Consider the following 268837-nt stretch of genomic DNA (forward strand, 5'->3'; position numbering starts at 1 on the left):
TCTGCTTTTACACTCTATTTATTTTGTAATGAAGTAGTTTAAAAAAACACTGTGTAAAACAAAAAGAAAAATTCGAAAAATTCTTGAAATGAATACTTGTTCAATTATTCAAATATGGATTAAAATAAAAATACACTTTGTTCATATTATTGCGAAAATTACCCCGTAAACAGAGTAATATTAAGAATATTATTTTTACAATTTTATAATTCACTGTTTTTCATTTTGTAAAATTTTTTCTGCATTAGCAGTTCTCACCTATTAAACAATTCTTAATTTCTGCTAGTTTGAACGTTTATCTTCTTACTACATTTCACCTATTGCTGTTTCGATTCCTCATGATTCTTATTGTATTCATATTTCATTCACTTGGCTTACGTAAATTTTTATTTTTCGCATAATTTTAATTTTTATTGAGCATTATATAATAGTTCATGTGGAGGGTATATATTATGAGCTAGCTAAAATTTTATTTCTATTTCGTTTATATTTTCATTAACATTATTATTATTATTATTAATATATTTATTTTTTTTTTTTTACTAGCCAATCGTCAAAAATATTCGTACGAAAATACGTGAAACTAACCTAAACTTTGTATTTTATTAATATATTTTTTTTTTTTCGTTTTTTCCACATTTGGATGCTATGGAAACAGCAAAAATTTTAAGCATAGCAGGAAGTGACAGCTGCGGAGGGGCTGGTATGCAGGCTGATATAAAAACAGCAATGAGCTTAGGTTGTCACTGTTGTTCTGTATTCGTCGTTTTAACTGCCCAAAATACGAAGGAAATAAAATCAATTATAGAAGTTGATGAAAATTTCATTATTGAACAACTGGATAGTATTTTTGCAGATATAACTATTGATGTCGTTAAGTTAGGTGTTTTATACTCAAAAAAAATTATATCATTGGTTCATAATTATATAACAGATATAAATAAAAAGAGAGGGAAAAAATTACTTGTAGTTTTTGATCCAGTTTTTGTTTCCAGTTCTGGATGCTTACTAGTAGAAAATTTGGAATATGTAAAATTTTCGTTAGATTTAATTTGTCCTATAAGTTCAATAATTACACCAAATTTTTATGAATGTAAAGTAATTATTGAAGCATTAAATTGTGATATCGACTTAACAAATGTTAGTACAACTGAATTGTGCAAAACTGTAACTAGCAAATTAAATATAAATGCATGCTTATTTAAAAGTTGTAATATAGATAAAAATGCAGACGAAGAAAATAAATTATATGCCGTCGACCATTTATGTATAAGAAAAAGTAAAGACCCAAATGATGATGGAAATGGGAAAACTCATATAGTTCATAATTCCCATAATAATGAAAATATAAATCAACAAGATAAATTTTTATATGATGTGTATAAATTAAAATCTAAAAGAACACCAAGGGCTGATATTCATGGTACTGGTTGTACCCTATCAACAGCTATATCATGTTTTTTATCAAAAAAGCATAATTTGCTACAGTCCTGTGTTGAATCAAAAAAATATATTTACAACTGTATTAAGTATGCATACGCATTAGGCAGTAAAAGTCCAGGCTTAAATCACTTAAAGGCATCACAAGAATTGGCAAATTTTAGTGAACTCGATGTGATAACAGTTGCCCAAGATTTGCCTTGACGAAATATGGAACTACATACAAAATGTTCACGTTGCTACTATGTTATATAGATTTTATTTGGAGTTTATTCCTAATTAAATTGTGTATTTTTAATTTATTTACTTATTCATTTTTAACTTATTTGCCAATTAATTTTTAACTTATTTACCAATTCATTTTTAGCTTATTTACCAATTCATTTTTAACTTATTTACCAATTCATTTTTAACTTATTTACCAATTCATTTTAAACTTATTTATCAATTCATTTTAAACTTATTTATCAATTCATTTTAAACTTATTTACCAATTCACTTAAAACTTATTTACCAATTTAATTTTAACTTTACCAATTCACTTAAAACTTATTTACCAATTTAATTTTAACTTTACCAATTCACTTTAAACTTATTTATGCTTTTATTTTTGTTATTATTGGTTTTCTGCTCAATATAAACATTCCTTCTTATACGTCATATATGAATTCTGGCTCAGGTATTTAACTACTTTGAAATGCATTTGTTGGTAACTCATTTAACCTTTTTCTAATTTTACTTAAGTGGGGCTTTACTTTTTTTATATAATGTGTTACGTGGGTTTTCCTTGCTCATCTTTTATGATGGTAACATAATGTTCGAACATATATTTATGTATATATGTCAAGGTGCTTATCTTTTTCTTTCCTTTAAATGTGTTCAATCACATATATATCCTTATGGTCGTTTTGACTAACAATAGCAACGATAAAATTTATGAAGATCATCATATACATTTACATTTGTGTAAATATATATGTGTATATACGTATACACATATGTAAATATATGTACGCTTGTAATGCGTATTTTTTCTTGCCTGTTTATCTCAAAATAATAAAAATAATTTAAACTTTTTTATTATCATTAAATTGTGTGTAAAAATATATTAAAAAAGTTACCCATTAAAAAAATACACATAAATAAGCAAAATGTAATTCATTTAAAAACATCCATTTCAATGAAGTGCAGGTTTAAAAATGTAATTCTCAAAAAAAATTAATGAATTATGGCGGAATAATCATTAATAATAGGAAATAAAAATGTAAAATTTCCTATGCTAATTTATATTCATAAGAGAAAAAAAAAAAAAAAATATAATATACTATAATATAAAAAGAAAAACAAGAAATTGATGAAAAAGATAAAAAATGATGAAAAAAAAGTATAACAGTAGCAAAAAAGTAAGAAAACCAAACGAATGATACAAGAAAAATTTGTGAAAATTAAAGCCAAATTTTGCAACTATAGAATCAAACCCTTTTTTACAAATTATTAAACAAGGATGTTAAAACAAACAGCAACAGTATATTATTTGGTAGGATTGTACGGAATTGTAAAAAGCAGCCCCCAATTGTGAGAAGCTGTACAAATTTGTTCAATATTTTCAGGGTAAATCTGAAAGGAAAAACGAGCAAATATAATACATATTATATACATACACAAAATGTATACATATTTTATATAAACAAAATATATACCTGTAATATACACATTACATATGTATATATGTATATGTATATATATCTATATCTATATATATATATATATATATATAACGCGTGTATGCGTGTGTTCGTGTGCACAACAATAAGTAGCATACATTTACGAAAAAGAAGGAACAAACATGAAGGGGAGTTTTATAAGTAAACAATTTAATATCACATTATGTGCAAAGGATTACCACAGTATGAGTACTGAAGCGCTAAGCTACGCACGAAAAGGAACTTTCGAACCTTTTTTTAACATTAAATTAAAAAACCCCAAATACTCAAACTTAACTAATAAAAGTTCATATAACACATATAAAAGTCGAGTTTATAATTCGGGGATGTATAACAATGTATCTCCAAATTTTGCCAACACAAACATGCACATGAACAGTGGTGAAAATTTTGCTAGTCAGTTATCAAATAACGCGAATTACCCATCAAATATCTCGCATTACCCATCAAATAACCCTAATTATAAATATGATGTCCCGAACAATTATTATCAGTCCAAATATAATTCAAATATAAATAATGAAAGTACAGATAGTAATAATACTACATATCAATATTTTAGTATTTTCGGAAGTACAGCAATGTGTTTAATAAAACCCATATTTCCTGATTATATTATTAACAAAAATAAAGTAACGATTTATGGCAAAGGTGGTTTTCAGTTTGTATTTATGAAAAAACAAAACAATTCTAATAAATATGATAAAAATAACAAAATGAGTATATTTCTTAAAATTAACAATTTGTCTAGTGTATTATGTATAAAAGATGTTGAAAAATTAAAAATCCCAATTACTATGAAAGGAAATAATAATAATTATTTAATAATTGATAAACATAAAGAAAAAAAAGATCATATCGTAATAAAATATAAGTATCAGTCATCAAACAATACAGACAATAATTTTAATGACATAAATAATCTCGACATACAAATTAATGAAAATGTAAATATAAATGATTTAAATGATGAAAAAAAAAATAACTTTGAAGAATTGCATGTAAGTTCTGCATTTTCAGAATTCCAGCTTTTTCAGAAAGCTGCAAATTCGTTATTACCTCAGTTAATTGGATGGGCAAAGCATTACTGATAGAACTATTGCTGTCATTTCGAACTACTTTGCAAAATGTGCAACTATTTCCCATATTTTTTCCAACCCACACTCACGTATACATGTGCACACACACATACATTTATTTATATATATATATATATACATACACGTAGATTGTACGCTGTGTACAGTAGTAGAATAATTTATTTTGCCATATACGAGAAGAAACATTTGGAGAAAAAAGAATCCTTTTTCCATTTTCCTTTTTCCTTTTTCCTTTTTTTTTTTTTTTTTTTTATTAGGGGTACTTTCTTTTTTTCAAATTTTCGAAAGTTTAAAATAGAAACACACATTTATTCTTGTACCTTATACATCCATATATATATATATATATATATACAATTCTACATTTATATTTGTATATATAATTTTTACATATGTATATATGCGTGCGTACTGGCCTGTAACATTTTTGTAAATATAACAGAAGGTTGTTCTGTTAATTATACATTTTTAACAATGTTACTATTTTTGGAAATTAATTAGAATATTAAAAAAAAAGAAAAAAAAAATTATAATATAAATTAAAACAATAACAATAATAACAACAACAATAATGGTAGTGAAACAAAATAATGCCTGAAAAATAAGAAGATTCCCATTTCTTCACTTTTTTTAAATATATTATTTTTCATTTTACAATTATTATTACATGAAATATATATAAATATATATATATATATGTACATACATAAACCCGTATGCATATTTTAAATAATCATATGATGTATTTTTTTTAGAATACATAGCTATTTCATTTCACCCTTATTATCTCCTTTCTTTCTCCTTCTCTGATGTTATTTTTGCTTCTTGTCTGCACATATGATGTAGCTTGTCAATGTTAATTTCATTTGACTGCAAAAAAACGTACCTTACTACTGATCCTCGCACAAAACAAGATTTAATCGATAGCTGAAAAATAAGAAAAATGAAAAAAAAAAAATATATATATATACATATTTATATATTATATGCATAGCAAAAAATAACGAAATTGGGAAAAACATGTTACATAAATAAGTTACGTGGTGATATTAAAAACTAGCGCTTAAACTTGTTATTTAATTTGTTTTAATGACAAATGTAATGAGAATGCATGAACAGAGGAATTATGGAATACTAATGTAGGGGGACTTTTGTATATGTAAAAGATACTTATATATGCACATATATTTATTTATACATGTATTTATTTTTATATATACGTATGCATGTACTCATATATCTATGCATATGAAACGTGGGTACAAACGTGTTTATTATTTTATCAAATGTATTTGCAAATTTTTTCTATAATTTTCTTTTCAAGAAAGAGTACCAAGTGAGGGTATTTCTCCGGATTGTTGACAGACACATTTGTTAACTTAATGTTTAAGTATTGATCTACTGAATGTAACACACCCGATATTTGTAAATCATTTTTTAATTCTACTGTTACGTGATGATTTTTCTCAGCTAACTGTTGAAAAAATGTAAAAAAAAGCTGCAAAAGGGGGAAAGTACACATACATATATATATACATAAAAGTATAAACACCAATGCACATATATGTAAAAATATATTAGGGGATAAATACATATAAACGTTCCCATAAATACGTAAACATGTTACATTCATGGCACAATGTTACAATATCATACTGTACACCAGTTCACAAGTGAAGTAAAAAAATTTACATATGTTTATACATCTCTCTCCAGTTAAAACTTAAACAAAAATGTTTTATGTTTTCTCGCATTACCATTTTTTACTTGTTATATGAAGATAACAAATTTCAAATATTCGTTATAGGAAGGAGGGACCGAGTAAATTAACGTAAGAAAACACAACTCTGTTTTTATATTTACGACTGTCCTTTATTACATATAAGTATACATATATATATACATATATATACATACATATATACATATGTATATACATATGTATATACATATGTATGTATATTTTTTAAAAGGTTCTCACTTAGGGAAAAATAACGATGTTACATTAACATTTAATTTATCACTATTGTAATATTATGTTAAAATAATCAACCGTTAGAAAAAAAAAAGGAAAAAAATAGAAAATAGAATATTTTTAATACATACTATATTGTATTTAAAAAAAATACCTCGCTCCTGCAAAAATTATGCCGTGCTTTAAATTAAAAAAAAATTCAATATAAAATTTTATTTGGTAAAATAAAACAAAATAAAATAATAAGTAGATGACAAAATGCAGTAATGAAAAGAACAAAGCGAAAAAATCCACTACGTGCTACTAACTGCTGACATTGTAGTTCAAAAAAATGTTCGTGGAATACCCTGCAAACTTTCTCAAGTTCCTTCGTAAATGAAAAAAACATTTCAAGTATCTATGTGTTTATGTACTTGAGGCACAACAACCTTGCCACATACGCATATATATATATATGTACATATAGTAACAGCGTCATGCTTAACGGAACATCCGAATTTTCCCATTTATAATATTTTTTCGAAAAACCCTGTATTTAAAAATTTGGAAATTTACTAAATTGTTCATGCCTATTCTTAAGTCTGTACGCATGTTATAAATTTTGTTCTGATCTAGGGCCTCATACTCATATGTAAAATTTTTTTTTTTTAATGAATCTCCTGCTCTTAAAAATTTAATTTTTTAAGATAAATGCACAAATGACACACTTAGTATTTTATATACTTTAAACTGTAACTTTTTACGATGATGTATATATATATATATAAATATATATATATGTATATATAAAAATATATATATATGTATATATAAAAATATATATATATATATTTTTTTTTTTTGTTTAATGTTAAATTAGAGAAACAATGTGAGGTGCTAGGCGTGTAAATTCTAACTCGTATTATTATGATCTCCTTAAAAATATTAATGAGAATGAAATATGTTTACTTTGAGTGAGTAAGAGAAAATAGGTGTGCATATATTTATTTCTAATCTGGGCGAACAGGGAAATACACGCAAGCTCACATATATATATATATATATATATGAATATACATATGTGTGCATATGCATGTAGATGTAGCGTTCTACCGTTTCCTTTGTGAGTTCAGCTGCCCCATAACTGAGAGGAAGCGCATTCTGCGAGTGTGTCATGTGAAGGTTTAGAATGGGAGTTAAGACTTCTCCACATTTTAAGGATAGGAGTACATTTCTTTTCTTGTTTTAAATTCATTTTGCTAAACTCTATTAACATTATTTCAATTAGCAAAATTTTTATTATTAAAGGAAAATTGTTTAAAGAAAAAAATTTATTGTATCATAATATCTTTTAAGAAAGAAAAGAAAAAAAATGTGGGAAAAGAATGAGGAATTAAAGGGAGAAGAGAAGGCGAACGAAAATGTAGGAAGTGCAAATTTAGCCACCTCAAATTTAGCCACCTCAAATTTAGCCTCGTCAAATTTAGCCACCTCAATTTTGGCCACTTCAAATTTGGCCACTTCTTCAAATTTAGACAGTGAAAACAAATTTGCTAATATCAACTTAAAGGTAGAGGCTTACGGAGAAGGCGACTACAGATTACTAAGGTATATGCCAGATGGTTCTTGCGTTTTTGAAGAAGCCCCAGATGAAAAAAACAAAAATAAGAAGAATCTACAGCAGTATGCTCAAATATTCTGTTCTGCTATGGAGAAAAGAATTCTCATAAAAAGCAGTAGTAGTACTAATAGTAATGATAATAATTCTAGTAGTAATAACTGTAGTAGTAAAAATAGAAATAATAATAATAGTAGTGATATTATGAAAAATGACAAAGAATGGAAAAAAGGAGAAGAATATAGAATTATGGTAGAAAAAGACTTAGAAGAATTAATGATTTTATTTGATATGTTATTAGGTACACTTAATTATAATAAAGGTACCAAATATTTATCATTGAATAAATGTTATTACTATAGAGATACAGACGAAAATAAACAAGACATATACATAGCTATAACAAATAGAAAAGAACTTTTAGAAAAATTAAGAAAATTATGTCAACAAACAAGATTACAAATTAATTCAATAAATGGAATTATAGCACAAAAATATTTTCTATTCTTTATCGATCAGTTAATTAAACATTGGAAAATACTAAATAAAAAATATGCAGAAATTGAATATATGCAAGTAGATAATAATTTTCCATATGTCACTCAGGTGTCTGTAGAATTTTTCTTTTTACCCTCCATTTTTTGGAAACTTTCTTCAAATCCAATATTTTTATCCTGGCCTCCTTATCCCTCTTTTTCTCCTTTTAAATCGCAATATGCACATATTACCTTTTCGTTAAGCAGTCTAAAGGTAAAATCTATCGGGGGGGATAACGAACACGGTGATGATAGAGCAAATGGATGTATAACAAGCTTGGAAAAGGTTAGGGAAGAAATCAATTTTAAACATAAAGTTAGCCAAAGTTTATATCAAAATAAAATATTTTTATCTGACAATCAGAATGATTCAAAGGAACAAGTGATAAAAGAAGAGCGCACTGATATGAATGGTTTAATCAGTGATATAAGTATAAAGAGCGAACTAACCAAAGATAACCACACGCAGACAGCACAGCAAAACTGTAATTTTTACTACTCAAATAGGAAAGAAGAAGAAATGAAAATATTTGATTTTTTAGACAACACAAGTATTATTTCGGTGCAGTTCGAGGGATTAGCAGCTCATCTAATAGAACAGAGCTACTGCATTCAGTTGGATTTGTATCCGTTAAACGTAAAATTAAGGAGGAGAACCAAAGGGGAAAAATTGAGTAGTCCTCTTAATCGAGGTAACACTAATAGCAGAAATAATGATAATAGTAGCAATGTTAATAGCAGTAGCAATAATGATGGTGGTAGTAATGTGAATAATAGGAATAATAATGATAATGATAATGATAATAATAATAATAATAGTCGTAATATTAATAATAATAATAGTCGTAATATTAATAATAATAATAGTCGTAATATTAATTACGTCTGTAATGGTAATATTGCTCGCCCGAGGAAAGGTAATTTTCCGGAAAAAATAATTCCGGAAAATATAACCTTCAAGCAAGCCAAGAAAGTCCACGAAAAATTAACAGAAGCTCAGTGGGTGTTAATAGACAAGTCCATTTTTTGTATTTTAGCTGAACAAGCTAATAATTTAAAAGACAACAATAATGAACTGTTAATAAATCTAGATTATTATGCAACTGAAACGAATAGAAAAATTAAAATTCATTGCACACAAATAAATCACAAATCAATCGAATTTCTGATTAACGATATTAACATTCTCTCATCTTCAAAGAAAAACATTCCAGTAGATTTTTCTTTTGTTATTTTGTATTCATCGGCGGATATTTTTACATCTAGTGATAGTAATGTTACGAATGAAAAAAATATTAACACCTGCACTGTTCATAATAATAGGAATGACAAAGATGATGTCGATTCTTTTGATGATGTTTGTTCAAATAAAAATGAAAATGATGAAGTTACAATAGATTATGAATTAATACAAATGCTTTTAAATCTATCCCTTGCAAAAGTAAGAGATTTATTTATTTGTTCATGGAAATATTTTTCTTTTGAAACACCATACTATTCAGCAGATATACATCCAATTATTTATCAAAATGTTTTTCCTGATCATCGATCAGATACATTAATCACCAACTTTTTTGCGTGGCTAATTACATCAATGGAGAGATATTTGCGATTAGATGAATAGGATGCGGCTCCCCAATCTGGTGGTGGTGTATGTGTTTATATATGCGTGTGTGTTTATATGTACGTGTGTGTTTATATGTACGTGTGTGTTTATATATACGTATGGGCCGTATATGTATTCGTGTGTAGTCACATGTGTCGTGTATGTATATCGGTATCCCCTACAATATTTGTATATGAATATAATTAGAAGAATAGGAAGTTCACATAAAATCACAAAATCATTCAAACATGTTTCTTTTAATGAAAACTATAAGTAAATTTATGTATTCTTTGAGATCATTAAATGAAAGGTACAAATAATTTTTTTTTAATTAAATGTAAAGGAGTTCAACTGAATATATTTACATATATTTATTTTCCTTGGAAAAAAAGGCTATAAAGTAAATATATGTTTATATGTGCATAAAAGGAAAAAATACAATTAAAATCAAAGATAATTGTAAATTTTTGAAAATAAACACAAGCATAGACAATGCACACACGTATATATATTTATATATTCATTCGTATACGTATATATGCCATATGGCACATTTGTCTGTACTCCATTTTAAAAAATACTAAAACAGAAATGAAAAAAGGGTAGAAATTTAATTAATTAGTTTTTTTTGTTAATCTCTTCATTCATTTAATTATTAATACGTTTTTTTTTTTTTTCATTTTTTATTTACTAGCTGTTTAAGAGTATCTTGCATATTTTACGAACAGAAAAATTTTTAAGTGCCAATTTTCTTTTAAACTAGTTACAAAATATTTGCTTAAAGTTTTTATGAATAAATCAAAACATTTTAAAATTCTCCTAATCTAGAATCTTGCGCAAACGATAAATTTTGTTCCATTTTTCATTCTTCATTTTTATGTTCGCCTTTCTGATTTGTTTTTCGTACGTCCTTTTTTCTTCCATTTTGATATTTGCAGTGAAAACTACTGAGAAATTATTTTTTAACATTCCTATGCAGTAGTTTTAAGAAAACAGACAAAAAAAAAAAATAATAAAATAAAACAGAAAAAAAAAAAAAAATAATAAAAAATAAAACAGAAAAAAAGAGAATAAAACAAAACAGAATAAAATATAAAATAACATTAAAGGAACAGCATTTAAAATGAGATCTCTGTTATTTATATAGTAAATCAGAACTTAATTTTTTGTAATTTTATTATTTTTTCTTTTTTTTGCCAACGTGTAGGGTTTCAGTTTACGTCTAATTTTTCCATCAAAAATTGGGATAAGGTTAGTTATACAAGTCGCAATATACCTACAGACAGTACCTAATAAAATATATTTATGTATGTATGCCTCTTTTATCATTATGACAGCAATTTATTTTCTCTTCCCCTATTCCTCAAATATTAGCATAGCATAAAAGGTACTACACATGTAGCTTGTAACCCCTCAATTGCGTAATGAATATATTCACTTTAAAATAAATCACTGTCGTTATATTCAATTCAGTAAAGCTTTATCAGCATGGCAGTTAGATTATCCTAAATGAGCGAAGGTATTTTCACATATGTAAATGAGCAAATGAATAAAGAAATACGTGAATTTATATACATATACATATACACATATATATAAATTAAAAAACAGTATATGGGGTCGAAGAATCTCATAGACTCGTTCACGCATTTTGGGTATATGTATATTTGTGCATACATACATATGCCGAAATATATACGTGAGCATTTATCCATACATATACATACCCCCACGAATGTACATTTTTGAACTAATGTATTACCTGACTCCCGTATGCATAAGCCGTTTTTATAATTTCACTACAGGCCTTATCCGGGTCATGCATGTATGTTTGTAACACTTGAGTAACGTCCTTATGAAAAATTATAACCATAGAAAACATAAGATTTGATGTAAATACAAATATTTGAGCTTTGCTAAAATGAAAGAAGTTGCGTATGCTTAAACATGAATACAAATGGATCTGCATATACATATACATATACATATATATATATATATATATATATATATATATATATATAAATGCACTATTTGGTAGGCAACAAAATTTGCTCATACTTTATTAGACATGGTATCCCACACTCCGTCACAGGCCATAAGAACAAAATGATAATTCATTTCTTCTGCAGAATAGTACACATTATTGTCTTCATTGAAATGATTTTCATCTATTTCATTTTGTTCAACCGGTTCTGCATTTTGTGTAATTTTCTTTTCTACTCCTTTCTTCCCTGGAAGATCACTATATAATTCTTTACATATAACGTCTGGGGTAGCCGATATTACGTTGTTATATTTAAAATCCTTGTCACCTATTGCTCTTGAAACTAACATAAATATATAGCAATGATTCGAAAGCATGTAGTACAACGACAGTTCATTAAGTGAATAGTAAACACAAAAAAAAAAAAAAAAAAAAAAAAACTCAGACAACAAAATTGAAATATCTCAATGTTGATAAGTCTTCAAAAATGTAAAAAATGTGTAACATACATAAAATTTATTGCTAATTCTTATGAAGATTTTTTCATAGTATTTGTATGTAATTACCTGCAAGATAAACCTCTTCTTTTAAAGATAATCCCTCAAGTAAGCTCGGTTTGTTGGCGTTCGTCTATAATCATGGGGAGTACAAATTTTAATAATTACAAAATGTTACGAAGAACAAAAGAATGAAAATATTTTTCAATACAATAAAACATCATCCTAATGGTTTGTTAATTTACACACGCTCGCATATACACGTCCATGTATACATACATGCATACATACATACGCACATACATACGCACATAACTACAAGCGACTGCATGTAGTTTCTCTTTCACCCCTTTCAAACAAATTACCTTCTTCACATTCGCCTTAACCCTATACACATTTTGCAAGCAGATGACATCCCCTCCCATTTTTTTTATTCGCTCCTTTTCCTTAGGATCATTCGGTTTATGATCATGCGACAGAACCTCAGTTTTCTTTTAGAGGAAAACCATAAATACACATTAAATTAAAAAAAAAAAAAAAAAAAAAAGGGGAAAGATGAAGAAAAGAAAATATATTGGCACTAATTTTTTAAAATGTAGAAGGAAAATATTATGCATAGGTTGGAACGTCGATTACTATTTGAAATGCAGTATCACATGAAAATGGCCATTCATATATGGGTATGCCGATATATATGTATGCCCATATATATGTATGCCCATATATGCGTATACCCATATATGCGTATACCCATATATGCGTATACCCATATATGCGTATACCCATATATACACAACCGTTATACATGTATGCTGCCATATATGTATGCAAATATATATGTACACACAGTTCTACACATATATGTCCACATTAGTGCAATTATGGAAAATTAAATTACTAAAGTGTTATTTATATTAACGACGCCAATAGCTCGACAATCTCCTAAGTTAGCTACAAACATTTTATTTTTTAAAATAATCAAAGAAATGATTGTACAGCCATGGTTGGGAAATTTAGAAATTCTTAAAAATTGTTCGTCTGTTTTTAAAAATGCTAATTTGATGTGTTCTATTATTTCTTCATCCGTCAGATCATCTAAAAACTTTAGTTTCTTTTTACAATTCCCATTAACGTTCTTATTATTATATTCACTTTTGTTATAATCATCACTGGGGTCAAGCACTTTGTCATTTTGTTTGACTACGCATGGAGAAAGGCTATTATCATTACCACTATTATTTCTATTACTGCTTTCATTATTATTAATTTCATTTCCATTTTCCCCATAATTATTATCGTTATATGATGCTTTGCCGCTTGAATGTTTTCCATTGTTACCTTTCTCCCGCGCACTTAAGTTATCCTCAGTGATATTACTTTCCTTATTATTACTATTATTATTATTATTATTATTATTATTATTATTATTATTGTTATTATTCTTTTTCAGTGAAGTAAAATTTGTTTCCTTTTCTATTATTAAGTCCTTATTTTCTACTTTTCTTTTCTTCGTATGAGTTGCTTCCTCTTCATCAGTTGATCTTTTATCTTTATTTTTACTAAAATCGTTATGTTCGTTTGGTTCTTTTGGTCCATTTGTCCCGGTTGGTCCATTTGACCCGTTCGATTCATTTTTCCCTTCATCCCTCACAGCGTTCGGGTTTTTATTTTCATTTTCAATGTCATCACTAAGGTTGACAGTATTGTCTACGTGATTTAAGTTCGCTATTGTATGGCCTCCAATTTTTTTATGCTCATATTTTAATTTAATATCGTTTTTTTCTATTTCCATTTCGCTGAAGCACTTAACTCTGTCACTCTTAGTAACAATACTATTTACCACTTCGCTTTTAACAACACCAACTTTTTCTGCTTCATTTTGAATTGTACTTCCATTTGGATTAATTTGTTCTGTGGAGCACACATCTTGTTGTTTAAATGCATTTTCTTCCGTGTTATCTTGACTATACAGATAATAAATTATATTTTTAATAATATTGGTCATACAGTATTCACAAGCTTTTATTCCTCTATGGCCATCAAATATGGAAAAGAAGTAAAGAGGACTTTTTTTATAAAAAAATAAAGTTCTATAATCATTTGAGTCTATATATTTTGTAAGATCAGTAATGACAATATATCTGTCTTCTTGCTTTTTCCTTCTTCCTTGCATAGTTTTTGTATATGTGGTTAATTTAATTTTTTTAATTTTTTGTTTTTCTTCATTTTTAAATAGAAAATTAGATATAAATTCAGTACTATCAAATGTATACACATATAAAAAAAAAGACTTCTCATTAAATGGAGTTAAACTATTATTCTTATCATAAAAGTAATAATTACCTAGTAATGTATGATAGTACAAAAAGGTCTTTCTATTAAATATCCATTCATATGTATACATTTCCCATAAACCGATGGTCAAAATGTAACTAACAATATCACTGATACTGTTGAATTCCTTTATGTCCTTCAAGTTACTTTCTCCATGTGCTCCTGCATTGTTATTGTGTTCTTCGCTCTTTTCTTCGATTGAATTCATAATATATCAGAGTTGAAATGCATGCTCGTCCGTTCATGCATATATGCATATATACATACATATATACTTACATATATACAAACATACATATATATATACGTACATACATATATACGTGCATATATATTTACATACCTATATACTTACATACCTATATACGTACATATATATTTACATACCTATATACTTACATACCTATATACGTACATATATATTTACATATATATATATATATATATATATATATATATATATATATATATATATATATATATATATATATACACATATATATATGTATATATATATATATACACATATATATATGTATATCGTACTGGAGCAGGAAAAAAAATTAAAAAAGGTGAGTGTCAAAAAAAAAAAAAAAAAAAAAAAAAACTTTTACTTCCTTCGCAATGTCCTAAGCCTCACACAGCGAAATTAATCTATGCTTATGTTTAAAATGTATATACCCAGTTGTACATAATTAAGCGCATACATGTATATATGTATATGTATAATATATGCAAATATTTTTATGCCTTTTTTCCTGTACAATTTTCTACTCTTTTTTTTTTTTCTTTAAATTGATTCAAGAGCCCTCGTGCAGTATTTGACCTTCATATTTATAGTTTACACTTAAAAAATTTTGTTTTTCTTATTTTTTCTTGTTTTTTTTTCTTTTATATTTTTTTTTACTTTTATATTTTTTTTTACTTTTTTTCTTTTTTTTGTAGCCTAAAATAGGAAAACATCACATAAGTTTAATCATAACATAAGCCTTGTGATGTTTTTATTTTTTATCTTATAATATAACAAGGAGAAAAATTATAAAATAAAGATACGAATTTCTAGGAGGGTTTTTTTCAGAAAATGTCAAATTGTAGGAGAAAAAACTACATGGAAAAAATAGAATTGCGGGAATAGAAAATGGGTATGGAAAATTTAAAGTCAATTTAAAAGTGATTAAATAATAAGATTAAAATGATGAATTACATTTTGGTAAAAACTTGAAGAAGCGAACATAAATATAGTACGTACCATTTTGAAAAGAAGAAAATTTTTTTTTTTTGTATTTGTTTACTTATCTGTAAAATTATGGATGAGAGTAGAAATACATTTCTTTTGTGTGGTCAGTAGTTTATGTCATAATATAATGTTCTTAAATTTTTTCATATATGACCCTTCTATAGCGTTAGATGAAACGTGTACATATATATATTTGTGCGTATGTTCGTACGTATGTTTGGACATATGATGTATGTATTTTTATGCAAATGCTCTTTTCCATATCAACATTTTGAATATTTAAAATAATTTTTTTTAACATAATGGATTGTAGATATTATATTATCACCTTTTAATATAACTTGAAATAGCTACAAAATTTCAAGTCAAAGTTTAGATCTTAATGAAGTTATGATAATTTATGGTACAAAAATATAACGTCATGACTCGGTCATTAAGTTGTTTGTTCGATTTAGTATTTTTAACATCTCACCATTTTGTACCCCTTCTCCACCTGATGCTTTGACATAGGATAATTCTTTATTTTAATGTGTTATTTGTTTTGCTTTTATTTGTTTTATTCCAAATTAGTTTATTTCGATTAATTTTTATTTTTTGCTGATCAACACGATCGAAGGGAAGTTTGTCAATATATTTAGTTCATTATATAACTGCGCTTTCTCCTTCCATTTTTTAAAACCGGCAAAATTTATGTAAAGCACAAATGTGTGTAGCATTTCAGGAGGGAAGCAATTCATTAATATGGAAACAGAAACGCGACAAGAGAAACTTTGCCAGATTCGCAAAATTTAAAAAATATGAAAAATTCGAAAAATTTGGAAAGAATAAAAAATTCGCAAAATAATTCCCATGTCATGTTTTTTCTTATTACATTTTTACAAATAAAAATTTCCAAGAAAAATTTTGGAAGGAGAGATGAGAAACTCACCTTTTCCTCGTTTCCAATTAACATTCTTTTAAATGGCGTTCTTAAGGTGGAAATTGTGTTTGCGTGCATGCGCATATAATACACATATATATGTACATACGCATAAGTATATGTAATTCATACACACATAAATACGTCCTTTATACACGTATTTTGTGAGAAGAAAAAAAAAAAAAAGATAAGCGCGACCGTAATACCGTCTTCTACTGTTTGTCCATACGATGAATTGTCAAATTTTTTTTTGGATTTATAATTCACGCATGGGGAAAATGTACAAGCACACAGTTCATATTATTATTTATATATCTATTCGTTTATTTATTTTATTTTATTTTTTTATCGTCAGTTTTTCCAGAAATAACTATACATATTTCAATATCATATTTTTTCTTTCTTTTTCATTGGCAATTTTATGTGAATAAAAAAAAAAAAAAAAAAAAAAAAAATTTTCTTTTTTTGCTAAATTCTAATGATTTGTTTTGAATAGAACATAAAATGAAATTAATAAAATAAACAATAAAATAAAATGAAATAACATAGTACAACATTCTTTCGTAACACAGGTAATATGGATATATTCGTATAGGCTAATAGGAAGCAATATTAGCACAGCCTTGTTTACTACATAAACATATATATGTACATTTACGTATTCATACACAAACACATACGCGTAATTTCCGCTATGAAAATACTACACACTATCGGTTATTCTCCTTCGCCCTCATTTTTCTCTTTTTGGTTTCTCAGAGATTTTCTCTTAACCCTTCCAGGTCTACCACCCCCATAAGGTGAAGTCGTCGAAAAGTCGATGTGTTTTTCTGAGTCCACACGTACTAAGAAAGATGGAATGTCTACCATTTGTTTACCAACTCTTATATGTCTTTGTCTAATTAATACCCTAGCATGATGTACAGATTTTGCTAATCCCAGTTTAAATACTTTTGTTTGCAGTCGTCTTTCTAATAACTTGGGTAAAGTCAATCCTAACACATAATCTAACTTTTCTTCATTCTCACCTAATAATCCTTGACGTACCATTCTTCTTAATAATGCCTCTCCTTGGAAAATTCTTTTCGGGCTTTTCTCTTCTAATGTTAATAAATACCTTGCTGCTGAACGGATCTTGGCCAGTAAGTACTGAACTCTGTAAAAAAAAAAAAAAGAAATGAAAAACGAAAAGATGTAAAGAAAAAAATACGAAAAAAAATTTGGAAAAAAATAAAGAAAATTTAATTTTAATTTCAATTTTAATTTCAATTTTCATCTCAATATTCATCTCAATATTCATCTCAATATTCATCAAAATTTCAATATAAAACAAATGTGCATCTAAAAATGGCTAATTTGCTGGCACATTATACCACGTTGTAAAAGAGGAAAAATGAACGTGTAACCGTAATATTAAACATTTTACCATGCTACACAGTATCAAGAGTGTGGCTATTTATCTACTGTTAATAATATATTATATTTCATAATTATTAATATAGAGAAGAAAAAATAAACAAAATAGGAAACAACTCTATACTATATTTATTAAAATACATACCTCCATATTTCTCTCTTGTTCTTAAGACCATACTCCCCGATTAATTTCAGTTCCTGATCTAAACGTTCCTACGATGATAAGATAAGATTAGGAGAATGAATAACATATTTGATACGTGAAAAAAAAAAAGAAAAAAAAGGTCCCCCAATAAGAATATATATATGTCTATAACTATCTATATATATATGTACGGATTACATTCCGCCTCATTTAGGATAAAATGAATTATAAAAAAGGGGGCAATGAAAACACTACGAATGGAATACGGTACACGTAATAGCAAAAAGCTCGTACAGGAGGTGTTAACATAATTTATAATATATGGGATAAAATAAATGGAAATATGTACATAATACATACATACATACATATATGCGTACGTATGCATATGTTTAAGTGTTTTTTTTTTTTTTTTTTTTTACTTTCTCAAAGGGACGCTTTGGGTTTCTTGCAGTTTTGGAATAATTTCTGTAACTCTTTGGCATCTTCTATTTTTTAATTTTCTAAAATGTAATTATATGCAATTTCAGGTACTAAAAACGTATGTTTTTCTCTTTTCTTTTTTTTCTCTTTTCTATTGTTTTATAATTTGTTATCTTTATATTATAAATTTTGCTCTTATTGAAACTTCTGATCCTTCTCAGAACTTTCACGATTTTTATAATATTTACAATTTTTGCAATATTTACAATTTTTGCAATATTTACAATTTTTGCAATATTTACAATTTTTGCAATATTTACAATTTTTTTTTTTTTTCTTCTGCAACCTATATTTTTGCTTCAATATATTTTATATTTTTATTTTTTTTCTTTGCAAATTAGAAGCTTCAAAAAACTGTTGTGCATATTTGGGAAGTTCAATTGGTAGTATACATAATATATAAACATGTTATATATACATGTACTTAAATATAATACGAACATGTTATATGTATATATATATATATATGAGTACAAGGTGTACTTAATTTTTATTTGCTCATAAAATGTACATTAGGTATATAATATATAATATATGGGATAAAAATTGAACGCTATTTTTTGCTTCCGTGTCAAATTTGTACGCACCGAACTGCTTATATATATTAATGAATAAGTGTAAGGGGAGCTAAATATTTTATCTATACATGCATTAATATATATATATATATATATATATATACATATATACATATATAGTATGAATAGTATTTGTTATTTTTGGTACTAGTGAAAAGTTGCATATTTAAAGAATAAGCATACAAAAATAAAACACCAAATCTTACGTGAAATACGATTACTATTTAAGAAGTCAAAGATTTAGCGTTTTCTATTTTAAGAAATATACATTATATTAAAATTAAGAATACTCTATAATTTTTTTCTTATTTTATCTTAAGGCTGTTATTTTTTTTTTTTTTTTCTGTATATTTCCTGTTCTTCTCCCTTTTGATCACTCTATATTCGTACTATCACTATTTCCGAATCATGGTGTAAAAAATTGACTTTATGATGGGTTGGTACGTACATATGTGTATAAATATACATGCATACATATATGTGCACTTAATTTTTTTTTTAAAGAGTTATTATCCTTTTAATTTTAGTCCTTTTAACTCTGTATGTTCACCAAGTGAGTTTCACAAGAACAATTTTGAGAAAAAGGGTAAGAAAAACAAAAAAATTGTAAATCGCAAATGTAAATTTTTTACGCTCACCTCTTTGTTTTATATTATTTTGTTTCCTTTTTTTTTTTTTTTTTTACAAAATTGAGGTAAATTTCATTCCTTTCGTGAAAAAAATTATGAACACGCAAGAAAAAAAAAAAACATATATTTAAAAATAAAATAAAGAGAAAGTGTAAAGCAACAAAGTGATAGGGATAAAGTGACCAAGAGAAAAAGCTTTGCTATGATTATATATCCAAATAATAGTGTCATTCTGTTGGTTTTAATTCCCTTTTTTTTTTTTTTTTGTAAATTAAAAATAGCAAAAAGCTCACTACATTATTATTACAAAAAAGTACACACAGTTGCTGAGAATGGAAAGAATAGAAATAATAATGTGTATGGTATTATTCAACGCAAAAAGAATTTAACACATAAATTATTCTTTTTGAAAAAAGAGAAAAACGTCAATCATTTTTTTAATTATAATAAAGACTTTGGAAATAAATTAATTAGTATACTTTCCATAAATCATAATGTAATTCTCTTAGATGAAAAGGATTCTAGCGTATTAACGAACGTAAATATTAATAATGACTGTTTAAATGAGTTAATAGTCCCTTTTAAAGGGGCACACAGATTTACAAAATGCTACCTTTTTCATTTGAAGAGTGGCAATTTGTTATATGAGGGCCTCGTGAACTCCGAAAAGAAGGAGGATGGGGAAGGTGGAACAATGAGAAATGGAAGTAATACAAATGGAATTAATACCAATGGAAGTAATACCAATGGAAGTAATACCAATGGAAGTAATACCAATGGAAGTAATACCAATGGAAGTAATACCAATGGAAGTAATACAAATGGAATTAATACCAATGGAAGTAATACAAATGGAAGTAATACAAATGGAAGTAATACAAATGGAAGTAATACAAATGGAAGTAATACAAATGGAAGTAATACAAATGGAAGTAATACAAATGGAAGTAATACAAATGGAAGTAATACAAATGGAAGTAATACAAATGGAAGTAATACAAATGGAAGTAATACAAATGGAAGTAATACAAATGGAAGTAATACAAATGGAAGTAATACAAATGGAAGTAATACAAATGGAATTAATACCAATGGAAGTAATACCAATGGAAGTAATACCAATGGAAATAGTTCCCATCATAACAGTAGTGAAAGATGCTGTCCGCACTTGAGGCCCCCCCATATTGAAAGGTACATTAATCGGCAGCTTGTAAAACTAGCGAATGAACTTATAAGCATGAAAAAAATCTTTGAAAAAAGAGAAAAGCAAACACAGGGAGGTGATAGTAGTGATTATAGTTATACTAACCAAAGTAGCGATATTAACAACGTTAGTTGTGGTACCTGTGATGGCATGTGGTGGGACTTTTATATCAACAAAAAGGAGAAGCCACTGAAGTGCTTTGTTTATCTGGACCTCCCTGAAGGTACAGTAATGCTTAAGCCCAGAAAAATAAAAGATAAGAATTTTTTAATTTCTATTAATGCATTAAATGATATTAGAAGAAATAATAAGGATATATTAAAAAATATATATTTTAAAAAGTTTAATATAACATTTGATTATATATATAAAAATTGCAATTTTATAACTCTGTTAATTAATAAATTTATAGATCAGCCATATTTTATGAATGCATTTACATTATTTTCATTATTATCATCTCTTTATATTATTAGTGATTCATTTTATCAAAGTTTTCTAATGTTGTTAAGTAGCGAAATAATATGGAATCCTATTATATATAACGCTTGGTGTAGTATATACCATACTACGTTACCACTAAAATTATTTATGATTAAGCAAACTTTTTCATATTCTAAGGTAGCTTTTGATTACCTAGTTGAACAAATAAGATCGAAGTTACTTCGTTTAGAAACGTCCTTAATTAACTCTTCTTTGAAAAGAAAAATTCTTGTAGATACTAGGAAGGAAAACACCTATGATAGGAAAACGTTTGTTATAGCAACAGAAGACTATAGCGAGAGTGATAACGAAGGAGATTTTACTTACATTTAAAAGGGGGGGGGAGAAAAAAGGAAGGAGAGGGAAGAGTGAGAGGAAAATAAAGTGTATATATAAAGTGGACATATAAAAAGCATATTGGAGCTTAGGAGTGGAATTACCCTCGACAGTATCAACCGCGATAGCAACGAATGCATAAATGAACATAGGTATAGTTATATATTTATCATGGTATATCATAGGAAGTTTTCCTTTGTTAAAAATTTTGAGTGACCTTTTTTAATATATATATATTTTTTTTTTGTTAATATTTTTGCCTATTTTTCAGTTATTTCATTTTTCACGTACATTAAAATTCTCTCATTTGTTGTGCATATTTTAAAGTTATTACATATTTTTGCTAATTTAATTTTATAATCTGTTATGCTTATTTCAAATATTATTTTATTATTTTTATCTTATTTATTTTATTTTTTTCGTATTATTACATTGCACTTCCTTCCGTATGTATACAAATATTATAATTTTACCAAGCAGAATGCGTGTATATATTAATTAATCTACAATGAATGAATATTTTCTTTTAAGAATTTAAATTAAAAAAAAAAAAAAAATTATTCTGGCAGAAGAGGTTCTTATGGATATATATATGTACAAATATATTCATGGTCAAGTGGGTATGCAGTAGTCACTACAAGAATGTAAGCATGTTATTAGTATGTGGGGGGATGATCGGAAGGTACATCAACTGGATGCTTTTGTTCGTTCACGTTAAGAAGAAAAAAAAGAAATAAAACAAAGCAGAGTAAAAGAAAATAAAAAATATAAACAAAACAAAACAGAACAAAACATGAGTTGTAACACTCTATGCATCACTTTTGCAAACATCTTCGACTAAGGATCAAAAAAAGAAATTGTATTAAAAGTAAAACAGAGAGAAGAGATAAATTTTCCAAAACTAAAAATTTTGAGAATAAATAAATTTCATGCGCGTTAAGAACCATAAAAACATTCAAAAGATATGATACAAAAAATACTTTACCATCGTCAATTTTTGTTCTTTTCATAAATATGAGAGAGTAAAATAAAATTGCACACAAACACTACGTTTATTTATGTTATTGTCTACTTTAATTTGTTATTCGTAATTTGTAAACAAGTTGTACGTTACGTAGGGTACTTGACCTTTTTCAGCTGTTCTATTTGTTCTCTTTTTTTTCAATTTGAAAACATAACCTCCTCAATTAAAAATATAAAGTAAAAAATATATAAGGTGAACAAAATACAAAATAAAATAAAGGGGCTTCCTTTATTATGATACTTTCAAAAATTAAAAATGATCCATTTGTTCTTTTAATTTATTAAAAAAAAAAAAAAAATGAGCAAACGTTAGAACATAGGCTGGTGTAGTAATGAATATAACAATAAAGGGATCGCAGATGCAAATACCAGCTATTCTGCTAGAAATAATAATAGTACTTGAATATATTATAATATTATCAAAAAAAAATAAAAAAAATAAAAATAGAGAATACAAAAAAATATATGGAAAAAATGTAGAAAAGATGAGGAAAAAATAAAGAAAATATAATAGGGGTTTTATGTTAATAATGTAAGCGATAAAGTACCCCAAATAATTAATAATAAAAACGCCATAGCCATGAAAAAGAACAAAAATGACTTTTTTAATGAATATCAGAACTTCACAATTCCAATTAGAGAGCGATGTAAATAATATCAAAAGAATATAGTACATTTAAAAAAATATATGGTAAAAAACATAATATTGAAAATTTACAGAATAGAAAATTGCTGATATTATCAAGTACAAAAATGCCCATATTATCAAGTACAAAAATGCCCATATTATCAAGTACTAAATTGACGAGATAACAAAATATAAAAATGACGAGATAGCCAAATACAAAATTGAGAAAATAAAAAAATTGAGCCGTAATAATACAACATAATTCACAAAAGACAAATATATGTTAGGATTACTATTAATAACAAAATTAAAATTCATTAAATCTTTGAAGTGATAGTAGTAATTTCTGCCTCTCCATTATGTGTGACATTGAAGTATCAAAATTATATGGACGAAATATTACATTTTTATTATCCTTTAAAATTTGTTGTTAAAAATTATTCGCATATATATGTAAGTGCATTAATTATTAGTATATATATATATGTATATCTCATCACTAGCAGCAGTATCAAATTTTTTGGGTAAAAAAAAATATATCATGAAATTTATACTTCCGTACGAGTATTTTTTTTTTTTTTTTTAATCTTCGAAAAAAAAGTTGAGTTTATTTCTAGATTAACGTTCTATTTTACTGTATTGTATTTTTTTTTTTTTTTTTTTTTTTTATTTCTTAAAAATTTTACATTTTTGCAACTAACGCAAATGTACTTAAATATATATATATATAATACATATATGGCAAAAAATAGAGGAGGCGCTATTTCATACAGATAAACATATATATATGATACATAAAAAAAAACACATATATATGCATACATATATAATGTATGAACGTCTGCATCATATTATAATTCTCTATATATGTTTACATATATGTTTACATATATGTTTATATATATGTACATAATATATTGTACATATATATATATTACATATTTATATTAATAGCCTTTAAAATAGAGAATGCGAACAATAGAATAACATTTACATTATCAGTAACAAGCACTAGGGACGAAAAAAGATAGCTTTTAACATGTGTATATTTATTTCTACATTCGTACATCATTATCATGTATTTTTGTTTATTCATATTTCTTTTTAGTGAGGTCATTAAAATTTTATTAATTTTATGTATTCATGATTACATTTTTGTATCAATTGCATATAACCAGGCAATAGTAAAAAATAAATTTTAATATACAATTTATTATTTAAAATTTTTAATTTATATTTTAGCACCATAAATTTTCACGTTTAGTTATTTTTTCTTACATATTTATACGTATACTTATATACGTTAGATTTAGGTGGGTTTTAATTTTCTTTTTAAGCGTTTATTCTTACCATTTTTATTAAACCATAGAAAAAGGGTTTAAAAATAATTGATGAATATAACTCATCTTAACATGTAGTTTTTTCATCTTACGTTTTGCTAATACTTAAATGCTCAAAAAAGTAAGAACATTTTATTATTATTATTATTATTTCGGTATTTTTAAGAACAAATACTTTTATATTTTTTTATACGTATACAAAAATACATGTAAAATTGTATACATACTTCATATAATTTTATTTTTTTATTTCCCCCACCCATGTATATAATTTACCATGGATTTAATAATGCAGTAAAACATAAATATACGTACATATACATATATATATACATATATATATATATATTTAAATACATTTTTCAAATTTTTTTTAAATATTTCCCCCGTTGCTTATTTTTAAATATATAAAATATATAATATATATATAAATACGTGAATACATTTATATAAATAAATACATATGTATATATATTATTATATGTAGAGAGCTTAAGATTTTCATATTAAATTTTTTTAATATGTATTATGGTTTCATTTAAAGAGTGAAAAATATAACGGAATAATAAAGTCGTCTTTTTCCTTATTCTGCCAAAAAAAAAAAAAAAAAGAAAAAAAAAAGATTTATTCTTACATTATATTAATTATCTAGATAGTTTCATATTCTTTATAAAAATATATATAATAAATATAACATGTAAAAAAAAAAAAAAAAAAACACTCAGAAGGGGGGGGAAGGTATATATATGTATATATTATATAAATTACCATTTATAAGGGGAAAAAAGAAAAATTTCGTAAAATTATTGTGAAGTATATATTTATATATTATTCTTACATGTTCCAGTGAATATACATATATAACGTTTGTGATATTTTGTACTTATGTATATATATATATATATATATATATATATATATATATATTAAAAGTATTACATAATTTTTTAATACTTAAATTTCGTGATTCGAAATTTTTTTTTTTTTTTATATATATTAACTTAAATATATATGTTTACGGATGAATACGGATATATATATAAGTTTATATATTACGCTTATATTTTATTTTTGCGAATTTTATCTGAAAGTATACGGTAGTAGGTAACACTTCATAAATAGATCTTTCAAATTAATTTGATATAAATATGTTTAAATTTTTAAACATGTTACTTGTTTTATTTTTATGTATTTTTTTTTTTTTTTTTTTTTTTTGTTTCAGTTATTCTTTTTTTATATTTTATCACACTAATTAAAATTAGACTGCTTTCCATTAAGTAGAAATAATATATATATAATATATGATATATATTTAGACAGCTTTACACCAAGGCATATATACGAAGATGTAAATATATATATATAATTACGCATATATAAGTATGCATATATAGATACGCATATATGAATGCGCTTATATATATATATATGTATACATACTTATGGGAAATCTTCACGTACATATTTTAATTTGCATTGTACATATTATCCTATCGTTTTATTTATTTCCCCATTTTTTTTTTATAATATTTTTCCTTAATCTTTTTTTATACCTTTTTACACCTTTTTATACCTTTTATAGCATTTTTCATTTTTTTAAAAATTGTAGCGTCATTTTTTTATGATGAAAAGAGAAAAATATGGAAACGTAATTTTTCCTCTTTTTAATTAACCATTTTTCGCACTCTACATTTAGCTTTTAGCTTTTCGCGTTTCTGTTTTATGTTCTATGCTTTATGTTCTACGTTCTATGTTTTACATTTTCATGTTATTTCATTTATTTCACTCCTATCAGTGTTAATATTCAATTTTTTTTTTTTTTTTTTTTTTATGCTTATTACGTCTTGCTTTATTTTCTTATATTTATTTTCCCCATATTTTTAAATCACACATTATTTATTCCAAAATTTTGTAATATTTTTTATTTTTATTTTCAATTTTTTATAAGCATATTATATTTAAATATTTTTATAACGTTAAATATAGTATTATATTTATTTCTCCTAATATATTTTTAATATTGCCACACCCCATTTTTTTTTTTTATTTACTTCATTTTGTACCTGCCAGTTTTTTTTTTTTTTTTTTTTTTTTTTTTTTTATGCTTGATAAATTCGCCACGAAATATATATAATGGTTTTTTACACTTCAACCGAAGGAAATAAAATAAATGATTATGTTATAACTAGATCAGTAAGTACTAAAAGAGTGTATACTACTACGAATATATCAGAAGGAAATATAAAAAATAAGAAGGAGGAGAATAGTAACAGCGAAGAGGGAGAAGGAAAAGAAGAAGTATTACATAAAAAAAATATTGAAAATAATTTGCAAAATCTTAAAGATGATTTAAGTAATTCTCTTGATTTTGGTTTATTTATAAAACTAAAAGATTTGAATAGTATCCAAAATAATAACATACATGAAATTAATGAATTATTGAAAAAGGAAAAACAAGAGAAAAAAAAGAAATACTGTAGTGAAGTGAAAGCTGTTACTAATAAAAAGAAAGAAGAAATTATTATAAAGAAAAAATATAATATTAAAAAAAAGAAAGAAAAAGAAACTGAATCATACGGACAAAGTGATCTAGTATTGGACACGTGTGAAAAAGCGTGGAATAAGGAAAGGAAACATAGCAAAAGGGATAGCATTTGTAATAATATAGACTGTAGTGGTGGCAATATCGGTGGTAATAGTAATAACTTAGGCGGAAGCAGTAATAGTAATAACATAGCTAGTAGTAGTAATAGTAATAACTTAGGTGGAAGCAGTAATAGTAATAACATAGCTAGTAGTAGTAATAGTAATAGTAATAACTTAGGTGGAAGCAGTAATAGTAATAACATCAGTAACAGTAGTAATATTAATAACATCAGTAGTAGTACTAGTAATAACATTAGTAGTAGTATTAATAATAAAATCAATAGTAGTACTAATAATAAAATCAATAGTAGTACTAATAATAAAATCAATAGTAGTAATAGTAATAACATCAGTAGTAGTACTAGTAATAACATTAGTAGTAGTATTAATAATAAAATCAATAGTAGTACTAATAATAAAATCAATAGTAGTAATAGTAATAACATCAGTAGTAGTAATAGTAATAACATAGCTAGTAGTAGTAATAGTAATAACATAGCTAGTAGTAGTAATAGTAATAACATAGCTAATAGTAGTAATAGTAATAACAACAGTAATATTTGCGGCAATATCAGTGGTAATATAAGTGGCAATAACGGAAGTAACATTTGCTATAGTAAGAAGAAGAGGAAGAGGAGGGAGAAAGAAGATACAGATTTCGTAGTTGCAAAAGAAGGAAGGAAAGAATTAAAAATGAACTATAACATTAATAATAAAGAGAAAGAAATAATAGTTAGAGAAGAAGATGATAAAATAAACGATTACAATAATAATACTATTAGTGAGTTTGATCATATAGAAATAATTAATAATATTAGGGATGTCGAAAAAAATGAACAAATAGAAGAACAAATAAAGGAGCTCGAGGAGCTTGAAAATTTAGAAAGAAAAAGAGAAGGTGGAAAGATAAGTGAAAGTAACAACAGTAATAATAAAAATAGTAGTTATAGTAATAATAACAACTGTAATAATAATTATTATTATAATAGTAGTAACAATAATTATAATAGTAATAGCAATAAGTATAATAGTAGTAACATTAATTATAATAGTAGTAACAATAAGTATAATAGTAGTAATTACAATAATAATTATAGTAATAGTAATGGTTATTACAAAATAAAGAAAGAAGAGGAAAAAAAATATAAAAGAATTGAAAAAGTGATCAGTATAAATAACAATGACAAAGAATATTATAATGATCATCATCATGACTTACGTTTAACAAGCAATAAAGAAAATATCGAAATACTTAATGAATCAATTGAACAACTTCACAGGGATATAGAGGAAGAGGAGGGGAAGTCACATATGGTCGACAATGTTTATAACAACATAATTCCATGTGAAGATAGAAGTAATAATTATAATAATATTAATCATAACAGTAGCAACTATAATAGTAGTAATTATAACCATTGCAGTAATAATAACAGCAGCAATAATTACAGCAGCAATAATTACAGCAGCAATAATAAAAGCAGCAATAATAAAAGCATCAGTAATAAAAGCATCAATAATAAAAGCATCAATAATAAAAGCATCAATAATAAAAGCATCAATAATAAAAGCATCAATAATAAAAGCATCAATAATAAAAGCAGCAATAATTATAGCAGCAATAATTATAGCAGCAATAATTACAGCAGCAATAACAACAACAGCAATAACAACAACATCAATAACAACAGCAGTAGTAACCATAATATTAAGGGGGGTAGGGTTCTACGAAATCTGAACAAATCCAGTGTTATAAGTGAAAAAAGGGCAAGTACAAATAAAATAATTAAAAGTTATTCAACGAAACAAGTGACGCCAAATAATGTAGGGGTACTTGGTAGAAGAAGGAGAAAACATTCAGATTTGACCACTGTAGAAAACGAAAATATTAATAGAGTTAGTAATACAACTACAGCTGGAACTACAGGTACCATTACAAATAACCATGGTAGCAGTTGTAACAAGAATATTACGAGTAGTAGGAGTAGCAATAATAATAATACCATTGACAATAACTACTTGAATAACACAATCAATGATAATAACAACAGTGATAACATTGAAAGCAATAACACTGAAGAGGAGAACAAGAGTGTACATTGTTATAACAATTATAAAAATTATAATAATTATGGTAATTACAATAGTAGTGGAAACAACAACAGTAGGAGTAATTTTGATAATTATAAGGAAAATTTTGCTAATCAGAAAAATAATGATTACAACATTTATAATAATTATAATGGAAATATTAACAATGGTAATGCAAAAAATAACAACACGAATGAGAATAATAGCTACGATGATGCTAATAATAACAACACGAATGAGAATAATAGGTACGATAATGCTAATAGTAGCCATGATAATGCTAATAGTAGCTATGATAATGCTAATAATAGGTACGATAATGCTAATAATAGGTACGATAATGCTAATAGTAGCTACGATAATGCTAATAGTAGCTACGATAATGCTAATAGTAGCTACGATAATGCTAATAGTAACTACGATAATGCTAAAATCAACAACAGCGCTGATGTAAACGAGGGGAGTGTGTATAAATTATTAACTACGTGTGTAAAAACAAACGAAAAGATGGTAAATGGAAAAGGTACTGCAAAATTAAAAGGCAACAGAGGTAAAAAGCACAGAAAAGCATTTAACAAAATTAATGTTAATGCGAATATTTTAAAAAGTATAAATAAAAATAGTAACGCAAAATATGGAAATACAACAAATGTTAATACCTATGTTACACACAATAATGAAAGAAAAGATAATAATGCATCAAATGAAAATTCAGAACTTACAATTCATCAAAAAATTAAAAATTCTTCCGGATCTCATTTTAATAAGCAGAACAGTAGGGGAGATGATACATATGCTAATGAAAATGCCACTGATTATGTTAATAATATTAACAATTCCGCAAACAATTATTCCTCGCGTTATAATGAAAGATACATTGAACCGCAAGATGAGCCGGGTACATTTATACATTATGCATATGTATGTATATATGTGACTTATATGTACTTGTACACTAGTGTATATGTTTACATGTTGGACTGCATTTTTTAAAAGAATGTTTTAATTCATCCGTGTGCAATTTTATTTATTGCCTGTTCACTACCTAATGCCTTTTTTTTTTTTTTTTTTTTTTTTTTTTTGTTTTTTCCCCTCACTTTTTTAGAACAAAAAAAAAGAAAAAAAAGAGTTACGGAAGAAGGATCCAAAGAAAGTAGTAAAATAAATGTCGGAAATAATTATCAAGTGCCCAAATTACCAAACTTCTTTTTATGTCGCTCAGAATTGATGTATAAAAATTATGAGACAAATGAAGAATCAAATGATCAGTTTTGCCTGTCCTGTTCAGGTTTACCTTGTCACTGTCGAGTTGGGGAAGCTACATTAGTATATTCTCCTCTAATGCTAGAAAGAGTAAGAGAGAAATGTATGAAGAACAGAGGTTATCACAAATGTGTAAAGAATGAAATTGAATTATCAGCATATGTACAGGAGTGTGCAAAAAGTTGGAAATCAAACATAGATGAATGGGTACCATTTTCACCTGAATATGCATATAAATTATTACATTATGCAAATTATGATCCATATAAAGCTATAAGTATTATGAAATCATCCGAATTTTCTTTTCGAAAAATTATGGATCCACCTACTAGAAAATATCAAAATAAATGGAAACCCAAAGACAAAAGGGAGCATATTTCGAAAAACCCATTCCCATCTCCATTAACCATAAGGACATATCTGTCCAAAAGACATCATAACAGTGGTTATCATTTAAGATAACAGAAAAAAAAAAAAAAATACTCTTGAAAATGTACCTACTATATTTTTGCTCAACAGTAGTATATGTAATTTACATGGAAATTATTTTTAAAAAAAATTAAATTTGAAGAGCGAAAAATTATGAAGGAAAAGTTAGCACAAAAAAAACTGAGTAGCTACGATATTTGTGAGCGCATTTCAGGCACTCGTCTATGTTTACCGCATGCGTATGTACACACATACACACGTACACGGTCAAAACATACTGGTAGAGTTAGCATAATTCATGTTATATACTGTACTAATAAATTCGGGACTCAAATTAACGTTACCTTGTATTATTATGCTAAAAGAAATGTTTATATATATATAGTAAATTTATATTTTTTTTCTTTTTCTGGAATTTCCCCATATATTTATGATAAATAGTAAAAGAAAAATAAAATGAAATTTTTTAGTTATTCCTTTTCTTATTATATGTAGGTAAAGGTACCGAATTACGATAAAATTTCTTTATATAATAGAATTTTAATTTATACATTTAATATTTTTACCTTTTTATAGTTTTTTTTTTTTTTATTTTTTTTTTGTTTTTATTTGATTTTATAACATTTCTTTTTAAAATTATTTATACCTTATTTTTTTTTTCTTTCTCCATTTTATATATATATATATATATATATATCTTGATAGATTTACGCCTTCTGTATATATATATTATATATATATATGTTACACCATTTTAAACCTATTTCTTAATTCCCATTGAAGTATGTTTTCACATTTTTTTTTTTTAAATATTTTAAAAATAAAGCTATTCTTTCACAACTGCAACTCATATATAATATACTTAACATGCAATATATATATAAATACATAATACAAATATGAAAAATGCTTATATATGCATAGTACTTAAATGCATACTGTACCTTATGAAGTTTTAAAGTTTATTTTTTTTTTTTAAAATCATAAAATACTTTTTAACAGTTAATATTATTTTTTTCAATTTCCTCCACAAAAAAAATTATTAACTTCTTGGTATTTTCTTTAAGTTTATTTTGTTAATAAAAAAAAAATATATTGCTGTAGCATGGTGAAAGCTTAGAGGATATAAAAAACAAATATTTGCTACATGTTACAACGCAAATATATACAACATATATATGTATGCAATGTATGTGTATATGTTTGCAAAACCGTATTTAAAAATTTGCGCAAAGATTTTGACGAATATTTATATTTTTTTTTTTCTGTTTATTGTCTTTTTTTTTTTTTTTTTTTGTTTGCGCTTTGTTCTAAGATTAAAAATATGATACAGCGTGATTAAGCATGATAAGGCATTTCATTTTATTTAATTTGGCATATAATGGTTATATATATATGTATGTATGTATGTATGTATGTATGTATGTATGTATGTATGTATGTATGTATGTATATATGTATGTAGTTAAGTTTGTATTTGCATCTTTTAAATTATAATATATTTTTGTATGTGTGCTAAAAGTGTGCTATTTTTTTGAGTGTATATCATGTATATATTGTAAGGGCAATTTTTTCCCCTTTTTACTAAAAGATAAACACTCAAAAATTAATTAAAAATATGGTTAAATATGTATATATATATATATATATATATATATATATATATATATGTATAAATAAAAAAATTAAAAATATAATACACAATACATGACATAATATGCTATACTGCTGATATTCATTATTCCCATAAATAACGGCAATATTAATGCATAGATGCACGATATGCATAATATATACATGTATAAATACATGTATCAATGCATGTGTAAGTGCACGTATCAGTGCGTGTATAGATGCATATATATTTATGTATTTACGGCCCTCAAAATAAATTCGTAAAATTAGGAATTTATTTTAAAATATGAATTTATTTCATTACGCCTTCTTATTTTATACAGTTCACTAACTCGTTTATAATTATTATTACTAATACTGTTGTTACTATTCCTATTCCTACTCCTATTATTTGTTCACTAATATGAAAGAAGCTCATTCAGCTATTTTATTAAACCCACTGTTCATGTCTACTTGTACCACTTGATTGTTCTTAAAGTATGAATCTAGGTCGTTATCTAATCTTGTTTTTACGTTACTTGAACCCATATAATTATCTAATTCGTCATCCTGTATTGTTAAGAGGCATTTAGGGTAAACAAAAAAAAAAAAAAAATAATAATTAACTACGTAGTAAATACGGAATAAATTAGGAATAAATAAATTAAAAGGTCTTAAAAGATCGAGAAATGTAAAACTGATCAATTGTGTCCTTCAAGTGCAACAATGTCAATGTATGTTATATATCCGGTAAGAGCACAAGTGTTATGCTTATATATATATATATATATATATATGTATGTACGTACTTCCATACATGTGCACACACTTGTGTATATATATATGTATACTTTTTCCCAAATTATTTTAAAAAATATCGTAAAAAAAAAAAAAAATTTGCGTGCTCCATTTTTCATTTTGCGTTCTCCACTCTTTCATAATTCACAAAAAGTACATGCATAAAACTAAATTTTTTTTTTCTTTTAAAAAATATACCAATGCCTTTGAAGTTAATTTTCCAATTTTGTCATGTAAATTTTGAGTTTTCTTAAAGGTGAAATTTCTCCTTTTACCACTTCTAAAATTGCTTCTCCTGTTTCTAAAATTATTTCCTTTTGATTTTCTCGAATATATATCATATCCACCACCAGAGTTTCCAAATGCTCTATTATCTTGAAATTTGTTTGCTAATTTTCTCTTGTTTTTCGAAAAATATGTATTACCCCCACCTCTTTTATAATATTTTCTATTCATCATAGATAAATTGCTACGTCCGTATGGCTTATAAATATGTTTTCGTACGTCTAATTTTTTTTTTTGTGGTGTAAATTTAAATATTTTACCTGTAAATAAAATTTATTTTGGAATATTTAAAGCAAAACTGTATGGAAAAAAGATGAAACAAAGGAACAAGAGAATTAATAAAACAAAAAAAAAAAAAAGAAAAAAAAAGCCATTTATTTAAAAAAAAAAAAAAAAAAAAAAAAAAGGACAAAAGCATAATACATATTATATATATGTATGAGCTTTCGTTCTCGACCAATTTTCTGCACTTTTTCCTGTTAATCTGCCATAACGCGATTGTTTTTTTTTCAATTTTCTTTTTTTTTTTTTTTATTTTATTTTATTTTATTATTTTATTTTTTTCTGCAAATGTTTCAGCACTCTCCTGATTAATATAAAGCCATAATCCATAACACAATATAAATATGACACAGTACAAAAGTATAACTCGTAACAATGGAATAATGTGCACTCTTTTTTTTTCCTTTCACTTTTATCTGACAGCGCTCAACTACAACATCATCATATATGTGTAAATACAAAGGATATACGAAATGTGAGAAATGCGCAAAATGGGCATAATAAACAAAAAAAGGAAACTTTTGGAATTAAAAGAATATATTATTTATGAAGCACAAAATTTGATAAAAATATATTAAGCATTCGTTAACTCCCCATCAACAGAAAATTAATTGTATGCGTATAGTATATGTATGGTCTTTTGACTTCCTTAAAAGTATGCAATTTTTCTGCTCCCCGACATACAACAAAGAAAATATTTATGTCCTCATATTTATTATACATATATATATACATATTGTATTTTGGCAAAAAAATGATAAATTCCCCATTTTTTTCATTTCCATCTTCTTACGAATCAACCAACACCCTCCCTCTTTGTAATTATAAAAAAAAATATCTCAATACACACACAAGTGCAAAAAAAAAAAAAAAATAAATAAATATGTATTAATAATACTTGTCATAATAATAATACTTGTCATAATAATAATATTGGTCATAATAATAGTATTACTCATAATAATAATATTAATAATGATAAATGTATTAGTATTAATAATATTCAAACTGTACAAATAAAACAAAGGTACAAAATAAATAGGTGCTCATAACATTTGAATAATTCGGGTATAATTTGATTAAAATTTTGTTACAAAAATAGTAGTGGAAAAAAAAAAAAAAATCTTCACTCCTTCAAATAATTCGATATTTATCTTATTATTTATGCAACAAATATACAAAATTAAATTCCGCATACACTTTTTTCCTTATTAATTTATAATATTTATAAATATATTAATAAATATATTCATAAGTATACCCATAAATATATTTACAACAAATCATAAATATTTTTGTGTGTATGTGTAGCTTTTCTAAGAGTTACATTTCCATTTTATATATCTTAAATACCAAGTAATTACACAGTAGCAATTTTTCATATAAAATTGAATTTAACACGTATTAACTTCCATATATAACTGTAACGGCTCACACATTTTGTACACATGCCGAAATATTTATTATTCTTATAATATGACGGTGATTTTTCAATATTTAAATATATATATATATATATATATATATATACTAATAAAACAATATGTGATACAACGACAGAATGGATAAATGCGAGGTGAGAAATCCTGCATATCATCCATCTACTTGGTTTTTACAACTATAATACTGTTGCTTTAATTAACTCCTTTCATCATCAAAATATTTTTTTTAAATGTCTATTAATCTGAATATGTAGCCTTTATCTCCATTAGTACGTACGTATATAACAATATATATAAATACACACGCACATATATATATATATATATACGTATATACCTATATAGACATTTTTGCATTGTATTTTTAAATGTACAATTCATTTTTTTCCTAATGAAGCTTCTTCACAATTTGCATTACATAAAATATTAAATGGTAATAATTCAAATTTGGCTTTTTTTTTTTTTTTTCTTTTTTTTTTTTTTTTTTTTTCACACACCTCTACTTGGTTGATAAGAATATTTTGAAAATCCTGCTTTTCGTGTTTTTGCTTTTCCATCTTTGCTTCTTCCTTCGAATTTTTTCCTTTCCATTTTTGCCATTGTTACTACTTGTGTATTTGTGCTTGTGTGTTAACTGGAGAATATACGTATATATGTATATAATACAATTTGTAAGATAAAGGAAAAACGGAAAATATATGCGGTTTATACCGTTTATTTTTTCTCCTTCACTGTCTGAACTAAGGATAATTGTTGCTTTAATTTTATTTTAATTTTGTTTTAATTTTGTTTTAATTTTGTTTTAATTTTGTTTTAATTTTATTTAATTTTGCTTTATTTTGTTTTATTTCGTCTTATTTTTCCTTTTTTGAATACACTTATACCCTTGTTCTTCGTTAGCTTATAATGTTTGCCACTTATATTATTGAGTACATATGTGTATTTGTATTTTCATATATTTTCAAATACATAAATACATATAAGTCTGCTTAAGTATTTTCTGCTATCCCCCTTAAATAAAATCTTCGTGTTTGTTTATTTTGTGCTGTAGTATATGGTCTCTAACAATTTTACAAGATAACATTAACAATGTATATATACAATGATTTAAAAACTTTTATTATGCTAAATATCAACGTCAAATTTTTATATTTTGTACGTATGTATATGAATATAAATACATATGTATATACATATGTATATACATATAAATTTATTTATTTATATGTATAGTATGTATATTTTGTTTTATATATTTATTCTTAGCTCAATAAAAAAACAACAGCAACTAAAATTTTACTCATATTAAAATAATTTGTACTTAGTAAAGTTACCATAAAAAATGTACAATATAATAGTGAAATGTAAATAATATATTTGTTTAATATATATATATATATATATATAAATATATATTATATTTATGTATAATATATAAATATGCTATGTACGGTTATTATACATATAATTTTTTTTGTTCATAATATCATATAATAGTATAATTTATTTTTAACTTTTAAAGTGTTTCCTAAAAAAATAAAAGTTAAAAATACAAATGAATGAAGGATTGTATATAAAAAAATATAGCTTCCTCAATTTTAAAACTGTTATTTCATTTTATATATATATATATATATATATATATATATATATTTATATTTTTATTTATATATATTTTTTTATTTAATATATTGCTCCTTGATATGTGATATATATAATTTTAAAAAAATATATTACCGACTTATTCGTAAAAGAAACTTTTAATTTTCTTTTTTACTATTATTCAGTCATATATAAAAGTATACGTACAATATATGTATACAAAATTTATATTTTTTTTAACAAGTTACATAATAATAACATTAATTTAGTAAAATAAGTTCTTTTCTTTTTTTTTTTTCGTTTGTTCAGTTATGGATTTTTTTTTTTTTTTTAAACTTTCTTTTTTTTTTTTTGTCGTACATGCGCATGTTTAACAAAAAAGGATGAAAAAATATAAAATGAAATATATATATAAAATGTAATAAAAAAGTAAACTGATCTTAGCATATTATATATATATATATATGTTGTACGTAAAATAATGGGAAAAATTAAGGGAATAAAAAATGCCATTGTATGTATAAAATTGTTACATATATATTGATATACATATATATATATATATATATATATGTACAATATATGTAAATATGTTTTCTTCCGTTAGCGACCACTTTCTATTCGTCAAAATCTCTTCCATTTAAAAACATGAAAATGAAGCTCTTCAATAAGCAGCATATATAAGAACGTGTACGTATAAATAAGAATATATATGTATATATATATGTATATATAAATATATATATCTATGTATATATAAATATATATATCTATGTATATGTATGTACAAAGTAATATTTGTGATCATTGGGGGTCTCTATTACGCTGCTTTTATAAAAGCTATTGTTAAACGTATGTTTTACATACCAGAACTTGCGTAATTAGGGACCTTGCATATATAAACAAATATTTATTTATTTGTATATATGTTTATATTTATAATTTATATATATATATTTATATATTTATGCGTATTTGCAGTGTGAAAAATATTCGCTCAGAGAGAACTATGAAAAGTTGAATTTCCTGTTTACATTTTTGGTATTTGAAGCATGTGAATTTGAAATGCTTACAAAACTTGCGTAGCCTATTCAAAATAATGTTTTATAATTTAACTCGCAAATATAAATAAGTCGGAGAAGTTTGAATAATTAAGATAGTATGATATATACTAGGTGCATTACAGTTATCACCGTTGTACTTCCCTTGCACTTCTTTTTTAATGCATATTTTATTATCCTATTATTATATAAAATTATGTATGTTACTCTTTACTGTCATATGAAATTTTAGGACCAGATAGTTTCATATCACAACGATTACTATACTTAGATTGAACATTTATATATAAAAGCCGTCCTGATAAAATAAGAAGCGGGCCCATTTTTAATTGTATATATGTCTCTCTCTCTCTCTCTCTATATATATATATATATATATATATATATTTATACATACATATATACTATACCTTGTATAGCTCTGTCGCGTGTAAAATGCATTTTAGCAAAAAATTATATACAGCTATTTCTCACAAGGCCACAATACTAGCTACGCACTAATGTAGCTTTTTATATACAACAAATGTAGACGTATACAACTATATGCATGTTTATGCATATATGTTCGCGAATCACTCAAACATATAATAAATGTACACATTTGATCATTTATTCTTCGTGGATGATAGGGTAGCTAATTTTAAAAAAAACTCGTGTGTATTATAATAAAGTTAAACGTTCAAATTGGTATAATTGAAAAAAAGGGGGAACAAACGAGAAAATAGTATAAAAAAAATGCGAAAAAAACAAGAAAAAAATAGAAACAGAACGAAAAAAAGAATAGTAGAAATTAGCAAAAAAACGAGGTAATCCAATTGATACGGTTCGCTACGCAAATACGCATTTTTCTAATATATTTTATTTTCAATAGGTGTAAAAGGGAGTGAGATAGGGTGCGTCCCACCTGTTCACTTGAACTCGAACTTCCTCTCAAATTCGGACATAAGTAATTCGAAAAGTAGTTTGGTAATTTTTGAAAAGGCATACAAATCTTCTGTTATGTAAGGGCAATATATTCTATGATTTTCAATAGCATTAAACGGACGAATGTAGTAGCACTTTTTTTCTTTATTTGTATTGCCTTCATCATTGATATACTCCATTGGAGGAGTAGTTAAAGTATAGTAGTCATATAAAGTTTTAATAAAAAATTTGTCATCGTCCATATAACTACAAATTTCTAAAAAAAGTTTGCTCATTGAATCTTTTAAAGAAAGTTTAACTTTATACAATTTATATTCTGAACAGTTAGCCTCTATTTTATTATTAGCAACCATATCATTTTTACTAAGCGAAGTATTACTATCTTCTTCATTCTCTTTCAAATTTTTACTACGTTTTTTTGGAAGAAAAAAATGTTTTAATGTCCATTTGAGAGAACTTTCTGTATCTTTGGTTAACCTTTGATTTTCCATTTCACTTATTGTGCTATCATCCCTAGGGGCAGCTTCTTTTCCGTTATCCACTCTGTCGTCATCGTCCTTTACGGCACCCGCCTTGTTTCCACCCTCTTCTTGACCATCCTCTTTTTCTCCATCTTCTTTTTCTCCATCTTCTTTTTCTCCATCTTCTTTTTCTCCATCTTCTTTTTCTCCATCCTCTTCTTTTCCATCCTCTTCTTTGCCATCCTCCTCTTTTCCATCCTCTTCTTTTCCATCCTCTTCTTTGCCATCCTCCTCTTTTCCATCCTCTTCTTTGCCATCCTCTATAGCGCTTTCACCCCCCTTGTCAACATAACCACTTATTAAGTTGAAAATTCGCTGCATGACGTTCATCCCATGAGCATTTGCATTTTCCCGCCGCTCCTTCCGGTGGCGCTTCTTATTTTCTAAATCTTCCATAATGTCTTTTGCTTTATCTGCGTCGTAATCCTTAAATAGATGTAGTTCGTTATCTGTACTAGACAAGAAGGAATAATTTGAAATGTCCACTTCTCTGTAACAATACCTACACAAAAGAATATGTGATGAGTACTTTTTGCTGTGATATGGATTATCTTTACAAGTCCAACCTAGTAAAGCAATTATTTTAAATATATTAACATGTTCGTAATTATAGTTTTTCATTTTGTTTACTATTTTATAATACATATTAATATCTTCCTTTTCATCGATTAGTAATGAAGTAGAATATTCGTCGTCGGATAAAATATTAATATAATTGGTAACATCAAATAGATCAAAATGTAAATTATTTAAGTAATTCATATCTATTATGTTCTTTTCGAGATGTTTATAATTTTTTTTAATTTTTTCTATCCCTTCATCAATGACACTTTTATTATTTAAAAAAATTTGAATAAAATGTTTTTTAAAAAATTCTACATGAGAATTAAAGATTAAAAATTTCTTTTTTGATATATCATCATCTAGATGTTTTTTAACAATAAGTATTAAATCGTTGATAGTTTTTTTAATATTTATTAGTGGTATTTTAACTAAAGAACTTTTTATCAACTTAGTGTTATTTTCATATTCTTCCAAAATTTTTTGTCTACTTAATGATTTATCATCAAGTTTAAAGACAGATAAATCCATGATTTTATTTTTCCATGGACAGTTGTCTAAGTGCAATAAACACAAATCATTTATTCTTGTATACATTGAATAAGTATTTTTTTCATACACATATTTACATTTGCACATTTCACACTTTATAACACACTCACTTTCACATATAAAACCATTTCTAGCTAAAATAAGTGAACACAAATGTGTAGGTTTTCTTACCCATATTTTAAATGTATTGATTCTATTTATGTAAGACACTTCATCATATAAATACCTTTTACTATCTTTTATATACTCCTCTTCTTCTTCATTTACAAATTTTTTATTTACGTCAATAAGTTCTTCTGTTACAAGTTTTACCTCACTTGTTGCTATATCCCTCCCAACACTTTCATTTTCCTCAACGGGATTACTCATCTTTTACAACACGTGCTAAATTTTTTTTTTTTTTTTTTTATATTTTCATTTGTTCGTCGAAAAAGGGGCAAGAAGTAATTGAGCAAGATAGTTGAAACGGGGAAGTAAAAGTAAAATTAAATAGGAAAAAAAAAAAAAAAATATAAAATATAATAAAATAATGTCGCATAAATAGATATTACATTGTTGTTCAATATATAATAATAAAACGCAGTTACATATGGTACAAAGAAATGATATGATATATAGTAGAATTGAATTAAAAGAAAGGAACAGCGCGAAAACAAAATTTTCTGCTACAACTAATATTCACATATATCATCCACAATACATACTAATACACAACTAAAAAATATGTATTCATTTCTTTATTTATAGATTTCATTACTACTAAGTCATAACGAATAATTCACAATAAATAGGAAACACATAAAATTTGAAAAAATGTACCAAAAAGTTATGAACAGTTAAGGTAAAGGAAAATCTATCCTCTTAATTGGCTTTACTGTTTTGTGAAACTGGGGTTTTACGTAAATGTGTATTATACTTAACAAATATAGAGAGCACGTTAACGAAAGAAAAGAAAGGAGTAGTACACGCTTGTATTCATACGGAAGTGGTACATATATATGTGCGTACATGCACGTGATGCGTGGGCATGTTTAAAAATTGGCTAATTTTTAATGTAAAAAAAACAAAAACAAAAAATAATATCAGGGGAAATACAAATGGCAGTAACACTAAAAATACCATTAAGAATTCCTACATAAACTCTTTAGCCATATGCAAAAACTTATTGGCTAGTACCTTCATCCCACTACTTTTATGATACCTCGAATCGAATTATAAACATTTATTCTTCAAGGCTACGTTTTGCTATTCGATTACGTTTCATTTTTAAGGAGAGTTTCTTTTATTATCTATATGCTTATTTATTTGTTTGTTTATTTGTTTATTTGTTTATATATTTGTTTATTTGTTTATATATTTGTTTATTTGTTTATTTGTTTATTTGTTTATTTATTTGTTTATTTGTTTATATATTTGTTTATTTGTTTATTTATATATTCTTTTTTTTTTTGCTTTTACATATTTAACTACGTCGTTATTTTTGCTGCTGGATAGTTTGTATTGCAAAAAAAAAGAAAAAAAAGCCGCTCATGTTTTTACCTCTTCAATTTTTTTAAAAAATTTAAAAAAATAAAAAGCTATAACATAAAGAGAAACAAGCATACACATTATACACTCATGTATATTTTTACCATGAGATATTATAATTTTTTTTTTAAAAATGCATTTATTTATTTTTTCCCATATTTTTGCTCCAATCAAAAATAGAAATAAAAAAAAAAAATAAATAAGACTAAACTATTTTTCTCAAATGTTTTAATATTATGCAAATTTTCAAAAAAATAGCACTATAATAATTGAACATTACAAGTAATCATAAATGTAGAACGATCAATATAAGGTAGATCTTGTTTACAAACTGTATATTCTTTTACTTTTATTTTCTCTATTTAGTCAAAAAAAAAAAAAAAGTTTTAAAAATGTGAAACGCGGGTGTATTATTTTTATATTTGTATTTTTTTGATTTTTATATTTTAAAAATTTTTTGTATTTTTATTTTATTATTTTTTTGTATTTTCCTTTTTTTTTTTATTTTTTTTTTTCCGCTTTTTTGTTTTTTTTCTAAATATTATACATAAAATTCGTAGAAAACCCCCAAATGAACGTTCCAATTTGACGAACAAAAAGGATAAATAAAATAAATAAAAGCTGTAATTCATGAGAATGCCATTTATTTATTTAACTGTATTTTATGCAATCATTAAAGCAAACAACAAATTGTTCATAATATATGCTATGTGAACAGCTTAACATACTGTAATATCGCCTCAAGGAAAAAATAAAAAGTTGGGGGGCTCTCCTTATCTGAATATAGCCTTTCAGCTTTTTTGTAATTTTCCGATATATGTATATATACATATGAATACACGCGTTCATACATGCATACGTGTGTATATATCCCAATACGTATAAATATACACGTACGCGCATATGTACATGTAAACATTTAAGCGCTAGAATCTCCTTTTATTTTTTTAAATTCGTTAAAACCTAAGCAGATTGCATTCCCACGTTCTTTTATACTCTTAAGTGTACGCGAAAGGTAAACAGAAATTTATATGTTTTGCGTATTGGTATACTGACATGTGTACATTTCAACACTTGCCTAAAAGTATACTTAACTAGTTTACACGTTCAGCTGTTGGTGCTTTTGCCATTTCGCATATAACGATTACATAGATAAATTAATATATATATATATATATGTACATATATATACGTATATAACACATAGGTACATACACTTGTAGTAGATAGACGTCTACTGCAAACGCAAGCGGCTTCTATTATTTTTTTACTTGTTCATATTATACTGAAATTTGTATGTATTTCGTTTTTTGAAAAAATATGTATAATACCGAAAAAGATGGTTGAGAAAATTGGGATGAAAAAAAAAGGGGTACAAAATTATTTTTTTGTTCTTTTTTTTTTTCCCCTTTTTCAAAATTAATAAACAATGTGTAATTTTGTTTTCATTAAAAAGTTAAATAACATAAATGTTCACATTCGTAATTCTTTTTAAAAAAATTATTATACGCATGATGATCAAAGCATAAAAGGGTTATCATAAAAAAAAAATTATCCATACTTGTAAATATATATGTAAAATGTTACAAGTACATGTTTTAAGTACTATTTTTTACGATAAGATATATGCGTCATATAACTACATACATTTTTGTACGTATATGTGTATGAGTATATATATTTATATCTATATGTTTGTACGCTTATAAAATATTACACGTACATACTATTACCGTATGTTTATACTGTACACATATGTTATATATGTATACATATATGCATGTATATAATACATATATATAATACATATATATAATACCCTCATATACGCTTATATATACATATATTTATATAAACTCATATGTTAACTCTTAACCAAATGTGAACAAAAAAAAAAAAAAATAAAATAAAATAAAATAAAATAAAACAAAAAAAATAATATAAATAATAAAAAAAAATTGTGAATAAAAAAAAAAAAAAAAAAAATTGTGCATTGTCAACAAAGGAAGGATACATAATGATGCTAAAAGTTTTTTAACTTAGTTATATGAAAAAAAATTCTTATATATATAAATACACCTATGATTAATTATGCTCACTGAGATGTAAATATATACATAATACATATACAATTACATATATAATTACATACATATATATGTTTGTATGTACGTGTCGAACAAATGGTTTTACTATATGACGCTTTTATTTTTAAAATGTACGTGTAATACGTTTAAGTATACATGTTCTTACTTAATTTAAATTTACTTTTTTTTGAACATTGTACAAATTCATACATATATAATTATCCCTTTGTTTTAACATTTTTAACGTAATTATAAGCATACATACGGACGTATTTTATATATATACGTACATATATATATATATATATATATATATACATATACATACATGTATTTATACATGCCTACATATATGTATATATATATATATATATATACGTACTTATGTATATATATACATACGTACACATGTATGAGCTGTTTTTTTCCTTTTTTTAAATTTAAGGAAATAGAATTTATTCTACGATTTATATATATTTGCATATGTACAAGTGCGAACATATTTACAAACACGTACATGTACATATTTTCATATATATATATATATATATGTATGTATGTGTATATGTATGCATATATGTGTATGCGTATTATACATATGTATATATTTATATAAAATTTTTTATGTATACCTATTTATGAAGTTTGCAAAAAGGACGGAAAATGTTAACTGTAACATTTCCTTCTCTTTTTTTTTTTTTTTTTTTAAATAAATTATTTAGGTTATTAGAAATTAGCGTCGAGTACAAAGTTTTACAATAATGTAATATGTTAATCCAAATGATGAATTTTTTTTTCTTTTTCCCTTTTTCCCATTTATGTTTTTTTTATTTTTTATCTTATTTCCAATTTTTAAATTTTAAGCAAAAATCGAAAGAGTATAAATAAAGGAAAACTGATATGTTTTTTCCCTTATTAAAAAGATTTTTAAAATTTTGTAACACATATATATATATATATATATGTGCGTACATATGTACACTTGTACATGTATATATATATGTATGCATATATGTATATGTGTATGTATATATGTAAATATTTATATGTACATATGTATGCATATGTATATATAAATATATATATACTTCTCCCATTTTTGAATAATGGAAAATTCTACAAAAGGACGTTTTTCCGTTTATAAAAAAAATAAAAGTAATGAGAATAAGTTGAGCTATAAATTTGACGACTTACGATTCAGTAAAAGTGAAGATAAAAAAATCAATAAAAAAAATGTAAGCGAACAAAACAAATGTATAGAGAGTACAGCCTACAATAAAAGTACGGCTAAAACAAAAGATGAGGGTAGCTGTAGTTACTTTTCAAATTCTGTAAATAATATAGAAAAGAGTTACATGACAGATAAAAAATATAACAACAGTAGTAGCAGCATTAGCAGCAATATTAGCACCAATGCTAGTAGCAGTATTAGCGGTAATATTGGAAGTAATAACAGCAGTATTAGCGGTAATATTGGAAGCAATAACAGCAGCATTAGCGGTAATAGCAGCAATAACAGCAGCATTAGCGGTAATAGCAGCAATAACATCATCAATAACAACATCCGTAGCGGTAACAGCCGCAGCAATAGCAACAGCGTTGAAGGATTCGTAACAGTTACACCTTCTGATAATTATATAGAGAATCATAAGAATAGGATGTTAGAAAAAATTGTAGAATTAAAGAAGGGTAATCTTTTTGGGAATAAGGGTAATAAAAATGAAGAGAAGAATAACAGTAATGATGATATGAAAGATGTAAATAAAAACTATCAAGCATACAAAAGTAAATTTAACAAAAATAAAAAGAACATTGTAAAGGAACAAAGTGGTAGCAACATATTAAAAGATTTAAAAATTAGAAAAAGTAATATTTTAGAGCTAAATAAACTGTTAAAGGAAAATTTGAAAATTGAAGAAAATTTTAAAAAAAAAATTAAGAAGGGAGGAGATACGAGAGAAGAGGAATACGAAGGTGAAGGGGAAGAAAAAGAGAATGCGAAAGAGAAAGAGAACGAAAAGGTAGAAAATTTTAAATACCAAAAAAATGCAACAAGTACAAAAAGTGGAGTAGAGAAAGCTGAAGAAAAGGAAGGAGGAAACGAACATCCGCAAAAAGAGCTACACGGAAATGAAGATGCAGTGAAGAAAAATAAAAGGACCAACCATGGTAAAGGTAGCAATGTTAGTAGTTACAACAACAGTGATCGTAACAACAATAATGGTGATAACCACAACGACCATAACGACAACGATCATAACGACAACGATCATAACAACAATGATAATAACGATCATAACAACGATCATAACAACAATGATAATAACGATCATAACAACGATCATAACAACAATGATAATAACGATCATAACAACAATGATAATAACGATCATAACAACGATCATAACAACAATGATAATAACGATCATAACAACAATGATAATAACGATCATAACAACAACGATCATAACGATCATAACAACAACGATCATAACGATCATAACAACAACGATCATAACGACAATGAACATAACGACAGTGACGATGACAATAGCGGTAACAACAGTAGGGGCAGAGGTCGGGAGGAGAGAGGTATGAAGGAGAAAAAGGATAAGGCAAAAAAGAACAACAAAGATAAGAATAAAGATAGAGATAAATCGAAAAGTAAGGATAAAGGTAAGGAAAAACACCCCCCCAGAAATAAAGCAAAAGAGGATGAAGTAGGTTATGATGTAGAGACTGGAAAAAATATGGAAGAAGTAGCACATAATAGTACAGAAGAGATTAAAAGCATACCAAAAACGAAGAAAACGAAAAATAAAAAAGGGGAATCAGCACAAGGGAAAAAAAGTGAACCAATACAAATTAAGAAAAGTGAGCAACAGAACCAAGGAAAAAAAAATGATCAAACCCAGTATAAAAGAAACAACAAAAAAGAAGAAATTTTTGGTATGAATACAAACAGCAGATTAGAAGAAGATATAACTTTAAGAACGAATAAGAATAGTGTTATGGATATAGACAATAATATTGACAACAAAAATATGGAAACTTCACCCCTCCTCTTAGAGAATTGTGATTATTACTATAACAGTAACAGAAGTGAGCATTTCAGAAGCGTTAATAACGGCAGTAATAGCATTAACAATATTAGCGGCATTAATAATATTAGCGGCATTAACAATACTAGCGGCATTAATAATATTAGCGGCATTAACAATACTAGCGGCATTAACAATACTAGCGGCATTAACAATACTAGCGGTAATAACAATACTAGCGGTAATAACAATACTAGCGGTAATAATAGCAGTGTGAAAAGAACGGAAATGTATATAAAGGGCATGGATTGTTACTACGGTGATAATAATAGCTGTTACTTGATGGATCCAGATGAAAGAAAGAATTATAATTTTAAAAAAGAATTGAAAAGTGATACAATGAAGGTGAATTCTATCAATGGAAATAACAACGGCAGTAGTGATCCCAGTAGCGGATACAGCAACAGCTACTGCGGCAGTGGCACTAACCTTATGAACGAGCTTCTCTTAAATAAGAGTTTTCCCAAAGTATACGAATCGAACGAGTACAATTTTAATGAGTTAAAATATATGTATGATAAATGTAACACCCATTTTGATGCCAACTCATTGGCGGAAAAATGGGATGATGACACAGATAGTAAGTTTATAAGCAATAAAAATATGAATAAGTACAATGATCAGAACGGTAAGGATAGGGAAGCTGCCGTAAAAAGTAATAATAATAGTAATAATAGTAATAATAGAAATACTAATAATAGAAATACTAATAATAGAAATAGTATTAACAGAAGTAGTAATAACAGAAGTAGTAATAACAGAAATAGTAATAATATTAGTAACTGCTGTAATAGCAGCTGTAATAGTGGAAGTAACAACAATAACAACAATAGCAATAACATAATTCATGGTAAACACAACAACAGCGTGCATGCCATTTTAAATAGCAAAGAGAATGCTACAATTAATGCCAAAAGAAGTGAAGATATGTATTCGAGCAATAGTGTGTATGCGAATAATAATAATAATAATAATAATAATAATATGAACATTAATAACAATAATAGTAATAACAGTAGTAACAATAATAGTAATAACAATAGTAACAATAATAGTAATAACAATAGTAACAATAACAGTAATAACAATAGTAACAATAATAGTAATAACAATAGTAACATTACCAGTAACACTAACAGTAACGTGGGTAAGAAGTATCAAGGTATGAAAAATTTTCAAAATTATAGCAATAAAATTAATTTTAATAATACGGAGGGGGTAGACGCGAATATAAGTGGGAAAATGATTCATTTTAGTAACTCCAGTGACATAACTAAAAATGCTATGAACAGCAATAATATAGGGAAAAATATAGGGAGTAATTTCAGAGGCAATAGGGGAAATTTCGTAAAGAACGATATTGTCGTAAGCGATCGAAGTTGCACCAACACGATGAGTAAGAACGTTGTGAGCAACATCAATATAATAAGCAATAACATGAATCACATTGTGAGCTGTGAACAGAAGAACAGTATTCCAAATAACAAGGGCTATGGGAATATAGAGAATATTATAAATATTAGCAATATGTCGAAGAACGGCAATAAACTGTTTAATGGAAGTGAAAACAGCCTTAACGATAATATGAGCTATGTTAGCAATATTAACAACTCGAGCAATAGTAATAGCAATGGTAATACTACCACTGCTACTACATTTTTGAATAATAAATTAAGCACAAATATTAGTAATATTAGCAATATTGGAAATATTAGCAATATGGGGAATATTAGTAATATTATAAATAATAATACGAACACACACACCATTAATGATATATTAAATAGTCAGAACTATATGAACAATCTTTTATTATATGATTCTGGAAATGTTGTATATAATGGGAAAGGACTCAGTATGAATAGTTTTCCTGGACAAAATTTGGCCCATTTTACTACCCAAAATATGGATCATTATGAGAGCCAAAACATGGACAATTTTTCTAGTCAAAATATGAACATTTTTTTTAACTCTAATTCAGATCAGTATGCCAACCCTGATGTGGACAATTTGGCAAATCCTAATATGGACAATTTGGCAAATCCTAATATGGACAATTTCGCTAGTCAGAATGTCGAAACATATGGTGAGCCCAATATGGAAAATTTCTCGAATGGTTACTTAAGCCCAGTTCCTGTGAATGTCCTAAATAAGGATATAAAAAATCATTTAGTTAAAAATAGGAATACATCCACTCGAAATAGTTTGAAGAATCTTTCAAATGATATGAACAGTACTTCTAATATAATAAACAGCATTTTGAAGAAAAAGAATAATATGCTGCTCAGAAATATAAATAATACATTGAATAGTACTAAAGGAAACTCTCTGGAAAATTATGTAAACGATAAGTATAAATTGTCTAGCAGCTTAATGAAAAGCACAAAGAAGGAAATTATAACCTTAACGAGTGTTGGTGGTATCAACAATGGAAGCGATCATAATAATGGAAGTTGTATCAACAGTGGAAGCGGTAATAATAATGGAAGTTGTATCAACAGTGGAAGCGGTAATAATAATGGAAGTTGTATCAACAGTGGAAGCGGTAATAATAATGGAAGTTGTATCAACAGTGGAAGCGGTAATAATAATGAAGTTGTATCAACAGTGGAAGCGGTAATAATAATGGAAGTTGTATCAACAGTGGAAGCGGTAATAATAATGGAAGTTGTATCAACAGTGGAAGCGGTAATAATAATGAAAGTGGTATCAACAGTGGAAGCGGTAATAATTATGGAAGTGGTAACAACAACCTTGCTGCTGAAAAAGGGGGCAGGGATAAAGGTAGCTCCGAAAATAAAGGAAATATACAAGAAGAAAATACACGCGGAGAAGGTATGTCCAACGGGGATGATAAGGGTAAAAATAATAGCGCATTTTGTCTACCGAAAGGAAAGAACGACACTAAAAATGAAAAGAAAGGATCTACTCAGGAAGAAGTGGTAAAGATAGTGAAAAAAGTAGTTGGAAATACTGTAATGGGAAATACGGTGGTGGGAAATACGGTGATGGGAAATACGGTGATGGGAAATACGGGGGTCGAAAAAGCAGAACAAATAGACGCTGCAAATAAAAGCGATAAGAAAGAAGTAGAGATAGAAACAAACAGTGAGAAGAAAAAGAGTAATAACTTTTTAGAATCGAATAAGAAAAAAAGATACTTAGCAGAAATTATAAGATGTGAACTAATATGGGGTCCAACAAAAAATAAAGAGCCAATTACTCCTGTAGAGAGTTGTGAATTACATCCAGTTGTTATTATAAAAGATCAGTTTGGTCATTTATATGATGATGATGAAGATAATGAAAATAATCCAATTGGAAAAACAGTAAATATATTCTATCGATGGACAAGAGGACCTCCACGAACAGTATGTTTTTTTCATCCACAAAAAATTGCATGCTTACAATGTACTGTTACCTTTCGATGTTTTTGTTCATATGAATGCTTTATGAAAGGATTTGATCATTTACATAAATATTATAGAAGTAATGGTTCATTTAGTATACCATCCCATCCAAACTTACATACGTATGGCGTACCTTGTTCTCCTTTTGATTGGGAAAATTATGAAAAAAATATAGAGTTTGATGAAAAGCATTATAATGCATTAATACAATCCGGGTTATTAAACGCCCCTGATAAGGAAAAATGGGAAATTATCAATAACGAAAGGAATTATGTGCCTTGTACTAAGGATGTAGGGCATCAAATAATGCTAGAGACTATGCTACTAGACAAAAATAGTGTATCATCTGAAAGTGGAAATGATTCTGATAATGAGGATGACAACGAGGATGACAACGAGGATGACAACGAGGATGACAACGAGGATGACAACGAAGATGACAATGAAGATGATCATCTTGAACATAAGAACAACAACGATCGTAAGGACTATAAGAGTAGCAAACTTGATGCCATTGCTCGTTGCAAAAGAAAAGAATCAAATGAACACAGCGAATACAATATTTCTTCAGCAGATGAGAATAATCTACAGAAAAATCAGGATAAAATAATACCGTCCATTAGATATATGGATGTACAGCAAAGTGAACTAAGTCTTCTAAACTCAATGTCCTTAAATAGTTACAATCATAATGATTTTCAGTACAACATGAACATTCAGAATAACACATATATGTATAGATCAGGTCATAACAACAACATTGTTACCAACAACAGTTTAGCCATTTTTAATAATAATACCCTTAATAGTGCCAACATGCCTGATATGACCGGAGCGGCTGCTGCGGGTATGTACAGCATGTACGATATGGATAGTATTAGTGCTAATAGCTGTTGTGTTAATAGCGGCTGTGTCAATAGTGGATGCGCTAACAACATTTTCGATGATAGTAATATCATGAGCGGTAATAACAATTGTGATATTACTAACGTTGGAAGTTCGTGTTTGTCTAACAAGGATGCAAATTACGTAGGCTTAAATAGTGGCACTTTTCATCTGAACAGTGTTATACAAAATTGTAATGGAGGTTACTTTTCTGAAAACACAAACACGGCAAATAATGATATCAATTTTAATACGAATAACTGGAGTCAGATGAATGAAAAAAGGACCGACAACTTTGATGTGGCATGCGCTAGTTTAGAGGGTGCACCAATGGAAAGCAATGGGGTTGGAGATGTGGATAGCGATGTGGTTGGCGATGTGGTTGGATGCACTATTGGATGTGGTGTTAGTAGTGATGCCCTAACCATGCCAAATTATCACAACATGAACGACAAGTATATGTACCATGTAAATATACCTGTGCAATCGATGTACAATGAAGTAAGCACACAAAATAGGGTCTTAAGTAATAATCCATCAGGTACTTTACATATAACAGCATCTAACAATTTAATTAGTCCTTTGAACACCCAGAGTATGAATGATATAAGAAATGGTAGTGGCAAACAACACACGCTAATAAATGTTGATCTTAAAGGAACATTTAATAATAATGCTACTAGTAGTAGTAGTAGTACCCCTGTGGCAATATGTAGTTTAAATAAAAGTTGTCCAAGTAATGTTCTAACCAATATAGGGGGAAATGTAAATAGTGGAGGCACTAAAGACACAAACGAAATAAAACAGAGTACTAGTGCTGATACAACAAATAATCAGAATATAGTAGAAAAGAATAGTGTAACCAAAAATAAGAAGAAGAACAACAACAAAAAAAAAAAAGAAAAAAAGAAAAAAATATATGTGTTAGATGACCAAGTATGGAATAGTGTAAAAGACCCAAGTATATATCATAAAATTGTTACAGGATGTTGTATACCAAATCTTACAGTTCTTCCAAATTATAATATTACTTGTTTTAAAAATGCAAATTTAACTAACCCTTACAATCAGTTTACTATTATGACTTGGAATGTATTGGCAGAAATATATGGAACCATTGAGGCATTCCCTCACTGTGATCCGTACATGTTAGCATGGTCTTACAGGAAAACCAAAATCATTCAGGAAATTTTGAACAATAGCCCAGATATCGTCTGCTTGCAGGTAGAAAATTTGTTGTCATTCAAGCGTGCTTCATTTTACGTGCTACTTGTTACTCGTTACTAGATATCTAATAGTATATATTTGCTTCTAGGTCCATGCTACCTGCAACCCTCACCCCGTGCATCGTACTTTTTTTTTTTTTTTTTTATTTTTTTTTTGTTGTGTCCATATGCGGGTATACTCCCCCCTCCGCTTCACATCATATCTATTTGCTCTGATTTGTGGCGAGTTTTTCTCATTTAATCTAATTTGTTATGCTTGCAGGAAATACAGAATGAACATTTCCTTGACTTTTTCAAGCCTTCATTGGGTGAGTTTGGGTACGAAGGAGTCTACAAGCAAAAGACGAAGGAAATATTTACGTCCCCCTCAGGAAAAAGGAGGGGTGGCAAATATACCATTGACGGATGTGCAATATTTTATAATAAGAAAAAATTAAAATTTGTTGAAACATATGCTCTTGAATTTAGCAAGCTTATTAAAGAAGCTTCTGTGTTAACATTACCAAAAGAAATACAAAAAAATCCATCTTTAGTTAAAAAACTATTGAAAGATAATGTGGCACTAGTATTATTATTAGAATACATTCAGCACTACTCTAAAATATATGATAATAAGGAAGAAGAGAAACAAAATAAAAAATTAATCATTGTTGCTAATACACATATAGTTGCAAACCCAGAAGCTAATTATGTGAAGATATGGCAAGCACAAATTTTAGTAAAAGTAATAGAATATTTAAAAATAAATTTTATTAAAAAGTATGAAACTATTCCAAGTTTAATTATATGTGGGGATTTTAATAGTACACCATCTAGTGCTGTCTATCAACTTATATATAAAAGGACATGTAGTAGAAATCATGAAGATTTTAGTTCAGACAGATATAGTTTATTAACAGATTTACCATTAGGACATAACCTAAATCTTAAGTCTGCTTATGCTATTTCTAAATTATTATCACAGAAACTGAATCCAGAGGAATATAATAACTTGGAAATATTTGAACCTTTGTTTACCAATTATACAGGAAATTTTATTGGTTGTTTAGATTACATTTTTTATAATGATGAGAATTTAAATATTATATCGACCGTAAATATAGCTGATGAAAATCAGCTTATGCAAGAAGCTCAGATATACCAGCTTTCTAACTGTGCCTTACCCAGCCCAATACGTCCTTCCGACCACTTGCCCCTAATTGCAAAATTTGAGTTTAAAATAGTATGACTTCTTTGGACATGGCACTGCGGTTGGTAGGAATCGTCTATGTGGTACTTACGTGGCTGCTATGAGGCAGCTATGTAATCGCTATATAACTTGTTTGCCATTTTTAAATGTCCAAATATAGCTAAATTAAAGGAATCAGATATATAATATATTAAAAGGCGGTTGATCAACAAAATGAGAATAAAGGTGAGGAGTAGTAAAACAACCACTACTCAAATAAACGTAAAAAATTAAGGGCGTAATAAATGCACACTTGTATACACACAGAATTAGAAAAGATAGTAATAATGAAAACTGCTCGATTAGTATGGATGTGAGGAGACAAACGAGCAGACCTTTATATTTCCGAATGGGTTATTTTCTTTTGATTTCTGCAATTTTTAAATATTCGAATTTGTGATATCATTACTGTGGTATGGACAGCAGTGGTAGTAATAGTAGTAGTAGTAGTAGTAGTGGTAGTAGTAGTAGTAGCGGCAGTTGTAGCAGCTGCGACTGTAGTATTGCTATAAGCGGACATGTAGTGAACTGCATCAATGGCATCCTTTCTTCTTTTCCCTATCTGCATACACGTATAGATACACGCGTGTATATATATATATTTATATATGCACATATACATACTTGCGCCTTTATATATGTTTTCGTTTAATCATATAGCATAAACAATTTTAATTCATAATTTTGATGATTCCCCACATTTGATGATCTTTTTTCTTTTTTTTTTATTGTATTCTTTATTTTATCATTTTAATATTTCATCATTTTATCATTTTATTGCTTTATTATTTTATTAATTAATTACTTTATTATTTTATTAATTAATTTATTATTTTATTGATGTATCATTTTTTTTAATTTATAGTGTATTTTATAATTTTATTACTTTATTATTTTGTAATTTTATTACTTTATTATTTTGTAATTTTATTACTTTATTATTTTATTACCTTATTATTTTATTACTTTATTATTTTATTATTTTATTAATTTATTATTTTATTGTTTTATTAATTTATTACTTTATTATTTTATTACTTTATTATTTTATTAATTTATTATTTTATTAATTTATTATTTTATTGTTTTATTATTTTTTATTGTATTATTTATATCATTAATTTATTATATCATTATTTTATACTTTTTTTTTTTTTTTTTTGTAATTAAAATTATTTACAATGTTAAAAAGATTAATACAGATAAAATTAATACATTCAATAAATATAGAATAAACGAATAGCAGCTTTTTAAATATTCATCCTTATGTCCGCACGTCCATATGTCCATATATATTATATATATGAATAAATTTATGCCATATTACAAGTTATGCTTCGTTGTTATATTTTTAAATTTCATTTAATTTTAAACGAACATATTTTTTTTAAACAACTTTATTATAATAGTTTTTCCCTTTATTAATACATACATATGTGTGTATGCGTGTTTGTGTGTGTGTTTATATATATACATATATATATTTATGTGTACCTACATATACATATACAAGTACGTATATATATAAAAACATATATGCATATTTAAGCATATATATTATATATATATATATATATATATATGGGCATTCATATATATATATGTAGGCAACACGTAATTGTGCACTTTAACTACCATGGTTATTAAACATTTACTTGTACATAAAATTAATGTGTGTACTCTTATTATATTTTTTTTTTTTTTTTGTTTTTTCTTTGTTTTTGTTGTCCTTTGTTCATAGTTTATTTGTAGCTAAACAGAAGAATAACTACCTAGTTCTTTTTTTTTTTTTTTTTTTTTTTTTTAATTATTATTATTACTCCCAAACTTTTTTTTATACAAAGCCTTTATATAAATAATGTATTTATACATCCACCTAAACAAAGCTGATTTTATTCCTTTTTACACTTAAAAATTTATGTTTTTCTTTGGACCTTATTTTTCTTTTTAAAAAAAAAATAATAAAACTGCTTTAAATCTTATTTATTTAAAAAGTTAAGTTCAAAATTTTCTTTGTGAATTTGAGTCTACGAAGTTCTGATAAGTCTTAATAAAAATATGGAGTACATTTTTAAATCATTTTATTTGTCTTTTTCTCTTTTTTTCATTATATAAAAATATATAGTCTATTACCGTTCAAAATATTAGTTTAACACGAAATAGGACAAGGCATTTTATGCGCCATTATTTTATAGCAAAAATCGTTTTATACAGAATTAAACATATATTTTTGGATATGTATATATATATATAACACACTGCGGAAATATAATGCATTTTCTTCCTTGTTTTTTCATAGGTGATAATAATCCCCTTATTTGTAGTAATTTTGCATTAGTACTGTTTCGAAATAATGTGTAATCCTTTCAACTAAATTTATTAAAAAATAATTATGAAAAAAAAAGGAAAAAAATAAAAAAAACCGATATGAAAAAATAGCATTCTTCTCTCATTTCAGCACAAAATATTTCACTCTTTATGGTAAGAGCTCCTATTTTATATTATTTTATCATTTTTAACTGCACATAAATTCATGTAAAAAATTTTACATGGTAACAAAATAATGCTGCATGTTTTTTTACTAGTTGAAAAATAAAATGTGAAATTATTTTGGGTATATATATATATATATATTTATATTTACTTACATAAATACACAGGATAAACAGATTGCTACGTAAGTTTTTATAGGTTTTCCCATTACTCTTTAAATGACAGCTCACTTCCTTATACACCTTAATCACCTCGCAAGTACTTACAAATAATAATAAATGTATACAAAACAATATTTTAATTACTATTTAACATCTGTTATTTCATTAAAGAAAATATAACAAAAGAGATGACTTTACTTTTTAAATAGAAATAAATTTCATATTTTTAATTTTTCATAATACTTTTTAAAAACAACTTATAAAGTTTGAAAAAAAAAATTGAGCGTTATTTTACTTGTGTGAAATGTTCATATTTTATTTTCTTCCTATGAGCAGCACAATTATATAGTTCAAAATAGCAACGGAAAAAAAGTTTTGCATAATGTAATTATACATACATATATATACGTACTTACATACATTTATATATATATAACATGTAAATAACACATAAATAATATACAAATAATACATAATTAATGCATAATACCCAATAAATGCATAATACCCAATAAATGCATAATACCCAATAAATGCATAATACCCAATAAATGCATAATACCCAATAAATGCATAATACCCAATAAATGCATAATACCCAATAAATGCATAATACCCAATAAATGCATAATACCCAATAAATGCATAATACCCAATAAATGCATAATACCCAATAAATGCATAATACATAATAAGTGCATAATACCTAATACGTAATACATAAATGCAAACATAAATAGTACCTAATTTATATACTGTGCTCCTATGGTATTCCTTTTTTATTTTTTGCAAGAGTACCCCAACGCTCCAGTGCTTTAAATAATCTTCCGTTACACTACTATGCAAGTACTTCTTGCTATGCATTAATTTTCATTTTTGAAAAAAAAAATATAAATTAAAAAGTCAGCGTAATGTTTTTAAGTCAAAAATTTTCTTTGACGAAATAGTGACAGCAAAGAATTTTAAATTTTAGTAAGTATTCATTTATTAAGTTGAAAATAATTTAAAATATATATGCTTATACCAATTTTTTGAAAAATAAATATTTAAATTATGCTCCTGAGGATTACATTGATAATTTAATAAAATATTTCTTATATATATCTATATATGCTTATACGTATGTGCGTTTATACATAACCATTATTGTCGCTTAATTTTTTTAATTACAAAAAGGGAATATATTATTAGTAAGAAGTAAATAAAAGATGGCTGACCAATTTACAATTCGTGTGAAAAAATACATGAGCAATCCACTCCTGCGTAGGAAACAGTTCGCTTTAGAAATATTACACCCCAATAAAGGATCAGTGTCAAAGAAAGAGGTTAAAGAAAGATTGGCAAAAATGTATAAATTAAATAATGTTAACACTATTGTTTTATTTGGTTTTAAAATTTTATTTGGAGGGGGAAGAACCAAAGGTTTCGGTTTAATTTATAACAGTGTTGATGCAGTTAAAAAATTTGAAAAGAAATACAGACAAATAAGAGAAGGTTTAATAACAAAAGAAAACAAACCCGGAAGAAGAGCAGCAAAGGAATTAAAGAACAGAAGAAAAAAGGTAGGAATAGTCAATTCTCATTAATTTTTCATTAGTTTTACCTGCACAGTTCATATATTTTTGTCCCATTTTTGTGTAGCTATTTTATTTTTATTTTTTTATTTTTTTTTTAAATACATAATTTTCATGCACAATTATTAAGCGAATTTACGAAACTTCCAATTTTTTTTTTTTTTTTTTTTAACCAGGTTCGAGGAACGGAAAAGACAAAAGTATCCGGCGCGAAGAAAAAATGACGGCATTTCATTTCAAATTTTTGTATTTTCTGGAGGTTGTACTATTGTATGTTCACCCGCTTGTTCACTCGTACATTCGTGCTTCCCCACGTGCCCATTTAATTTTTATGAATTAGAATAAGTTTTTTATGATTCGTTTTTTCTTCCCTTTGTGTGCACGCTTATTTATTTACATTTCTTTTTTAAGCTTAATATTTATCAGTGTAATTTTGTTACACGTTTTATGCTAAACTATTTTAAATGCTAAACATAGGGGAAAATAGCTAGAAAAAAAAAAAAAAAAAATTTTTAAGTGTATAAATATAACAAGCGCATATTATATGAAGTATAAAATGTACTGTACGCACTAAAATGCGTCATGCTTCACATATGTAATATTCGCACAATGAAAATAATTGTATATAGGACATACTCACATATAATACGCAAGTGCATACTGCTCAAAATGTGTAGTTGATAAGAAATATTGTAAATACTTCAAATTTTATTGTATTAATGCATGAAAAAGGAAATGCACGGATTTTTTTTAAATGCGTGTGAATGCATTTTAGATATTGTCCAAAGAATAGCAGCGCGGCATGGATATACAATTTTTGCATATTTTCCAAAAAAAAGATAAAAAATATAAATGCATTAAAAAAGGAAAATAGGAAAAAAAAAAATATTAATTTCCAACAAGGTAACGTGAAAAGCATGTGTGGACTACTCATATGTACAAAAGGGTCCCAAAATACAGCACACATACATATTATGTACCATTTTCAAATCCAAAATATGTATCTTCAATCTACAAACAGTCGATGACTATTACGTATACAAAAGAACATATACCTTGATGTTACTTTACATTACAGTATGTTGTTGATAAATAAAATGAAAAAAAAATTGCACCTTATAAGGATAGACAAACTGCAGCATAAACAAAAAAAATAAAAACAATAATGAATGAACGAGTAGATGAATATACAAATTGAAAAATGAATGAATATATGAATAAAATAGTACACGAATAAATATATGTGCAAAGGAACAAAACGAAAAAGTGGGATGGTCATAACGCAGATATAGTTGAGCGGCGTTAATAGAATAACGAAAAGGTAAAACGCGACGGTGTGCCTTTATCATAGTGGTTGTTTTAAAAAATAAAAGGAAAGAATATATAATCCCTCCGTAAGAGAATGCCAACAAGGTACTGTTCCAACACATTAGGAGAAAACTACGCAAAATTTTAAAAGTTTCTTTTTAAATTTTGTAATACTGAGCTCTTTGTTGATGTTATGTCCCTCCATGTTGCATGTATTTCTCTCGATCTTGTTAGTAAAGCTGTCATTTGTGTTTCCATTTTTGCATTTATGTTCTCCTTCGCTTTCATGTTTGCCTTCGTGTTCTCTTTTATTTTTACACGCCGGCACCTGCGTATGATACGCTGACAAGGCTAGCAGTAAAATAATATGCCAAAGAGAGTGCTTAAAAAAGGAACGAAAATTACTTTTGGAAGGGGCTTCAATAATTCTCTGGAATTTATAAAGAATAAATAAATTTGGAAATAAGGAGGTTAAGATATACATGTAGGATGTATATCCACAAAAAAAAAAAATAAAAGGAAGAGAAGATAATAATATTAAATATGGTCTACAAAGTTTGGCTGTATATATGCCATTTTGTTTATCTTGTAGTGGAAACATTTTATATTTCCCTTTTAAGTAATCTTCTTTATATAAATACGCTAGAGAATAAAAATGGGGAAATTGCCATAAGAATTGTGTAAAAAATAGTATCCATGGTTCTGGTAAAAATAAATTCTGATCAACAGCTGTACATCCCATTAATGTAGGTATAGAACCAACTATTGAACCTACATGTGTATTATATGGAGTAATAAGTTTTAAAGGAGTATATATACATGCATATAAGAAAATATTAAATAATCCCAAGTAAGATGTTAATGGATTATTAAAAAAATGTAATAGTAATGATCCTACAACTGCTGACGTAAAAGCAAATATCTTTGCATGTGTTAAAGATATTTTATTATTATATACCAATGGTCTTTTTTTAGTTCTTTTCATTATCTTATCAATATTCCTTTCAATAATTTGATTAAATGAATTAGCACTACTACTACAAAGAAATACACCCATTGCTAAGGCGTAAATTTCATTTGTTGATGAACCACCTAACATGAAATAACCAAAAGTACTACTTATAGTAACCCATAAAGTTAATTTACATTTTGACAATTCTAGGTAACTTTTTATATTACTTTTTAATACGCTTATTTTATTTTTCTCACTAGCATCCTTATATAACTTTTTTACCACTAAAGCTGTTTTTTCCTTTAATTTTTCTCCCTTTAAATCTATGCTACTAAAAAGGGGGCTACTCCCATGTGTTAACAGAAGTATATTTCCCCCCCCGTTTTTATGCCTATTTGAATTGGCAAGTGAAACGGATTCGAATCCTGCTTCGTTCCCTGCTTCGACTCCTGCTTCCATTTCTGATTCCCCTTTTTTTCGTGTAACTCCCCCCTGACGTGCCACAGGTACGTGCAAAAGTTTATACATATATTCAGAATATTTTCCGTTCCCATTATTAGTAATACTAAAAAGAGGATAATTTGTGTGGTTCCCACTATTCGGTATGTTTTCTTCTTTCTGCAATATTTTATTATCTAATGAAATACATTTTGTATAAAAATCTATTAATCTTTCCTCTACTGCACTCTTTGTATATTTCTCTTTTTTACTTATATTTGCACCTAACATTACAACACTTTCCTTTTTCAGAGTACCGCTATTTCCCTTAATATAAGTAGAATATAATGAAGAACATTCTGAAACAGTCAACACCTTATTTTTTACCTTTTTATTTGTAACAGCATTTTTTTCAACTATGCTTATGCCTTTTTTTGTTACATACGCACTACGCAATAACCTTTTTCCAAGCATCGTTTTTCTCCTTTCATTCTGTTATTAAAAAAAAAAAAAAAGAACAAATAAGCAAACCGCTGCAAAGCAAAACGAAAAAGGCATAACACATAACACATAACACATAATGCTTAACACATGCCGATCATAATGCTAAGCCCGCTTAACCCATGTTTGAGTTCGTGTAAATACACACATACAATATGATACTTAAAAAAAAAAAAAAGGTCAATTATTATAAAAATAAAATATATCTACAATATTTTTAACCTTTTTTTTTTTTCTTTTTGTTATATTGACATCCTACTAAAAAGTGTAAAAACTTAATATAAATATACATAAATATATAATACTCATAACAAGTTAGTAAAATTTTCCCATAAAAGGAAAATGCTACATATATGTGAAGCACTAATTTAACTTTTTTTTGCCAAAATATCTGTATCGGTTTAACTTTTTTTTGCCAAAATATCTGTATCGGTTTAACTTTTTTTTGCCAAAATATCCGTATCGGTTTAGCTTTTTTTTGTTAAAATATCTGTAACGGTATTGTGTACAGTAATCAAAAAGTGTTCATTAACTCACACAAAATTGGGGAATGGGAAAAAAAAAAAAAAATTAAACGGGCTTATAACCCTTCTGTGAATAAATAAAGAAAAAACGTAATTTACATTTTATTAATTTTTTTTATTTTTTTTAATTTTTTTAATTTTGCTCGTAAAAAGCCCTAACTTTATTCTCAACTGAACAATGCCATTTACCATATCTCGTGTACTTTTTTTTTTCATTTGCGAATAATACAAATTACTTGTACCTGTTAGTCAAACATTTTTGTTATAAAAAGCGCATACACATATATATATTATAACAATTACTCAAGAGGGCAATTAGGAAGAATGTTAAGTATTTAATTGCCTTTTAAGCAATTTTTTTTTTTTCAAAAATTATGAGGTATACAGTATGCGCACACGCCCCATATCATTTCTGCGGGAACAGTTATAGCACTTTTCACTTCAGTTGCTTTCTCTTTTGTCTTATCAAAATAAAGCTATTTTATTATAATTGACAAATAAAAAGAAGTATGAATAGGTAATTTTTACAAGTTTAAATTTAAGAGCATCTAAATTTCATTGAAAAAAGAATATAATAATTTTTTAAAATGTAATGACCAATGAAAAAACATTCCATTCGGTCTTTTTTGAACAGTATTATATTATAACTAACCAGAAGGGGGGAAATTTTAACTCCTGTTATTTCTCGTTTATTGTCACACCATTTGCGCTGTTATATATATATATATATATATATATATACACATACGTATGCACATATTTGTGCATGTGATAATACATGTGAATATATAAGTATATATATTTAAAAATTTCTCAGTATCTTACTTTATCTGTGAACCATACTCCTGTAGTTCCTTTGGGTTGTCCAAAATTTCGAAATAATAAAATAAATGTATAACGGGAATAAAAAAAAAAAAAAAAAAGTTATACCCGTTAGCTGCTTAGCAAAAATTAATACACCCACAAATTACTCAGCAAAAACCATTTAAAATGATGAACGTAATAACAAATTTTCCTTTTAAAAATAATTACTTTTTAATATGTTAACAGATTTGTAATGAAATATATTCCATTTATTTCCTTTGGATTTATATTCATCGTGTACACTTGGAATTGGGGAAGAACATTTTTTTTTCTTTTTTTTTATTTACAACGAAGGAATATTTTCTTTTAAAGATAAAAGGATTATTCTATACAGTACTTATGTATGCTTTTTTTCTTTAATTAAATATTTTCCTTCCTCTATTTCTTTTTTTTTTTTATAAATATAAGTATTTGCAAAATAATGATGTAAGCATGTGTCTTTCGTTTAAAACGTTTCATTTTTAACCATATATTAATATGTACTCTCTTTATTTTAAAAGATAAAATGATCAAACATGTGAAATTTATGTATATACATATATATATATATATATAAATACACTTTATCGTTGTGATAAGTGTCTGTTCTTAAAGGAAATTATCAAATGGAAAATATTAATTTTATTACATGATAATTACATTTACACATAACTAATTAGTAAAATATTTTTTTAAACATTTTTTTCCTCGTTGAAATACCAACTAATTCACGTGCTTAATTTGTATCACTAAATTGCATTTGATAGAGATGCAAAAATTAAAAATGAGAATGGGTGGGAAAAAAAAAAAAAAATTATAATAATGATAACGTAATAATGATAAAATAATAATGATAACGTAATAATGATAAAATAATAATGATAACGTAATAATGATAAAATAATAATGATAACGTAATAATGATAAAATAATAATGATAACGTAATAATGATAAAATAATAATGATAACGTAATAATGATAAAATAATAATGATAAAATAATAACGAAAGTATGGAAATAAAATAGTAGCAAAAATAACTTGAAAAATATTACAATATATCAAAGGAACATTTAGATAAGTTTACTTATACAATGCATACATATTCACATATACACATTTAAGGGGATATCAAAGTTCATCTTTCAAAACGCTTCTTTCAATTATTGCCATTTGAGCGAGTTTAAAATTTATCATTTCACTTGTATACATAATATATTTATTCTTATGCAATATTTTATGGTATATATCATTTCATTATATATCATACAAATCTTTTAAATACATCTTTTATATCGCAAAATGATGTACATATATTATATGTAAGTATGTGAAAAATACGAATGCGTAAAATTGCCAAGTGGTGAAATTTTACATTTTTACAGCTAAAAAAAAAATATTCTGTTAATTTTTTAATTTCCTTTTTTTTTTTTTTTTCTTTTTTTTTTCTTTAGTTGTCCATTTGGCTGAATGTAAACTCAGCGTAAAAATTGAATTGAAAGATGTACAAGAAAATGTACGAACAAATGAGCGAAAAAGTGTGAAACAAAATAGGAAATGCATACATAAAAATAAATTTGTTACTTTTATATTAATACGCGCATATGAGAATTTTTTTTGTGTATTTTTAAATCAATCCTTATACATTTGTACTATATGATATTACATAAATATATACATATATTCATAAAAATTAATATAAATACATATATATATAATACGTTTTTATATATAATAATATTTATACAAACGAGGACAAAGTTTCACAAAACAAAATTTTTTTTTTATTTTTTACTTTTCATATAAATATAACTCAATGCATGCGAAAGGGATTTATTTATTTTTTTTTTTTTTTAAATTGTATTAAAATAATTTAAAATATAATTAAGTTAAAATTATTTTTTCTTTTTTTATATGCATACACAAATACTTAACATATATATATATATATATATATATATATATATATATATATATATACATTTTATTTACGTAAAGTTAAAGGCATTCTTGTGGTTCTCTCTCTTTTTAAATATAGTGTTACGAAAATAATAATATAGAATTTTTACTAATTTCGAGCTAAATAACTTAAATAAAGGAGTGTTTCTTCTTTTCTTTGTTTGTTTTCTTTATTTTCTTTTTGTTTTTTTTTTCCTTTTTTTTTGTGTTCCGAAAATGCGACCATGTGATCCTAATTCAGCTTTTTTTGGATTTATGGGAATTGCTGCATCCTCCATTTTTTCCAGTAATTTTTGAACATTTTAGAAGATTTACACATTTAGCCAAATTTTTGTATATTTATGTACATACGCATATATTTATATATGTATATATATTATGTATACCTTTGCATTATGTGTACACATGAATTTTGCTTGTTTTTCTTTGGAACGTTCATATGCAAGGATAGTTTGTTAGTGTCCTTTGAACCTTTTTTTTATTTTTACATCATTTTCCTCCCACTATAGCATTTGTACATGTGTATTTATATGTTATGTACATGTGTATATATATGTTACGTATGTGTGTATATATATATTACGTACGTGTATATGTATAGTGCATACACGTATAAGTATATTGCATATGTTCATGTGTATATTACATGCGCCTATATGTATATTACATATATATATATATATATATATATGTAATATGTTACACATAAGTTTGTATACATGCCTTATTAATATTTTATTCCATTTCAGATTTGGGGGCTGCCTTTGGTACGGCCAAAAGTGGAGTAGGGGTATGTAGTGTGGGTGTTATGAGGCCTGATCTAATTATGAAATCGATATTACCTGTAGTTATGGCTGGTGTGCTTGGTATTTATGGAATTATTATGTCTATTCTTATATACGGAAGAAGTTAGTACATTCCATAATTTAATACGTGACTAAAGCACACATCCGTATACACATATATATATGCTAACATTTGTGCAAAAAAAACATGGATACAACTTTTTTCTTTTTAATTCTTTTGTGAAATGAGAACTATTTGTTTTTTGTGAATATAACTAAACATTAGCAAATTGTGCGAGCAGTTTGAAGTTACACTTAGGGAAAGTTAATTTGTTGCATATTGTTTTATAAATACATATACACATTTAGAATTTTTTTTTTTTATCTAGCCATATTGCTTAAATGATTTCATATATATATATTTTTTTTTTTTTTTATCTAAATAAAATGAATAAATGATATTTCATTTTTTTTTTTTTTTTTTCGTCAATTTGCAGTGACTCCAGCTGCTGAGTACTCCACTTTTTTGGGATACACACATTTATCATCTGGGTTAATAGTTGGATTAAGTTCATTAGTACGTGAACAAAAGGATTTAAAATGTTTTGAATATTTCTCCATATTCTGTTTTTGTCAGTTCACACAACAAATGTTTGAATGTTTGGATGTGTGAGTATGTGAATATGCAAATGTATGAATGTGCATGTGCCAGTATTTATTCGAAATTGCTTAGCGACCAAATTGTTATTTCTCCCTTAAATTATAGGCTGCCGGATTAGCTATTGGAATTGTTGGTGATGCAGGTGTAAGAGCCAATGCGCAACAAAACAGACTGTTCATTGGAATGATTTTAATTCTTGTTTTTTCAGAAACCCTTGCATTATATGGTAAGTTTTTTTTTGTATATGATACACACAGAGTTTCCTTGGAATGAACGAACAGTTATGCATATAATATACACGCATAAACTTATATATATGTGTGTATATATACTTATATGTACATATATGTGTACATCCGTATTGTATCCCCCGACAGTTTTCGAACATCTCGTTTTTACATCCCTTTCCCTACAGGTTTAATTATCGGTATTTACATTTCCATATCAGAACCGACGAAGCTTTGCGCATCATATGCAACACAATAACTTTATTATTTTTTTTCTTTAACACAAAAGAGAAGAAGATTTATGGCGTATGTAATTAAGTTGAGATAAGAAGCACAAATAGCAGGCAGATTTTTGCAATTATATATTTGTTAACGATTTTATTTTTTAGTTTATGTTACGAGAAAAATCAGAGAAATAGCTTTTATGCATATATGCATAAATTGATAAAGGCTAAAATTTTAATAGAGTAGAACTAAGCGTAGCTACAAAGGTGCGTGTAGTGAGAAGAGGGTAAAAAAAAAAAAAAGAAAAAACAATCAGTAGTAAAAATGATTTTTTTTTTTTTTTTTTTAAATAATATAAATCAAAAAGTATATAATTACATTATGCATACACATGTGTATGCCTATTACATCATAAGAAGGCTTCTTAAAATGTTTAAACGATGATAACTTCTTTTTTTTTAAAATACACCCATTTTAAATAACAATGAACTTTCTATATGTTGCTAAAAGGGAGTTACATATTTAGTTTTATTTTGATACATATATAGATGTACATTATGTACTACTTTTATGTCAGTCTTTTTTATATTATTTTATTCTTATAATATTTTTTTTTTTTTTTAACTTCATACACCAATATAAACGTTAGTAAAAATAAAAAATGAAAAATTCTTGAATGAAAAAAAAAAAAAGTCGTCACAGTGGGGCTAGTCGTGGAACATGTCTGTGTATTGATATATATATGTGCATACATAATACACATAAAAAAAAAGGGGAAAGAAAAATATACATCGATACTACTATTTGTTTGCGAACAATAAATATATTCCTTTATGTGTGCTTAAAATATTTTTAAATAGATTAAAAAAATGCATTTGGAGGAAGCATTAAAATATGCGTAACGTCAAAAGATCGTACTTATTTTTTTAAAAATCGTATGTTGCATTGGGGTATCCTTTTCATTAATTGGGATATACAATATATGCACGAGATTGAATTATTCATGTATATATATTTTTTTCTTAAAAATACTGTAATTATATCTTGTTAAGTCATAAAAATTAAAAAATGTACCTAGCCAAATTTCTACAATTATGTCTAGTTTCCATTGCAACAGGTCCTTTAATTTTTGTCGCCTTCAATTTATTTTTTGCTATAATAACAAATGCATTGTCATCAAATTTTATGTAACTGCCATCTTTTCTTTTAGTTTCTTTTTTTCTCCTTACAATAATTCCTTTAGGAGTCTTTTCTGAAATACCACATTCGCTAGTTTTATCTCGTATAGACACTCTTATCCTATCTCCTATTTTTCCTGTACCCCATTTATTCTTTCCAATTCCAATTATACATGCCTTTATGACTCCACTGTTATCTGCACATCGGACCATGGACTGCCTCCAAAGACCACTAAAAAGTTGCGTTAGCCGTATCATTAATTACGGTTATGCAGTCAAGTACGCATAAATATACATATACATATATTTATACGTACATAATAAATTGTAGCGAAAAGATTTTATCTGTAAATTATGGTGCAACAACCTTTTATATTTTTTATTTTCTTCAGCGTAGTAAGAAAACCATGAAGCTGATTTTACTTAACTCTTTCCATTTAACAGTATAATTCAACATGTAGTTTATGAGAACAAAAGGAAGAGAACAAATGTGTATTTTTTTTTTCTTTTTTTTTTATCTAGCCAAAATAGTAAAACATTTCATTTTTTTTTTTTTTTCTAGCTAAAATGGTAAAACGTTTTAATTTATTTTATTTTTTTTCTTTGATATATATTATCATGAAAAATGCAAAGTTGTCATTTTGAACTTAAGTTTATATTTACGTAAAGAGAAAAAATTTAGGGTAGTATAAGCCCTGGGTACATCTTCATAAAGCTGAAAACTTTCGAACGGAGAATGAATTGTTATCACACTTTCACGTATACGTACAAATATTTATTTAAGTATTATGTGTACATATTTAATATTATTTTTGTGCTTATTTTAAAAAGGGTTACCCCTTCTATGTTTTTTTCCTTTTTTTAGTACTTTGTGATCGCCAAACTTTTTTTTCTATGTTCATTTTATGTTTTTAAAAAAGGCATTTCCTTAAAAATATTTTGCATGAATAATAAATTTCATGCATTACTGATACAAATGCTGCGTTATTTATGAATCATACTAATTTAAGCAGTTCACAGAACATGTATATTAAATTAAATGATAAAAACTAGTTTTTTAATCTTTTTCAATGTATGCGCAAGTATAACACATAGTTACTTTTGCGTAATGTAAATATATAAAAATTTGTAAATTTTACGAAACATTTATTTTTGTACGAAATCAAATTCGAAAGTTAAGAATAAATACCCATAATCAACGGAATAAAATTTATTTTGAAAAAGAAGGGTGCATATTTTAGTAATCCTTACTAATATCAAAGGTGCTGTTATCAAATGTTTCATGATAAATGAATACACGTAACGTGGAAATTATGAATAAGGATGCGGTAACGTTTTTTAAACAAAAAGGAATAGAGATTACTACTATTACATATATATATATATATATATATATACGTATTTCGTTATACACATGTCTACTTAACTGTGCATGGTGCACCATTCACAGTTCAGAAACATACGCACTACACACATTTACACCACAAGAAGTTTTCGTTCATCCTACGGGGAAAACGGGAATATACGTAAAACGTTTTGCGCACTATTGTTTATTTGGTTTAACTAAGCAGCCTTTGTAAGGTGCCTCTTGGCCATGCGCATGTATATATAAGTATAAACACATGTACACATATTTACACGTATTTACACATACAAGAATATAGTTATATGGAATAAAATGAGGAGAGGTAGGTAATATGAAAAAAAAAAAGAAAAAAAAAAGGTTCTCTAAAAACGCACCATAAAACCTTTTTTCTTTTGTTTTTCATAATTATTCTTTATCGTCACGTCGGAAAAATGCAAATATTTGGAGGCCTCTATTTTTTGGTTCCTGATATATTCAATTATTTGATCTTTTTTGTTAAGAGGATAATTACTTTGGACTTGCTTCTTCTTTGTTAAATAAATAACAATATCATTTTCCCCAATTTTACTTTCTTTTCCGTTTCTCAAATTATAATCATTGGGCATAAGATATAGACAATAATATTTTTCAAATAAGTGTTCATATTTTTTAGTATAATAATCTTTTAACGAAATTAGAGATTTTTCTAAATAATCTTGCCTAATAATAATAAACTCATTATTTATTATAGTACCACTAAAATTTTGTGGAAGAAACAATATTGGTATATCTATAATTTTATTATTATGTTCATTATAATTATTAGTATTTTCTGAAATTAATAAAATGTTTTTTAATGTCTTATCTGAAAGTTCTTCATTTCTTTTTTTCAAATTATTAATTTCAATCTGACTTAGTTCAGGTAATTTTAATTTAGATAAATAATCATTTTTTTCGGAAGTTGACAAACTACATATATATCTGTGAACTTCATCAGATATATTACCCCATGCATGAACTTGTTTTCTCCATTTTTTCATTTCCTTATTCCACTGAGATAAACTCAGTTTTTTATCGATTCTAGGTGTTTCTGGGTGCCAATCATTTTTTAAATTCTCACTCCTTTCTTTTTTTGGCACAGCATTTATATATCTTTCATATGATATCAAGCGCTTCGTTAAACTAATATTCTTAAGTCTTTGATTTATTTGTGCTTTGCTTAACTGGTTGTTCACATTTTTATATTTGTTTCTCTGAAAATTTAATCTTTCGCTCATTTCGTCAAATAAGCTATAATTTTTTTTTTTTTTTTTTTTTTTTTTACGTTATATTTAAATTTAACTGTAATATTAGCCAACAAGAACATTTAGATATTTGTTTAACAAAAGCTATGAACTAAATAACAGAATGTATTTATTTACAGATAAGTGAATAATATTTTAAGAAGCATTATTGTTAATTATGTGCATAAGATTTATTTATTCGTTGCATAATTGCATTATATGTATGAATTATAAGCAGCTTTTTTATTATGTTAGTAGAGTGCATACATTACAGCTTAACGTGTCAACAGAGCAGTGTAATGGAGTACATAAGAGAAAAAAAAAAAAAAAAAAAAAAATCTTCCAAATATGATATGCATATGCTCATGAGGTTTTATCTGTTACAAAATTTGAATAAACATGTATAGAATAAACTTACCATTTTTAATTATATAGCGCTTTTTATATTTGTACAAGCGTATGTACCACCTAAGATTTTTGAAATGAACAAATGTATGTGTACATTTTATTACTTTTTCTTGAACTTTATATTTTTATTATTATTTACGAAATGGATAAAGATAATAATTTTCATTTCTTTTCTTTAAGGGAAATCACAAAATAGGCCTTTAAATTTTATGGAAAAAATTATTCTAAAATATAAACCACTGCACATACATATGTGCATACATGAGTTATACATGTGCACATATATACACACATATTAATACATACGCACATGTACACACATCCACGTAATACGCAGTAGTTATTTTAAGGCACACGTTAATGGTTCTCCAAAAGGTCTCCTACAAAAAGTTGTACATTTTAAAAAAAAAAAAAATTGTCCTCTTCACATGTTATTTTAGAAAAAGTATTGAGTGTAGTTAAAAATTATGATGAATGGAAAAAATGGAAAAATGGAAAAATGAAAAAACGGAAAAATGGAAAAATGAAAAAACGGAAAAATGGAAAAATGAAAAAACGGAAAAATGGAAAAATGAAAAAACGGAAAAATGGAAAAATGAAAAAACGGAAAAATGGAAAAATGGAAAAATGGAAAAACGGAAAAATGGAAAAATTACAAAATTACAAAATTAAAAACATAAGCATTACATCGTCTATTTACGCCGTACATTTATTTATACGTTATACGCATATGTAAATAGTTAATTAGACAATTTTAATACTAACTTATTATTTCAAATTATGTGTTAATGCTCACCACTTTTTAATCACATAATATTTCTTCTTTTGAGATACGAAATGAGCAGTTATAACGTATCTATTATTACACGTTTTGGTAATATTCTCAATTTTAATAATATAGCTATTTTATTTTATTTTATTTATTTATTTTTTTTATATAATATCACATTAACAGGCAAGAAAAAAAAACAAAAAAAGAATATAATTTTTTTCAAATTAGTAAAATAATAAAATAAATAGCTTTTTAACAAATGAAAAAAAAAAAAAAAAAAAAAAATAGCCAAAAATAATTTTCTATTTTACTTTATTAGTTTATTTTTAGAACTTTGCAACTTTGCCACTTTACAACTTTACAACTTTACAACAGTTATATATAGCCATGCAAAACACAATAATTTGATTTGGTTCTTTTATTTCGAGCGTTTCATAAGGCAAAACATAAACATATATACATACATATATACATACATACATATATAAATATATATATATATATATATATATACATATATATATAACAAAATAAAAGTAAATAAAAGAATATGAAATAAATTATTCTCTTGGAAAAATACTTCTTTTCCTTTTGCTTTCTCACACATTTAAAGTGGTGCTCCATTTTTTATCATTTTTTTGTGAGAGTTGCTTTATTTTCCTTTTTTTCTTAAAATAATTAAAATAACGTTTTCACAATAAATAGTAAAAGGTGCAGATATGTTTAAATTCTTTAAGTTAAATTTTTTCCGTAATTCCACATATCACCTCACTAAGTTACCTTTTTTGGATTAAATTTTTACCTTACACTTTTCCTTAATTTTTTGCTTTTCACTTTTTCGTCAACTTTTTACGCCCCTCTTTTGCATTAAACTGTTACGTTAAATGATACGTTAACTGGTAAGTTAAATTTTTTCTTTTAATCTTTCCTTTAAACCGCACGTTAAGCTTTTTAGTTGTCATTTTATTTTTACTACGATCAGTACCTCTATACCTACTGTTGTAACTGCCTAATTATTACTAATAATAATGGACTGTACGAATGTATCAGATAAAGGTAATTGCAAAAATACCTATGCAAGTTGCGCATAATTCTTTTTTTTATTTTTATAATTTTAAACTGTTTAAATATATATATATATATATATATATATATTTTTTTTTTTTTTTTTCTCATTTTTTTTAATGAAAACATGAACAGACATGAAACCGGATGTAAAAAACTCGTCTGAGAAAGATACATCAAATGTGTCGGTAAAGTTGGAGAAGTTAGAAAATGGTAGCAAATCCGAAAATGGTAGCAAATCCGAAAATGGTAACAAATCCGAAAATGGTAACAAATCCGAAAATGGTAACAAATCCGAAAATGGTAGCAAATCCGAAAATGGTAGCAAATCCGAAAATGGTAACAAATCCGAAAATATTAACATGTCAGAAAAATTGACCACATTAGAAAAACTATATGAATCAAGGAAACTGTTCATGTCCGATAAATTATATTCTCAAGAAAAAAATATTGACAATTACGATATGAATAGTTATGAGAAAAATAAGTACAGGAAATATCTTCAAAATTCTAGTGATGAATATTCTATTCAGCATATGCAAAAATTTTTGAAGTAACCAGAAAAAAAAAAAAGAAAAAAAAACACAAGGATACGAATTTATGTATATTATTTTGGGCAAAGACAATTGAATATCCCTTTTTTTTTTTTTTTTTTTTTTTTTTTTTTTTTTTTTTTTTTTTTTTTTTTTTTTTTTTTTTTTTACACCCCTTTTTATTCCTTCATTTTGCGTTAATACTTTTACTCCCATTTACAGGCATGGAATTGCAGATAATGGAATTCGAATAATGACAACAAATAATTGCTCATGGTGAGATCCTTAATAGAACTAAAACTAGAGTATTATTTTTTCTTACGTGTACCCAACAAGTGCGTTGTGTATAAGTATGTGTATGAGTATGTGTATGCGCATGTGTATGAGTATGTGTATGCGCATGTGTATGCGCATGTATATGTGTGTGTATATACATATATATAATTCATTATTGATGTAGAAATATCTGGGCTCATTTTTTCTATATTTTTTTTTTTTTTTCTACTTTTGCACATATAATTACATATTAATATTTTTAGGTACTATAATTATTATAAAGCAACAAAAACATGTTCTCCACCCATTAAAGAACTTACGGAAGGGACTACCGTTGATTATTATTACTATACTACTCCTTTTTCTACACAAATAGGAAACATTAACTTGGTAATGATGCACAGTCAAGTAAATTTTGAAGATGGAACATGTACCCCCACTGATAGAGATTTCAAAATGAATGCAGTAACTCCTCAGATGATAAAAGAAGCGAAAATGAAATCTGTAAAATATAAAAAGGAGTACATAGATTGGATTTAAAAAAGGAGGAGAGCAAAGGAAAAGAAAGGAAGGAAAAAACAACGAATAGGAGGACCATCATTTACTCTCCCCTTCTTCAAAAATGTGTTCCAACTTGAAGACATACTATCACAAATCGTCTACATAAAGAAAGATGTGCATCGTGATTGCATTAAAATTTAAAAAAAATTTTGATTAATACAGTTCTTCTTTTAATTTAGTTTAATTTGACATAATTTAATTTTATTTTTATTATTTATTTTTTTTTTTTTTACGTATATTTTTTTTTATATTTATCCTATATCATTCTTCTATGTATGATCTTGCATATCCCAATTCATTTTAGTATCCTTTTTCCCTCCTTCTTACTCCTAATTATGATTTTTTTTTTTTTTTCTTTTCTACATTTTTAACATATATTATATGAGCCCTTACTTTATTTTCATGTACATATAATGTTTAAGTAATTAACCCATAATAAACTTATTTTTTTTTTTAATTTTTACTTTTATTTTGCTCTCAGCTTTTCACTTAACAATTAAGGAGTATACAATTCAATCAATAAATTTGTTTTTGCTAATCAGTGATATTCCATAAACTCCTTTCACTCATACTATATCTTCTACTCTAAGTAGCTCTTACCCTCCTAGTCCTTATGCGAAAACTTTGATATTTACAATTTTTTATGTAACACTGTTCAAAATATTTCATAACGAGGAGCATATAATTCGTGTGATTGAGTGGAATCCACTTTGTACTTCTTAGAATAAATCTGTTTTGAAATTAGAGAAATACGCACGTGCGTTCATGTACATATATACGTGTATGTTAATGTGTATGTTAATGTGTATGTTAATGTGTATGTTAATGTGTATGTTAATGTGTATGTGTATGTATATATTCATGTATATATTCATGTATATATATTTTTATGATTAATTTTTCCTCTTCTATTACTTCTATTACTACTACTGTTTTTTTTTTTTCCCATTTGAAGAGAGATTTATCTTTTATCCTCTTTCACTACAGTTCAGTGATAAAAATGAAATAAAATGTTCTTTATTTTTAAGCATTTAAAAGGGTTAACTATTTGTAGGGAAGGGCAGTTGGGGAAAGGAATTCCCAGTGTATTTACACTTGCATATTTTTTTTTCTTCTTTTTTTTTTTTTTTTTTTTTTTTGTGCTCATGCTTTTTTTGGATGCATTAGTGAATACTTATATAATATATATACTTATACAAAATTTGTCAATATTTTTTAATGTTTTTTTTTTTTTTTGTCGATTCTAAATTATTTAGAGTAGATCTTATTAAACTATATCTTTTCTCTTTTGTCCCGTCTTTTTATCCATTTTGTACTTATTTATTTTTTTATTTTTTATTTTTATTTGTTTCATTGTAGAAATATTTCTTTGGCATATGAACAAAAATTAACATAATATTTTGTTACCCTTAACTCTGTATTCAAAATGAATAATTTAATATTTTTTTTTTTTTTTTTTTTTTCAAGTTCGTTATTACTATCAACAGTTAGTTGTGATAAAGCAAAAATTTTACCTTTAGGTGATATAATATCTGGTGTTGCGGATATAGCTAATGTGATAGCCCCTAAAAAGGAAGAAGTAGTTGAGTCTATCTCTGAATCTATTCCTAAAATTAATTTAAAAATTGTACCATCAAAAAAATTAAATATTACCAAGAATGATATTATATTTTTATTATCTCAACTTAGACAAGAAATTAGGAGACAGGTTACTAAATAAATAAAATAAAATAAAAATAAAATTTTTTTTTTTTTTGTAATGCCATTTTAAAATTAAGGCAACAACGATATGCTAAATTTTTTTTTGAATTTTTTGCAGGTTGGAATATTACAAGGTGCGCAAGAGTGTAAAAAAAGGGAAGAAAAAAGGAGCAAAATAAGGAAAAGAAAAAAAAAAAAAAAAAAAAAATTATGTGTATAAAAAAAGCGGGAGGGATTTTTTTTTTATAAAACGAAAGCTGTTGTTCTAAATGTGTTCTGAGCGAATGTATATATATATGTATACATATACGCATACATGTACATGTACATCTACTTATGTACCTCTTTTTGTACTCGTGTGGGCATATATTTACGTATATATGCACGTGCGAACAGACGAACTCGAGGAAAAAGAAAGGATGAGGGAAAGGTCTGCCTCCATTTGGTCAAGTAGCAATTCTGCTGTTTATTTCCCCAAACAAAGTAATACAAGATATAAAAAAGAAAAACCAAAATTGGCTTCTACGATTTTGCACTCCTGTCTTTTATTTATATTGCTTCATTTATATTGCTTTATTTATATTGCTTTATTTATATTGCTTTATTTATATTGCTTTATTTATATTGCTTTATTTATATTGCTTTATTTATATTGCTTTATTTATATTGCTTTATTTATATTGCTTTATTTATATTACTTTATTTATATTACTTTATTTATATTACTTTGTTTATTTTATTTTATTAATTTTATTACATAGTCGATATTTTTTTTCCCGCATACCCCGTTTCATCAAATACATTTTGAATATTACTTTTGTCAAATTGGTAGGGGACAACAAGGAGAACGTAAATTATAAAACAAGTTTATGTAAAGGGGAATTACTGCATAACGCTAATATATAATATTTAATTTTTTTCAAATCCCTGTATTTGCACACGTTTACATGTAGCTGCATGTATATGTATATGTATGTATATGAGCGAGCTTAGTTTTTTTTTTTTTTTTTTTTTTTTTTTTCACAGGTGGACAATATGGAAGAGGATGAAAAAGAGGAAATAGAGGATTTGTTAGACTCCTTAAATAAGGTACTAAATGTGAATGTGGTTATAAAAATTTTACATTTATCATACAATTAACTGGAAACATATGTACACATTTAACCCGTTGCATTGTTTACATTGTTACAGATAGGTAAGGATGAACAAGAGAAAAAAGAAGAAAATCTATCATACGATATAGAAATTAATGACAGGAAAAATTTGGACAATAATGGAGAAAGCGGTCTACAAAATGGACCGCAATTTAGACAAAAGACTTTCAGAAATGGTAACAGTAAAACACAAGTATCTCCATGTTCATTCATCTGTTTATTCATCCTTACACTCACCCGTTTACCCATTTCTATGCCTTTTCATTTTTTACATGCGTACCTATACGCACGCACATATATATATATATATATATATATATGTACGAATATCCGCATTTACACATGCCTATAAATGTTCCATTTACCCAAATTATTAGGACCTATAAGAAGGCCGTGAATGCAAATATGGATTTAATAGCATGTAAAAGATTCCTGTTCATTTTTTTTCTATTGTTTCTCTTTTTATTCCTCTTATCTTTATTTAAAAGAACTGTAAGGGCAAGGATATAATGGAAAAGAACAAAAGAAAAAAAAAAGAAAAAGACAAAACTGGTCAAAATTGTTCAAAAATTAATTGTACAATAACTTACACATAATATTATTCTTGAATTATTTTGTTTTTCAGTTTGTTTTGTTTTTCTTCTCGTGTATACAAAAAATGTGAAAACCCTTTTTTTAATTTTATTTTGTTTTATGTTATTCGTTGTTCATCATTTTCTGTTCGTTGTTAGTTATTTGCTGTTTTTTGTTAGTCATCTACTGTTCGTTGTTAGTCATTTGCTGTTTGTTGTTAGTCATTTGCCATTAGTTATTTGTTATTATTTTTTTTTTATTCTTTGTTCTTCCGTAACGCTATTGTGAATAATAAGATATAGTCCTTTCTTTTTTGAATGGTTATATTATTATTAAAAAAAAATTTATTGAAAGTCCCTTATTTGAAATAATTAATGCTTGTTCAGAATATTTTTTTTTTTTCAAGGTATAAAATAAATGAACAAATAATATTACACATCTTTTCTATTAAAAAAGCAAAAAAATTTACGGCGATAATACAATTTGTGTAAAAATTATTAAGTTCGTTGTTATTAATAATTTTGTTACATATGATGAAAATTATTATGTAAGCTGGTATGTGTTTATGTATTTATGAACATATGTATTTGTGTATATATACATACTTGTGTAGGAATATGTATAGGCATATATATTTCCTTCTGTTTATTAAATTAATAAAATTAAGTGGCGTGTAATATTTTCACACACCCTTCCCCAAAATGGTTTCTCTATAAAGAAACGCTTGTTTAACATAATTAAATACGTTGTACTTTGAAAAAAAAATAATAATAAATATTAAAATATTGCAAATCTCATATTTTTACCTTCAAAAGAAAAATATTCTGAATTATTTCTGTTTACTCACAATCTTATTTGCATTCAAACGCAAACATATATACATACGTGCATACATACTATATACATACTATATACATCTATACATACGTGCATACATACTATATACATATATACATACGTTCATTCATACATACGTACATACATACATACATACATACACATACAAGTTCTCATTCACACACACGCACTCTGTTGTCTTTTGGCATGATCAAAACACATTATTTGTTCTTTTTTTTTTTTTTTTTTTTTGTAACCTTTTTCAAAATGGATTCACATTTGGGATATACATTTGAAAAAAAAAAAAAAAAAAATGATCCTTATTATAGTTCTTTTTAGACGTAACAATTTTTTTTTTTTTTTTTTTTAACTTCTATATGACCAGAAATAGTTTTTAATTTACTTTACATTGAAGATATACATAAGAGGAATAAATGGAATTTACAATTTAAAAAAATAGCAGCAAATATAATTTTTCGTTTTGTTTCGTTTTACTTCAATTTTTTTCGATTTGTTTTGTTTTTTTTATTTTAAACAAGGTTTATACATATGACCAGTCTTAAAAAAGGGACGTTGCTTCATTTTTTTTTTTTTATACATGTGTATGCATACATACATTAATATATAATTCACGTTTTCTTTGTTTTCATTCACATATGTTTTTTGCTAAACAGTCATTTAACAAAAAGATTGAATTCGATTATATATATCATTTATAAATTTACCTATATATACATATATAAATACATACATACATGCATATATATATCCATTATATACATATATATACACACGAATAAGCACATATTATATGCATACATAATTTTAATTATTTTTTCCGTTTTTTTTAAGGCATTGTATTTGCATACAAATATATGCATTATAATCACGTACATATTTATATTTATATATATATATATATATATATTTATATATATTTTTTTTTTTTTTTTTCCACCCCCTATATCTGATTTTGACATGAGCCGCTTCCAATTACACGTTTTTTTTAGTTGAAATATATTTAGTCAGAAAAAAAAATGAAAAAAGAAAAAGAAAAAATTGTTCCTTTTAAATAAGAGACGAAATTTCGTTTTATTTGCTTAAAGTTTGTAATGTATATCTATGCCTGTACGTATTTATATATATACGTAAATTTATATATTATATACGCATATACAATATATACGCATATTTATTATATACAAATATAAATTATATGCATATATATACTATATGCTTACGCATATATATATATATATATATTTATGTTACGAACCAAAAGACAAGTGAAATTTTCCTCATGTTGTCTATTAACATATTTATTTTATTTCATTACATTTCATAGCATTTCACGTCATTTATTAACACTTCAATACACTTAGCAATTCATATCATTTCTTAACAGTTCGTATCATTTCTTAACAGTTCGTATCATTTCTTAACAGTTCGTATCATTTCTTAACAGTTCGTATCATTTCTTAACAGTTCGTATCATTTCATATCAGTTCGTATCATTTCTTAACAGTTCGTATCATTTCTTAACAGTTCGTTTCATTTCATAACAGTTCGTATCATTTCTTAACAGTTCGTTTCATTTCTTAACAGTTCGTATCATTTCATAACAGTTCGTATCATTTCATAAAAGTTCGTATCATTTCTTAACAGTTCATAATTTTCGTTACATATGATTATATTTCCACATGTTTGATTTTATCTCCTCGTGTTTGATTATACTTTGCTTTATCACTTATTTATTCGTTTTACTTGTCAATAAAACTTTTATTAATTAGGAAAAATGTTAAAAATAAGATTATTGAAAAAAATTATTATTAAATGTTTTTATGCTTATTTATGTGCACAATTTTTTTTACCCTGTTTTTTTTTTTTTTTTTTTTTTGTGTATGATAATATAGTATTATTTAATTATCCATTTATATAAACATGCCCCTCTATACACATCCTTATGTTATAATAAACTCTATATTAATTATACCTGTTTTTATTTAATATATTAAAATATTTTATATAATATAAAGTTTTATAATATTTTATATAATACTCTATATAATGTGTTATAATATTTTATATAATACTCTATATAATGTGTTATAATATTTTATATAATACTTTATATAATGTGTTATAATATTTTCTTCATTATTAATGTTTCTCTCCCTTAACATGTGCATATACATAGATACACATGAATTTATGCAGTACCTTTTTTTTTGTTTAAATTTCCTCTTTTTATGAACAAGATTAACAATAAAAAAATGTTATAAACAAAGTAATCATACAACAATAACTACAACCACAATTGGGTTTATTCCATCATTTTGGAAAAGGCTAAAAGAAAAATATTAAATAAAAAAATGTAGGAAACAAAAAAAATAAAAAAAAAAAAAATAAAATAAAATAACAAAGGCGTAAAATTTGTTTTTATTTGATCTGATATGATACGAATTATTTGTTAAAAAAAAGACCACTTCATAATAGTGTATTTGTTATGATATTGTAGTCCCATAAAAATATTATTTATTTTAATCTTTTTTAATATTTGATTTTTTACAAATTTAATGTAAGCTAATTTAATATAATATGGTATAATTTCCTTTTTTTTCTTTTCTTTTTATTTTATTTTATTTTAGTTTTTTTTTTTTTTTTTTTTTTTTGTTTTTATACTGAATAATAGTGATATATATATAATATATATATATATATGCATTTATACATATATGTAATTTTTTTTAACTTTTATAAATTTTACACTTATAAGTATATGTTACACCATCATAAATTTGATTTATCCTGATCTCTTTTTTTTATTTAAGACTTATTTTATTTTTTTTTTTTAAATAATTGAAAGTATGTGAAAAAAATACAAATAAATAATTATATAATTCTACAGTTATATAATTCTACAGTTATATAATTATACAGTTATATTATTGTATAGTTATATAGTTGTAAAGGCATATAGTTGTAAAGGCATATAGTTGTAAAGGCATATAGCTGTAAAGGCATATAGTTGTATAGTTATATAATTGTGTATATATATATATATAAGCGTAATTGTGCATACGTAGACTTATTTGTACATTTTTTTATGTATTCGTTTAGAGAAGAGTGTACTGCTCGAAAAACTTTAATAGCTTTTTATAAAAATGTTTTTGTATCAACTTTTTTTAATGTGATTAAACATTTTTTTTTATTTCATTATTTTATTTATCATTTTATTTATAATTTTATTTTATTTTTTTTAAATAAAGAGAACTAAAATTACGAGATATAATAAGAAACAAAAAAACAGAATTAATAAAATTCGTAATACTGGTATTGGTAATAATAAAATTAGAAATAGTAGTATTAGCAATAGTAATATTAGTAATAATAGTATTAGTAATAGCAGCATTAGTATTAATAAAAAAAAAAAAAAAAAGGACAGGCTTGGCTTAAACTACACACCGCATTAAGAAAGACATAAAAGTAATAAAATAATATAATAATATAATAATATAATAATATAATAATATAATAATAAAATAATATAATAATATAATAATATAATAATATAATAATATAATAATATAATAATATAATAATATAATAATATAATAATATAATAATAAAATAATAAAATAATAATATAATAATATAATAATAAAATAATAATATAATAATAAAATAATAAAATAATAAATTAAGTTTTAAATGTAAATCAAGATGGAAGAAAAAGAAGCGAACCATTATGATCATAGGACAGATTCATTAGAGAATGAATCTATCGAAGGGAACAATATTATACTTAAAGAAGAAGAAAAAAATAAAATATGTAATGGTAATATGAACATGGTCAATAAAAAAATGTCTAAACACGGCAACTCGAGCTACTCTTCTAAGAAGAAAAATATTAACAGTACCAATAAATACAGTGATAAAGGGGATGATAACAATAGCAACGATAGCAGGAAAGATTATCGAGGAGAAAATTTAGATGGCATTGTCAAAGATGGTAATATTTCAGGTGATAAAAAGGCATTAATTAGCAAAGATGTGGAAGTTGATGTAGAAGTAGAAGTAAATGTAGATGTAAACGTAGATGTAGGTGTAGATGTAGACGTAGAGAAGAGCTCTGAAGTCGCGTACAGCGATACATTATTACCAATGAGTGAAGGAGGTATACCTTCAACTGTTTCCGATAACATGATTGTGGGAATAAACATACCTTACCATGACAGGAATAACTTAAATGATATGACAGATATTTCGATGAAAAAGAATGGAGGAAAATGCCCATCAAATAACAATAATAACAACATAAATAGTAACAGCTTAAGCAGCAACAACATAAGCATCAACATGAGTAACAGTATCACCTCCACTAACAACAATGCACCGACTTTATACAAAAACACCTACAGTAGCTGTTATACGAATAAAGAAATAACGAATAACAACGTAAAATCTATTATGAACTATCCTTCTACAAATACGTTAAATTATAATAAAGAAAATTACTGCACTTATTTTGATGATACAAACAGAATGAATAGTACATCTTATTTTCCATCAACCCTACCGAATACCTGTTCTCCTAATTATAACGATGCAAATTTTTTATTAAATGCAAAAAATTTTATGGTACCTTATGACTATTACAACTATTACTGCTCTTCATTCATTCCAGCATGCCCTTTTTTTAACTACAGAAATGATATTATGAATAATAAGCATTATTGCGGGGTTGACTGTACCACTAGTGATTTGAGCAATAACAATGTTAGCTGTAGCAGCAACAGCGGTAACAGAGGTAACAGCGGTGGAAATGGTAATGCTAACGGCAGTGGCAATGTACATGGTAGCGCTAATGTTAGTGGCAACAACAATGGGAATAACAGTTTTAATAATAATACCCTTGTGAATTGTGATAACAGCAATAAAATGTATTATAACTATAGCAAGTATCTTTGCGTTCCCAATGTATACATTAATGATAAAATATACCACACAGATGCAATGTCTGGTGCATTACATTGCCCCGACAAAATAGCAGGTAATGCCTTAATGCATAAAGGTGTGTTACCGTACAGTATGAGTGGTATTAGCGGAGTTGGCAGTATTAGCGGAGTTGGCGGTATTAGCGGAGTTGGCGGTATTATCGGCATTAACTGTGGTGGTGGCATGAACGAGTATAATAATATGATCCCACCAAACAGTGATAACTTAAGCAGCAGTTCTAACGTTAACTCTAACAATAATACGCAAATAGTTAATTACTTCAACTATGTTTCCAATAGCAATTTTAACATACGAAGATACTTATCAAATAACAGTAGACAGAACAGTAGCAATGCTTACCAACAAAATATATCATATTACAATACCTTTAATTCTAACTGCTATTCCTCAGCATCTAAGTCTTATTTCTGTAATCAATTTTTTAATGAATACCCCATATTTCCGTTATCTCCCATCGATGTTTATAACACAGACGATATGAATCATCCTCAAAATAATTTGTATCCATATCAATGTAAGATGAAAATAAGGAGTTATCATTTTATTAACACTTAACAAGTTAACATATATGTAACTGTCCTATAAGAAAAAAAAAAAATAATAATAAATAAATAAAATAAAAAAAAAAATTAACATAACAGTGGTGCAAGTACCACTGATATGTAGCATGACAGTGTATCAGTTAATCCTTCTTACCATAGGGGGAACTCCGTCCCGATGTGCGTGTATGTGCATATACATGCATATATAAATTTACACGTACACTTACATATACACATACACTTACATATACACATACACTTACATATACACATACACTTACATGTACACATACACTTACATATACACATACACTTACATGTACACATACACTTACATATACACACACACACACACATAATTACCTATGCGTACACTTGCATATGTATGAACTTACGCAATTTTCCCCCCTTTGCAGCAACCACTAGCATAAATAACGAAGATTTAAAAAAAAAAGAAGAATTGAAAAATACGAATAGTAATAACCAAAATTTAAATAAGAGAGCTATGAATAGTAAAAAATTTAATTATAGTAAGGAAAATTATTTGTTACCTGTATCATTTTCTGGAAACATCTACAAAATAGCCAAGGTACTATATCAAATATATTTTTTGTGGAATGAAGAAAATGGTTGTTTAGTACATTCGTAAATTTGACCTTTGTTCAACCATTTCGTTTACCATTTTATTTGTTTGTTTTATTATTTATTGTATGACTTTTTTTTTTTTTACACTCTGACCCGTTTACTTGCCCCTTTGAAAGGACCAAATGGGATGTAGAACACTGCAGAGGATACTAGAAAAGAAAAATCCAAAGCACATTGAGGAAATATATAATGAAGCCTTAGAACACATAATAGAATTAATGGTTGACCCTTTTGGCAATTACTTGTGTCAAAAGTTAATGGAAGTATGTACCCCAGAACAGATAGAAAAAATTATTGACAAATCCTCAGATGAACTAATTAATGCTTCAATAAGTATCCACGGGACGAGGACTGTCCAGAAGCTTATAGAAATGGTATGGAAACAACCATTGCTCGTTCTCATATTCGTCCAAGTAGTACTAGTGTTTATTCAAGATAACGTTTATTGAATGCTTATGTCTATTAAATACGCCCGTGTACCTCATTTTTTTATTCCATTTTGCATATATGACTGTGCTATTGTATCCTGTTCTTAATGAAATAGATTCTTGCCTATTAATAAGGAGAACGTCTTTTTGTGCGTGTGCACTAGTGTGTACATGTATATACTTCATGTTTGTTTGCAGGAGTATACATATAATGTTTCTCTTTTTCGCACCTCTGCTCAGTCGTAACTACCATTTCCGCATCCAATTTATCATCGTTCATTCACTCATTATTTTATTTTTATTTTTTTTTTTTTTTTTTGGCCCTTTCTATTTTTTACCCCTAATTTCTTATCAGATAAAAACGCCTTCACAAATAAAAAAAACGACGAAAGCTCTAAAGAATTCTATAATTACTTTAATCAAAGATATTAATGGAAATCATGTTGTCCAGAAATGTTTGATTACGCTCTCAAGTAATCATTGTAATTTTATATATGATGCTATTTTGAAAAATTGTGTTGATGTTTCTACGCACAGACATGGTTGTTGTGTTATTCAGAGGTGCATTGATTCTGCCAACGAGAAGCAAAGGGTACGTTCGCTGCATGCGGTGTATAGCACTCACATACGTGCATACACACATGTACATATGTATATACATACTTGCGTACACACATGTACATATGTATATACATACTTGCGTACACACATGTACATATGTATATACATACTTGCGTACACACATGTACATATGTATATACATACTTGCGTACACACATGTACATATGTATATACATACTTGCGTACACACATGTACATATGTATATACATACTTGCGTACACACATGTACATATGTATATACATACTTGCGTTCATACATGCACATATGTATATACATACTTGCGTACACACATGCACATATGTATATACATACTTGCGTACACACATGTACATATGTATATACATACTTGCGTTCATTTATGCACATATGTATATACATACTTGCGTACACACATGCACATATGTATATACATACTTGCGTACACACATGCGCATATGTATATACATACTTGCGTTCATACATGCACATATATGTATATGTGCACACCTGAGTATACGTCCGTTATTTCCCTCCCCCACATATACACATACACAATCCGCCTATGAATAGTAACATCATTTTCCTCGTACCATGAATCTTTGCAGGAGTTATTCATAAAAAATATTTCAAACAGCGCACTGGACCTAGTACAGGATGCTTTCGGAAATTATGTCGTTCAGTACATATTAAATTTAGGAGATGAAAAAGTAAACTTAGATATTGTTAATAAATTATTACCAAGTATAGAAAATCTAGCTGTTCAAAAATTTTCTTCAAATGTAGTAGAGAAATGTCTAATAAATGGTAATAATCAATGTAGAAAAATAATGATTAATGCATTATTAAAAAAAGGACAAGATGTGTTAAAAAGTATTATACTTGATCCGTTTGGTAATTATGTTATACAAAGAGCATTGTCAGTTGCCTCTGAACCTGAATTAACGAAATTAGTAGAAGGAATAAAACCTTATATAAAAGAATTACGTAATATATCATCAGGTAAAAGAATTGCATGGAAACTAGCCAAAAGGCATCCTTTACTTAATGCAGATATTAATAATCAATATTTTGAGAACGATCAAATTTCAAATGTGAATACATCTAATGACCATCCAAGTACTTCTAATAAAGACCAATCTTCCTTCAGTACTAATGTAACGGATATACCAAAAATTGTAAAAAATGGGAAAAAAAAAAAAAAAAATGAAATGTATAATAATTCAAAACTACCATTTTCAAATAATTATAACCGACTAACAAATAGTATTCCGTTGTATAACAATAATACAGAACAAAATAGAACCATGCAAAGTATGGACCATTTGAACATTCAGAATAACGCTGAAGTCGAGGATAAATATGCTATTGATAAAGATCCTCGTTTGAGCGGTGCTTCTATTATCGGTCCACCTATAAGCTACCCTCCTATTAATGACAAACGCAGCGATAGTTCTTTCATGAACAGTACAATTTATTACAGTAAAAATTGCATACCTGATGAGTTTTCGTATAATTATGGAACGGCTAGCAGTAATCAAAGAATCAGTTATAACGAAATGATCCCGACAAATTGCAACATCAACAACAATAATAGTGGTAACTGTAATAATGTGGATAAAAGCCTGGAGCGTAATAACTGTTCATACAACGCGATGACGAATAATGATTATAATACGGACAAGCAGAATAGATATCAAAATAAAAATAACTACAAACGATTCAGCCATAATGAGGTGGTAGGTACAGATATGGACGATTTAAATAAAAATGATAACACCGTATACCCCATATCATGTGAACAAAATGAAAATATGAACAACGTTTCCAAAGAAAGAAATAATAATTCTAGTGGTCGTTTCAGAGGAAAAAATCAGAAAAGTAATGACCATAGTAGGGGAAGAAATAAGAAAAATAATAAACAAGGTAGGGGAAAAAATCAAAATTTTTATGATCAAGTCAGGGAAAATAATCAGAAATTTAATGAACAAGGAAGTAGAAGGGATAAAAAATATAATGATAATTTGGATGACACAAAATATGAGCGTAATAATAACTTACATCGAGAGACCGAAATTAATGAGCTTAAGGCAGATAATCTAGTGGGTGGAATAAATAATTGTAGTACCAACAGTATATATGATAATTTTAACGGTGAAAACTACAGCAATGGGAACAGGAACGGGAACAGAAATGGAAAGCGAAATGGAAATGAGAACGAAAATGGAAATGAGAACGAAAATGGAAATGAGAACGAAAATGGAAACGAGAACGAAAATGGAAACGAGAACGAAAATGGAAACGAGAACGAAAATGGAAACGAGAACGAAAATGGAAACCGAAACATGCACAAAGATTGGGTTAAAAAAAGTGAGGAATACACAGTTGGATCAAAGGATAAATTCAGGGATACAAGGAGTAACAAAATAGGCAATAATTTTAAGAAGAGCGAATGTAAAAAAGAACAGACGGACCTAATCAATAATGTAAATAATATTTATAACGTAATATCAAGTAAAAACTACGCCTATAGTAATAACAGCAATAATGTTAGCAATAATAACAGCAGGAATAATAATAATAATAATAGTTACAACTCATACAATGAAAATTGTGGAAACTTTCATCCCAAGAGAAATAATAGTCAAAAATATAATTCTAACATGTGTAGTAATAAGATTAACTTAAAAGTTTCATATGCCTTAACAAGCAATCAAAATAATAAAGATGACAACATCACGAAGAAGTCCAAAAAAGGCAGAAAAAAATATACGAATGAATTGTGCTCAACGTGATGATGTGTGTTATTAAGTGCTCTCTTATATCTCATCCTTATGAATTCTTTTTAAAAAAGAAAAAAAAAAGCCGTTATAAGTGCGTCTGACATATATGTGTATGCATATATATAATATATGTATATATGTGCATGGATTTATCCCAATGTTTATGTAAATATTTGATCTATTAGTTTGATTAGCAAGACTTAAATTCAAACTTATACGTTCTTATGTTATATGTGCACTTGAGTAAGGTTTTTTTTCGTTTTTTTTTTTTTTTACCTCGAAATGGAAAAAAAAAAAATAAATGTAATGAAATAAGATAATTAAATAATTGTCTAAAGAATTTATATTTTTGAACAGAAATTTGAATTAAGAGTACAACAGTTTATTTTTGCTAGTACGCATGTTTTTAAGAATATTTTGAAATTATATATATATATATATATATATATATATATGCAACTACGTTTTATCTAATTTATATACATACATATGATTACGAATGTATAAATATTGTACATACGCATTATTTTGATTCTTTTATAACTAATTTTCGAAATTCCTTTTTTAAAGGAGATGTTATCATGTGCAAAAAATAAATATTATAAATTATTTTTTTTTTTTTTGAAAAAGAAAATTGATTTGTGTGCTCATATGTGTAAACATATATATATAATGAATGTATGTATGTATGTATGTAAGTATGTATGTATGTAAGTATGTATGTATGTATGTAAGTATGTATGTATGTATGTAAGTATGTATGTATGTATGTATGTACGTATGTATGTATGTATGTATGTACGTATTTATCTGTGTTTATATGTGTATATATATATATATGTACGTATGTGCATGTATTTTTTTTTTTTTTTTTTAAAGAATGCAGTTGAATTTAGTTTTTTTTTTTTTTTTTTTTTTTTTTTGTAGAGTAAAAATTTCATTTAATGAATTTGTTTGTGAATTTACTTTTTAAAGATAATTAAATATTTAACTTTAACATTTTTTAAATATTAAGATAATCAAGATAGTAGAATTACTTCACCCTGGTATACATTTATCAAACTCGCATATCATTTTTCTTATTAACAAAGGTGTTGTAAAAAAATAAAGAAATTTTCAATTGTTGTTACTAGATCCTCACTCTTTCAATTACGCATTGTTAAATACTTGAGTTCGAAATTTATGAGCTATAATTTTTAGACAAAACTGGTTAGAAAAAAAAAATTATCAAATAATTGAATAATCAAATAGTTCAATAATCAAATAGTTCAACAATCAAATAGTTCAATAATCAAATAGTTCAATAATCAAATAGTTCAATAATCAAATAGTTCAATAATCAAATAGTTCAATAATCAAATAGTTCAATAATCAAATAGTTCAATAATCAAATAGTTCAATAATCAAATAGTTCAATAATCAAATAGTTCAATAATCAAATAGTTCAATAATCAAATAATTGAATAATCAAATAATTGAATAGTTCAATAATTGAATAAATAATGACATCCTTTAATGAGGCACAAAATGTCTCAATTTCGTTTTTCTTGTTTTACTATTTTATAATTGAACTTAAAAATTAGGACGAGCTCGCAAATTAGGATATTTTAAATGTAGCATATATCATGTTATAAGTTCTATAATTCATCGCGGTAAAATATATATATTTTTTTTTATCTAGCTAAATTTACGTACTAAACTTTTTTTTTTTTTTATCTAACTAAATTGACATAATGAACTATTTTTTTCAACCATGCTTGTTCCTTTATACGTACTGTTTCAATCTAACTACTTGCAATTAAATGTAAATTTTATACATACAGTTTTTCCCTTTTTTTCCATAATTTTATATGCTATCAAATGGGGAAAAAATAACAGCGTTAATAGAATAAAAAAAAAAAAAAATAAATACACACACGCATATGTATGTGTGTGTATATGTATGGGGATGTTCATGAATATGCAAGGTAACTATTGTATAAAAAATGGGAAATACATGCTTTTCTCCCCTGTCTATACTTCTCAAGAGTTAAGAAGATAGGCGCACATGCATAAATATAAATAAATGTACTTATCATCTACTTAAGTATTTATGTATATACACACAAAAAGAACTAAAAAATAAAATAATAAAAAAAATATATATATATATATGTTTGATTACACAATAAGCAGCACTGCATAGCTTAGCTCAGTTTATCTTCTTCCATTCCTTCAAAACCTTCACTTTTTCCTTTTTTCCGTAAAACGAAAATAAACAAAATTCATCATTTTTATTATATCGATCTGTTGTCTGCACATATTAATGAGAAATATGATATGTATATTTGTATGTACACATTTCATCTCGCCTCCTTTTCCTTTAGGAGTTGCAAATTTTAATTTCATTTGCAGCAATCTGACTTGTTCATAAAATTCTGGTTATATCATATGAACACGTAAGGTAAAAATGTACCGTTCTGTACAAAAAATAAAGCTGTAAAAACTTAATCTGTAGGAGCATTTCATCAATTTGGATTACTTTGCATTTACACTAAATGAACCGTGGCTCGTGTCAAAAGGACGGAAAAAAAAAAAAAAAATCATTAAAATGATAGAATGGAATTGTGCCGTTGTGTCGTTGTGTCGTTGTGTCGTTGTGCCGTTGTGCCGTTGTGCAATTGTGGAAAAATGACGATACGAGATTTGGGCGAACTAGTGTGCTTCCCCTAATACGCACTCTCGACCTTCTTAGGGGCATGAAATTTTGTTAATTCCACTAAAAAGGGATGAATGAATTTATTTTTTTTTTTTTTTTTTTATTTCCTTTTTGACACTATTTACCCTGGGACATACATTCCATATCATTAAAGTATGATCATCCGAAGCTGAAACCATGTAGGGGAATTTGGTGGTGGAGAGTGGCCATATGGCTATACTAACAGTTGAAGCATGCCCATTTATGACATCTAATAAATAACCTTTTGTTTTATGCCAAATGTATATTAAACTATCTTCACTACCACTTATAACATAGTCTTCATTTTTTCCACCAAAAGTGGAATGAACAATAAATCTCCCTTGTTTATGTCCCCTATACGTTTGAATAATATATCTGTATTTAACATCCCACAATTTGATGGTTGGTTTTCGATCCGCTATATTAACTAATATATGATTATACAAATTGGATGCACACACTGATGTAATAGTGTCATATTCAGGTAAAATGTATAATTCTTTTTTCATATTATAATCTATAACTCTAACATTTTTATCTGATGGAACAACAATTAAATATTTCTCATTATTTGTAAAAACGAAATTTTGTATTCTAGTACTAAAGGACCAAGCATATAATATAGAAAAACTTTTTAGTTCTTCACTTAATTTAGTACAGAATATTTTCTTATCAAATGCTGATGATATAATTATAGAATCATCTTTAGACCAACAAATAGATGTAATAGGACCATTATGCATAGTTAGACTTAACTTTTTTTTATTACTCCTTGGACTCCATATAATAATATTTGAATCATTCGAACCAGAAACTAAGTATTTACTATTATGACTCCATATAATATAACTAACACCATCTATATGACCATTCCATTCTCTTATTTTATTAAATGGGTATTTCCCATTCCATAAGAATACACTTTTATCCTTACTTGAAGAAGCAATATATTTTCCATTAGGTGATACATTAACATACCATACTTCATCCTTATGTCCTTGTAATACTTTTATACAATAATAGGGCAATTTAATTCTTCTACATTCATGATTTTTTAACAATGATATGGACAATAACTTATAGTTATTATCATTACATGCACTCTCTTTTTGTATGTCTAACTTATCTATTTCTTTTTTCATTTTCCTTCTTTTTGTTCTTTTGGTTCTTTCGATTCCTTCGGTTCTTTCGATTCCTTCGGTTCTTTCGATTCCTTCGGTTCCTTCGGTTCTTTCGATTCCTTCTATTCTTTCGGTTCCTTCGGTTCTTTCGATTCCTTCTATTCTTTCGGTTCCTTCGGTTCTTTCGATTCCTTCTATTCTTTCGATTCCTTCTATTCTTTTGGTTCTATCGATTCTTTCCTTTTTTTGTTCTTCTAATCTGACTTCCTCTTTACCTACACTGGTATATGGAAATAGCGCCTCTATCTCCTCCCTTTCGTTTATATACTCGTTTAGATATATTACGGTCTTACTTCCTTGCTTACTCGACGGCTCGCTCTTGTACTCCGTAACGTTATTGCTACCGCTACAGCTGTGGATATGGCAGTTGCAGTTACAGTTACAGTTACAGTTGTTGTAGGCACTACTGTTGATATTACCGCAAGCACTACCGCAAGCACTACCGCAAGCATTAGCGCAAGTATTAGCGCAATCATTAGCGCAAGCATTAGCGCAAGTATTAGCGCAAGCATTAGCGCAAGTATTACTACTGCTGTTCATATTCGTTACACCATCCACATTTTTACTTACAAATTGCACGGAATTTACAAATGTATCATAAGAACTAATATCGATCTTTTTTTGATCCTCTAATCTGTTTTCTTGCTCACTATAATTATCAAATGTATGTGCATATTTCAAGTTTTCGCATTTATGTGGAGCTGTTGGCTGTTCATCAAAGTTTGAGTGATTTTTTAAATGTTCATAATTACCCCCGTTTAGGGTACATATTTTACTCCCACTCATCATCATATCGTTTTTCATATTTTTCATATTTTTCATATTTTTCATTTTCCCTTCTTTATGGTAAGATAAAGAATTGTTAAGTAGATATACAGAAGTGAGATTATTAGCATTTGAGATGATTTGTCTGTTTTGTTCCCCACCCTCCGCAAGGAACGTATTTTTCAATTTTGTACTTTTCCTAGAAGCGTTATTGCTATTGTGAGTACCGCTATTGTGCGCATTTCCGCCAATCCTACTGCCGCTAAGCGCCCCGCTGCTAGCCGTGTTAAACTGTTTTTCGTCTGCATGTTTGCTTTCCCATAGAACCGTTTTGTTCGTGTAGCTACAGGAATTATTTGCGGCATGTTTGTCGAGTATCACATGCTCTGCATATTTGGTGTGTTCCGTGAGACTACTCTCTTTTAACTTGTGTAAGTAAACAGATGATTCATTATTCAGTTCATTACATTTCGAAAAATTAATTTTACAAAAATTTTGTTTTTCGCAACAGGAATTTTTCTTGCTTGTACATATATTTTCGTAGTACTGAAGAATAGTGTTACTATTACCATTATTTTTATTACTACTATTATTGTTACTGCTGTTATTATTATTTTCATTATTTTCGTTATTTGCGTTATTACTGTTATTACTGTTATTACTGTTATTACTGTTATTACTGTTATTTCTGTTATTACTGTTATTTCTGTTATTACTGTTATTACAATTATTGTTGTTCTTATTGTTATTATCACTATTATCATTGTTGTTATTTAATTTATTATTTTTTTTTCTTTTAATTTTCATTTTTTTGGATAAACAGGCATTCCTACCATTGTAATCCTGTAGGTTAAGAAATAGCTTGTTGTTGGCATTTTCCTGATTTTTTGCCTTTTCATATTTTAATAAATTTTTACGTAATTTCATTTCGGAAAAGTTGTTATGGAACAAACAATTGTCCACTTGATACTTAAGTGACTGATGTAACAAAATAGCTAGTCTCCTAGGTGGTAAAATAATATGTTCAGGTAATAATCTATTTATTTTTTCAAATAGAATTTTACGCGAATTTTTAAAATTTTTTTTATTATTTTTGTGTACATATAAATTATTTATAGACATAAAAAAAGTCGTACATTCATGTAATCTATTATACGTATCTTCATCAAAACAATATTTTTTCATTTTACTTCTTAAACATCTTAAAGCAGCAAAATATTTACCTTGATATAAATATTCTATAAAAGATTGTTCATATATTAAAAATCCTATAGCCTTAATCACATTTTCATTTATATTTAATTTCTTTAAATTATATATTGCATTTTTCCAATCTCCTGATAATATCTTTTTATGCATTTCTTTAACTAATGGTTGTTCTAACTCTATTCCACTTTCTAGTTCTAAATATTTGGCAGACTTTTTATAACCCATGTTTTTAATCGCTTGGATTAGTAATAGTATAACGTCTTTTTTCATTAACCCTTCCCATATGTAGTCGTTTGACTTTTCATTTTCACTTTGCTCATCACTGTTGGAACCGCTACTCCCATTAGTGGTATTATTCCCCTTGGTGATATTGCTTCCCTTGGTTATATTACTTCCGATCGTGGCACTGCTTTCACTGGCGATGCTATTCTCATTGGCAGTGCTACGTCCACGTGAGTAATTACTATTACTGTTATTATCATCGTTATTTCTGCCTCTGCTACTTCTACTTCTGTTGCTGTTGTTGCTTCTTTCTCTTGCTCTTCTATCATTTTTTATTTTTTTTATTTTTTTTATTTTATTTTTTTTTTTTTTTTCTTCTTCTTCTTCTTCTTCTCCTTGTCTTTTTTTTCGTTAACAGTAGACTTTCTTTTTCTTCTCTTCAATTTAGTTAAGTCCTTATTACTATTACTTAAATAATTTTCCTTTTTCATATTTTCTTCATGCCCATTTTGATTATGTACTTTTTCCTGTACACATGTGTGTAAATAATACTTTGGTTCATTGGGGATGGAAGAGTTTACTTCTGTCCATTTATCACAAAAGTAGCTATAATTATTTTGAAAAAAATTACAACTCAAATCATGTATTCCTTTGTTTCTATTTATATTTATTGTTTGTTCCTCATCATCTTTTACATATGTCATATTTTCTATTATATTGTTATTTACAAGTTCATTCATATATGCATTCTTCGTAGTCAACGAAGACGAAACAATTTCATTTTGATTGTTCTTATCAACAGTATTTAACATATTACTATTTTTTAGTTTTTTCTTAATAACATGACTTATTTCCTCCTGTCTTTTCCTCTTATCACGTTTAATGATATTTGTTAAACTCATAACGATTTAGGGGGGTGGGGATAATAATATCTATTTATAAGTCTCATGAAAACTTTTGGGGGTATAAGGGAAATCAAAAATTGATGAAAAGGGGTGATAAGTGCAAGTCCATATGACGAGTTAGTAGCTTTTCGACATATAAGAAGTACAACAAGAACAGGTAAAAGGTGAAGGGGACGAGGGAGGAAACAAAACGATGCGTGAAATGATGGGCAAAGGAAGAAGAAGCGAAGAAGATGGAGTTAAATGGTAAAAAAGAAAAACCCAAAAACGGAAGAAAAAAAAATAAAATATAAAATAAAAAAAAAAAGCTAAAAATAGGCAAAAAAAAAAAAAAAAAAAAAATAACAAAAAGGAAAAGAAAGCAATAAAATAAAAAAAAAAATAATAAATAATACATTATATTATATATATGTGTATTATATGTACATATGCATATAAGTGTATATATTCATGTATGGTGAGACGAAAAAATTAAAGAAAAAGAAAACGAAAACGAAAACGAAAAAGGGGCTAAGTACGCAAATGCCACATATTACAATATCTTGTACTCTTTTTTTCCTCAATCATTCTTTTATCTTTTATCTTTTATCTTTTATCTTTTATCTTTTATCTTTTATCTTTTTTCTTTTATCTTTTATCTTTTTTCTTTTTTCTTTTTTCTTTTTTGTTTTTTCTTTTTTGTTTTATCTTTTTTCTTTTTTGTTTTATCTTTTATCTTTTTTCTTCTTTCTTCTTTCTTCTCTCTTCTTTTCTTTCTTTTTCCAAATTTTTTTTCCTCTTTGCATATGTTTTGATTAACAATATATGATGTCCTCAGCTAGGATTATATTTTTCTTGAAATGGCTAAAATTTCGATGTAGTATATATGAACATATATACACGTATATATATGAACATATATATATTTATATATACATATATGTGGAACACATGTACGTTTTACATACAAATCTATATATGGATAATGATACACATAATCTATTCTTCTGTGCTGAAAAGTTATGTTAAGAGATCCGTCAACGTCCCTTAATATTGTACCGTTAATGAAATAAACAGGAGTATCAAAGCTGTGTTTCGCTGATTGAATGTGTTATTTGATATATGTAAAACAAAAAAAAAAAAAAAAAAAAAAAATTACAAAGGAAAAGAAAAAAAATAAAAATAAAAATAAAAATGTATAAAATAGAAAGAAAGAAAGAAAAACAAAACACATGTTAAGTGCATATATGATGCTATTACATATTTTGCTTTTTCTTGTATAACACTATGTACACTCATGCACCTCTTTCAGATTATTTTCAAATATATAAAATTGTGTTATTTACCGACAAAAAAAAAAAAAAATATAAAAATACAAAATAAAACATATGTATAGCTTTAATTTCACAGAAGTTAGTGTTAACTAACTTTTTTTTTTGTGTAAGCACAATATTTTGTAAGTAAAAATGTATATCGATAAATTTTTGCAGTTAAATAAAAGCCCTTATTATTATAAAGTAAACAGTATGGTTATTCATCATTTATCATTCGTCATTCCTTTTTTCATTTTTTTATTAACTGTTTTAATTTTGTAGCCTTCTTAATTTTTAAATGAACTTCTTTCTTTATTATTATTATTTTTTTTTTTTTTTCATAAGAAAAAAAGAATACTTAATTAAAAAAAGCACTAAAAAGGAGCATACGTATTTCTAAGTATTTCCATGCATTGGGAAAATACGAAATAATAGGTGTAAATTCTTTTTCATTTGAGCAAAGGAAAAATTTAAGGAAATTATGAAATTTATGTTTAACGGATATTTCAAAATTGAAGATTATTTTGATGCAATTGTTTGTTTGTTTGTTTGTTTAATTTCCATATTAGATAGCGATTATTCTTTTGCCGTAGCGTAACTCGTGGAGGAAACAAAATAATTAAGAAAAAAAGGCTTTCAAACGTGGGCATCACATGAAATATAAGTATACATGTACACATTTGTGTACATATGTGTTTGCGCATATTTATAAGCACACGCCTTATCCGCAAAAGTCGTGCGTTCATCTTTTATTCATTTTTCGCACCTTTGTTCATGGTTCACCTGACCTGTTCATAATATTTATTCCTTGTTCATATATTTTTTTAGTGAACAAAATACAAAAACAGTCTCCAACAAAATTGTTGCATTCATGCGTATAACATTGTGCACACAATTTATTTCTTTAGTAATAGAAAAATATATTCTTTTAAATTGAAAAAGGATTTGAATGATAATTGTCTATGTCTATTTTGTAGTTCATTTTTTGAAAAAAATTGTTTTTGTACCCCCGATGGCAAAATAATGTAGCATTTCGACAGGAGTATTAAGCAGTACGTGTTATTTTTATGCCAAATATTTATGGCTCATTTTTATGCTAATCTATTGAGTATAGCACAGTGGGTAAATCGAAGCAAACACAGGCGTTTACTATAAAATTGCAATCGTATTGATTGACACATAACAGGTTACGATATCTGTGTGGGTAAATATTACATATTTCCGCAGCTGCTATTGGCATGCATTAGCTCCTCCCCTTCTTACTTCTTTCTTTTCTTTATAAATTTCGAATATGTAAATTTGGGGAAAAGTCTTTTTTCTTTATTGAGAAAAAGGAAAAAATGTACAAGCCTATCTTGTTAAAGCTATTCCACTTATTTTGTGTTGTTTGATTACTCGTACAATACGTTAAAAGGGAATAGTAATTTATTTTTCATTTTATTTATTTTTTTTTTTGAAAAGGAGATATTTAAAAATTAAATTGTATAATATACGTTTTATAATAACAACAGCCTGTACATGTTATACATTTTATATATTTATTAATTCGACAATATAATAACATGCAATATTGCGTTTTTAAAATTATAAACTTAATTTTTGTGTGTTAATTTATTCTTTAAAAAAAAAAGTTAGCACTGTTAGTTTAAGAGTCTTTCTAATTGTTTCACACAGAAATGTATTTTGTCAGGTGCATTTCCACATTTTCGTTAGTAGTGCTAGGCATATATACACACACATATATACATACATATATATATATATATATATATATATATACCACAATGCGTAAGCTATGCTTTCAGAAAAGAAGTGGACGGGCCAGAAGTTTTGGAGGGGTAACAACAAACTCTATTTCACCCTTTTTCTTATTTTTAAAATAATTTATGCTTATACTTCTATACTAATGGTGTGTTTTTTTTTTTTTTTTTTTTTTTTTTTTACTTTGCTAGGTAACTACCTTATACTGGCTCTGCATTTTTTTCGTTGTTTTGTTTTTCTCTCCATTTATATGTACATGTATATTTTATTACTTCATTACTACATTACTACATTACTACATTACTTCGTTAACTTGTAATTTTTTTTTTTTTTTTTCCCCTTTCACGGCAATCAAGTTTTACAGCAATTTATTCACATCAGAAAAAAAAAAAAATAATAAAATAAAAAAATAATAATAGCGAAAATAATGATAGTAGTTACATATGTAACATTTATGTATTATTAAATTTATTAATATGAAGTAATTTTTTTTTTTTTTTTTTTTTTTTTTTTTTTATATGTAATATTTCTTTCTCATCACTCGCTGCTTCATCGCATCCACTGTATGTTTATCTTTCTGTGTAATTGTTCTTATTTAATTTTTTAACATTTTACTGCATTAATATATTTTTCTTCGAATGCTGATTATGCTTATTTTTACCTGTACATGTACATGCGTAAATAATGTATGTGGGAGTTGCTCATATTTAGGCATATATTTATATAGCAGTTGTACATACAAATATAAATACATATATGTATGTATGTACTTACCCATTTTGTGCGCAAAGTTTATAGTTTACCGATTTGAAATAAAGAGCTACCTCCTACAAAGAGCAGCAGACAGTGCGCATATAAATGTAAAGGATGTTTCTCTTCAAAAGGAAAGAGAGTAACAATCAAGAAGCGGAAAAAAAAAATGCACCAGCAAACAATCCTTTTCAAAATATTCAAAAAGATAGTCTAGACGAAAAGAAAGAAAACAATTCGCAAAATCAAGAAAATTTTAAAAACTCAAGTAAAAATAATCATGAGAAGGAAAAAAATAAAAATACAGAAGAAGAAAAAGAAACAACACACAATTCCATCTATAAAGGGGTAAATAACTCCCTTGCTCAATATATGCAAAATGATATAATTAAAAAAAATGAAAATGTAAAAGGTGCAACGAATACTATGAGTGATGAAGCTACCCCCCTTAACTCTCTTCAAAAAGGTGTGCATAAAAATATTGTGAGAAAAAATATAGAGAGAAAAATTATTAACTTGTACAGCTCATCTAGTTCGGAGGGTGAAGAGGAAGCAAAGGAAGAAGCAAAGGAAGAAGCAAACGAAGAAGCAAAGGAAGAAGAATCAAAGGCAGACATAGAAGCAACAGCAGTTGAAGGACGTTTTAATGAAGGCAAAAAGAACAAATTCGGAGGGGCACAAAATGAAACGAGCTTTAGCACTGTTAGAAGTAACAACATAGGAGTAGGAAAACAAAATGAAGGTAAAAAAATTTTTGCTAACATAACGAGTGAAGGTGAAAAATTAGTCTTTTTAACGAAAAAGGTTAGAGAAGAGAATAGAAAAAAGCTAGAAAGGAAAAATGAAATAATTGATGATACAAGTCGGGATTTACCTGGAAATTCTGTTTATAGAAGGGATGACAAGAGAACAAACTCATTGGATGTTAGACAACACCGGATCAAGAGGAGGACAGAAAGAGGTGGAGATGGAAGAAGGGATGATGTTGCAGAAAATGAGAAAAAGAGAAAAACCACAAGCGTAGGGGAAAGTGAACACAGCGATGAAAGTGAAGAGAATGAGGAGGGTGAGGAAGGCGAAAAGGGGGGAAGAAGGGAACACCCTAGCGGGAGGGACAAAAAGGGGGATGGATTGAATAATAACAGTTATGATAACAGTTATTACAGTAAGAGGGAAAAGGAGAGGGATAAGAACAGGGATATGGATAAGGACTGGGAGGAGGGAAAGAGGCTTTCGAAAGATGATAACGGAATAGATCGAGCAGATTACACATACATGTACGCCAAACCCGAATCTCACCTGGCCGAATTGAACATGCTTCATGTGAGCAGCATGGAGAAGGAGGAAACACTGAAAGAGAAGGAACTGGAAATAATAAAACAACAATATTTAGGATTAAACAAGAAGAAGAAAAAAATGCAAAAACCATCTGAGAAATTTCGAAATATATTTAACTTCGAATGGGATCAAGCAGAAGACACATCGAAAAATGATAGCAACCCGTTATACCAAAACAGGTTAGAACCACAGTTACTATTTGGGAGAGGATATATAGCAGGTATAGATATAAGAGAACAAAGAAAGAAGAATAATTTTTATGATAAACTAGTTCAAAATAGAATAAATTTAAGTCTAAAAAAAAATACAGAATGTATAAATTATAGTCAAAGAAAAGAATATATCAGTAGTAGTACCAATAAGTCAATAATGGTTAACAGTTTAACAAGTAATAACTCATTATGTAAAAATAAAAGTGGACAATTTATTTATGAACCCAAAGTTAATAATATAATAAAAGATATACATCATAAACACTGGAGTGAAAAAAGTAGGGAAGAAATGACTGACAGAGATTGGCGTATTTTTAGAGAAGATAATGAAATATATATTAAAGGAGGAGTTGTACCACCACCTATTAGAAAATGGGAAGAATCTAACTTATCGACAGATTTATTAAAAGCAATTAAAAAAGCAAAATATGAAAAACCTACACCAATTCAAATGCAAGCTATTCCAATCGCATTAGATATGAGAGATCTAATTGGTATAGCAGAAACAGGTTCAGGTAAAACTGCAGCTTTTGTTTTGCCTATGTTATCTTATGTTAAACAGTTACCACCATTAACATATGAAACTTCACAAGATGGTCCATATGCTCTTGTTATTGCACCATCAAGAGAGTTGGCTATACAAATATATGAAGAAACAAATAAATTTGCTTCTTACTGTTCATGTAGAACTGTAGCTGTTGTAGGAGGAAGAAATGCCGAATCACAAGCTTTCGAATTAAGAAGAGGAGTAGAAATTGTTATTGGTACACCAGGTAGATTACAAGACTGTCTAGAAAAAGCATACACAGTATTGAATCAATGTAATTATGTTATACTTGATGAAGCTGATCGTATGATGGATATGGGTTTTGAAGATACTGTTCATTTCATTCTTGATAAAATACCGACTACTAATTTAAAATCGGAAGATGATGCTTTAGCATTACAAGAAGAAATGATGACTAAGGCTGGACATAGATTATATAGATTAACTCAAATGTTTTCTGCTACTATGCCTCCATCTGTAGAAAGGTTATCAAGAAAATATTTGAGAGCACCAGCATATATTTCCATTGGTGACCCTGGTGCAGGTAAAAGATCCATAGAACAAAAATTAGAATTCATTACTGAAGGTAAGAAAAAACAGAAATTACAAGAGCTGTTAGAAATATATGAACCACCAATTATTGTTTTTGTTAATCAGAAAAAAGTGGCTGATATTATTGCAAAGTCTATAAGTAGAATGAAATTCAGAGCAGTAGCTTTACATGGTGGGAAGGCACAAGAAATAAGAGAACAAACTTTAAATGCTTTTAAAAATGCAGATTTCGACATTTTAGTAGCTACAGATGTTGCTGGAAGAGGTATAGATGTACATGGGGTTAAACTAGTTATTAATTTTGATATGCCAAAAGATATTGAATCATATACTCATAGAATTGGTCGTACAGGTAGAGCTGGCATGAAGGGACTTGCCATTTCTTTTGTCACAGAGCACGATACGCATCTTTTTTACGATTTGAAGCAATTCCTCTTATCTTCCAACAATATTGTACCCCTAGAGTTAGCCAACAACCCCGCCACCAAGGTTAAGCCGGGGACCGTTATGCAAACGCCAAAGAAAAATCAAATTCTGTACAAAAATTGAGCGCAGGGGAAATAGATTTAATAAAAAAGAGTCATTATGTTTATGCTTATCTTTTTTTTTTTTTTTTTTTTTTCTTTTTTGGCTAACCGAGGTGCGTGCACACACTTACACATACATACAGGAGTACATATGTATCTCCTGGCACATCATTGAAAAAAATATGGGAGGCTTCAACATGTACAGTAAGTGCTCAATAAATCAAAGAACTAAGTTATGTGAGGGAGCACGAGAAACAGATTGCAACTGAAATAAAAATTTTGGAAGCACGTTCGATTAATCTTTCCCCAGTCGTTGTGCTCACGTAATCGTGTTCTTATCCGCTCGTCTTATCAGCCACTCGTTTGTTATCTTTTTGCTGTATTATTCCAATTTCCGTTTTATTTGCACCTCCCTCACTCCAATTAATTATTACATGTTTGTTATTTAATGAATTTTTTTTTTCATTTTTTTAAACTTGTGTTTGTTAATTAATTTAAGCGAATTTCAAAATAAAAAAAAAAATTATGCTTTTTTTTTTTTTTTTTTTTTTTGATGTAATTTATGTTTCATATTATTTTGAGCATGGGTCTTATTTGTCAGAAATATAATTGTAGCATGGTTGTAATGCTGTTATAATGTATGATCCCTTTTTAACTACTCTCCAACATTTTATTTTTTATTCTTTGGTACCATAATTGTCCTTTTCCTGCATTTTATTATTTTATTATTTTATTATTTTATTGTTTTACTGTTTTACTGTTTTATTGTTTTACTGCTTTGCCGTTTAGCCACTCTGCCGCTTAGCCATTTTGCCGCTTTACTGTTTTATAATTTTATTATTATTATTATTATTATTATTATTATTATTATTATTATTATTATTATTATTATTATTATTTTTTTTTTTTTTTTTTTTTTTTTTTAATTACTTGTTCTTAAGACTCCCATACATATAAACAATAATGCGAACGACATATCCACATTTTTGGGTAAGGAAAATCAAGTCAGTAATGAAAACACTCACGCATGTACCTTTCCACATTTTATTTTTTAAGAAGCACCAATATAATATTAGTAGTTATTTGCAATTTTTTGAATTTATAAAAAAAAGACTATTACTTTACCCTACACATGCATACAGAGTTAAAAGAAAAAAAAAAAAAAAAAAAAAATTTAAGAATATGCATACCTTTTCGCGTCATTTTCGAATTCAAAAAATATTCATTGAAATAAAAAATCACATTTGAAAATTTTTTTTTTTTTTTTTCTAGTATGATCAAGTCATGTGTGCATGCAAAAAAAAAAAAAAAAAAAAAAAATGTAGGCTGCACAAGACAGAAAAAAACAATATGTAGCAAAATAAAACGAAATAAAATAAGATAAAGTAGAATAAGGGCAGAGTAGTACTCTATAGACACTCAAAACATTTTAGAAGGCTAGCTGTGGTATTTTATTCATGCTTTTCCCTATCCGTGAAGGTGTCCAGTAAATAAAAGAACCATATATATATATATATATATATATATATATGTGTGTGTGTGTGTGTGTGTGTATGCAGTTGACCACGAGAGAATTACTTGGGCGTGAATTTTTTTTTTTTTTTTTTACTTGACTCGTTCATAAATTTTATGAAAGTTTTGCATAATCTGAGAATAAAGCAAGGAAAAATGGAGGACTACCAAGTTGAAGCAGATGTACCGAGAACTGATAAAAATTACATAATATATTTGCCAATAGTATTAGATCAGATGATAAAAATGAGTAAAGGGGAGGGCAAAATTACAAGCTTTCATGCTTCTAAAGCACCAGATATATCTGTTAAAAATTATATCGAACGAATAGGAAAATATATAGGATGTAGTAACGAATGTTTTGTTTTATTAATAATATATTTAGACAGAATAATTAAAATACATAAAGATATTACTTTATCATTGTTATGTATACATAGGTTAATTATAACTGCAGTGATGATATCAGCCAAATTCTTTGACGATTTATATTATTCTAATTCCTTTTATGCAAAAGTTGGAGGAGTTACAACAAAAGAGTTAAATAAATTGGAAGTTTATTTTTTAAATCTCCTTGATTATAAATTATATGTGTCATCAGAAGAATATGATTTTTACAGAAAATATATTACCTTAGCTGTTCAGAAATTTTTAAATAGAACAAAAATAAAAAAAAAAAAAAATGTTTCAGTTGTCAAACCTTATAATTTATTTAATTATAATAATGCTACTAACAAAACAAACATCATGTTCCTAAAAAATCAAGACTCCATGATGTACGATAGCAGCAAGATTTTTGCCTCTGCGCAGGACAAGAAAAAGAATTACAGAAAATGAGGAAACCACATAAATTGAGGAAATTGCAGTAAATGAGGAAACCACATAAATTGAGGAAATTGCAGTAAATGAGGAAACCACATAAATTGAGGAAATTGCAGTAAATGAGGAAACCACATAAATTGAGGAAATTGCAGTAAATGAGGAAACCACATAAATTGAGGAAATTGCAGTAAATGGGGAAACCACATAAATTGAGGAAATTGCAATAAATGAGGAAACTACATAAATTGAGGAAATTGCAGTAAATGAGGAAACTACATAAATTGATGAAATTGCAATAAATGAGGAAACTACATAAATTGAGGAAATTGCAGTAAATGAGGAAACTACATAAATTGATGAAATTGCAATAAATGAGGAAACTACATAAATTGAGGAAAATGCAGTAAATGAGGAAACTACATAAATTGATGAAATTGCAGTAAATGAGGAAACTACATATATTGCGGAAATTACAAAATCTGAAGAAACGACAAAAATTAAAGAAACGACAAAAATTGAAGAAATGGTAAAAATAAACGAAACGGTAAAAATAAACGAAATGGTAAAAATAAACGAAACGGTAAAAATAAACGAAATGGTAAAAATAAACGAAACGGTAAAAATAAACGAAACGGTAAAAATAAACGAAATGGTAAAAATAAACGAAATGGTAAAAATTATAAAAATTTTAAAATGAATGATTACTCACTGCGTTTGTTGCCTTACCAAGGCATCCTTTTTCTCATGTGAATAAATAAATATGAGCAAAAAAAAAAAAAAAAAAAAATATAAAGCATAGTACATAATGTATAGTACTTAGAACATACTACATAGCATATAAGACAAGTTACAATAAAATAAACGAACTTATTACATGGGACCACCACATAAGAAGTCCATACCCCCAGCAGCTTCAGCACAGATATATCTCGTCACAAATGGAATAGGAAAATATATATATGCGTATGCTACACACCCATAGAATTACATAAATGCCAAATCTTTTCAAACTTTGAGCACACATATACATATACATATATATATATATATATATACCCATAAACATATATTTATGTACCACTTGCTACCCACCATAACTCCGTATTTCACTCGAGCACTTTCCCTTTTATGAAACTTGTTTCATTCCTTTTACATTCCTTTAGTATTCCCTTTTTTTTTTCAAAAATGATACATATTAATATGGAGATATTAGTGCAATAAACTATGTTCAGAGTAACTTACATATAAATTGTATATCAACAGTAATGTAAAAAAAAAAAAAATTGTATCAAAAAATGTTTTCCGGAGGAAATTAAAAAATAATTTGAACTTTTAATTGATTGTTTTCTTTTTTCTTTTTTCTTTTTTCTTTTTTCTTTTTTTTTTTTCTCATTTCTTTTTCGCTTTTCACATTTTCTTCATTTTTTTTTCTTTTTTTTATAAAAGGTTTATACATATACTAATAAGCTTAATACGTGTACAGTTGCACTAGTACTTAATTAAAGTAAAACAGTAAGAGCAATTTTTTTTTTTTTTTTTGTTAAATAGTTGTGCATTAATGTGTGAATGCTAATGTAGTTCTTTCTGCAAATCGTTTTGAATTAGCTATCAAAAAAAAAAAAAAAAAATATATATAAATGTATGTATATATATTAAAAAAAGGAACCTACTCGTATTCATATTATTGTAACAGAATATAATACGACAAACTTGCGCAGTGGGCATATATATGTTTACATGTGTACAATGGGTAATGCATTCATATATATATATATACATATATGTAAATATATAACTACTTATATATGCATGTACACGTTTTAATTGTTTTTTAAAAAAATAGTGAAACTTCTAGCTTATAATAACTAGTTCTTAAGAAAAACTTAAACAAATTTATTCATACAAGGTAGGTAAGCTTTTTGCGATAAAAACAACGAAAGTGTTTGAGCTTGTTAGCACGTATGTACGTGTATATATATATGCTTATGTATGTACATGGGTAGTATATTCACATGTACACTTTTTTTATTTGTGGCAATAACGAGTTCCTCTCATAAATATAAAATTTCACACAATTAGTAGTTCATTTTTTGCCGAGTTATATTTTTAAAGAACGATGGAGTTATTAACGATAAATCAGAATTCAACAGATAACAAGTCAGAAGGAAATGAAAATATAATAAAACATGGTCGATCTTTTAAAAGATGGTATCCGTATATTGATAATGGAGGGTAAAAAAGGAAAAAAAAAAAAAATAATAATAAAAAAATAATAATGATAATGATAATAATAATAATGATAATAATGATAATGATAATAATGATAATAATGATAATAATGATAATAATGATAATAATGATAATAATGATAATAATGATAATAGCAGTGACAAGAATAATACTACAAATGTGAACACATTTTAAAACATGTTAAGAAAAATACAAATAAATAAAACTTTTAATAAAACAAATGTCCAAATTGGTTATTCCATTATGAACAAAAATCTTGTAGCTTTTAATTTTTTTTTTTTTTTCTTGCCATATTTTGTGGTGTATTTTATTAAATAGTATTACTAGTCTGCACTCAGTTATTTGCATTAATTTTCCCCTTTTTTTATTTCTCATTTTTTAATAGAACTGTTATCGGGTTAGCCGGTAAGGATTATGTTATTTTGGCAGCAGACACCCGTTTGTCATTATCCTATTCTATATATACAAGATATTGCCCCAAGATATCGAAATTGTAAGGCAGCGTATTAATTTTTTTTTTTTTTTTCTATTTTTTTTGCCTATATCACATATTAGACGATTATATTTTGTGTGTACTTTGTTTTGTGCACCTTTTATATTTGCGCTTGTTTGTTTTTTTTTTTTTTTTTTTTTTTTTTTCTTAGAACTGATAAGTGTATCATCGGTTCGTCAGGGATGCAGTCAGACATAAAGACCCTTCACGCTTTATTACAAGTAAGGCAGACGAAAAAAATAAGAAGCTCTCCATTTTGCATCACTCTTGTGCATAAATGTACATATATGTGTATTTATGTATAAGTATATATATATATATACATATACATCGGCATGCACCTGCATATATACACACATGTATTGCAAATATGCATATATGCAAATAGTTTAGTAAATATATACATATTAAAAAAAATTTTCTCATTATTCCCTTTTTTCCCCTTTTTTTTTTTTGACAGAAAAAAATACAACTATTCGTTTTAGAGCATGCGCATTATCCAGACATTCATGTGATAGCTAGATTGTTGTGCGTAATATTATATAGCAGAAGATTTTTCCCGTATTATACATTTAATTTATTAGCAGGAGTAGATGAAGAGAACAAAGGGGTTTTATATAACTACGATGCTGTTGGGTCATATGGGGAAGTTACTCATTCCTGTGTTGGTAGTGGTGCAGCTCTTATTTTTCCCATATTAGATAACAGAGTAGAGCAAAAAAATCAGCTTATTAAAAATTTTAATTTTAATATGAGGAATGATATTGATTTTGTTAAGGATGCCATAACGTCAGCTACTGAAAGAGATATTTACACTGGAGATCAAACAGAAATATATATTGTCGATAAGTTAGGAATAAATACAACGACATTGGATTTGAAGCAGGATTAGCGTGGTTACCTCTTTTTATGTGTGCACACACACGCGCCAAGGTATACATGCACGTGTTCATGCGAATATTTGCATGTATGAAAGAACATTTGCATTTCTATACATATATATATATACATAGAGTTGCATATATATGCATTTCGTTACATGTCCGTAAGGTATTTGTGTAGAAAAGGAGGAATTACATTTTTTACATATTTCTTTTTTTCCATATATATGGACAGGTAAAATGTAAAAAATTTATTACAACGTATCGTATCCTCGATTGCAAACATTTTAAACTTTTAAAATGAACATGCGTAAACATGCGCACATATATATATACATATATATATGTATACATATGTGTGTACATTTTATACCTTTTAATTTTAATTTTTATTTTTATTTTAACTTTTTTTTTACTTGTTTTTTTTAAAATTATATATATGCATAAAATAAAAAAAAATAAAAAAAAAAAGACCTGACCATATAATATACCCGCTTAAAATGTTCTGCCTCATGTATGTATTCAAAATTTTTCTTTTAATCATCATTACAGAAAAATAAAATTTAAAATAATTTTTGCAATATCGAAATTATAAAAATAAAAAAAAATTGAAATATCGTTTACGGATAGGTGTATAATGGTACTACGTATTCACGTGCATATATGCATATGTATATGTATGCATATGTAAGTATATATACTGTATATATGCTGTATATATGCTGTATATATATAATCATGTATATAATGCGTTTATGCAATATTTTAACAAAGCGCTTGTGATCACTTCACTTTCGTTGAATTAAAATTTTTTCATTACGTATGTGGTGCTGAACATGCAAAAAAAAAAAAAAATAATAATAAGATAAAATAAAATAATTCTAAAAAAGTAAAAGTTAAAATAATTGTAAAAATACAAAATAAAACAAAACAAAACAAAAGCAAGGAGATGAAGCGCAAATGTGCAATTTTACTTAGAGGTTTACATACCGTTTTCCTTTAATGAACTACACTGCCATTTTATGGATATATTATTAAGCTTCTTCCCATTATTCCTAACAAGTGAGAACATTATTAACGTACTTTTAATAAATAAAATCCTTCTGTCAAATAAGTTCAAATTATACAAAAGGTGGACTCACTTTTTTTGGACATTTTATAATATATACGTATCAAAACTTGCATATGAACACTTACATATGAACACTTACATATGAACACTTATATATATACACGTACTCATAGAAATATACATGTTATATACATATGTGTGTAAATTTCCCTTTTAAGTGCAAAATGAATCATTCAAAGACGCTAATTTTAAATGCAAAAACCCCCATGCTTAGAAATAGCTATGTTAATGTGTTAAACAGATTTTATATCAGAAATCATTTCACTACAGACAGTGATCATAAAAATAAAGGACCCGGCAAAAGTGGAAAATATGAAAATGTTAAAGAAAAAAAGCCAAATGGTCTACAAATTGATTGCGAAATAAAAAGTCCATTAAAAGAATTTTTAAATGCAAACACTGCCTCGAGAGTTTTTGTTTTAAAATATGCCTGGAAATATATCAAGGACAATAATTTGCAAAATCCAAACATGAAAAGAAAAATTATACCCGATGAAAAATTAAAGCAAATACTGGAAAAGGATGAAGTGGATATGCTTGAAGTTCCTAAACTATTGTTTAAACATATGGCATCCATTCGAAAAGATTAAAAAAATGTTCACAAGTGAACAAAAAGTCAGAAAAAATGCGCAAAAATGAGAAAAAAATAAAAACACCTGAACAAGTCATATTTTTTATTTTTTAACCTACTTGTTTTCTTCAAACTTTTTTGTAAACACATTTTTTCAAATTTTATATTTTCCTTTCTTTCGCGTTATTTTTTCGTTGAATATTTTAAAATTGCATTTTCAATAATATGTCATTATTTTCAAAATTTGATTCGAATGAACATGTTTATGTTTACACATATCCTTATTCGTAATTCAAACGAAGGTGTTTGTAGTGTATATAGTAATATAGGCTTACAACTTTATATTTTGCACATATTTAAGTAGACAACTATAAATGAAACCCAACTGCCAATGTACGTTTCGCGTGTAGGTGCGTACGTGTTGGGGTATGTATACATACATATATACATATACGTATATGTATATATTATATATATGTATATATTATATATATATATATATATATATAGGCCGCATATACCTACATGTACATTTAAGTACGCTTAATGTAGTTTTGTGTAAGCCCATTTGCATGTATACATATTCTTGCACGTGTTGAAGTTAAATATTGATCTGATGTTTACGTATTGTTGATGCATACGATATGAAAGGATATCTAGGAAACTTCTCTATATTGCGTTTGTAAATTTTCTTAATTTGTTTATCTTCCTTTTTTATTTGCAAAACAGTGTAAAGGAAAATTTCACTAATCCTTTTTTTACTAGCCATATAACTATGCCCCCAAATTCCAAAAAAAAAAGAGAAAAAAATTTATGAACAACTTAGCAAAATTTTTTTTAAAATTTTATGATGATGTACCATTTTTTTGTTAAAATATATAATTATACATTATATGAAGTTATACTTGCTATTTATTTAAAAATATATAATTTTTTGATAAATATAGAAGCGAATGATATAAACAGGAACAATACGACGGAGGAGACATAATTTTAAGGAAAATAAGAGAAAGAAGATGGGAGAGACAAAAGAAAATAAAGGAAAGAAAATAGAGGAAATGAAATTTAATAAAATATCAAAACTTGTATGTACGGCATAAAATATAGAAAACATCCAAGGGAATGTCAGTAACTTAATTTTTTTTGTTTCGATAAAAACTAAAAATGCGTTTTAAATTTTAAAATGATTAAAAAATTATGCACACATAATTTAAAAATAGAAACCAAAAAAAAAGTAGAAACAGTTTAAGTGGTATATAAAATTATAGACAAGGGTTATAACAGCTCACTATAATATTATACACATAAAAAAATAAAATGTACAAGGTTTTACTGTACATATATTATGTATGTCCATATAAACATATATTCATACATGCATATATCCATGTATCCCCATATTTGCCTTATTTAGCATAATTCACTTTATATAAAAACATATTAATAAAATCTATTGTGTTCAAACCGCTAAACATAAACGTATGGTCGCTGATTGAAATTGAAATGACGGTAAAACCAAGTGCTCTCAATAATCTTTTCTTAAATAATGTGTTTGGTTTATAAACAATCAATTTTCCTTTTTGCAAAAAATGGCTGGGTCCATCTATTTCGATAACAATCTATAGAAAACGGAAAAAAAGTATAAGTAAAATTATACTTAATTAGTAAAATTCTGCATGTAATGCGCTACAATATAACCTGGAACTAGTTATATTTTTGCAAAGCAAGGGCATAAAAATATGAGCAAGGTAAGACGTAAACGTGCATAGGTGTAGGAGTGCATAACTGCAAACATGCATAACTGCAAACATGCATAACTGCGAACATGCATAACTGCGAACATGCATAACTGCGAACGTGTTAACGCGTAACGCGTGCCGAATAAAGTACCTTTCCGTGGGGTATATACACATCAACAAGAATTGAATCTAAAATGAAATGCTCATTATAATGAAAGATGCACAAGTGTTTTAAGTCGTTCGATATTTTTTTATGTACAGATGACGATATTAAATTTTTTTCTTCTTTCCTTTGATTTCTAGCTAATTGTTTTTTCCATATATTCAAAGTTATCATAGGGACTTTAACATATTTTTCAAAAATATATTGAATTTTTTTTTTTATAATAAGATTATTTTTCATATAATTATTTCCTACATATTGATCATTTTTAAATAATTTTTTTAAACTACTTTCTTCATTTTTTAATAAATAAAGACAGTATGAAAAGGCAGCTTGATATAACTGGGATTGGTGTAATTGTGATATGAAAAATTGTAATTTACTTGAATTCTTTTTCTTACCATATCTTATAAATCTTTTATTACATTCATATAAACCATTTTCAAATACATATTTTGAAAATACATTTAATATTGAAAGACTCCATAATATATTAGCAATAGATTGTATTTCGCATCTCATCCATTTTATATTTTTTTCTTTCAATTGTGATTCGAATATTTGTAATAATATTATAACGATTTGTTTTTTATTAATTATATTATATACATTCGTTCCTCCACTAATCAGATCGTTCATAAATTTTACACAGTTCGAACTGTTCGTTTTACTTGTATTCACCAAATTATTTTGAACATCTCGTAATAATGCATTACTATATAGATTATTGTTAACAGCATGACCAATTCTCTTATTTACGTATTTTATGGCATCCTTATGTTGTTCTTCCTCGTTTCTTTTTATAATTTTTTCTTCTTTCTCATTAGCTTCACATAACATATCTTTTGCTGGAGCATAATTTGTTGAACTGTATTCTCCTTTCACGCTGCTCACCACAATATTATGCGCACAATTAGTATTATTCGTCCTATTATAGCTATCAAAATTATTATGACTATTATAACTATCATAATTATTATGACTATTATAACTATCATAATTATTATGACTATTATAACTATTGGTAATATCAATATTATTATTATCTCTGGGTACATTGACTTTCTTAACATTTCTATTTGTGCATATTGTATTGTTACTGCTACTTGTGCTACTACTACCACTACTCCTTTTCGATGGAGATAGCAATTTATTCCTATTTTTGCCCTTATTATATATATCTAAGTCGACATCCATACCATATTTAACGACTTCCTTTTCCATTTGAACACCATACTGTTCTTGATCTAAATGAGCCTTTAGTGGAAAAACATATGTATCCTTAATAATATGAACATATGGTTTATAATCGAAGAAGAAATTCGATTTATTAACTCTAAAATCTTCATCTCGTTTTTGTAAAAATACTGTGCCTTTTTCGCAGTCCGTGTTCCTCGAGTTAAGCAAAAAGTAAAAAACCGGATCACCCTCCTGCTTGAAATATTCCACAATGTCTCCACCACTGCTATCATTACTACCACTACTATCATTACTACCACTACTATCATTACTACCACTACTATCATTACTACCACTACTATCATTACTACCACTACTATCATTACTACCACTACTATCATTACTACCACTGCCAACTGTGCTAACACTGCTGAAACCACCCTTTGGAGGATGAGTGCCTTTGGAATCACTCTCCCACAAATAATAAACGTAATAGTTCAATAAGCGATGATCGGTATAAACATCGTTGTATAGACCCAATCCAACGTTGGCACATGACCAGAAGATGTTTGACCAAACGCGCATTGTTATCTTTTCCTTTTCGTTCATAATTTTTTTTAAAGAATACATTAAAAAATTTTCAAAAAGTAAAAAGAAAACATACTTCTTTTCATTCGCCCTATCATCATGTACCAAATTGTTAACACTAACATTTGCATGACTGTCATATGTATGATCAAAATGGGTGAAGCTGTTTTTAAATAAATTTTTATCTAACTGTTTGTCTATCTGTTTGGGCATCTCTTCATCTGCATCTTCATCTGCATCTTCTTCTGCATCTTCTTCTGCATCTTCATCTGCATCTCCATCTTTGCACTTCGCACCCAATTTATGTATTGTTAAGTAGTCCTCCTTAATGTTATACTTTTCTAAATGCATATTCTTAACAGCGTTCAGAATATTTTTATTAACACAGTCAGAAGCAAATAAGGATAAGCTATACAACACAGTTGCTATATCCTTTAGTACAAATTTATCGAATATTTTTAATGCATAATTATACAGCATAATTAGTAAATCATAATTACAGTAATTCGAAACAGCAAAAGCCCAAATGATATTACTAAATTCTTGTGTCTTAAGTTTATTCTCACTTATATATTTTTCTATACATTTATATAATAATATAAATTCTTCATTCGTTTTAATTAAATCATTTTTAGTTGCACTGAAAGACCATATAGTAATTGATACCTCCTGCGGCTTATAGTTATTTAAGTTTTCAAAAAATTGCTTTTTTATATAACTCCAAACATCCATATCATTGTTTGATAAAATTGCTGATGCCCATGCTATGTTTGCTACATGCTTAGGAGTCATCATTGAATTTTGCATTAAATTTTTTTTCAATTTTTGGTACATTGTTCTGTATATATCTATGTTACACAGACTGATGTGGTTACTGTACATCAGCTCCTTACTCCTTTTATCCTCCAGCAGTGCTGGCCTCAGTTCATGGGGTTGTTGTTTATTCCGTCTCTGTTGCCTTATCTTTTCTTCTACCGCTTCCTTTTGTGCTTCTTCCCCCCCATTGGAAATGGGATACTGCACCAAACGCGTGAACTGCTCATTCACTTTGCTGCCATTCTGAATGGAGTTAAGGGGTTGCTTCGAACCTCCTTGCTCCTCATTGTTCACATTGGCATAATTTTCAAACAAACTAAAGGTCACTGGGTCGAAGCAATTGCCCATTGCATTCTCTTGGTTTGCACTTTCATTTAGGAAGTAGTTTTTATTTTTGACATGCTTGGCTATTCGATGATATGCTGTTACCAAGTTTACTTCATTGAAAATACTCTTTTTTTTTTTTTTCTCCTCTACCCCTACTACGTCTATATCTTGTACTTCTACTGCATCTACATCTACTACGTCTGCATCTACTAAGTCTGCATCTACTAAGTCTGCATCTACTAAGTCTACTACATCTTCTATATCCTTTTCTTTCCCTTCCACTTTTTTAACTTTTTCTTCTCCTACTACTTCATCTTCCTCATTTTTGTGCGCTCTCCCGCAATACTTGTCTAGAATGTTCAGGAGCTCTTCAACGGATAGGGCGTTAACTAATTCTTGGTTTATTTTTATGTTCACACGCGTTGTACTGCTACCACTACTACCACTGCTACCACTACTACCACTGCTACCACTGCTTCCACTTCGACCATTACTGCTACTTCCATTACTATTGCTTTCATAACTGCTAGTACCATCGCTACTACTAGCTGCTTTAAGATTACTACTCTCTCCAACCGGAGAGACGCCCCTCTTTATAAAGGAATAATGTGCCGACTGAAAGACCTGTGTAGCCGCTTCCTTCTCTGTTGATTCGTTATGAATATTATATTTTTCTAAGTCGAAATTCTTTATCTCATTTGTGTTATTCCATGAAGTAAATTTATAATACCTCTTTCTGTTCTTCTTATCATTTTTATTTATTCTTTCTTCTTCATTCACATTTTCATTCAAGTTTGATCTTTCATATACTTGAAGTTTATTTATACTGTTTTCCTTAGTATCTTGAATGTTTATTTCATCTCCTTTGTCCAGTTTTTCATCTATATCGTTGCTACCATCTATTGAGTGTATCTGTTTATAACATTCTATGGATTTATTTATCCCCTTTTTTTTTTTAAAGGATATATTTATGAAGTTAACAACATTACTCTTTTTTTTTTCTTTTTTTTTTTCTCTTTTTTCGTCCTCCCTCGTTACATTATTAAAGTAATTCACTAAATTAAAGCAACTAGCAAATAAAGGGAAGATTTTTTTTTTATCTTTAAAATTTATTTTATTTCTTTTTTTTTTATTTGTATTGTTTCTATGCTGCTTATTATAAAATCCCTTTGTTTTTTTCTCATGTACAAAAAACAAATTATTTCTTCTGAACATACAGGTGTTATAATTTTTATGTAAACAATTAGCTTGTTTTATATAATACGAATTAACAAATAAAAAAGGAAGTACCAACAATGCTATTATTACCTTATTATAATACTTGTTCCTTAATTGCATATATTCCGACATATCCTTTTATCGCTGCCTCATCAAAATATTACTGTAAGTCATTTTTCAAACGTATCCTTTTGTACAATTAGGTATAGAACGAGTGGGGAGACAAATGGAAAAGAAGCTCAGCCCAGAAATGCAGGGACAGGCAGAAAAGGAGGAGTCAGGGGAAAAAAAAAAAAAAAAAAAAAAAAAAAAAAAAAAAGAACATATGTACGAACGTACATATACATACATTCCAGTAAATTAATATACTTAAGTATATATAGATGTATGTACGCAAGTACATACGTATGCATACAACATATACTTACGCACAGTTTAATGTGTACATATAGCTTAATATACATATGCTATTCGCGCAATGAAAGAAGCAAAGGAGGTGTGGTCACGCTTAAAGGATAAGTATTCATGAAATGGCTCTTATAATATTTTAACTAATTATTCTGAAGTACTATGTGTAATCTTTATTTTAACAAACATCAGCTGAACGTTAAGCTGCTCATGAGTTTCAGGAAACGGATGAGTGTACAAGTTAAATGACAACAGTATGTTTAAATATTTTTATGTAAATTATGTTATAGCACCTACTAACATCCTCTATTCGTCACATAACGAAAAGTACATACATACATATATATATATATATATATATATATATATATATATATATATATATATATATATATATATATATATATATATATATATATACTATGTATGACCCTATTTAAGGACAATGATAAAAAATGTATGATGTATGTTCATTATAGTGTATTGTCCACGTAAAAATGCTTGCTATAAAGAAGGTACGAATTTTTTATTTTATTTTTATTTTATTTTATTTATTTTTATTTTATTTATTTTTTTATTTTATTTATTTTTTTATTTTATTTTATTTATTTTTATTTTATTTTATTTATTTTTATTTTATTTTATTTTATTTTATTTATTTTTTTATTTTTTTTTTTTTAAAATAGCTATTTTTCATCCAAATTGCAAATTTGAAAACAAATAAATGGAAAAAAAAAAAAAAAAAATTAAGATTAAAATAAAACCAAATATGAAAAAATAAAACCAGTTATGGCAAAATAAAACCAATTATGGCAAAATAAAACCAATTATGGCAAAATAAAACCAATGAAGGCAAAATAAAATAAACTTGTGAAGGGGCAAAATAATGAGGAGAAAAAATAATTAAAAAAGGAGAGGAAAACAAAGTGAACAAATAAGTTCGGCGTTAAATCATTAAGTCATCTACTCAACAAATCAGTATAGCGTTCAGTGAATCAACTAGTCAACAAAATTAACCTGAGTAATTGTAATGTTCTTCCCTACATTGGTATCATCATAGGAGTGATTCCCTGTGTAAACTCTTTTCTACGTTACTGTGTGAGCAGAAGGCTGAAAGTAATATAAGAAATACGGAGTTGTGTATAGGTACATATGTATGTATACATGTGATATGACCTAAGTTTTTAAGACCCAGCGTAGTGATGCTGTTTTATGTGTTAACTTTTGAGAAGCGCATCATGTTTCGAAATGCGGCACGAGAATTTACCAGTACATATATACATATGCACATGTATGTATGTATATATATATATATATATATATATCCATTTACGCGTAGAATTTATACGTACTGTTCTACACAAACATGAAATATAAGGAAGATGGAAGGTGTATGTGTGTTAGTACCTGTACCTCCAGGCTGTAAGTCTACGAAATCATTTTCCCCAATGACAATATCCAGGGGATTTTTTTTTTTGTAAATAAATTTTTCAAAAATTGACTAAAAAGAAAAATTGAAAAGGTTATATAAAAATTTAATTGCCATGAAGAAACCTCTTTCGTTTTATAAACATGCATAATAATTATCAAGGAGACATATGCATACATGTATAAGTCTTATTTTGTTTAATTTCGAATTTTTTCTTATTTTACTGTAATGTAGCATTTAATTTACTCATTTATTTATTCATTTGTTTGTTTGTTTGTTTGTTTGTTTGTTTGTTTGTTTGTTTGTTTGTTTGTTTATTCATTTGTTTGTTTGTTTGTTTGTTTGTTTGTTTGTTTGTTTGTTTGTTTGTTTGTTTGTTTGTTTGTTTGTTTGTTTGTTTGTTTGTTTGTTTATTCATTTGTTTATTTATTTATTTATTTATTTATTCATTATTTCATTTATTCATTCTTTCATTCATTCATTCTTTCATTCTTTCATTCACTCATTCTTTCATTCATTCATTCTCTCATTCTTTCATTCATTCATTTTTTATTTATTTATTTTTATTTGTTTTTTGTTTTATGTTCGTATATTGTCATTTACTAGCTCTACTTTTGCAGTATATACAAATATGTGCACACAAAAAAAGCCTTTTATGAGGTTATTGGTATACGTACTTTTAAAATAATCTGCCCTGTTTTTTTTATAAGAACTGCCCTGTGATGGTCAATGTTTTTCTTGGAAAACGAGCACACCCAACTGCTATTCGGAAAAAAATGATATGAACATGAACGAATAAGCGGACGAAATAATTCTATTAATACTCAAATTCGCAGTATCAAGATGGCGGTCTTTTTTTTTCTTTTTTTTTCTTTTTTTTTTTTTGTTTTATGAACATGTTCATGCGTTTTAATATTACAATTTGGAAAAAACAACATTCTTACCTTCCATTTGTTGAGCCACTCTCATTTAACGACTCCGGATTAACGGATATTAATTCATCCATATTTACAGGTCTTCCACTAATTGGACAAGTCAGTTTTTTTGAAGGAGGCTTTAATTTTTTCTCAATAATGTCTTTTTTTACTTTCGAATTACTGTCTATCCAAAAATTGTTCGATATGTCAAGCAGACTGTTCTTTTCTTCGGTCTAAGATATGAAAAAAATGTGAAAGACGAAGAAATAAAAATGAGCATAAAAATGAGAAGGAAAATAAAAATGAAAAGCGATCCCATTCTATGTCGACTAACACATATGCCAAAATGATACATCAAAATGAACATTTCTTTTTTTCCTTTTTTTTAACTGAAAATAGTACAGTTACCTTAGCATTCTCATTACTTTTAATGTTTTCCAGGTCTTCAATAAATTTTCTTTTTTCTTTTTCGATTTTGTATGAAGCCTCTTCTTTTTTTTTCCTTTGCATAGATTTAATATAATCATCATATTCTTTTTTTCTTTTTGCATATAATTTTTTTTGAGTAAGGAAATTATTTATTATGCACATTTTACAAAATATATGACCGTAAGGTGTACTAACTGGTGATTCTGCATTTCTTAAGCATAACCAGCATTGCTCAAACTTCCTCATCGAATCTTTTCCTAATCGTTCCCTTAATGTCCCTACATCTTTTTATAAGGTTAAAGTGTTAAGAATAGTGAGCATATATATATATATATATATATACATACATATATACATATATGTGGGGAATCCTAGCCTCAATATATACACGGGGTAATTGTACATGCAGTAGAGATACGGACAAGTTGGGTATATTATATACGTACATTCTTTTTTCTCAAAATGACAACAACATGGAGGGGGGGAGATCCACTTATAAAAACGTTAGCATTTTTATAGCACTCTTATAGCACTCTTATAGCACTCTTATAGCACTTTTATAGCACTTTTACAGTATACTTCCAACATACTTCTAACATACTTCTAACATACTTCTAACATACTTCTAACATCCTTTTGACGTATTTTTTCTTATTATCATTTTCTTTTTTCTTTTTTTTTAACCTGACACTTTTTTCCTCTCATGGTATGTAAAAATTGGGTTTGCTGTGTTATTTTTACTATGCCTCGGCATATTAAGGAAAAACTATAAAAAAGAATAAACTGCTAACAAATATGAAGATGAGCCTTTCCACTGAAAAGTAAAGAAGCGAAACCTTTAAATGGAGAAAATTTGTTTCAACATCTTATGGTGAAAAAATGTACGTACTCTTGGTAATAATGTACATTTAACGCTGTCATTTGCATATACTCACTTAATACGTGCATTTGTACGTACATACATAAATACATATATATATACATTTATGTGTATATATATGTAAATATTTATTCATAAGTGAGAATCCACAAAAAAAAAAAAAAAAAAAAAATTTTCATCCATTACGAAGTGTTATACTACATATGCCATTGTAACCTGCAGGTACACGCACTATAAAAAGTTGTCTCGACAAAACTTTTTTTTGTTTTTTTTTTTGTCAAGTATCATAAGTTATATGTCAAAAGTTGGAGTTGAAAAAAATAAATATATTACAATAAAGAGGAAGAAAAGTAAAAATTTTAGTCCATCTATTGTGTTTCGTTTTTTATTTTTTTGTCAAATTTTTTCCCTTTTTTTTTTTTTTTTTTTGTCATTAAAAATTAGTGTAACCATTTCTAGCTAACCATCATTTATTAATATAATTAAAAGAACAGTTCGCGTTAACTTTTCATATTTTTTGGTAATTCGGTATGCTATAAATATATACCACCTATACAAATGTGCACACATACAAGCATAAATGCATACGTACGCGCATAGTACTTACATAAAAGCTTAATGACACAATTGCACCATATCACAATAGCTAACCGCACATTATCACAATATTAATAAATGTTCATACTCACTTGCTTATGCCTTATTGCAAGTTCTCCGGTCGAACTGCACATTTAACCGAATAAACTTTTTTTTTTTTTTTTATGTATATTTGCTATTGTATTAATTGGGAATTTTTATTTCTGACCTGAACATGTTATATATATATATATATATATATATATATATATATATATATATATGCATATATATGTATATTATATACATACATTTAAAAAAAAAAAGAAAAGAAAAAGAGATCAATTATGTAAAAAGTGCAAACGTGCTTTCATCGAATTCGTAAAATATTTTTGAGAGGGAACTTCGGAATTAATCTTTTCATTTTCGTTGTTGCGCTTTGTCTATATGTGCAACGAGTTTTCCTTCTATTTTTTTTTTTTTTTTTTTCATTTTTGCACTATATTTATGAACAGAGAATAATTATTAATAGTTACGTCTTACGCGCATAAACATAATTTTAAGTGTAAGACACACATACGTACATATGTACATACACATACACAAGCACATGCACATACGCATGTACACGCACTTATTACCTTCAAAGCAGCCCCCTCCCCCCACGTACAAGGTTTGCGCAAATCAGTAAATGAGTGGTAAGATGACATATAACCCCCTAGTAACAGATATCAATATTTTAGACAACAACTTAACTCAAATATTTAGGGACTCAGAAGAATGGCTTACACTAGAATATTTTCTGCAAATGAATGCCAGAACTTCTCGAGTGAAGTTGGTGCAAGCATGGCATGTATCACCTGCACATGTCATAAATAAATTTGAAAAACGGAACTCAGATAAGCTAGTTTTAAAAAGTTTTATTGATGCATCAGCATTAGATATGGACAACACCATTCAGGATATTTGCACGAGGGGATTTTCCATCTCAAAAAGGGGCCTCAAATTGTCTGTTGGGAATTTTAAGTAAATTTACGTCTATAGGATCCACAGTTGTGCATGGGGATGCGCAAATGTAGGTGTGGGTATAAGTATTTATGTATGTGCACATATATATATATATATATATATATATATATATATATATATATATATATATATATATTATATATATATATGTATATATGTACATTGTTCTTATTTGTTCTGTTTGCTTTCCTTTTTTATGTAGCATACCGGGATTCCCGCTGACATCACTGCTAAAAGGAAACGTGTTCAATGATTCTGATGAACTTGTATTTGAACAAAATGAAATGAATAGAGGGAAAAAGTCATTAAAAAAAATTATAGAACATAATGAAACTGTTTTGTTATCAGGAGAAAGGGGAGTCTTTGAATTTCTTTTATGTGATGTAGGTGTAGGTTTGTCTTTATCTGTGAACGAGAATGAGGTTTCCACATATAATAGGGACACATTACCTATTGTATATGACAGCTTATTTATAAAAAAAAAAAAAGATAAGGCATTAGATGATTCGTTGACTATTCATTACAAAAGCAGAGAAAATGAAAACAATGAAATTAGTAAAAATGGCGAATATAACGAAAGGAATAAACACTTCCAGAGTATGCAAAATGGTCCAAATAGTCAAAATCATCAAAATAACGAAAACTGTAAAGATATCAACTTAGCTTTAGGAGGTGCCATTATGCCATCCTATGGGGTATTACCTTATTATACATTCCATCATGAGTATGTTATTTATGATAGCTCACAACTCTTACCTCGTTACTTGATTCAATTTGAATGTGACCCATGTGCAGATGAACACTTCTCTCTTCCTCTGTGTGATTACTGTGGAAATGCTCCTTCGATATTTTATTGCGAATCAGATGAAGTAAAGTTATGCGAAAAGTGCGATATGATTATACATTCTCAAAATAAACTAGTTAAAAAACATATAAGGAAAACATTAAATGAAGCAGAAAAACTTCCTGGAAAATGCAGAGTTCATTTGTATAATGATGTAAATATGTTTTGTACAATTTGTCATATTCCTATATGTAATTTATGCATTAGTAGCCATGCACATACAGATTTATCAAGTGAGAATTTCTTTAATTTAAATAACAATACAGATACTATTATTTCATTAAATATGGCATATCAAGCTATAGTACAACATAGCAGTAAACCATCAAATCTTATTAAACAAAGAAAAAAAAATTTAAATGATATGCTAAGCAAAATTGATAAATTACATGAACAAGTCATGTTAAACATTAACGATGCAGAAAAAAATGTTTATACCATACTTGAAGACTTAGTAAAACAATTACATATAGCAACAGATAAAAAAATGTGTTCAGTTTTAAGTGAGGAATATGAATTAAAAAGACAATTTAATGAAATTATGTGGAATGAAAATTTTATATATTTCTTACAAACAATTCTCCCACCTGCTGATTTCATGAATGCATGGTTAAAACATTGCCTGTGCAGGGAGGACATTGAAAAAAATTCCCAGCACTCGGAAAAAATGCACTCGTTAATATTTCCGGACATGCGTATAAAAGGAAACATAAATGTTGTTACAGAAGGTTCGATAGAGCACGAAATGATGTATCACTCGGGTGAAAGTTTATGCGTCCCGATGGAAAGCAAGGAAGAAAGGAAAGACATAAGATAAAAGCAAAAGTTAATTATGTTCAACGTTGTTATCACCTCGGTACAGTGAAATAAATTGTAAGTTTTACATTCACATCGGGGGGTTTTCTTTTTTCTCCTCAGGTGTAAATTAAAAATTTTTGAACAAATTGAGGGTTCATTTTGCGCAGTTCCTTTGCTATATTTTTGCAATTTTTTTATAACTTTTTCGTAATCTTTGTACCTTTTTTTTTTTTTTTTTTTTTTTTTTTTGTTTTACAAAAACTTGTCTAAGTGGAAAACTGCTATTCGCTTTGCAAAAAGAGTTAAGCGAACATAGACTTGGACAAATTTGTAAATCTTTTAACATTAGAATTGTTACATCATCTTATGAATGTTTGTATTTTTTTTTTTTTTTTTTTTTTTTGTTTTTGTAATATTCCTTGCAACGTTAGAGAAAGTTGTGTATAAAATGGTATGTATCATTTTTCTTTTTGTTTACTTTCATACTTCCATTCTTTTTTCCGTATTCCATTTGCTTATATTGTTATTGTTTACGTTCATTCATACTTACGCTCGGCAATGTATTTTTTCCTTTTAAGAATTCATAGTGGACAGAAAAGAAAAATAACAAAACAAAATGAAACAAATTAAAATAAAATTGACAAATGAAATACGTTTTACAATGCTTAACTTTTTTTTTACGAAGTAATAACAAACAAGGTGCCTAAACTTACGTAATAGCTTTCGTTAAAGCGGAGGAAGAAGAACAAATGGGAAAAAATGCAAAACAGTAAAATAGGCAAAACAGTAAAATAGGCAAAAAAGTAAAATAGGCAAAACATCAAAAAAGGCTGAACATTGCAAAAAAAAAAAAAAAAAAAAATTTCTGCTATTTTGCGCCCATTTATTACACTTTTTCCAGAAAGAAATACCTCATTTAACAAAATGAAAGTGACATACATATACACGATTACAAAATTATTGAAGTGTGTGCAATTACAGATTTACATATAAAGATCAAAATTCTTTTCTCAAATGTTCTGAAGCCTGTACACAACCTTGTAAATTCCGCAATTTCCATATTGCCTGAAAAATTAGACCTTCAAAAATAGGGTATGCTGTATTGGTGTATAATAACTTATACTACTACCATACTACCACTTTGGAAAAGAAAAAATAAAAGAGCAAAGAAGCAAAGAAGCAAAGAAGCAACGAAGCAAAGAAGCAACGAAGCAAAGAAGCAAAAGAATAAATGTGCATAACAATGGATATGAAAAAGGGAAAAAAAAAGAATACACCAATCACATGAGCAGTTAAAACATTAACAAGTTAATGGGCTAAATACGTTCGTAGTGAATTAGTGTGGCCAAGAAAAGATGTACGTGCAATGTGTACCTAAATAAAGGAAAATAAAAGTAAAAATAAAAATGAAAATGAAAAAAATTGCTCATGATTAAAAAGGAAAAATAAACACAACAGAAAAAAAGCAAATTTCGTAAAAATAAAAAAAAAAATAAATAAAATAAAAAATAAAATAAAATAAAAATAAAATAAAATAAAATAAAATAAAATAAAAATAAATATAAAAATAAAAAAAAAAAAAAAAAAAAAAAATTCAAAAAAAAAAAAAAAAAAAAAAAAAAAATTCAAAATAGAAAAAAAAAATACAAAATAGAAAAAAAAAAAAAAATACAATATAGAAAAAAAAAAAAAATACAATATAGAACATAGTAAAGGGGAAAAAAAAAGAAAAAGAATTTTCTAGTTCTCATAATTTTAGAAGGTCAAGAGATATAGTTCCAACAAATGAAAATAAATGCTTCGCTCTTTTTTTTTTTTTTTTTTTCAATATTTGAATGAATGAAAATAAAGAAAAGATTAAAATATTAGAAATGAATCATAATTTTCCTTCTTTCCAAGATAAAAAAAAAATAGAAAAAAAAAATAGAATAAATAAAAATACCATTTCAAGTATACTCCTAAATCAATTAAAAGAAGAAAGAAAAAAAAAAAAAAAGAAAAGGAGTTGTAAAAATATACTACAAAATAATTCTGAATTACCGCAAAACTCGAGTATAAATATTTTAAGTCATTCATATTAGCATCAAAAAGCTTCACCATTGAACTGTGATAAGGAACGCATAAATGATTCTGCAAGGACAAATGATAGATCGGGTGAAAAATGCAAATGCATAAAAAAAGAGGCATCTGTGAGAAGATTTACTTATGAAAAAGCTAAGAATGAAATAGAAGAAGCAGCAGTAGAAGCAGCAGTAGAAGCAGCAGTAGAAGCAGAAGTAGAAGCAGAAGTAGAAGCAGAAGTAGAAGCAGAGGTGGAAGCAGAAGTAGAAGCAGAAGTAGAAGCAGAAGTAGAAGCAGAAGTAGAAGCAGAAGTGGAAGCAGAAGTGGAAGCAGAAGTAGAAGTAGACGTAGAGAAAAAAAATCTCAGAAAAAAAACAAAAAGTATGAGCATTTTCCACACGTTTAAAAGAGAGAAAAATCTAATAGACAAGGAAAAAAAAGCGAACTTTAAAATTCTTCCATTTCCCAAAGAGAAAATTGAGTCCGTATGTAACCTTAACACTAGTAGCAGCAGCGATCATACATTAAACGCAAAAATGATATTTACCCCAAATGAGGACAAGGAATACCATAGATTCGACTTTCTTCTTATTAATAGTATAGGAGAAGAAAAGAAAAAAGACAAGTACAGCAATTCTGAGTTTTTTTCTAGTAACTATATCAACAGACAAAATTTAAATTTGTACTTGAATAACTCATTCTACTGTTCTCATTATAGCGAAGGGCACACATCAAATGATGTCTTTTTTAAAAGAAAAGGAAGTAACAGAAAAAACATGAAAGGTGTAGTGTGGAATAATATAAAGGTAGTAGAAACGGAAGGGAAAGATATTTCGAGGAGTATAGAGACAAGAACGAACCTAGATAAAAGTGTATCCAGTGAATGTAAGAACATGAGTTCTGAGTCTTCATTAACTGCTTATTCCTTCTATCACGTAAATTTTAAAAATGGTTCCAACTGCATGAAGCGTTTGAAGCGTTTGAAGCGTTTGAAGCGTTTGAAATGTTTGAAGCGTTTGAAATGTTTGAAGCGTTTGAAATGTTTGAAGCGTTTGAAATGTTTGAAGCGTTTGAAGTACATTAACCGTATTTACCGTACGAATGGCATAAATAATTGCGAGGATGTATATCGCGAAAAATGCGATAGTCAAGACCCTACACAGTATATTGAAACAACGATGAATGCTGGCAGTGCAATAAGCATTCATTCAACTAAGTACTCATTACAAAATGGTGAAACAGTTTTAATTAATAATCTGTGCAGTGAAAAAAAGCATTTCCAGATGGGTAATTCATATGAGGAAGAAAGAACTCGATTAAATCAGAACGATATTTTTGACGATGGTGCAAATAACTCTAAGTTTGGGAATGGGGAAATTTTTAAGAAAAGCAAAGAAATACTTAGTAAAAGGCACAATCAAATTCACAGCGAATCGCTTAATGAGATAATGTACACCAATTGGAATGTACACATGAACAGTAACAGCAGTAATGTAAATGACGACGAAAGGGATACCTGTGGAAGATGCTCTAGGACTCCAGCAAATACCACCTCTACTACTGCATCTAATACGGGTGCTGCTACTGCTTATAATAATAACAATATCATTAGCAAGAGCAGTAGTGTCCGTGGAGGTAGTAGTGCTGTGCATAGCAGTATATCAACTGGTCGCAGTAAAAATGCACCCCTTCTGAGTATTAGTGAGAGATACATATATAAGGAGAGAAAAATTAGCAATTCCCAAAATTGTAATGTAAAATATGAAAACTTCTTCCATTTCTGCAATTCTTCAGACAGAGATAAGTCTAAATATGAAGATAACAATGCACAGAGTAATTCCTTATCATTCATAGTAGACCATATCATACTTAATAATAAGCATAAAGGAAAAACGAACAATTCGATTTATACAAATTCGAATATGTGTATCAGCTCTTCTGAGGAGCGTGATAACTTATCTAATGCACAATACGTGAAGAGTAATAGATTAACTTGTCTTCAGAATATACACAACTGTCCTAAAAATAAGAAACGTAGTATACAAAAGGATGACTTAGATGGAGGGATATATAAATTAGACGATACTTATATTAAAAAAAGAAATGGAAAAAAGGAATTTGGTTCTGTGGGTTTTGAAAAGACAGGTAATAACAGTATATGTTATGATATGAAGGAAGAGGAACAAAGGGAAAGGAATGATAATAGACTTCAATGTGAGCTTATGTTGAGCGAAAGGGATGTAGAAAAAGGGGGAGAGGCCGAGGAAGAAAACAAAATTGTGGATTTACTAAAAGAGGAAGACGGCGAAAATGATGGGAAGATTGTTAAGAAAGAAAAAAATTTCGGGGAAGTTGAAAAGCGCAATTTCGAAAAAATGAAAGAACTTGGGGGGAGAAGTGAAAACATGCGCATAGTAGATAATAATACTAACGGTAATAGTAATGTTAATAGTAGTGGTAATAGTAGTAACAACAGTAACAGTAGTAACAGTAGCAACAGTAGCAACAGTAGCAACAGTAGCATCAGTAGAAACAGTAGTAGCAGCAGTAGCAGTAGTAGCATCAGTAGAAACAGTAGTAGCAGTGGTAGCAGTAGCAGTAAAATCATCAGGAACAGCGTCGGCGAAGAGGAAGGAGGTACAGGAGTGAAGTGCCTAGTTGAGTTTGATGAGAGCACAGATTCGTGGAATGTGTTATGGGAGTATGGCAATTTTTCCGTCGTCAAATCATATAGTCGGGAAGTATATGGTGATAGTACACGAAACAGAGCCATAAGTGACCTTGAAATGCTGCACTCTATGTATGAGGATATAGTGAAGAATGATCCGTATATAACTAACGAAGAGAAATATATACGTATTCAAAGCTACATAAACAAACATTTTGGAAAGAAATATTATTTCATTAAAATGGAAAAGGAAAAAACTAAAAATGAGAAAGGGTTCTACTCTCATGGGGAAGAAGAATACCTAGGGGGGCGTAAACACACGAGTGCAGCTCCTGTAATACAGGATGGAAGAGTCGATGAAAAAGTAGATGAAAGAGTCGATGAAAAAGTAGATGAAAAAGTAGATGAAAAAGTCGATGAAAGAGTCGACGAAAAAGTCGATGAAAAAGTAGATGAAAAAGTAGATGAAAAAGTAGATGAAAAAGTAGATGAAAAAGTAGATGAAATGAAAAATGGTATTGATCATTTTGGAGTTGATTATAATAATATATCTGATACCATTAATGACATAAAATTTTGTGGAAAAAAAAGAAAAAACTGCATAATCCAAAATAACCCACTGAATGATTTTAGCAATATAACAGGGAAAAGTGAACAAATGAAATATACCAAGAGAACAAGGGTTAGAACTAATAGGACATACTCTAATAAGGGGAGTGGAAACAAATGGAATGAACAATATACAGACATTAGTCCTAATAGTAATGTATACTCACCATATAATTTGAATAGCGTAACATGTGCGACTAAAAGGCGAAGCAAGAGAAATCCACTTTTAAGAGAATCCGAAATGAAATTGAAAATGCTACAAAGACAAGAAAAAAAAAAAATTGTAGAAAAGAGAAGAGAAGCAAAACTGAAAGAAATGATTGAAAGGAAGGAAAAAAAATTAAAAAGGGAGGAAGAGAAAAAGAAGAAGCTTTTATTGAAAGAGCAAAAAAAGAAAATTAGGGAAGAAAAGAAAAGAATGAAAGAACAAGAGAGACTGAAAAAAAAAGAAGAAAAGAACAAGCTAAAAAGATTAAAGCAAATGGGGAAAACTCGGCAAGTGCAGCAGTTGAGGCATCTGAGCCAGCTTCACGAACCGAACAATCCGAACCAGTTAAATCGATTAAAACCATTTACTGGAAAATTTACAAAATATCATAGCGATTTCATAAAAAGTGATAATCTAATGAGCAACAGAGAAAAGAAAGAATGCTATCTTGACTATGCCAACCTGTTAAGAGAGACCTTGTGTAGAGAAAATGTTCGTAGTTTCATTAAAACGTCTGAGGAAGAGAACAGCAAAAAGAAAGAAGCTCTAACCAAAAGGGAGAGAGTACTACAAGCGCTAAATAAGAACAAGGGGATCCTTGTCAGTGGGGGTATATACCTTGATGTGAATTATGAAGATATTGAAAAGGGGGGCCAAAATTGGGCACATGGGCCAAATAGGACATATGGATCAAATTTTCACCTGAACAGGTCAGGAAACTGGATAGTCTCGTGGGTAATTTATGGAAGAATGTACAGAAAAAAATTTTCAATAAGGGAGTATGGTTTTAAGAAGGCAAAGGAGTTGGCGGAAAGGTACAAAAGTGAAAGGATGAATTACATAAGGTCAAATTTTTCTTCATACAATAATTATTATTGTGAAATTATAAAAAATAGAGATGACGAAAAAGCAACAGGTGAAAGGAAGAATATGGAAAGTTCAACAATAGGAGGAACTAGACGTTGTGAGGGGAAACATAATCGCGTCAATTATCCGCACAATAAGCAGCAAGCTATTATGCTAAAAGTGGAGGAAAGGGAAAATGGCAAAAACAAATGCAGCACGTATGGTTCCTGTGGCAAATGTGAAGATCGTAACCCTCATGGATATTTGTCCACGTCAACGTCCCACTCAAAATTAATGAACGAATTGAAGTACTCACAACAAGTGATAAGGACCACTCCAGTGGATCCGATGATGTACTTTTACAAAGACTTATTAATGCATAGTCGTTTTGATGAATATCTAAAAAATAAAATAATATGGATACATAAAATAAATAGTTGGGCAATAGAAATAATTAAAAGGAGACAAAATAATCAATATGTAAAGGAAAAGAAATATTACTCAGAACAAATGTATGGATATATTATAGGGAAATTTATAGCGATATATGAATTTCTAAATGCTAAGCATAAAATATTACAGAATTATTTTAATGTTCCTAATATACCGAATATGCAATATGATAATAAAAAAAATGCTTGGAAAATATCTAGACGTGTCCCTAATCAATTAAATAAGAAAAATTATTATTTTCATATTAGCATTTATGGATGGATTAACTCAAGGAAGTTAGCCTTGATTCTAGCCATAGATCTAAACCAAAACAGAGATATGCAGTTTGACCATTTCTATACAAAATACTATTCATCCAAATGTGAAAATGATCACTCGGTTAGACATGATTTAAATTGTTACGACTTTATACTACATGAGGATTTTCGAAGACAGGATGCGCTTTCAAACAAGTGCGACGAGTATGTAGCACATTGTGAAGGAGCTTCTACTACATTTGATAGCAGCAAACAGGGAATTACATACCTTAAGAAAAAATACCAAATCAGTAGTTGTACAACGGAAGGTATTCTCAGTTTAAATAGCGGTATGGACACGGTTAATGAGGGTGTAAGGTGCCCAGAAGGTAGAGAAGAGAAAGAGATGATAGATAAGGTAAAGAAGCAGGAACAACATAACCATCAACAGCGGCAAAATTCTCAACAACAGCAGGAGCAAGGCAATAATGAGGATGATACCAGCACCTCCCAATCAAATGCTGATAAAACCACAGTCAGAGGGGCTTGGGAAAGAACAAGCGAAGCAGATAAAATGAGAGAACATAGAGAGGTCAAGTATAGTCATGATAAATGTTTAAGTAATTCGGTCAGAAGGAGTTATAGCAATGATTTTAGCGAAATTATCGAACATGCAGAGGTGTCCAATAGCTATTCGAATCGTACCATTAGGAGTCTTTCCAATCAAGATGTAAGACAACACACTAGTATGAAGAACAAACTTATCTGTGGAATGGATAAGGGAAGGAATCCTCTGAAGCTCAGTTTATGGAGCAAAAATGTAAGGAAAACAAGTAAGGTAGAAGATAAGCAAAAGGGAGATAACGCGGAAAAGATAAATTTTCCAAAAATTATAAAAGACAGCTCATTCGAAGCCGCGAACAATTTGCACAGTGACAAAGAAGTGATCTGGAGTAAAATAAAAAGGGAAAAGAGCAGAATATGCTATAGTGCAACCCATTCCACTGATGCGCATAAAAACAAACGAGGAAGAAAAAGAAAAAACGAGAAAGATAATAATATTAATTGCCCTGACAACGAAGCGATACAATATGGAAGCATGAGAGGAAAAAAGAAATGTATAGAATGCGACGGGAATATATATATGTCAAATTTACACAATTCTTCTATGAATTTAAAGAAGTTATATGAACATGTTCATAATGAAAAGTATATTCAATTAAGGCAAATGTACTCATGCAATGATAATGATTTATTAAATTTTTTATCGAATGAAGAAGACAGGAAACTCTTTTTAAAAGAAAACATAAATATAGAAACAGATGATCAGCATCTTTTAGTTACGATTTTAGAAGACTACTACTATGCTAACTTGTCTAGACGAATTTTCAAAATCAAAAAGAAACTCGTTGATTAATTTGGAAAGTAGCGCGATCGGGGCTCTACCTGCATTCTGGTCAGAATAATTATTCACCTGCATGTACCGCTGTTTACATCGCTACTTACACTTGTACCTACACCCCTATTTACACCTCTACTTACAGCGCTTTTCGCAGGGCTACTAACCCGCGCGTGTGTTCATACACGGGGATGCGCATTTATAGGCACACAATTCACATGATTAGCATACATCATTTCCTCTGAGTGGAACCAAAAGAAACAAGACACGCTAATGTTTTCATTTGAGCAGTATTTTTACCGTAATACTCGACTTTCCTCTTAATTCTTTATTTTAATTTTTTCTGAATTTTTCGTTCCTATAACTTTTTTATTTTAAATTTCATTTCAAAGTTCATTCAACTTTTTATTTCTCATTTTATTTCATTTTTCACGTTTCCCCCTTCAAGTTGTTAATAAAATGTAGTTATCTTAGTAGGTTTGCCGTTCCCCTCTCACAGAGGTGTGTCTAAAGTGCATATTTTTTTTCCATCATCATTATCACGTAGTATACATAAATTTGTATACACTCACACACGCGAGCGTACATGAATAGGCTAACACATGTTGCTTATGCACTGAGCACTTTTGCTTGCTCGCAGCTAGCTGTAAGAAACATTTAATACACGTTGTGATGGTATATTATTAGGAAAACTACCCTTTAGGGAAATACAACTTATTCTCATGCAAATGACAAAAATGTTTTGTATTTTATTTATTTATATTTTTATATTATTATTTTTTTATTTTTATTTTTTTCGTATTTGACTAATATGTCATATGTGCTCAAGAAATATTATTCGCGCAGCATTCTTCTTCCATTTTTTGTTTTCTATATTACTTTTACTGGTTTGTTTGTTAAGCGTTAAGACGCTAAAGAGTGTATGTAGTATGCGTATATAATGGTATGGGGGATGTGCGCAGAACGTATGGAACGCATGAACAGTAAATCGAATTATTCTCTGCCCTTAATTTATCAGTGTTTTTATTCTCATTTAATGCTTATTGTATAAATGTAGAACCTCTTATATTGTCTTTTTTTTTTTTTTTTTTTTTTTTTTTGTGCACTCAGTATATAGGAGGCGGAAGAAATAGCCTTCTGCATTTATGATTAACTTTTGTAATGAGTTTTACATATACCCGGACGTGTGTTTATGAACACACGCATACATGTGTACTCATGTACTTATAATACATATACATGCGTTCTTAAATAAACGTAGTTATATATACATAGTTACATATGGGTAATTATGTGTGCATGTTTATATATACGTTCATACATACTTATATATTTATCTTCGTATCACACCTTGTGGTCGAAATTGAAATTTTTATGAGACAGCATGTATTATGAACTTAGGAACTCATTTACGTAAATTTTTTTAGAAGAAACTTTTCTCTAATTAAACCAAGTCTTCATTTTTTGTCAGTGTAAAATATTTTACTTTATTCGTTCTTTTTTTTTTTATTCATTGTCCCTTCATTTTTGTATTTTTGTTTTTTTTTTTTTTGTTTTTACGCTCTATCTACTCGTTCTTGCGCACCGTTCAGAAAGAAAAAACAACAAAAGGACAAGTAGACACATCATTTTACTAATTTGGAAAACACTTTTAATTAAATTTTCAATTTTACATGTTTGAAACATATTAAAAAAGAAAAAGGAAAAAAAAAAAAAAAAAAAAAAAAAAAAAATCTAAACTCAATTACATACAATAGGGACATTTGAAATATATAAAGTCCCCTATATGATAACAAGTCTATTCTAGTGAGAATTTCTCGCTAGTAAAATTGGGCACAATGAATTAATCATTTTATTTGTACGTATGTAACACATTTTTTTTTTTTTTCGAAAATAGATATACGCATACGTATGCCCATATATATATATATATATATATATATATATATATTTTTTTTTTTTTTTTTTTTTTTTCTTGGGCCGCATAACATTTAATTTTACTCATTTTCCCCCGTTTGTTATACTATTCCTTTTTCATCTCATATGCAATCTTTCTTATACTAGTTGGTACGGAAAAGACAACCCCTGTCTTATTTGTCATTTTCCCTTAAACATACACTTATTTGAAACACTCCATTATTTTGTATTTGTGTTAATTTTTTTTTTTTTTTTTTTTATTTAAATAAACATTTTCCAATGGATTATTTAGACCAATTAAAGTATAGAGGAAAGTCAAGTCCATTTGAAGTTAGCTTTTTGAATATATAAAATCAAAATGAAGCAATAAGAAAGAGCAGAGAATTAATGTTGTAATTTACTAAAAAGAGATATGTCACACAATTTCTTAAAATGAGAGTTTTTCTATGATTAGTTTTTTGTCCAATCAATAGCTGCCAAGCATGAGGCAGGGACTAGATTTGGCTCAACCTCAACTACATTCATTTAAAATTTTCCTTTTTTGTTTTACATTTTTCCTTTTTTGTTTTACATTTTTCCTTTTTTATTTTACATTTTTCCTTTTTTATTTTACATTTTTCCTTTTTTATTTTACATTTTTCCTTTTTTATTTTACATTTTTATTTTTTAAAAATTTTCCTTTTCTATTTTTTCACATTTGACAACGAGTAGAGAAAAATGATGCACGGCAGAGAGGAAGATGAGATGAGGTCCATAAAGAAATTTTTTTGTAATTCGGAGGATTATTTTTTAAGAGATAATTTAACAAAAAAGGGGAAGAAGAAGAGTGGAATGGAACAGAAAAATGAAGAAAATGTGAACAGAAATTTTGGAAAGCATTTGAACAAAGATGTTTGTCTACTTACCGAAACAGCAAGGAGAAAAAATGGAAAAAGGAGAATGCAATGCTATAAGGATGTGTTTGACCGACTAACAGACACTAAGTTCTACACGGGAACGCATAAAAAAAGATTCGACGATTCCAGAAATGGGGGAGGCACGATATGCTATGAAGAGTTGTTTATGGAGGATTACACGGACGATAATAATGATCACTACGTGGACGATAATAATGATCACTACATGGACGATAATAATGATCACTACATGGACGATAATAATTATCACTATATGAGCCATAATAATGACCACTACAATGGAAAACATTTGGGTGAGCGCTTAATGGGGGTTTGTAGAACAAGGCATGATATATACTCTTATTACGTCAAAAGAGTAAGAAGCTGTACCGTTGTTACCCCAGGGACACTGGGTATACAGAAATATGGCATTCAAATAGCGCGTCCAAAGACTATATGCCTATATCTAAATAGGGATAAATATCATAATGGTTTATTCTTTTTTATCAAACCGCATGTAAACAATTGGAAGTGTTTCTTATTTGAAATTACAAAAGTATTGTCACCCATCATTGGACCTATAAGAAAAGTTTACGATCAAAATTTTCGATTAGTAAAATCAGTTGAAGATTTAATTCATGGTGCTAAGTATTTATGTACCTCTGGAGACCCCCCTGCATCTCTAGACACACTTCAGAATTTTTTGAGCAAATGGATTTTGCAAATATAGAAAGGAGCAAAGCCGCAAATGGAGCCGCTCCTTTTGCCGCTTCTGCTCTTGTGTGCATTTACCGGGAGGTCTGACTTCCCTCCACGCACACGTACTATATAGCTACTCAAAAATCGTAAATTTCAACTAACCCTTGCACGGATGATAAGCAAATGAAAACTTGTACATTTCGGTAAATGCCTCCAATTCAACATTTTAACTGCTTCCAAATTTAGGGGAGCCTTGACGAGTACATACGCGCAAAAGAAAAAAAAAAAAATTAAAAAAATTAAAGAAATATTAAAAAAATTAAAAAAATTAAAAAAAATTCCTTCATTTTTCCCCCGTTTTAACAATTGATGCAAAGCCATAAGAACTGACTGATGTGTTATGTTGCTAAATATATGTATATATATATATATATATATATATATGCCTGCGTAAGTATGTGGGTGATGTAATTCTCCTCTCATTACTACATATTTTTTTGGGGAGGAAAGTATCCTGTGCACAGGACTTGACCCAGTAATGCATATTAAATAAAACGGGCAAGTCAGAAATGTAATAGAGTTTTACTTCTTGTGATGAGGATTTTCACTTTCATGTTATTATTCCCTCTTTTTTTATAAAAAAAAAAAAAAAAAAAAAAAAAAAGGGTTTTAAAAAATGCTAAGGTGTGTGCGTATTGGGGGACTAAATGCGTGTTAACAGTCTCTTCAGTTCAAAATAGTGGTGCATGCACAGTAATATGCTTGTACAGGTATATATGCATATACATACATACACACATACATGCACATATATATATATATATATATATGCGGGGAGGGGAGGAAAGGTGGTTTAATAAGTAGGGAAAAGAGTTCTATGAAATTTATTTTTAAAGGCAGTTACATACAAATTGCATAAGAATTAATGGAAATACGCAGGAATGAAAAAATTGTGCATATTTGAAAAAAGGTTGTTTACACATAAGGGTGAAAGCACGCACACTACATAGGGATGCGCCCTAGTATATATGCACCCACAAAGAAGTACTTACATATGTACTAATGTTCACAATGCGGTCTCTTTTAACGCATGGACTTACTTCCTCATTTTTTGCGTGTCTAGGCAAATATCTCCTGCTTGACGGAAAGGACGTGCTCGATGACGACAGTTTTCTCCTCCCACTCAAACTGGCTTTCAAATATTTCCCAGTTTTTCTTAAACTGCTCATATTCCTTAAAGGACTGAAAAAGTTTAGTAATTTTGTCCAATTTCTCATTAAATGAATCCTCAACATTTTTCCTTTCAAGTAGTAGTTCATTCCTTTTAGCAATTCTAATTTTTTCATCAATAACGTCGAATTTTTTGGAGTAATCCTTTAAATTATTCTTAATATCTAATTTAAGTTTATCACTAAAGAGTGACTTTGGGTGAGGTCTAAAAAGGAATTGATAAAAAGATGGCTTTTTAATAGTCATAAGACATCTGCCTTGAAATGTCCAAATAAAAAAACCTGCTTCACTATTTTCCTCTCTATAGTTTGAGCTCGAAGCATTAGCAGCATTAGACACGGAGGTAACCAAATATCTACCACAATTACTCCATGCTAATGAACTGACTAACAAGTGTTCATCCTTATGTATTACTTCTACTTCATCATTTGTATTCAAAACACAGAAATATAACATCCCTTCCGATGCTAGGGAAGCTAGAATAAAATATGCACCTTGAGGTGACCAACGCATAAAGTTCATTTGACTATTAATATCGAATGTACTTGTCCATTTAGCATTTCTAGCAGTTCCTTTATTTGAAATTTTATAAAATCTGATTTGTTGTTTACTTGTATTTTCATCTCGAACAATTAGAGCAAATCTGTTACTATTTGACTCTTCCCAATGAAATTGTTTAGTCTTAACTCCTTCAATTTGAATATTATCAACAGGTATATTTTTTTCTCTTAAGCGGAAAATTTCTAATTGTGTAAATTCTTTTTTATTTTTTTTACTAATTTTTTTTTCAATGGTTGTTTTAAGACATAAGTAATCTCCTTTACTTTGCCAATGGATAGATGCCTGACTAACATCATAAATTTTTCTAGACACTAATTCTTTTCTTGATGGTATTTCTACAAAAGTTAAAGTACCTGGTATACTTGTTGTGCCAGGCATCCAAATAGAAATAATATTATCTACTGGTGACCAATCAAATTCTTTTACCATAGAATATTTTAAAGGAATTCTTTTTTTTTCTTGATCTTCTAATAATAACATAGATGGTAATTCATATACGTATACTTCTTTTTGTTTACCTACACAAGCAATATATTTATCATCTGGACTCCATAAAAAGTATGGAAAATTTTTTTCTCTTGGACTATATTCTGGTGTTATAAAGGAACGAAGTAATTTTCCTGTTATTACCCTCCATATACATATAGATTTTTCATTTCGTAAAGAAGCAGGAGTACCATCCCATGTTAATACATAATTTTCATTTGGCGAAAAACTAATTTCTTTTACACTTTTATGTTGTAATCTAATTAATTTTTCAAAATTATCACCACCCCATAGTGCTATACCTGGGTTATGGAAACTCACTAAGTACGATCCTTGGTTACTCCATTGGACACTTGAAAATGGTGCATTTTTCTTAAAAGTGGTATATATTAACTGCGGTTCTTTTTCTAATGGATCAAACCAATGTACTTCAAAATGACTATCATATCTAACAATAAACTGCTCTCTACATTTTTCATCATATAACCACCATCTTATCTTTTCTCTTGTAAATCCAACTACATTAATGGGCATTACATGTTCATCTCGATTTATAATATTCTCTATATCATCCATTTTAGATGCTGTTAATACATGTTTTGCATCCAGCTTTAATTTATTTAATATCTTTACTGCTTCATTTGCTTGAAAACTATCATTAAATGATACGAAACAAATCCCTTTTGTTTTCTTCTCTTCATCTGTTGGCATATATATTTTTATATTCATAAGAGACGAATCACTAATCTTTGCACTTAAGTGTCGAATAAATAATTTCTTTAAAACTTCCGCTAACCTACTATGCTTTTCCTCCTCAACTTTTGGTATACCTAATATTGTAATGATTTGAGGAAATCTGGTTTCTAACGTTATTAAAGCTTCTTTTTCTGCATATTTTTTATTTAACATTGCTTCATTCCCCTCATCACTATCGTCAGAAAGGAATTCCTCCAGCCCCTTATCGCTCAGCTCCTCCTTTGTCACCTTCACCATCTTTCACGCGGCAGCACACAAGCATGAATGTTCATACACATATACATAAAAATATATGTATATGTATATGAATATATGTATATGTATATGTATATGAATATATGTATATGAATATATATATATATATATTCCTCGTATACGTATGTGCAGTATATTATGAGAGCACGTGTATTTGCAGAGAATAGCGGAAGTTTCCCCTATTTTATTTTCTCCTGACTTGTTAAGGTGAATTCGCCAATATGAAATTTCAAAAGGGTTACTTTAAATGGGGTAAAAATAAAGAGGTAAAACAAAAATTGGTAGAATAAAATTGGGTAAATAAAAATTGCAGAACACAAATGGGTAAAATAAAAATTGCAGAACATAAATGGGTAAAATAAAAATTGCAGAACATAAATGGGTAAAATAAAAATTGCAGAACATAAATGGGTAAAATAAAAATTGCAGAACATAAATAGGTAAAATAAAAGCACGTGGAATTATTATAGGTACAACATAATTACGAAATATAAAATCAGCCGTGGGTCACAAAAATAAACATTCAAAATGCTAACGTATTTACGTATGTAACGTAAGATGAAATACAATCTCTACATATTTCATTTATCCTTTTCAATCTGCACTTGTCAAGCCAAGCCTTGTTCTTTTTTTTTTCCTTTTTCGTCAAATTTAGCTTAAACTTTGTCGAAGTTTTATTTTTTTTTTTTTTTATATTTGTTTTTGACTAGCAAAAATTTGTCAACGTTTTTAATTTATCATTATACCATGAGAAAAAAAAAAAAAAGTTCTATGATTATATATATATATGTAATTAGCACGTATACGTATATTCACTGTTACATGAACTTTTTACGAGAAAAAGTTATAACTCCGTGTTTGCCTTTTTGCAATACCCTTGTAATATATATTACGCTACTATAGTTTTGCTACTGCATTTTTTTATTTGTTAACTTATTACTGCTTCTTAAACAATAAATTGATAGCTTTATTTATTTATAATTTTTTTTTTTTTTTATATATATACTACTGCGAGTGCTTGCTTTTTTTGGAATAATTTTACCTCGTAGTGGTATTGTAAGTGTATGTATATGTATACCAGTACGTATTCGTAAATGTAAAAATTATATAAACATAAATGTATTCATGTGCACATGTATGTATGCATGTATATACGCGACGCTTCCTCTTCTTTTTTTGAGTTACATATTGTGTAATAGTATACCACCCATTTTTTTGCCATTTTTTTATTCTTGAAAATTAACTGTAGATGTATAACTTTAGATTAAAATTTTACATCTTAAAAATGATGCATTGAAATATATACATATATACATATATACATATATGCATATATATATATATATATACGTATGCCCATTTTTGTAAATAACAAATAAAAAGAACTATAATAATAGTGATAGTTAGAACAATAATAATATTACTAGTAATCATAAAATTAATATGTTCATATTTTCAAACACTCTTAAAGCAAAAGCACTGAATAAAATGTGCTACAAAGAAAGTGTTTATAAACTAAGGGGCGCAGAAAAAAAAAAAAAAGAATCATATTAAACTTTACAAGTGTACAGAAATATGAGTACGTGAATATATTATGTACATATGTCAGTTGATGTATATCCAAATTTGCACGAGGAAATTGCAAAAATTAGAGAAAATATATACAGTAAAATGTAAAAAGAAATGTTAAGAATATTTATTAATATCACTTTAAACTTTAAAATTTAAAACATAAAACTTAAAATTTAAAACATAAAACTTAAAATTTAAAACATAAAACATAAAACTTAAAACATAAAATTCCCTTTTTTAATTTTTATTACGTTACATTTTTATTTTTTCTCTACGCGCTCCTAATGAAAAAAATGGCATAACAGTTTTATAGCAATGGGCACTGCTGCACAGGGGGGTATATATTATATATATATGTAATATACACATTCACATATATACATTTGTGTGTATGGATGTATGTACTCATGCATATACGTACTTGTGCAAACAAAAAAGCACTCATTGGGGCAATTTTTTTAAGGATAAGACGCCTCAATAAGGGGTATATACCAAGTGTGCACATAAGCCTAAAATGAATGCATTTCTGTTTCATATGCGAAATATGAAGAAGGCATGTTCAGTTGCACTTTCGAAAAATGGGGGAATTAGAACATTTGTTTAATAATTAATTTTTTTTTATGTAAAAGGAATAAATGCGTTGGGAAAATTATGTACTGAACATCTTTTTACTTTTCGAAAAGAAGAACATGAACATTTTTCGTTCTTTTTTACAACGCTTAGCTTTGCATCCCCATGAAAGAGAAAAAAATAAAATAAATGAATAAATAAAAGAACAAATAAATAAATGAATAAACGAACGGATAAACAAACGAATAAACGAACGAATAAACAAACGAATAAATGAACGAATAAACGAACGAATAAACAAATAAATATATAACGAGATCAACTTGTAGAACAACTGATACAAGAACGGATAATACAGTCCATTCAGAATAAAAGTTTTTGTTTTCATTTTAATTTATATCACATTTAATTTTAATGTTCTTTTTTTTTAGTTCCCCAAAAAAGAAAAAATACGTACTCATAGTAATATACTTTTTTTTTTTCTTTTTTTTTTTTTTTTATTATTTTAGTATGACCCTTATACTGTTATAGGTATTACCACTTTGTTCTTTTTTTCGTCATCGCATTTACAATGACCAAATATATAATACTCTTTTGAATATACAAAAATGTAAATTCAATGCAAATAGGTTTGCATATACATTTTTGGACATTTCACAAGTTTACACATTATAAAATACTTTAGATACCTTACACATTTTACATATATGTGCATTTCATGTTTTACTATGGAGTGTAATAATTTTTGTGTACCAGGAATTTTTTTTTTTTTTTTTTAAATATGTCAACTTCGAAGTCAAACCCTTTGTCTGAACTAACGAGCTTGAAAAAATAATTTTTTCCTTTTTCTATTTTTCTTTTTCTATTTTCCTTTTTCTATTTTCCTTTTTCTATTTTCCTTTTTCTGTTTTCCTTTTTCATTCTTCTTTTCTTGAATTGGTCAAAGGGTTAAAATGCTACAACAAGCTAATAGCTATTAACCACTGTACATAAAGAAATTTCCATAGGGGATTCCCAAAAATTGTAAATTATAAATTGAACATTTGAAGTAAATGTTCAAAAAAAAAAAAAAAAAAATACATACGCACACATACACAAATATTTATATATATATTTACATGCATACTGTGTAACGCTACGAAAGTTAAGCAAAAATATGTGTTACAGTTTGAAAAAAATGTAAAATATACTCAAATTGGAAATATTGGGGTTTCATTTTTGACAAGGATTTTACAAAAAAAAAAATAATAACATAGAATAAAATAAAAATAAAAAAAAAAAAAAATACTAAAACACAGTAGAGTAAAATATAATAAAAAAATATACTTCCTAACAGGTCTGCTATTACCTAGACAAGAACAATTTTTTGGTACATCATTTTAGCCTCATTTTGTCACTATAAATAGGCGTCATTTTTACCATAATTGGTATATATTATCACGTTTTATAAAAAAAAAAAAAAGAAAAAATGGAAAGAGTAAAAATGGAAAGAGTAAAAATGGAAGGGGCAAAAATGGAAGGGGCAAAAATGGAAGGGGCAAAAATGGAAGGGGCAAAAATGGAAGAGGCAAAAATCGAGGCGGCTTTAAATATATGCAACGCTTTACCATCCCATTTATTTGAAGAAACCATAAGAATATTATCAAGAATTGATCAAAATTTAACTAACAATATTTTAATAAATAAGGAAGGACCAATAAAAATAAAATTTGATAGTAAAGAAAAAAAGTATTATTTAGGTAATATGTTTAATAAGGAAAAAGATTCATACAGATCTCCATATACAAATATATATTATCCTGACCATTTCCCAAATGGTTATGTACCCTCTGAACAGTTAAGGAGTTTAGAAATAGCATATAATGAAGTATTTGATAGATATAGAAAAGCATATTATATAAATGGGTTATCTTCTGTATATTTGTGGCCAAACCCCATAGAAGATGGATTTGTCGCTTGCTTTTTAATTAAAAAAAAAGAAAAATATGATGAAATAACATGTATGACTTGGGAAGCTACACATTTAATACAAGTAAATATAACACATTTAGTTATACATTACCAAATTTCTACTACTCTTAATTTTTCTGTAACTAGACAGAATGATATTATTTTATCTGCTTCTATTAATAAAGCTTTAGAAAACCCCAAAAAAATTTCAAACATTAATTTAATAAAAGATAAGTTCTACCATATGGAAAATATGGGCAAAATGATAGAAGGTATTGAAAACTCTCTACGAAAAAGCATTGAATATATATACCTATCGAAAATTAATGATATTTTAAACTCTCTAAGACTTAATGATTTAATTTATCACACACAATATAATGATCACAAAATTAGAAATTTTAACTCCATTTCGAGTAATATCTCCCTTTCGAAGGACACTGTACAGGACGAATTAAAATTAAAATTGAAAAGTAAAAATTTGAGCACTCCAACGGAATACTCTGTTAACACCTGAGGATGAGGGCGCCTTTCTGCGAAGCGTGCTTAGTCATAATCGTTATATTCGCATTTTTACTGTATATTATAATATCTCACTATGTAATTTTTTAATTTATTTTTTCATTTCTTCATTCTTTCATTCTTTCGTATTTTCATTTTTTCCCTCGTTGATTCTTTCATTCTTTCGTATTTTCAGTTTTTCCCTCGTTGATTCTTTCATTCTTTCGTATTTTCAGTTTTTCCCTCGTTGATTCTTTCATTCTTTCGTATTTTCAGTTTTTCCCTCGTTGATTCTTTCATTCTTTCGTATTTTCAGTTTTTCCTTCGTTCATTTTTTCATTCTTTCATATATTCATTTTTTCGCTCGTTCATTCCTTCTTTTTTTTATTTTTCTTTTTTTTTTATTTTACCCTTTTTCATGCTTTCGCGTGAAACTTGGCAAATTTTGTCGCTAACGCCATACGTATGTTGGAAGAGAAGAACGCGTAGGTACATTTGTGTTTACATTTGTGTTTGCATTTGTATTTGCATTTGTGTTTACATTTGTGTTTACATTTGTGTTTACATTTGTGTTTACATTTGTGTTTACATTTTTGTTTACATTTTTGTTTACATTTGTGTGTACCTTTGTATGTACCTTTGTTTGTACCTTTGTTTGTACCTTTGTGTGTACACATGTGTGTATTTTTATTTACACGTGCGTGTATGTTTATATATGTGTGCGTGCATCCATGTGTAGGTACTCCTGTGCGAGTGTCGTTTTTTCCTGTTCATGACTTTTTACAAGTTCAAAAAATCCCTAATAAACGTTGTTCACGAAATAATAATTATTACAAAAGAAAAATAATATTTCCGTAATACTACTTGACAAATGCTTACTGTTGCAAAAATTATTTAGGTAAAAAAAAAAAAAATATATATTATATTCTTGTGCCCTTAAATAGGTATGTATTTAATAAGCATAAGGATTTATTGTTTTTTATTTTGCGAAAGATGCTAATTCGAACTTTCGTAAACGAAATATAATTTGTTTGTACAAATGTATGTATGTATGTATGTATATATATATATATATATAGACCCATATATATCATCTTCTACAGTTTTGCTATTTTATGATTATGCACATTTATTAACGGATAATCTACAATAGTCCTTTTCAAAAAGAGGAATATTTCAAAACAAAATTCAACAATTAACTCAGAAAAAAAAAAAAAAAAAAATCAGCTAGCTGTTCATTTTTTTTTTTTTTTCTTTTTTTTATTTGCTGTAACCTGTACACTTCAAAAAAAAAAAAAAAAAAATTTTTTTAATTCTGTCCAATTCTGTATGTCATTATAACATAAGACTCAATAGAATATTTTAAAAAGTGTTTATAATAGTTTGAGAAAAGTTTGGAACCTGTTTAAAATAAAGAGATAAAGACCTGCTGGTGCATGGAAGAAACGGCAACTTCGAAAGGACGAAGCTGCGTATTTACATTTACATATATATATATATATATATGTGTATATATATGTGTATATATTTGTGTATATATTTGTGTATATATATGTGTATATATATGTGTATACACATGTGTATGTATATATGCATGTATATATATATATGTATATATGCATGTATATATATATGTATATATGTATATGTATATATGAATGTATATATATATGTATATATGTATGTACGTATGTGTATGAATACCGCACGCATGCGCTTTATTTTCCGTTAACCTAAAACCTGAGTAACTGCAACGAGTAACTTTTTTAGCATGTGTTCATTTATGTAATATAAGAATGTTTCAATCGTCTTATTTCTTGTGAACTGTAACCCTTTTTTTTTTTTTTAACAACACAAAAGAATAGCGAAATAAACGAATTTCTGTTATACATTAGAGAGATTAGAGAACATTGAAGCACAAAATAAAATAAAATAAAAAACGAAGCAAAATAAGGCATATTAAAGTATAATAAAGCATATTAAAGAATAAAAAAGCAAAATTAAAATAAAATAATGTGAAAAAAATTATGATATGTCGTAAAACAATGTGAACGCAAAAAATGAAATGAAAAAAAGGAGAGGTTAAAAAGCTGATTCTTTTTTGCCTTTTTTTCTTTTTTTTTTTTTGCCCCTTCTTTTACTTTTCACATGTAACAAAGATATAGAAATGTCGATTCAATGTATTATATAGTAGACTCAAGAACTACAGACAACTGTTCTGATGTATGCTCGTCCCCCTTCTCTCTCTCCTATTGTCCCTCATGCATTATATATACACGATTTTAATTAAACGAACTTTGTTTTATTAGCATATTTGTTAAGTTCTCTTAAATGTTCATGGATTTTGTTTAAACAAGTGAACACTTCAAAACATAAAGGTATTTTTCAAATTTTTTTTTTTTTTTTTTTTTTTCAAGTCCATACTACGTGATGTGCATCAGTGGACATGTAAGGGTGCAAAAAAGAAAATAGATACAGAGGTATAGATAGATATATAGAGAGATACAAATACAGATATAGACATGGATATATACATAGATATATACATAGATATATACATAGATATATACATAGATATATAGAGAGGTTCATATAAATGGGGAAAAATAGTGGGAAAGGGTAACCACTTTCACTTGTTGAACAGGTACTAATCTCCTTTTAGTTTTTCTTTTTTTCTTTTTTTAAATGTTTGCAACAGAAAATAAATAAAAATATAGCAAATCTCCACTCAAGGAAAAAACAAAAACAACATTGATGATTCCCTTTCAGAAGAATGGAAAAAATAAAGGATTTAATTAAAATAGTTGGTGATGAGAATAAAAGGTATATCTACGATTTGATTGAGACAGACCAAATGGAGTTATTAAACCATGAAGGACTAAATGAGATCACTATCTTCGACATTATCAAACAAATAAAAGAATTTGAAGTTGTTTATCCAGATGGGCTAGTTAAGTATGTGGAAAGAGCCAAAACCCTTTTAAAAAAATCAGAAAGAGCAACTAATAAATATGCAAATTGTATGATAGAACAACCAGATAATTTAACAAAAATAAAGTTTCATTGGAAAAATTCCTGTCCTCAATTTAATGAATGTAGTGATACAGACAACAAATTATACATGCACAGTTTATATGTAGAAACGAATAAAAATGGAGTTAATACTTCTTCATCCATATCAAATAACACTAATGAAGATAGTTTCGATGAGGGGACAGTATTAGCGTGTAATTCATTTTCTTTGACTGAGGATGGAAGCACGCCGGTAACTAATACCTCGACTGATGAAATTGTCCAAACGGATCAGTACAGTAAAAATGGTGTTATCTTACCTAGTGAGATGAGAAGTATGAATAAGGAGGAGGAAGATGAAAGGGTTGCTGCAATATCTGCCGTTTCTTCCGCTTCATATGCTTCACCCTCTTCTGGAGTGCTCCCTCCAAACATTTCAGTTATTGAAGAATATATATATTATGAAAATATAGGACTACAGGAAATAGACCGAGTGTGCTTCATTTTGTTAGCGGGAGGTTTAGGCGAAAGACTAAACCACAAGGATATAAAATTAAAGTTGATAACTGATGTAGTATCTGAAAAAACTTATATTGAATACTATTGTAATTATTTGAAAGCATTTCAAGATTTTATTAAAAAAAATAAAAATAAAGAAATAGATATACCATTTATTATCATGCTATCTGATGATACATATGAGAAGACTATTGATTTTTTTCAATGTAACAAATATTTTTTTTTAAAAAAAAGTCAAATTTATTTTTTAAAACAAAAAAAAGTATTCTGTTTTAAAGATAACGAAGCACATTTAGATTTCATTTATAAAAATAATACATTTTATTTTTCTAAAAAACCACATGGCCACGGGGATATTCACTCTTTGATTAGTAAGCATATTGAAATCGATGATTTAGTTAGAAAGGGGTATAAATATTTATACTTTTTTCAAGATACGAATGCTTTAGCTATTAAAGTTTTATTTGTTTGTTTAGGGGTTACAATAAAGAAAGAGTTACACATGAACTTTTTAGCTATTTCAAGAAAACCTGGGGAAGAAATTGGAGCTATATGTAAATGCACAAATACAGATACATGTATGAATGTGGTCAACATAGAATACAATCTCTTAGGATCAATCATAGAGCAAACAAACAATAAGGAACTGGTTGACACAGAAGGTTATTCTTTATACCCAGGTAATACTGGTGCCATCTTATTTGAAATAACAAAATATAATGAAATATTAAAAAAAACGAACGGGATAGTACCCGAATATATGAACCCGAAATATACAGACAATACGCGCCAGTACTTTATGCACCCCACGAGGGTCGAAAGTATGATGCAAGATTTTGCCTATTTATATTTCTCGCACGAAAAGGGAACGGAATGGAATGCAGAAGGACCAGAGAGCAAGGGGAAAAAAAAAAAAATAATAAATAAAAATAAAAGCAGTCCTGACAGACAAAATGGCGACAGCAACGGTAACTGCTGCTGTAATGCTAACTACAGATATAGCAGAGTTGGTGTTACCCAGTTGGACAGGGCTTTGTGCTTTTCTGCAGTGAAAAATAATTCCTTCAATGCGCAAAGAAAAACTCAAAATAATAACGTACATCCTGAATGCATATATAGCGCAGAAGCAGATCTATATTATAGCAACTGTGCATTCATAGAATTGGCTTGTACGTACAACAGGAAAAACTTTAATATGGGTAAAATGGATAACAAAACATTTAATGGGGTACGATATTGTATGCCTCCTAAAGTTTTAATAGAGCCACAATTTGCCTTCACCTTAACTCATTTAATAAACAAAATAAAAGGAAATATAATGATAAGCAATAATTCTACCCTTTGGATTAAGTCAGATACTATTATTACGAATCTTTATTTAGATGGAACCTTGGTTATTGAGCGTTTGAATGCGGAAGATTCTACTACTACTCCTTTTATACTAGATCAAAGTTTGTACATAAAAAATAGAGGATATGAACTTGTCCCTCTTCATCACAAGTCAAATGATCATCCAGACAACTTAAAAATGAGGGGGTACAAATTGGTAAAAAGGGAAGCACTCATAATAAGCGGCTAAGTGTGGTTGCTAGGTGCTACGCGGTGGTGTTTTATTTATTCGCCTTTGGGCACAAATTTGGGGGGAAGTAGCAGCAGAAAATATGTTTTCTCCCCTTATTCAGTTCGACCATTTCGACTATTTCGATTATTTCGATTATTTCCATTATTTCCATTATGTCGATTATTTCCATTATTTCGATTATTTCCATTATTTCGATTATTTCCATTATTTCGATTATTTCCATTATTTCGATTATTTCGATTATTTCCATTATTTCGATTATTTCGATTATTTTCATTTTTTTTATTTACTCAATTGCTTCCAATTTTTCTAATTTTTCTATTTATTTTTTTTCACACCCCTCAATGAATTTATGCTTGCATTTGTTTTTTTATTATGTAGCGAAAAACTCTTCTATTTTGGTACATTTATAACAAGCTTATAGGTAGATATACACATGTATATGTATGTATGTATGTATGGGCGCATGTGTGTATGTGCGTATTTATTTACGTACGTATGTGTGTATATATATGTGTGAAACAAATGGGGGTATGTCCGAGGGCGCATAACACACATTGATATTTATTTGTTTTCACGGGGGTTGGCTAAATACATGCACAAGTATTTATTATTTACATGAACACGCACATATATGCAAATATACCGAGCTTGATCCTTTGCAGTGCCATTTAGCAGATCTACATAGCTTCCCTCTCCATTTTTCAAAAAACGCATAAGCGATTTTTTTTTTTTTGGTTTTAAAAAGGTTCCATTTGTTTGGTTATTCTAAGGTCATTCGTAAGGCCTTTCATTTTGCCTGCTCATTTTACTTACTCATTTTGCCTGCTCATTTTGCTTACTCGTTTTACTTACTCATTTTGCTCTTTTATTTATTTCCGTTTAAGAATTCTTAGTTTACTGTAGATCATGCACAACATGAAATTTTAATGTTAATGAATAAATTAAAAAATGGTAAGCATAAAAACGTATGTAGAATGACGCAAAAGACGAGAAATGCCGATACCCCGTATTAAAAATGATATAAAAATGTGTAGGACCAGGTAGACTTACATAAAATGATTTGTAAAAAATGTTCAGCACCTTCTGATATGTTTTAAACTATTATATTGATCAGAATTAAATCCAAAAAAAAAAAAAAAAAATTTTATTTTACCACTTAAAGTACCTCCTAAATGTAATTCTTCTCTTTATCTTCGTACTTATGCCTAGGACACAGGTATATATAAAATAAATGCGCACACACTTGTACGAGACTTTTTCATCATGTAATTTGGTTATTTAAAATAGGTCCACTACGGGGAGAAAATTAATATAAGGTGAAATTTAATGCGTAAAATTTAATGAGTAAAATTTAATGAGTAAAATTTAATAGGTAAAATTTAATGCGTAAAATTTAACGCGTAAAATATAATACATGGTATATAATATGCAAAGTATAATACGCAAAATATAATATGCAAAATATAATATGCGAAATATTATACGTAAAATATAATATGCAAAATATAATATGCGAAATATTATACGTAAAATATAATGGGTCCTTTCTCATAAGGTACAACATACACTATACGCGAGAGTCCGTTCGACAGTATTATGAATGCCATGTATTATGGCATTCTCGGGGATGAGAAAAAAAAAAAAAAATATGAACAGCCAAAAAATTCTATTAATAACATATAAATGACAGATTTGGGGGAAAAAATATATTATAGCCTCTGCGCGCATATGTATGTACGTATGTATATATGAGCACGTATGTATCTACACAGCGGGAACGACAATATGTGCGTGCTAAGAATTAAAAAAAAGAGAGGACACCACGAGCATACGATTAAACAATACCACAGTCATATGGATGGTGCGATAATACAAAGTAGTAATACGGAGCAGTACAACAACTGCAAAGGGGGCGGTGCATTGGTGATTATATAAAAACGGAGAAACTTAAGTAAAGACGTATAGAAGTCAGGGTGTGAGGAAGCAAAGTCAAAAGTTGGGAGTTAAAAGAAATGAGACTGCAAATATAATACTATATTAGTTCTTCTTCTTCTTCCTTTTATTATATCCTTCCTCATCGTCATCACTCTTGTAGGCAAATCGTTTTTTGTCGTCTAATGGGGGAAAGGTCGAAAAAAAGGGAAAAAAAATGAGATAAAATAAAAATAATAAAAAAAATTATAATAAAATAAAAAAAAAAAAAAAAAAAAAAAAAAAATAAAAAAATAATAATAATAATAATAATAATAATAATAATAATAATAATAATAATAATAATAATAATAATAATAATAATAATAATATGATAATATAATAATAAAATAAACAAAAAAAAAAAAAATAAAATACTTTCAATTCGCACATAGTATATCCCTGCAGATATAACATCTCAAGCAAATGTTTCATTTCTCATTTTTTTTTTTTTTTTTCCTTTTGACCTTTTTTTGCCCTCTCCTCGAGCTCATCCCACGATAGGCCTTCATCTTCCGAGTCTTCTTCTACCTCCCCTTCTCCATCACTCTCAGTAGCTAAACTTTCTTCTTCGCTGTCGTCGTAATCGCTGTCATCCTCTGCACTCTGTGAACGAAAAGTAAAGTCATTATACGTGTGCACCGGCTCACAAGCAAATATATGCAATGGTGTAGTATATGAAGTATTAGAAATATATGGTGTGCAAGTTATACATGATCTACATAATGTACACATTACACATATTACGCATGATGTATATGTGCGTGTAGAATAGCACCAGGGCGTGTATCAGCTTACCAATTCGGACTCGTCGACTTCATACTCATCGTCCTCGTCCTCATCCTCGGCGGAGTGCTCATCTTCCTCGTCGTCTTCTCCCAGGAACCCGTCGAAACCCTTCGAATTGACAAAAGAATCAATATCAGCCAAAATTGTTTTTAAAATGTTACCCCACTGTAGGTTATTCTTTCCTTCATAATAGACAATGTCAATAGTAGTTAGCCATTTTTTGATTGTATCAATATATTCAGTAGGAATAACATCAATTCTTTTAACTGGTTTTGTGTAATCTTTAAAAACAAAAATCATATCGAAGTTTCGTAATCCATGATGAACTCTTTCTAGAGAAGCAATTTCAATATCTTCTACAGATAAGATAAATGGAGGCCATTCAACAAGATGATTAATAGTATTAGCAGTAACAAAAATTTCTACATTACTTTTATTAGGTACCCCAGAAAAGGTTAATTCTGGATAAGGTATTTCAAATTCAATTTTAGATATATCTTGCATCTGTTGTACAAAATTTTTAAAAATTAAATTTAATTTATTTTTTTGTTCCCTTTCTTTCATTTCGTCGTGCATTTCATCTGGGTCATAAACATTTCTTGCTTTTGCTCTATCTAAATCATCAATTTGTGTACCTGCTTCACAATAAAATTGAACATCCAAAGTTTTTTTCTTTCCTACCATAATATATCTTTTTAAATGGAAATGTATTAGTATGATTAACTGTCCATCACATGGTTGATAAAATGCATACTTTATATCATCAAAAAGGATGTCTATATGTTCTGTATTCCCCCTAGAATTAGCTGAATATCTCAAACCGTTAGAATGTAATTCTAGCGTACCTAGAATTTTCCTTCCTGTAAATATATTAGGCCTAGTCATCAGATCACGTAGTATTATTCTCCTTCCACTTTTATTTAAAATTAATTTGTCTTGTGCATGTTTGGGATCATTTACATCTGCCTCTACTTCTTTCTGTTTAACTTGTTTGATTAATTCTTTTACTTGTTTCACTATTATTTGCAAATGTTTTTCATCATTGGATTTAAATATCAATTCTTTTATATACATTTCTTTTTGTTGTAATGTTGGAAAGGCATTAAAATCTCCCTTAACAACACTCTGATTACCTGGTACTTGAAAATTTATACGTAATACAAAGATATCATTGTTATCTTCATAATTCGAACTTAAGTTTTTTATGGTAGATACATGAAAAGGAATATGCGCTCCGTTAATTGGTAATAATATACATTCATGTTTGTTATCAACACATATTAAATTTGGTTTTAAATCTCTTGGAAGCAAATCTGCATCATTATATGTTTTCAAGTCTTCTAACTTTTTAATATTTTTTTTACTTAAATCTTTATAATCACTTGTTCCTTTAGAAAATCGAAATTTTATTTCATTCATTTTTTTTTCCTTCAATTCGTTTTGTCTTCTATTTAATTCTTCCATTTCTTGTTCATTATTATGTGCTAATGAATTTTTATTTCTTCTTCTTAAACGATCCGAAACGATAACACTTGCTGCATTATTTAATATACTAGCTGATATACCGGTTTTCTTCTTGTCTTCATTTTTTATTTCTTTTTTTACATCTGTTTTATCTTCATCATCGCTTTTACTATCCTCCAATTCGTATGAAATTGTATTAATTTCTTTGCTTATAGCATCTGTTAGTATTGTTACTTCGCCTTTATCATTTATAAATATGGTATCACTAATCCAAATTGCAAAATTATTTTTATCATATCCATGTACATTTTCAAAACCTACTGATAGATTATAAGAAGTATTCTTTTCAATAACAGTATTTACATTGTTTTCCGTTATTAGAAATTCTTTTTCCATGAATTCTAATCCGATAACGTGTCCTATACATTTAACAAAGTAATCTTCTAAGTCGATATCACATAAACTGCTATACTCTCTTTTATTACTTTTTAGATAATTTACTGCCTTTTTATATACATCTGAATAGGACATACTAACAATCAAACATTCTTTTATAATATACTTTTCAATAGCTACAGTAAAATTATATAATTCCTTATGTTGACTTTTCGCGTTGAGTAGTAGTGTCCTTGTAATATTACAACATAACTCTTTATATTTAATACCTATACCTACAAGTATTGTACCTTCATTCTGTGATAAATAATTTTTATCATTACTATTTTTGTAGTTTAAAATAAATTTATTCCCACTCTGAACATTACTATATATTACATCTATATCATCTATATCCACTTTTAATTTGTCTCTTAACTTAATTATACATTTTTTATTTTCATGAAATTTTAATGCCTTATCTTTTATCATCTCATGACTTTCAAATTCTTCACTATCTAATGCATTTTCAATAGTTGTAATGAGGATACTTTTTAATATGATGCAAGCTATATCACTTCCATTTTTCTGTATTTTCATATCAGAGTCTGAACGAAAATTTAGTAAATGTTTTATATTATTACTTACATCTAACTCGAATTTATTTAATTTTTTTATAAAATCATAACAACACTCAAAAAAAATTCCTGTTGCATCGGTATCTTTTAATATAGCTATATCTTCTGATTTGGAATCCTCAATAGTCTTTTTTATTTTTTCAAAATTATCTATGTTGTCATTATTCCTTTCTAAAACTTCTACAACATCAATATTTTCCAAAAGTGGCTGCAAAAATTTTTTCTTCTTGTCACTTGTTAGAATTATTAATTTTTCATTTTTTAAAAATAAAAAAAAAGTTTCAGTTAATTGATATCCTAGTAACCACATTTGAAACTGTTCTTGTATCGTGGCATTTTCATCTTTACTTGATTTTCCTGATAACACACAAAAAATATTGCTCTTACTAAATTCTTTACTATCACCGTTCTTCCAATATGAAAACACCAGGTTTATCTTTGCCTTGGCATTTTCAATATCTAATAACTCGGTCATTTTGCTCTATAGGGTTTACACTCTGATACACTACCACCTGTTAACACTTTTTTTTTTTTTTTTTTTTTTTTTATATGTAGTACTCCCCTACTTCCCTTAAACGATATTTCCACTTGAATAATCAATTCAGAATAAAATGAATACCGAACCGTTCAACTTGGTACTACCAACCCCTGTTTGCTTCACTAATGTGTTGATCGCTCCTTTATGCTCCTTCTCATATAGTAGGTATAAACAGTTATATTCCTTATACCTCTGAATGTGCAAGCTCAGGTATACATATACATGTACACACATATATGTATATATATATATATATATATGTGTGTATATCTCTTGTGTTATAGTTCCTTTTTAACCCACTCTTACTATTCCGTTATTTCTTTTTCTTTTTTTTTTTACTATGTACAATCAGCAAGTTTATGTTTTTCTCTTTTTCGCTTTCTCCTTTGTTTATTATATTACCAGCTAGCAGGCTTAGTGTTTTTCCTACTATTTTGCCAACTAGTACGCTTAGAGTTTTTCCTGCTAATTAGCCTCGTATATTTTGTGCTTCTTTGCTACGTATTTTTCCTATTCCTTTGTTTACTCTTCTTTTTTTTTTTTTTGTTTTTTTTTTTTTTTTTATTAAAATAAATTGCGTATATATTTTAGCAGTAACCTCGTTAACATTTCATAGCAAAGCTGTTCATGTTTTTCAGAAAAATTTCAAGGGTCAAGGGTGAATGTTATAATGAAGAAAGGTCATATTACCATATGAAAATGAATGAAATTTTTTGTTCGGTCAAAAAGAAAAAACTGAACAAGAAAAATTAAAAAAAAAAAATTTTAATATTATATCCGAGAGCGGCGTATGCACATGTATGTGGTATGTATATGTTCTTATATAGCATGCATACTTACTGCATGCTAGAACATAACATGTACGAATATGGTACGTATGCTTACGAGAGGTATGCTTCTGGGAGGTATGCTTCTGGGAGGTATGCTTCTGGGAGGTATGCTTCTGGGAGGTATGCTTCTGGGAGGTATGCTTCTGGGAGGTATGTGTATAGAAGGTATGCGTATTGAAGGTATGCGTATTGAAGGTATGCGTGTTGAAGGTATGCGTATTGGAGGTATGCGTATTGGAGGTATGCGTATTGCGTGTATGCTTGTGGCGTGTTCGTATATACCATATATTAAGTACATATACATAGTGATTGCTCCTAGCTATTACTAGCATTCACATAGCCGAATTATAATAAAATTATGTGCAAAAAAAAATATAGTAATCAAAAATATGTGTTACGTGAAATAACTATGTTGAGTCAAGTAAGATTATTTTTCAGGAGAGGAGAGGGGGAGCAAACAAAAATATAAAGGAAAATACCGCTTTAAAAATAGGATAACGAAAATTTTAATATTGTGCATGAGATAGTTTCCTTCCCATTAGTTTGCATAGCTTTGCTTTGTTTTGTTTCTTCTTTCTCTTTTCACTTTTTTTTTATTTTTCATTTTTCTCTTTTTTTTTTTTTTTTTTTTTATTGTCTTAAAATGGACTAAATTTAGAAAAAAATATTTCAGGAAATATTTCGTCATAAAATTTGTTAAGCGTTTTGTTAATTATATTGTTATAAATTTTTCTAAGCACTTTGTTAAACACTTAGTTAAATGTTTCGTTCTCAAATTAATGCACGTACAATGATGTCTTTAAGAATGCGAAATTCGAAATATAACCTTGTCGCGTTAAGAACATATACATAGGTATGAGCATATAGATATACGTATACATATATATATATATGTGTGCCCATATCTATCTATGTATGTGTATACTCTAATGTGTAGCAAAATAAAAAACAATGATGCTCGTAATTTTTATTTGCTCCTTACGTTTTTCATAATTTTTACATTCCTTTGTGAGATCTAATAAATATGTAAATTGCTGATTCTTCTGAACGTTCAGACATATAATGAGCCAATTTTTTAAAAGAAATTTTTTAAAAATACATTTTTTAAATCCATTTTAGGAAAAAAAGATATACATATGTGTATGCATGTATGCATGTATGTATATATAAATACATATATTTATGTGAACAAAGATTTTTATTTTTTTTTGTTTTCATAAAATATTAACTGTACAATTCCTAGTGCGTATTTTTATTTGTGTAAAGGAGCATATATAAAAAAAGGTTTATACTTTCACCGATTTATAAGACTTTCATATATTTTAATAATAGTAACAGTACAATGCAATATTCATATTAGCTGTATCCTGGTTATACATATTCTATATCAACTCGTTATATCATTATGGTAATGTCATATACTTTTATGCAACAAAGGCTTATATAAGCATTTTCACCATATGTTCACTTTGTCGTAAGCTTATAAACAGTTACATGATCCTACATATACATGTACATACATATATACATAGTATTATGAAGGAAAACTTTAAGTATGTGTAAAATGCATGAAGATGTTTATTCCATGCACATTTTCCATCCGTCTACTTTGCCCGTTTACGCACAAAAATGAATAAAAATTAACAGGAAGTGGGGATGGAATTAATTTAAAACGAAAAAATAAAAAAAAAATAAAAAAATTCAAATATAAATATAAATATAAACATATACACATACATAAACAAAAATAGTTTTATTTATATTATCTGGATATATGAGATATGTACGTGTCAGTTTATTTTTTGTAAGATTAAATTATGTTAAATAAAAAATTGCCATTCTTTAATACATTGTGAAGGACGTAAATTTCGTCTATATCCCTTGTGTTTTTCATTTTAATGAAAAAAAAAAAAAAAAATGAATTCGATAAAACATATAGATAAACTGGGTAAAGAACGATCTCTCGTTTTTTCCCCTACATATTTAATGAGACCTGCTATGGGCAAAGGTATATAAATGTACACATATATGCTTACATACATAACAAGTATATAATTATGTACTTACAAATATATGGCAATATACTCCTTTTAAAAATCCTTTCAATCGTTCTAATGCAAAATGTATAACTACATGTATCACATGAGTTCATAAATAAAGATATAAAACTTGTATGGGAGAAAAATATATAGACTTAAAAAAAATTTTAGCTCTCCTATATTTACCCTATATATATATCCGTTTTACAGTGCCACATATGAACACGTGTAACATCTTTGACCATTTTTGTATTCGTTTTATTACACCTATTTTACACAAACATTAGAGAATAAACACGTTCCGTTTTACTTTTTTTACATGTTTTTACCTGTTTTGGCTTCTTTATCTGCTTTACTTCTTTATCTGCTTTACTTCTTATCTGCTTTATCTGCTTTACTGCTTTATCTGCTTTACTTCTTTCGCGCTTTTTAATTCTTTTTAAACCAGTTAATAATTATCATGCGAATGTGGTGAAGTGGGCATATGGAAATTTTTAAAAGGCATATATTTTCGTTAAATAATCTTTAATTATTATAAACATGTATGTATACTTCACATACATACTACTGATATATGAACATATGAATGAAGCATTATTCGACATTATTCGTCTGTACAAGTAATAAATTTCAAATTAAAATTTTATATATAATTTACTTCTCATTGTCTATATATTATATTCTCTTAAATGGTACATACATTTTGTGGAGTACCATTTTTCACGTATACAATATTACGTACATGTGTACATACTTTCATACGTTTATGTACTTCTTAACCTTAATGAAAGAAACGGTATAGAACTCATATTGGGCATATCCCTTAAAATGTCGATAATTACTAAAAAAAAGTACAACCATAACTGCAATTATTTTTTTATTTAAATATTTTACAGCACACGTAAAAATGATATGTACGTACGTGTATATACATACATACATACATACATACATACATATATATATATATATATATATATGTATATAACGACTCTATATAATAATATGCAGATATATTCATATACGACGATAATAAGAGTATAATTATAGTGTGGTACATTTTTCCTGTTTTATATAACACATTTTATTTTCTTAAATAAAATTAAAATTAAAATTATTAATGTGCATTATAGGATGGGTATTAGTACAGTAAGTAAGCTTTTTAAAATATTATTTTATACATTCTATTTATATTATAAAAAAGAAAAGAGCTAAAAAACGAAAATGACAAATAAAAAGCGTCAATAAATCATTATTCTTTTATTTTGTTCAAATTATATTTAATTTTTTTTTTTTTTTTTTATTTTTTCCATTTTTTCTTATTCCATTTTCTTCCATTTTTTCAATTTTTTCTTATTCCATTTTCTTTCATTTTTTCATTTTTATTTTTTCCGTTTTATCTTCCATTTTTTCATTTTTTTTTTTTCCGTTTTATCTTCCATTTTTTCATTTTTTTCTTTTTCCATTTTATCTTCTTCCAGTTTTTCTTTATATTATTTTCATTTGTTCAACAATTTTTCCTTTTTTTTTTTTTTTTTTTATTATACCATAACGTTATACACTGCATAAAATAATAATTGTTTTTATCATGTAGAAACGAATGTTCCATTTCGTTATAATATGTATGGTAAATTGATATATAAACTCTATGCACATATATATAAAAATTAAAATGAAGATATAATACAAAATATATTGTGTATATATGCGAATATATGCGTATTCGTAATGTATACATATATCTATATCAAGTGTAAAAATATTTTGTTATACAAAACAATTTTATAAAAAATTTAGAAATAATGAATGACATATCTGCATCGGGGTATTCACATTTACATTGAGTAAAACAATCTGTTTTTTATTATTATATTTATTTTTACCTGTATACATATATTTAAACATATATACATATTGAAACATATATACATATTGAAACATATATGCATATTAAAACATACATATTAAAACATAAATACATATTTTTATTTTTTTTTTTATATATTATAAAATTTTGTTTATAAATTTATTTTTTTAATAGTCACTAATTGGTTATTCAAGATAAAGTAATATATATGTATATATATATACGTATGTATATAATATATATTTAAATATAATTAAATTAAAACAAAAGCTGCAATCGCTTGTATATATATATATATATATATATATATATAGGTATATTTGACTAAAAAGGAACTATTCAAGTACATATTTATGTACGTCCGAGTTTTTTTTTTTTTTTATAAATGACTGTAAATTATAAAAAAAAGAAAAGAAAATTATTAATTTTAATAAGTGAAGAGATAGCAGTTAACAGTTGAAAGTTAAAAAAATTATAAGTAGTTTTCATTAAAAGCCTGCACGTCAGTCAGAAATTTTTTTCTCGTATTTGTAACAAGTTCATACACATATATATATATGTACGATCATATATATATATTTATGTTTATACATTTATATGTATTCATTCATATATATTTATATATATACATTTATAAATATATTACGCGCAAAATTAAGCGAATTAATGTAATAAAAATAAAAAAGCGAAATACAACAGAATAACATTACCAAGTTATATAAAACATTTTTAAGAAAAATAATTAGATAAAAGTAAAATGGTTATGCGTGATAGTTTATCAAGAATTTATGTCGGTAATTTACCATCTCATGTAACATCAAGAGATGTAGAAAATGAGTTTCGTAAATACGGTACTATAGTAAAATGTGATATCAAAAAAACAGTATCAGGGGCTGCTTTTGCATTTATAGAATTTGAAGATGCGAGGGATGCAGCAGATGCAATAAAAGAAAAAGATGGCTGTGATTTTGGAGGCAATAAACTAAGAGTGGAAGTTCCATTTAATGCAAGAGATAATGGCAAATATAATTCTAGAGGCGGTAGAGGAATGATGAGTAGAGGAGTTAAATCGAGAAGAGGAAAATACGTCGTTGAAGTAATAACAAATATATAATATATAATTATTTTTTACGCGAAAAGTGGATTTACATTTGTGTATAATTTACGTACCTGTATGTACAAACGTACAATGCATTATGGGCACTATATGGGCGTGCACATATATATATATATACTTATGTATACGTGTAAGTATGTGTGTATGTACTTATATGTGTTTGTACGTATGGCCCTGTTAAGGCACTTTTTTTTCACGTTTTTTTATTTTATTATTTTTTCATTTTTGTCATATTTGTCATTTTTGTCATATTTGTCATTTTTGTCATTTTTGTCATACTTTTCATTTTTGCCTTTTCTGCCGTTCCACAGGTTTCTGGGTTGCCTCTGTCAGGTAGCTGGCAAGATTTAAAAGATCACTTAAGAGATGCGGGGGAATGTGGGCATGCGGATGTTTTCAAAAATGGTACAGGTGAAGTATCTTTTTTTCATAAAGAAGATATGCTTGAAGCTATTGAAAAGTTTAACGGGTCTACTTTTAGATCACATGAAGGAGAAAAAACAAAAATAACAATAAGACAGAAAAAGACATCATGGCGTCGAGATGAAGGAGGATATGGTAGATACAATAGTAGAAATAGAAGTTATTCAAGTAGAAGTTACTCAAGAAGTGACAAGAGGTCGTATACTAGAAGTAGAAGCAGAAGTTATAGCAGTAGAAGCTATAGTAGAAGCCGAAGCAGAAGTGGAAGCTCAAGTAGCAGAAGTAGAAGTAGAAGTATGGATAGAAGAAGAGATGCTTATGATAAAAAAAGAAGTTATTCTAGAAGTTTATCATACCAAGAAAGAAGAAGAAATAATAGATCAATATCTAAATCTGGATCCAGGTCTGGGTCGAGATCTGAGTCTAGATCAGTTTCTAGATCCTCCTCATGGTCACATAAAAGAAGACATTAGATGTTTATGTTTTATGTAAAAGGGAAATTAAAATATCATTGAAAATGCATATAATTTACGTAATTTTTGTATGTAAAAAAATTTATGTATATGTATACATATATTTTTTACATGGAATAAAGACATTTATTTATAGTAAACTTGTGTATAATTTAAATTAGGTATAATTTTTTTTTTTTTTCCTTTTTTTATTTTAAGATCAACTTTTCAAAACGGAAGTTTTATCAGGCACATTATGTGTGTAGAAATGTGTGTACGTATATGTACATGTTTGTGTATATGTACTTGTATATGTGTATGTGTATATATATGTAGATATGTAGATATATATATATATATATATGCATGTATTTTCCCCCAGTTTCATTATTTTACTTGCGTATATGATTACATTTATTTTAAAAATTTCTACATATGTTAATTGTGTTTTATATGTATATATGTATGTATGCCTATATATATATATATATATATATATATATACATATACATATATGCGCATATACGTATAGACATTATAGTGACAAATAAATTGTATATTGCATATAATGTTTTATAAATTTTTTTTAAATAAATATTTATAAATAAAATAATCACCAGCTTATATGTAAATTTTTTAAAATAGCATATAATATTTTACTTTTATGCCCAACCTTTATTTTGCCATCATGGAGTCCATTATAACCAAACAGCATATCACTATCTGTATGATGTGATATACAAAGGATGTTCAGTATATTTTCCTAGCTATAAATACATGTTGACTAAGGTGCAGAAACTATTGTCTTAATTGTTTGAATTATGAAAGGATTTATTTCATATCATCCCTATCTAGAACGATATTTGTGGGGCGCTAATGGATTTTTATAATGAAAAAAGCCGAAAGGTTTTTAAATGATCATTTTGCATATATTCACCATGAGCATATATATGCACGTAAGCACATGTGCCCCTTATGCCCGTATGTGCTTATGCCCTATATGTATATATATACAAGCATGTGAATAATTACTTTCCCGAATAAGGAAAAATGTATAGCTTAATAATACGTTGTAGAGTTGCAAACCGTTCTGTTACGTTTTTGCAGGAGCTTTAAAAAAAAAGCAAATATATTGAATTTTTTAATTCTTTGCTTCTTTTTTTTTTTTTTTTTTTTTTTTTATAGTTTTTAATCTTTATCATTTTATTTTTAGTCTTTTTTAATTTGAGCATTTTATTATATCAAAAATGAATTGAATTAGCCTGAAATTTTTTTTGCACTGTTCCTTATTTTTTTATTTAGTTATGCAACATGCATATACATACAACACTCCTTAATATATAAAATGTATGAATACCTAAATTGTTTACATATGTATCAGTATATATTTTACATTGTTAATGCAACTATAAAAAGTAGCTAGCTAGCTATTTTTTTTTTTTTTTTTTTTTTTTGTTTGGTTGTTTATAAAAAAATATTTTTTCATAAGTTTTTAATTTCATGTTAAGTAAAAACACATAAAAAAAAAAAAAAAGGAAAAAGAAATTCCTTTTTAAATTTAATAACACTGTAGACATGTCATTCTTTAATACAAACTTTTTGACAGCTTGAACATATTATTTTAAAAGGGTTAAAAATTTTTCTTAAACGTGTATATATTACCTGCATATATACTTGTATATATGTGTGTAATTTTTATGTTAAGGAGATTGCTTCTCTTTCGTTATTGCATACATATATATACATGTATATGTAGATATACATATATACATTCAGGTGCACACATACATATATATATATATATTACAAATTACGATGTGCACATCCAACTTGCGTAAAGCTTTTTCAATATTATTTAATAACATACACTGATTAACTCGCACTAGGAACTTTTATTATTCATTTGTTTTTAATTTATTATCAATTTATTATTTTACATTATTTTTTATTCTATATTTTATATTATTTTTTTCTTCTCTTTACAAAGTGACTAGCGAATAGCACTTATGGACAATGAGAAATATTAAAAGAAGAACTATTGCAAATTTAAACTATGATAGTAGTTCCATTGATACGAATATTCCTGATAAAGGGTCTAACACTTCATTGAGAAAAGGACTACGTACAGGTAAACAGAACAAATCTACAAGTGATGATCCATCTGATGGAGAAAAAGAGTTAGGTGAAAATATTACAGAATTAAAATTGTCCTATATGAAAAAAAAAAAAAAAAAAAGTGCCTTAGATAAAAATGCTCATACAAGAACAAAGTCCATGTATCTAAGTGCTGTTGGGAATACACTAAGTCTAAAGAGGGGAAACACTTCATTACCGAAAACAAAGGGGAAAATAATGATGGCGTATCCTCACCTTGTTTCGAAATATTCTACGAACAACGTTAAACCCCAAATTGAAGAGAGTGTAAAGCAAGGGAACGACCAAGAAGAAGAAAAAAAAAAAAAAAAAAAGAAAAAGAAAAAGAAAAAGAAGTAGAAGATGAATATGGCGAAGTAGGGGATGTAAATAGCGAAGTAGGGGATGTAGATAGCGAAGTAGAAGATGTAAATAGCGAAGTAGAAGATGCAAATAGCGAAGTAGAAGATGTAAATAGCGAAGTAGAAGATGTAAATAGCGAAGTAGAAGATGTAAATAGCGAAGTAGAAGATGTAAATAGCGAAGTAGAAAATGCAAATAACGAAGTAGAAGATGTAAATAGCGAAGTAGAGAATGCAAATTACGAAGTTGAAAAAAAAAGTAACGAGGAAGAGGACAAGGAACAAAGCCATAGGAATGATGAAGGAAGAAGAAAAAAAATTAGTAGTAAAAGAGAATCGATATTTCAAAGGCTAGCCACAGCTAACACTATAAGTAGTAGCAACAAAATTGTAAATGAAAAGTTAAGGAAGCAATTTACCGAAAATATTTATTCGATTATGAAAATGGGTCCAACAAAATCCTTCAATGTGAAATTAGACAATAATATAACTTACTCTTCTTTCATGCCATACAATAAAGCCCGAAAGTTAAATATGGAAAAAAAGTTAAATATAATGAAAGCAAAATCACAAATGTTAAAAATAGCAGAAAAGTATATGAGTACAGATAAAATGAAATCTTGCAAAATGATGGAAAGAAGGAATACGCAATCTTTAATTAAAAACATAAAATTAATTACAGAGGGGATAGAGGTTTGGGGGCCATTTCTGCCGAAGAAAAGAGAAGAAATAAAAGCGACAAGGAAGCTTGGATATGTTCCAAATTATTTGAAGGAAATAATAACAGAACGTGAGAAGTCAAACAACTGGGTAAATGGCGAGCTGTGTGGGGAAATGGACAACATAACGAACGGCATAATGAGCAACAAATTTAATGGTGAGTCATGTAACAAGTCAAGAAACAATTTAACACAAGGAAAGAATGGAAAGATGGTGTTAAGAAAAAGCAGCGGAATGCAAGGTTTCACATTATTTGAAAATATGATAGCTCTTAATAATATTGGAAAGGTCTATGTATGGGATGGGTATCAATGGAAGAACATAAAGATTTTATATGAATCTTTTTTATCCATAAGTACTACTAAAAATGGATATATAATATGCATTAATAGAAAATTTAAACCAGGGTATTTAATGAATAATAAATATTTCCATAAAATGGATACATTTACAGATACATATTTTTTAAAAATAGTGACAAGTATTAAAAATAAAATATGGGGTATAAATTTAAGAGGAGAATTACAAAAATGGAACAAGTATGAATGGAAAGAAGAAAAAAAAGCATATGGCATCTCTAAGTTAAAATCATTAGCATTTGATAGAAATAATAAACTTTGGGTACTAGATCAACAAGACTATTTCTACATTTTTGATATAGAATATAACAATTGGATGCTCAAAAATATTAATGGGACTAATATAAAAGATTTTGACTTTAATGAAAACAATTTTCTTGTTGCTGTTACAAATCATGGGATGATCAAAATTTACAAAAATAACAAGTGGATCAAATATGGCATATTGGCAGAAATGAAAATAGCAAGTTTTCATTTTATACGGAGAGTTGAGGAATAATCATCCTAATAGGGTGTGGGGCATGAATATCAGAAATGGGAAATGAGGCATGGTACAGAACAAACGAAGAGTAATAACAAAAAAAAAAAAAAAAAAAAAAAAAAAAAAAATTTCAAAAAATATATAAATAACCAAACTTTAAAGGTGACACACTGAATAATATAATTTTCCCATTACTGTTTTTTCCTACTTCCAAATGACTTTTCTCCTCCCTTTTCATTTATTAACATACTATATTTCTTCTCAATTTTTTCTTTTTTACTATTTGTACGGGTACACTAATAATACATTATCTGCTTTATTTATTTGGTATAAAATATAAAATAAAATAAAATAATTCCCAAAAGGTGTATTATATTTTTTCGAAACCAGAAGTAGATAATATAGTAGAAAAATAAAATTTATTTTTTAAATTATAAAAAAGATACGAAATTACAAAATTATAAGGTAATTATTTTATTTTTTTTTTTTCATACGATTCTGCAACACGCATATCCATATGTTGTTCGTTCCTTGCTCTACCGTTTGATAAATATATATATACACACATATATATATACATATTTAACGCATTTTTCTTGTATCCCTTTTACCGATTTAACGCTACAAAGTTGTTTTATCAGCATTTCGTTTTATTACTTTTGCATATATCATGGCAAATATTTCACTCCTTGGGCAAAATACTTTTTTTTCCTCATACATCTTAGTGATCGCGTCTTCTGCATATTCCGCGTGAACTTCATATCTACTTATTTATTTATGTTTCTATCTATTTATGTTTCTATCCATTTATGTATGTTTCTGTTTTACATTATTTTATTTTATTTTTCCGTCGTTTTCCGCCATTGTTCCTTTTCATCAGGCCAAATAAAACTCGCAAAATGCACAACTCAACTTCCGTTTGATGACAAAATGGGAAAAAATTAATTCGTTCGTAATTTTATTGTTCTTTATTTTTTTCATTTTAAATATAGTTTTTTTATCTATGTAATTAGAAGAAGCGGCACATTGAACACTGCCTGTCGTGCATTTTTTATTACTTTTTTTTTTTTTTTTTTTTTTTTTTTAAATGAGAAAAATTTCTCGTCTCTTAGTTAGGAAGCTTAACCCCAGTGTCAATTTAAACAGAATAAATTCCGCACACTTACTGAAACATCTTGAAAATGTATGCGAGCACATATTTGAAGTGGGTAGGTACAACATACAAAAGCCGCTAAGACCTGGGTATTATAATAGATTATTGCACGGAAAAGAAAAGGGAACGGGAAGAAAAAGGAAAGTCAATTATATTGTTAACAACGTGGAAAGAAATAATAAATTGTTTCAACAAGTGTATCAATATTTTGATAAAGCAAAAGTTTTATTACCAGAATTTGGTCCAACAGGTATACTTAGGTTATTATATGCTTTATTAAAAATAAGAAATTTTGATTTTGAAAAAAATAAAAGAAAAAAAGCAACTATATTAAAATATATAGAATATTACATATTGCGAAGTTCAATACATGATGAAATTTACAATTTTTGGAAACACATCACATTAAATGATATTGTGCTTTTATTTAAAATGTTTATTAAGAATAATTATTTTTCTTACGAATTAATAAACAAATTAATCAACGAGGTAATTAATAATGTTAAATATTCTGTACCGTCTGACTTGGTCATATTCTTATGTACATATCATGTATACAAAAGTAAGATAAAATTTAAAAGGTACAAAATAAGAGAGGTATGTCTATCTGAAAATTCTTTGAAGATGTTTTATAAAAATGTTATACGTAATAACTCTTTTGATATTACAAACAAGGAGATGTGTAACTTTATAACCCTCTTTTCACTATATGGTAAAAATATACCCCTAAACGAGAGGGTAGAAATATACAAAAAATCAGTTGCACATATAAAAAAAACAAAGTTCACATATTCCCCTGACCATGTTAAGAATTTTATAATAAGCTTCTTTAGAATACATAACTTTATCCAAAAGACGAGTTATCATAATAGTAGCACCTGCAGCAATGTTAACACTCCAAACGAATTTTTAAAAATTTTATTCGAGTTATATAATAAACGCAATATAGATGTCAAAGTAGAAGAGGAGCTGTATATTCTAGACAAATCATTAAAGAACTGCTATTACGATTATGATAGTTTAGATAACATAATATTTAATATAAAAAATAATATTTCCCATTTGAATAATAAAAATAAAATAAAATTTATTAACTTAGTTGCAAAACTACGAAATGTTTACAACACGGGAGAACAAGGGATAACTCTGATAACCTCTAAAACAAAATTTATTGATGTCATGTTAAGGCAAATTTTAAGTGATTGTGTATCATTTATAAACATGAAATATAAACTCGTGCCATGGAGTTTTAGGCATGTTTTATTACGTCATCAGCTGTACAGTCAGATTCATATGAGGGCATTGCCAAACAAATGCGAATTGGGGGTTTAAAAAAGGGCTTAACACGTGTATAAAATATATATATATATATATATATATGTGTTTATGTGTCTGTGTGTACGAACTAACGTATATCAAAAATTTTGCTTATCATTGGAAAGAACGTTATTACAAATGTATATGCAACTGTACAAACCATTCCCGTGCTACGAAGTAATTGGATAACGAATGTGAGAATATTAATCATAATTACTCGCTCATGCATTATTCTATTTTGATTTGCTCTATTTTATTTATTCATTCAATCATCCATTCATTCATTTATTTGTTTTTTGTTTTTTGTTTTTTGTTTTTTGTTTTTTGTTTTTTGTTGTTTTTTTTTTTTTTTTTTTATATAGCCAAATTGCGAACGAAAAATGCCCTTACAACATGCACTGTTCATGTAATTTACACACCGTTTTTGCTTTCCTTGGATAAATTTCATTTTAACCCTTAATTAGCTTTTCTTTTAATAAACAATACATAAATATTTTCCCATTTTTAAAACAAATTTCTTTTCTATTTGATTCAATTTCGCTTTAAATGTATCTTCTACATTCTAATTACCATTTTGGCTTTCGCAAAAAAAAGAAAAAAACAAAAAAATTAGACTAGTAGTCCTTTTTATTTCTTTACGTAATTTCCGTATGGGAATTTTTTTTCTTTTTTAAGCTTAAGGAAAAATTAGAACAGAACAAAATCGAATCATAAAATTTTCAAATATTTATAAAATTTTTAGTATAATTGGTTATATTGTTTACTATTACGTGGTATAAGTGTTAGTAGATAAATTGTCCACTATAAAGGAGGATTGCACACAAATTACGTACAAAAGTAAAACATGTTAATTTGTATTCACGTTGCTTTATGGTATGACCTTTTAATAATACTCTATATTAGCAATATATCCTAAAAGTTGCATACTTATTATTCCCTTTTTCCTTTTATTTATTTTTTTTTTTTTTCTTATTAAATAGATTGAACATTTTAATAAAATATCTCTAGAAGATAAAAAAAGAAAAAAAAAAGAAGAAAAATAAAGGATAACCCCCCAATTAACTAATTTTATAAATAACAATCTTCATAAAATGTATACTTGCAAAAGAAAAAAAATACCATTTCAAACAAGTACAAATATAATAATACAAACATAATATTACAAATTTATCATGAAATAAAATAAAAATTAAAAAAAATGCTCCAACCTGAGTGATAGTTCAACGACACTTCAAAAAGCAGAGAACACAAAAAATGTTCACTATATATATATAAATATATATATATATATAATATATATGTATGTATGTATGTATGTATTTATGTATGTATTGATGTATGTATTGATGTATGTATTGATGTATATATCATACACATAGCTACGTATGCACTTGAAATAGGGGTATATATTTATTAAATATGGGCTACAAATTTTTTTTTTTTTTCTAATCCTTCGTTTTTACTTTGCAGGGAAGGCAACAATCACCCCAGTAATTTTGTTCCTCGATGAAAGCCAAATTTAAAAATAGAGCAAATTTCATTCGAGAATAAATACATATATTTATATATATATATATAACACTACCGCAATAAATGTATACAGTATGTATTTATAAAATTTTTCCAATTGAGGGTAGATTATTGCATATGCATATAAGAGAATAACAAAAGTACATCGATACGCCTTTCCAAAAAAAAAAAAAATTGCAAAAAAAAAATAGCGCAACAAGAAAATATATTATTATATTCAACCAGTTGGGTGAGTTCAATAGATGCTTCTCTGAAGTACGTTCGTTCAAAAAAAAAAAAAAAAAATTATTTTTAGTTACATAAGCATTCCTATATCTCGAATACTTCTTTCTTTGGGAAAAAAAAAAAAAAAATTAGGAAAATTAAAAAAATTTAATATACTTAATTTGTTAAATTTCATAACAATTTAAAAATTAAAGAGGAGTAAAGGAAAAAAAAACACATAGAAGATTCCTTGAGAGTTTATTTGCAGTTTTTAAAAAATTTTAGAATTTTCAAGTACAAAAATCACCAATGGCAAAAAGACCAGATCCCAACGAAATAAAATATGGTAATTTCCTTTTTTTTTTTTTTTTTTTTTTTTTTACTGTTGTTTTATATATTTTGTGCATTTTTTTGTACATTTTTATGGACATACGGCTTACTTCTGTTGCTGTTTGAGTTCTATCCACATTTTCTTTTGTTTTTAAAAAGTATGTCCCTGGAAAAGGAGATCATTTTTATTATTCCCCCCACTGTACATACATATATGTGCATATATATAATTATCTTTATTTGTATTTATGTACATGCGCGTATGTATTTACCCCTTTTTGCTTATTACACAGTGTTATGAAGCATGCTCTTTTTTGTTGTTATAATCAATACAAAGAGTGTGTGAAATTTGTATATGTAATTACAGTGATACTTACGTACTCATATAACATTAACTTGTACATGTTTCTATCTCGACTGGTAGTTTTCATCAGGCAAGTAGGAGGTGAGGTAGGGGCTTCGTCTGTTTTATCCCCCAAATTAGGTCCACTCGGTTTATCCCCCAAAAAAGTTGGAGATGATATAGCAAAAGAAACACAATCATGGAAAGGGTTAAAGATATGCGTAAAATTAACTATTCAAAACAGACAAGCTAAAATAGAAGTAGTACCAACGTCAGCATCTTTAATCTTAAAAGAATTAAATGAAGCACCTAGGGATAGAAAGAAAGTGAAAAACATTAAACATAATGGAAACTTAAAATTAGAACAAGTTTATTCTATTGCTAGATTGATGAAAGAGAAATCTAGGGCAAAAGAATTTAAAGGAACAGTTAAAGAAATGCTAGGGACCTGTAACTCAATTGGTTGTACTGTAGATGGAAAAAAACCTACAACCATTCAAGAGATGATAGACTCTGGTGAAATTAATGTACCAGATAGCTAAGTCAAAATTGCAACCCTTTTGTTTTATCCGTATCACCTGTGTGCATAATATGTTTAGTGGTATTCCATCGAACTCTTACCGAAAGTCGTAGTTTCATAGCTAATAAATGGAATAGCAAAAATAGAGAAGAGAAGAAGAAATAGTAGACCGCTTTTTTTTTTTTTTTTTTTTTAAAAAAAAACAAAAGAAAAAAAATAAAACAAAATATATGTAACACTGATGATTGGTAAGAAGGAATTATAATAAGGTTCTCAAAATTATATAGCACACAAATTAATTAGGAAAAAAAAAAAAAAAGAAAAAGGATATTGTAAATAACAAATTGTAAATATTAAATAATAAATGATAAACGAATTACTTGCGATTTCAATCCTTACAGTTTTTATTTTTAATTCTCATTTATTTTTTTTATATGTTTTCTCCATTATTTTTTTTCATTTTTTTTCTTCATTTTTTTTTCCATTTTTTTTCTCTATTTTTTTTTTCCATTTTTTTCTCCATTTTTTTTTTTTTTTTTTTTTTTTTTTTTTTATTTCCCCTATTCATATGCATAAACCAGAATAACAATATTAAATTTTTAAAAAATTACCCTTCCTTTTTTATATATGCACACATTCTTAGTGTGATTATATGCAACACATATTTTATTTTTATTATTTTTTTTTTTTTATATGCTTTATTTACCAATAATAATCCTTTATTTTATAAAGTACTAACACTATGCGAGAAGGTGTGTACCTTTATACCCATATCATCAGTAGCGCTATGCGTTAAATGGTTAGAAGCACGTATGTATGTTTGCATGTACTAGCAGACGTATAGCCATTAAAACCACAAAAATAGCACGTTCATATGTATATGGTGTAAAATAGAGTAACCAATACCACCACAACTGCTATCACAGGTACTACCGTTTAACAGGACCGTGCTTAATTTGTTTTTAAAAATAACGCGACGCTAATAAAAGAGTGATTTCCACAAATGTTATAAGGTGTGGTACCCTCTCAATATATGTTTTCGTATTTGATGGTAATATATGTTCAGCGATATTTGTTCTACTAGGTAATGTTCGTTTTAATTAATATTTGTATATCTTTTCATGCTATTTCACCTTTCTCATACAAATAACACATGCTATTTTATTAATTATTATTTTATTCTTTGCAAGTACGTCATTTAGTAGTAATTCATTTTGATCATGAGTTAAATCTATGTGTTATACTTTTTGCCGCGCTCATAGAGCTATATGGTGTTTTCCCCTTACCAAGGGTAAACCCTTATGTATATTACATATATGGGTATTTTATATATATATATATATATATAAAAATATATGTATGTTTTTTTTTTTTTTTTTCTTTTTGCCTAATTATTTCATTAGAGAGTAGAAATCCCACATCATTTAGTCCCTACATATCAGTACCTATTTTGCAATAGTATATAAACGCTCCTTTTGAGTTGCCCATTTTAACCTCTTAAATCACCTCATATATGTAAAAAAAAAAAAAATAAGCAAATAAATAGCAACATATTTAGTGCATACATAAATATACATATATATCTCTATATATATATATGTACACTTTTTTTATCACAGTAGTAATATTATAATAGAAATTATTGCTCGAGAAAAACTGAATTTTTGTATTCCGTTATTTTTTTTCTTCTTTTTTCTTTATTTTTTGCTAAAAGCTATAAGTACTATTATGTTCCTAAATTTTTTTAAGAGGTGCAGCGAACATCTTTAAGGTTTGGAGGCCTAGTAGAAAAATAAGAAAAAAAAAATTGAAAAAAAATAATTCAAAATATTATGCACAATATTACGAAAAAGTTATGAACAATTACGAACAAAAGTATGATCAAATTTATGATCAAAATTATGATCAAAATTATGATCAAAATTATGAACAATATTATGAACAATATTATGAACAATATTATGAACAATATTATGAACAATATTATAAGTACATATTGAAGAGAATTTCTCTTTGTTTTTTTTAAATACGGAGCAGCTTTTAAGAATAAAATTAAAGCAACTTTAACAGTTTGTCAGTTTTATGATTTGTCAGTTTTACAAACTACAAAATTTACAAGGTGCATATTTTTAGCAAGTTAAGAATAATCCATTCCTCAAAATGGGAAGAGTTATAAGAGGTAAACATTTTAACATATGTCGCAAGTGTTTATGAAAAGCAAGGGAATATGTATATTTTTTATTCGTTTGACTAAAATAAGGCCGCAAACGATCGAATGAACTGCATGTTGTATATAATGTACTTGCACATATATGCGAGCATACATACTTATACACGTATACATGTACAAGTGTGCACTGGCGTGTTATTTATATAGCTTCCTACCGTGTATTCGGTTCCGTTCAGTTATATACCTTGTAAGGACACGGGTATATCATTTCCCATTCGCATTTTCAATAATTTAATTTTGTCCTCCTTTTTCTTCTCATACATTTAGGTCAAAGAAAAGGTAGAGGATCCATCTTTCGATCACACAACCATCATAGAAAGGGAGCGGCAAAATTACGCCACTTAGATTTTTGTGAGAAAAAGGGATATATTAAAGGATTGATAAAAGATATTATACATGATCCTGGTAGAGGTGCACCATTAGCGAAAGTAATATTTAAAAGAACAGAGAAATATGGAAAAAAAGAAGAATTAATGGTAGCAACAGAAGGAATGTTTACGGGTCAATATATTTCATGTGGAACAAAAGCTCCATTATCAGTAGGTAATGTATTACCAATAGGAAAAATGCCAGAAGGTACTCTAATATGTAATTTAGAGCATAGAACTGGTAATAGGGGTACATTAGTAAAAGCATCTGGTTGTTATGCAACAGTAGTTGGTCAATCAGAAGATGGTAAGAAAACGAAAGTTCGTTTACCATCTGGTGCTAAAAAAACAATTGATGCTAGAGCAAGAGCAATGGTTGGTGTAGTAGGAGGAGGAGGACGTATTGATAAACCTATATTAAAAGCAGGAGTAGCACATCATAAATACAAAGTTAAAAGGAACTGCTGGCCAAAAGTTAGAGGTGTAGCTATGAACCCTGTTGATCACCCACATGGTGGTGGTAACCATCAACACATAGGTCATCCATCCACTGTATCAAGAAGTGCTCCTGCAGGACAAAAGGTTGGTTTGATTGCTGCCAGAAGAACGGGATTGTTAAGAGGTGCAAAGAAGACCAAGTTGGTCGGTAAAACGGAAGATTAGTCAACCTCTATTTAAGGGGGAAATGGAAGTAGCTAGGGGTGCTTGCGTATATAACATGTATATATATATATATATATATATATATATATCGCGCACACTTTTATTGGGTGCACGTGCAGTTTTAATGGAAAAACGGACATGTAGAGTTAATGCGCGTGAAGGAGAATTATCTTTTTATTAATTTCCCATTTTTGTATTTTCTGCCCTATTCCCATGAATAACAGTTTTGCCTATATATTTATATCTCTGTACCTTTTTTTTTTTTTTCATAATGCCCAATTTTATATAAATGCGCACATTGTGGAAGGATCTTACTTTATATATATGTATACGGGTATATATATATATACAAAAAACTCACCCATTATTTATTGAAATATTTAAAAAAGGAAATTATTTAATGCTATAAATTATTTTTGTTGTTGTGCTGCACATTTTCTTTGTTCAAATGTGGAAAAGAATAAGTAGTATTGTACATATATGGATAATGCATTACTGCAAGTAGGTTCTACTGGCAATTTTTTTGATTTTTGAAAAATTTAAAGTGAACCTTTCTGAATGGATAAATTTACCATCTTTTTACTACATATGTGATATCAGGTGCATATCCTTATTTGTTACATTGGATGTAACATAATTTTACGAATAGAAAGCAGATTCATCCCGCATACAGAGAAGCCTCTTTCGCTCTCTCTCTCTATATATATATATATATGCTCGTTGACGTATGTGTATATGTACGGGAATGTTAAAATATTTGTTAAAATATATTAACAAATGATACCTTAATAATTTCCCATATCGCTATAAGAGAATAATGGTGTTTAGTATAACATATCAACAACTTTTTAAAAATCGTGATTAATTTATTAAAACTGAACATAGTATATACCACGCTATAATTGTATAAGAAATGAGAATAAGGGATGTTTTGTTTTGTTTTGTTTTGTTTTTTTTCTAGCGCTTTCTAGTCAATTGTTTATAATCTTACCATTTTTCAATAAATATTCGAATTTGGTACATTTATTATCTTCAAAAGGATTAAAAAAAAGAGAAAAAGAAGGTAAAATAATAAATATTTTCAACAAATTATAAATAAAAATTATGAAAGAGCAAAATATAATATATTTTTATAGTAATTATTTAATACAAGCTTAGGAGTTTTTATAAAAAAATACAAAAAATATTTTGCATGTGTTAAATTTTCCTCTTTGTTAAAATAATTTCCTTATACATTTTAGGATCATATAAGATAGGTGTAAATGTCCCTGTAATATTTTTCTTCTACCCGGCAGTCATAAATTTCAGTGGATATTTATACGCGCACACATACATATACATGCAAACGTACATACTTATACATGCAAACGTACATACATATACATGCAAACATACATACATATACATGCAAACATACATACATATACATGCAAACATACATACATATACATGCAAACATACATACATATACATGCAAACATACATACATATACATGCATACATACATACATACATACATAAATGCACATTTTTATTTTACAGAGTATGCACAATTTAAAATTTTAACAAAGTATAACTAAAAGATGCGCTATGCGAACCTTCCGTGGGAAAATTGTAAATAGCCACACACACATACCCTTATGTATATATATATATATACATACTAACATATTTTTGTATATAGTAACATGTGCGTATTCCCCGTTTGCTAATCTATGAATTATGTACAAATTTACGGCTAAATGCCTTTCCAATTTCTTTCTTTTCATCAAATTAGGAATAATAATATTTTTAAGGGCGGCTTTACATAATTTTATTTAAAAAGGGGTTATTAAATCTTTTTCTTTTTTTTTTTTTCCCCCTCACAAATGCGCGTAAAATAGTAATTTACACATAAAATGTGGGAAAAAAAAAAAAAAAATTTATTTTACAATTTTGCATGAACAGTTCAGATCGAATGTGACGACAATAAATAACAATGGCTAGTAAAGATGATAATAACGTGAACTCAAGTTTACATAAGAAATTTGTATCATCCCTTTTTAGGTAGAGGAGTTAACTTGAATTGTTCTATTTATTTTTTCAAGTTACATGTTTTTAAAAGTTTACTACTTTTGCTTTTTATTTTTAACAGTAGTTTTGATGCACATCTGAGTTTACGTAAAAAGAAAATAACGATATGGAAAAAAAAAAAAAAAAAAAATACATAATATTACATGTATATATATATATGTATATATATATATATGTATACATCTATTAGTTTATTTTCCCAAACTAAGTGTTAAGCTATTTATTGAAATTGGATTTCTTTTTGTTCAAATATACAAACATAAATATATTTTATACTTACATATAAACATACATATAAGTATATATATATTTTTTTCCTTATAACATTTTAAATGTGTACACGTATGCATACGCCAAACTTTTGCAAAACGCATTTTTCTTTTTCTTTTTCTTTCAAATGAGAGTTTCTCAAAAGAATGCTGACATACGTGTAACATTTTTTATTATTTTTTATTTCAAATTATATATTTTTTTTTTTTTAACTTACATGCACACGAAAGCAAAATCACTTTTTCAAAGTAGGCTAAGTTCTTTACACTTTTTTTTTTTTTTTTTTTTTTTTTCAACTTCGAAAAGTGAATATATTATCAGAAAGGAGCCATACGCACATATATATATGTTGATATATACCATATAATACATCATGCATACACATATATATGATATTTAATAGTTTTTTGCTTAATCCTTTATATTTATTGTTTTTACTTCATCTATTTTATTTTATTATATATATTTTTTTTCTTTAAGTAAACATTTCCTAGTATGAATATCTCATCGTTATATTTCGTGGTAAAATGAATAGAATAAAGCGTCAATTAAGTACTTTAACGAATTTCTTTTTTGTTTTTTTGTTTTTTTTTTTATTCTTTTTTGTAACAATTTCTTTTTTCTAATATTTGCACTGTAGCATTAGTTATATATGTATATATATATATATACGTGTATATATATAATATATATATATATAAATACGTAAAATATTCACTGTTTTTTTTCCTTTTTTTTTTTTTTTTTTTTTAGTCATGTTTCATGAATTGTATATGTTACATAATTTAAGAAAAAAAAGAAAGACAAAAATAAAAAAAACAAAAAAAGATGAAAAAAAAAAAAAAAGAAAAAATCTTAAGATACCAAGATATATATATACATATATTATCAAGTTTATTTTTATAAAATTTATCACAAGTTGCTTTTTTTTTTTTATATTTTTATTTTGTATTTTTGAATGAAAGTATATTTTCTTTTTAGTGCATAATCATGAACAAGAAAAAAATTGTTTATAAGTGGTAGATGCTATCCTTGTATAATACTACACATCGATCAGTATACATACCTTTGGGTAGATATATGGAAATTTACATGTGTAATGGAAACAAACCTGTATAAATATATAAGTATTTATGTGTAAAAAAAATATTTATTTATTCATGCGCATGACTGTACATATATGCATCATAACAGTGATAATAAAACATTGAAATGTACACACACAAAAACGGAAATTATTCTGTTATAAGGAAAAATAAAACTGATATTTCGCTGAAAAAAAAAAAAAAAATGAAGACCATATTTGTGTGACATTTTAATTATACATATAATATTATATATGCGTATGTACGTGTATATATATACATATATACATATATACGTATGTATGTATTTTTTTTTTTTTTTTTATTTGCAAGTATGCCATATGTGATTATTTTGGAAAATATAAAATTAAATATTTGAGTTGTATTTTTCATTTGTTTTTACACCAGTGATTTTGTATTTTACACACATTAAAAATTCTTAAATTTTATATCCCATTGTACTTTCACATAATTATATATGTTTGACTTGTACATGTACTTCTCTTTTTTTGTGTTCAAAAAAAATAAGTATATATGTTAAAAAAAAAAAAAAATGTGTAAACATTCTTTTTTTTTTTTTTTTTTTTTTTTTTTTTTTTTGGTACACTAATAAAATTATGCTACAAAATGTTTTTCACATATTCTGCTTCTATTAGTATGAAATGTTACATATTTTACATTAACATAAGCAAATGAAAAATTAAGACAAGTATTATCGATTTTTGTGTTTGTACAAGTACTTTTATTACATATATATGCATATATATATACGTATGTGTTTATATAAAAGTTTTATTCATATCTTAATTTTTAATTTCTTGCACGGAAAATTATTTAAGTAGCATAAGAACAATCCAATAAATATGTTTACAATACGTGCAATTATTTTTTATTGTTTTTGAAAAATAAGGCAATTGTTTTAATTAACATGAAAGGTTGTATGAGGTTCCATAAAAGTAAAAAATAAACACAAACATACATGAACACGTGTACATATTTATGTATGTATATATTTTTGTGCATATATATATATATATATATATATATATATATATATATATATATATACACGCATATGTGTAAATACATATAACAATTAAAGTTGTAATATACTAATTTTAATACTTTCACATACTTGCATTCTGCACTCTGCATTTTGCATTTTTTTTTTTAATGATTATAATGCAGAAATAAAAGAATATAGAAAAATGAAAAGATAAATAATTGTTTTATTTATCTTCATTATAGAGCAATAAATGTGTACATTTGCGTAAATTTATCTGTGTTCGCATATGTATACGTATACATATGCATATATTTACATATGCATACATTTACATATGCATGTATGTACATAAGCATATATATACATATACTTACATTTATGTGCTGCATCCTTAAGGTGCTAGCGAAATGTTTGTTTACATCAAATTGTAACGTTTTAACTTATTCATATTGAACGATGGGGAAATGTTACAATACGAATAAATAATTATTTTAAGAAATAAAAAAAAATTATGTAAATATAATAGATATATCATATGCTGTATTTTTGAAATTAATATTTTATTACGTAAGTATAAACGATGCTTTATATTTGTATGTGTTCATAGACGTGCACACGAATATGCTTACGTGTACAGGTATGCATACATACAAACGTACACATAGGTGTATATATATATATAAGTACATACTCTTGAGTAGCTCATACGCACAGTTATGTCTTTTATTATATTTATTTTTTTTTTGTGACTTGAAATATTAAAAAAAAAAAAATAATAATTAGATTTTTTCAGACATATTAGTTCAACATTGAAAAATTTTAAAATTGTGTTAAATTGTACAGAATTATGTGAGTCTTTTTTTTTTTTTTTTTTTTTTTTTTTTTGTTAGTTTTATTTGGATTATTAAATGATTGCTTCTTTTTCTTTTTTATGTTCATTATTGTTAATTTTCTATTTAGCAAAGTTTTTTTCCCCTCCACTTCTCCCATACCTTTTATTAGTTTATTTATTATAAGTGATTATGATTTAGTAGCATATAATTTATTGATATACAAGTTTAGTGATATACGATTTAGTACATGTGTTTTAGTGTTACTTGAATTTTTTATTTCTCTTATTTTTTCTTTTCTTTTTATTTTGTTTACAGTAAAATTATGTATATACCTAAATATTTCCATACAAATGAACTATATCTTTTTAGTACTCTTCGTTTACACATGTAGTAAGTGTTATAACACAAATATTTGTTTACATATGTTTAGTATGCGTCATTTTTTAGAACAAGTGCTTCTAAAATTTTTTTCGTGTACACATATATGTATATGTAGGTAGATATGTACCGGAGTAAGGCGTATTGTGAATGCACTTTTTTTTTTTTTTTTTACGTTGAGGAAAAGAGATTTTTTATTTTTTAACAGATATATATATATATAAAAAGAAAAAAAAAAGAATAAAAGAGATAAAAAAAAGACGAAAAAAAAGAGTCTGAGTTAGTTTTGTATTTGAACCCCTTTTTCATTTACTTGTATGTAAGTATTTATTTATGTGTACATGTAGACAATGCAGTTAAGAGTAAATTATGTTAAGTTTTACCTACATAGAGAGGAAAAAAAGAGAGATTATTTTTTTATGGTATATAAATTATTCTAAATATACTAATTTATCATTTTCTCTTTTTTACTATTTCGCCTTTCTCCCCTTTTTTTTTTTTTTTGAATTGTGATTTGTGCTATATTAGTATGTACGTACGAGATGTTATTCATAAATATATATATATATATATATATATATATATATATATATATATATATATGGTTATAGAAGCAATATATTTTAGTCATTTAAATGAGTTTTTTCCTTTTTGTTAATATTGCATATTCTTAGCTTGAAAACTAAGGTTTTTCTTTTACCTTCTTTTTTTTTATCGTTTTTGCTATTTTTTTTTTTTTTTTTTTTTGCCCTTTTTGTTGAGTGAATATAATGGAATTAGACGAAGAAGGCTGTCCAGAGAACACAAATAGCAGGACAGACCAGGAAGATGAGGAGGACGAAGCTACAAACATATATAACAACATGAATTATGCAAATGATAGTTTTGCAATAAACAATTCAAATAGTGGTGGAATAAAAATAGGAATAAATAAAAAAGACTATGATATATATATTAGTCAACTAAAAGATAAGAATACAAAACATTTAATTAAGAATAAAACAAAACAGACAAAAAAGTATAGTACTAGTAAAGATAATGATATACAGTCAATTTACTACGAAATGAAAATATTAGATGTTAAGACCCAGGATTATGAACAATATGAAAACGGTAATCATAAAGATATAAGTAACAATAAAGAAAATGATTTTGACAATTATAGTAATTTGTGTAAGTTAAAGAATAATTTACATTTAAATGAACATATTTTGTTAGAACAGAACGTGGATGATCATTCAAGCAGCATGGGGAATACGAACACTGTATGTCTAGCGGACAAACAAAGTAAGTTCACTAGTCAGAGGGGCGTTCATCAAGATTTATGCGATGATATGCAACACGATATGCACTACAATTTTGACCACTATTTAGAGGATAAAGAAATAGACTCCTTTGACAGAACAGCATATGATGAAAATTATGATCAAGCTAATTTTTACAAAATTGGAGAGTCGACAAATTTTGAAGAAAACAATTTCATTGATGTTAATTCAAATAATGTGAACACGAATGAGAATGAAGAACTTACATATTTTAACCCAGTCAATGCAAATAGTGATGCAACCGCAGTGGACAGAGGAAATTCGAAAATGCATATCAGTAGCAACAATGATAAGGATACAAATAGTAGGACTATCAATATGCTATACAATGACAAAGAATGTGATATACAGAACAACATGCGTAATTTGAGTTATGTAAGCGCGTCTCTTACAAATAGAAATTTATTCTTCAATTTAAGGAAGAAGGACTGCGAAATGAATACCTTAAACGATAATGATCATGTTAATGTAAATTTTGATAACATGGAACATTTAAATAAATCTCAATTTCTTCCAGACACATATAGTCTTTTAAATAATACACAACTCGCTAATAGAGTAAGCACCTTTTGTAATAATATACAGAAAGAAGAAACTAGAGGAGAATATTGTGCTAATAATGAAGGTTCGACGAATGCAACATACGAAATAAGAGAGGATAATTATGACGAGCGGTATACTTCTAGTAGTGTAATCCATGAGGAAGAGAAGAAGGATGAGTATAAGCATGTGGATGTAGAAAAAATCGAACATCAAACTGCTTCTAACATATTTCGTAAACATAATGTACCGTTAAATGAAACTTCACATAAGAATAAGGATTATGAAAATGGTGAAATGATTATAAAATTAAGTGAATGTAGTAGGAATAACACTAGTGAAAAGATTAGCAAAAAAAGAAAAAGAAGAATTGATAAACTACGGTTAAGTGAGGAACAAAATAAGAAAGTTCTTTGCAGAGATAAAGAAGAGGATGTGGATATAAAGGACCATTCCCCATTTGATGGACCGTGTGAGGGTATAGCCAGTACCCAGAATCATAAAGAAATAAATCAAAATGATAATGATTTGGTTAGTAGCAGTATGGGAAGTAGCACTATGCCTAGTAGCACCATGGACAGTGTAACCAATCAACAGGGAAGCATTTTCCAAAATAGCATTAATGCGGAAGAAGAGAACATTTCTTATACCAGTGACAGTAAGGACGAACAAATGGGAAATAAATATGAGCATACTATATTATACAAAGAGGAAAAAGTTGGCTTTGCTTATGTATCTGATGTGGACTCGAAAAAAGGAAGCAGGCGAAATATGAAGAAAAATAAAATGAGTCCAAATAAAAATGGTGAACATAATAATGAAGAGAATGACGAGGAAAATTATGATAAAAATGAAAACGTGAAATACATCAATGAGGAGGATGTACAGGTAAACACTAGCTCTTCTGCTGTTCGTGAAGAGATTACAAATGAGCTATTTAATCGAAATGAGGATAATAAAGACATGGACATAAAAGGAAATGGTAGCAAAGGAAGTGCTAACGAAAAGTACAATAAGCGACCGTTAAGAAAAGCTGCAAAGAAATGTATTACTCTGTGGTCAGAGGAACTAAAAAAAAAATCAGAAAAGAGTCATACTTTTGTGGACAGAGCGAAGGGTGTGGGGGATTATAAAAAAGAGGAGAGGTTGCTAAAAAGGAAGGAAAAGGAGAAGGACATGAAGCAAGCAAAAAGTGGGCAATCGAACGAGCGAAGTGATAATAATGATGCACAAGTGAGAGACCAAGCAAATGATCATACAACAGACAGCGCAGGAGGCTGCGAAAAAAAGTCAAATCCTGGTAATCACGATGAGTTAAAAAATTATGAACAAGGTAAGGAAAGGGAGTTTACCAGTTATACATCGAATATGTATCATATGAATAACAATAAAGAGACAGAAACTAATGAGGAAAAAAAGAAAAAGGAGAATACATCTTCCTCGTCTTCACCAAATATATCATCTTTACCACGGTCAGGCTCCTCAACATTGCCATCATCAATATGTGGAGATAATAATATACCAATATTATTTAATGAAAAAATGGATGAGAGGGAAATGTTCAAATATCTTGACTTGTTAAGGCATTTACCAAGTAAAAAAGGTGGAGCACAATATAAATTACACAAAGCTATTCTTACAGAGGAAATGGTGAAGAGAGCAAAAAAATTTCCTCTTGTCCAAGGGGTATATTTTGATAGATACCAACAAAGGTGGAGTGTTAATTGGAATGAAGATGGCAAAAGAGTAGCTAAATATTTTCCTATTAAATTATTTGGGTTTGATTATGCTCGTAGATTAGCTATATATTGTAAAAATTATCAAAAAATACCAGAAGAAGCTTTAATTTTTGAACAGGCCTATAGAGCTAATCAGCAAAATAATAAAGTAAAAAATGATAGCATTCATAATAGTAACACGAATAATAATAAACTCAAGAGAGGTAACAAAAAGAATGTTAAAAGGAGAAATTCTAGCAAAAGTGGGGATAGGAATGAAGATGACAGTTATAAAGAACTATGTAGTAAAAAGAGAAAAAATATTAGCACTTACCAAAACGACGAGAGTAGTTGCACAAACTTGAACGATGAGAATGAATACAATGACAACTATACTAAAATTCCAGGAAATATTACTTCATATTCTTCAAATAATTATTCTATGTTGAACAATTCTTCTTGTTATATTCGTGAGAATGTGGCTAATTTTTTCAATGAATATGATAACAGCCTGAACAAGTCAGAAAATATCACTAAAAGAGTGAAAATCGACAAAAGTGGGGAAATAAATGATTCCATCAAATTAGATAGCCTTGTGTCGAATAATCCAGAAATTGGGATGTGCATAGAACAAAAGGAGGGCATAACGTATTTTAAAAATTATCAGGTATGCGAACGTGAAGTTGTAGGTGAAGATATGGTTAATGATATAGGTGAGGTAAAATGCCCATGCGACTCAGATGGTCTAAAGGGTAATATAATACGTAGTGGAAATTTTGACGAAGACAGTAATACACCCTGCAACGAAGCAAGTGCATTATGTTTGAAGCAGAAATTCAACACGTATAACTCATATGTTACTGTGTCCGATGGAAGGAGTAATAATAGGAATGCCGATAGGATGGACCAGTCCATGCACAATGTGTACAGTGTAGATATGGAATTGGGGCTTCAATGTACGAGTAATGATAGCGGAAGGGCGGTAAATGGATATGTAGTTAACGGTGATACAGTTAATTTAAACTCTACAGCTAACGACGAGTCGCATAATGACTCGGTCGAAAAATACTCTAATGTGGTATGCAATGTGAACGGTGCGAAGAATAGCACTAGTAGTGTGAATAGTGGCAGTAGAGGTAGTTTGAACTCTTACGAAGATTCACAGAATGAAAAGCGCGTGACTGCTGACTTGATGCAGGAAGTAAACTCAGATGAATGCTATTCGGAGCTAGAAAATGGAACCAAAAAAAAAAAAAAAAGGAAGCAGTCAAAAGAATCGAAGCATTCGAGTAAAAGAGTAAATTTAATATGCGCTTCTACAGGAACGTTATCCCTTAAATCCTCTGCTTCCTACATATCGTCTACTTCTTCCTGTTTGAAGAATACGGAAAATTTATCATCGAATGAGGTAAATTATGATAATAAGGATAATACTACATACGATATCAAGGATTTGAGAAAATGTAAAAAGAGCCAAGTATTAAATAAGTGTAATGATAACATAGATATCAGTCTGAGTTACGAAATGAAGAAAAAGAGAAAGCATTTATTAGAACAGTATCATGAATATGTCAATGATGTGAACACAGTAGTGAATAAGGAATATAGTATACATAATGACAATAATAATAACGTGATAGATAAAAATGTTGACAATAATGAAAGTATTACTATTGACCCGCAAAATAATTCCAGTGTAAAGAATGAAAATGATAAAGATCCTTGCAAGAAGTTGGAGGATATAAAAAACATGAATAAGTATAGCGATACAGTAAATTCTTCGTATAAAACTATTAGTGTTAGTAATAATAAACACATGAATAATATAATTGAAAAAAGTGGAATTAAAAAACTGGAGATGAACATAAATGAAGGTATAAATAAAGAAATTCAAGATAGCAATGTGGATGATATTAATTCAAGAATAGTAGGTGTTCACTATGACAGAAAACAATATAGATGGAAAGCGACATGGTATACGTCTCATGGGAGAAGATGTGCAAAATATTATCCGATAAAACAGTACGGTTATTTAGAAGCAAAAAAAATGGCCATAGAGTGTAGGAAGGCGTATAACATGTACAAGAAGCTGAAGAGGAACACAGACAGCAACGACAGTAGTGCCCCGATTAGCACTACTAGCGGTATTAACGGTATTAGCGGAATTAGCAACATTAGGGGTACTAGTGGTAGCACGAACAATAGTAACCTAAACAACGGATGCAACAAAAGCAGCTGTAACGAAATCAACTGTGACATAAACTTTGAGAACTCTATTTTTCCGAGGGAATACTACATAACCCTATTTGAGAACGATGAGAAAAAAGACGGCTATTACTGGGAGAACAAAAAAAGTAAAAAGAATAGTAAGAAAAGCGCTTGCTTAGATAACAACGAAAAGCAGAGGAGGCATTACAACGAAGCATTGAAAAAAATTAATAATATTAAACTCAAAGAAGGTAATGATGGAACCGAGGATGTAAGTAACAAAAGAGACATGAACAAGTTTGCTACTGGTTCAACGCATTGTAACATAGAAAACAATGCGAATAATCAAGCTCCTGTGGAGGTATTTATACCAGTCACAGAAAATGTTACATGTACTTCTGCTGCTAATGCTACAAAAGAAACTTCAACACTAGCTGCTTCCAACAGTAGATACAATAATGAAAACACAGAAAGTACTTCAACATCTTATGAATATGATCATCAAACAGGGACATTCACAAATTCCTTTTGTAATAATTTATTAAATAATAATGATATGGAAGCGCATAATGACTGTTCGGCGAAAAATACGTCCTCCCTTTTATCATTGTATTACTTGTCAGAAAATATTTTAAAATTTCAAAAAGGAACTATTAAATGTATTTTGCAAGATTTAAGAGATAACTGTTTATCAAATTTAGCATATGAGTTAAAAAATATTACATTTCAAGAATATTATATGGCTATTCATTATTTAAATAGATATGTAGATGACTCCAATTGTTATGATGATATATTTTTTCTACTAAAAATTTTAGCAAAGAATTTAGAAATAAGGAAAATACCAAGTCTATATAATGAAGAAGAACAGAAGGAGTTTTTAAACTCTCTGACTATTATAACGAAACAGATGAAAAATAGTTATGCTTATTTTACGTCCACTAGTAATATTATGAGTTCAGGGGAGCCTGACAGATTTTCATCTCTAATATTTCAGTAAGTTCTGCATTATTTGAGGAATTTTTGCACAGGGTTAGAAGTAGCCTTTTCGGATTACTTGGTGATACGTTACCTGCTGCTGCGCGTGCGCAAAACGGACATATATATGTGTATATATATATATATATATATATATATATATATGTATTTGCGAGTATTTATATGTGTACGTGTTTATGAAGGTATTTACATATGAATGCGCTTGGGCGTAGGCAGAAAAACGCTTCTTTCGCGCAACAGTGTTAGTCTAATTTGCACTTTTTTTTTTTTCTTTTTTTTTTTTTTTTAACAAATTTGATATTTTTATATAATTCTTTACGTAATGAAATAAATTATTTTAAGGCATAACTTCAAAGCTAAATAATTATTTCATTTTATATTTATTCGTTGCTTGTGTGCATTTACCTGTATTTATTCGCACATTTATTCAAGTTAAATTTATATTATACTGCTGTCACCTTTCTGTATATCCATATGAAACTATCAAGAATGAAGCAAGTTTCTTCCAAATTTGAAAAAATTGCCTTTTTTAATTCTCAAAGAGTGTATGTTAAGCATTTCATTTGGCTCATTGCTATTTTGTCATAATTCACAAATACTACGTATATATCTGCTTATTTATACCCAAGCAATATATACACACCTATTACCAAACTTCATAAGATAAAAAATTAAACCGATTAATCAAAATTAGACAAGTTCCCCGCGTATCTATCAATTGTTCCAGGATAATATAAAACTTTTATGCACTACTGTAATGTGCAACTCGCAGGAAATCCTTACAGCTACACTTGTGCGCGTAAACCGCTTTTTAAGAGGCAAACAAGTGCTACCATAAAAAAAATAAAAAAAAAATTGAAAACAGTAGAACAACAAAAGTTGTTTATTTATTTTAATTTTTACTTGAAATGTTCATTTTTTTTTTTTTTAGTTTTATTGTGTGTAGTGTGTGCAGAAATAAGCTTCACTTCCACGTATTTTTTTTTTATATAAAAAAAAAAAAAAAAAAAAAAATACATGAAGTGAAAACAAAAAAGGGAAAATATATAAGCATATGAAAAAGCAAAAGAAGCGGAGATAAATATTCCATTTTGAAAGTAACTATAATTAATAAAATGAAAAGGAGATAAGAAAAAAAAAAAAAAAAAAAAAAAAAAAAGTGAAACAAAAGCCATCAGTTGGGAGTGGAGATAGGGAGAATAAATTAATAGAATGTAATAAACATAAGAAACAAATAACACAGAGCATACAACGGCGTCATGTAAATACTTTCCCGATTTTTTCCAAGTTTCTCATACGAAGTATAGTGTATAAAAATTAAAAAGATTGACATATTGAGTAATGTGCTAATAACGAGGCAATATTATATGTAATAATGAAAACAGAGCAAGTATGACATGTACGACAAGCATGAGAAGCATTACAAACGGTTGGTATCTTTTTTTAAAAAAAGAAAGGAAAAAACGATATGCATAATTGCCCATATATGCACATGTTTCCTCCATACACACACCCACACACACACACACATAAATAAATAAATTCATAAGTACATTCATTAATGCATTCATTAATTCATACATAAATGAAATAATAGGTGAATTTATATATACATATATATGTGCAGGTGTAGTTATAAACAAAGGCGTATGTTCTATAAAAACATAAGCATTTTTTTTTTTTTTTGGAGAATAGGATAATTAACCAATAATTTATTTCTGAAAAAGCAATAAATAATTAAAATGTGTAGCATTTAAAATACATAGCACTTTTTGAAAATAAGGTAAATAATTAACGTATAAATTTTTTTCCTTTTTCGCAATGTGCGTGTATATAAAAATGCAAAATCGACTAATACAAAATTTTTTTAATACATTATACAATAATATAAGCATTAAAAAAAAAAAAAAAAAAAAAAAAATTATGAGTCATATAAAATATTTTCGTGGGGATTTTAATTAAAGGGGCCTTAATTAGCGGTGTATGTATGTATGTATGTATGTATGTATGTATGTATGTATGTATGTATGTATGTATGTATGTATGTATGTATGTATGTATGTATGTATGTATGTATGTATGTATGTATGTATGTATGTATGTATGTATGTATGTATGTATGTATGTATGTATGTATGTATGTATGTATGTATGTATGTATGTATGTATGTATGTATGTATGTATGTATGTATGTATGTATGTATGTATGTATGTATGTATGTATGTATGTATGTATGTATGTATGTATGTATGTATGTATGTATGTATGTATGTATGTATGTATGTATGTATGTATGTATGTACGTATGTATGTTATGTATGTATGTACGTATGTATGTTATGTATGTATGTACGTATGTATGTTATGTATGTATATATGTACACACATAGGGATATTTCTTTTTACGGTGAAGCATCCCTTTTAGTGCCATCCCCCATATCAGTTAAAATCCGTTCTTGAAACAATTTTCATTTTGCTGTTTGCACTTCTTCCGCTTAACTTTTCCTCTATACTGATTTAGCATATCCATACGTATAACTTTTTAAAAATGCCTCTCACTCACCATTTCTCCGCTTCGCTAGACCTACACCTAATTGTAATAACTCGCATTAGCCATGCGGATGGCCTCTTCTTCAGCGAAATTTTTATGTTCCGCTAAACCGGTAAATTTTTCATTTCTATGTGTAAATAATTGATAAAACAACAAATAAGCATTTTTTGTATTTACTTGAGATTCATCAATAGTTGTTACGTAAGTATCATTGAAGTTATACCACTTGTCATGTAGCTTTACATAAGCAAAATAATGGCCTCCACATAATCCCCCCGTATGACAATTAACACCTATGAGTTCATATAATGGGGAATATTGCGAATCTAATTTTTTCATATGTTTTAAACCATCTTCTAAAATGTATGGTGCCATATTTAAAAATTCATTTTCCTTATGTGGATAATAAACATAAGAATCAACTTTTGTTCTTAACCATCTATTTGTATTATTAAATCTTTTTAAATGTAATATTAATATAATAGGCATACGAAATAAATCTAATTTTTTATATGCCTGTACATGTAATTTACAATTACCACAATACCAAGTATTATTTTCATCTAAATGTTCTTCTTCTGAAAAAAGCTTTAGGCAAGTATCTATACCATATCTTTCTTCTAAATCAACAAATGTTAATGTTTTTATGTCTAATGACAACTCATCATCTATTCCATTACTATTTAGATGTATAATTATAAGTCTTTTTTCATCTGAGTTTTTTATATAATCAGATAAATATGTTCCGTCTTTTTTTAATTCTAAACCTAGATTATCCTTAGGTGTCCATTCCTCTTTTAAATTATAAGATGGAATATACAAAGTAAGTTTATCTAAAAAGCCATCATCATATCTATTATTTAAATTATTCTTTGTCTCTGAGTGATTCTCTTCATTAATTGGGTTTAAACCATTACCTATGCAATTTCCTCCATCAGTACTAACACTATCTTTCTTAGTGCTTTCTCTATCACTATTCTGTGTGTGTTTACTCTTATAATACAGCTTATTATTACTGTACTGAAATTTGCCATCTACATTTTTTAGTATCCTATCAGCACTTCCTGTTACTGCCACTGCTGTGGTTGCAGCTGCAGTGGCCTCTGCCATTGCGGCTGTTTTTGTTGTGCTCTTTGTGTATGCATACTTTACCTTAGCATATAAGTCGGCCAGAGTAAAATTAAAAGGTACATTAAAGAGAAGGGGAAGATCATTATTTTTCATCTTGTATAGCAACTGCTCATCTTTGTTAAGAGGAACGATTAAGACGGAAAAATATTTATCATGAAGATTGTTGAAATCTTGATTGAAAAAGATCTTATCCTTTAGCAGTTCATCGTACGAAATGTGTTCAGACGTAGCTATTACATTATTATTATTACTATTAGTAATAGTGGTCGAAGTAGTTGTAGTAGCAGTAGTAGTGGTGGTAGTAGTGGTATTATTTTTATTTAATCCATTGGAATCACTTAAGAAGGTAGTTGCAGTTACTTCATTTATGTTGTTGTTCATTTCATTTGATTCCCCTGTGTCTTCATAACCTTCTTCTACATCCTCCTCTTGATATATTTTTTCCCCTTTCCTCATTTGATTGGATGAAGGTAACAGCCCCTTTCTCTTCTTAATTATCTTATTAGTGCACTGCTTACTTTTGACTGTTTTTTTCGTTTCATTGTTATTTTCGTTTTTTGCATTCATTTCTTCATCCTTCAGACTTGTATTATTAGTTGTGACTGTTGAGTTTGTAAGTACTTCTAAGTGCTCATCTCCCTTTAATTCCATATTTTTATCTATTAAATGTGTACAGAATTTTGGAAGAATAAATACAAAAATATGACTAATTCCCTTTCCATTTCTTGTATGCGGTTCTGCTACAAAATCGCTATTGTTTAATACTTGAAAAAAATTATTACACGCTAAATTTTTAAATTTTGTATAAAGGAAGCACAGGTTGTTAATCTCTAATTCCTCAATTGTGTTTATGTTACACATGGCACATATGCTCTCATAAATACTGTTTATATCTTGTTCCCTTAAGTTGTTTGTTGTCTTGGATTTGTTTTTTATAGCGTCCGCGCAGCTGCTGCTATTCCCACCACCTTGGTCATCGTCATTGTCGTTCGCCTCGTCGTCATCCTGCTCATCGCCCTCGTCGACATCATCGTAAAATTCATTTTTATCGTCCAGCAATTTGGCGTGAAAATTAAATGCATTGTTTCCTTCGTGGGGGTACCTATTGTTCTTTATTATGCACTTACTATGTAGTAAGATATTTTTTCTTTTATTTTTTAAATTTTTAATAATATTTAAAAAAAAGATTTTTAATTTTAAGACTTCTTGTGATCCATTAAAGGAGCAAGAAAATCTCATAGCAATTGGGAAATCCCTATTTAATATAACATGAAACCAAATTCGATGATTTTTTTTTGGAGGTAAAGGAATGGATAAATACATAAATGGATCAAAAGTTATACTCACTTTTTTACATTTTGGACATTGTAATCTTGATCTATATTGACCTTGAAACAAATCTACAATAATAGAATTATTAATTTCTTTATGTCTATTCCAAGATGCTTCAGCAACATCAACATCTAATTTATCTACTCCTCCTTGTAATTTCTCTTCATAGTATGGTTTTTTTCGAATCAAATTTAAATCCTCATGTAATCCATCTAAAAGAAATGCTAATAATTCTTGAGAATCATGTTGTTGATAACCATAAAACTCATCTCTTTTCTCACTTATAGCTTGTTTTAATGCCTTAGGTGCGTAAGGTTCATCTCTCTTATTTATTTTCCACAATTCATGTAACGTTTCATAGTATGCCTTTGCTAATCGTCCATGTTGACCTACTGGATTGGAATAATTTATATGATCCCAGAATTTACCACTTAAAAAATAATTTGAAAATTTTAAAATTTTTGCCAAACATTGTAGGGATGAATTTAAAAAACATGTATTTCCTAAGTTAATTAGACCCCTGTCCCCCCCATGCTCAAAAATATAACTTATACTCGCATTATTCATACCGCTTCCAATACTGCCAACATTGCCACTATAATTTTGTATATCTTCATTTCCTTTTCTCCTGCTACCTTCTATGTCTCTTCTCATGTAGTTGGTTTCATTTTGGTACATTAAACATTTAATATCTGGCCTTTCATGAGTTATTAACAAACAACTTGTCTCATCAATATTGTATTCACATACCTTCTTATGTAAAGGAAACTCTGTACTATCATGCAGATACAAGCAATCCCAGCTCTTCTCTCTTTTGCTATCATAATTGTCTGCATAAAATAAGTTTTTCTTGAAACTCGACTTGTCAAAATTGCTGATTATCTGAGATGGAAAAGAAAGAAAAAAAAAAAAAAAAAAAAAAAAAAAAAGAAATGCAAAATGGAGCAAACAAAATGGGAAAACAAAGAACGATACACATAACATAAAACATTATTTATACTAGAAAATATTAAACAAATTTAAGATCGATATACAAAAATATGCAACTCATGCAAAAAAAAAACTATTACCTCCTTAATGACCATTTCTATAGTGTCACTCCGCAAAAGAACAATTTTCATTTTGGACGGATTTGAATATTCATTCGGATCCTTAGAATATACAATTATTTTTAACGGCTGTATATCCACTTTATAAATTACTTTATCGTTCCTTGAAGTCTTACAAGGATATACTGCTCTCGGTATTTTAAAATCAAACTCAAAATGTTTTTCTAAAATCTGCATTGCCCTCTCTGGGTATAACAGAAAACCTATTCCATTGCTATTTTCATATTCTTTTACTATCCTCGTCCTAGTAGTAACATTGTTATTATCACAATCCTCTACAAATATTTTATTTTTTATAATGTTGTTGTAGCTGTTCGTTTTACCCGTTTCATAGTTTCGTAGATTGTCTATGAATTCTTTGTTGATAATATACCTATAAGTGATTCAAACGAACGTATACAAATGTCAGCCACTCTGGAAATGTTCACGCATACGTATATATATGCGTATGTGTATATGTACATGTGCACAGATTACATGAGGAGATGATGTAAGAACTGCATATGTAACGAAGCTTTCCAGCGTATCGAAAAAAAATCGTACCATGTCTCATTCTCACTCTTTGGCTCAAAAGGTAAATTGTCAAAAATTTTAAATAAATTCAAAATTTGTATCTTATCGAGCTGTATATTTTTGCTTGTGGAACTTGATTTGGGTTGAAGATCCATTTTTTTTAGGAAATATTTCAAAAAAAAAATATAAAAAAAAAAAAAAAAAAAGGAAAGGAAAGGAAAGGAAAAAAATAATAATAATAACCCAAAAAATTCCTTATTATTTAATACGGTTTTGTCATATTTCTAGGTAGTTTTGCCTTGCTCACAAAACATGTACATATATGCATATGCATATAAGTGTACTTATACGTATACGTACGCATATGCATATGTATTAAACAAGAGTAGGTAGAGTATATACATACATGTATATACATATACGTACTAAACATTCTGGGGTTGCGTAACTGCCCCCTTTCAACATTTTTTTTTTTCCCTATTCACTCTTTTACATTTATTAGAAGAATGTACTTCAACTTTTCTAGACAGTAAATTTGTAATTTAAAAAAAAAAAAAAAAAAAAACTCACAAGCTTGAGGTATGTATTATTACGTACAGTAAAAACATAACACCTATTTGTCAGCTTAACACTAGTTCAACCATTCAAATTTGCACATTTTTTCTGTTTTTTTTTTATATTTGCTTTTTCAAATTTAAAAAAAATAAACTTAAATGTCCATATATACACATACATATATATATATATATATACATATATATATATATATATATGTATATATATATATGTGTACATATTTGTACATATGTATGTATATATGCATATATATATGTACATATATGTGCATACGGATATACTTATATAACGTCAAAAATTTACTGCAAACAACAAAAGATAAGAATATGATACTACAGCGTAACAGAAGGTAGGGGAAAAATAAATTTAAAATTATTTACATTTCACAAAGGCGAACACAATGATATTTATCGTTTGAAACAATGAGCTCTTATTTAAGTATAAATATGTTGTTTTAATAATTTCCCATTAAATAAAAAAATTTTATTTTAAGATTGATAAAATTTTTTGTATAAAAAAAAAAAAAAAAAGTATAAAAAGGAATAAAAAGGAGAAAAAAAAAGAAAAAAAAAAGAAAAAAAAAGAAAAAAAAAGAAAAAGAAAATGATACGATATAGTATATAAGTAAAAAATTAAGCGTATAATAGAAAATACTTCTGAACAATTTTTATACATTCAATATCTTATAATTTGTAAATTCTGAGTTTTTTTTTTTTTAAATGTAAATATCAAATATTTTAAATTTAAGGGCAAACAAGCTTTTCTGTTTTTCCCTTTAACAATTTTTATAAATACAAAGCTTGTTTTTTTTTTTTTTTTTTTTAAATATTGTGTCATTATTACTCCTTACATTAGTACATACATACATTTATATGTACATATGTATGTACTTATGCATGTACGTTTGTATATAAATATATATATATATATATATATACATTGCCCTAACTGCAGAGCCTGAAATTTTTTTTTTTTTTTTTTTTTTTATTACTTTAATAATTCAAAGATGACATATATATATATATGCATTTACATATATAAGGATGCACAATTCAGGGTAAATTTGCATTATTCTTTAAAGACTTAAAAATAAATAAATATATTTTTATATATATGTATGTTTCCTAAAAATTTACTTATCCAAAGTTTTTTAAAACTTCGTTTGAAGTACCAGCGTAGTTACTAGTTGTAAAGCTGTGCCTTTTTTATTCCTATTTCACGTGTATATGTATATATGTGCGTATGCATTTATGTATATTTATATCTATATATACATATATAGCAATAGTTACAGCAAGAGTAACAGCAATAGTAATAGAAAGCCAACTGCGTTTATACGCTGTTTATATACACCTCATTGAGGCTGCATTATTTTGGATTATGTACATAAGTATGTATATATGTATACCTATGTATATGTATGTATAATATTTATATAAATATGTATGTACAATAATTGTTAGTGCATATATGCGTATATATTCCCATATGTAAATAGATACATATATATGTATATATAGATAGATATATGTATGTATGCATTTATGTGTATGTATATACGTATGTAATTTTATGTATAATCCTGGTTGCACAAAAGGAACGAATTAAAATATTGTATTTTTCTTTTCTTTTCTTTTCTTTTCTTTTTTTTTTTTTTTTTTTTTTTTGTTATAAGGTTGTAATAGTAACACTGTATAGAAGTAGCTGTTTTTTTTTTTTTTTTTTTTTTTTATTTCCTTTTCATATGCGTATACTTAATCATTTTTGGTATCTACCATCCCCCATAGTATCTACATACATATTTAATCATTAATATATGCATTTATGTAAGTACGTATGTTTGTATGCATTTATGTACTTATGTTTGTATCTTTTTCATTTGGTACCATGCCATATCCCTACTGTTAATGCAAAGTTCAAACCAAAGTACTATTTTTTTCAAAGGGGATAAAGAATTTATGTATGTGTCGAAATGAATAGTTTCAGTGATGTATATATAAGAACAACAGGGAACATTGAAATGGCAAGTTGTGGGTTGTAGAGCGATAAATATGTGAACATATATACATATACATGAATATATATGTATATTATATATATGTACGTACGTGTATGTACACATATATGCTTACGTACGTACATATGTATCTGCATGAGCATATGAAGCGGCAATAATTTTATCTTTTTTTTCTATTTTACTACTCGCGTGCTCCATTTTGTTAAACACATGCTCGATATATATATTAGCATTAATGTAATGCGCCATCGAGCTATAAGAGAAATTATAAAAACAGTTAAGTACAGCATGTACAAAGGGGACGAAATAATTATGTAGAAGTGATGAATGAAAAGATTACGAATAAAATTCGAAAAGGAGGCGAGCGAGAGAAGCAAAAGTGAAGTAAAGGTATAAGCGTACAGGAAATAAAAATAATGTAAATATATAGCAGGAATTCATTCTTACAAACACGTAGTGATTTCTTTTTTTTTTTTTTTTTTTTTTTTTTTATCCTCATGCAAAGATGTATTCTTTTCATTTAAATTTAGCAGAGAAGTAATGTGTTTTATGTTTTTGTATATGCCTTCCATATTATTATTGATATATGTTACAATAATAGCACAAATAAATTTAATATGCTCTTATAAATTAAAACAAAGCAAGTCGAATATTCTTTTTTTAAAAAATTATGGACAAACAGAACAAGATGGAAACATCTTCCAGGACAAGAACTTCCGAAGGATTATTCTGTTAAGAAGATGTAACAGTAACTTGAACTATGCAAATGGAATGACAAAAGAAGCTACAGGTTTATACAAATTATGTCATTTAAAACAGAATTTGAAACATACTTTTATTTCCGATGTTTCAACACAAGGGGAATTCTGTTGGAAAGCGGTAAACCAGGAAAAAAAAAAAGAAAAGAAAAAGAACGAAAAAAATGAAAAAAGAATACCATTATTTCTTTATCCTTTTAACTTCTTCCAAAAGGGAGATAACATTCTAAAGAGACGGTGTACTTACATAAGGAGTAACAAAATATTCGCACGTCAACATAGAGAATCTGTAATAAAATGTTTAGAAGACTTTAGGAAAGAACATAAGTCAGGAGGCAAAGCTATTAGCGAACATGAACATAACCAACAAAATACAAAAGATGAATATGTCGAAGTATTACACAGTTGTGAATCAATCAAGGAGAGAAATAACATAAAAATACAGGATTATGAAGGATTAAACAAATGGAAACATAGAAAGAATTATAGTTTTAAGAAGGTTATTGCAGAGGGGAACAAGCAATATTTGAATGCATCGGACCACTTGAAAGATCAAATACAGGTTCATGATGGTAATGTATATACGCCCATACCGAACATATCGAAAATGCTGGATATGTCGCAAACACCGCGCACAGGAAGTAGCAGTGAGGGAAGCAACAAGAAAAAAAAAAGTGAAGAGGATCCCACCCTTGATGGAAGTGGCATAAGAGGGGATAGGGGTAATATCAATTATAAGGACAGCTTCTCTAGTGGCAATATCAATAACATGCATAATGATGACAACGTAAAAGACAAATATTCTGGTACAAATACAACTAATAGAAGCAAATACACAGCAAGGAAAATTCCTTCAAACTTTGATGGATATGGTAATGGTAGTTCTTTAAACGAAAAAAATATTGGGAAAACGTTTGAAGGACGTGTACATTCCGTTAGTAGAAATGTTATATGTGTTCAGATAGCAAATATTAATGCATATGGTTTATTATTTATCAACAAAGCAAATCTAGGTAATGACGTAGATGATATGAATAGCTATTTTAAGCTAAACCAAAAAGTCTTTGTTAAAATTTTAGGTATAAATTTTAAAAAATATATGTATTATCTAGCCAATGTAATAAAATTTAATGAAGATATTAAGTTGGCAAAATGGGACTGCTCCAAGGGAATGATTACAAAAATATGTGAAGCATACTGTTTTGTTAAGGTTCTTAAAAATGGAAGTACAGGTTACTTGCACAAGTCAAAGTTATTCTTACAAAGAAAAGATAGTAAAGGCGATTATGGAAACATTAGTTTGGAATGCACTTCTAACAATGTGGAGTTGAGAAAAAACTGTGCACATAATGAGTGGGAAGAGCGACATATAGCTCCTTTTATAGACTTCACAAAGATATTCAAAATATGGGACATAATAGATGTACAGATTTTAGGAGAATCAGATGGTGCTTATAAATCTAATTATGTTTTATCGATTCCTGTAGAATCAAATACATTTGAAAAGGTAGTGAATTATATAAAAACATTAGACAAGGACAAACCGAAGGTTACTAGTTCCTTTGGTACAAGTAGTATAGATGGTAGTGACATATATACGGTAGATGAGTATACAAATAGCCAGAGCTTATTTAGTTCTAATCGAAATCCCATTTATGGCGATAGTAAAGAAAAGAACAATGCTAACATTAACGGTGTTAGTAGGCACATCGCAGATAGGTACATTACTAACCATACTAATATTAGGGTAAGTTACAAAAAAGAGAATAAGAGGGCAAATAACAGCCAGTACAATTACCCAAAAAAAAGCAAAGAATCGTCCTCTTATTGTAATAATGTATTAAACAAAATTACAAAACCGTGTGATCTTACCGAAAATATAAAACTCTCCATGTTTTCCAAAATTACGAAAATTTCAACATCTTCACTCAAGCGATTTTTTATAATAAATGAAAGCAGAGAACTCAATCCCAGTTATGTACTAAATTATGAACAAATAAAAAAAGCTTGTGAACATTTTAATATTAATTATAATATAATTCCTCAGACGACTTCTACTGAACTAAGTGTTCGTAATTGTTCTAACATAAACACGGATGAGGTTAACGCAACGTGTGTTGATAAGCTGGAGCAAGAAGTGAATCACAAAGTACTCATTTCCCAAGGGGAAGTGGACAGGAATATTCATAAGCAAGGTAAAGAAACCAATGACGGAGAGGTGGAAGTCGTGAGGGAGCGAAATACACCCTTTGTTGAGGAACAGATACATGAAAATGGCACGGGTGAGGTAGAAGCTTCACTTGTAGGAGAAGCAGCAACGAAGGCAAAAAAAAAAAAAAAAGGAAAAACAGCGAACCTCCTACCGGTCAGCGGGGGTAATTGGAAGGCAGAGATGGAGAAGCAGAATTTGGAAGGAACAAAACGAAATATAGTAATTACATTTATTGGACACATTAACCATGGGAAAACGTCTTTATTTGATTACATATGTAAAACAAATGAAAGAAACAAAGAATTTGGTTTAATAACGCAGAACATAAGAGCATTTAAAGCTAAGGTAAAAGAAGGGTACAGCTTTACTCTTATTGATACTCCAGGTCATGAAGCATTTATGTCTATTCGAAGTAGAGGTGTTAAGGTATCAGATTTAAGCGTTTTAGTTATATCAGGTGAAGAGGGTATACAAGAACAAACGGTTGAGTGCATAAAATTAATAAAAGAATATAATATAAAAATTATTATTGCAATTACAAAAGTGGACTTAGCAAATGCATCAGTGGAAAGAATTGTGAACGATTTGATGTATTACGATATATATACAGAACTGAATGGAGGAGAAATTCAACTAATTCAATGTTCCATATATAATGACGAATCTATAAATAAATTATTGGATTCTATTTATTTAGAATCTGAATTTATGGACTTAGATGTGAACAATAAGGAACAAACAGAGGGAATCATTTTAGATTCATATATGGATAAAAATGGTATAGTGTCTATTAACTTATTACAAAAAGGCATATTGAAAATAAATGATTACTTTTATACTGGGTCCTCATATGGTAAGGTTAAAATATTAAAAGATCATTTAAATAAAAATATTAAATATGCATATCCCTCTGATCCAATTAAGGTAATGGGGTATAAGAAAAATTCTATTCCAGTAGCAGGGGACAAGTTCTATGTAGTAAAAAATGAATCCATAGCTCAATCCATTGCAGAGCATAATAAAAACGAAATATTAACCTCATATATGTACAATTCGAATGATGAAACAACGGACGTCTTTGACAAGTACAAAAAATTTATTATTTCGAACGAAAATGAACAGGAAAAAAATGCCAACACGTTTGTAGATGGTGATGATGAGGAGGAGGACGACGACGATGATGAGGTGGACGATGAAGAACCGAACACTACATCGAGCAAGAGAGATTCTACAAATCGTGAAGGAGGAAGGAGAACCAAAAATGTAGACAGGCCTTCGGACATACATGGGGTAAACGACACAAATGAGGACAAGGAAATCTCATCGACGGAAAGGAGTACCATGAACAAACAGACGAGGGGAATAACTCCATCGTTGTCTAACTCAGCGGATGGTCCACATTCTGATTGTACGAACGAAACAGAGGATAATTCAGACAATATAGATGAAAAAGGTTTGAAGACAATTTACGTAAAATATTTTATTAAATGTGATAAACAAGGAACTATTGATGTTTTAAAAAATTCTCTTACCAAATTAGAAAGAGAAGATACCATTTTTAAGGTAAAGAATAAAGTTATATATGCAAATATTGGAGATATTACATCAAGCGATATTGTGTATGCTTTAAGTTTTAATGCTGTTATCATAGGCTTTAATGTAAAACTTGAAAAAAATTTTAAAAAAAATTCCAAAAATGCAAAAAATTCGAATTACCGCATTATTTTTTCAAACGTTCTTTACGAATTAGTTGAAAAAGTAAAAGAAGAAATGGGAAACAAATTAAGTACAAAGCCGAGTGGACAATTTAAAGGACGAGCTAAAATTTTAAAAGTTTTTAATATATCAAAATTAGGTAAAGTGGCTGGTTGTATTGTCACATGTGGTACTATTAGCAATAACAGTAATGTGAGAATACTCAGAGGTGACAAGGTTATATATGTTGGTAAAATCGTTTCTCTTAAAATTGTTAAAGAGGAAAAAACTCAAGTTACAGAAGGGGAGGAATGCGGAATGGGCTTTAACAACTTTGTGGACTTTGATCCTTACGATGTGATTGAATCCTACGAAGAGTAAAACTTGTCCTCGAGGGACTAGTGCACTACGGATGATGCAGCATATTAATTCGATTTCACGGGCATACGTGGGTTATGTATGTGTATTTTCCTGTTTAAGTGTCTGCATGTTTTCGCGTATATGCTGATGGATGTTAATGCTGAGGGTTTTATTACCTTCTCCAAGCAGTCTTCTTAACCTTTAAAGGGATTACTCAAAAATAATTTTTTTTTTTTTTTCTTGTATTCAAAGAATTATCTCTCTTTTCAAATGTTTTTATTTGTAATATTTTTAATTATTTATAACCTACTGGTATATTCCGCCAAGCTTTGTTCTATTATTCGTTTTAAACTACGAACTATTCTCCCTTTTTTTAAATCTTATATTTATATATGCGAATTTGCACACATAAATTATGTAAACTTTCTATATTTGTTAACTCTTTTCATTAAATTAAAACTGTTGTTTTATATATAGAGCTTACATTTTTACATTTCTTCTTTTTTTTAAAAAAAAAAAAAAAACAAACAAACAAAAGTATAATTTATTTTATAAAAATTAAAAAAAATTGATGTGTAATTGCTTTATAATGGAGCAGAACACAAAATTATGCTACATTTTTTTTTTTTTTTTTTTTTTTTTTGTCTCACCGACAAACTAGCTAAAAACAGTTGCTCTCATTCATACAAGCGGGCAAAAAGAAAAAAAAAAAAAAAAAAAGAAGAATCAAAAAAACAAACAAAAACAGAATTAATATAGACGAATAAACTTAACAATCAAAATACGCTAAATGCATAAAATATATAAAAGTAAGCACGTGGGTAATACGTATGCATGTAACGGGTTCCCGCTTTCCTGCAAAACATTTAGCAGTATGAATTTATCATACATCCATAGGACGCGATACGTTTGAGTGGCTCTACAAAATGGACGTTATGCTGGAGAACATTGTTTCCAAGCTATCGCTATCGTCTTTAAAAATTTGTAACGTGGACTTATCAAGAACGAAAATATATGTGGTGAGCACTAAGCAAATGCAAGCGCATAGTAGCCTATAAAAAGAAGAGCGCCATTGAGGCGGTAAACGTACAGATACGTGTATGTAAGTGCGTGTCTACGAGGTATGCATGTACGTAGGTATGCGTGTACTTAGGTATGCATGTACGTAGGTATGCATGTATGTATGTATGCATGTACGTATGTATGCTTATACGTGTGTGTCATCTATGTTTATGCACATGCGGTCATGTATGCTATACGCTGTCGTGTGCGCATTTCTGCTCATTTTTTGTGCCATCGAACGTACCAGTATAAGCCTAAGCCTAGGGAAATATACGACTTAAAGGCTAAATAGGGCGCTATTATAGTAACAGCGTAAAAAATAGAAGTGTTTAAACCAATGACTGAACCAAGCTCAGATTCCTCTACTCTCTTTGTCATTTGGCTAGTCCCACATATATATAGCAAGGCCCCCCCACAAAGAGGTATAGACATAAAGATTAAAACCAAGGACTCATTAGCACCACATAAGGATAATAATAGAAATCCAGCTAAAGTCAAAGGTATAGAGAACTTACAACATATCATATCACCTAATAATGAACTCAAGTAAGGAGCAAATATTCCTTCTGCTAATATGGTTAAAATGCCTGCATAGGTCATCAAATAAGATGTATGAGATGGTGTCAATTTGAACATATCAACAACAACAGGGGCAAAAGCAAATTTTGTCATCAATATAGGTAATAATCCAAATAGTATTAATAAACAAATGCCGTATGTTTTTTTAAATAAATTCAATACTCTCTTGTATTCATTATGAATACTTGTAAAAATTTCCTTAATTTTTATCTTTTCTAAATTAGCATTTTTCAATAATTTAGGGTCCTCTTCTAATGTTTTAGCTATATATAATGCTAATAGCTGTGATAAAAAAGCAATAAGTAAATTTCCTCTCGACCCAAAAAAATTTACCATAATTCCAGCTAGGAAGCTACCTAATATTATACCCGTTCCATAACTTAAATTTAGATATCCAATCGCAGCCGTTCTTTTATCACTATCCGTTTTTAGACACACTAACAAGGATGAAGCTTGAAAGGTTTGCATGAAAAACGACGGGATAAAACTTATGTAGTAGGCCCATGTCGATTCGCACACCGTTAACTGCACACGTGCATACATTTGAAGATATATATGTATGTATATATGTATGCATGTGTTTATGGATATATATACATATATATACATATATATATATATATATATATATATGCTTCCATACATATGTACATATGAACATAGGAATATGTGCATAAGTCCACATGCGTGTAGTGCTAACATTTACATGTTTAAAAAAAGAAAAAAAGAAAAATTTTCACACACAAAAGCACAAAATAAAAAGAGCTATATTATTTTTTTTTTGTTTCATTTTGTCCTATTCTGTTTCATTTTGTCCTATTCTGTTTCATTTTGTCCTATTCTGTTTCATTTTGTCCTATTCTGTTTCATTTTGCCCTATTCTGTTTCATTTTGCCCTATTCTGTTTCATTTTGCCCTATTCTGTTTCATTTTGCCCTATTCTGTTTCATTTTGTTCTATTTTGTTTCATTTTATTCTATTTTGTTTCATTTTATTCTATTTTTTTTTATTGTTTTTTTATTTAATTTCTTGTTTTCTGCATCAGTCCTTACCAGTAGGTACATTACGCTAGAGGAACTTAACGATAAGTAAAAGGACTTCTTTACTCCCCATCTATTTGACAAAAATGAGTAAATAATTACAAGTACAAAAAAAAAAAAAAAAAAAAAAAAATATATAACTTATGAAATAAAATAAAAAAAAGAAACATAAAATAAAAATCGCTTTGATGTATAATACTGCAGATCTATAACGACTGACACTTTCACTATTTTTATTTTTTTCATTTCACATGTCTGCTAATCTCCCAAAAAATATGGATCCCACAAATTGTAGGAGTGAAAAAAAGGTCAGTAAATATCCGTTATGTTCAATGCCTGTATGGGTGCTTATTAGCTAGAAAAAAAAAAAAAAAAAAAAAAAAAAAAAGGTAGCCATGAGAATTAATTACATGTGTACATATGCAACTCGCCTATCAGCTGAATCGTTAACTCATTCGTTAATTCGTTATCTCATCATTCATTCGTCAATAATTTATCATTAACCACTTCATTCGTTAATGTTTTTCTTTAAAAAAAAAGACCAATACAAGGTTATGTACACAGATCTCTTTACCATATAAGGCAACATTGCAATTTGTATGGTATAACCAATTCCATATAGGGAATTTATCAAATGTGCTTTACCTGCAAAATGATAAAACGTTTATTACGATAAAATGGATACGTCTGTGCGTTCTGTTGCATTGTGTTGTGTGATCCTGTGTAGTCCTATCTTGACTTACTTTTTTTTTTTTTTTTTTTTTTTTTTATCGCATTAATTCATTTTAATTTCCTTTTATATGGCGGAACGAAGTAATTTTTCTTGAACGTTAAGCAAAATAAACATACGTATATATGTACATACGAACATGTGAACATACGTACATACGAATATATGAACATACGTACATACGTACATGTGAACATACGTACATACGAATATATGAACATACGTACATACGAACATATGAACATACGTACATACGAACATATGAACATGTTAACTTACGAACATAGAAACATATTTATGCATGTACATAGCCCCCAGAGGAACAAAATATAAAATAAATGGGTTCCCCATTTGAAGGATATACACGAAAAATTGCAAACAAAAATATGGACTTGCTGTTTACAGCTTTTTTGGTATTCCTGCCCTGTTCATTTAATTTAATAAATGCGTTTTTGTTTTCAAATAATTTATTTAATGTTATGATATTACCAATTGAAGAAACAAAAAATTTCCTTGTTTCGGGAAGAACCTCCGATGGGTCATCCGCAAGGTTTTTGCTCTTATCTAGTAGAGTAGACGTAACATCCATTTTTTCAAATTTTTTTTAAATTGCTATTACTAGTGTTATTGTTCGCGTTACTGCTAGCGTTATTGTTGCTGTTCTTTTTTTTTTTTTTTTTTTTTTTTTCTGGTATGAACTAACAAGACCAAACGAAAAGAGAAAACATAGAATTAAAAATTTGGACAAAAAAAAAAATTATTTATTAGTAGATAAACAATTCAAAGGGGGAAAAAAGGACAAAGCATGTTTTATTCAGCATAAAAATTAATAATAGGAAAATATAACATAATTGCAGTGTAAAAAAAAGCATGCGATATGTGTCGACGTTCGAATATTTTTTTGTAGCATCAAATGTACACATGTACACATGCACATGTATATTTGTACATATATAAATATATAAATATATAAATATATAAATATATATATATATATACATTTATATTTATGTGCACCTATATACGTAAAAGAAAGTGTACATACTCTACGAAGTTACATATCATTTCAAAGGTTCAGTTCAGCTTCATTTTGTTCTTTTTCATCTTAGAGAATAATTTATAAACGATACAGTACCATGTATTGCATATTTTTTCCGCATTTTTTCCGCATTTTTTCATCATTTTTCCTACTTTTACATTTTTGTAGATATGAGCAAATGATGACATAATGTCTAAAAATCTTTGTGGACATTTTTACCCTTTCATTTTTTCTGTTCTATATCACGCCCATTTTTTTTTTGTGGGGAGGGAAAGTAAAGAAAGATAAAAAAAAAAATTAAAAAAATAATAAAAATAAAAAAAATAATAAAAATAATAAAAATAATAAAATTAATAAAAATAAAAAAAATAATAAAAATAATAAAAATAATAAAAATAATAAAAATAATAAAAATAATAAAAATAAATAATATAAAAAACAAAAATTAAAAATAACAAATGGAAAAAGTTAAGAATTTCATTTTGCGAAATGTGTTATGTTCTTACTAAAATTTTGTTCCTTAGCTTTTCCGTTCTGCGGTAAATACGGAACAGGAGCATGTTCGTAAGTGCATGGATATATCAATGCATGAAATAATGCATACGCTAATAGTTACTAACGTTAAAGTAACCATTTCGCTTTAATTATTTTTTACCCTTCCCTTCGATTTTGCTTCTACATGATTTGAATTAATTTCTGAACACGTGAGCCTTGTATACAAGCTGAATAGTGCTTTTTAGAGATGATGGAAAAAAGGAAAAAAAAAAAAAGAAAAAAAATTCCCATTTGCATATTTACAAACACAAATGTAAGCTTATACGTCACATTAAGACCATGCTTGCAAATCCAATTTTTTCAAAAAGAAAAAAAAAAAAAAAAAAAATTGTAATACCATTTTGATATGATAAGCCCAGTTTTTTGAAATTATTCATCGAGTTACTATTTCACCTATGCGCATAATATTGTTCATACTAGGTAAGTATAAATATATATGCATATATATATATATATGATGGGTATATATTTCTAATAATCCTTTTTTGTTTGCCATTTTTTCCATAAATATTATTATGCATAATAAAATATATAACTTCTCTTTGTTCGCGTAATTTTCGCAAGAACACATTACGTATGGCAACTTAGGAACCAGCTTGAATTTGTATTTCTTTATCTTCCATTTGCGGACCCCTTGCTTGACCTTTGTTCAGTTGCAGCATATATTTTTTTTTTAGCTGTTACTTACCCTTTGCCTAGTTACTGCTTAACTTTTGCTCAGCTACCACTTACCCTGTGCTCGGTTTCCGCTCACTTTTATCGATTTTTTTACTACTTGAAAAAATGTCAACCACCAATCCAACTAGCGAAACTACTGAATGGGATGACTTGCAGAGGAAATTTGGAAATCTGCCTCCATTGGAAAAAGAAATAAAAGAGGAAGAGATATATTTAAAAAATATTGATAAGCTGGAAAATGTAAACCCTTTAGAAAAGAAGAATTTAAACGAGTTAACATTAATAGAAGAAAATTGTATAGATGAAGAGTATTTAAAAATTATTGAAAAATACAAAACTGATCGTATAAATGAGATTAATAGAAATAGAGCTTTTGAAATTTATGGAGAGCTGTATGATATATCGAAGGATAATTTTCTTCGAGAAATTAATGAAGCTAGTAAGAGAAATCCATTGAATGAGTATATGGAAAAAACGGTAGAAGAAAGTACAAAAGGAGATGAAGATGAAGAAGAATATGTTGAATATGATGAAGGAGATAAGTACCAACGAAAAGATGAAGAAGCAATTTTAAAAAAAAAAAAAAGTGTAAAAGGTACTCACGTTGTTTTACATTTATATTCAGACAATGTTATATCATGCACAATTTTAAATAATATTTTAAAACAAATGGCTAATAAACATAAATATATAAAATTTACAAAAGGTGTATATAACAAAATTATAGAAAATTATCCAGAGTCAAAACTACCTACCATTTTAATTTATTATAACGGTTCTTGTATACATCAAATATGTAACATGGTAAATTATATAAAAGGAGGTACAAACAAATTGAATATTAAATCTGTTGAAAAATTTTTAAGTAAATATGATATTTTAAAGCATAACAATTATATGCACTCTGAGGGGAGAAGGAATAATGAGAACTCACCTGTGAACTCAGACGCGAACTCAAACACGAACTCATATGCATCCTCAGATGATGATAATGATAATAATAATAATAATGAGAGTTATAAAAAAAAAAAAATTAGAAGCACAAAAAAGCATTACACATCATTTAACATGTTTAGAAGTAAATATAAGACGAGCGAAGACGAGGAAGGAGACTTCTCCTCTCACGAAAAGAACGTCAAATCCATTGGTTACTCCTCGTCCCTCTTAGATAACAAAATTAAGCGAAGCAATTTTTAGAAAGAAAAAAATATTTAGCTGTTGGGAGAAAAGGTAAATAGAATGACGTAGTATGGATTATTACTTCTTCACTTTAAAAAAAAAAAAAAAAAAAAAAAAAAATGGGCATTTTTACAAATGAACTTTTCATGACTGTAAAAATGGAGTAGCAGCGCTGTGTTCGTATAAGGGGGAGGCACTTAAACCCATACACAAACGAGCTTATCCATGAGCTTACACATTAATACACATATGTATGTACGCACTTCCGATTTGCTAACCCAGCAAGACTTTAATAGCCGAGCAAATTATACCACTACACAGAAACACCGCTATTCTAAGGAGTAACATCTAATAAATTCTTTTTTTTTTTTTTTTTTTTTTTTTTTTTTCAAAACAAACAATAAAAAAAAGAGACTGTTAAAAATAATGAAGCACAACGAAAAATACATACGTGTGTATATACATATGTACATATATCTGGAGATTAAAAGTATACTTATTAACACGCGCTTGTTCTCCATTCAGACAACTGTAATAGATAGTAGCCTAGTCTAATTGGAAAGAATCGATGCGTTGATGGTGCTTCGAAGAGCAGGGGGAAACAATACCTTGCTTAAACATAGCCCCTGAGAAGGAGCACATAATTTTACTTTGAGTGGTATAGACGAATATAACGCATCTTTGACATCCTGAATTTTTAAAAGCCCAACACCAATTTGAACAAGAGTACCTATTATTATTCTAACCATATGATATAAGAACCTATCTCCTTGAATAACAAATTGATATAAATTATTTCGTATTTTGTATACATCCAAAAAGTGTATATTACAATAGGTATTAATTTTTCTTAATTTCTCAGTTCCCTTTAAAGTACTTCGAAAACATTCAAAATTATGATAACCCACAAACAATTTGGAGCATTTTTTAATTTTATCTATATCGCATGAAATATGCAACCTTGTTTCTTCTACGTTATTCATTATATTCAGACTGTGCGTTATGTTGGCATATCTACTTTTTAAATTTTCATTAAACAGGTCGATTACTTGGTTGTCCATTTGATTATCCACTTGGTTGCCCATTTGATTATCCACTTGGTTGTCCATTTGATTATCCACTTGGTTGTCCATTTGATTATCCACTTGGTCATCCATTTGGTTATCCACTTGGTCATCCATTTGGTTATCCACTTGGTCATCCATTTGTTTCTTCTCCGTTACAGTGGGGCATTCATTCATGTTGACAGAACTTGACATATTATCTACGCAATTTTGTTTGTTTGGCAATATGGAGTCTAATCCATCCTCTGCCTGGTTTTCAATCTTTAATCTTTCAAGTGAATCAATGCAGTTGCCTCTGTTTGCCTTTACCTCTTGACACTCACATGAATCAACATTTTCATCAAAAAGGAAATTTAAATTTGGTTCAATACTACATTTAGAGCTTGACTTGCCTTGCGCACCACACCCCCCATTGCTGCTACTGCCTCCAGTACCACTAGTACCGCTAATGCCGGCACAGTTCGTATTCTTCTTCAGTAGAAAGGAAAACCGAGGATCATCGTACAACTGCCAGGCATAGTTTCTTTCGAATGGCTGACTAGGTACTCTAACATCTAAATTGTAAACATAAATTTTGCCAAAATTATGATATCTCACATTAAAATTAGCACATGGGGAATTAAGTACTCCTAAAACTTTAATATCTTTATTTAATATACTGTTTAATGCTCTTTTTATTTGTATCATATTTCCATTGCAAGGTGGTTTCCTTTCGTAAGATATATACTGACATATGTATTCTTTTGCATGCACTCCTTTATCTGTTCTACTTACTCCTATAAAATCGAATGGTTTTAAAGAGTTCGGTTCAGTATCTAAATGAGGTATAATAGTTTCATAGTACCCATGTATTTTTAAAATACTATTCAATAACGTGTTCTGTACTGTCCTAAATTTATATTCATCCTTTTTTTTAATTCTGTTTACACTTTTATAATTCTTCACTGCATTTAAATATACTTGACTACCATTTTCTACTCCTGTCCAACCGCTATAATTTGTACCATCGAAATCAACAACTATGAGAATGTTCGTTAATTTTTCCCTATTTGGTGAGCATGTTTGTATATGCGTTTCGGTGTTAGCGTCAACATTAGCATTAGCGCCTACATTAGTGTCAATATTTACATCCGCACTATTACTCATTATCATGCTACTCTTATTTTCCCTTTTTACCTTACTCAACTTTTTTATTCCAAAATGTACTACCACAGACTGACGGTCCACATACATTAATGTTTCTCTTCTAATTCTGTTGTATATCCTCTTACTATGTATCTTTACTTTTAAGATGATGCATAATACATATAGTAACAGACGAAAAAGAATCATATTAATTTTTAAAACATATCCTCCTTTTTATTACATTTTACGCAGTCAAAAAATGAAAGCATATTGAAATGATCATTTTTAACGCATGTATGGATGAAGATGTCCTGAGTGGGCAGACAAGCCAATGGAACATATACACATATGTTAGACGTATGTCTACCCACGAGCGTGTATTAGAAATATGTAATAAGTAGATTTACATATACATACTTATGTATACATATGTGCATCATCCGATACAGGCATGTATTTATGCAAAATATTCAATGCCTATTCGCTAGTCAGCTGATCAATCATTTCGGTGTACATAACTCTACTTAAAAGCCTATCGAATAATGTTCATCCAAGTTACAACTGCATCATCTGATGTCGTCATATCAAGCTAAAGTATACCTTGTTATAACATCTAACATATAACATATAACATCTAACATATAACATCTAACATATAACATATAACATCTAACATATAACATCTAACATATAACATATAACATCTAACATATAACATATAACATATAACATCTAACATATAACATATAACATATAACATCTAACATATAACATCTAACATATAACATATAACATCTAACATATAACATATAACATCTAACATATAACATATAACATATCATGCCGTATTATTTTGTATATTCAACGGACATATAAAATAATGGGCATTTGAGTTCGGGCAAATATTTATCTTAGCAACAGATTTTTATTTTAATAAGCAAAATACAAACTTCAAAAAAATATACCCTATAGGCATAAACGTGGTATTAATCGTCTACCTTTTTTTAAATACATACGTACGTAAATACAGAAATATGTATATATATATATATATATATATATATATAGGTATATATATATAGGTATATATACGTATATAATATATCATACATATTTTTATATGCGGGCCACCATCGAATTAGATGAGTTGTATAAATAAAGCGATGCAAAATAGAACAGCAAAAAAAGAAATAAAGAGGGGTAACAAGTTAATATATTTCATAATAACAATTTTTTAAAAGTATTATTCACCTGGAGCTATTTGGCGTTATAACGAATGAAATAATTACATGAAAAAAAAAAAAAAAATTAAAAGCTCTTTTCTTCGTAATTCGAATGAGCCTTTTTCTCTTTTCATAATTACCACGCTTTTAAAATTTTAAAATTTTTTGAAAAGATGTAAAATGGTGGGGTACATGCATGCATACACAGCTACACCTATATACATACAAATAAACCGTGTAATTCTATACCTATATACACGGTATAATTATGTACTCCTACATATACACGCTATAGTTACATATATACCCTTATCCCTATAACATGCGTGCACATATTTTTTTTCCCTATCTAAAAAATTGTTATGTAAAAGGAGAACTTTACAAGGATAATCCCAATGGCAAAGGATATTATAAATAATAAAAAAAAAAAAAAAAAAAGCTTTTATTTACGAAATTTTTTTTTTTTTCTTTTTTGTTCTACTATTTTGAAAATTGAAACGAATTTGTAAATTTGCCTTAAAGTAGTTATCCAAAAATTAATTATGCCTTCCGTACATATACATACATATATATATATATAATATATATATATATATATATATATATATATATATATATATATATATATATATATATGTATGTAAAATGTAACCTACGTATACATATATTTACGTACATATTATAAGAATGTTCGTAGGTAACGGCGTAGTATTATATATTTCTATTATAATATTAGTGAATATATACTGTTAGCATTTGTGAAACAGTTCCAAGTGACGAAAGAGGTTTTTTCGTGTGAACATAATAATGCATAGAGAGTTACCCTTATCGAAGAATTTCATTAAGATATTGTAATGATATATTATAAATTACTCCTATATAAAAAAGAAAAAAAAATTATTTTTATTTTTTTTTTTTATTTTATTTCATTATGGTCTTTTAACTTTTCCCAGTTGAAACAATACAAAAAAAAAAAAAAAAATAAAAATAAAAAAATACCACACTGTGAAGAAGGTACGAAATACCCCCATATTACAGATATAAATATACATATAATATATACGTATAATCTACATTTCTTTGTTATTTATGTGTTCTCTGGAGCCTCAATGGAATAATATATACATGCATATATATATACATATACGTATATATTTGTATACATAACAACGTAATGATCAAATAATCATCAACTGATAGTTTTTTATTTTTTTTCTCCATTTTAGTAGTAATCATAAATATTGTTTTCTTTTTTCTATGTATTTCTACCCACAGTAATTTAACTTCGCTTTTCTGTTCACACCCTTGCGTACAGTACAATTTTAACATAAAAAAAAAAAAAATTATAAAATGATAACACAAGATAAGAAAAGATAATGTAAAATAAAATAAAGAATAAAGTTGTGTATTTTTTGTTCTCACTTTGCAAATTATTAAAAATTGTAGCTTTAAAAAATCAAAAGGAAAAAAACAAATAACTGGTACAAGCAAATATATTATAAACGTTTAAAACTGTCAGCGGGGGGGAGCCTTGTTAATACGTATATTGCGTACGTACGTACGTACTTATATATATATATATTTATACATATATATATATATATATATGTATGTATAAATATATATATGTATGTGTATTCGTATGTACGTTTTATTTTATTTTTTTATTGCATATGTAATTTTGTATATTTAAAAAAAACAAAATAAAATAAATAAGTAAAACACATTTAATATAATTCATTTAATTTATATAATTCATTTAATTTATATAATTCATTAAAACACTGATGAACGAAAGTTCAACAAAAAATTAACGAGAACGTAAACACAGTTATAAGTAAGTTTGTAGTTACGAAAAAGCAGCTTTGTACATTAACATTTCTATATACTTAAATAAATACATTCGTGAGTACATATAACACCATTTCGCTATTATGGCATCAAAAAAAGTAAAAACACCTCAGCCGGAAACGGCAGTAATTTCGGGTCCTCAAGCAAATGAAGGAGAACTAGTTTTTGGGGTTGCTCATATTTTTGCTTCATTTAATGATACATTTATACATGTGACAGATTTAAGTGGCAGGGAAACCTTAGTAAGAATAACAGGTTGGTTTAAAAATTAAACATTAAAAATTAAAAATTAAGAGAAGGAGAAATAAAAAAATTGGAAAAAGAAAGGAAAGGAAAAGAAATAAAAAGAGAAGAAATAATAAGCATGCTGCACCTATTTTTTATATATGTGTATTTATATAAGTCTTATGACTAAAGGAGATATATTAAAATGGGGACATCGAGGAAATAAGAAGTTTAATTTGCTCACTACGTTTATGTATATATAAATACAAACATATATATATATATATATATTTTATGTATGTGATTTATTTCCCTCGTTGCCTTTTTTTTCCATTATCAAATATTGTTAAGTCCGTAAATGTGTTGACTGTGTATGCTAATTTTTTAGTTCATCGTGAGAACAGGATTACGAATTTTTTACATATTTCTTATTTTCCCATTTTGCGCATATTTCCCATTTTGAGTATATTTCCAATTTGCCCATTTTTCTTCTTTGTTTTTGTTTCAAACAGGTGGAATGAAAGTCAAAGCGGATAGAGATGAGTCAAGTCCATACGCTGCTATGATGGCAGCACAGGATGTGGCTGCGCGATTAAAAGAACTAGGTGTTTCAGCTATTCACATAAAATTAAGAGCGTCAGGTGGTACCAAATCAAAGACACCCGGTCCAGGGGCACAGTCAGCGTTAAGGTAAAAACAAAAAAAAAAAAAAAAAAAAATACATATACAAATGAAAATAAAAAATATGTAAATATACAAATAATCAAATACATACAGGAAACAAAACAGTAAAAATGTATACTGTTGCAAAAATGTGTGCACATATATTCGAATCCGGGCCTATATTATATATTCTCCGCATTTTTCGAATTAGTATATATATATATATATATATATATATATGTACGTAAATACATACATACATGCACACATACATATATACATTTATATATTTAATTATTTATTCACCCCTACTATCGTACTTTACACTTATAGAGCCTTGGCCCGTTCAGGATTAAAAATTGGGAGGATAGAAGACGTTACACCAATACCAACTGATTCGACGAGAAAAAAGTCAGGAAGAAGAGGAAGACGTTTATAAATTATTATTTTATATTTACATTATAAAGAAAAAAAAAAATGTGATTACTTTTTTTTTTTTTTTTTTTTTTTTTTCTTGACTAATTATGGTTAAATATATGAACATATATTTGTTTTTACAAATTAAAGTGTTATAATAGAAATAAAGTTTTGTACCCAATACGTTACAGTTATAAAGAAGAAATGGGGAAATATATATCATGAATTACCATACTTTTTAATTTCTTAGAGAATATAAATTTTATTATGAATATTAATAAAAATTTGAATTTTTATTAAGAATATTTTATTCATGCTTTTTTATTTTTTTATCTGTTTTTTCTCATACGTACACACTCGTGCTTATAATGTGTGTATGTAAAAATATCCATAGGCATACAATATGTCCACTTGTGTACGCATGAACAGTTATTTATGAATATATATATATTATTTCATATATTTATAAATTCATATATATATTTATAGCATTACTTTTGCAATTTAAAAAACTTAAAATTTTCACATTTTTAATAAGTTTATATTTTTTTACCCATATGATGAAAAGTTAGGGTTTTTTCCTATCCTTTCGCGAAGATATGTACATGTACATATTTGTATGCACGTTTGCACGCACACAAATATATGTTAGCAATTTTACAAAAAGGATGAGGTCAAAGGGGCTTTAAATATTCACCTATTAACGCAGCAGAATAATAGGAGGCGTTTTGAGAAGAAGGATTTACTCGTTTTAACGCATCGTATAACTGTAATGTTGTTTGTACACGTTCGGTGTAAATTCATATATATATGTGCGTGCATGAACAAAGAACGACACGTATGCAATGAGAAAAAAATAAAAAAGGCGGTCATACAATTTAAAAGAATATTTGACCACTTACTGGATTAATATAATACGTAATGAAAACAAAATTTTTTTATTGCGATGAGATGGCAAATTGGGACATTTTTACAGTATACTACTATTTGTTATCCTTATTTGATGTTCATATTTGTTGCTCTCATTTGCTGTTCTCATTTGTTGCTCTCATTTGATGTTCATATTTGTTGCTCTCATTTGCTGTTCTCATTCGTTGCTCTCATTTGCTGTTCTCATTCGTTGTTCTCATTTGCTGTTCTCATTTGTTGCTCTCATTTGCTGTTCTCATTCGTTGCTCTCATTTGCTGTTCTCATTCGTTGTTCTCATTTGCTGTTCTCATTTGTTGCTCTCATTTGCTGTTCTCATTCGTTGCTCTCATTTGCTGTTCTCATTTGTTCTCATTTCTTTTTTATAAAAAGAAATATATTATAATATTGTAAAAAGCTACTAAAACAATCAGTGCAGTTCTTTTTACTCATTTTCGTAAAATTCCTTATGATCCAAGCACATCACACTGTTCATATCCTTAACTGTACAAATTAATAATTTCATTTAAAATTTAAAAAAGATAAAGAGAAACACTTGTCGGATAACTCATAAATGAAAAATAATGCATGTCTTGAAAAAGAAAAAAAAAAAAAAAAATATAAACATGTACACATATATATATGTGTATGATACGGAAGACTCTTAAATTATTCCCGCAGAAGGAAACTTACAGACGAGTGGACCCACGAATGCCTAGCGAGTTTTGTACCCTTTTAATTTGGTAAAATTGTTGATAAAATTTTTTTTTTTTTTTGTATTATTATTATGAAAACGTTACACAATATTTTTTTGCAGACTCCTCTTTTTATATCCGCTGATGTAGTGTGTGCATATTCTTAACGTTGTAAATGTCTAAATAAAAATGAACAAAATAAGGTCTCTATTTATTTCTTAACATTAGAGTTGACGAGTGATAAAACGAATAAGATTATTAACAAACAAAATTTTGCACATTATACGAAATTGACAAAAAAAAAAAAAAAAAAAAAAAAGTATCATTCTTTCCACGGAAAAATGTTGTACACAAAATATTTTGCGCAGATTTATGGTTAATTAAAAAAAAAAAAGAAAATATAACATAGTAAAATATAATATAGTAAAATATAATACAGTATAATATGGTAAAATATAATAAAATATAATACAGTATAATATGGTAAAATATAGTAAAATATAATACAGTATAGTAAAGTAAAATATAATGAAATGTAATACAGTATAATATAGTAAAATATAGTAAAATATAATACAGTATAGTAAAGTAAAATATAATAAAATATAATACAGTATAATATAGTAAAATATAGTAAAATATAATACAGTATAGTAAAGTAAAATATAATAAAATATAATACAGTATAATATAGTAAAATATAGTAAAATATAATTACAGCAAAATGCCACAACATAAAATTGTAGGACGGGGGGTAACAAACTCAACAAAATAGACAAAATAAATTAAAACTTGTGCAAACATTTTTCTCATATTAAAATTATCCACATTTGGGAAGTACATTAAAACAGTCAGAAATAATGGCACATAGAGTTGTAAATATTTAACGTATAAAGGAGCTTTTAAAAAATTATGAATCCTATATATATCAGAAAAAATGAAGAATAAAAATACGTGTGTGTCGTGAAAATTGCACAAGAATTAATAACAAGGTAGGGGAAATCCATCCCAATTTTGTAAAATATAAACATTTTTAGCGATATAAAAACAGCTATTTTGGGGGAAATTTTCTTTTTTTTTTTTTTCTAAAAATGTTTTACCCTCACACTGATATTTATATTTGGATGGAATGTCGCTTGAAACATTCATATAAGAAGGTCCTTTTCTCATCATTGTTCAGTTGAAGCCACGTTCCCGCGTTGATAGGGATAATCTAAAAATGGAAAAAAAAAAAAAAAAAAAAAAAAGGATAGAAACGAAAAAACAAAAAAGAAAAAAAAAAAGCAAAATGAATAACATCAGCATATATAAGTACATATATATATGAATAAAAATTTTCTCTCAAATGTAAAGCAAGTTGAGTCAAAGTGCTTTCAACTACGTCCAACCGATAGCTGCTTACCCGCCAACCGTGCGCGAAGAGGATTCTCATCTGCAGAGAGACGAAGCCGGTGTTGAGGTAATCCCAGCAGGATTTTTTCAAAGTTCTCATTAAATGTTCCTTTCCAAAAAGGCATATGCCAATTTTCATTTCTCTATTAAGAAGGATATCAATTATATAAGGGCAATTATTATATGGCTCGAATTGAACATCATAAGAAATATTGAAATTCTTTAATATTTGAATTAATTCATTTAATATTTTATTTCTAACTTTTATAGCATCCTTTTCCTTTTTATATATGTTAAAATCATTTCTCAAAATTTTACATTTTTCATGCATGCAATATTTATACATGTTATCTACACATTTTAAATTAATTAAGCTTTTCGGTATTTCCTTAAAACATGCATCAGCAATTTGATGAAGTCTTTTAAACGCTTGAGAATCATTAGGGTCTCTATTTAAAAAGGTTATATTTAAAATTTTGTCAAAATTATTTTGTGTCTTATGATAATTAGCAACAATTAATGACCAAGTAATATTAACAAAACAATTTTTATATACAATTGCATCTTTACTTAGTGATTGTTTTTCTAAAAAATTTATTATCAACTTATAGGAACTATCAAATAATGGTTTATATATAATATTAACATATGCACATGACCATAAAAAAGTAGCTATATCAATAAATTTTTTTTTTATGGTATCCCAATCATTATACAATTTCTCAATTAAAATTTTGTAAATATTTTCATCATATATATTCATTTTAACAAGAGATGATAACAATTTCAGCAGTTGAAAAACATTCAAACGATTTAATACATAATTGTCTTTTATACAATCAAATAAATATGTCATATAATTCAAATGAAACCATGCTATTTTTGATAAGCTTATAATTGGTATTGCCCATAAAGAAATGTTTTTTGCATGTAATAATTCATTTGATCTCTCACATAATATATCTAATAAGTTGTTATATAATACTATTCTTTTATTATATGAAGAGAAACAAACAATACAATAGACTACATCTTCTATCTCTAATAATTTTATACATTCCATATTTTCTTTCATTAACTCGAATATATCGTTCACTACAATTTTCACTTCTTCCCTGTTTCTTTTACTATACTCCAAGTATCTTAAACACTTTATTATTTGAATGCTCTTCTCGTTAATGCTTTTTTCATCCTCCTTAAGTTCACTGCCCGTAAATATTTTCTCCTCCGTTTTACACTTCATCAGTTTCGAGCTATATTGCTGGGGATGCACGATCTCTGCTACTGCGTTCCCACCTTTGTATGCCTCTTCTGTTTCTACGACTTCTTTCACTCCTCCTGCCTCTACTTTTTCTTCGTCTTCTCTACCTTTGACCATCTCCATTTTTACGGTATTTTTGGAATCTTCAACAAATGTGTTAGCCGTATCGTTCGTCTGCCCCCTTCTACCGTCATTTCGTTGTTCCTCTAGGAAAAAATTATGATAACTCCCATTTTCTATGCCCTTGTCAAGTTTTCCTTCTTTATGTTGCATATCCCCCGTTCCAGTCATCATTAAATCGGCGCTTTTATAAATACTGCATTTTGTGAGCACTTCTTTTCCTTCTTTTAAATTTCGCACATGCACACTTAGCCGGTTACTAACCAGTGCAATTAAATTTATATACTTTTCCTCGTGTTTGAAGTGGCTAGCTATTTTTAATAAGAGACGGTAAAAGGGTATATTAAATTTGTCCACATTGGTCATCATAATAGTTAATGAGGAATTATAAAAATTTGAATATTCTTTACAAAAGCAGTGAAATGAATAGTAGAGAGATTGTAGTGTATGTAGGTCGAACTCGCTTACCTTCTGTACACATAGAATTACAATCTTATCGAGGTAATGCTTCGTTCTTAAGCTATGTTTGAAGCATTCATTGGCAAATATAACTAACTCATTATTATTCATGTAATTAATTTTGGTAATTAAAAAATCATAAAAATCTGCAAAATATAGGGAGCACTTATTTAATGTAGTTACATAATGCAGGCACAGCTTTATTTTGCGTTGCTCACGTTGATAATCGTCTTCTTCATTTCTTATCATTTCATTAGTTATCATTTCATTCGTTATCATTTCATTAGTTATCATTTCATTCGTTATCATTTCATTAGTTATCATTTCATTAGTTATCATTTCATTCGTTATCTTGTCATTCGTTATCTTGTCATTCGTTATCTTGTCATTCGTTATCTTGTCATTCGTTATCTTGTCATTCGTTATCTTGTCATTCGTTATCTTGTCATTCGTTATCTTGTTATTCGTTATCTTGTTATTCGTTATCTTGTTATTCGTTATCTTGTTATTCGTTATCTTCTCGTTTTTTACCATTTTTATCACTTCATACGACAAGTCCCTAACTACATTTTTAATATTTAACTCGTACAAAATATCAATTGTATAAATTAAATCTTCATATGGTATTCTTTCCACATTGGACAAAAGTATAGAGAAGAACTTATCCCTGTATTCATCTTCTACATCAAGTAATATATTCTTTCTTTTTTTAAGAGTATTTATCATGACTTTCATCCGTTCAATATTCTGTTCCTTGCTATTAACAAGGAATTTAAAAAGGTCGCTATGATTTGATTCTTCAATTAATTTATTACTAGTGGCATTGTTTTTTTTATAACACAGTGGGTGATGAATCTGTTTTTCTATGTACTTATCGTTTATATTTTTATTAACATCTTTTTTCTTCTGTGTGTTAATATTTTTATCATACTTTTTTTCCTCATAGTAGTTATGTACCACTGCTTCGAATTTGCTAGAGCTATTAGTATGTTCATATGGATTCATTTCACTATCCTCCCTTTTTTCAGTAATATAAATGTTCTCAGTAATTCTGTCAATAGCGAAGTCTGACTGGTTAATCGGTTCTGTGTCGTCCCTTATCTGGTCTACCATTTCTCTGTCCTCCTTTACATTTTCCATCGCTTCAGTTTGGTATAATTTACTGGGTGTGATGTTACCATTTTGTACCCTTTTCATAAACTTTTTATATTCGTTTTTTTCCTCTTCCTTCCATTTTTTATCCTCAATATTCAGGTCAAAACTGAACCCTGGTGCAAATCTATCATCAAACTGTACATCGTCAAAATCTTCCTTCGAGTTCAATAGGTTAGGATCACTTTTCGAATTTATGAACAGTTCATTTTTTTTTTTTTTATTACTGTAAAAATTACATTTTTTTATACGCACGTTACTAAAAGAGAAAATTTGCGAGCCTAAGTTTTTGATGGAGAGTTTTTTCATTTTTTCTCCTATCGGTTAAGCGACGTTCCAAAAGGTGGAGCTTGCGCTATACAATGATGAGCCACATAAAAGGAAATAAGTGGAATAAAATGGAATAAAATGGAATAAAATGGAATAAAATGGAATAAAAATGGAATAAAATGGAATAAAAATGGAATAAAATGGAATAAAAATGGAATAAAAAGGAATAAAAGGGAAGAAGAATAGAAGAAGAATAGAAGAAGAATAGAAGAAGAATAGAAGAAGAATAGAAGAAGAATAAAAGAAGAATAAAAGTAAAAAAAGCAAATTTCACCGACACTTTCACGATACTGCTTTACAAATATCAGTATATACTATTTGGGCGTTTCCTCACCACTTAAGAGTACATGTAGAGCCCATTCCGAGAGACGTAAGGCAGAAGTCTTTTGCTCGTTTTTATCAATTTGCTCTGTGAAGAGAAATTTGAGTAGAGCTTTCCAATCAGCGTTTTCAGCCAATTTCTTATATATATGCATACAGTACGTAAGCACATATGTGTACTAATGTAAATTTACATAGTGCAGCGGGTGTTTTTTGTATATATCATTACATACATACATATGTACATATATCCATACACTACATACGTAATACCATAAGTAAGCATTTAATTTTCTTATTTTATGCAATGGTTGAATTATTCTTTTTTATGTTCCCTTTGCAACGTACTTTTTTTAATTTATCGGTCAAGAGTAATTTATTTTTTTTTTTTTTTTATTCTTTTCTACAATAGTTTTTTAAAAAAAAAAAAAAAAAAATACAATTTAGGGCTCATTTCGCGACATACAGAAAAACGTAATTAGTTCTACGTTATATCCGTATCTAATATAAGCATATTTTCATATTTGTAATTATTTAATGAACAAAACAAAATAGGGAACACCATAATGGAACAACACTATTGAAGTTTTTACACATGGGAGTTATAATTTTTTTTAAAACTACCTTTTTATAATTAGCTGATATACAGATTAACCAAACATGCACACAAAATTACGTAATTCTTTTTTTTTTTTTTTTTTTTTTTTCAAATAATACATAATACATTATATAAATCGTAATTATACTATATTTATCAAACTTATTATAATTATTATATTTAATAATTTCATTATATCTCTTTATTATATTTGGTTTAATTACAAGAGCTGTAATTTTTATATAGTACAGTTACAATACACACAGACATTACACAGTGTATATGTGTAGTAAGTTGGTGTAAAACATGTACAGATAATATATAATATTCGTCCGTGCAGTGCCATGCTTTCTCTTTTTTCATAAAAAAGTTGGCACTTATCTGGTAGCTTTACTAATTTTTAAGAAAGTAACGTATTTCCACGGAGTCTTTTTCGCCTTCTCTTCGGCTTGAAACATTTTTAAAGAAAGAGTGAAACAAAATTCCTCTTTCCCTTTACTTCATCCCATCTCATCCCATCTCATCGCATCTCATCCCATCTCATCCCATCTCATCCCATCTCATCCCATCTCATCCCATCTCATCCCATCTCATCCCATCTCATCATCTCATCCATCTCATCCCATCTCATCCCATCTCATCCATCTCATCCCATCTCATCCATCTCATCCTCATCTCATCCATCTCATCCCATCTCATCCCATCTCATCCCATCTCATCCCATCTCATCCCATCTCATCCCATCTCATCCCATCTCATCCCATCTCATCCCATCTCATCCCATCTCATCCCATCTCATCCCATCTCATCCCATCTCATCCCATCTCATCCCATCTCATCCCATCTCATCCCATCTCATCCCATCTCATCCCATCTCATCCCATCTCATCCCATCTCATCCATCTCATCCCATCTCATCCCATCTCATCCCATCTCATCCCATCTCATCCCATCTCATCCCATCTCATCCCATCTCTTCCTTTTTCACTCTATTTTGGTACCTCTAACGTAGTAGTAAAAATACGGAAAAAACAATGAAAAGAATGATGCTAGGAACGCCTTAAAATATATGTGTGTTAATGTGTAAAACAGTTTGGGGGTTCATACACAAATATCATTTGTATGTGTTTTAAAAAAAGGTTTGCATAAAATAGCTTGAGAAATTACATATAATATGCTAAGATGAGTTAAAAAATATGTTAAGTGTTTTACGCATAACAGATGGATGGGAGGATATTCAAAAACTTACCAAGGAAATATACTAATAAAATAAGAGAAAAGGTAGATTGAAGTCTTCTGACCAACTAAACATATAACACGGTCATAAATAATAAAACACTTTTTCTTTTTTTCTCCAAAATGTACACCTTATCTGAAGCTTAATTGCATATGTATACAAACTAATACGTATACTTTACATGTACATACGTATACTTTACATGTACATACGTATACTTTACATGTACATACGTATACTTTGCATGTACATATATAAACGTATAAAAACATATATATACATATATATACTATATATACATATATACATTTGTATATATGTAAGTATACGTAATTGTGTCAAGTGCATGTAAAGGCAGTTTTTACAAAATTAAAAAAAACATTTTACTTAAACCCTTAGGGCAAAAAAAAAAAAAAAAAAAAAAAAAAAAAAAAAGGAACATATTTTTATGCCATTTATATGCTATTTTAGTTTGTTTTTTTTTTTTATATTCTTTTAGAAATGTATATGAAGGTGGAATAATTATTTTTATATTTAATTAGCAGTATATTTTAGAAGTATATACTGTCATTTTTTCACATATACAAGCAAAAATATTATGAGTTATAGAAAAGGAATATTTTATATGTTGGGCCTTAATACATAAAAACATAATTATATATTTTTAAAAATTGTAATAAATGTTAAAGGAAAAACGGAAACATTGTAAGAAAAAAAATACCGTATATATATACATAAAAATATATATATGGATATACGTTCATATATGTACATATACGTTCATATATGTACATGTACGTTCATATACGTTCATATGTTCATATACGTTCTTATACGTTCTTATACGTTCATATACGTACTTATACGTTCATATACGTTCTTATACGTTCATATACGTTCTTATACGTTCATATACGTACTTATATGTTCATATACGTACTTATACGTTCATATATGTTCATGTACACGAATCAAAACCAGCTATAAATGAAAATAGCCCCACCAAATTCGATGTGATGAAATATCAAAAAAGAAAATTTTAAGAAAAAACAATTTTGTTGTACGCTTTATTTTGTGTCAAATTTCCGTTTTATTACTTTATATATATATGTGTACTTTTTTTTTTAAATAAAAAAGAAAAGTTTTTAGTGAAACAACAAATTTAGAACATGTGTATAAAGAAAGCAGAAAAAATGAAATTAAACACTTTTCTTTCTTGAAGTAATAGCTTTAAAATAGGGAAAACAACAGCTTTAAAAAAAAAAAAAAAAAAAAAATATATATATATAATATATATATATAACATGTATGACATGCATAGCGTATAAGTTGTATAAATATAGTTTTAAACTTCCATACACTTCGCTGTTATACATATATATGTACATGTGTACACATATACGCATGTATACACGCACACATGTTTATGTGTATGTTTGAAGTTATTAGAGTTATATGCGGCCATTCCCAGATACATATGTACATATCCTTGTGTGCGATGTAATTCTTTTTGAATATATGCGGGTAGACTGAAATGTGTACATATGTGGAATATATACGAGCATAAGTATATGTAATATATACATACATACATACGTCCATTTGCCCATATTTTTATATACATATACATATATATATATATACATATACATATATATATATATACATATTCGCACATATACCTATGTAAATAAATACCTACTTTTTCCTCGACAAAATTGGACTGCCAACTAATTAGAGAACGAGATGTGGAGATTAGTGAAAATTGTCTGAGTTAACATCTAGCAATAATTTAGTTTAAAAAAAAAAATTAAAATTTGAATACTTATTAATTTATGCACTCGTTTTGAAATAAAAGTCGTGAAAAGGGGGGGAATGATTATATATATATATATATATATGGGCAGATATGCATTTAAGTAAATTAGCTTGTATTAGTAAATATACGTGTGTAAGCAAATATACATCTGCACGTAAATATACATTTATGCGCAATTATATATGTGTAAGTAAATATGTATGTGCGTCATGAATGAGGAGTGAATAAACAAATAATTATATATTTATATTTATTGTATACATATTATGTATATATAAGTTAAATTTATATTTATGTGAACATAAATAAATATATATATGTATGTTAAACGTATGGGTATTCATGGACCCACAGCCATACATGCTTACGTAAGTGGTATACACACAGATATGTATATATATATATATATATATATATATATATATATATATATATATATATATACATATTCGTATAGGTATACATATACACACACTGCATATAAAAAGAGGTACTCCACTAAAATGAGACGTATGTTAAGCACAAATTAATGATACCAGTATAAGCATGAAAAAGAGAAAATTAGAAAGATGTATTTATCAAATATTAAACAGATTAAAAATCTATGTAAATATATGGATAAAAATAAAAAATGTAATAAAATACGTCGTAGGACATCTTACGTTAAGGAAAAAATTTAATGTTAAAACCTATAGAAAAAGACGAATATGCCCATCTATGACTTTAGTTCTTGATTTAGACGAAACATTAATATATTGTACTAAAAAAAAAAAATATAATCATCAAAAAGAAGTGGACGTATTAATAAATGGAAAATATTTTTCTTTATATGTATGTAAGAGGCCATATATAGATTTATTTTTTTCTGTTCTTTATCCATTTTATGAAATTATAATATTTACTACAGCAATAAAGTCATATGCTGATACAGTTCTCAATATAGTGGATGTTGATCATTACATTGACAAAAAATTTTACAGAGAAGATTGCTTTGAAATGAACAAAAAAGTTTATATAAAAAATTTAGTAAATATTAAAAAAGAAATTTCGAAAATTGTTTTAATTGATGATTCAGATTTATCAGGTTTAAAATACCCAGAAAACTTTTTCCCAATCAAAAAATGGAGAGGGGATTTAAATGATACTGAATTGTTAGATATAATTCCTTTTTTTTTAAATTTAAGAAAAGTACGTGATATAAGATCAATATGTTCTTTTAGGTTAAAAACACAAAATGAAATTTCCAAAATGCTGAGTACAGCACCATTTAAACAAGTAAAATATTTGACTGAAGAAAATTCCAAAACTTTATATACGCATTCATTAGCTTTTCAAGCAATTAATTATTTAAAAATTTTTATGAACAAGTTCAGATATGCTAGCTCAAAAAAACAGTGGAATGAGTTGGGAAAAAAAGTAAATAGTAAATTAAAATCCTATCCCTATTCCCTTTCAAAACTTAAGGGATCAAGTGATGATGAACAAAAAAAGAAACAAAGAAAAAAAAAATATACACAGGAAATAACAACACACTTAACAGGTCAGTGAGGAAACCGCTGCTACCCCCTTCATACAGACACAAATGTGGTTGCTTTTACACTTTTCGTAAAATACAAACATATGTCTAGACTGAATTAAAAATAAGTGTACTTATGTGTGTGCAAAAAGAAAAAAAAATTTATTATGACCATTTTAGCTAGTTATCCTACTGTCCCATTTTTTAAAGTGCAAATAATTCTATAGTGTTATTTATGCATACGTAAATACCTACATACATGTATTCAAATATACATATGTTTAAACGTACACACATTCAAACGTGTACATATTCAAACGTACACATATTCAAACGCATACATATTCAAACGTCCACATATTCAAACGTACACATATTCAAACGTACACATATTCAAACGTATACATATTCAAACGTATACATATTCAAACGTATACATATTCAAACGTATACATATTCAAACATATACATATTCAAACGTATACATATTCAAACATATACATATTCAAACGTACACATATTCAAACGTACACATATTCAAACGTATGCATATTCAAACGTATGCATATTCAAACGTACATATGTTCATACATACGTACCTATATATACTTGTAAAACTACAACATAATTTGTTTTTTTGTGTGTGCTTTTTTTTTTTTTTTTTTTGATGGTATTAAAAATGGTAGAACATATTCATGAATATTTATATATATATATATTATATACATACGTATGTATACAAAAAAGATAAATTAAAAAAGGGCTTTTTTTTTTTTTTTTTTTTTCAAGTTTTAAATATCATTAATTATTATTTATTATGAAGATATACAGTTGTAATTCATATACATATATACTTGCGCGAATACGTATAATATATGCATACATACATACGTACAAGTGTGTGTATATGATCTTCTTCATCCATTTAATTAAAAAATTATGAATAAACTACTCAAAAATTAACAGAAAAAATACATTTATTTTTAATATCTCGAAGACAAATTTTAGTAACCTTGAAAGCGTGTACATATCGTGTTTATATAACGCATTTATACAACGCTTTTGTATAATCTATATACGTTTAACCTATTTGTATAATCTATATATGTTTAACCTATTTGTATAATCTATATATGTTTAATCTATTTGTATAATCTATAAATGTATTACCTATTTGTATAACCTATATATGTATTACCTATTTGTGTAACCTATTTATGTAACCTAGATATGTATTACCTATTTGTGTAACCTAGATATGTATTACCTATTTGTATAACCCATATATGTATTACCTATTTGTATAACCCATATATGTATTACCTATTTGTGTAATCTATTTGTGTAACCTATTTGTGTAACCTATTTGTATAATATATGTACAAAAGTTGTTATGTACTAAGGCGAAATCCGGGTATCTTCAAACAGGCCCCTAACAAATCAAATGTGTTTGTACACATACAAACTATTTTTATCATATTGCTATTTTTAATATCCATAATGTTATCATTTTGTTTTTTTAATTTATACCTTAGACTATTCTTATCATTGTAAGAACCATTTTCCATTTGCATTTTAAAAATATAAAGTAAACAATTATTACATTGAATTTTTTTTTTTTTTTTTTTTTTTTTTTTTATGCTGAACTTATATTAGCGTGATGGGTAAAAATGAGAAATAATAATTGGCTAGTTACTAATACTTTTTTTTTTTTTTTTTTTTTTTTCTTTTTAAAGTTTTGCATATTTTAATATATGGTTTTTTCTGTAAGAAAATAATTAAAAATTAAAATAGCTTTTTATATGCTTGAGGGAAGAGAATAGAACAAATTTATTTAAAGTAATGCTTTTATTTAAAATACTGCTTTTATTTAAAATACTGCTTTACAGATTATGCATAAAATATGGTACGACATTTTGTGAAAAGCCTGAAATGTTGAATATATATATATATATGTATAGTGCAATGTTTTGTAATATTAAGCCGAGTTATTAACGTGTAATCACATTTTCTTACCTCATTTTTTTGCTAAATCATTTACTACGTATATTCTACTTGCTACATTTTTCCTTATTCCACGACTAATCTCGTTTTGATATGAAGTAAAAGTCGTGCATCCTCTTTTTACATAAAAACAATTAAGCAGAATATATAAAACATATCATTCCTATAAAGTAGCGTCCGTTAAAGAGAAACACATACACGCACATATATATATATATATATAACACGCAGAACACAGTTGCGTGATAGTGTATAAGCTATAGTACTTGATAGAAAGAACATTATGCCTTATACTAGTTTAATGTTTTCATGGGTTCTTACAACAAAGGTCCTTTTTTGTTTCGTCTGTTCATAAAAGTGTGCACAGCAATATATACATATATATATACATATATATATACATATATATATATATATATATATATATATATATATATGTATACATGTAAATATCCACGGAACTGCAACGCGCAAAATATAAATATATAATTCTGTACATCTTTCCCATTTGCTGCTTTTTTTTTTTTTTTTTACAAATATAATTTAATGTTTTTAAGTAATATGAAAATGTGCGTACAGAAGGTTATTAAGGAAAAATTAAGTGCAGCCTTAAAACCAACATTCCTAGAGCTGATTGATAAATCATGTGGTTGTGGGACGTCATTTGATGCTGTAATAGTTTCGAACAATTTTACTGATAAAAGATTATTAGACAGACATAGACTAGTTAACGATGTTATAAAAGATGAATTACAAAACATACATGCCTTTTCAATGAAATGTCATACTCCTGCTGAATACGACAAAATAAAAAGTACATAAACAATTACTATATTTTTTCTGTATTATTGGACTAATGTAAAAAATAAATGAATTTCCCTTTTATTTTTAAAATAGTTTAACACTACCTACTCGTGACGAAGTATTATTTTACACTGTAACGCATGGCTATAATAATATGCGCGTGCAGCTTGTATTTTTAAGAATAAAGAAAAAAACAAATAAATGAATGAATGAACAGGTAATCAAATGAATATATAAAAAGAATGTATAAATAAATGAATGAACAGGTAATCAAATGAATATATAAAAAGAATGTATAAATAAATGAATGAACAGGTAATCGAATGAATATAAAAAAAGAATGTATAAATAAATGAATGAACTGATAATCAAGTGAATATGTAAAAAGAATGTATAAATAAGTGAATAAATGAGTAAAATTAGCTTATTTTGTTAATTATTACAAGTGTGGAATTTTTAAATTTTAGAAAAAAGTATAAATTTATAAATGCAGCAATTTATATTTTCCTGTCTGCACATCAAATTCGTTATTAGCATGTTTTCTTTTATTTACATTTACCTTGTTCATATTTTGTACATACACACATATATATACATGTATATATATATTTTACTTAATCACACCATACACAATACTATATTTTTTTTTTTTTTTTTTTTTTTTTTTTTTTTTGCAAAACGAAAATTCTCAAAGATACTTCACTAAATAATGAAAGAATGTAATCCTTTTCAAAAATAATTCAAATGGTGCGCGTTAAAAAAAAAAAAAAAAAAAAAAAAAAACCTGTTCCCTTACCTCGTTTATTTCATTTAATTTTATTGCTCACCATTTAATAAATTGTATAAATATAAATGAGGACATGAGAGTTCATTTTTTTTTTTTTTTTTTTTTTTTTTTTCTTCTTAATTGTATAGCTATTAATTTTTTATTATATTTATTTAAAAAGGTTTTTTTGCTATGTGATACATTTTGTTCATTTTTTGACACATGAACTGATATTTTTTTTTTATAATACCATTGTCTACATATAAGACCGTTGAAATATAGGGAAAAAAATAAAGTATTCACTAAATCTAATTATTTTTTAAAATTATGATTTACGCACTTATTTTTACAGTAATGATGGGAGATCAGCAGCACCAAGATGCACGGCATAATTTAGAGGGCGCAAACAACGACGTGCATGTACATATGTATATATATCTATATATTTATAATATATACAAATATGTATGTATAAATATGTATATTTACGCCTATGCAACATTTTCATAGTTGATTCCACAGGTAGAAATGTCTGTCACTTCGTAGTAATGGTAATAATAAGTATTGCCCGTAGTGCAAAAATGTTTACATTTTTACTTTACTATTAACAGGACGTTCACGTGACTTATATAAAATGAACGAGTTGAAATTTATTTGTAGTATGCTCAAATATTCATAATGATTACACATTTTTGTGGTTTTCCATAATTTTCCTCCTTGTTTTGTACCACACTATGATATACTGTAGTATGCTACGCTATACTATTCTTTCCTTTTCTTTCCATTATTATCATTTTTTTCGAGTTGCAAACGTGCACATAATGTACATATACATGTGAATATGTATATAATCCTCGTAAGGACTATAACACTATTTTTATTATTCCATGAACTTCTTATTTAATTTTTCTTTCCTTCACCCGCATCAAAATTAATACTATCACGCTTTTTCCTTTTTTGTTACAAGGAAAATAAGTTAAACTGTTTAACAGGAAAATTATATATATTACAATTTTACGCCATTTTATGCCATTTTATGCCATTCTATGCAATTTTATGTCATTCTATGCAATTTCATGCCATTCTATGCAATTTCATGCAATTTTATGCTATTTTTTTTCCTAGTAATTTTATTTATTTTTTTTTTTTACTCTATTTCCTTGCTGTTCATATATTGTGCGTTATTATTAAAAATATTGTTTTACTTTTTAGTACAAAAAATTCTACAGTTCAACTGTTCATTACTCATGTGTAAAAGCGAGCGTAATTATGTGCTATCACGTTTTGATAATTCATTCATTTGTTCCTAATTATGCGTTCCACAAAAAAAAATAGAATAAATAAATAAAATAATAAGGTATATTAATATAGTAAAATTATATTCTAATATAGTAAAATTATATTCTAATATAGTAAAATTATATTCTAATATAGTAAAATAATATACTAATATGGTAAAATAATATACCAATATAGTAAAATAATATACCAATATAGTAAAATAATATACTAATATGGTAAAATAATATACCAATATGGTAAAATAATATACCAATATGGTAAAATAATATACCAATATGGTAAATTAACAAATAAAATAATTAAATAAAAAATCAGCTATTCACTCATTTCTCCCATCCCATCAAATGAAATGTCCAACTTAAAATAGAGGCTAAAAGCTAAATGAATGTAAAAAAAGAAATAGAAAAAATAGAAAAGAAATATAAAAAGAAATAAAAAGAAATATAAAAAATATAAAAAAAAAAAAAATAAAGACCGGAAATTGAACGTACATATTTAAAAAATAACATTAACAGTAAGAAAAAAAAAAGGAAAGAATAAAAAAAAAAAAAAAAAAAAAAACATACATACATATATTTCAAATGTAGACTGAAAATTTATGAACAAGTAATAAAAAAAAGAAAGAACAGACAAACATAGACACGCACAAAGATACACACTTACACACACAAACATACACACACCTAGGCAAATACTCTCAAGGTCTGTAATATTTAAAGTACCAAAAAAAAAAAAAATAGAATAAAAATTATGAACAAGTAATAAATATGTAAATAACGGAAAACTAATAAATTTGAGGGAAATAATTCTACGATATTTTATTAGGTATATAAAAAGAAAAACATGCGATTATATATATCTAAAATGTGTATATTTTTTTGTACATATATATATATATATATATATATAAATGATATGTTTAACTACATTCTAGTATACAAAATAAAATAAAATAAAATAAAGGGAAATTAAAGATAGTAAAAATGGAAAACTAAAAGTAAAAAATAAAAATGAAATTAAAATGAACATAAAAAGGGAAATAAAAATGAAATAAAAGTGAAGGTAAAAAAGAAATAAAAGTGAAAGTAAAAATAAAAAACTAAAAGTTAAAAGTTAAGAGTAATAAATTTGAAATAAACAAAAATAATCGAATGCGCATGTCAAATGTGTATACGTACATTTTTAGGTTATTGTACATTTACATAACACAAAATATATTTTAGTATTTTTTTTTTTTCTTATAAATTACTTTTTTTCACATTATTGCAGTTTTATTGTTTGTTAAGCAGTACAGTACAAATGTGTACGTATGTGTATGTATATATATATTATGTATGTATATATGTATGTATTTATATATGTATGTATTTATATATGTATGTATTTATATATATATGTATAATATATATATATGTATAATATATATATATGTGCATATGTGTATATGTACGTGTGTGTACGCTTATGTATGTACGTATGTATGTGAATACATTTACGCGTTTACGAATTTACAAATTTACGCATGTGTAAATATACCTACTTACACACAAATAACGAATTTAATAAAATGACTGTACCAGCTAATATATAATTAAAATAAAATATAAATTTTGTTAAAAAAGTAAAAAAAAAAAAAAAAAAAAAAAAAAGTGAAAAGAAAAGAAAGTAATTTATATTTTGTTTTTTGTGCGGTTATTATTACACTTTTATGGAAAATAAAACCACAAAATTAAAAAAAGATAAAAATATAGGGGATAATATCTCTAAGCGTGTACTATAAATAGTACAGAGAATTATTTATTAGTTTGTTTATTCGTTTATTTGTCTTTCTGTTTTCTTTCCTGCTTATTTTTTTATTTATTTATTTTTTTTTTTTTTATAGACTTTGACAACTAGATATTTAAGTGAAAAAAATAACATAAAAAAAAAAACAAAAAAAAACAAGCGCATGAGCATACCCACGCACGCACACACAATAAATAAATAAATACTGCCCATATATGGTCAGCCCTCATACACTCAGCATATATATATACCTACATATATATATATATATATATATATATAAGAATCCGTGAATCGTAAGATGGAAAAGCTAAACTTGCCAGAATGGAACGATATCGAAAGATATTTTAAAGACCCGGAGTTGCTTACAGCAGAAATATTATTTGTAGCTCTGACCTTATGTAACGTTTTTGTTATGTACAGGTTATTTTTAGATGTTATACCATATCCTATTTTTGTTACATGGTGGCAATTGGCACAAGGGTTATTAGTTGCATATGTGTGTGGAGAGCTGGGTCGTGAATTTCCCAAATTTGCATATTTTCCAAAAGTGGAAATTAATGAAAATATGTTGAAGGTGTTATTTGTACCATCTATTTTTTACTGTTTGATGCTTGTATTGTCGAATTATTTATTATTTAAAACACCTTGTATAGCATCTTATCCTGTACTTGTAAGTTTTACTGTTGTCTTTCATCATCTTACTCGTTTTATTGGATGCGGAGAAGAATATATGCCTTTAAGATGGAAATCAATTGTATTTTTATTAGCTGCATTTATTATTGGCTGTTTTGATTCAAAAATAACAGGAAAAGGAGTTATAATATGGGCATTATTATATGCATTATTTTCAGCAATATTTAGAGCTGGGTTTATGCAAAAAATTATGCATTTAGTAGATGGAAAGGGAAATACTTTACATAATAATCAGCATTTACTTGGTGTATTAATATTACCAATATTGATATTATTATCAGGAGAATGGACAGTGTTTGCACATATGCCATATAATATTACATTATTACATACCTGGCAAACATGGGGTTGTTTAGTAACAGTTGGAACATTACCATTTATAAAGAATGTTATTTCAAATAGATTAGTTAGAAGGACAGGTCAAGGACCATGGAGAATTTTAGAAATTATATCTATTATATTTGTATTTTTTATCGGTATGACTTATAATGCACCTTCCTTTAAAGGTTACTTAGCTATAATATGTGTAATTATAGGTAGATGCCTTGGAGCATTTGATGTATTATTAAATGCATCAGATTATATGCTTGCAGAAGATGAACGTAAGAGGAAAACATCTAAATCTAATTATGCAAAAAGTAGACAAGGAACACAAGCATCCAAACCATTTTTATCCGGAGGGGAACATGAAGATGATGAAGAAAGTTCTTTTAGTTCTAATGATAGCAAAAGTTACCAAGGCTCACAAAATTATGATGACAAAGAGAGTATAAATAGTAGCTCTCAACAATATAGTGTTCATAAAGGAACAACTAGCAGAATGGATAGTTCATCTAATCAAACAAGTAATGATCCAATGTCCGCTGACGAGAGCAGGATGGGAAGTGAACGCAAAGCAAATGAAAGAGGTGCGAGTTTCCACACCAAGTCCAAGTTGTCCAGAAATTACTCCTCAAAGCAACAAGAAATGGTGGATTCGCAGGCTTGACGCGTGGTCAAGGGGTGTAGCAGCAGGAGTAGCAGTGGGGGCACATATTATGTATATATATATATATATGTATGCATATATGTATTATGCATAAGCATATAGTGCGCTCTGGTTGCTATTACTGTAGAGGAATACTACTTTAAAAAAATATACCGTTCCGCAATTTCAAGTTACAATTTTTTTTTTTAAATTCATAATTCTTTAAAAGGAAAAAGCGCGTAAAAACGTGCATATTTATATATGCACATATGTACATCCGCGCATGATGTTGTTGATTTTAGTTTTTCAAAAGTAGTATTTAATAGCTAGCTGTTCCACATAGTAGAAAGTGAGTATAAGAACATTTATTGTCCCGAAAGTAACGCCTTATCAGTAACAGACATTGTAATATGCTCCTGAATTAGGGGAAGTAAACTTTTAATTGTAGTACTTATTACTGTGTATTTTTTAAACCCGGACAATGAACATACAGAGAGAGAGAGAGAGAGAGAGATATAAAAAATAGTACAATATAATAAAATAATAAAATAATAAAATAATATAATAATATAATATTATAATAATATAATAATATAATAATATAATAATATAATAATATAATAATATAATAATATAATAATATAATAATATAATAATATAATAATATAATAATATAATAATATAATAATAAAATAACGAAAGTGCGGAAGAATGTTAATGCAGATAGGTAGATTAATATTTAATGTGTGCTTACGTTAAATGCGTAGTTTGTTTATATTTTCGTTCATTTTGTTTTCTTTTACTCATTGTCATTCATTTTCACTGATATTTCTTTTTTTTTTTTTTTTTTTTTTTTTCCTTCTCTCACCTGCTTCTTCATTGATTGAAATATGTAAATGCATATAAAAAGAACGAATTTATGATTTTTACGAAAAATCTCTTATTTATCTTGTCCTTTTTGTCTTTTTGTTTTTTTTTGTTTTTTTTTTTTTTTTTTTTTTTTTTTCCTTTTTTTATACTTTTTATTGTTATATTCATTGTAACTTACGGTTTTTTTTTCATTGTAATTTCTGGTCTTTTTTTCATTATAATTTTTGGTCTTTTTTTTTGTTGTACTTTTTGGTGCTATTTTTATTACAATTTTTATTACCATTATTATTATTATTACGTACATTAAAATTATATATTATATATTGCACATTTTGTATATATATATATATATATATATATATATATATATATATATATATATATATTTTTTTTTTTTTTTTTTTTTTTTTTTTTTTTATTATTAGTGTCAAATTGTTTCCAAAATGTATCATCCATAAATATACATATATACATATATAAGTTTCTCTAAATACAATAACGCTAAGTTTATAAATTTTTAAGAACAAAGATACGTATTAACAATTATTTTAGTATATGCAGAGTGACAAAAGGAAAAGTGTAGAACGAAGAATATTAAATATTTAAGTAAGCAATTTCCCTTTTTGTCTACTCACCTATGCACATGCTCTCACTATGTTGTAGGATTGACTGTTCATTACACATGTTTTTGCCATTCTCTGAAGTTATTGTGTACATAAATGTAGACACATATACGACATTTTGATCTGTTTGCCTCTCCATTTTTTACCATATGTATATTTTCTTTTTATATTTATACATATTAATATGCATGCACATGTATGTATGCACGTACATATATATGTATTTGTTTTCCTCCTTTTTTTGTGCGTTTACACATGTGCGGATATTTTTCTTTTTCCTTGGAGTTACATATTTGTGTCGATTTTATTTTAGTTTATTTTTTTATTTTTATACCAAAGTTGAAATACATAATTTGAACAAAAAGTAAACATCTATTATGTATTTTTATTTTTTATTTTTTTTTTTCTTTTTTCTAATTACACATGTAGACATTCCTTGATACAAGAATGCCATAACTTCACTCAGATGTTCTTATAAATGTTCGTACATGCATGATTTATATATTTGTGTGCATAATAAAATAAGGTGCTCTTCGTATAAAATATAATACATAAGGAAGGGAAGAAAAAAAAAGAACGAATTAACTAATTAATTAATTAATTAATTAAAAAGTAGTGCACCAAATAGTGCAAAAAAAATGTGCTATTTGTAGAAGCCTCATCTTGCGTAAGTTGAGATATGATGTATATTATATATACACAGAAGAGAAAAAAAAAAAAAAAGTACTTGTACGTAAATAAATTATATATATATATATATATATATATATATATATATATATATATATATATATATATATATATATATACATGTGTGTATATATGTACGTGCGCATAAATGCCCGCGTAAGTGCATGTATCACTGCTGTAGGTTTTTAAATAGATGATTTATCTTTATATCGTTATTAAATGAGTATGAGTTGTACACGTCGGGAAATGCTGATTTATTCTTTTTATAATCATTATGTTCTCTAAAGTTAGTAGTCCTACTGCTAAATTTTTTTGGCATATTGGCACTCCTTTGAGAAATAATATTAGGAAACAGTAATCCCATTATACTTTCACATGCCACGTTTCTATTTGTCGAAAGGTTTGTATCTGCTTGATGAAATTTTTGATATTTGATTTTGTTGTTACCGAAATCTGGGGATATGAAAAAAAAAGAGGAATGAAACATAAACCGTGTGAAAGATTTGGGGTTTGTGCACACGCGTACATGTGTACATAAGTGCACTTATGTATATATATATGTATATGCATGCCTATATATGTGTACATATCCATATATATTCATATGTGCATATCCTCATATATGCGCGTATTCTCTTGATACACCAAAAATTAAAGGCTTTTTAAAATTATTGTGCATACTGTCGGAAGGCATTTTCGTAGTAATCCCCGTGGCGAAGCTGTTAAAATACTTAGGCTTTAAGAAAAAAGTAAATATATGTATGCATGTACACCCATGTAAGCATATATATATATGTATGTATGTGCGTGTGTACGGGTGTGCCCACACGTGAGAATATATACACTTAGGAAACACCAGGAAAATGCCCCTTCAAGGCGCCTCTTATATGGACAAGGTACATGCGCATTTTTTTTTTTTTTTTTTTTTTTTTTTTTTTTTTTTTTTTTTTTGTCTCCTGGTTACCTTAACCTCTAGCTGCGTGTTGGGTATATATTTCGTATCAAAGCCCTCCCCTGCAACTAGTACATTTGGCATGCTACATATCATTTCACCAATTTTTTCATAGTTACATATTTTCATCAAAGGACGTAATTCACATGTATATAACTTAAACCATTCATTTGTTAGATGTATAAATTTGATTCCATATATACCATGTTGTGCTAAGAGATATACATTTTTTGATATCTGATCCTTTTCAAAAAATGATTTTTTAGATATAATAAAATCTTCATATGTTAAGTCACAGGAATAATAAACAGGACCACATAACTGTTTATTCATTTCGTACTCACTTAGTATAATTCCATTCTCTTTATATTTTAAGAATAAAGAATTTTGCTTTTTACAAACATGTATAACTAAATTGTATAGTAGTTTATATAAATGATATCGTAACATCTCTAAATTTTCATTTTTAAATAATAAATTTTTTTTTTTCTTTTTTTCCATATCTTCATATCTGTAGTTATTCTTATTTATATCTCTATAACAATCCATGTTGTTATAATGATTCTCTTTCTTGTTCCACTTTTGCATGGGTTTATTATAAATTTTATTACCACTCAACTGGGGAGGGTCCGTATAATTTTCTCCTAAAATGTTCAGCACGTTATCAGTCTGTCCACTAACACATGCGTCGGCTATGTCCTAAGAAATGAGAAAGGCATGGTAAGGAAGTGGAAAAGAATTGATAAGAAGTGAGCAAAATACTTGAGTGCTTAATTGGACACAATAAGTAGGCACTTGTAGCGTCAGAGGGAGGGTTACATATACGCATAAAAACATGTGCATGTAGATATAAACACATGTATAAAGAAAAATGTGCAATAAGGACGTGAACAAAAATTCCATGTAAATATGGGAATACACTGCTGTTATGCCGCACTTAGACACAATATTGTGCCAATGGGGTCAACAAGAATACAAACCTTGTAAGTCGCGTCCTTGAAATAATGAGAACTACTGAGAGATGTAAATTTCGATTTAGTAAATATTTTAAAGTTCGTGGGTTTATCAGGAAATAAATTATCATAATAATCTTGAGCTGAATCTAAGGTGAACACTTGCATAGTTCTACCATATCCTGCTATAATTATATTAGGTATCTCTTCTAACAGCCTTCTTAATTTTTTGATTTTAAAATAATTAAGGTAAAAACTCAAGGGGTATTGATCTGAGTATATCTTGTTCCATTCGCTTTTAATTGATGAAACAAACACACCTATCAGCTGCTCATTTGGATTTGCACTGTCATTTGGATTTGCGCTACCATCTTGATTTTCTCTGTTATTTAAATTTTCATTTTTCTCCCTTTCGTAAGAATTAAAAAAATCTGAGTCCTTTGTACATTTATCACTTGTTAAACTTTCTGACTTGTACAGGTTTGAAGTATCCTGAGTTTTATAACTCTCATTTAAATATTCAGATGAAGCAGTTGTCCCTGAATTGTTTAATATGTCCAAAATGTTATTTCTTTTTTTATCCGTTTTCTGACTGTCCACATTTACCCCTTTTACATTATTTACATTGCCTTCTTTCTTGCTTGTGCACGTTTCTTCTTTGCTCAGTTCGAAGTACACCCCTTCTTCGTCATCGCATGTATATGCTCTGCTATCTGGTGGTTTAAGGAAGGGGAGAAGGAGATGTATATGTGTACACATACATATATGTATACAAATACATATACGTATACGGCTACACATACTTCTACATATACATATGCATATATACATGCACATATATACATATATGTATGCATAATATGCGCATAATCTTTAGTGTCTTTTTGCTAAAAAGTAGTGGGTAGGACAGATGTGCAAGTAGGGTTAGAAAACATCTGCGCGTATTACGTAGTTCATTTACAATCGTACATAGAAAAAAATATAAACATGTACTTGTACACATGTACATAATCGCAGAGAAACAAACTACAGAGAAAAAGAAAGTCAATTCAAAAGTGCTTCTGTAACTCATGCCATTTAAATTTTTATTTATGGCCTTCCTTAGCTAGATGTACGAACAACGAAATAAAAGCAAGTGCATGATAGAGAAGTATAAATAGAGTGTGGATTCGCATGAAGATAACTATTTACGTGCAAGAATAACACTTACAGTGCAACCGCGTAAACACGTACAGTCCACCTCAACAACACACAGAACATAAAGATAAAAAACAGGTTAACACAATTACAAATGTAGTACGTAATGACATACTAACAAGTGCATTTCTCAGACATATATGTAAAGTGTGTTTAAGAGCTATTACTTGACTTGAGTATTTGATCCTTTATTTTGTTTATCTGCTTCCATTCAATTTTTTGCCTTTCTGATATGATAACTATTAGCTGGAATAAGAGAATATGCAACTGCATTTTCGTTAATATTTTAGGCAAGTAGGTTTTACTACACTTATCTTTGTTTGTAAGAAATATGTTAGTAGTACATCTGTTCAATAGGTCGCTCGAGAAATTACTAGTCTTGATGCTGCTATTGCTATTAATGTTGGCAGTGCTATTAATATTCGTATTGCTGTTACTATTAATATTACCATTACTGTTGATGTTATTGTTTATAATACTGTTTATGTTACTGTTTATGTTACTGTTTATGTTACTGTTGTTGCTACTATTTATTCTGCTGAGCAGGTTCGAACTGAGTTCATTTGTGCACTCGTTGAAGTCCTCCCCGAATAACATTCCTTTCCATTTATTTTTATGCGCTTTGGAGGAAGACAATAAAGTATCTAAATTAGATGTAAATTGCTTATTTTTTATGTTATTATTAGAATCCATTGTTTTTCTTAGCTGTAGGATACTATCAAAAGAGTTCTTGTTCCTACTGTAAGGTATATTGAATGTACTTTCCTCTCCATTGAAAGAATTATAACTATAACCTTTGCTCATAGTATATTGTGAAGAAATATTATATTTCTTACTATTTAATTTGGAAGAGGGGGATTTATTCGGCTTCATATCATTACTTGTTAATGATTTTATGTACCTTAGCTTTGGAATTTTCCAGTCGAATGTTTGAGGAGTTATTCGAACTTTTATATCATTAGATATAAAAAATAATTGTATTTCTTGTATTTCTTCTAAAAATGGTTGCAGCTTATCTATACCACAACGAATTTGTAATGCCTTTAAATTAAAAGACGATCCGAATATTTTTTTCACTTCTTGTTGTAGTTTAGTTAATGAGAGACTACTATTTATTGATGTTTCTTCATCACTTAGTTTTGAGTTATAATTAGTACATTCAGCAAGTGTACCTAAAATTATTTTTACAAAAAATTGTCTTTCCTCATTCATTTTAGGCGTTTTATATTTTATTATTAAATTTTTTTCCAGCACTTTGGTGTTTTCCTTATTATTTCCCTTATCTTGTAAGTAATCATTATCATCCTGCACTTGTTCATTTCCCTGTTTATCACTTTTCTGAGCGAGATGTCCAACCTCTGCTTGTTGGAGCGTCCCTTTGTTCGTTTCACTTTGAACGTTCGTATCTTGCTCATTTGCACCTTCTACATTTGTGTCTTCCGCATTTATGCCCTCTTCTTTTGTGCGTTTCCCTTTTTCGTCTAACTCCTTTACTTCCGCTTTTACTTCTTTTTTTCCCCCCTTCTTCCCCTCTTCTTGCACTTCTTCATATATTAGGCAGTGATCCAAACTTCTCAACAAATCGTAAATGTTGGTAAATCCTGCATGGCTTAGATTCAAAAGTGCATTATATTTTTTGCAGTATTCCCCGGAAATGTTTTCTAGTTTAATTCCTTTGTATCCGAATGATTTTATTAATAATATTATGTTCTTTTTTGTATGCCTATAAAAAATGCAGAGGAATATTGTGCATTGGTTTTCCATACATTTTTGTTTCTTTCAAATTTTTTTTTTTTTTTCGTATGTATGTGTGCATGTTTATATGCTAAGCCTTTTTATTTGCATACTGTTGAATCTTCTGGTATATGTACAACGAGTTTTTTGGCTTGAATTCCGGCGCAACTGGATTTAGCTTACTCCTAAAAAAGAAAAAGAAAAAAAAAAAAAGAAAAAAATATATGCACTGTGCATTTTAGACAGTAGCCAGAAACGGTATGCACATATGTACATACATAAATATAAATGTATACATATTTATTTATATATGTGCATAAAAGTGTGTTACGTCGTACTCATATTTGGGGAAGGGTTCTAATCCTGTTGCTCTTTCTTCAATCTCGTCTCTAAGGCTTTTTATATACGCCGCGTCTGAGAAATTATTCTGACCTGTGAAATGCAAAATTGACAACAAAATTAGCTAGCTATTTTAGAAAATTATGACATGTGCATAAAAATTTTTGTTCATATTTTTTTGCGCAAGCGTTTTTATGCGCACGAAACGCAAACGATAACCATTTAACAAAAAAATTAAAATAAAATAAAATAAAATAAACAAGTAAATAAACAAACAATTAAACAAAAGAATAAAAAAACAAATAAACAAATAAACAAATAAACAATTAAACAAATAAACAAATAAACAAATAAACAAATAAATTAATAAATATGCGAATAAATAAAAAAATAAGCCATTATGACTTGTCAACTTTGCAACAGTAGGAAAACGAAGTGTGCTCTCGTTAAGCAAAGATTTATCGATGTTTAACACCACATTAACGCCTCATTTATCTGTATATTAATATGGCCATATATATACATATATATAATGCACATATATAAGTTGTATTTTTTTTCCCGTTGTCGTTATGTAATTTGAAAATATACTTGATTTTTTGTTCGATGATGATATATCTTCTTCTAATTTTGCACGCTCAGTTGTTCCACTTTTATGACTATCACGTTGACTTTCCTGGTATGAAAAGAACAAATTCATTTTTTTTTTTTTTTTTTCATAGGTTACTTGTCTTATAATAAATATACATATACCCATACACATATTTATTAATGCATATATAAATACTAGAATACATGCACATGTACATACAAACATATAAGCCCATACGCATAAATTTTTACTGATATCTCTTTGGCGTTCTCTTCCACCACTGACGTTTCAACATTAGCTTCTTCCTTACTACAAAAAGATTGAAGCATTTGTTGTGATTAGCAAATTTTTAGAGTTCAAAAAATTTAGAAGGGCCCAATATTTTTAAATAATTTTTTTTTTTTTTTGTTGTTGTAACATCTTACTTTTCAGTTGAGAACATAGAATTTTCATTTCTTTTACTTAAAACTGTTCCGCTTTTCTTTTTTTTTAAATTTTCTTTTTCATCGTCATTATTATTACTATTATTATGATTATCTTTATTATTATTATCTTTACTATAATTATCTTTACTATTATTATCTTTACTATGATTATCTTTACTATGATTATCTTTACTATGATTATCTTTACTATGATTATCTTTACTATGATTATCTTTACTATAATTATCTTTACTATGATTATCTTTACTATGATTATCTTTACTATGATTAACACTATTATGATTATTGTTCAAGCAACTTTTAATATCTGCATTTGTTTTGTCACACAAGACTTTCTCATTAGTACTCGCTGCATTTTCGTTCAACTTGTCAACTTCTGTAGGTGTGTGGACATTTTTCGATTCTGCCTGTTCCTGGAAGAATCCTACTTTATTATTCGTCAAGAAACTCAGTAGACGCGATTTGGTATCACTCATACTTAACTTTATATTTTTATCCATGTTACTTAAAAAAAAAAAAAAGGAAATATTTTTCAAAAAAAAATGTCTACTTTGTGTGTTTATTATATAGATAACCCAAGTGAGAATTTTTAACTGTGCTTTTTTATTTTTTCCTCTTCCTTTTTTTTTTTTTTTTTTTGTTTACTTGTTTTCAGAGATAAAAATATTTTTTATCTAAGCATGAAGAATGCGCATATATGTATATATATGTACGTATGTATGCATACATACGCACATATATACATACATACACGTATGTTTGTTGTCTTTTCGTTTACTCTTTTCGAATCGTCAATTGTAGAATGAGCAATGTAACGTTTTGTAAATTGAAACCATCATAAAATTAAAAACATATCATGTACACTTTCTTTTCTTAATCAACGAGTAAATTCTTTTTCCTCTCTTCTGACCTAGAGTATTAAAAGTATAAGGATTGTGCTTTATACGCATACATAAGCATATATTAATTTATATGTGTGTGTGTGTTCTAGTGTGTATGTATATATTTGTACATATATGTACACATATACATATACATATACAAATACAAATACAAAGCACGTATGTTAAAGGTACATGTAATTTTTTTCATTTTTTCATGTATCAAATATTAAAAAAGATGAGAAAAAAATAAACAGATTTGCAAAAACCGTATTTAGGTCTTATTTTTCTTACATTTTAAAACTACTTAGTTTTATACATTTTTTTTTTTTTTTTTCCATTTATCGAGATAATTTGGAATACAACTATTACATATGGTGTATGTATACTCCAACAAAAAAAAAAAAAAAAAAAAAAAAAAAAAAAAATTGACCAATTATTTTATATGACTTGATCTGTATTATTACAGGAAAAAAAAAAAAAAAAAAAGTTAAAAACACGTCAGCGAGTAAATAAAATAAACAAAGCTAAGCTAAACTACAGTAAACAAAATTGAATAAGGAGTCAGGAAAAAAAATAAACATGTAGAGTAGCAAAGGGACTAATGAATTGTATGATAGAGTGTAACACACATGATTACAAATTCAATTTTTCAGATGTCTATTTTTCAAAAAACCCAAAAGCTAAGTGAACAATTTTTTCTATTTTACTCGATCGGTTAAATATTCTCACATATTCTGCACATAAATATAAATATAAATACCTACGTGCCCATATATACCTACGTGCCCATATATACCTACGTACATATATACCTACGTGCCCATATATACCTACGTGCCCATATATACCTACGTGCCCATATATACCTACGTACATAATACCTACGTACATATATACATATATATGCACGCCTATGTATAACGAGTTATCCTCCCAAGCCATTCCGCGCTGCATAAACTATTTTACAAAGTTACAAGGCCCAGTATTTTGAATAAAAATTAAGTATTAAATTATAAATATATTATATAAAATAAAAAGACATTTGAATTCTTATAAAATCTAAAACATCCTCAAAATATGTCGTTACAATTACAACTTGTACTTTGGATGATAATATATTTACTCAGTGCCATATATTACAACTATACCATAACAGCAATTTTTTTTTTTTTTTTTGTGCCTTTCCTTTTTTTACTGTTGCTTATGTATTTGCACTGTGTTCAACGTATGGTCATAATAACATCAGCCTAATAATAAGGATGATAATCATCATATTAAAAAATATAATAATCAAAGTAGTAATAATTATAATAGTAGCAATGATTATAGTAGTATTAATAGTACTAATAACAACATTATCATCATGCTAATATCATCATAATAATAGTAGGAATTACGATAAAGTCTACCTAAACAAATACTACTACAATATTATGTTTTCTTATCACATACACTACACAAAAATATGTAACTCAAAAAAACATTCATAAATTTGTGTGCATGTAGATACTCTTTTTTAAGAAAGACAAAGAGCTGAATTGTTCATAAAAAAAGGAAAAATATAATAAGAAGCAGATATACCTGTTTTGTTAATATGCTTCAAATAAAAAAAATTTCAAAAAAAAAAATATAAGTTAATAATCAAATTAACTTATACAGATATTATACAGTTGGAATTAACAAATTCGTAACGGTGCATATAATTTATGACTTGTGCAGGTGAAAAGCTCTTATTTAAAATTAAGGAAATTACAAAATCCAAGTTAAATATTACTAAAGTTATATTGCTATTTGGGAATATTAAAAAAAAAAAAAAAGAGAAAAAAAAAGAAAGGGTAGTTCATTTTTCATTTTTAGTGAAGTTAAAAAGGAATGCTCATAATTATAATATTCATTTGTATTGCGTATTTATAGGTCATGTTTAAAGGGGCGTTTAAAAGGGGTATTTAAAAAGGGTGTGTATAATGCATGTTTTAAAAGAGTATGTATAACAAAAGCTTAAAAAGAATGATTAAGTATAATGCTCATAAGGCATGCTAATAGATCATGTTCATAAGGAAAGTTTACAGTATATATTTATATCATATGTTTTGCTTATGTATTTATAACATACATGTGTAATATGTACACGTATATATACCTATATATATAAATATATGCTTCTTTTTTTTTTTTTTACGTACTTCTTATTTTACTTTGCTCCTATACACATTGTATGCACACCTACGTCTATCTTCCATGACTGCTTTAAATTTCCTCCGCATTTTTTATAAAAAAAAAAAAAGAAAAAAAAAGGAATGACGGAAAGAACGCATGATGAAAAAGGACATATTTCGATAAAACTGTTCCGGCCAATATTTACTATTTTTGTGTGAGCTACATTTTACTCAAAAACATCTAATTAAAAATTAGTAAAGAGGTATACTGTCTATTCTCCAAAAAAAAACAAAAAAAAAAATTATTTTATTTATTATTTAACTACACGCAATGTACTATAAAGGAGTTCATAATATGTGTATGTATGTTCATTGCAGGTATATTTTTATTTTTTGTCCTTTCACAGTAGTATTATCTTCATCGTTTAACATGTTAGTTTATCACTATAAGTTGATGTTCACGCAGAAATTGATAACCTACATGATACGTATAGAGAGGAATAAACACTGTTAATTATACTCGAAAGGGAGGAAAATAAAAAAAAAGAAAGCGTTCATCTTCTATTCTTTATCTTCCATTCTTTGTCTTCTATTCGTTATCTTCTGTTCTTTAGAAATATATTTGTGATATTTGTTAAAACAAAAAAAATTAAATCTTTTTTTCTACGTCTTGTAATGTATTGACCATGCACAATTGCTGTGGTGGAGTGATGTACCACTTTGGATCATTTGAGTACACTGTGTGTTATTTATAGCTTGTCCATTTGTTCGACCGTTCTACTGTTCAACTGTTTGGTGGTTGGACTGTTCAACTATTTAACTGCTTGACTGCTCATCTGTGTGACTGATCTCTTTCTTTTTTTATTTTCCAAAATTTGTGCATTAGGCGATACGATAAAGGAACATAACTACACACAAAAAATTTAGTAAAATTCATTTTATACCCTAGTTTGTAGTTAACCTTCCCGGCTCGTTCTTACCAATTGATGGTAACTCAGACATGTGTGAGAAATATCATTCAAATGGTCCCTATAAAAAAAGGGCAAACAAAAAAAAAAAAAAAAAAAAAAAAAAAAAAGCATATAAGTGTTATATAACACACAAAATAAGTAGATTAATTGGAGAATCAACTTGATATATTGAGTGAGTGTCTATTAAAAAAAATAATAAAATTTTTATTTTAAAATGTTACATATAAATAAACACATGTGCATACACATTTTCCTTGTACGATGTACTCTTTTAGTGTACATAAAATTCCCTTATAACATATCGAGAACAGTTAATAGACACATACTTACGAAGAAGGAACGTAAGCCCATTTCCTCCATACATCTATATAAGTAGACAATCAGTTCGAATTAGAAGCATGTACACGAGCTATACACCTATGGCTGTTTTCACGCAAGGCTAATTGCAATAGTAGGACTACCATTTTTACTCCCTGTTTTATTCGTTTTCAAAGAAATAAAAAGAAACAAAGAGGAACAGACGTACAGTGTTGTGATAAAAGACTTAGAGTTTCACATATGCACGTACATACGTACATGCATGCATATATTCACTGTTGCATATGTAACTATACCCGTAGGGGTGCGTGTTCGTCTATTTTGAACCAGCCTAGAATTAGCAGCATATAAATAGTAGCACGACTCAATGAATGCCGACAAATTAGAAAAGGTACCTTCTGAGGATAACTCTGAAAGCACTTTCCAGAAAAAGAGATCGAATTACAAATATAGATTCAGGGAAGAGACGACAAAGGATGGGAAAAGGAAAAGAATAAAATGTACATATTGGGGAGAGTGTCAGACTAATACAGAGTTATTTAACCGAAATGGTAATGTAACTAATATCGGAAGTGAAAAATATGGAATGAGAAGGAGGAAAAATGTAAATTCTTTACAAAACACATATGACAATATAATAAATTATATAAAAGATAATAATAATAATATAAAGAAAATACGATATTATTTGTTTTTAAAAGCATATGAACATTCAGAATTATTTCAAATGGAAAAACAAAATAAGAAAGATCAGTTAAATATAAATAAATATAATAAATCTATAGATATAAAAGATGATAGAGAAAACCAAAGATTAAAATTATTAAAAATTTTTAAAAGTTATCATATAAAATATGAAGGGCATACAAATTTAGACACCTTATGCGATTATGCAATATATTTTCAAGATGCAGATATACTAAATGTACTTTTAAAAAAGCAGAATTGTGATAATCTTTTTTATTATTTAGTTACTATAGGTATACCATATAATGATATAATAGAAATGGCAAGTGTTTTTGAAAATATGAAATATTTAAAAAATTGTAATTTATATATGCTTCCATGGATATATAAAAAATTAAATGAATTCCATAAGTTCGATGTTAGTACTTATGTGTTACATTCTTTAGCTTATTCACTATCTACTCTTAGCTGTTCTTTATATATATTTATAAAATATAAAACTATTGCTGTTATTTTCCCTTTATTTATTACTTATGTAGTTTTATCTGTTCCTTTTTTATTGCAAGAAATAAATTGTGGACGTTATGTCTTAGATGGATGTATTTCTTTTTTTTGGTCCATTAATCACTATCACTTACCTATAGGAATAATACTACTTATATTGTACACTCTTTCTATAATAAAATGCATTGATCTTATATGTTTGCATATCACCTATGTTTCTTACTATTTTATGGAAAGCACTCCTTGGGTATACAAAAATCTAGATATAAAAATATGCTCTAAGTTTAATGGCAGCAAGAACATATGTGATTCTTCAAGGAACATTTGTTACTACAATGATCGTACTCAGACATGTGAGATGAACAGGATGAAACTGGTAAGGCCACTTTGCCTGCACGTGTGCATGTTTATCAAATATGAACATATGCGTGTTACTTAAGACGAACACCAGCATATGCTACTTAAAATGAACATCCGCATATGCTACTTAAAATGAACACCCGCATATGCTACTTAAAATGAACACCCGCATATGCTACTTAAAATGAACATACAATCATATCATAACACATGAGCAAACGTTGCACTTTTCCCCCTCAGGGCATAAAAATATACGATACGCTATTGAGCAAGTACGTCGAACCGAAGAACACGAAGTTTACGATGATCACAGTACTCCTTGCATTTCTTTTCCTAATTTTTTACAATTTATTTTCAAAATATAAAGTATCACATAAAATAGTAAAAATATTTGTATTCCTTCTAATTCTATTTTTTATAATTCATATTATTACTCTGCGTAATTTTACCTTAATTAATTTTTTATTAACCGATTTTAATACTAGTAAAATATTAAGTGTTCTTTTGAATCACGAAATATGGATCGTGTGCATGATACACTGCACTGTCAACATGTCCCTGCATTCGGGGATGTACTTCTACTCCTCTAAAGGACTAAGGTGAGCACGCAAAATTTTTCAAAAGGAGATATAAACAGAGTGATATACAGATAGATGGACATACGGAGTGATATACAGATAGATGGACATACGGAGTGATATGCAGACAGATGGACATACGGAGTGATATGCAGACAGATAGACATATAGACACATGGACATATAGACACATAGACATATAAACATATAGACATATAGACATATAGACATATAAACATATAGACATATAGACATATAGACACATAGACATATAGACATATAGACACATAGACATATAGACATATAGACATATAGACATATAGACATATAGACATATAGACATATAGACATATAGACATATAGACATATAGACATATAGACATGTAGACATATAGACATATAGACAGATAAATAAGTAGAGGGAAAGATACAGAAGCCCTCACACAGCACGCTTCTTATCGTATGAACATTCACCCGTGAGCATGTTATATGTTCCTGCCCCATGTTAATAATCCTTTTCATTCTTTCTCCCCTCCTCACCCCTCAATTACTTTCTTTTATCAGGTTGGACGTAAATGTCATACCCATCACTTACCTGATTGTCCTGTGTTGCTTCTTAGTGGACATGCTCCTTTTTGTAACATTCACAACTATCATTGGAGAGCATTTAAAAAATATAGATAAAAATTATTATATTCTAAAAAAGTTAATGAAAAAGAATTTATTTTATATTCTTATCCCAGTAGTTCATAACTGTTACAATACATTTACTCTCTTTTTAAGTCTAAATGTAGCAATAATATTTTTAAGCTTTATGTTATTATCAGCTTCCAAAAGAATAGATATTTTATTTTTATCGATTAATGATATATATATTTTTAAGAGTAGTAAAAAAATATTTCCTATTGGATGGATAGTTCTCTTTGTCATATATTATATATATAGAACTATTGATATAAATTTTATGGATACCCTATTTACACAATTATCACAAATTATGACCTTGTTAATATTTTTTTATATAAATTTTAATTTTTTTTGGCTACGTGGAATAAAAGAAACAGCAGAAAAATTAGGAAAATATCCTTTCATTTTTAAGATACTTTTAACATTTGTCCATGAGTTTTCTTTTCTTTATTTTGATGTCCTATTTAAAATTAAAAATAGAGTTCCTTTATATTTCTTACGACAGTTCATAAATATATGTATTATTCCTTTCATTTCTGTAATTATGTGTCAATGGATTTTCAAAAGAAAAGAAAAGAAGGACCACTCTTCGACCATTCAAGATGTAAAGGCAATTCTGGTAAGGCCCAAAAATGTACTATGTGTTTTCTTAATATATGACTTGTACATGTTTTTTTATGACTGTGCGTAACTGTTGCTTTTGTTGTCCCTCTATGTGGGTTGCCCCGAAGAGCACATGTATTTACCCATGGAACGCGCTTCTCCACGAACATGCTTACCCCTCGCATTGTATGCCTACCCACTTGCATACCTACAAAATTGTATACCCACCTGCTTGTATGCCTACCCACTTGCATACCTACAAAATTGTGCACATGTGTACGAGATATATTCCCCGCTCAACCACGCGCGTGCCCGTCCCCCTTTACAGCGAAACACATGCTCACTAGCCATGGAATGCACAGATAGGTCAAAGAACATCCAGCTGCACTTCAATCAGAAATCCAAATGGAGCAAATTGTTCAACATTTATATTTTTTTTTTTTTCAAGTATTTTGGCCTAGACCTAGTGTTTATGTGCTTAATGCACGAAGGAAAAAAATTTTTCACTCAAGGAGAAAAAACCTATAAGAAGAAAAATTTAAATACTGAAATGAATCCATATATTATGTTTTTTCTTCTTTACCTAATTTATGTATACATTGTTTATATAAATATTCCTTTATTCCAAATGATAAAAAAAAAAAAATTTTTCAAAGCTAATCATTTTAATATTTTGAATTACCCCGTATCCTTAGAAGAAAAGAAGCAAGAAAAAAATACTAATTTATTCAAGGAGTTCACAGAAAAATAATACAGTAAGACTAATTCTACACTTTTATTTCATCTTTTTTTTTTTTTTTTTTTTTTTTTTTGCACTTTTAGTTGTATATTTATTTTTAATTGCTTATTGTAATTTTTCCAATAGTGATTTATGACACTATTCATTCAAAGGAGAATACTTATAGTACGATTCTACAGCGATGAAGTGCAAATAAAAAATATAATATATCGTGCATACTTTTTTTCTTTTTTTTTTTTTTTTTTTTTTTGTTATTTATTATATTTTATTTGCATCACTTGTATAATATTATGCCATATTTCATGTTTTTTTATTTTTTTTTTTTTTCCTGAACTGTTCAGGTGACAACACTAAAGAGGGAAGTATAAAAGGGAAAAAATTGAAAAAAAAAATTTTGGGTGAGATGATCACCATAAATTTAGGTTGAAGAAACATAAAACGTAAAGAATAGCAATGTATAAGGCATTTATCTTTTCTCTATTTATAAAAAAAAAAAAGCTTTACGAATTCAATCTTTCAGCGAATGTACTTATAATTGAAGAGCAATATATTTTCAAGTTGCAGAACATTTTTTTTTTTTTTTTTTCTCTCTTTCTTTGTTCTTACATATATTTTTAAAAGATCATCTTCATAAATGCCTCATTTGTACATTTTAAAAAAAATAAATTTGAAGAAGATCGATCAGTTATTTTACACTATTTCGTGTTACTTGAGCATTCACCCTCGCAAGTTTTACCTCTACTTTTTTATAATTGTACCTTTTTTAATTTCATTAGACAATTATGTTTAATGAATAGACAGGCAAATTAGGGATGCACAAAAATGTTAGCAGTTAGAGAAGAAGCTCAAAACGGAGGGAAATGAAAAAATAATATCTAATTGGGGTATGCATATATATAATATACGTGTGCATAGATATATGTATGCATAGATATATATATGCATAGATATATGTATGCATAAATATATGTATATATATATTTAAACGTGTGTCCATGTTTACCTATGAATAAACAGATGAGTAGACTTTTACGAACGCGCAAATGGATACACATTTGAATACACGTATATATACATACATTTATATGTTCATATTTATATAATTAAATACGCGAAACATCCGCGGCACGATGAAGCCAAAAAATATGTTAAGTTAAAAATATGCGAAGCATATTCAAAATTGTATGTAACAAAATATAACATACAATTATGTGTACAATTAATTTAAAAAAAAAAAAAAATAAGTACTACACTTGAAAGTTGGTAAACAGTAGGAATAGTACTCTAATGACAAAAAAAAAAAAAAAAATAATAATAAAATAAATCGCAAAATTTAGAGCAAAAAGAAGAGCGGCGATCAAAGGAAGCCGCAAGACGGAGCTGTTAACAAAGTGAAATGCATAAATGAGTACACATACAATTACATATACATATATGTATATATACACAAACATGCGCGTGAAGAGATCCCCGCGTAACATTCACTTAAACAAGTAAAATTTGCTTTTCGTTCGAGTCAACCTTGACGCGCGTGCTTATATCGTACTTTTTTCGATATTTCTTTCTCAATTTGTTTCTCAATTTGTTTCTCAATTTGTTTCTCAATTTCTTTTGCAATTTGTTTCTCAATTTGTTTCTCAATTTGTTTCTCAATTTGTTTCTCAATTTGTTTCTCAATTTGTTTCTCAATTTCTTTCGCAATTTCTTTCGCAATTTCTTTCTTATCTTACAGTTTAATATCTCATGTGTCTTTCTCAAAGAATAAGAAAATTTTCATTTATTTTGTTAAATAAAGGTATGTTGTAAGTTTTTTTTTTTTTTTTTTTTTTTTTTTTTTATTACAATCATTTTTGTTAATATGAACACTGTCAGGAAGCACATGCTCATTTCTGTTTGTTAATGGCACTTCTTTTTAGTCAATCATAGCATTGTTTGTGTAATATGGACTCATGTTATAAATAATATGCGCATTTTTACCATGATCGCCTTTGCTTTTGCTGTTATTACTACTTCCATTATTACTTCCTTTGTTATTAGTGCCGCCATTATTACTTCCTCCATTTTTACTTCCTCCATTAATACTTCCTCCATTTTTACTTCCTCCATTAATACTTCCGCCCTTATTGCTACCACAACTGTTATTATAACTCATGTTCGGGTAGAAATCATAAAAATTATTAGCAGTTTTAATATTATATATATTTTTATCAATACATCTTGTATTCTTACGTTCAACTTTTTCTTCAATGTATAAACTATTATTGTCAGTATTGGGAAAATTATGTCTTAGAGAACGGAAAAAACCATCATTTTTATTATTTACATTTTGGGGTGAATATTTATTTTTCTCATCAATCATATTTTTAGATTGATCCGTCCTTAATGTATTTACACCCACATTTATTGCCTCCATAGGTGTACAACGTTTATGGACAAAACCTGTTTTTTGCAATTGATCAAAATTACCTGCACTGTTCATATTTTTTTCATTTGCATGTATGGGTCTTCTATCTATACAGCGTAAGTTGTTGATTTTCTCTGGATTATTGGCGGTGGGGTTGTTAAAATTTTCGCTGATACTAATGCCAGTGCCATCACCAATACCGCCAATACCGCCAATGCCGCTATTGCCGCTATTGCCGCTATTACCGCTATTGCCGCTATTACCGCTATTGCCGCTATTACCGCTATTGCCGCTATTACCGCTATTACCGCTACTTCCCATTATTATGACGTTGATGTGGTTCAAATCCTTTTGCAAAAAGGAAACATATCTGTTGGCGTCTTCACTCTTCAATGCTTTCATATAATTACTGTTCAAGTAAACGTTTTTATTACTATGCCTAATTTTTTTTTCACTATTACTACTACCTCCATGATGTAAGTCTTGTGTGTTACTATCCTTGTGTAAGTTAGTGTGTTCCCATCTTAATGCTTGTGTTTGATTATTAGATCCTTCTTGCATTTCGTTAAATGTGGCATTAGTGTACTGTACTGCGTGTACGTTCATTACCTGTTTGCCTGGTTCAACAGTAGTACTATGATCCAGATGACTGCTTCCCCGATAAAACGTTTTGCCTCTATCCTTATTTTCACTTTCTTTATTTTTCCCTTGCTGATTATTGTATATATAGTGATCCCCAACTTTATCATTATTACGCTGGTCCAGATGCATCATTTTCTGTTTCTCATATATAATGTATTCATTATTAATGTTTTTTATGAAATTTGCTTCATTTGTCCTTGTTGCCTCATGCTGATTATTACTATTACCATTATTACTATTACCATTACTACTATTACCATTACTACTATTACTATTACTATTACCATTATTGTTCCTATTATTACTACTATTAGCATTCACTACTATATTATGCTTCCTACGTCTTTCGCTTAAGTCTTCATTACGAGAGTATGTATTCTCTACTGCGTTGTTACTAATTGGGTTTATGCTTTCTTCTGATTCATTCGTTGAAATAATTAAGCCATTATAATATTGTGTAGTGTCGTTATTATTTTCTTTAGATAATAGTTCATCATATGCATTATATGCTTCACTATATGCATTATTTTCGTTTTCATTTTCGTTTTCATTTTCGTTTTCGTTTTCATTTTCGTTTTCATTTTCATTTTCATTTTCGTTTGCGCTCTCATTTCCACTTCCATTCCCATTTTCATTTTCTCTTATTCTTAATTCCTCTTCTAATACTTGGTTTATCTCTTGCCTTATTTTTGCAAAATCTCTCAACGAATTTGGACATAAAGAATCTTTTAGTATATCATTTCTTAACTTAGCTGCTAGATCGCAATCAAACCCACACTCTTCTAAATCTTTCTTATCTACATTTTCTCTAGCCATAAAACAGTTGTACTCCCTTTCAAGTTTTATCATCTTTGAAAGTATATCTAACTTTTCTCTTTTTACTTTGTTCATTCCCCTTGTTCTAACTCCTTTGTAGCCATCAATGATCGTTTCCATGATTTCCTTGTCAATTGCTTTTGACAGCATTACCCTCAATTCGTCCTGAGCAGTTGTAAAAAAAAAATATATATATATATATATATATATACATGTACCCATACCAGTACACATATGTAAACGTTTGTGCTACTAGTAGTAGCCCCTCAAAGATGTTCTCTCTTTTTGCTCATAAGGATACAAAATGTTTTCCATGGATTTGAATTTTTTTATTTTTATTTTTTATCAAAATGAGAATGTTCCATAAGCACAGTTTGGGTACTTTAATATTTTGGGAAAATATTAGATCATCATGTTCAAGCTCCTTTAAATGATTTAGATATGCTACATTGAAAATATGCAATAGTTTAAATAGAGAGAGAAAAAAGAAAAAAAAAAAAAAAAAAAAAAAAAAAAAAGAGTATTTCAAATGAATATATTTATCTAAAAACTGTATGTATAAACTCATTCATTGTGTATGTACTTGTAGACACAAATATTTTTCTGCTACCATAAATGCGTACATGTGTGCATATGTACATACATAAGGACGTGTATTTATAAAGTATACCCTGTTGTAGTTCTATGTAAGGTTTCAATTTAACGAAAAATTCGTCCACAAAAGAAATCGTTTTTTTAAAGCTTTGATTCCACAGTGTCTGCGGCTTAAAGGTGCACTCCTTCTCTTCTTCTTCTTGCTTTCTAAAATGCGCAGAAAAAAATAAAAAGAAAAAGAAACAGATAACCAGATAAACAGATAAACGAACGAACGAACAAACGAACGAACAAACGAACGAACAAACGAACGAACAAATGACATTATATTGTATCATATCAAATAGGATAAAATAATAATTTAATTTCAGTGAACATGCAGATTTGATGATACATGAGCGAGGGTATAAACATTCTCTGTTTTTTTTTTTTTTTTTTGTTTCTATCTCTATTTCGATTTCAATTTCTGTTTCCACTGTTTGTATTTATTTGAAATGTCTTGCTTACTGCTTTTCTAAAGATGCCTTTAGTTGCTTATTCATCTCTTCTTTAATTGCTTTTTGCTGTATAAGCTATATAAACACACATAGAGAACAACGGGACTTGTGAAAGGTCTAATATTAACTTAAGGCTTTACATATGGGTGGACCATAATGGTACAATTTTCATTTTTCACCCCGCACACGCATACATATATGTGCTTATTCGTGTATACATTTATATATTCATTTTTCTTATCGTTTTTTTGCATTTTTTTTGAAAAATAGAGCTCATTCGCTGTATCTTACATTTCTCCATTTTTTCCCCCAAAGTATATCTTGCTTCTTTTTTCTATTTAAAAAAAAACAAAAAAGGAAATAATAATAATAATAAAATAAAATAAGTAAACAAATATTAAGTGCACAGTCTTGTAATATTCCTGTAGTTTTGTTTGGGCGTAACCATTTAGTTCATTCGTTCAGTCGCTTGACTGCTCTTTTTTTTTTTTTTTTTTTTAATTACTTTAGAGAATTCATTTTAAAATCTGCTGTGTCCAATTAGGAAAATATTTTTTTGAGTCCTTTAATTATTTTTGTTTGTGCGATTATTGCTATTGTTACTGCTACGGTTATTGCTATTGTTACTGCTACGGTTATTGCTATTGTTACTGCTACGGTTATTGCTATTGTTACTGCTACGGTTATTGCTATTGTTACTGCTACGGTTATTGTTACTGTTATTGCTACGGTTATTGTTACTGTTATTGCTACTATTATCACTACTGTTGTCACTACTGTATGTAAGAATTTTATTTAATTCGTTTTTTCATGTGTCAAATAAGAAGCTACGAAAGGCTCTTTAAAACTGGTACTTACAACTCTTATTTGAAAATCCAGTGGAAGAAGAGGTTACTGGTTAAAAATACGAAACAAGTGAAAACACACAGCTGTTAAAAAAGCAACAGTTGGGTGAACAGGACGGGTGATAAGGTTTCAACAGGGATGAAATAAGAAGAAATGAAATAAATGGAAGTAAATACAAATAAACACAAATAAATACTAAGAAATAAAATCCGAAAAAAAAAACAAAACAAAAAAAAAAAAAAAAAAACAAGCTCATAAACAAATGAGCTAGCAAACGAACAAACAGATAAGAAGGCTCCCTTCTTCAGGGGATTTACAAAAAACAAAAAAAGTAAATGACTTGTGGAAGGTAACTTAAATCTTAAAAAACAATTTAAAAAATATGCATTCTATTAATTATTATTTTTAATTCTTAAAAATAAACCTTACTAAATATAAATGTACATGTGCTTACGTGCATGTGTGCTTATGTACGTATGTTCTTACGTGCATGTGTGCTTATGTACGTATGTTCTTACGTGCATGTTTGCTTATGTACGTATGTTCTTATGTGCATATGTCCTTATGTGCATATGTTCTTATGTGCATATGTTCTTATGTGAATATGTTCTTATGTGCGTGTGTTCTTATGTACGCATGTATATACGAATGAATGTTTTACGTGTGTATATATATAAGCAGTTTGTCTTTTTAGTAAGTATCGTTTGAAATAATTTGCTGTTTTGTTTCAAATGCATCTACACCTGTTGTTGACCGCTTTTGCATAATTTTATGCTTTTTTAAATAGAATTTGCATTTTTTTTTTTTTTTTTTTTAAATAAAATTCATATGCAACTGAAGCACATGTGCATTGATTTTTTTACACAATATAAGTAATGAAAAAATTAGATTTACAATTTTGTGTTTTACTATGTTACTGAAAAAGAGAAAAAATACCTTCATTTAGAAAAAGAAAGTGCGTGTACATAGTTTATTTTGCTTTATTTATTTTTTTATATTATATATTATTTTTTATTTTATATTTTACTTTATATTTTACTTTACATTTTACTTTATATTTTACTTTACATTTTACTTTATATTTTACTTTACATTTTACTTTATATTTTTATTTTTTTTTTTTTTTCCCTTATAGATATCGTGAAAAATACTGCGATTTTACCTGTACACAACATACAAATTTGTTCTTTCAAAAAAAAAAAAAAAAAAAAAAAAAAAAATATACATTGTAGACATAAATATTAAGCCTAAGAAATTAAAAATTTATTATACGTGTGTGCATAATTATGCATAGTTCATATAAATAATTCAAAAAGTAATGCAAATTATGTACAATTACAAAACACTGTATTTTTGCATTCCTCTGGTTAACTTCGGCTATTTTTATTTCTTGCTTGTACATGTACTATGCATATATATATATATATATAAGTATATATATATTTTTTTTTTTTTTTTTTTCCCTTGCGCGGATATAGATATGCATGAATTTACATTATAAGTGTATATTTGCACATATTTAATTAAGTTGCACACAATATGGTCTCAATAAACGTGTGTTTGTTCTAATAAGTTGTCTTTTTCAAAAATATAACTTCCTTCATTTTTGTAGCAACAATGGAACAAGCTTATCTTTTATATACATGTTATATTCGTATTATTCTGGTTTTTTATGGAAATTTTTTTTTATTTTTACATGAACTAGGTTTATATGGTGGCAAGTATTAATATAAACCTATTTTATGATGGCAAGTATTTAAATAAACTTGGTTTATGCTGGCAAATATTTATATAAGCATAATTTAGGTCATCAAGTTTTTACATGAACAAGGTTTGTGTTAACAAGTTTTTACGTGAAAACAAGGTTTATTTATTTGTTTATTTATTTATTTATATATTTATTTTCTTGAGCTCAATTGTTTGGGTTCGTAGTTATTATAAAAATCAGTTATGCACAAATGGGATGTGCACATTTTGAGTATTTGAGTGTGTGCAAATTTTTGTCTTTTGTTGCAGCTGTAAGAGATAATGTAAAATGTTTTTATGTTAAAGAGAAAGGCTTTTATACGTAAAAGAATTTATGACTTAACGAAACTTTTAAGTTTTATTAACGCGGTTAATATGATAAAGAATATTTTATAATATATTCCAATGTTTTTATGAGCACATTTTTATCTATTTAAACACTTAGGCGAACAAAAATAAAGTAAATGAAAAAATTAAAACAGAATTTTTTGGATGGAAATTTTAATAATACTCAAAGTTACCAAAAAGAATATAAGTAAAGCCTCACAGAATTAAATAGTACATGTACATATACATATATAAATATACGTATGGTTGTAACGGGATAACTATCTTTTTTTTTTTTTTTTTTTTTTGTATGTTTTAAGGAAGAATAAACAAATTTCTTAAATATCGTGTTAATTTTTTTATGTTCATTGTTGCTATACGTAATAGCACTTCGCAAATGTTTCGCTAGTGTTACACATATGTAAGCATAGAAATATAGCTACTATACTTTTAAAATAATGACTTCACTCGAATGGTCATATACTGTGCACTATAACTAAGAAGGGGATATATTATTCTGAGTTATAGAAGTTATATGATCATATATGCATATATATATATATATAGATAGATAGATAGATTATATATTAAAATTGGCAAATGTGAACATGCGCACAGCCTAATTATATTGGTAGCGTAACAAGTGCGTAATAGCAAGTGTTTTATTCGTACACTCTAATTATGTGGGCATTGTTACATGTGTCTAATTTTTTTTTTTTTTTTTTTTTTTTTTCTCTTTTTAAACGTATGCTTTGTAAAAAATACTATTCAATGAGATTCTTTTTAAGGGACAAATTTTGTTGATGGAAAAATGCGCATAAGGCAACTTCAAAAAAATTTCAAACATCAATAAATGAGCGAAAAATAGGACAGAGGGCAAAATAATGAGGAACACATGAAACGTAAATATTGCTAAAATGGACAATAAAAAGGATGATAGGAACGAAAAAAAAGCTGAGCTATAGGGGAAAAAAAAAAAAAAAAAAGAGGACGAAAATGAAGAGAAATTAAATAAAAAAGTAAAAAAATAAATAAAAAGGTAAGTAAAATAAATAAATAAAATAGTAAAAAGATAAGTAAAAAAATAAGTAAAAAAATAAGTAAAAAAATAAGTAAAAATATAAGTAAAAAAATAAGTAAAAAAATAAGTAAAAATATAAGTAAAAAAATATATCTTCTAAAAAAAAGAGTTTGTGCTTGCTACAAACGCTGTAATACTTTTTGGAAAAGCATGAATTTGAACCACTTGGGGAAAATTAAAAAAATTATTCAAAAATGAGGGATATATATATATAAGTATGTAATAGCATATTTATATACGTAATGTCATGTAATTTCCAATTTCGGGCAAAATGAACATGAATAAAGTTAAAAAAAAAGAAAAGAAAAAACAATGATGAAACATATTCACTTCCAGTTGAGAGCCCACTCATGCAATTTGTCAACAACAACTGGAAAGAGAGTTTTAACTGATGCATTAATAACACTTAAGAAATATATTTCCGCTGCTTCATCATTTAAATCAAGTCTAAACTTTTCTTGAACTTTTAAGACACATAATTCAGGACTCATTTTCATATCTTTAAGTCCTGATTCACACATGGAATCAAGTAAGCTTATGATTAACTTTGAATGATATCTTAAATATTTATAAGCTAGACAACACTTTTTTATAAACTGTTCATAGCCTGAACTATGCGCTCCACCCATAGCCTCAATCATTTCTTTACATAATTTCATAGGAGGAGAAAAAGGTTTTGGGTCTTCCCCAAAAATATACCCAAAATCAATATGAAAAAAACAGCCATCTTTTGAAACCATTAAATTATCTAAATGTCTATCTCCTATTCCTAATATATATGTTATTACACTGTAACCTGCACAACTTGATATAAAATTTTCTAATATTTGTACGTCAAAACCTAAGGGGGAGTCTGTTTCTTCACTGTTGTCAATAAAATATTGCCGTATCTCCCCTTTATAATTTCTTTTTATAGATGATATAGACTCAGCATAATCAACAAACTCAATAAATCCATCATCTGTTGATAGAGCTAAAACTCTATATAATGTTAATTTTAAATTCAATCCATATCTTTTCCAAATATTGTCAATGATATATATTATTTGTATTACCAAATGATCTTGCCTTAAGTCGTCACCAGCTTTGTAAATATATTTTTTTATAGACAACTCGTATATTTCGTTATATTTTTTCACGCATTTCTTACTTACACTGTTTTCTTTTTCATCCGCTGTTATCTCATCCGCTGTTATCTCATCCGCTGCTATCTCTTCCACCGCTTTTTCTTCCACCGCTTTTTCTTCCACCGCTTTTTCTTCCACCGCTTTTTCTTCCACCGCTTTTTCTTCCACCGCTTTTTCTTCCACCGCTTTTTCTTCCACCGCTTTTTCTTCCACCGCTTTTTCTTCCACCGCTTTCCTATTGTGCTTCTTAACATGTTCAGAACTTTCTCCGTTTAAGGTTTGTCTGAACCCCTCTCCACAATTTTTACTACCTCGATTGCTAATACTGCTATTCCCACTGGGCAAGTTTTTTTTTTTATTAGACGATTCGCTATGGCACAAGGCAGTGTTTTGCATGTAAATCTTCTCTATCTTCTTATGCTTGTAAAAGATGTTATCATTGTGGTATCTCAAATATTTGTAATAATACTTAAAGTTCCTCGCATGGTCAAATGAGCTATACATGGCCTTGATAAATTTAGAGTTACAAGAATGATATAAAGAATAATTTTTTTTTTTTTTAATATTTTTCTTTAAATATTTTTGTTTATTAATAATCAGATTATGAAAGCTTTCATGCGAGAGCTTTATTTTTTTTCTGACCAGACAGGCAATAACAATTGGGTAAAGTGATGAACGAACAACGTATGATTGTTCAGGTAAAAATGTTAATAACTCACTATCGGGATCAATGGGTAAAATTAAAGGTACATTAATTTTTTTTATTCTTTGTTTCTGAACAATACTTATAGAGTCATCTAAAATTTCTATATTAGTATCATCATCACTATATGTTGTGCTTAAGAAAAAATCAAAATTATCACTAAACTGTAAAAAATTTGAAAGAAAAGAATTATCTCTATTTATTTCTATTCTTATATTTTTTGAATCATCAATGTAGTTAATCGTTTTATTAGATTCATCACAAACGTCAGATGTTGACTTATGATTACCGCATTTTTGATACTGAAAATTATATATATCTTTACTTACATCATAGTTAATGCTTAGTTCGTTGGTTAAGTAATAAATGGAGTTCCTCATTTCGTTGTGTTTATTATTTGCATTTTCGAAAAACATTTCTTTATTGTTACTATCCTTTTTAATAGAATGCTGCGCATTTGGTTTTTCCGCTCGAGTTACATCTCTGCTTCGCTCATTAGACTTACCACTTCGTTCATTAGTTTTACTGTTTCGCTCATTAGACTTACCACGTCGCTCATTAGTTTTACCGCTTCGCTCATTAGTTTTACTGCTTCGCTCATTAGTTTTACCACTTCTCTCATTAGTTTTACCACTTCTCTCATTAGTTTTATCGCTTCTCTCATTAGTTTTACTGCTTCCTTCATTAGTTTTACTGCTTCCTTCATTAGTTTTACTGCTTCCTTCATTAGTTTTACCACTTCTCTCATTAGCGTTACTGTTTGCATCACAATGCGCGCTTTCTCTTGTTGAGTCCACCATAAGGCATTTTCCCACAGGAGCATCTGCACGTAATGCATTCTCTTTGTCATCTTCGGACGTGTGCCTTGGTGTACTGTTGCCTATATCCTGGTCATTCTTTGCTTCTTCCTCTGTTTGACTTTTCCTTTTCTCTTTTTTTCCCCTTTGAATAGAGTGATGATCATTTACCGCAGTGGAAATACGACAACTATGTGCATTTTCATTCTCTTTAAAAGTGGAAGCATCTCTTTCGTTGTTGGACATATGAACACAGTCATCCACATGAGCATATTCGTTCATGTGAGCATAATCGTACACATTTTGATCAGTGACGAATATGTTATTCTGTATAAACTGTTTAATATTAATATAGCCATAATTCTTTCTATAATAGAATAAGAAATGCCTCAACTTTTTTGTCTTGTTTTGTATGCGATCTGCTTTATTCTTTGCAATTTTAGTTAGGTATAACAACTGATTACGGAATCTGTTTTGATTTTTTAGAATTTCTAGAATTTCTTTTTTTTTTTTTAAACTAGATGTCATTAATTTGTTAATAAATAATTTATGTATATGTATATATAAATTTCCTTTTGATTTATCTTTTGTTTCACTTAAAAGAAGCCAATGTAAATATATAGACAATTTCTTCGACTTAATACATTTATGTATTAACGTGTTAATAAACAAATCATCAATGTGTTCATGATTAAATGTTCTCAAACATTGTACTAACTGAAATAGATACAATTTTAGCTGATCCTTTTTTGTATTATTTATTATATTCATAATATATTTTTTAATAACTGTATAATGCATATACGAATGAAATAATTCTAAACAATTTTCCAAACAAGGCTTTGACCATTTACTTAATAATATAATCGCTTCTTCTTCTTCTTTTTTATTATTCCAATTCACACACTTTAAAAATTTACCTAACGTTTCTTTTCTATTTAATAGATGAAAACGATATTTCCACACACAACTTTTTTCATTTTCATTCATTTTCATTATTGGTATATTCAAAACTGTGTTCAATGTTCTTATTTCATTTATTGTTGGTGCTAACAAGGACTGCTTTTCAAATTTTTCTGTCCATAAAAAATCATACGGGTAATCATCGTACCTGTTCCGGTTTGTTATACGGATGTTCTTACTTATGCGACTGGTGTATTTGCTGATATGTTCAAATATATCATTCAGGGCCATCTGCTTTAACCCGCTTCTGTGTACTCTTCCCAGGTCTACCCCCCTCTCGTTTACATTACCCATGTCCAACCCGCTCTCGTTTACATTACCCAGGTCTAACCCGCTCTCGTTTACATTACCCAGGTCTAACCCGCTCTCGTTTACATTACCCAGGTCTAACCCGCTCTCGTTTACATTGCTCAGGTCTAACCCGCTCTCGTTTACATTGCTCAGGTCCAACTCGCTGTTGTCTATTCTACTCTCTTCTACTCTACCCTCGTCTAATCCAATTTGATTTAGCTTAACATCCTTTTCCTTCGACTCCGGGAGCACCTTCCTCATGCATGGGGTAAACTCCATATCTGCGCTTAACTCCCCCTTTCCGATTAGTCCTTTTCTTTTTTCGTCTGCACAGCACGCATGGTCCACAATATACACATCATCCACATCGACCACGTTGTATACACTTTCTGTATTGTTCCCTTGGTTTACTAGATTCATTGTATTAACTTCTTCCATACCCTTCTGTTGTGCTATAAAATCATAAGCATTTCCACTATTCGCAGTATCATTTATAGGAGCACTTTTTTTATTGTCACTATAACCTGTGGATGTTTTTTTGGAATATATTATATCCTCATTTTTGATACTACTGTTACTATGTATAACTATTTTATCTTCCCATTGGGTATATTCTTCGGTGCAGTTATTCACATGATAACTAATGGTTAGGTCATTTATGTGTGTTGTTCCTTTCAAATTTGTACTGTCCTCATTTTTTCGAATCTTTTCCATCTCATATGTAGTTAGATTCACACCACTGCCTCTACCTACCTCTTCATCCATTTCGACACTTAACATCCGTCTAAATGGATAATCATCAACCATTCCTTCAATGGCGTAGTTTTTCCCAAATTCCGGTTTTATAAGCATCTGACTGTTCTTATTCTTATTCCATCCTATTCTTTTAAAAAATTTATCACTAAGCATATTTGTATTTTCTTCTACCTTCCCTACATATTCAAACGAATTAAAAAACCATTCATAATGGCTAGTCGAATTATAGTTATGATTATAAGACTCATCTTGACTACATTCAGTTGAACCCAAAATATGTTCATGAAATGAGGACAACTCTTTTTTTTTTTCATTATAATATATTTTATCCTTATTAAAACTGCGCAGGTTAAAAATGATATAACCAGAAATTTTTTTTTTTTGATAAATCTTCCATTTTTTATATAATTCTATCAATTCTTTACAGCATTGTAGAGGATCATTACTTTCATCAGGGAGGATATCCTTACCATAACAATTTTCCATATAATTGAAATTCCTCACGCAGAAGAGATCTTTTTCATATTTTAATAATTTCCTTTTCCATATCTTTGTTCTAACATACTTATCTTTTTTTGTTTTTCTCTTCTTTTTGGTACCCACTAAACAGAAGTTCAAATCATATGTGTCATTATTATATATTATATTTTTCTTTTTTTTGCTATCTTGATAAAGTTTCTTTATATTGCTTTCCACATAACAGTTAATCTCTTCCTGCCCATCCACGTTATTTCTCCCCCTAACATAATCCTCTGCTGACGTTTTATTAAAAAAAATATTTTTTCCTTTTTCATTCCTATATCTCCTTTCCATGGAAAAAATAAAATTGTTAACTTGTTTGTATCGGAGTAATGCTTTGTAAAAGCTGCCCATGCGCGTTCGCTTGCTTGACCAGCCGTTTGCAGAGCAGCATCCTCGTGTATCATTATCCTCACGATTGTCTGCATGTGCATCCTCATTCATACCCTCTTCTTCATGTATATCTTTATGCATATCCTTATGTACATCTTTTTTTTTTTTTTTTTTTTTTTTTTTTGCTACAACATATGCGTCATTGTTCCTGTTTGCATTGCTTGTTTTGTTTCTATTTCTGTCAGAAGCAAAACCTTTCTCTTCCTCCTTCTGATCATCACCACTAATTTTGGTGCCTTCTCTCGAATGAACACTCATGTGTGTACATTTCCCATAATCTATATTTTCTTTGTTGTGTCTGTTCCATTTAAATATTTTCGCAATGTGTAATATTTTCTTGCTGTACGATTTTAAGCTCTTATTATTTATAACGTTAACATTTTTTTTCTTGTTCATTTCTTGTGCTAATTTATCTGCATTTTTTATTTTGTTAGAAGCGCTAGTCTCGTTAGTACCCTGCAGATGCCTTTCCATGAATGTAATCCTCCTCGTACTACTGCTTCTGTTCATTCTACTACTTCTGTTCATACTACTACTTCTGTTCATACTACTGCTTCTGTTCATACTACTACTTCTGTTTATACTACTACTTCTGTTCATACTACTACTTCTGTGCATACTACTGCTTCTGTTCATAATACTGCTTCTGTTCATATTACTGCTTCTGTTCATACTACTGCTTCTGTTCATACTACTACTTCTGTTCATACTACTGCTTCTGTGCATACTACTGCTTCTGTTCGTACTACTCCTCATATTTTTTGCCTCAAAATTATATAGTTTTAACAAATCATGGTAAAGTAAATTTTTTTTTAAAAATGTATACATCTGCTCATTGGTAATATTTATTAACGAATTTTCGTTAGCGCAGTAAATTTTCTTTTTCAAAGCATTAGTAATGTATTCTATAATTTTTTTTTTTTTTCTTTTAACATGATATAATTTTTTTATTTGTACTCCTTGTTTTAGTATATCCTCATGAGAAAACAGACTGCAATAGCTGTAGTATACCATATCGTCATTTCTAATATTTTTTATAATAAAAAAGATATAGCTCTTTGTGCTTAACTGACAGTATTTTATTGGAAACTTCACGTACTCATTTATTAAGCATATATTCTTAGAAATCACCTTTGCTCTCTTTTGAGTTAGCAGTGTTGTTACACTGTCGTATCTTTTTACGTTCCTTTTCAATTCCCCGCTGCTGCTGGGATTATTTGCACTATCCAAATCAGAGAAGCAGTTGGATGTGCATCCCCTATCAACATTGTACTTAGCAGTATTGTTCTTATTAGTTTCTCCCTTTCTTCCATTGCACGGTTTTCCATTTAACGGTTCACGCGCATCCCTTTCCACGATGGTTTTTTCCATTGCTCCCTCACCCTTCTCCTCTTGCCAATGTCGATGCCAATGCTGCTTCCGTTGTTCCTTCTCCTCATATTTTTTGTTCATACCGCTTTTATCAGACGCATGCAATATTTTTGCTAAATTTTTCGCTATCTCGTTTTCACTTGGTGAATCGTCATTTTGCGATGAAAAATTAACATAATCACCTTCAAACTTATTTGATGAGTCTGTATTATTTCTCTGTTCTGAAAAAACAAAATTTCCTTTTTTTTTTTTTGTACCACTCTTTTGATTATACTTTTTTTTCCAGTTAATAGTTCTGCATTTAAGTCTAACAGGGTAACTAAAAAACTCTCTATCAATAAGTAAGTAAGTCATTATTTCAAAGTTGCAATGAGCCCCTTTTTTTGGTGTCCTTGGTAAGGCTTTACTTGCTGTCGTTCGCTCATCATCACGACCAGCAGTAACAGTAGCAGTAGCAGTAACATCTGCACTGTCCTCCGCCTCACCATCGGCAGTGGTATGATGGTTGTACTCACCGCTATCATTACGTGCTCTTTTTTCCTTTTTTCTTGTATTGCCATTTTTCGCTCTACACTTGTTCTTCTCTATCACGAGGACTTTAATTTTTCTCGCCCTCCTTCTCTTCTTCTTTCTCTTCTGCTTCTTCCTCTTTTGAAGGTTATTAAACTTTTTAAATTTTTTTATTTTTTCTAATAATAATATTTTATCACTACCCTTATGCAAGACCTTTCCATCATCCGATAGACCATCATGTTCATTTTCAAGAAGAACAAAAAAATTAAATTTTACAATAAAATAATAATCAACATCTATTATGTTTGCATCATTTATTTTTTTGACAAATTTCATTTTCTCTTCTGTGAAAGAGTTAACTTTTTGCGTTTTCCCCTTACTCTCCTTTTATCACTTCGTCACGCTGCCCCTTTGCCGCTTTACCTTTTCACCTGTTTGCTTTTATTTTATTTTATTTTATTTATTTAATTTATTTTTTTTTATTTTTTTTTTTTTTTGCTTCGTGCATGCAGCGTCGCCGAACGTATAAAAATTTTCCAAAATTGTAGTTTTTACATTTTAGGGGAAGGGGATACAAACAGACAAGAAAAAGAAAAGGCAAAGATATGCAGAGAAAAGTATAAAATATGAATAAAAGGTGGATATAAGCTAAATGGAAAATAAATGTAGGATAAACGAAAGAGAAATAAAAGAAAAACAAAACAAAACGAAACACAACGAAACAAAACAAAACAAAACAAAAAACTGTTATGCTTTTTTTTTTTTTTTTTTTTGTATTTTGGGCCTTGTAAAATGGTTTACACTATAACTACTATTAACGTGCGTAGGGGGGGGGGGGGAAAAAAAAAAAACAAAATATAAAATAAAATAATCCAAATGACATATGAAAAAAAAAAAAAAATTTATTTGGGCTTCAACATCCGCTTAAAAATTTTTTATTCGTTCACGTATATGCGCACGGAGTTACTACGTATACATTTGTACATATATACGTATATACGTTTGCACATATGTATGTTTGTCTG

The 268837-nt window shown here is 27.7% G+C and overlaps 53 protein-coding genes across 53 annotated transcripts; 33 read left to right on the plus strand and 20 right to left on the minus strand.

The window, feature by feature from the left end:
* Positions 1–648: 648 nt before the first annotated feature.
* PmUG01_10024100 (phosphomethylpyrimidine kinase, putative) lies at positions 649–1644 on the plus strand (the record flags this gene model as incomplete). Its single annotated transcript, XM_029005426.1, has 1 exon — positions 649–1644. One exon carries the CDS (start codon positions 649–651, stop codon positions 1642–1644), a length of 996 nt encoding a protein of 331 aa, XP_028862016.1.
* Positions 1645–3286: 1642 nt separating this feature from the next.
* PmUG01_10024200 (conserved Plasmodium protein, unknown function) lies at positions 3287–4255 on the plus strand (the record flags this gene model as incomplete). The annotated part of the gene is made up of 1 exon (XM_029005427.1): positions 3287–4255. One exon carries the CDS (start codon positions 3287–3289, stop codon positions 4253–4255), a length of 969 nt encoding a protein of 322 aa, XP_028862017.1.
* Positions 4256–5047: 792 nt separating this feature from the next.
* On the minus strand, positions 5048–6024 carry LSM2 (U6 snRNA-associated Sm-like protein LSm2, putative; the record flags this gene model as incomplete). The annotated part of the gene is made up of 3 exons (XM_029005428.1): positions 5048–5191; positions 5598–5762; positions 6022–6024. The coding sequence occupies 3 exons, from the start codon at positions 6022–6024 to the stop codon at positions 5048–5050; spliced, it is 312 nt and encodes a 103-aa protein (XP_028862018.1).
* Positions 6025–7590: 1566 nt separating this feature from the next.
* Positions 7591–9996, plus strand: PmUG01_10024400 (conserved Plasmodium protein, unknown function; the record flags this gene model as incomplete). Its single annotated transcript, XM_029005429.1, has 1 exon — positions 7591–9996. The coding sequence occupies one exon, from the start codon at positions 7591–7593 to the stop codon at positions 9994–9996; it is 2406 nt and encodes an 801-aa protein (XP_028862019.1).
* A 1451-nt stretch (positions 9997–11447) lies between these two features.
* PmUG01_10024500 (protein phosphatase 2C, putative) lies at positions 11448–15004 on the minus strand (the record flags this gene model as incomplete). The annotated part of the gene is made up of 6 exons (XM_029005430.1): positions 11448–11483; positions 11741–11830; positions 12040–12308; positions 12532–12595; positions 12828–12953; positions 13361–15004. 6 exons carry the CDS (start codon positions 15002–15004, stop codon positions 11448–11450), a joined length of 2229 nt encoding a protein of 742 aa, XP_028862020.1.
* A 2665-nt stretch (positions 15005–17669) lies between these two features.
* Positions 17670–18998, minus strand: PmUG01_10024600 (40S ribosomal protein S9, putative; the record flags this gene model as incomplete). The annotated part of the gene is made up of 3 exons (XM_029005431.1): positions 17670–18108; positions 18514–18581; positions 18936–18998. The coding sequence occupies 3 exons, from the start codon at positions 18996–18998 to the stop codon at positions 17670–17672; spliced, it is 570 nt and encodes a 189-aa protein (XP_028862021.1).
* A 1407-nt stretch (positions 18999–20405) lies between these two features.
* Positions 20406–22223, plus strand: PmUG01_10024700 (conserved Plasmodium protein, unknown function; the record flags this gene model as incomplete). Its single annotated transcript, XM_029005432.1, has 1 exon — positions 20406–22223. One exon carries the CDS (start codon positions 20406–20408, stop codon positions 22221–22223), a length of 1818 nt encoding a protein of 605 aa, XP_028862022.1.
* A 5127-nt stretch (positions 22224–27350) lies between these two features.
* PmUG01_10024800 (conserved Plasmodium protein, unknown function) lies at positions 27351–31679 on the plus strand (the record flags this gene model as incomplete). Its single annotated transcript, XM_029005434.1, has 2 exons — positions 27351–30852; positions 31060–31679. The coding sequence occupies 2 exons, from the start codon at positions 27351–27353 to the stop codon at positions 31677–31679; spliced, it is 4122 nt and encodes a 1373-aa protein (XP_028862023.1).
* A 2016-nt stretch (positions 31680–33695) lies between these two features.
* PmUG01_10024900 (conserved Plasmodium protein, unknown function) lies at positions 33696–36658 on the minus strand (the record flags this gene model as incomplete). The annotated part of the gene is made up of 3 exons (XM_029005435.1): positions 33696–33830; positions 34257–34603; positions 36565–36658. 3 exons carry the CDS (start codon positions 36656–36658, stop codon positions 33696–33698), a joined length of 576 nt encoding a protein of 191 aa, XP_028862024.1.
* A 2980-nt stretch (positions 36659–39638) lies between these two features.
* Positions 39639–41657, minus strand: PmUG01_10025000 (zinc finger protein, putative; the record flags this gene model as incomplete). The annotated part of the gene is made up of 1 exon (XM_029005436.1): positions 39639–41657. One exon carries the CDS (start codon positions 41655–41657, stop codon positions 39639–39641), a length of 2019 nt encoding a protein of 672 aa, XP_028862025.1.
* Positions 41658–46008: 4351 nt separating this feature from the next.
* Positions 46009–54752, plus strand: PmUG01_10025100 (carbon catabolite repressor protein 4, putative; the record flags this gene model as incomplete). The annotated part of the gene is given in 3 exon segments (XM_029005437.1): positions 46009–50940; positions 50955–53522; positions 53787–54752. 3 exon segments carry the CDS (start codon positions 46009–46011, stop codon positions 54750–54752), a joined length of 8466 nt encoding a protein of 2821 aa, XP_028862026.1.
* A 3862-nt stretch (positions 54753–58614) lies between these two features.
* PmUG01_10025200 (40S ribosomal protein S24, putative) lies at positions 58615–59204 on the plus strand (the record flags this gene model as incomplete). The annotated part of the gene is made up of 2 exons (XM_029005438.1): positions 58615–58968; positions 59157–59204. 2 exons carry the CDS (start codon positions 58615–58617, stop codon positions 59202–59204), a joined length of 402 nt encoding a protein of 133 aa, XP_028862027.1.
* A 1205-nt stretch (positions 59205–60409) lies between these two features.
* Positions 60410–62152, minus strand: COX10 (protoheme IX farnesyltransferase, putative; the record flags this gene model as incomplete). Its single annotated transcript, XM_029005439.1, has 1 exon — positions 60410–62152. One exon carries the CDS (start codon positions 62150–62152, stop codon positions 60410–60412), a length of 1743 nt encoding a protein of 580 aa, XP_028862028.1.
* A 3568-nt stretch (positions 62153–65720) lies between these two features.
* On the plus strand, positions 65721–67436 carry PmUG01_10025400 (V-type proton ATPase 16 kDa proteolipid subunit, putative; the record flags this gene model as incomplete). Its single annotated transcript, XM_029005440.1, has 5 exons — positions 65721–65790; positions 66254–66412; positions 66787–66866; positions 67056–67176; positions 67366–67436. The coding sequence occupies 5 exons, from the start codon at positions 65721–65723 to the stop codon at positions 67434–67436; spliced, it is 501 nt and encodes a 166-aa protein (XP_028862029.1).
* A 1027-nt stretch (positions 67437–68463) lies between these two features.
* PmUG01_10025500 (mitochondrial ribosomal protein L14 precursor, putative) lies at positions 68464–68838 on the minus strand (the record flags this gene model as incomplete). Its single annotated transcript, XM_029005441.1, has 1 exon — positions 68464–68838. The coding sequence occupies one exon, from the start codon at positions 68836–68838 to the stop codon at positions 68464–68466; it is 375 nt and encodes a 124-aa protein (XP_028862030.1).
* Positions 68839–70308: 1470 nt separating this feature from the next.
* On the minus strand, positions 70309–71202 carry SLBP (histone RNA hairpin-binding protein, putative; the record flags this gene model as incomplete). Its single annotated transcript, XM_029005442.1, has 1 exon — positions 70309–71202. One exon carries the CDS (start codon positions 71200–71202, stop codon positions 70309–70311), a length of 894 nt encoding a protein of 297 aa, XP_028862031.1.
* Positions 71203–73590: 2388 nt separating this feature from the next.
* On the plus strand, positions 73591–74802 carry PmUG01_10025700 (conserved Plasmodium protein, unknown function; the record flags this gene model as incomplete). Its single annotated transcript, XM_029005443.1, has 3 exons — positions 73591–74006; positions 74209–74262; positions 74526–74802. The coding sequence occupies 3 exons, from the start codon at positions 73591–73593 to the stop codon at positions 74800–74802; spliced, it is 747 nt and encodes a 248-aa protein (XP_028862032.1).
* Positions 74803–76249: 1447 nt separating this feature from the next.
* On the plus strand, positions 76250–78075 carry PmUG01_10025800 (secreted ookinete protein, putative; the record flags this gene model as incomplete). The annotated part of the gene is made up of 7 exons (XM_029005445.1): positions 76250–76531; positions 76643–76670; positions 76921–77007; positions 77357–77373; positions 77551–77631; positions 77716–77854; positions 78056–78075. The coding sequence occupies 7 exons, from the start codon at positions 76250–76252 to the stop codon at positions 78073–78075; spliced, it is 654 nt and encodes a 217-aa protein (XP_028862033.1).
* A 4736-nt stretch (positions 78076–82811) lies between these two features.
* Positions 82812–89116, plus strand: PUF1 (mRNA-binding protein PUF1, putative; the record flags this gene model as incomplete). The annotated part of the gene is made up of 5 exons (XM_029005446.1): positions 82812–84621; positions 85066–85238; positions 85438–85668; positions 86078–86314; positions 86930–89116. 5 exons carry the CDS (start codon positions 82812–82814, stop codon positions 89114–89116), a joined length of 4638 nt encoding a protein of 1545 aa, XP_028862034.1.
* Positions 89117–91882: 2766 nt separating this feature from the next.
* On the minus strand, positions 91883–96102 carry WDR26 (WD repeat-containing protein 26, putative; the record flags this gene model as incomplete). Its single annotated transcript, XM_029005447.1, is given in 2 exon segments — positions 91883–95563; positions 95578–96102. The coding sequence occupies 2 exon segments, from the start codon at positions 96100–96102 to the stop codon at positions 91883–91885; spliced, it is 4206 nt and encodes a 1401-aa protein (XP_028862035.1).
* Positions 96103–100025: 3923 nt separating this feature from the next.
* On the plus strand, positions 100026–103106 carry DDX23 (ATP-dependent RNA helicase DDX23, putative; the record flags this gene model as incomplete). Its single annotated transcript, XM_029005448.1, has 1 exon — positions 100026–103106. The coding sequence occupies one exon, from the start codon at positions 100026–100028 to the stop codon at positions 103104–103106; it is 3081 nt and encodes a 1026-aa protein (XP_028862036.1).
* Positions 103107–104752: 1646 nt separating this feature from the next.
* Positions 104753–105433, plus strand: CYC3 (cyclin, putative; the record flags this gene model as incomplete). Its single annotated transcript, XM_029005449.1, has 1 exon — positions 104753–105433. The coding sequence occupies one exon, from the start codon at positions 104753–104755 to the stop codon at positions 105431–105433; it is 681 nt and encodes a 226-aa protein (XP_028862037.1).
* A 2101-nt stretch (positions 105434–107534) lies between these two features.
* On the plus strand, positions 107535–109053 carry PmUG01_10026300 (proteasome subunit beta type-1, putative; the record flags this gene model as incomplete). Its single annotated transcript, XM_029005450.1, has 4 exons — positions 107535–107650; positions 108054–108161; positions 108313–108382; positions 108622–109053. 4 exons carry the CDS (start codon positions 107535–107537, stop codon positions 109051–109053), a joined length of 726 nt encoding a protein of 241 aa, XP_028862038.1.
* Positions 109054–110338: 1285 nt separating this feature from the next.
* MDM2 (SWIB/MDM2 domain-containing protein, putative) lies at positions 110339–110764 on the plus strand (the record flags this gene model as incomplete). The annotated part of the gene is made up of 1 exon (XM_029005451.1): positions 110339–110764. The coding sequence occupies one exon, from the start codon at positions 110339–110341 to the stop codon at positions 110762–110764; it is 426 nt and encodes a 141-aa protein (XP_028862039.1).
* Positions 110765–112151: 1387 nt separating this feature from the next.
* Positions 112152–116895, minus strand: PmUG01_10026500 (RAP protein, putative; the record flags this gene model as incomplete). The annotated part of the gene is made up of 2 exons (XM_029005452.1): positions 112152–112364; positions 112636–116895. 2 exons carry the CDS (start codon positions 116893–116895, stop codon positions 112152–112154), a joined length of 4473 nt encoding a protein of 1490 aa, XP_028862040.1.
* Positions 116896–118237: 1342 nt separating this feature from the next.
* Positions 118238–120712, minus strand: PmUG01_10026600 (conserved Plasmodium protein, unknown function; the record flags this gene model as incomplete). The annotated part of the gene is made up of 6 exons (XM_029005453.1): positions 118238–118293; positions 118591–118684; positions 119290–119374; positions 119557–119762; positions 119938–120242; positions 120643–120712. The coding sequence occupies 6 exons, from the start codon at positions 120710–120712 to the stop codon at positions 118238–118240; spliced, it is 816 nt and encodes a 271-aa protein (XP_028862041.1).
* Positions 120713–122117: 1405 nt separating this feature from the next.
* On the plus strand, positions 122118–124104 carry PmUG01_10026700 (zinc finger protein, putative; the record flags this gene model as incomplete). Its single annotated transcript, XM_029005454.1, has 2 exons — positions 122118–122440; positions 122646–124104. The coding sequence occupies 2 exons, from the start codon at positions 122118–122120 to the stop codon at positions 124102–124104; spliced, it is 1782 nt and encodes a 593-aa protein (XP_028862042.1).
* A 1336-nt stretch (positions 124105–125440) lies between these two features.
* On the plus strand, positions 125441–132583 carry PMUG01_10026800 (transcription factor with AP2 domain(s), putative; the record flags this gene model as incomplete). Its single annotated transcript, XM_029005456.1, has 2 exons — positions 125441–125455; positions 126167–132583. The coding sequence occupies 2 exons, from the start codon at positions 125441–125443 to the stop codon at positions 132581–132583; spliced, it is 6432 nt and encodes a 2143-aa protein (XP_028862043.1).
* Positions 132584–135199: 2616 nt separating this feature from the next.
* Positions 135200–136108, plus strand: PmUG01_10026900 (apicortin, putative; the record flags this gene model as incomplete). The annotated part of the gene is made up of 1 exon (XM_029005457.1): positions 135200–136108. The coding sequence occupies one exon, from the start codon at positions 135200–135202 to the stop codon at positions 136106–136108; it is 909 nt and encodes a 302-aa protein (XP_028862044.1).
* Positions 136109–137196: 1088 nt separating this feature from the next.
* On the minus strand, positions 137197–139347 carry EIF3B (eukaryotic translation initiation factor 3 subunit B, putative; the record flags this gene model as incomplete). Its single annotated transcript, XM_029005458.1, has 1 exon — positions 137197–139347. One exon carries the CDS (start codon positions 139345–139347, stop codon positions 137197–137199), a length of 2151 nt encoding a protein of 716 aa, XP_028862045.1.
* Positions 139348–142990: 3643 nt separating this feature from the next.
* On the plus strand, positions 142991–143974 carry CPbeta (F-actin-capping protein subunit beta, putative; the record flags this gene model as incomplete). The annotated part of the gene is made up of 1 exon (XM_029005459.1): positions 142991–143974. One exon carries the CDS (start codon positions 142991–142993, stop codon positions 143972–143974), a length of 984 nt encoding a protein of 327 aa, XP_028862046.1.
* A 2757-nt stretch (positions 143975–146731) lies between these two features.
* Positions 146732–149068, plus strand: PmUG01_10027200 (UTP--glucose-1-phosphate uridylyltransferase, putative; the record flags this gene model as incomplete). The annotated part of the gene is made up of 1 exon (XM_029005460.1): positions 146732–149068. One exon carries the CDS (start codon positions 146732–146734, stop codon positions 149066–149068), a length of 2337 nt encoding a protein of 778 aa, XP_028862047.1.
* Positions 149069–151111: 2043 nt separating this feature from the next.
* FACT-L (FACT complex subunit SPT16, putative) lies at positions 151112–154786 on the minus strand (the record flags this gene model as incomplete). Its single annotated transcript, XM_029005461.1, has 3 exons — positions 151112–151188; positions 151513–151651; positions 151844–154786. 3 exons carry the CDS (start codon positions 154784–154786, stop codon positions 151112–151114), a joined length of 3159 nt encoding a protein of 1052 aa, XP_028862048.1.
* Positions 154787–160342: 5556 nt separating this feature from the next.
* Positions 160343–161598, plus strand: SR1 (serine/arginine-rich splicing factor 1, putative; the record flags this gene model as incomplete). Its single annotated transcript, XM_029005462.1, has 2 exons — positions 160343–160681; positions 161014–161598. 2 exons carry the CDS (start codon positions 160343–160345, stop codon positions 161596–161598), a joined length of 924 nt encoding a protein of 307 aa, XP_028862049.1.
* A 1993-nt stretch (positions 161599–163591) lies between these two features.
* Positions 163592–165651, plus strand: PmUG01_10027500 (conserved Plasmodium protein, unknown function; the record flags this gene model as incomplete). The annotated part of the gene is given in 2 exon segments (XM_029005463.1): positions 163592–164026; positions 164041–165651. The coding sequence occupies 2 exon segments, from the start codon at positions 163592–163594 to the stop codon at positions 165649–165651; spliced, it is 2046 nt and encodes a 681-aa protein (XP_028862050.1).
* Positions 165652–166720: 1069 nt separating this feature from the next.
* Positions 166721–168118, plus strand: PmUG01_10027600 (conserved Plasmodium protein, unknown function; the record flags this gene model as incomplete). Its single annotated transcript, XM_029005464.1, has 1 exon — positions 166721–168118. One exon carries the CDS (start codon positions 166721–166723, stop codon positions 168116–168118), a length of 1398 nt encoding a protein of 465 aa, XP_028862051.1.
* A 2028-nt stretch (positions 168119–170146) lies between these two features.
* PmUG01_10027700 (60S ribosomal protein L12, putative) lies at positions 170147–171052 on the plus strand (the record flags this gene model as incomplete). Its single annotated transcript, XM_029005465.1, has 2 exons — positions 170147–170183; positions 170592–171052. The coding sequence occupies 2 exons, from the start codon at positions 170147–170149 to the stop codon at positions 171050–171052; spliced, it is 498 nt and encodes a 165-aa protein (XP_028862052.1).
* Positions 171053–173190: 2138 nt separating this feature from the next.
* Positions 173191–174291, plus strand: RPL2 (60S ribosomal protein L2, putative; the record flags this gene model as incomplete). Its single annotated transcript, XM_029005468.1, has 2 exons — positions 173191–173209; positions 173528–174291. 2 exons carry the CDS (start codon positions 173191–173193, stop codon positions 174289–174291), a joined length of 783 nt encoding a protein of 260 aa, XP_028862053.1.
* Positions 174292–180706: 6415 nt separating this feature from the next.
* Positions 180707–186727, plus strand: PMUG01_10027900 (transcription factor with AP2 domain(s), putative; the record flags this gene model as incomplete). The annotated part of the gene is made up of 1 exon (XM_029005469.1): positions 180707–186727. The coding sequence occupies one exon, from the start codon at positions 180707–180709 to the stop codon at positions 186725–186727; it is 6021 nt and encodes a 2006-aa protein (XP_028862054.1).
* Positions 186728–189318: 2591 nt separating this feature from the next.
* On the minus strand, positions 189319–193519 carry PmUG01_10028000 (ubiquitin carboxyl-terminal hydrolase 2, putative; the record flags this gene model as incomplete). The annotated part of the gene is made up of 3 exons (XM_029005470.1): positions 189319–192624; positions 192813–193224; positions 193395–193519. The coding sequence occupies 3 exons, from the start codon at positions 193517–193519 to the stop codon at positions 189319–189321; spliced, it is 3843 nt and encodes a 1280-aa protein (XP_028862055.1).
* Positions 193520–196506: 2987 nt separating this feature from the next.
* MB2 (sporozoite surface antigen MB2, putative) lies at positions 196507–201003 on the plus strand (the record flags this gene model as incomplete). Its single annotated transcript, XM_029005471.1, has 1 exon — positions 196507–201003. One exon carries the CDS (start codon positions 196507–196509, stop codon positions 201001–201003), a length of 4497 nt encoding a protein of 1498 aa, XP_028862056.1.
* An 898-nt stretch (positions 201004–201901) lies between these two features.
* Positions 201902–204982, minus strand: PmUG01_10028200 (transporter, putative; the record flags this gene model as incomplete). The annotated part of the gene is made up of 6 exons (XM_029005472.1): positions 201902–202034; positions 202289–203148; positions 203676–203736; positions 203915–204018; positions 204238–204308; positions 204883–204982. 6 exons carry the CDS (start codon positions 204980–204982, stop codon positions 201902–201904), a joined length of 1329 nt encoding a protein of 442 aa, XP_028862057.1.
* A 1788-nt stretch (positions 204983–206770) lies between these two features.
* On the plus strand, positions 206771–207862 carry PhLP3 (phosducin-like protein, putative; the record flags this gene model as incomplete). The annotated part of the gene is made up of 1 exon (XM_029005473.1): positions 206771–207862. The coding sequence occupies one exon, from the start codon at positions 206771–206773 to the stop codon at positions 207860–207862; it is 1092 nt and encodes a 363-aa protein (XP_028862058.1).
* A 533-nt stretch (positions 207863–208395) lies between these two features.
* Positions 208396–210240, minus strand: PmUG01_10028400 (tRNA pseudouridine synthase, putative; the record flags this gene model as incomplete). Its single annotated transcript, XM_029005474.1, has 1 exon — positions 208396–210240. The coding sequence occupies one exon, from the start codon at positions 210238–210240 to the stop codon at positions 208396–208398; it is 1845 nt and encodes a 614-aa protein (XP_028862059.1).
* A 2950-nt stretch (positions 210241–213190) lies between these two features.
* Positions 213191–214434, plus strand: PmUG01_10028500 (40S ribosomal protein S11, putative; the record flags this gene model as incomplete). The annotated part of the gene is made up of 3 exons (XM_029005475.1): positions 213191–213362; positions 213845–214022; positions 214329–214434. 3 exons carry the CDS (start codon positions 213191–213193, stop codon positions 214432–214434), a joined length of 456 nt encoding a protein of 151 aa, XP_028862060.1.
* A 2694-nt stretch (positions 214435–217128) lies between these two features.
* Positions 217129–220707, minus strand: PmUG01_10028600 (RAP protein, putative; the record flags this gene model as incomplete). Its single annotated transcript, XM_029005476.1, has 2 exons — positions 217129–217227; positions 217417–220707. 2 exons carry the CDS (start codon positions 220705–220707, stop codon positions 217129–217131), a joined length of 3390 nt encoding a protein of 1129 aa, XP_028862061.1.
* Positions 220708–225249: 4542 nt separating this feature from the next.
* Positions 225250–226251, plus strand: PmUG01_10028700 (NLI interacting factor-like phosphatase, putative; the record flags this gene model as incomplete). Its single annotated transcript, XM_029005477.1, has 1 exon — positions 225250–226251. One exon carries the CDS (start codon positions 225250–225252, stop codon positions 226249–226251), a length of 1002 nt encoding a protein of 333 aa, XP_028862062.1.
* A 2539-nt stretch (positions 226252–228790) lies between these two features.
* Positions 228791–229045, plus strand: PmUG01_10028800 (BolA-like protein, putative; the record flags this gene model as incomplete). The annotated part of the gene is made up of 1 exon (XM_029005479.1): positions 228791–229045. The coding sequence occupies one exon, from the start codon at positions 228791–228793 to the stop codon at positions 229043–229045; it is 255 nt and encodes an 84-aa protein (XP_028862063.1).
* A 4136-nt stretch (positions 229046–233181) lies between these two features.
* GAP40 (glideosome-associated protein 40, putative) lies at positions 233182–234564 on the plus strand (the record flags this gene model as incomplete). The annotated part of the gene is made up of 1 exon (XM_029005480.1): positions 233182–234564. One exon carries the CDS (start codon positions 233182–233184, stop codon positions 234562–234564), a length of 1383 nt encoding a protein of 460 aa, XP_028862064.1.
* A 2331-nt stretch (positions 234565–236895) lies between these two features.
* PmUG01_10029000 (conserved Plasmodium protein, unknown function) lies at positions 236896–243415 on the minus strand (the record flags this gene model as incomplete). The annotated part of the gene is made up of 10 exons (XM_029005481.1): positions 236896–237179; positions 237408–237462; positions 237691–238377; positions 238659–239344; positions 239996–241551; positions 241676–241747; positions 241901–241994; positions 242493–242577; positions 242745–242802; positions 242919–243415. The coding sequence occupies 10 exons, from the start codon at positions 243413–243415 to the stop codon at positions 236896–236898; spliced, it is 4074 nt and encodes a 1357-aa protein (XP_028862065.1).
* Positions 243416–247635: 4220 nt separating this feature from the next.
* On the plus strand, positions 247636–251438 carry PmUG01_10029100 (amino acid transporter, putative; the record flags this gene model as incomplete). The annotated part of the gene is made up of 4 exons (XM_029005482.1): positions 247636–248835; positions 249060–249418; positions 249962–250703; positions 251016–251438. The coding sequence occupies 4 exons, from the start codon at positions 247636–247638 to the stop codon at positions 251436–251438; spliced, it is 2724 nt and encodes a 907-aa protein (XP_028862066.1).
* Positions 251439–253338: 1900 nt separating this feature from the next.
* PmUG01_10029200 (conserved Plasmodium protein, unknown function) lies at positions 253339–256898 on the minus strand (the record flags this gene model as incomplete). The annotated part of the gene is made up of 6 exons (XM_029005483.1): positions 253339–255453; positions 255671–255732; positions 255959–256089; positions 256390–256454; positions 256671–256713; positions 256885–256898. 6 exons carry the CDS (start codon positions 256896–256898, stop codon positions 253339–253341), a joined length of 2430 nt encoding a protein of 809 aa, XP_028862067.1.
* Positions 256899–260705: 3807 nt separating this feature from the next.
* On the minus strand, positions 260706–268148 carry PI3K (phosphatidylinositol 3-kinase, putative; the record flags this gene model as incomplete). The annotated part of the gene is made up of 1 exon (XM_029005484.1): positions 260706–268148. One exon carries the CDS (start codon positions 268146–268148, stop codon positions 260706–260708), a length of 7443 nt encoding a protein of 2480 aa, XP_028862068.1.
* Between the last annotated feature and the right edge of the window lie 689 nt (positions 268149–268837).

This window comes from Plasmodium malariae, assembly GCF_900090045.1.
Source record: "Plasmodium malariae genome assembly, chromosome: 10".
Classification (NCBI taxonomy): Eukaryota; Apicomplexa; class Aconoidasida; order Haemosporida; family Plasmodiidae; genus Plasmodium; species Plasmodium malariae.